At 46.2% G+C, this 288,358-nt stretch overlaps 1 protein-coding gene across 1 annotated transcript; it reads right to left on the bottom strand.

Annotated features, from left to right (window-relative positions):
* Positions 1–4,838: 4,838 nt before the first annotated feature.
* LOC121005891 (NXPE family member 4-like) lies at positions 4,839–238,968 on the bottom strand. The gene is made up of 4 exons (XM_040438700.1): positions 238,929–238,968; positions 124,035–124,209; positions 118,516–118,624; positions 4,839–5,544 (listed from the first exon to the last, which is right to left on the bottom strand). The coding sequence occupies exons 2-4, from the start codon at positions 124,037–124,039 to the stop codon at positions 4,840–4,842; spliced, it is 819 nt and encodes a 272-aa protein (XP_040294634.1). The 5' UTR covers positions 124,040–124,209; positions 238,929–238,968; the 3' UTR covers position 4,839.
* Between the last annotated feature and the right edge of the window lie 49,390 nt (positions 238,969–288,358).

Genomic DNA, 288,358 nt, shown 5'->3' on the forward strand with positions numbered 1-288,358 from the left:
AGTGGTGGTTGACGTGAAGCATGATTCTCTGCTATGACATGAAGACTGATTCTCTGCTGACATGAAGCCAGATTCTATGTTATGGGACCTCTCTCCTCTGCCTCGGTGCCGGGGCCTAAATATCTGACAATGGACTGTTACAGTGGTGGGTGACGTGAAGCCTGATTCTCTGCTATGACATGAAGACTGATTCTCTGCTGACATGAAGCCAGATTCTCTGCTATGGGACCTCTCTCCAATTGATATTGGTTAATTTTTATTTATTTTATTTTAATTTTAATTCATTTCCCTATCCACATTTGTTTGCAGGGGATTTAACTACATTTTGCTGCCTTTTGCAGCCCTCTAGCCCTTTCCTGGGCTGTTTTACAGCCTTTTTAGTGCCAAAAAGTTCGGGTCCCCATTGACTTCAATGGGGTTCGGGATCCGAACCCGAATATTTCCGGGAAGTTCGGCCGAACTTCTCGAACCCGAACATCCAGGTGTTCGCTCAACTCTAGTTAACAGCCAAACAAAACTCAATATTTATGGGTCTGATTCTGTAGTTTACAGTAACACCCCATATATGGTCGTAAACCGCTGTACGGGCACACAGCAGGGCGCAGAAGGAAAGGAATGCCATACTGTTTTTGGAAGGCAGATTTTGCTGGACTGGTTTTTTGACACCATGTCCCATTTGAAGTCCCCCTGATGCACCCCTAGAGTAGAAACTCCAAAAAAGTGATCCCATTTTAGAAACTACGGGATAGGGTGGCAGTTTTGTTGGTACTATTTTAGGGTACATATGATTTTTGGTTGCTCTATATTACACTTTTTGTGAGGCAAGGTAACAATAAATAGCTGTTTTGGCACCGTTTTTATTTTTTGTTATTTACAACATTCATCTGACAGGTTAGATCATGTGGTATTTTTATAGACCAGGTTGTCACGGATGCGGCAATACCTAATATGTATACTTTTTTTTTATTTATGTAAGTTTTACACAATTATTTCTTTTTTGAAACAAAAAAAAAATCATGTTTTAGTGTTTCCATAGTCTGAGAGCCATATTTTTTTTAGTTTTTGGGCGATTATCTTGGGTAGGGTATAATTGGCACTATTTTGGGGTGCGTATGACTTTTTGATCGCTTGCTATCACACTTTTTGTGATGTAAGGTGACAAAAAATGGCTTTTTTTTACGCTGTTTTTATTTTTATATTTTTATGGTAGTCACCTGAGGGGTTAGGTCATGTGATATTTTTATAGAGCAAGTTGTTCCGGACGCAGCGATACCTAATATGTATACTTTTTTTCATTTATGTAAGCTTTACATAATAACAGCTTTTTTAAAACAAAAAAAATTATGTTTTAGTGTCTCAATATATTGAGCCATAGTTTTTTATTTTTTGGGCGATTGTCTCAGGTAGGGGCTCATTTTTTGCGGGATGAGGTGACGGTTAGATTGGTACTATTTTGGTGGGCATTCGCCTTTTTGATCGCTTGCTGTTGTACTTTTAGTGATGTAAAGTGACAATTTTTTTTTATTTAGCACAGTTTTTATTTTTAATTTTTTACGGTGTTCATCTGAGGGGTTAGGTCATGTGATATTTTTATAGAGCCAGTCAATAAGGACTCGGCGATATCTAATATGTCTACTTTTCTCCCCCCCCTATTTTATTACTAAATTTTATTTGGGGAAAATTACGTTTTTGTTTATTTTTTATTGAAACTTAATTTTTGGGGGGGAAACCTTTATTTTTTCAACTTTTTTTCACTTTATTTTTTGTCCCAATTTGGGACTTCAACTTTTGGGGGTCTAATCCCCTTTACAATGTATTCCAATATTTCTGTATTGGAATGCATTGGCTGTATGAGTAATACAGTGTGTATTACTTATACAGCTTCCTGTCTGTGTTATCCAGGGGGCTGGATCTCACAGACTCATCACAGGAAGGCAGCGCCGATGCCTCAGAAAGGCATCGCGCTGCCTTCCATGCCATCGGGTCCCCCCTACAGCCCCACGGGGACCCGGGCGGCGGTGATCGGCAATACACATGACGTACCGGTTTGTCATGTGTCCTTAAGTACCGGGACAACATGCCGTATCGGTACGTTATGTGTCCTTAAGTACCGGGACAACATGCTGTACCGGTACGGCATGTGTCCGGAAGAGGTTAACGATGACTTACCACCCCTTTAACAGTGACTTTCACAGTGACAACCCCTTTAACAGCGACTTTCACAGTAACGGCCCTTTTAACAGTGACTTTCACAGTGAGCACCCTTTTAACAGTGACTTTCACAGTGATAGCCCCTTTAACAGTGAATTTCCCAGTGACTGCCCCTTTGACAGTGACTTTTACAGTGACCGCTCCTTTAACAGTGACTTTCATAGTGACCGCCCCTTTAACAGTGACCGCCCTTTTAACAATGACTTTCACAGTGACCACCCATTAAACAGTGACCGCCCTTTTAACAGTGACCTCCACGGTGCCCGCCCCTTTAACAGTGAACTTCACAGCGCCCGTCTGTTTAATAGTGGCCCCTGCCCCCCATGCATGTAGCAGTGTAGTTGTGCCATCATACGTCATATCACTGAATATTTCAGAACCTGCGAACTGCTAAAACCTATGATCAGTTGTTATGACAACCTGGAGTAGGACCTGCAAGCTTCTATTGGCTGATAAGGGGCATGTGACCGTGTGTATGTCAGTTAGGATTTAAGTGAACGGCTGGCAGGCTTGTATTGGATAATGCAGGTCATTTTTTGGGAATATCGGGAACGGTACGTCCTAGAGAGCTGAGACCCCCTTAAAATTTCTTTCCAGGTAGCATGGGATGTGTATACCAAGTTTCGTTCAAATGGATGGTTGCGTTTTTTGGATTTTGCGGAACATACATACATACATCCTTTTTTATATATATTATACAGTCAGGTCCATAAATATTGGGACATTGACACAATTCTAACATTTTTGGCTCTATACACCACCAGAATGGATTTGAAATGAAACGATTTGAGGGTATTTACATCCAAATAAGGTAAACGGTGTAGGAATTACAACAGTTTGCATATGTGCCCCCCACATGGTAAGGGACCAAAAGTAATGGGACAATTGGCTTCTCATCTGTTCCATGGCCAGATGTGTTATTCCCTCATTATCCCAATTACAATGAGCAGATAAAAGGTCCAGAGTTCATTTCAAGTGTGCTATTTGCATTTGGAATCTGTTGCTGTCAACTCTCAAGATGAGATCCAAAGAGCTGTCACTATCAGTGAAGCAAGCCATCATTAGGCTGAAAAAACAAAACAAACCTATCAGAGAGATAGCAAAAACATTAGGCGTGGCCAAAATAACTGTTTGGAACATTCTTAAAAAGAAGGAACGCATCGGTGAGCTCAGCAACACCGGAAGACCATGGAAAACAACTGTGGTGTATGACCGAAGAATTCTTTCCCTGATAAAGAAAACACCCTTCACAACAGTTGGCCAGATCAAGAACACTCTCCAGGAGGTAGGTGTATGTGTGTCAAAGTCAACAATCAAGAGAAGACACACCAGAGTGAATACAGAGGGTTCACCACAAGATGTAAACCATTGGTGAGCCTCAAAAACAGGAAGGCCAGATTAGAGTTTGCCAAACGACATCTAAAAAAGCCTTCACTGTTCTGGAACAACATCCTATGGATAGATGAGACCAAGATCATCTTGTACCAGAGTGATGGGAAGAGAAGAGTATGGAGAAGGAAAGGAACTGCTCATGATCCTAAGCATACCACCTCATCAGTGAAGCATGGTGGTGGTAGTGTCATGGCGTGGGCATGTATGGCTACCAATGGAACTGGTTCTCTTGTATTTATTGATGATGTGACTGCTGACAAAAGCAGCAGGATGAATTCTGAAGTGTTTCAGAACTGATTGGACGGCGCTTTACAGTGCAGATGGACAATGACCCAAAGCATACTGCTAATAAAGAGAATACTCCAGCACTGTGCGTCAAAGCTTGTTTATTTGGAATGCAGCGTCGTAACAACGTGACGTTTCAGCCAGAAAGGCCTTTATCAAACTCATTCAGCGTGTGGATACACGCTACAACTTCATAGCGCAGCACACATTGGCGCATTTCCTGACACCGGCCTTAGTTTGATAAAGGCCGAAACGTCACGTTGTTACGACGCCGCATTCCAAATAAACAAGCTTTGATGCACAGTGCTGGAGTATTCTCTTTATTACTATATGGGGTGGGAACCCGACTCCAAGAAACATTCTCCAGAGTGCCAGGAGGTTGACAACTCTACCAAAGCATACTGCAAAAGCAAATCAAAGAGTTTTTTTAAAGGAAAGAAGTGGAATGTTATGCAATGGCCATGTCAATCACCTGACCTGAATCCGATTGAGCATGCATTTCACTTGCTGAAGACAAAACTGAAGGGAAAATGCCCCAAGAACAATCAGGAACTGAAGACAGTTGCAGTAGAGGCCTGGCAGAGCATCACTAGGGATGAAACCCAGCGTCTGGTGATGTCTATGCGTTCCAGACTTCAGGCTGTAATTGACTGCAAAGGATTTGCAACCAAGTATTAAAAAGTAAAAGTTTGATTTATGATGATTATTCTGTCCCATTACTTTTGGTCCCTTAACAATAGGGAGGCACATATGCAAACTGTTGTAATTACTACATCGTTCACCTGATTTGGATGTAAATACCCTCAAATTAAAGCTGACAGTCTGCAGTTAAAGCACATCTTGTTCGTTTCATTTAAAATCCATTGTGGTGGTGTATAGAGCCAAAAATGTTAGAATTGTATCGATGTCCCAATATTTATGTATATTATTGACATTATATAAAGAAACCTTTTACCTGTCAAACAATGGCTTCTCCATGTTACTAAGGAAGCTAGTGTCGCTGTTGGAAGACTGGAGAAAACTAAAAGAACCACAGTGGAAATTGTCCTGTTTGTAGCAATAAAATGACTCAGAGTCTTTTATGGATCCATATTCACATACTTCTTTTGCAGAGTCTAGCTTGAACCCACATTTACTTTTAACAGACTGGCTTCTGTTCACAAATATTCCTAAGAAGTTTATAAAGTCATAGTTGTTGTCCCTGGTTCTCCATAAAGCTGAAACCGCCTCACTAGAATGGTAAAGTATCAAAGAAATATAGACTTTTCCTTCCCAAAATAAAGTAAAGTGGATGTGATATGTTCCATTGTTAAAGTCTTCAACCACTCCTGACGCTCCGGCATTCATCTTGGAGTTAAATATTCTAGGTCTTATAAAGTCACATCCATATGTCTTTCTATTACCCAAGTAATCAAACATATCAATTTGGATAATTAAATTGTCTCCAGTGCAGTACTTCTTTCTTGGGTTTATAATAGTGGCTCTGCTCATCTTAGCACTTGATGCAAAATTTGTATGGTTCAGGGTCACCGTATGGATCATTTGAGATACCTTGTTGAGGATAAGAAGCTCATCTTCAAATAGGGTAATAGTTTTAATGGACTTTACATCTGGTTTTGCGGTCGATTCAGATAAGCAATCTTTTGCAGGTGATACCTAAAAATGGAAAATTACAGTATAATACTGTTTTCTTTTTGTCTCCGCCTCATAAGTGGATACATATTATAGCCACTAGTAAAATAATAGGCCCATAGATAGTTGCCAAATAAAACATGCATGCATCAATGATCACTAGTTATAAGCGGTAGGGGTCATATTCGAATTCGCGATATTTCGTGAATATTTTGTTGAATATTCGTTGAATATTCGCAAATTTGAATATTCGTTAGGAGTAGTGTTGATTGCGAATTTTTGTAATGAGAATCAATTAGACCGTGAAAACTCAGATCCGATGGCATATTCTAACCCCCAGGCGTTCCCATGGTGACGGGGAGGAGTATGCCAAAGTAGAACAACTGTACAGATTTAAAATAAAAAGACGAATATTCTAGAAAACAAATGTATTTGTTTTTTAGAATATTCGTAATATTCAAAAACAAGAATATATAGCGAATATTCGAAAAAAATACGAATATAGAGCAATTTAGCTAATATAGTGCTATAATCTTCTTTGTCTAATAGTTGTAATTTTTTTCTCATCTGAAGTTCAGATTGGAAAAAAATTACAACTATTAAAAAATAAACATTATAGCACTATATAAGCTAAATTGCTCTATATTCTTTTTTTCCGAATATTCGCTATATAGCTATCTATTCTTGTTTTTGAATATTACGAATATTCTAAAAAACAAATATATTCGTTTTTTAGAATATCCATCTTTTTTTTTTTTTATCTGTACAGTTGTTCCACTTTGGCATACTCCTCCCCGACAAGAGTCCCCGTCACCATGGGAATGCCTGGGGGTTAGAATATACCATAGGATTTGAGTTTTCACGATCTCATTGATTCTCATTATGAAAATTTGCATTAGGAAAATTTGCATTACGAAAATTTGCATTACAAAAATTTGCAATCAACACTATTTCTGAAGTCAAAGATACTGCAGCCTTCTAATTGGCCCACAAGCTAGAAGCAGGGAGGGATCATGTGTACTGATTAAAAAAAAATCTCTAATATTCGAAATTACGAATATATATTACTATATTCTAAATATTCGCAAATTCTCGAAGTGCTGATATTCGCAATAAAAATTTGCAATTCGAATATTCGTGATCAACACTAGTGATCACGCACCACCGAATAGTGAAGGTATAGGCAAATGTAGGATGTACACAATTGCTAAGAGGGTGAGTTAGAGAAACAGGGATGTAGTTTAAGAGGGAGACAGATGCTGGGTCACTTCCCCTATATCTCCCTATATTCTAACTCAAATTAGAACCCTCACTGTATGTCCCTGGGTGTCCCTTAATTGCAGTGGCGATGATTGCCCAGATTCGTCAGAAAGCAACACACACCAGGGTACATACGAGGTACTTAATCTAACTCGTCCCAACGCATTTTCAAAGGCACTCAGCCAGATCATCAGGGGACATATATAACCACAATTACTAATGAATAGTCAGGCAGTTCTGAAATACAAGTCGCTTCCTGGTTCAATGGAGTGAACAAGCCAAAAAGATAGCGATATTACATTGCATTAAGCAGATACTTAGCCCTCCATGCAATGATGTCCATGGCCCAGCTACGCTCCTCTCCTGCGTGTGACAGTGACAGAGGTGAATACTTGTACTGGCGTTCTTTAAACCAGCGTGGGTTTAGGTGAGTCCGCCCACCAGATCACATGACTCGTCATGAGGGTGGTGACGTGAATAGTCACATGTTCCCCGCGTCACGGGGGAAGACCACGTGTTCGGAACCTCAGTGTGTCTGCGCTGCCCGTACCTCCCCCTTACAGTCAGATGAGACAGAGACAGGCCGGACAGCGCAAGGGGGCGAAACTATGGGGAGGTGGGAGATATAGAGATGGGCTTACTCGAATCTCCCTACATCCGCCTTACTTGATAGCATTAGTAAACAAAAGGTGCGTCACTTCTATGTTGTCAGAGAATGCGGAACCAAGGTATTAAATTGACAGGTTACATAGGCAATAAACCAGTAAAGAAAATGATATACAGTGAAGCTCGTTCCAACAGACAAAGTCAGATGTTCAAGTTTACAGTTATGAACCCTCCCCCCAATAAGGAGGCAAGGTGCACCCACATCCTAGTTATTTATTTATAGAGGACTGTAGGAATTTTGTCCTCATGTGTCCTACAAAGGTGTGATATCTATGTTGTGCAGGAAAATTGGCTACGATGTCCTAGATGTTATTACTATCTCAAATATCCTAGGGGATATTATTACTGCTACTTGGGAGGACTTGAATTAACACAACCTTGTTTCCTCAATGTAGCAACCAAATGAAAGCTGCTCATTGAGGCCCCTTGGCTGTACAGTTTTTAACTCAAATATCCACCATGCCTCCCTTTGCAGTATTTTCCTGAAATCAACATTATGGCTCAATTCTATGTGTTTGGCTAGGGGAGTATCCCTGCCATGTCTCATATCACCGAGATGTTCCCCAACTCGTCTCCGAAGTTCCCGGGTGGTTTTACCCACGTATTCAAGGCCACATTGACAGGTTGCCTTATAAATAACTCCCTTTGAACGACAGTTAAGAAAGCACCTAGAGGTGGAAGTCTTGCCCGTTACATTGTTCATAAATTCACGGCCCCTGGTGATAGGAACATGCAACGCAGCCACTGCAGCGAAAACAACCCATCAACTGTTTAAGCCATGATTCTGTTCTATCATTGATTTAGCTGAAGTGGCTGTGGACTAGGCGGTCTCGTAAACTACGGCCTCTACGGTAGGTGCTTTCTTAACTGCGACTTTTTCTGGATCTGCGCTATGCTCACAAGTTTTCTGAAAGTGGTGTGAAAGTGGGCATGTTTTCTTATGTAAATCAATCTCTATACAGATTTACTATTGCGACAATTTAAAAAAGTCGCAAAAAATGGCACAATTTCACTCCAGTGAGGACCATGCTGTTATGTTATATACAGTATATGTCCTGCGCTTATAACATAGGCATGAAACAGAAGACTCTTTTTACCTTTTTTGTTATCTTTTAACCTTTAAAAATGTTCATCAAACAATGTTAAATGTAAAAATGTTCATCAAACAATGTTAAATGTAAAAATGTTCATCAAAATAAATGAATTTGTTTTCATTATTAGTAGAATTAATAATGTTTTATTAATGTATATTTGGTTAAATATATTGTAAAGTATAACATGTATTTTTATTTATTTTTTTAAAGCAAGTTTTTTAGTTTCATAAAAATAAAATATATTCCCAAATATTATTTTGGGTTTTGCACCGTTTTTAAAAAAAAACTATTTAAAAAAATTGTTTTCTATAAATGTGGAAAGTCAGATGGGTATCGCAGACCACATATAAAGTGAATGGGTCCTTTATCTGCATGCAGCGGTCCCATGAACAGACGACTAGTGATGGACGAACATCGGCCGGGACGATTCGCAAACGCTCGCGAACTGCGCGTTCGTGGCGGGCCCCATTCACTTTAATTCACTTTATAAGTGGATGAACCTGAAAAATTTTCAGGTCATATTTGCAGCCAGCAAACACTTACTAGAAGTACACAAATAGTCCCACAACATGGACAGTGACATACCAGAGGAGAATCATTGGCAAAAATTCCCATAAACAATATGTATTTTAATCAGGGGCCATTTTTATGCATCTTAAAGGGAAACTCAAAAATGTGCCCTGCTGGAGCCTAGAAATTTTTTATTTCCTATTGGTTTGATATATGCAAATGTGCAGCACTCGTTTTTGTATCCTGCAGAGTCCATAAAAAAAATGCATACGTTAACGTAATTTTTTTTTTCTACCATGGAACTGTATGGTGAACGAACGCCACTGTACGGCATCAGTCTGAGGCATCTGTTAATGCATACATTTTTGTTATGCATTAAATGGATGGCAAAAATAGGATGTGAACCCAGCCCTAGTGTCAAAATATGCACCAGTACACAGCGGAGCAGCGTGGCGAAGAGGGGAGGCTGCCATGTACAGACAGAGAGCTACCTCGTCCTGGTGGTCAGGGATGAGGACTGTGCTTCCCAAGGATCATTTTCTACTGGTAAATACAGGGCACAGTATAATACACTAGAATATATATATAATATAAAGATATTAGCCCTACTCCCGAATAATAATACAATTAGGTGGTCATTTATTATATAGAAATACATCTATGTTAGGCGTATTTCTGATACAAATTGTGACGCAAAGGTGCATATTTTTCCCGCTCATGCCAGGTCTAAAAAAGGATGGTGTGGGCAGGGAAAGGGATACAGTTATGGCCATCCATTTATTGGATACCACCGCCATACATTGACCGAATAACACCTCTGTACAGTGACCGGATAACACCGCCATACTGTGACCGGATAAAAGGGTATAAGAGGGCACTGTACAGGTAATGACAAAGGACACTGCACAGGGTGTGGTAAGAGGGCACAATGCAGAGTATAAGGGGGCACAGTATGAGGTGAGGGGCACAGTACGGGGTGGGGGGCACAGTCACATGACCCTGTGACATTAGAAGGTGCTTATGGTGAATGCGGTTCATACGCCACCATAATGAGAGGCAGAGGAGTGAGACAGGGGTGTGATTATGTGGCTAGAGATAAAAAATTTAACTGTCGGCTACTACAGGCCCAAAAAATTAAGCAATAGGCATTCACCTGACAGCAAAGAACTTTAGATTCTGTGGCTGGAGATACATTAGGCGGTCACAGGATAAATATGTAACTGGCAGCCAATACAGGCCCCAAAAATTAGGCAATAGGCATTCATCTGACAGCAAAGATCTTTGGATTCTGTGGCTGGAGGTACATTAGGCGGTCACAGGATAAAAATGTAACTGTCGGCCAGTACAGGCCCTAAAAATTAGGCTATAAGCATTCACCTGACAGCAAAGAACTTTGGATTCTGTGGCTGGAGGTACTTTAGGCGGTCACAGGATAAATATGTAACTGTCGTCCAGTGCAGACCCCAAAAATTAGGCAATAGGCATTCACCTGACAGCACAGAACTTTGGATTCTGTGGCTGGAGGTACATTAGGCAGTCACAGGATAAATATGTAGCTGTCGGCCAGTACAGGCCCCAAAAATTAGGCATTTACCTGACATAAAAGTCAAGGACCATTCTTTGTTCTGGTTGGTGGCGGATATGTGTGGGCTGGCATGAGGAAATTCAATTACACGTGTTCATCACATGTGTTGAATTCCTATGAGATCCATGCCTCATTCATAAAAAAAAAAATTGAGGTAGTCCACAGTGTCGTGAGCTTGGCGAGTACGCTTATCGGTCACGATCCCCCCTGCTGCGCTGAACGTCCTTTCGGACAGGACACTCAACGAGGGGCAAGCCAAGAGTTCCATGGCAAATTGTGCCAGCTCTGGCCACAGGTGAAGCCTGCACACCCAGTAGTCAAGGGGTTCCTTGCTTCTCAGAGCATCCACATCGGTCGTTAACCTGATGTAGTCGGACACCTGTTGGTCTAGGCGTTCCCTGAGGCTGGATCCGGAGGGCAGCTCTCGATGGGTTGGCTGCAAAAATGATCTCATATCTGAAGTGACCAACACATCTTCAAACCGCCCTCTTTTTGCAGCTGTTTTGCTGTGGGTGGAAATTCCTCTGCCAGTGCCAGCAACAGCAGAATGCAGCATCTTTTGCAGCAAGGCCTCGAAATGCTGCATTCTACCAACCCTCTTTGATGCTGGTAACATGTCCGCCATTTTGTGTTGTACCTAAGGTCTAAGTACGTTGCCACCCAGTACAGGTCCTTGACCTTTATGCTTTTTATACGGGGGTCCCTCTACAAACACTCATTTGCACTAAATTGGAAGCAGTGGATCGCCTTGGCTCCTGCTCATCGCCCCAGGAGAATGTTGTCCTCGATCTCCTCCCCCCAGCTACGGACAACACCAGGGATCCCCGAAAAGTTTAAAGCCTGCTCTTCTTGCTCCTCCTCCTTTACCCAGCCACCATACTCCTCCTCTTCAGACTCCTGCTAACTTGTCTCAGATGTGCGAATTCATTCAGCATTGCGACTTCCTCATCTTCCACCTCCTGCTCCTCGATGGCTTGATCAATGACACGACGCAATGCACACTCCAGAAAGAAGGCATAAGGTACGATGTCACTGATGGCGCCCTGGCTGTGACTGACCAGTTTGTTGATCTCATCAAATGGCCACAGATGTCTGGATGCGTTGCGCATGAGCAGCCACTGGCACGGTGAAAAGAAACCAAGCTCCCCAGAACCTGTCCTGCCGCAGAGTTCGTACAGGTAGTCGTTAACTGCACGTTTTTGCTGGAGCAGCCTATCAAGCATAAACAAGGTGGAGTTCCAGCGCGTCGGGCAGTCACAAATCAGACGTCTGACGGGCAAGTGGTGTCGCCGCAGGACGTGTGCCATGCACGGCACGTGTGTCATTTTGCCCTGTTTCAGAGCACTCAGCAGATTGGCACCGTTGTCGCACACCACTTTACCAACTGTCAAATTGAGCGGGGGTTAGCCACTTATCGGCCTGTGACCACAGAGCTGAAAGCAGTGCAGGAACGGTGTGGCTCTTGGCTTCCAGGCACAGCAGCTGCAGCACAGCATGGCAACGTCTCACCTGGCACGTCAAATAGGTTCTGGGGAGCTTGGGGGGTGCAGCAGAAGAGGCGGTAGCAGTGGAAAAAGTGGAGTCAGCAGAGGAGGAGACGGAGGACGGCCTGCATGCAATCCGTGGCGGTAACACCAAATCCACACGAGTCACACGGGTTACATGCCCGTGTTTGCTAGACCACGTTTCTGTGGTCAGATGTATCTTGGCACCGACACTGTGTGCCAGACATATATTAACTTGCCGCTGAATGCGGCCATATAGTTCAAGGATGCCCTTCTGGGAGAAATATTTCCTTCAGGGGACCTTCCATTGCGGTGTGCCAATGGCCACACATTTTCTAAAGGCCTCCGAGTCCACCAATTTATATGGCAGTAGTTGGCGGGCTCGCAGTTTCGACAAGCAAGAGGTCAGCCGTTGGGCAAGAGGATTATTCGGCGTCATCATTTTTTTTTACGCTCGAACATTTGGGCCATGGAAGCCTGCCTTGTGCCAGATGAACGCGACGACGGCACGGTGGAAGGTGGAGTGGAGGACAAATGGGAGGAGAGAGGAAAAGAAGTAGGAAAAGAGGCAGGACATGGAGCGCCGATAGTGTGGCTTTGTGGGTTTTGACGGCGTTGCTCCCACTGGGCTCGGTGTCGTCCATAGGTGAGTGATGGGCTTACCGCGACTTATGCGTTGACAGCACAGGCTGAAGATGGCAACACTATTGTCAGTAGCTGACACGTTAAAAAAAGCCCACACTGAGGAGCCATGTGGCGGCGTCCTGGGAGCGCAAAATGTGACCGTGCATGGTGGATGGCTCGCTCCAGATACATTTGCAGTATACATTTTTGCCTCCTGTGCACTGCGAGTTCTGGCTGCTTCTCCTCCTTCTCCTCCTCCCTCTCTGCTGCTCCGTCTCTCCCTCTGAACTCCCCTCCTCTTCCTCACTTGTGGGCACCCACGTGACGTCCATCGACACGTCATCATCGTCACCACCACTGACATTAGAGATCTCGGAGTAGGCAGCAACAGCAGGGACCACCCTCCTTGGGCTGATCTGAGTACTGTCGTCAGACCACTGGGTGGCAGCCGTTGCTTACTTCCTCATCCAATGCCAAGAATGGCTGCGCATCGGTAAGGTCTGGGAATGGATGGGAAAATAATTCCTCTGACTCAAATGGAGGGGCTATGGTGGTGGTGGTGTCCTTGGGGGTGCACACAGCAGAGAGTGAGGAGGGTTCAGATACAGAGGATGAGGAGAGTGCAGAAGCGGACAGCTGAGTGAGCCACTCAACCAACTCTGGTATGCCTCTTCCTCTGCCTGTCATTTTCAAAATGACCCTATGCCAAACTCGCTAGAGAAGAGCAGTATTTGTGGAAGCTGATATATGGCAGGCCTCAATCAGTTGTTAGTTGAAGCTGGTATATCACCCTCAAGCAGTAATTTTGTGGATGCAGGTATATGGAAAACCTCTATCACTATTTTGTGGAAGCTGATATATGGCAGGCCTCAATCAGTTGTTAGTTGAAGCAGGTATATCAAAACCCGTAATCTGTATTTTGTGGATGCAGGTATATGGAAAACCTTTATCACTATTTTGTGGAAGCTGATATATGGCAGGCCTCAATCAGTTGTTAGTTGAAGCTGGTATATCACCCTCAAGCAGTAATTTTGTGGACGCAGGTATATGGAAAACCTCTATCACTATTTTGTGGAAGCTGATATATGGCAGGCCTCAATAAGTTGTTAGTTGAAGCTGGTATATCACCCTCAAGCAGTAATTTTGTGGATGCAGGTATATGGAAAACCTATATCACTATTTTGTGGAAGATGATATATGACAGGCCTCAATCAGTTGTTAGTTGAAGCTGGTATATCACCCTCAAGCAGTAATATTGCGGACACAGCCCGTAGGTATATGGAAAACCTCTATCACTATTTTGTGGAAGCTGATATATGGCAGGCCTCAATCAGTTGTTAATTGAAGCAGGTATATCAAAACCCGCAATCTGTATTTTGTGGACGCAGGTATATGGAAAACCTTTATCACTATTTTGTGGAAGCTGGTATATGGAAGGCCTCATTCAGTTGTTAGTTGAATCTGGTATATCACCCTCAAGCAGTAATTTTGTGGACGCAGGTATATGGAAAACTATCACTATTTTGTGGAAGCTGATATATGGCAGGCCTCAATCAGTTGTTAGTTGAAGCTGGTATATCACCCTCAAGCAGTAATTTTGTGGACGCAGGTATATGGAAAACCTCTATCACTATTTTGTGGAAGATGATATATGACAGGCCTCAATCAGTTGTTAGTTGAAGCTGGTATATCACCCTCAAGCAGTAATTTTGTGCATGCAGGTATATGGAGAACCTCTATCACTATTCAGGGCCGTCTTTAATATTGATTGGACCCTGGGCAAGAATTTACTTGGGCCCCCTAGATCCCGCCTTCCCACACCCTAGTATGCAATCACGCCGTCCACCAAAACACACACACACACAAAAAAAAAAATCCACACACCTCGTAGAGTAATAAACTTTAATAATGATGAGTGGCCACTAGAGGTATTCCTTGGCAGTAATTTAAATACTGCCTTTTTTTCTGAAAAGGCAGTGTTTACATTAAAAAGCTTGCAGAGACATGCTATAGACACCAGAACTACTACGTTTAGCTGTTGTGGTTCTGGTGACTATAGTGTCCCTTAATATAGAGAAAAAAAAAAAGAATCAGCACAAAAGTATCAAATAAAATGGCTGTATCATTATTCTAAAAGTTAAAAAAGCACAACTTCTGACACAAATATATTGTATTTTGCAGATTATTATTTTTTTCTACAATGTCCAGATATTACTGTACTACTAACCCCTACATCCACCGCCACACACCTCTTACATGCAGTGACGTCTCTTTGATGTAGATGTTCTCTTTTCTCATCTTCTCCTTTCAGACCTTCAGACCAGACCACCATTTTTCAGCCATTTCTCGTCTCTGTAGTTTGACAAACAAAATCTTAGTTTACTACTTTTCCATCATCCTCCCATCTTCTGGACAAATCATCCTAGCACCCCCAATACTGTGCCACTGTGCTCCCCAATACTATACTGCAGAAACAGATAAACCCCCTGATAATGGTAGTACCATGCAGTGCCTTAAAATAACTGCGCCCAGCAAATAGTGCCCCTGACTCTAATATTGTAAACATAGAGCACACACGGTAGTAATAGTGCTCCTACAGTGCCCCCAACATGTGCCCACTGTGCCCCAGAAGTAATAATGCTCCTATAGTGCCCATACTAGTAATCATGTTCCCCATAGACCCCCAGTAGTAATAAAGCCCATCATAATGCCCCCGTAGTAATAATTCTCCTTATAATGTGCCAGTGCAAAAAATACCCCCTTTTAATGCCCCCATAGTTCCCCCATAATGTGCCAGTATAAAATACCCCTATATAGTACCCCCAGTAAATGCCCCATACTGCTCCTCTCCCCCCTTCTTCCTAATGCCCACAATAATATACCAGTATAAAATGCCCCATATATAGTGCCCCAGTAGATGCCTTCAGTGTCCCCCATAATTTGCAAGTATAAAATACCCCTTCTTAGTGCCCCCATAGATGAGCCCATAGTACTCCCCTTTCCCATACCACCCACTATAATGTGCCCCAGTATAAAATACCCCTTTACAGATTTCCCTAGATAAAATACCCCTTCTTTGTGGCCTCAGTAGAAGCCTCCATAGTGTTCCTCCCCCTCCTTCCCCCATATAAAATACCCCTTCTTTGTGGCCTCAGTAGATGCCCCCATAGTGCCCCAATGATGTGCCTGTAAGAAGTGCCCCCATAGATGCCCCATAGTGCCATTCAATAATGTGCCAGTAATAAGTGCCCCCATAGATGCCCCCACAGTGCCCCCCAATAATGTGCCAGTAAGATGTGCCCCCATATATGCCCCCCAATCATGTGCCAGTAACAAGTGCCCCCATAGATGCCCCCCAATCATGTGCCAGTAGTAGTGCCATATAAAAAAATAAAAAAAATAAACACTTATACTTACCTCCATCAGGCTGGCAGTGATGCGATGCAGGCCTCTTCCGGCCTGTGTCCCGCGCTGTACGGCTCAGGTGGCACGATGACGTCATCGCGCACCTGCACCGGCCTCTGATAGTGTCTAGTGCCTTCAGTCTAACAGAGGAACAGGGAAGGGAGACGCCTCTCCCTTACAGGCCAGGGCTCCATAGGAAATACTATGCAGCAGCCCCTGTCATTCACAAAGACAGGGGCTGCTGCATACATGCTCCGGCTCCTCCGATCGCCACACGGGGGAGCTGGAGCAGCACCGGAAGCACACGATTCTGGTGTTTCACACGCTCAGATGCCGTGGTCAGGATTGGCCACGGCATCTGAGGAGTTAAATGTCTATGATCGACATTATTGCTGGTTGCAGACATGAGCCGCAGGTGTCTGCTAGAAGAAGCAGGCGGCCACCCGCGGCTATCATTAACCCCTTAAGGACACATGACGTATCGGCCAGCTGTGATCGGAACAAGGTGCCTGCTCAAATCATTGAGCAGGCACCTCGGCTAAATGCGCGGGGGGGTCCCGTGACCCCCCCATGTCCGCGATCGCAACAAACCGCAGGTCAATTCAGACCTGCGGTTTGTTGCGCTTTCTGCAGTTTCTGATCGCTGCGGTCCCTGACCGCGGTGATCAGAAACTTTAGTGTGCCGAAAATATATTTTTATCACCCCCCCTGCACCTCTGAATGATTTTAGCCCGGTGGGAGGTGCAGGGGGGGTGTTGCGGGCGGTGGGGGCGGTGCGGGAGGCGGGCGGTGCGGCAGGCGGGATCGCGATCCCCCGCCCGCCTCCCATTGAATAATCGTTGGTGTAGAGTGGGTATACCAGGGTGCCAGCACATTGCTGGCACCCTGGTATAAACGGCTGATATCGGTGATGCGATGTCAGCCGTTTAACCCTTTCCATACAGCGGTCCGTACGGACCGTTGTATGGAAAAAGTTAACAGAAAGAGGGAGCTCCCTCCCTCTCCGATCGGGGGGCTGCTGTGCCTTTGCAGCCCCCCGATGGAGAGGGAGAGAGCTCCCAGACAGCCCCCCGCCAGATCCCATCCTTACCCTTCCCCGTCTGCGCAGTTCTGAGCAGACGGGGAAGGTTCCCATGGCAACAGGACGCCTCTCAGGCGTCCTGCTGTCCATGGTGCTGAACAGATCTGTGCTGAAAGCATAGATCTTTTCAGTGTAAGTAAAATACAGTACAGAACAATATATATTGTACTATACTGTATTATACAGACATCAGACCCACTGGATCTTCAAGAACCAAGTGGGTCTGGGTAAAAAAAAAAGTGAAAAAAAGTGAAAAAAAAGTAAAAATCAAAAAACACATTTATCACTGATTAAAAATTAAAAAAATAACATTCCCTACACATGTTTGGTATCGCCGCGTCCGTAACGACCTGATCTATAAAACGGTCATGTTACTTTACCCGAACGGTGAACGCCATAAAAATAAAAAATAAAAAACTATGATGAAATTGAAATTTTGCTCACCATACTTCCCAAAAAAAGGTAATAAAAGTGATCAAAAAAGTCGCATGTACGCCAAAATTGTAACAATCAAATCGTCATCTCATCCCGCAAAAAATGAGACCCTACTTAAGATAATCACCCAAAAACTGAAAAAACTATGACTCTTAGACTATGGAGACACTAAAACATAATTTTTTTTGTTTCAAAAATGAAATCATTGTGTAAAACTTACATAAATAAAAAAAAAGTATACATATTAGGTATTGCCGCGTCCGTATCGACCGACTCTATAAAAATATCACATGACCTAACCCCTCAGGTGACCACCGTAAAAAAAAAAAAAAAAAAACTGTGTAAAAAAAGCAATTTTTTGTCATCTTACGTCACAAAAAGTGTAATAGCAAGCGATCAAAAAGTCATATGCACCCCAAAATAGTGCCAATCAAACCGTCATCTCCTCCCGCAAAAAATGAGACCCTACTTAAGATAATCGCCCAAAAACTGAAAAAACTATGACTCTTAGACTATGGAGACACTAAAACTTGTTTTTGTTTTAAAAATGAAATCATTGGGTAAAACTTACATAAATTAAAAAAATGTAATACATATTAGGTATCGCCGCGTCCGTGACAACCTGCTCTATGAAATTACCACATGATCTAACCTGTCAGATGAATGTTGTAAATAACAAAAAAAAAAAAACGGTGCCAAAAAAGCTAATTCTTGTTACCTTGCCGCACAAAAAGTGTAATATAGAGCAACCAAAAATCATATGTACCCTAAACTAGTACCAACAATACTGCCACCCTATCCCGTAGTTTCTAAAATGGGGTCACTTTTCTGGAGTTTCTACTCTAGGGGTGCATTAGGGGGGCTTCAAATGGGACATGGTGTCAAAAAAACAGTCCAGCAAAACCTGCCTTCCAAAAACCGTATGGCATTCCTTTCCTTCTGCGCCCTGCCGTCTGCCCGTACAGCGGTTTACGACCACATATGGGGTGTTTCTGTAAACTACAGAATCAGGGCCATAAATAATGAGTTTTGTTTGGCTGTTAACCCTTGCTTTGTAACTGGAAAAAAAATATTAAAATGGAAAATCTGCCAAAAATGTGAAATTTTGAAATTGTGTCTCTATTTTCCATTAAATCTTGTGCAACACCTAAAGGGTTAACAAAGTTTGTAAAATCAGTTTTGAATACCTTGAGGGGTGTAGTTTCTTAGATGGGGTCACTTTTATGGAGTTTCTACTCTAGGGGTGCATCAGGGGGGCTTCAAATGGGACATGGTGTCAAAAAAACAGTCGGCGCACCTTTCACTCTACGCCCCGCTGTGTGGCCGTACAGTAGTTTACAGCCACATATGGGGTGTTTCTGTAAACAGCAGAGTCAGGGCAATAAAGATACAGTTTTGTTTGGCTGTTAACCCTTGCTTTGTTAGTGAAAAAAATGGGTTAAAATTGAAAATTAGGCAAAAAAATGAAATTCTCAAATTTTGCTGGACTGGTTTTTTGACACCATGTCCCATTTGAAGCCCCCCTGATGCACCCCTAGAGTAGAAACTCCATAAAAGTGACCCCATCTAAGAAACTACACCCCTCAAGCTATTCAAAACTGATTTTACAAACTTTGTTAACCCTTTAGGTGTTGCACAAGATTTAATGGAAAATAGAGACACAATTTCAAAATTTCACATTTTTGGCAGATTTTCCATTTTAATATTTTTTTTCCAGTTACAAAGCAAGGGTTAACAGCCAAACAAAACTCATTATTTATGGCCCTAATTCTGTAGTTTACAGAAACACCCCATATGTGGTCGTAAACCGCTGTACGGGCACACGGCAGGGCGCAGAAGGAAAGGAATTCCATACGGTTTTTGGAAGGCAGGTTTTGCTGGACAGTTTTTTTTGACACCATGTCCCATTTGAAGCCCCCCTGATGCACCCCTAGAGTAGAAACTCCAAAAAAGTGACCCCATTTTAGAAACTACGGGATAGGGTGGCAGTTTTGTTGGTACTAGTTTAGGGTACATATGATTTTTGGTTGCTCTATATTACACTTTTTGTGCAGCAAGGTAACAAGAAATAGCTTTTTTGGCACGTTTTTTTTTTTTGTTATTTACAACATTCATCTGACAGGTTAGATCATGTGGTCATTTTATAGAGCAGGTTGTCGCGGACGCGGCGATACCTAATATGTATACATTTTTTTTTATTTATGTAAGTTTTATACAATAACTTCATTTTTAAAACCAAAAAAATGTTTTAGTGTCTCCATATTCTAAGAGCCATAGTTTTTTCAGTTTTTGGGCGATTATCTTGAGTAGGGTCTCATTTTTTGCGGGATGAGATGACGGTTTGATTGGCTCTATTTTGGGGTGCATATGATTTTTTGATCGCTTGCTATTACACTTTTTGTGACGTAAGATGGCAAAAAATGGCTTTTTTTACACTGTTTTTATTTTTATTTTTTTACGGTGGTCATCTGAGGGGTTAGGTCATGTGATATTTTTATAGAGCCGGTCGATACGGACGCGGCGATACCTAATATGTATACTTTTTTTTTATTTATGTAAGTTTTACAGAATGAGTTCATTTTTGAAAAAAAAAAAATCATGTTTTAGTGTCTCCATAGTCTAAGAGCCATAGTTTTTTCAGCTTTTGGGCGATTATCTTGAGTAGGGTCTCATTTTTTGCGGGATGAGATGACGGTTTGATTGGTACTATTTTGGCGTACATGCAACTTTTTTGATCACTTTTATTACCTTTTTTGGGAAGTAAGGTGGGCAAAATTTCAATTTTCTCATAGTTTTTATTTTTTTATTTTTATGGCGTTCACCGTGCGGGGAAAGTAACATGACCATTTTATAGATCAGGTCGTTACGGACGCGGCGATACCTAATATGTGTAGTTTATTTTATTTTTTTAATTTTTATTCAGTGATAAATGTTTTTTTTTTTATCTTAACTTTTTTCACTTTTTTTTTACATTTTTGTGACCCAGACCCACTTGGTTCTTGAAGATCCAGTGGGTCTGGTGTCTGTATAATACAGTACAGAACAATATATATTGTTCTGTACTGTATTTTACTTACACTGAACAGATCTGTGCTTTTAGCACAGATCTGTTCAGCACCATGGACAGCAGGACGCCTGAGCAGGCGTCCTGTTGCCATGGGAACCCTCCCCGTCTGCTCAGAACTTCGCAGACGGGGAAGGGTAAGGACGGGGCTGAGGGGGGCTCTCTGGGGGCTCTCTCCCTCTCCATCGGGGGGCTGCAAAGCCACAGCAGCCCCCCGATGGAGAGGGAGGGAGCTCCCTGACCAATGACAGTTAACTTTTTCCATACAGCGGTCCGTACGGACCGCGGTATGGAAAGGGTTAAACGGCTGACATCTTCACAGATGTCAGCCGTTTATACCAGGGTGCCAGCAATGTGCTGGCACCCTGGTATACCCACTAGAAGCCAACGATCGTTCATGGGGAGGCGGGCGGGGGATCGCGATCCCGCCTGCCGCACCGCCCGCCTCCCGCAACGCCCCCACCGCCTGCGACACCCCCCCCGCACCACCCTCCGGCATAAAATCGTGCAGGGGTGCAGGGGGGGGTGAAAAATAATGATTTTAGCCACTCTAAAGTTTCTGATCCCCGCGGTCAGGGACCGCGGCGATCAGAAACTGCAAAAAGCGCAGCAAACCGCAGGTCTGAATTGACCTGCGGTTTGCTGCGATCGCCGATACGGGGGGGTCAAATGACCCCCCCCTGCGTTGTTACGGGATGCCGGCTGAATGATTTCAGCCGGCGTCCCGTTCCGATTAACCCCTGCGGCGCCGGAATTCCGAATTTAAGTCAGGACGTACCTGTACGCCATTGGTCCTTAAGGACTCGGGAAATAGGGCGTACCGGTACGCCCTGCGTCCTTAAGGGGTTAAAGGGCTTCTGTCACCCCACTAAAGTTTTTTTTGGGCTAGTTAAATTACTTATATTGCGATATATGAAAATATAATGGTCTTACTTACTTTGATTCAGCAGTTTCTTCTAAAACTAGGGCGGCTACTTGCTGGTAGCAGCTGCAGAAAACCACCCCCTCGTCGTGTTGATTGACAGGGCCAGCCGGGATCTTCTCTTCTGGCCAGCCCTGTCGGCATTTCAAAAATCGCGCGCCTGTGTTCATTCAGCGCAGGCGCTCTGAGATGAGGAGGCTCGCCTCCTCAGAACTCCCTCAGTGCGCCTGCGCCGATGACATCACCGAAATAGAAGACGTCATCGGCGCAGGCGCACTGAGGGAGTTCTGATGAGGCGAGCCTCCTCATCTCAGAGCGCCTGCGCCGAATGAACACAGGCGCGCGATTTTTGAAATGCCGACAGGGCTGGCCGGAGGAGGAGATCCCGGCTAGCCCTGTCAATCAACACGACGAGGGGGCGGTTTTCTGCAGCTGCTACCAGCAAGTAGCCGCCCTACTTGCTGGTAGAGACCTAATTTACATATTATAAAACTTCGTTTAGAAGAAACTGCTGAATCAAAGTAAGTAAGACCATTATATTTTCATATATCGCAATATACGGTAAGTAATTTAACTAGCCCAAAAAAAAAAAAAACACTTTAGTGGGGTGACAGAAGCCCTTTAAAGACCCGGCCAGTGCCGTACTATTATGGCACTGGTCGGGAAGGGGTTAAAGATGTCACCCGCTCAGGAGTGGAGGAAGCACAGTAGACACTGAATGCCTGCTGTTTCACACAGCAGATACCCGGGCGAACATCTAATTCATTGGAGTCTCTAAGAAAAATTATATTATGATCACATGTTCACGTTTCCTAGGAGAACTTTTAAAATGTGTAAAAAAATATATATTTTTTTAAATATAAAAAAAATAAATAAAAAAATTTCAAATCATCTCCCCTAATCCCATAATATTAATAAACAATAAAAATAAACATGATGGGCATCTCTGCACCCCAAAAAGGCCATCATATTAACCCCTTAAGTACTGGGCCCATTTTTGGTTTTGCATTTTAATTTTTTCCTCCCCACGTTCCAATAGCCATAACTTAATTTTCCATTCATATAGCAATATAAGGGCTTATTTTTTTTACGGGATAAGTTATATTTCTTAAGGGCACTATTTTTTTTTTACCATTGTTTATAGGTCCCATTTTGTCATATGTATGACTTTTTGATCACTGTTATAAAAGAGGTGACAAAAAAATGGCATGTAGATTTAATTTTTTTTCCTTATGGCGTTCACCACACACAGGAATTTGGCAATATCTGATATATATATTTTTTTATTAATATATTCTTATATGTAAGATTGGGAAAGTGGAGGTGATTTAAACTTTTTACTTTTATAGTAATAACTTTTAACCCCCTTAGGGAGCGTAAACCCGGGATCAAAAGATCCCTTGTCCGATACACCCTTTGTGTACAGCTTAGCAGGGAGCTTCAAAAGTATCCACGCCTAACTCCCTAGATGTTGCGAACGGTGATGATAGTGGCATCTGATAGGTCAGGGGTCGGCAACCTTTCGCACTCCAGCTGTTGTGAAACTACAGTTCCCAGCATTGTCCATTAATTTCTATGAGAGTTCTGAGAAGAGCAGAGCAAGTATGCATGCTGAGAGTTGTAGTTTCACAACACCTGGAGTGCTGGAGGTTGCCTATCCGTGTGGTAGGTTAAATGACGGGGTTTGGCGTAATTGCTATTCATAGTTATTGCAGCCGGGTACCTGCTGTATGATACAGCCAACACCAGCCATGTACGGAGCACGCTCACCGCAGCAGCCCCCTCCATACATACCCTCAACCACTGTGACATACTGGTATTTCATGGTGGTTGAAGGGGTTAAAATATTTGTAAAAAAATATATGTTCCATGAATAAAGGAAAAAAATCAAAACGGCCAAGTTGCCATTTTATGGTCACTTCACCTCCCCAAAAAATGTAATAAAAAGTGATCAAAAAGTCATACATACCCCAAAATTGTATGATAAGTATGGATTGCCCCGAAAAAAAAATCAGCCCTTACATAGCTCCATAGATATAAAAGTAAAAAAGTTATGGAGGTCAGAATATGGTGATGGTAAAAAATGAATGGAAAAACGTTTTTTTTCTAAGTATCAAAACACAAGAAAAACTATACAAATGTGGTATCGCTGTAATCGTACTGACCCATACAGTGAAGGGCACAGGTCAGGTTTACTGCACTGGGAATGCCATAAAAACAAAACCCATAAAACTGGCGGATTTGAGTTTTATTCTACCCAATTTGGATTTTTTTTCCAGCTTCCCACTGCATCATATGTAAAATAAGATGGTGTCATTAGAAACTACAACTTGTACTACAAAAAACAAACCCTCATATGCCTATGTAAATAGAAAAAAAAAAAAGTAATGGTTCTGGGAAAAATGAAAAACGTGGAAAATGGAAAATAGCCATGCCCTCTAAGGGTTAAAAACTGAAAAGCTAGGGGTACATATGTGTTCACCCCTTTGCTATCACCATAAACTGGACACTCCACACACTTTATAGAAGAGTGGTCGAAAAAAAAGCCATTGCTTAAAAAAAAGATAAGAAAACAAATTTGGACTTCACCAAACCACATGTGGTTGTGCAGTGCCCCAGTAACATGGGGTGTCTGTAAATTGTTTGTAATGTTGTTTTCCTCCAGTATGGCTTGGTATGATTGGCTTGGACAGGGTTAATCACTTTGTTCCACAACCCCTCAGGAGGGGCAGGAGGTGGCTAATCTTACTTTCTGACTAGAGAGAGAGTGTAGACTAATGTGTGAGGAAGATGGAAGCAAATCTATATGCTCCTTCTCCTTAGGCCTCTGGATGCTTTGGCTACAGCAAAAAAGAGAGAAAGAAACAAGAACTCAGAATCTGCATGGCCAAGCATAGGAGTCATCAAGGTAACCTGTAACTACAGCTAACCAGACTTTGCTGCCTCTGAGGGATTACAGTTAAGACACCCGTCACACTTAGCAACGTCCTGCCCAGACATGATTCTAAAACCTGTATCCCGCAGTGAACACTACAGCCATATTTGCCTGATTACAGTTTCCAGCCAGAGATTCTAAAGAGAGAGAGAGACTTTATCAAGATAGAATATTAAAAGGAAATAGCTGCTTTTGGAAGGCACTGTAGATATTATATGAGTTCTCATCATACTCAAGTGTCCATATCATGCATAGAATACATAGGCTTTATTATATCTGGGATAGCAATTTTGATAATTCATCATCTTCTGCATTAATCACCATTCCAGACATATTAAGACACATTTACACACAGATCATAGGCTTGTGCATGGGGTCTGCCGGGTGTGCCTGGGCACACCCTAATCAAGCCTGCTGGCCAGCGAATACTACTGAAGCGCTTCCATTTTGGAAGCGCTCATTAGTAACGGAGGACCAGGAAGCGGTGAACGCTATATACTTACCGCTTTCTGGTCCTCGGCTGTGGAGGGCTGCGCACAGCGTGAGGCGCTTTGAGACGTCTCGCTGTGCGCGCCAGTTCAGAGCACAGCCGAAAGCAGGAGGAAGAGGATTGCAGGCGGTGAGGAGCGTCGTCGTCCAGGAGCAGAGAAGTAAGTGTTTTTTTATTTTATCAATAATGAGGCTGCTGGGGGCATAATGTAGGCCAATGAGAGGCATAATGGGGGCTAATGAGGAATATGGGGGCTAATGAGAGGCATAATGGGGGCTAATGAGGCATAATGGGGGCTAATGAGAGGCATAATGGGGGCAAATGAGAGGCATAATGGGGGCAAATGAGAGGCATAATGGGAGCTAATGAAGCATAAGGGCTGATAATGGGGGCTAATGAGGCATAAGGGCTGATAAAGGGGGCTAATGAGGCATAAGGGCTGATGATGGGGGCTAATGAGGCATAATGGGGGCTAATGAGAGGCATAATGGGGGCTAATGAGGCATAATGGGGGCTAATGAGAGGCATAATGGGAGCTAATGAAGCATAAGGGCTGATAATGGGGGCTAATGAGGCATAAGGGCTGATGATGGGGGCTAATGAAGCATAAGGGCTGATGATGGGGGCTAATGAGGCATAATGGGGGCTAATGAGAGGCATAATGGGGGCTAATGAGGCATAATGGGGGCTAATGAGAGGCATAATGGGGTCTAATGAGGCATAATGGGAGCTAATGAGAGGCATAATAGGGGCAAATGAGAGGCATAATGAGGCATAAGGGCTAATAATGGGGGCTAATGAGGCATAAGGGCTGATAATGGGGGTAATGAGGCATAAGGGCTGGTGATGGGAGCTAATGAGGCATAAGGGCTGATGATGGGGGCAAATGAGGCATAATGGGGGCTAATGAGAGGCATAATGGGGGCTAATGAGGCATAAGGGCTGATAATGGGGTCTAATGGCATAAAGGCTATACATGTTGGTAAGGCTGATTAGTCGGCCTGCATTTGTGGGAGGGGCGGAGGCTCTTCATATACGAGTCCCAGCCTCACTCACAGGCGTGGGTTCTCAGGTGCACAGCTGTCATTAGCAAACTAGCTTCTCTGGTGGTAGGATTCTTTCTTTTCAGCATTGAGCCAGAATAGAGCTTGTTATTTTTCTCTCTGCTACCGTAGCATGCACGCGCCATACTATGTAAGTACGTTGGGCCGGAGCCGTCTTTCCTGGCCGGTCGGAACCGACTTTGCTAGCGAACGGGAGGCTTCACCTCAGAATCTGCTACCTCAGGTTTGCTCGTTGGGGCTAAATACTTCTATTTATTTTCAAACTTTGTTTGTTGGTAATAGGAGTTAGTTCCTATAAATCTTACAAGTTTCACTTCGCTTTGTTCGTCTCGTATGAAAAGTTACTTCAGCCGGTTTGCTGTAAAGGAAGAGTTACCCGGGCTGCACGTGACGTCATGTTTGGAGATCGGACGTAGCTGCTATTGTTTAGGCTTCTTGCTGTAGCTGTTCCTTGCCACGTGTCTCTCCCCGCTACCACCATCTTTAGACTTCACGTATTTCACTGCTCCATGTACTTAAAAACCCTGCCGCACTTTCATGCTCTGCTGTTATCCTGAGCGGCATTTACACTTTTGGCTTTTATTTCATGTCATGCTGCATCCGCACGTCCTTACTGTCTTGGCCTTTCCTACTCTTGGTTCGTATTCAATCAGATTGGTCTCACATTCAAGCTGCGTTCACCTGCGTTGAAGACTTAAAGGTAGGCAGACAATGTCATAGAGCAGCAGGAAATGCTAGCAGAATGCTTGGGTGTATAGCAAGAGGAATTACCAGTAGAAAGAGGGAGGTGCTCATGCCGCTCTACAGAGCACTAGTGAGACCTCATTTGGAGTATTGTGCTCAGTACTGGAGACCATATCTCCAGAAGGATATTGATACTTTGGAGAGAGTTCAGAGAAGAGCTACTAAACTGGTACATGGATTGCAGGATAAAACTTACCAGGAAAGATTAAAGGACCTTAACATGTATAGCTTGGAAGAAAGACGAGACAGAGGGGATATGATAGAAACTTTTAAATACATAAAGGGAATCAACAAGGTAAAAGAGGAAAGAATATTTAAAAGAAGAAAAACTGCTACAAGAGGACATAGTTTTAAATTAGAGGGGCAAAGGTTTAAAAGTAATATTGTAGTGTACGGGAACTGTAATGCCCGTCACTACAGAAGGGTCACTTGTTGTGCTGTCGTTTCCCCTTATTTATGGGGAGGTTGGTATGAGTCATCTTCATAATGTAATGCTATGTACTTCCCTGTTACTGTGAAATTTGCATGTGCAGGCCTGCTAGGGGTGTCATTCCAGCTCTTAGTCACAAGAGGGAGCTAGGGAGCCCTAGTTTATATAAGGCCCAGTCAGGGAAGGGAAAGGCAGTCTAAGGTTGATAGTCTAGTCTAACCAGAGATTAGACAATGTCAGAGTCAAGTCCAGGCCTGTCATGGTCTTACCTTCTTGCTGTTCTCCTTCGTTTGACATGTGCTGGCGGCCATCTTGGTTTCTGGGTTTCTTGTAGCCTTCCACCCTGTGGCTCCTCCTTCCCACTGGGAGGAGCTGGATGCCTAGCTCATATATATAGGAGGTCTGTGGCTTCAGTTCCTTGCTTGGTCCTCCTGTGTTCACATGCTTCTAAGATTGCTGCTGCTTCTGGTTCCTGATCCTGGCTTCGTCTGACTACCCTTCTGGTTCCTGATCCTGGCTTCGTCTGACTACCCTTCTGGTTCCTGATCCTGGCTTCGTCTGACTACCCTGCTGGTTCCTGATCCTGGCTTCGTCTGACTACCCTGCTGGTTCCTGATCCTGGCTTCGTCTGACTACCCTTCTGGTTCCTGACCCCTGGCCTCTCAAAGACTCTGCTTCGGTTTCACCATCCGTTTGGACTTTTGCTAAAGCTTTATTTTCAATAAAGCCTTCTTATTTTCACTTATCTCTTGTTGTACGTCTGGTTCATGGTTCCGTGACATTAGGACCAAGCCATGAATTCTGACGGTACAGGGCCATCCTCGCTACCCATGCTGGTTGCCAGACTTGATCAGCAGGATCACCTGTTGGGTCGGTTCGCTGTGGCGTTGCTAACCCTGCTTGAACGCACGGCTCATTTCGCTCCCGTTGCCGATGGGTCGGTTGTCGCTCCTACTGCCGCTCCGGTTGTTGCGCCAGAGTCTACCCCGACACCTGTTGTTGCGCCTGCGGTGTTTCGGGGTATGACCGGTTCTGCCCCTCTTCCACAGCGCTTTGGGGGAGAGCCAACTCAGTGCCGAGGTTTCCTTAACCAGGTGGGCATTTATTTCGAGTTGCTGCCACATGCCTTTCCTACTGAGAGATCAAAGGTGGGCTTCTTGATCTCGCTGCTCTCGGACAAGGCCTTGGCCTGGGCCAGCCCTTTATGGGAGAACAACAATCCGGTGGTTGCCGAGTTTTCCGGTTTTGTTGCTTCTCTTCGGAAGGTATTCGATGTGCCGGCTCGTGCTGCCTCTGCTGCGAAGCTCCTTATGTCCATCAGACAGGGTTCACGATCCGTAGCTGAATACGCCATTGAGTTTCGTACCCTGGCAGCAGAGGTGGGCTGGAATAATGAGGCTCTGGTCGCTGCTTTCTCTCATGGTCTCTCGGATGCCTTGAAGGATGAGGTTGCAGCTAAGGACCTACCAGTGGAGCTCGAGTCTCTTATTTCTTTCCTGATTTTGATTGACACCAGACTCAGGGAGAGACCTTCCTTTAAGGAGAGCCTGCGGAGGTCTTCTAACAGATTGGCGCCTACGTTTGCTGTCCCACCCATGCCTCCCTCTCCTCCCACGCCTCCTGGGGATGACTTGTCTGGGGGTGAACCCATGCAGCTGGGGTTTGCTCGCCTGTCCGAGGGGGAGAGGGTACTCCGGAGACGCGAGGGCCGATGCATGTACTGTGGTCTCGGTGGGCATTTTCGGTTGGCATGTCCGAACCGTCCGGGAAAACGCTCGCACCTGAGATCCTGTCGGGGGCAGATCTTGGGTGGAGTCTCCTCGTCCCCGGTTTCCCGTGTTGACAAACCACTGATCACTGTTGTCCTCTCCTGGGTCGGGGGCTCGGTGACGACCCAGGCGTTGGTGGACTCTGGTGCTGGTGGTTTGTTCATTGATAGTGTGTTCGCTGCCGCCAATTCCATTCCTCTGCAGGCTCGAGGTTCCCCACTGGCTCTTGAGGCGATAGACGGCAGACCCCTTCTGCCGCCACACGTGACTCATGAGACCCTTCCAGTGGGGATAGCCATTGGTGCCGTTCACAGAGAGTCGGTCTGCCTCCAGGTTATTTCGTCTCCACACTACTCGGTGGTCTTGGGGTACCCCTGGCTCCAGAAGCATAATCCGACTTTCGATTGGAGATCGGCCGAGATCCTCTCGTGGTCACCGCAGTGTGGGGCTAGTTGCATCCATGGGTCTGTCAAGTTGCTGTGTACTTCCTCGGACTCTCTGTTGCCTCCTGAATACGAGGAGTACCGGGATGTATTCGATAAGGTGCGCGCGGTTGCTCTACCTCCGCACCGCCCATACGATTGTGCCATAGACTTACAACCTGGTGCCGTTCCTCCTCGTGGCAAAGTCTATCCACTGTCGGTAGCGGAGAATGAGGCCATGGAGGAGTACGTGAGGGAGGCGCTTTCACGCGGACACATTCGCAAATCCTCGTCCCCGGCAGGGGCTGGATTTTTCTTTGTGAAAAAGAAGGGCGGTGAGTTGAGGCCTTGCATCGATTACAGGGGTCTCAATCGCATCACGATCAAGAACGCTTACCCGATACCCTTGATTTCCGAGCTGTTCGATCGCCTTAAAGGGGCCACGGTCTTTACCAAACTCGACCTGAGGGCGGCATATAACCTGGTAAGGATCAAGGCGGGCGATGAGTGGAAGACCGCGTTTAACACCAGGACCGGTCATTATGAATCCTTGGTTATGCCCTTTGGGTTGTGCAATGCGCCCGCAGTCTTTCAGGAATTCATCAACGATGTTTTCCGTGACCTGTTGCAGCAGTGTTTGGTGGTCTATTTGGATGACATCTTGGTATATTCTGAATCCATGGAGGCCCACATTCTGGATGTCAGACGAGTGTTGCAACGGTTACGAGAGAACAAGCTGTTCGGTAAGCTTGAGAAATGCGAATTTCACCGATCCCAGGTAACCTTCTTAGGTTACATCATTTCCGCTGAGGGGTTCTCCATGGATCCTGAGAAGGTTTCGGCTGTCTTACAGTGGCCCCAGCCCAGTGGTCTTCGTTCCCTGCAGCGCTTTTTGGGCTTCGCCAATTATTATCGGAAGTTCATCAGGGACTTTTCCATGCTGGCCAAGCCTCTCACGGATCTGACCAGGAAAGGCAGTAATTCCCAGGTCTGGCCGCTCGAGGCCATCCGAGCTTTTGAGGCCCTAAAGTCCGCTTTTGTGTCGGCTCCGATTCTGTCGCATCCCAACCCTGGGTTGCCCTTTGTCCTCGAGGTGGACGCGTCTGAGACGGGAGTAGGCGCCCTTCTGTCTCAGCGTAGAACACCAGAGGGTCCTCTGCTTCCTTGTGGGTTTTACTCCCGGAAACTGTCTTCCGCGGAGTGCAACTATCAGATTGGTGACAGGGAGTTATTGGCCATCGTGCAGGCCCTTAAAGAATGGAGGCACTTGCTCGAGGGTTCGGTGGTTCCGGTTCTCATCCTGACGGACCATAAGAATCTGACCTACCTTTCTGAGGCCAAGAGATTGACACCACGTCAGGCCAGATGGGCTCTGTTCTTGTCACGTTTTAATTACGTGGTCTCCTACCTACCCGGTTCCAAGAACATCAGGGCGGATGCCCTATCACGGCAGTACTCCGAGCTGTCCAGGGAGGAGTCGATTCCGACTTCGGTCATACCTCCGAATCAGATCCTGGCCGCCATTCGCACCAGCCTGACCTCTCCCCTGGGTGAGCAGATTTTGGCGGCTCAATCTGGTGCTCCCTCTGGGAGACCCAACGGCAGATGTTTTGTGCCTGAGGAGTTGCGCACTCGGTTGTTGCGAACCTACCATAACTCCAAGACCGCGGGGCATCCTGGAAAGAATCAGCTGTCCTGGGCTGTTTTACGTCTGTTCTGGTGGCCTTCCCTACGTTCCGACATCGCCGCATATGTAGCGGCATGCTCCGTTTGTGCCCAGAGTAAGTCCCCTCGGCACCTTCCGTTGGGCCTTCTGCAACCCATAGCCACCGGGGAGCGCCCATGGTCACACCTGGGGATGGATTTCATTGTGGACCTCCCTGCATCCCGAGGCCATACGGTCATTCTCATGATTGTGGATCGGTTTTCCAAAATGTGCCACTGTGTTCCTCTCAAGAAGTTACCCTCTGCACAAGAGTTGGCCACGATTTTTGCCAGGGAGGTCTTCCGGTTGCACGGTTTGCCCAAGGAGATTGTGTCGGATCGGGGGAGTCAGTTTGTGTCCAGGTTCTGGCGCGCCTTTTGCTCCCAGTTGGGGATTCATCTCTCCTTCTCCTCGGCCTACCACCCTCAGTCCAATGGGGCCGCAGAACGATCCAATCAGGCCTTGGAGCAATTCCTTCGTTGCTATGTCTCCGATCACCAAGACAATTGGGTTGACCTCCTGCCTTGGGCTGAGTTTGCCAGGAACACGGCGGTGAACTCTTCCTCTGGGACGTCTCCCTTCATGGCCAATTATGGGTTCCAACCTGCCGTGTTACCGGAGGTATTCTCTCCCCAGGATATTCCGGCTGTGGAGGATCACCTTTCCGTCCTACGTGCTTCTTGGGTACAGATCCAGAAGTCCCTTGAGGCCTCTGCGCAGCGCCAGAGATTCCAGGCTGATCGCAGACGAGCGCCTGCTCCTTCCTACCAGGTCGGAGACCGTGTATGGTTGTCCACCCGCAACCTCAACCTTCGAGTGCCCACTCCCAAGCTGGCGCCTCGCTTTGTTGGTCCCTTCCGAGTGCTTCGCAGGGTAAACCCGGTAGCCTATGCCCTTGCGCTTCCTCCTGGCATGCGGATCTCTAACGTGTTTCATGTCTCCCTGTTGAAGCCACTGGTGTGTAATCGTTTCACTTCCTCGGTTCCTCGGCCTCGTCCGGTCCGAGTGGGCAATCGTGAGGAGTATGAGGTGAGCAATATCCTGGACTCACGCCTGGTCCGCGGTCGGGTGCAGTTTTTGGTCCATTGGCGTGGTTATGGTCCAGAGGAGCGTTCCTGGGTTCCCTCCGCAGATGTCCATGCTCCTGCCTTGCTCCGAGCCTTCCACGCACGCTTCCCTCAGAAACCGTTTTTTGCTCCGCGGAGGAGGGGCCCTTTAGGGGGAGGTACTGTCATGGTCTTACCTTCTTGCTGTTCTCCTTCGTTTGACATGTGCTGGCGGCCATCTTGGTTTCTGGGTTTCTTGTAGCCTTCCACCCTGTGGCTCCTCCTTCCCACTGGGAGGAGCTGGATGCCTAGCTCATATATATAGGAGGTCTGTGGCTTCAGTTCCTTGCTTGGTCCTTCTGTGTTCACATGCTTCTAAGATTGCTGCTGCTTCTGGTTCCTGATCCTGGCTTCGTCTGACTACCCTTCTGGTTCCTGATCCTGGCTTCGTCTGACTACCCTTCTGGTTCCTGATCCTGGCTTCGTCTGACTACCCTGCTGGTTCCTGATCCTGGCTTCGTCTGACTACCCTGCTGGTTCCTGATCCTGGCTTCGTCTGACTACCCTTCTGGTTCCTGACCCCTGGCCTCTCAAAGACTCTGCTTCGGTTTCACCATCCGTTTGGACTTTTGCTACAGCTTTATTTTCAATAAAGCCTTCTTATTTTCACTTATCTCTTGTTGTACGTCTGGTTCATGGTTCCGTGACAAGGCCTGAAGCCTGCAGACTAGGAGAGGGTAATGCAGTCCCTGTAACCGGGTTCCAGATCCAAGGAGAAGGTTCCCCTCCTGAATTCATATACGCAGAAGCAGGAGTGCTGAAGTTTCTAGAGCCTGAGGAAACTGAGAGAGAGACAGAGGCAAGTCAAGAAAAGCAAGAGGTACTCAAGACAACAGCGGAGGTACTTGATAGATATAAAACCAAGGATATACGCCAGAGCTAGGGCATTGGACCTTGGAGAAGAGTTTCTTTGTTCCAGGATCAGTCAGGAATAGAGTGCAAGCTGCCTGTACTGCAAGTCCTGTGTTTAACACTCTAAAGTCACCTTGCTATATATATATATATTGCCTGCATCAACTGTATTGAAAATCAACTGTCTTCAAAGGAACTGCGCTTCCGTCAATGTCCCTAAATGATGACTACTAAAGTTTGAATTCTGTTTTAACATCACGTGGTTCCTCAGTTATTCCTGCTATCAGCAAACGGCGTGCCACCGTTTAATTGGGACAGGCGTCACGAACATTTCTCATCATCACCTGCCCTTGCAGAGAGTCAGCCGTCTCAGGTTAGTGTCTATTGCACTACAACACCCAGGAACATTTCTAAACCTAACTTGAGTACGCTGCACCTCTCTTTTGGCGTCACGAACAGGATACGCACGCTTTCTAGTTCAAGAAGCGTGAACTTTGTGCCTTATACAGTTGCCCTGTGACCAAAGTGACAAATTGCCTGTTTTATTAAAGTGGACTTTGTGGACTGAAAAACATACCCAAAGTGTGCCTAAAACCTCAAAAAAGCGCTGTGCAGTGTTGCGCTATCAAGAGGAAAGAAATCGCCACACCGGAGTGTGGTTTTATGGACTTTTTATCATCCTGCTTGCTGTCAGTGAATAGACAGCGGATTTTGCTAAAGATGGCCGCTGAGCTTGCTGAATTTACTGCTGCGTCATCTTCATCCCGAAATTGCGGGAAAAGTTGGCGCCTTTTTGATGAAAAAGCGGGAAAGGGTTCAAGGTCAGGCGCCATAGCCTGTCTGGACATTTGCATGTCTGCCAGCATGGACTCCGCCTTCCGTATACTGGAATACTTGGGGGGCGGCCTCCCAGTGCAATGGGAGGATCTGGCTGATCTTATTGGCGCCACCCTGTCGCTCTCCAGAGAAGGATCGAGCATGTTGGAGAGTGAGGACTGCTCTGCTACTATGTCTGCGCCTGAGCTATTGAAGACGGATGTCGTTGGTGTCGAGCCAGAGGAGGCTCCACCGGCCTACTCTCCGGGACCGGAGAGACCCGCCTGCCCGCCACTGGGGAAAGAACCGGAGCTCCATTATGGCTCTTGGAGAGACTTCTTTCAGCCCTCTTTCAAGTGGTCCTCATTGATGGCAGAAATCCGGGAGGTCGCTATAAAGAGGAACACAAAAACTAAAATTTACTATGGGGAATTAACCAAGACTATTCACGAGCGCCACACCAGTACCCTACCCCGCCTGGAAAGGAGAAAGGGGTTGGAGGTGTCCTTTGACAAAACCCGTGGCTACGGGTTCATACAAGACTACCTAACTGGCAGAGACTTATACGTCAACAGGAGATCTGTTAAGAGAGACTACCTCCCTTCGTATCAGCATAGCCTCCGCGAGACAGAGGAGGTGGAGTTCACCCCTGCCGAGAGCCTGAGAGGCCCATATGCGACTGCTGTGACCCGTCCCAAGCGAGAACCTGAGGACTGGGAGGCAGAAGAAGACTACTCTGGCTGCGAGCGGGAACCTGAACGCTCTCCAGAACAGGCCCACCACGCCTTCCAGGAGCGAGGCTCCTTCATTGGGCCTAATGTCTTCTGGCAGCCAAACGTGTTGGAAAAATGGGTGAGCCCCTATCCTTCCCCCGAGCTGCCTCGTCGGGAGAAGACAATCCAGGACTTGGAAAATCTCAAGGGACTCCGTGTTACCCTGGAGAATATCCGTAAGGGAAAGAGACCCGATGTGCCACCGGAGCCTGACGCGGCCGCGTCCGACGCATCGTTGACTGTACCTGCGCCGGCGACGCCAGCAGAGGACAACGATTCTGACACGGAAAGCATCGGTGACCAGATTGTCCGGCTGGAGGAAAAGTTGCGGGAGCTGCGCAAGATTGCCACCGCCAGGATCCAGACGCCGCCTAAGAAGGACGAGGTAAGGGTGCCTGTCACCACCCGTAAACCACCTTCTACTAATGTTGCTCCGTCCAGGTCCCAAAGAAGACCCCCTATTGCTGTGAATTGCTGCACAGAGCCCACCGGACCGCTTGCGGCGGCGGTGCCAAGTCCACTACAGCCTACAGTAGTTATGCCGGGACCGGTACGGTCCACAAGAGTGTTTACCCCTAGGCCTATGGGGCCAATACCTATTAGGGGTCCCTTCACTTTGCAGCTGCCCCCTAACACTGTAATGTGGGCACATCCTCCTGAAGAGGACTACTACAGGCCGTATTTGCCAGCAGAGCCAGGTGATTATGACATGCCACTGTGAATCAGCCTGCTAGGCCTTTGATTTATTTTGCTAAAGAATGATGTTGAAAGCTTAACCCTTCCAGGACAGGAGTCCTATGTTTCTTGGTCGTTTGTTGCTGCTGCCAGTTTATTCACGGCTCAGTGGTAGGTGTTAACCACTGAAGTATTAAAGTCAACGAAGCCAAGTTTGTTTCCAGGACCTCCTGCCTGCTTTTGCTATCCCACGCCAAGTTGTGCCTGTTCCTTTGTTGCACCTTTTACCCTTAACCCCCTTTTCAGGTTGATCAGGGGTATTACAGCACTTGTTTTATATTGTGCAACTTGATATTAAGGAACTGTGCCCGGAGATAGACTCAAAAGAACCTGAGCCTCTGAGATTCTTACTCTTTTTTTAAAGGAAATGTGCCCAGAGATGGACTCCACCGCATGAGAGCCTCTGTGATTTATAGGAAAGTAACCTGGGTACGGACTCATATTTGTTCTTTGAGCCTCCAAGAACTTTTATACTGTTTTACCGTTTCTTGCTGTTCTATTAAGGACAATTTGCACATATGGACTATCCTGGTATTAATGTCACGCTGTGCCAGGTCAGCGCCCCAGTTCCATTCACTATCCTGAGAGAAGAGAACGACGCCCCTTGTCACCACCCTTCACCTTTGCCAATTGGACCTGATATGAATGTAAATGCAGATGAATTACATATATGTATGCCTGCATGTCTCTTTTTCTATTTCAGGTGAAAATTCCAGTTGGGCGGGCCCTGATGGAGTACGAGGTCGTACTCAGCTTAAAGCAGCGGGGTATGTAGTGTACGGGAACTGTAATGCCCGTCACTACAGAAGGGTCACTTATTTATGGGGAGGTTGGTATGAGTCATCTTCATAATGTAATGCTATGTACTTCCCTGTTACTGTGAAATTTGCATGTGCAGGCCTGCTAGGGGTGTCATTCCAGCTCTTAGTCACAAGAGGGAGCTAGGGAGCCCTAGTTTATATAAGGCCCAGTCAGGGAAGGGAAAGGCAGTCTAAGGTTGATAGTCTAGTCTAACCAGAGATTAGACAATGTCAGAGTCAAGTCCAGGCCTGAAGCCTGCAGACTAGGAGAGGGTAATGCAGTCCCTGTAACCGGGTTCCAGATCCAAGGAGAAGGTTCCCCTCCTGAATTCATATACGCAGAAGCAGGAGTGCTGAAGTTTCTAGAGCCTGAGGAAACTGAGAGAGAGACAGAGGCAAGTCAAGAAAAGCAAGAGGTACTCAAGACAACAGCGGAGGTACTTGATAGAGATAAAACCAAGGATATACGCCAGAGCTAGGGCATTGGACCTTGGAGAAGAGTTTCTATGTTCCAGGATCAGTCAGGAATAGAGTGCAAGCTGCCTGTACTGCAAGTCCTGTGTTTAACACTCTAAAGTCACCTTGCTATATATATATATATTGCCTGCATCAACTGTATTGAAAATCAACTGTCTTCAAAGGAACTGCGCTTCCGTCAATGTCCCTAAATGATGACTACTAAAGTTTGAATTCTGTTTTAACATCACGTGGTTCCTCAGTTATTCCTGCTATCAGCAAACGGCGTGCCACCGTTTAATTGGCACTGGCGTCACGAACATTTCTCATCATCACCTGCCCTTGCAGAGAGTCAGCCGTCTCAGGTTAGTGTCTATTGCACTACAACACCCAGGAACATTTCTAAACCTAACTTGAGTACGCTGCAATATCAGGAAGTATTACTTTACTGAGAGAGTAGTGGATGCATGGAATAGCCTTCCTGCAGAAGTGGCAGCTGCAAATACAGTGGAGGAGTTTAAGCATGCATGGGATAGGCATAAGGCCATCCTTCATATAAGATAGGGCCAGGGGCTATCCATAGTATTTAGTATATTGGGCAGACTAGATGGGCCAAATGGTTCTTATCTGCCGACACATTCTATGTTTCTATGTTTCTATGTTCACCTGTTGGCTGTTACATCTCATTCCGTACCCAGCCGACAGTCGGATCCGTATTACACACCTGTTATTAAATGTTGTAAACTTGGCTTACAGCCATAGCTGCTACTGTTACTCTGTTTTTATGCTCTGGACGCACCACCCTGGTGTTCCCACCTTGCTCACTCACAATCAGAGCTGCGTTCATGTGTCGACTGGTATACCATGTTTGCTCTGCTCACTGTGAGAGCTGTGTTTACACGTCCGCTGTCACAACATGTTTATACTAGGCTTGTTTCAGAGCTGCATTAACATTCACTGTTACATCATGTTTATGCTCCACTCACATTTAGAGCTGCTATTCTTCCTATTCCATTCTCGGCCACACCCAGAGGTGCATTCACACTACGCTGTCAAATCATTTTTTGCACTCCACCCACGACCAGAGTTGCATTCATACGACTATCGGTACATCATGTTTGCTCTACTCGCACTCAGAGCTGCGTTCACACGTCCTTATCTACTACAGGTTCTTTCCAGGCCTATTTCAAGAACTGCATTCACGTCGCTGTTACATCTATGTTATGCTCCGTTCACAACCAAAGCTGTTGTTATACCAAATTTCATGCTCTGCTTATACCCAGAGTTGTGTTCACACTTCTACTGCTACACCAGGTCATATACCCCACTCACCAAAGCCGCTTTCCATGTCTGCTGTCACATCAAGTTAATATACCGTTCACATCCAAAGCTGCGTCCGCATGTCTGCTTTTACATCTTGTCCTATACTCCATTCACTACTAGAGCTGCGTTCACATGTCTGCTTTAGCATCACGTCAATACTCTGCTCACTTTCAGATTGCATTTATACGTCTGCTTTATACCATGCTTTTCATACGCTACCCATACTCAGAGCTGCGCCCGCACCATGTTTTTTAGGTACCACTCACATCCAAAGCTGCATTCACCCATTTGTTGTTACATCATGTGTTGTACTCGGCTCCCACTCAAAGCTGCATTCTCCTGTTCATTGCTACGTCATTGTTTTACTCAATCTCACCGGGGCAGTCTGCACCCACCGCTCTGGTACCTCTCTCCCGACAAACATAACTGCGTTCTTTTCAGGCTTACGTTCCCTTCCTCGGTGGTCTGTTACATTCCATAGGCCTACTTTTCTGTTTAATCCTGGTTCATAATCACTCAGACTGGTCTCCTTTTACTTCTGGTTCGTATTCACTCAGATTGGTCTCCTGCCCCAGTTCACCAAACAGCTCCTCAGCGGAGGTCAGTGTGTGAGGGGGTCACAGTCTGGGGCCCCCAAGATGAAACATATGATACTCCAATTGGATACATCTGTGACTACATTGAATAAGCTATAGTGATATAACATGCAGTTTGTGTGACTGGCCACTAGAGGCCCTCAGTCAGACAGCCCCCTTAGAACTAATGGAGCGAGATGTTGACAATTAATATATAAAAAGAAAAGTAATCTTATAGCTGCACCTGATTGGCTTTCTTATTGAAATAGACTGTAAAAAATAGCTTCTTATTTATTTTGTGCATTTTGTTATTTTGTTGCCATGTCCTAACTTCCTGAGAAAAGCTACAGGGGCTGGAGAAAGGAAGTGGCAGGAGGACAGAGAGTCGGCAGTTGGAGAGCAACGGATTCAGACGTGTCTGCTAAATTGTTTACCTGAGGTGTCCTGTGATCGGCCAGAGATTGAAGGCTTTATCCACAGCAAGCAAGGGACGATTGGTGAATATCTGCTGCTTGATAAAGAGGATCTGTAGTCTTCATTTATAATCAAGAGCTGAGGAGACAAGAGGCCTGCCTGCCCTAGGCCAGCGGTGAATCATCATCAAGAAAACCAAGCTGCCATTCAAGCCTGCACTGGAGATCTCAGCCTGAATCATTTTACACTCGGTTAGTGCGCACTTTTAATGGGACTTAAATCCGGAGCTCAGGTCCCTCCCTGCAATCAGGATGAGGACAAGTTTTGGCACCGCTGCAGCAATCAAAGCTTTACTGCGACAGCAAGTGGATCCACATCCCGGCTCTGGAGTGACAAATAGCCACGTGGAAGTTCAAGGGAGTCTAGCTGAGGTGGGGGAATGGGCATTACCAGCATTTGGGGGGATAGTGTGGGATTTTTCTGTATTTGGCCTCTGTGAGCCACAGTGCCCCTCAGCCGAGATCCCAGGTACACAGACCCCAAATTTAGTGTTGATTCCTAATGGCTTCGGTTCGCTGTGTTTGGTTAGGAGATCCTGCCATATTTAGTGGCATTTAGGCAAAATATGAATATTTAAAGGTATAGTACCTAAATTAGTGGACAATCTTGGGTTGCTAACAACCCAGAGAGGTTGTATCACCACTTCAGTACACCAGAGCATACCTCACTCCGTTTGGTCCGGCTGGATGACGGTGTACATTATATTGTATATAGTTTTCTCTTCTAAAGTCAGTAAAATTATTTTGGTTCACACAGCTCACTGACCGTGCATTCATTCTTGTGTGGTTCACTGTATCCCAACGGACTCCCTCGGGTCCACCTCTTACAAATTGGCGTAGTCGGCAGGATACAGTGACACCCATGCAGGCGAATGCAGCGGAGGGAGCGGCTCAGCCTGCTCTACAGGCTGTAGCAGCGAGTTCAGGGGGTGGCGAGGCAGTGGCGCCCATTGCCACCCACAGGGTAGCACCCCCACAGGCCCTGATGGGACACCTCCCGACGGGTGCTCTGTTGAATCACTTAGCGAAATATGACGAAAAAAACATGTTGCTATCCGACTGGGTAGACCGGATTAGGGGAGCCATAAATTTGTATAACCTGGCCCCTGAGATATGTTCGGAGGTTGCCATTAACGCACTAGAGGGGCGGGCTAGACGGACCATTATGGTTAGGCCCCCGGAGGAGCATGACACGTTTGATAAAATTGTGGCTTATCTCGAAAAGGTACATGGGGGGTTGGCAGAGGTCACGACTCTACGTGCCCAATTCTTTAGCCGGACCCAAAGGGAAGATGAGGACCTACAGGACTATGCGACGGCCCTGCAGGAGTTAGGGAATAACCTTAATCGTCGAGCCCCTAGGGCTCTGGGTGATCCTGGAGGTGGAGACGATCCCTTAAGGGACCATTTTGTGATAGGGATCGGGGACAAGTGGCTAAAGCAGAAAATGTCCGAATACATAATCCAGAACCCGGACAAACCATTTGTGGAAGTCTACACAGAAGCAATCGCACAGGAACTCTGAATGACTACGGGAACCTTTAAGGCTGTGTCGGCTGTACGAATGACTGGCAAAGTGCGGGAAGAATCCTCTGAAGAGGTGGTCCAGGAGAAGCTGTGTGAGGCATTGACTGCGCTGTGTGCCGAGATGGCTCGATAGAGGACCGCCGATTCGACAAGGAGGAGTGCCCCCATAGCCATACAAGCCACCCGGCAGGCAGGAGAGGAAATTCCTATGGGACGACCCCATGAACAGAGGGAACGGATCCGGGTCCGCTGCTGGAAGTGCAAGCAGCTGGGTCATTATGCCCGAAACTGCTCCTCGGACCGGGCAGACGAAGGAGAGGGGCTTCCTTTAAACTCCCCACTGCCGCAGTGACAGGGCAGCTTGCGGTGGAGACTGGGAGACTACGCCCTATCCATGGGAACCAAGATTTGTACTCCGAGAGTCCATGGCTGGAAGCAGACATCGAGGGGCAGAGGGTTCGCTGCCTGGTGGATACTGGGTCAGAATGTACGATTATGCCCTATGACTATTTTGAGGCCCATTTCGGGTGCAAAATCAGACCAGAAGCTGGCAGCCTGATCCGCTTGGTCGCGGCCAACAATGATAGCTTGGTAGTGAAGGGGGTGGTATGGATGAGGATAAAAAAAATTGGCCAAGATATGGGAACCAAAGGAGTGATCCTAGTGACACATTCCCCCAGGCGAGGGTTGACCGTGACATTAGGGATAATTGTCCTGCGGGAGCTAGACCACCAGCTTTTTGCTAAGGAGGGCCCCCGCTATTGGCAGCATGCCACGACTCATCGACCGACACAGAGAGTCCTTCGGCAGATGGTGAGGAGTTGTGGCTTGCAGAACAGCGTGACTCCAGGCCAGTCTGTGGGGATTGTAAGGGTTCCATCGTGCACCACAATGGTGTTTGGCACACATCAGGAGCTTGTAGTTATGATGGCCGTGGGCACCAACCAGAGGCTAGACGGCTTGGAGGTCATGGTAGAACCTGTTCCCAGTGGAGAAGGGAGAGCGAAACCGTTAGTAGCTAGAGCCTTGACAACCGTGAGAGATGGTCGAGTACCCGTCAGATGCATCAACCTGCAGGACCAGGAGGTCACCGTGCCACCCGGGACCCTGCTAGCCGAAGTCAGAGTGCAGGACGGGGAAGTGCTCCGGAAAGAGGAGTTCACTCTCGAGCCAAGTCAGCAAAAAGTATGGACTTACGCTGTGGGGACGACCCCAGAAGAAATCCCCACTGCTGATTGGAATGGCCGGAAGATTATGGAGCTTATGGGTATGGATCAGGGAACCTTGACTCCCGATCAGCGAGGGAAGGTAGAGACCCTTCTGTGGGAGTACCAAGGTGCCTTCTCCCGACATGAGGCGGATTCTGGGTGTGCGACAGCGATAGAACATGAAATCCCCACAGGGGACTCCCCGCCGATCCGAGAGCGATACCGGCAGATCCCTCCCAAGGTCTATCAAGAGGTGAAAACTATGTTGGCAAGTATGCTGGATAACGGGGTTATTCAGGAAAGCCAAAGTCCATGGGCGGCACCATTGGTACTGGTCCGAAAAAAAAAGATGGGACTCTCCGGTTCTGCGTTGATTACCGGAAACTGAACGCAAATACGGTACGGGACGCTTACCCCCTCCCGAGGATCGAAGAGACATTGTCTGCACTGGGGAGAGCACAGTTCTTCTCCACCCTCGACTTGGCCAGCGGATACTGGCAGGTGCCTATGGTGAAGAAAGATAAGGCGAAAACAGCGTTCATCCTCCCGATGGGGTTGTATGAATTCAATCGGATGCCATTCTGACTAACCAACGCTCTGGGTACATTCCAACGGTTAATGGAGCACTGTCTGGGAGACCTTAACTTTGAATCGGTGTTGATATATCTTGACGATGTGGTGGTCTTCGGGAAGTCCTTTGAAGACCATCTGGCCCAGCTGCGGCAGGTCCTCCAACGCTTAAGGGACCATGGGTTGAAGATAAAACTGAAAAAGTTTCAACTCTTTCGTCAAAGCATTGAGTATCTGGGCCATGTAGTGACCCCAGAAGGGGTGCAACCCTCTCCCGGAAAAGTGGAAGTGGTTCAGAAGTGGCCACGACCGAAGACCCTATGAGAACTCCAGGCGTTTTTGGGGCTGGCGGGGTACTACCGTCGATTTATCCCCAAGTTTGCACATATTGTGGGGCCCTTGAATGAATTGATCCGGGGGACAGCTAACGGCCCTAAAAACCGTCCAATTTTGTGGGGGGAGAGGCAGGAGAAAGCACTAGATGAAGTGAAGGATGCTCTGACAAAAGCCCCAATCTTAGCTTATGCTCGGTTCGATACCCCGTTTCTGCTGTACACGGATGGGAGCCTGCATGGCTTGGGGGCCGTGCTAGCGCAGATGCAGGATGGTTGGGAGCGGGTATTGCGTATGGAAGGGGCAGAGAGAAACCCAGACAATTACAGCTCTTTTAAGTTAGAGCTGTTGGCCTTGGTATGGGCAATGACGGAACGCTTCGCCGAATACCTGACTGGGATGGAGTTGTTGGTGCTGACAGATAATAACTCTTTGGCAGACCTGAAGAATGCGAAGTTGGGAGCTTTAGAACAGCGGTGGATAGCTCGACTGGCGAAGTTCAACTACCGGATCAAGTTCAGGTCTGGAAAAGAGAATGCTAACGCTGATGCATTGTCCAGAGTACCTGTGGGCTCCCCAGATGGAGATGTTGACGATGACCTGGAGGACTCTGAGACTCCTGACCTGGATCGCCTACCTTCCTTTGCGGCAGTGGCACACTCAAGTGGGGTGGCGCAAGGGCCACCTGTACTGTTAGGAAGGACCCATGCAGATTGGGTGCCGGCCCAGAATGAGTGTGAAGATATCTGGAGGGTAAAACAGTGGGTCCGGTATAAAACGTGGCCAAAGCCAGAGGAGCGAGAAATTCTGATGGCTGAGGGCCACAAGCTGTTCCGGCAGTGGGACCAACTGACAGTGGCCCACGACCTGTTGTATCGGAAGGTCTACACATGGACAGAGTTGGAGTATCGGTGGCAAATCGTTATCCCGGTTGCCATGGCTCCCGCGGCTGCTCGAGAAGCTCATGAGAGGGGTGCCCACTTTGGTAGTGATAAAACCTATAAGTGGCTACAGAGGCTGGTTTACTGCCCAGATCTCGAAGGGATGGTGGAGAAGGCCTGTCAGATGTGCAGAGCTTAAACAAAAGTGTGGAGCAGAGGGCTCCAATTCAGACCATCCAAACGTCCCAGCCATTAGAACTATTGATGATAGATTATGTGCAGGTGGGGCACTCCAATTCGGGTCATGGTTTTTGTTTGGTTATGACCGATCATTTTACAAAGTTTGCGGTGGCAGTGCCAACCCGAGACCAGACGGCCCAGTCAGCAGCGGAGGCCGTCTGCCATCGTTTTATACAGGTGTATGGGTGTCCAATTTGGATACATTCGGATCAGGGGGCCTGCTTTCAGGGAGCCCTGATGAATGAACTATATCACCTGTACGGTATCGAGAAGTCCCGGACTACACCGTATCACCCGCAAGGGAATGGGGCATGTGAACGCTTCAATCGTACACTCCTTCAGATGGTGAGGACACTGGAAAAGGATCAGAAATCCAGATGGCCGGAGTATCTCCCCGAATTGATTTGGGCCTATAATAACCGGGTGAACAGCATGACCGGTTACTCACCGTGCATGCTTATGTTTGGTCGGGCTGGGAGAGAGCTGGGAGAGTTGAACATGCCCTCGCCTGACAGTGAGCAAGCACGCACTGCAACCGAGTGGACTCGAGAACATCGACGACGGTTGAGCACCGTCCACAAGGTGGTGGGAGAGCGGTTGCAGCGACTACAACACCCTAACTCGGGGCCAGTATGGACTGAAGTCTTCTCCCCGGGAGATCGTGTGCTGGTCAGGGAGAAGAGGCCTTGTGGAAAACTGGACAATCAGTGGGAGGCCACACCATATATAGTTCGGCGCCGGGTGGGTTCATACCCGTCTACGAGGTTGAACCAGAGGGGGGTGGAGGTCCTGTTTGAAATTTACATGGAAACATGCTGCGGTTGTGCCGGTTTCGAGAGCAGGCTCCGCCCAGGAGTGAACTGGTTTCCCAGAAAGGGGCGATGACAGATGAGTGGTGGGTGGTGCCCTGGCCCTATCCAGAGGGATTTCCTCCCCGGTCAACTGTAATTGATCCGGTGTCACCCTCGAGTGTAGTGGTAGCAAGTCAGACACCCCCTTCTCAACTACGTCAGACGACAAGGCCCACAGCAGGGATTCCTCCTCAGCGCTATGCTCAGGAGGAGTTTGTGTGGGGAAACCCTGGGTCTGTGAGAGTGGTGTCGAGGTCGCCACCCTCTAGTGGGGTGGGATGTGAGGGGGTCACAGTCTGGGGCCCCCAAGATGAAACATATGATACTCCAATTGGATACATCTGTGACTACATTGAATAAGCTATAGTGATATAACATGCAGTTTGTGTGACTGGCCACTAGAGGCCCTTAGTCGGACAGCCCCCTTAGAACTAATGGAGCGAGATGTTGACAATTAATATATAAAAAGAAAAGTAATCTTATATCTGCACCCGATTGGCTTTCTTATTGAAATAGCTTCTTATTTATTTTGTGCATTTTGTTATTTTGTTGCCATGTCCTAACTTCCTGAGAAAAGCTACAGGGGCTGGAGAAAGGAAGTGGCAGGAGGACAGAGTCGGCAGTTGGAGAGCAACGGATTCAGACATGTCTGCTAAATTGTTTACCTGAGGTGTCCTGTGATCAGCCAGAGATTGAAGGCTAATTATCTGCTGCCTGCTAAAGAGGATCTGTAGTCTTCATTTATAATCAGGAGCTGAGGAGACAAGAGGCCTGCCTGCCCTGAGGCCAGCGGTGAATCATCATCAAGAAAACCAAGCTGCCATTCAAGCCTGCACTGGAGATCTCAGCCTGAAGAATTTTAGTGCGCACTGCACTCGGTTTGTGCGCACTTTTAATGGGACTTAAATCCTGAGCTCAGGTCCCTCCCTGCAATCAGGGTGAGGACAAGTTTTGGCACCGCTGCAGCAATTAAAGCTTTACTGCGACAGCAAGTGGATCCACATCCTGGCTCTGGAGTTACAAATAGCCACGTGGAAGTTCAAGGGAGTCTAGCTGAGGTGGGGGAGTGGGCATTACCGGCATTTGGGGGGATAGTGTGGGATTTTTCTGTATTTGGCCTCTGTGAGCCACAGTGCCCCTAAGCCGAGATCCCAGGTACACAGACCCCAAATTTAGTGTTGATTCCTAATGGCTTCGGTTCGCTATGTTTGGTAAGGAAATCCTGCCATATTTAGTGGCATTTAGGCAAAATATGAATATTTAAAGGTATAGTACCTAAAAGTACCTACTATTTAAAGGTATAGTACCTAAATTAGGGAATTCCCGGCTGGGGTCCCACTGTGGACAATCTTGGGTTGCTAACAACCCAGAGAGGTTGTATCACCACTTCAGTACACCAGAGCATACCTCACTCCGTGTGGTCCGGCTGGATCACGGTGTACATTATATTGTATATTATGTAGTTTTCTCTTCTAAAGTCAGTAAAATTATTTTGGTTCACACAGCTCACTGTCCGTGCATTCATTCTTGTGTGGTTCACTGTATCCCAACGGACTCCCTCGGGTCCACCTCTTACAAGTGGGCCAATAGGACTAAGTTTCCTGCTATGTTTTCACAAGCTGTTCATTTGTTTGTCACGATAAGAGACTTCTCTTAGCAAACTTGCAATGCCTCAGGCTCTTGTTTTTCTCCCATCTCTGTTTCAATTTCATGTTAACGTTTTATGGTTCGCGGTGGTTAGTGTTTTATGTATGCACGTGCTTCGGATTACTAATGTCTATATTTTCAACGCCTGTTGGCAGTTATGTTCCTTAGGCCACCTTCTAGCCAATCCAATCATTCAAGTCGCTGCATATCCTATCAGGTCCGGCTTACGTTTTAATTACTTATCGTCACCGCAACGTCATCCCTCTGGCCCTATGACTGATCCGGCCTCATGGATCCGGGGGCCCCATAACCGTTTTTCATGTTTTGTTTGTTAGGGGTATGACATGGTTGTAGGCTGGTTAGTGTCCCAGGTTTGCTGTTGAAGGGGTTATGGTTATGCGAGTGCCCAAGGCATTCTGGTGCTGCATAAGTGGTTTATTTTAAAAAAATAAAAAAATCATAAGGGGCTCGCACGAGTGGCTCTTCGCTTATAGGACCTCACGATTGGCACCGACACTTATAGTTCGCACGGCCATCTGATACTTTTTTCCACCATAAGAGTCTCGCACGCATGGCTCCTGCCATAAGAGACTCGCACGCATGGCTCCTCCCCTAAGAGACTCGTACGAGTGGCTGTTTGCTTATAGGACCTCACTGGCATCGTCATTCGTAGTTCGTACGGTCATCTGATACTTGTTTCGCCATAAGAGGCTCGCACGTATGGCTTCCGCCATAAGAGGCTCGCACGCATGGCTCCCGCCATAAGAGGCTCGCACACATGGCTCCCGCCATAAGAGGCTCGCACGCATGGCTCCCGCCATAAGAGGCTCGCACGCATGGCTCCCGCCATAAGAGGCTCGCACGCATGGCTCCCGCCATAAGAGGCTCGCTGGAGTGGCTCTTGGCTTAGAGGATTTCACAATTGTCATCGACATTGGTAGGTCATACGGCCATCTGATACTATTTTCCATGGCACACCTTTCAGAAGATTTTAGTACTTGCGGTTCATTTCAGCCTCATTTCATTAAGAAGCTTTACCCCATGTCTTTGTCTTTCTAGGTTATCGAGTCCCGGTTGATTACTAAACCCGTTGGGTTAAGCCCCAATCTTTTCCCCAATCGTCTTTAATTATTAAGGTTCGCATCCTGGCTGCTGCCCGCCCCCATGGGCCCCTGGTGGTTGCTTCGGCCCCATGGCTTCAGGGGTCCGACCAATGGTTGTCTGTCCACCTGTGCAGCTATGCTTTTGGTTTTGAATGACTCACATCTTTACCTGCTTGCCAGCTTGTTATTTAGGTTTCATTTTAGTTAATGTCCGTTATTATCTCCATTTTCTGTCACGTTTCCCTTCGTCTTTTCAGGTCATGCAGTTGAACTCATGTTGGGGGTCACCTTCCATGTTGGTCAGGTCTCGTTCCTAACGATATTTCGCCTTGGATGTTATTCAGGCCACGTAGTTTATCTTAGGTATCGCCTGCCACATCGGTCAGGCTCATGGTTTAATTTCACCTGCACCTTATTCAATTATAACTTATTATAGTTATAATTCTTGAAAAAAATAAACTTGGCCCCATGGCTTCGGGGGCCCGATGACAGCTTCGGCCCCATGACTTCGGGGGCCCGATGACTGTTTTCAGTCCTGCTGGGCTGATTTGGCCAGTATGTATCGCATACATACCTGCTTCCCTAATTTCCTAATAATCCATGTTGATCGCTCACTTTATGTTTTGACCGCAATCTGGTCCGGTTCGCCCTACAGCATCATTGTCATGTCTTACGCAGATATTTCATCTTGCTTTAATTCTTCATGCTTTCGTTCAGGTCCTGCCAGAGGAAGAACAAGTAGGGCAATTCCCTCTCGCATTTCAGTCTCTGATCGTAGTCGATCATATCTTGTCAACCAGGTCCCCGCGCTAAGTCTTTGCCTTTTTACCACGACCAGGAATTCATTTTCGCCGGTAGCTTGATTGCAATTGCATTCCCTCACTCATGGGAGGGCATAGACAGAATCTTGTATATTATGGCTTCATAGCTTCTTGCCGCACTAACCTCAGACTCCCTACAACCACGTTGAATCGGGTTTTGGACAAGGTCCAGCATTTCCTCTCGGTAGAAGATTCAGATAGTAGGTCGGTCTTCACGTCTCAAGCGTTAAAACAATTCTCAGGGGCACACAGTAGAACAACGCGCTGACCACGGCTAGCAGATAGCTGTTGTCTGGGGAACTATTCAAGGATTCTCTTCCTATCTACATGGTTCTTTTTGGCCCTCATTCCTGCATAGTCTAGGCAGTTAGGTTTCGGTCCCACGATCTCCTGAGGCTATGGCATTGCCAGTACTCGCACTAGAACCAAAACTTTACAAGGTTCAGTTGGTTTTCATGATCCATTTCACAACGTATTCCCGATCCTCCATTCCGCTTTGGGGCAGTATCCGCAATATTGAGCATCATGTCTCTGGCCTTGTCATCCACAAGATGGGTTGTAGGTCTCCTTCTGGCCTTGCCTCATATACCCCGAATTTTCGCTCTAGATCCCTGACGCCTTGCAGTTGGCTTGGGGATTAGTTTGCACATGCCATTCGAGTTCCTTTCCTACCCTACTTGGCTTGGTTTTTGCCCACTTATAGGCCTACCCACAATCATGGCTTAGGGCACACAACAAGCCATTTAGTCAGGTTAGCTAAGACACGCCTAGCTGGGTTAGGTTGTTCCCGTTGTTTCTCTCACTAGGGTTCTTCGGATATCTCTTGGCCTTAGCCATGACCACAAATATATATACCTACATACACGCACGTGCGGTGTGTGTGTTTGTGCTTTAAGGTGCACACCCTTATTCAATAGGCTGCGCACGCCTATGTATTTTTTATTTATAATTCAAAAGTCTGGGGCAACACTTATAATGGAATATATAATTAGAACTGCCATACTAGTAGTGTTAAACTGGGGTAAAGACTAATTTTGCTTCCTTTGTATTTAATCTATACAGGTGAACCTCGAAAGATTTGAATATTGTTCAAAGTTCATTTATTTCAGTAATGCAACTTAAAAGGTGAAACTAACATATGAGATAGACTCATTACATGCAAAGCGAGATATTTCAAGGCTTTATTTGTTATAATTTGGATGATTATGGCTTACAGCTTATGAAACCCCAAAGTCACAATTTTGAGGTCCCCTTTACTCAGGGGGGTATGGATTAATTAGCTGACTAGAGTGTGACACTTTGAGCCTAGAATATTGAACCTTTTCACAAAATTCTAATTTTAAGCTGCATTAATGTAATTCCTTTTAATTTACATTACTGAAATAAATTGACTTTTGCACGATATTCTAATTTTTCGAGTTTCACCTGTCAAGTGTCTTGTTGGTGTCCAATGGCACCCAGGACCCGAAGAAGCGTCTGCCAGCCTCTCTAGTTGCATGTCTGGAAATTTGCTGTAAATTAGTAAATATGTGACTCTGATTTAAAGCCTGGTTAGAGTACTTTCACACTTGCGGCAGAGGATTCCGGCTGGCAGTTCCGTCGCCGGATCCATCAAAACGTATGCAAACTGATGGCATTTGTAAGGCGGATCAAGATCCTGATCCGTCTGACAAATGCATTGAAATGCCGGATGCGTCTCTCCGGTGTCATCCGGAAAAACGGATCCGGCATTCATTTTGTTTCACATTTTTTGCAGTCTGAGCATGCGCAGACCGCAAAAACTGATCCATTTTGCCGGAACACTTAGGGCTGTATCCGGCATTAATGCATTTCAATGGGAAAAAACGCCGGATCCAGCATTCCGGAAAGTGTTCCGGAATTTTGGACGGAGATAAAACCGCAGCATGCTGTGGTATTATCTCTGTCCTGAAAAGGCAAAAAGATTGAACTGAAGACATCCTGATGCATCCTGAACGGATTGCTCTCCATTCAGAATGCATTAGGATAAAACTGATCAGTTATTTTCCGGTATTGAGCTCAATGCCGGAAAAGAATACCGCTAGTGTGAAAGTACCCTAAGATTATACTTTATAATATTGTATTGAGGTGACCTACCTATGTAAACATGGGATGTAAAAGAAAGATACTTTAGTAGAAGTATTAATTAAGACATACTCTTGATGGGGATGTCACTATTGATGAGGACATACTATGCAAGCACTATTAATGGGAAAATACTCCAGTAGTGCAATAAATAGGGACGTACTCTACTAGCACTATTAATAGAACACACTCTACTGGTGCTATTAATGGGGACATAATGCACTAGCGCTATTAATGGAGACATACTCTACTGGCGCTTTTAATGGGGACATACTCTACTAATGCTATTAATGGGGATATACTCTACTAGTGCTATTATTAAGGACACACTCTACCAGCAGTATTAATGGAGACATACTCTACCAGCAGTATTAACCACCTCCGGACCGCCTAACGCAGGATCGCGTTCCGGAGGTGGCAGCGCTGCGCAGAGTCACGCATATACGCGTCATCTCGCGAGACGCGAGATTTCGCTCAAAGCCGGCCCGCGCATGCGCATTGCGGGCCGGCAAATGTTAAAGAACAATTCGTCACCAGCCTGCCAGCAACGATCATTGGCTGGCAGGCTGGCGATTTTCAAAAAATCCAATCACAAGCCATATAACAGATCATATTAGTAAATATGATCTGTTATATGGCTTCTCTGCTCCTCTGCTGGTCCTTTTCGTCGGTTGGATCCAGCAGAGGAGCAGACTGAACTGTGAGTACACCAAACACTTCACTGTTGCCCCAGATCACCCCCCTGCACCCCAATTAACCTTTGATCACCCCTTTGATCGCCCCTGTCAATCACTAGTGAAAGACAAAAAGTGATCAGTGTAAACTGTCACTTTTATTTTTTACTAGTATTGGCTGTTAGGTTTTAGGGATAGTTTAGGCCCCTTGGTTAGGTAGTTAGCGTCAGTTAGCGCCCACCCCACCGCACCGCAGTCACTTTTATTCGCTGATTAGCGTATCGCTAATCAGCATTTGTACTTTTATAGTATCTGTAAGTGATCAAAACTGATCACGGTCAGATCTATAATAATATTAGTGTCACCTTAGCTCGCCCTCCACTCAAAATGCAGTGTTTGCCCGATCAGGCCTGATCGGTCGCCCACACGTGCGTTCACCCATGCCCGCCCCACCGCAGTGACAAAAATATATATTTTTTTGATCACTGCACATTCACTTTACACGCACTGCGGCGATAAAAAAATCAGTTTTGATATTTTTTATCAACCGCAGCGGCCTCCGGTACTTCGCTAGCCTTTCCTTTGTAAGACAGGCTTGCTTTTTTTCTTGGGTAGTCTCAGGGAATACCCCTAAATTTAGAAGTCCAAAATGTCAAACAGGGGGTATTCTTCTGAAGAGGCCTACAGGATTCTGACCCAGTCGGATGAGGAGTGGGAACCCTCATCTGACGAATCTAGCGGGTCAGAATATGAACCTGTGGAAAGCAGTGGCTCTCTGACCCAAAGTTCGGACGAGGAGGTGGAGGTCCCTGGCAGCACCAGGCATACCCGGCCCCATGTCGCTAGACCACAGGTTGCGCAGGATCCGCTTCAAGAGCAGCAGAGTGGGGCTGTCGCTGCCGGATCACGTGGTGAGGCATACACCAGCAGCGCAGCCCTTCCTGGACCTAGTACCAGCACTGCCGTACAACATGGTGAAGTAGCGAGCACCAGAAGGGCAGTTGAAGCTGGTACGGTGGCACGTGCAATAGTTACCCCGTCGCAGCCACCGCACAGACAGGCCCGTAGAGCCCCTAGAATCCCTGAGGTGCTGGCAAACCCTGATTGGCAGTCACCAACTTCAGCCGCACCAGTAGTTCCCCCTTTCACCGCCCAGTCTGGAGTTCGGGTTGAGACGGCTCAAATCGGTTCGGCCCTGGGATTTTTTGAGCTGTTCTTGACTGCGGAGCTCTTGGACTTAGTCGTGGCAGAGACAAACCGGTATGCCACACAATTTATAACCGCAAACCCGGGAAGCTATTATGCCCAGCCTTTCCGGTGGAAACCAGTCCAAGTTTCCGAACTTAAAATTTTTCTGGGCCTTCTCCTCAACATGGGCCTGACAAAAAAGCATGAATTGCGGTCATATTGGTCCACGCACCCGATTCATCACATGCCCATGTTCTCTGCTGCTATGTCCAGGACACGATTTGAGACCATCCTGCGTTTTCTGCATTTTAGCGACAACACCACCTCCCGTCCCAGAGGCCACCCTGCTTTTGACCGGCTCCACAAAATTCGGCCCCTCATAGACCATTTCAACCAGAAATTTGCAGATTTGTATACCCCTGAGCAAAACATCTGCGTAGACGAGTCCCTAATACATTTTACGGGGCGCCTTGGCTTCAAACAATACATCCCAAGCAAGCGTGCCCGGTATGGGGTCAAATTGTATAAGCTCTGTGAAAGGGCCACAGGCTATACCCACAAATTTCGGATCTATGAGGGAAAAGATCAGACCCTGGAGCCGGTCGGTTGCCCTGACTACCTGGGGAGCAGTGGGAAGACAGTCTGGGACTTGGTGTCACCCTTATTCGGCAAGGGGTACCATCTTTATGTGGAAAATTTCTACACAAGTGTGGCCCTCTTTAGGCATTTGTTTCTAGAACGGATTTGCGCCTGTGGCACCGCGCGAACTAGTCGCGTGGGCTTCCCCCAACGGCTTGTAACCACCCGTCTTGCAAGGGGGGAGAGGGCTGCCTTGTGTAACGAAGAACTGCTCGCGGTGAAATGGAGAGACAAGCGTGACGTTTACATGCTCTCCTCCATTCACGCAGACACGACAATCCAAATTGAGCGAGCAACCCGTGTCATTGAAAAGCCCCTCTGTGTCCACGACTATAATGCGCTCATGGGAGGGGTGGACTTCAATGACCAGATGTTGTCTCCGTATTTAGTTTCCCGCAGAACCAGACGCTGGTATAAGAAGGTGTCTGTATATTTAATTCAATTGGCGCTGTACAATAGTTTTGTTCTCTACAGTAAGGCTGGGAGAACACGATCTTTCCTCAAATTCCAGGAAGAGATCATTGAGAACCTCCTTTACCCAGGAGGTTCCGTGGCCCCATCCACCAGTGTAGTTAGCCGTCTACACGAGCGACATTTCCCCAGTGTCGTTGCTGGTACCTCAACCCAACCGTCACCCCGAAAAAGATGTCGTGTCTGTAGCAGGAGTTGAATAAGGCGTGACACCCGCTATTTCTGTCCTGACTGTGCTGACCACCCTGCCCTATGCTATGGAGAGTGTTTCCGGAAGTACCACACACAGGTACACTTAGCATAGGGATTGCATCTCACAGGACAGGCACACAGGGCTATTAGGGCCCTTTTACTCACAGCTGCTGCAAACCTCTCCTTTCACCTGGGATAAAGTGCATAACTTACTTTGCCACATCTTTGGGCGATTTGCGCTTTGCACATTGTCCCATGGGGAAGGAGAGGTTTGTTCTATAAAGGTAAAAAAAACTAAACAAAAAAAAAATTACCGGTAAGTAAAAAAGTTAAAAAAGTTAAAAAAAGTTAATATGTTCTGTTCTAAAGTTAATAAAGTTATTGCTTTGAGGCCTGGTTTTTTCTTTTTTGTTTTGTTTTTTTTACCTTCCAGGTGGACCAACCGATCGACTAGCTGCAGCACTGATGTGCATTCGGACAGAAGCATTGCGCTGCTGTCAGATTACACGCAAGTCGGTGTATGCGGCGCTGCAAGACGAGATTTCTCCTCTGCAGCAAAAAGATACGTTTGCCGAGGCATATGAGCTGAGGAGGTGGCGGTGTTCATATACTTTGGCAAACACTTTGTATATATAAAAAAAAAAATCCCGGCAATGATTTATTCATCCACATCGATTGATGTGAGAAGGAGAAATCGGGTTTGCCAGGGCATACGAGCTAAGTGGGTATGGATGTTGGGCGGAGCTCCTATGTCCTGGCAGACGCCTTTCCCCTCCTTTTTCTTTTTTTGGCAGAGATTTTTTCATCCACATTGATCGATGCGAATGAAGAAATCTGTGCCGTTCATTTTTTTCTTTCAGCCCAGAGGCTGAACGGAAAAAAAAAATCTCATTACCTGTATGCTCAATATAAGGAGAATAGCAGAAACTCCTAATGCTGGGCATACATGTAATGATTGCGGAGACCCTCAAATGCCAGGGCAGTACAAACACCCCACAAATAACACCATTTTGGAAAGAAGACACCCCAAGGTATTCGCTGACGGGCATATTGAGTCCATGAAAGATTGAAATTTTTGTCCCAAGTTAGCGGAAAGGGAGACTTTGTGAGAACAAAATCAAAAAAATCAATTTCCGCTAACTTGTGGCAATTTTTTTTTTTTCTATGAACGCGCCATGCCCCTCATTGAATACCTTGGGGTGTCTTCTTTCCAAAATGGGGTCACATGTGGGGTATTTATACTGCCCTGGCATTTTAGGGGCCCCAAAGCGTGAGAAGAAGTCTGGTATCCAAATGTCTAAAAATGCCCTCCTAAAAGGAATTTGGGCACCTTTGCCCACCTAGGCTGCAAAAAAGTGTCACACATGTGGTATCTCCGTATTCAGGAGAAGTTGGGGAATGTGTTTTGGGGTGTCATTTTACATATACCCATGCTGGGTGAGATAAATATCTTGGTCAAATGCCAACTTTGTATAAAAAAATGGGAAAAGTTGTCTTTTGCCAAGATATTTCTCTCACCCAGCATGGCTATATGTAAAATGACACCACAAAACACATTCCCCAACTTCTCCTGAATACGGCGATACCACATGTGTGACACTTTTTTGCAGCCTAGGTGGGCAAAGGGGCCCACATTCCAAAGAGCACCTTTCGGATTTCACAGGTCATTTACCTACTTACCACACATTAGGGCCCCTGGAAAATGCCAGGGCAGTATAACTACCCCACAAGTGACCCCATTTTGGAAAGAAGACACCCCAAGGTATTCCGTGAGGGGCATGGCAAGTTCCTAGAATTTTTTATTTTTTGTCACAAGTTAGTGGAAAATGATGAATTTTTTTTTTTTTCTTACAAAGTCTCATATTCCACTAACTTGTGACAAAAAATAAAAACTTCCATGAACTCACTGTGCCCATCAGCGAATACCTTGGGGTCTCTTCTTTCCAAAATGGGGTCACTTGTGGGGTAGTTATACTGCCCTGGCATTCTAGGGGCCCAAATGTGTGGTAAGGAGTTTGAAATCAAATTCTGTAAAAAATGACCTGTGAAATCCGAAAGGTGCTCTTTGGAATATGGGCCCCTTTGCCCACCTAGGCTGCAAAAAAGTGTCACACATCTGGTATCTCTGTATTCAGGAGAAGTTGAGGAATGTGTTTTGGGGTGTCTTTTTACATATACCCATGCTGGGTGAGATAAATATCTTGGTCAAATGCCAACTTTGTATAAAAAAATGGGAAAAGTTGTCTTTTGCCAAGATATTTCTCTCACCCAGCATGGGTATATGTAAAATGACACCCCAAAACACATTCCCCAACTTCTCCTGAGTACGGAGATATTAGATGTGTGACACTTTTTTGCAGCCTAGGTGGGCAAAGGGGCCCATATTCCAAAGAGCACCTTTCGGATTTCACAGGTCATTTTTTACAGAATTTGATTTCAAACTCCTTACCACACATTTGGGCCCCTAGAATGCCAGGGCAGTATAACTACCCCACAAGTGACCCCATTTTGGAAAGAAGAGACCCCAAGGTATTCGCTGATGGGCATAGTGAGTTCATGGAAGTTTTTATTTTTTGTCACAAGTTAGTGGAATATGAGACTTTGTATGAAAAAAAATAAATAAATAAAAAATCATCATTTTCTACTAACTTGTGACAAAAAATAAAAAATTCTAGGAACTTGCCATGCCCCTCACAGAATACCTTGGGGTGTCTTCTTTCCAAAATGTGGTCACTTGTGGGGTAGTTATACTGCCCTGGCATTTTAGGGGCCCAAATGTGTGGTAAGGAGTTTGAAATCAAATTCTGTAAAAAATGACCTGTGAAATCCGAAAGGTGCTCTTTGGAATATGGGCCCCTTTGCCCACCTAGGCTGCAAAAAAGTGTCACACATCTGGTATCGCCGTACTCAGGAGAAGTTGGGGAATGTGTTTTGGGGTGTCATTTTACATATACCCATGCTGGGTGAGAGAAATATCTTGGCAAAAGACAACTTTTCCCATTTTTTTTATACAAAGTTGGCATTTGACCAAGATATTTATCTCACCCAGCATGGGTATATGTAAAAAGACACCCCAAAACACATTCCTCAACTTCTCCTGAATACAGAGATACCAGATGTGTGACACTTTTTTGCAGCCTAGGTGGGCAAAGGGGCCCATATTCCAAAGAGCACCTTTCGGATTTCACAGGTCATTTTTTACAGAATTTGATTTCAAACTCCTTACCACACATTTGGGCCCCTAGAATGCCAGGGCAGTATAACTACCCCACAAGTGACCCCATTTTGGAAAGAAGAGACCCCAAGGTATTCGCTGATGGGCATAGTGAGTTCATGGAAGTTTTTATTTTTTGTCACAAGTTAGTGGAATATGAGACTTTGTATGAAAAAATAAAAATAAAAAAAAAATCATCATTTTCTACTAACTTGTGACAAAAAATAAAAAATTCTAGGAACTTGCCATGCCCCTCACAGAATACCTTTGGGGGTCTTCTTTCCAAAATGGGGTCACTTGTGGGGTAGTTATACTGCCCTGGCATTTTAGGGGCCCAAATGTGTGGTAAGGAGTTTGAAATCAAATTCTGTAAAAAATGACCTGTGAAATCCGAAAGGTGCTCTTTGGAATATGGGCCCCTTTGCCCACCTAGGCTGCAAAAAAATGTCACACATCTGGTATCTCCGTACTCAGGAGAAGTTGGGGAATGTGTTTTGGGGTGTCATTTTACATATACCTATGCTGGGTGAGAGAAATATCTTGGCAAAAGACAACTTTTCCCATTTTTTTTATACAAAGTTGGCATTTGACCAACATATTTATCTCACCCAGCATGGGTATATGTAAAAAGACACCCCAAAACACATTCCTCAACTTCTCCTGAATACAGAGATACCAGATGTGTGACACTTTTTTGCAGCCTAGGTGGGCAAAGGGGCCCATATTCCAAAGAGCACCTTTCGGATTTCACAGGTCATTTTTTACAGAATTTGATTTCAAACTCCTTACCACACATTTGGGCCCCTAGAATGCCAGGGCAGTATAACTACCCCACAAGTGACCCCATTTTGGAAAGAAGAGACCCCAAGGTATTCGCTGATGGGCATAGTGAGTTCATGGAAGTTTTTATTTTTTGTCACAAGTTAGTGGAATATGAGACTTTGTATGAAAAAAATAAAATAAAATAAAAATCATCATTTTCTACTAACTTGTGACAAAAAATAAAAAATTCTAGGAACTTGCCATGCCCCTCACAGAATACCTTGGGGTGTCTTCTTTCCAAAATGGGGTCACTTGTGGGGTAGTTATACTGCCCTGGCATTTTAGGGGCCCAAATGTGTGGTAAGGAGTTTGAAATCAAATTCTGTAAAAAATGACCTGTGAAATCCGAAAGGTGCTCTTTGGAATATGGGCCCCTTTGCCCACCTAGGCTGCAAAAAAGTGTCACACATCTGGTATCTCCGTACTCAGGAGAAGTTGGGGAATGTGTTTTGGGGTGTCATTTTACATATACCCATGCTGGGTGAGAGAAATATCTTGGCAAAAGACAACTTTTCCCATTTATTTTATACAAAGTTGGCATTTGACCAAGATATTTATCTCACCCAGCATGGGTATATGTAAAAAGACACCCCAAAACACATTCCTCAACTTCTCCTGAATACAGAGATACCAGATGTGTGACACTTTTTTGCAGCCTAGGTGGGCAAAGGGGCCCATATTCCAAAGAGCACCTTTCGGATTTCACAGGTCATTTTTTACAGAATTTGATTTCAAACTCCTTACCACACATTTGGGCCCCTAGAATGCCAGGGCAGTATAACTACCCCACAAGTGACCCCATTTTGGAAAGAAGAGACCCCAAGGTATTCGCTGATGGGCATAGTGAGTTCATGGAAGTTTTTATTTTTTGTCACAAGTTAGTGGAATATGAGACTTTGTAAGAAAAAAAAAAATAAAATCATCATTTTCCGCTAACTTGTGACAAAAAATAAAAAGTTCTATGAACTCACTATGCCCATCAGCGAATACCTTAGGGTGTCTACTTTCCGAAATGGGGTCATTTGTGGGGTGTTTGTACTGTCTGGCCATTGTAGAACCTCAGGAAACATGACAGGTGCTCAGAAAGTCAGAGCTGCTTCAAAAAGCGGAAATTCACATTTTTGTACCATAGTTTGTAAACGCTATAACTTTTACCCAAACATTTTTTTTTTATCAAAGACATGTAGAACAATAAATTTAGAGCAAAATTTATATATGAATCTCTTTTTTTTTGCAAAATTTTACAACTAAAAGTGAAAAATGTCACTTTTTTGCAAAAAAAATCGTTAAATTTCGTTTAATAACAAAAAAAGTAAAAATGTCAGCAGCAATGAAATACCACCAAATGAAAGCTCTATTAGTGAGAAGAAAAGGAGGTAAAATTCATTTGGGTGGTAAGTTGCATGACCGAGCAATAAACGGTGAAAGTAGTGTAGGTCAGAAGTGTAAAAAGTGGCCTGGTCTTTCAGGGTGTTTAAGCACTGGGGGCTGAGGTGGTTAATGGGGACATTCTCTACTAGTGCCATAACTAAGGACATACTCTGCTAGCACTATTAATGGGCATACACTTTACTTTACTGTATAGTTCGGGTTCGTACCGAATTCTGGGGTGTTTGTGACACGGGCCCAAACCCGAACATTTACGTAAAAATTCGGGTTTGGGTTCGTTGTTAGGCGATATCTATGGCGCATTTTGAAAGCCTGCAAAGCAGCCAAACAACAAGCGTCATACTACTTGCCCCAAGAGGCCATCACAGCCATGCCTACTATTGGCATGGCTGTGATTGGCCAAGTGCAGCATGTGACCCAGCCTCTATTTAAGCTGGAGTCACGTAGCGCCACACATCACTCTGCTCTGATTAGTGTAGGGAGAGGATGCAGCTGTTGTTAGGGCGAGATTAGGCAGGGATTAACTCAGCAAAAACACTTAATGAAGTGATCGATCTACAGCTGTGAATCATTCAACTTCTGCTAGTTAATTGCTCACTGTTTTTAGGCTGCCCAGAGCGTTTTTCTGTCACTTTTTTCTGGGGTGATCGGCGGCCATTCTGTGTCTTGTGGTGTGCCAGCACAAGCTGCCACCAAGTCCATTAATCCATCAATAGAAGTTTTAGTTTTTTTTGCTATATCCTACATCAGGGGCTTGGCTGTGCTTATTGTTACCCCTAGAAACTCAGGATAGAATTTTCTATATTTTATTGAGGGGTGAAATTCACTTGCAAAAATAGCAATCCCATAAATCTGGTGTTCAAGCTGTGGCTAGCCAAGTGTAATTCTGTCTGCTGTCTGGCAAAGGATATATTTTTTTCTGGGGTGAGATTCAATTGCCAAAATAGCAATACCCTAAATCTGGTGTTCCAGCTGTGGCTGGACAAGTTTCATAGTGTCCGTCAAAGGATAGCTTTTGTTCTGGGGTGAAATTAAATTGCCAAAATAGCAATACCCTAAATCAGTGGTTTCTGCTGTGGTTGGACAAGTTTTATAGTGTGCGTAAAAGAATAGCTTTTGTTCTGGGTTTAAATTCAATTGCCAAAATAGCAATACCGTAAATCTGGTGTTCCAGCTGTGGCTGGACAAGTTTCATAGTGTCCATCAAAGGATAGCTTTTGTTCTGGGGTGAAATTAAATTGCCAAAATAGCAATACCCTAAATCAGTGGTTTCTGCTGTGGCTGGACAAGTTTCATAGTGTCCGTAAAATAATAGCTTTTGTTCTGGGTTGAAATTCAATTGCCAAAATAGCAATACCCTAAATCTGGTGTTCCAGCTGTGGCAGGACAAGTTTTATAGTGTCCGTCAAAGCATAGCTTTTGTTCTAGGGTGATATTCAATTGCCAAAATAGCAATACCCTAAATCAGTGGTTTCTGCTGTGGCTGGACAAGTTTCATAGTGTCCGTCAAAGCATAGCTTTTGTTCTGGGGTGAAATTCAATTGCCAAAATAGCAATACCCTAAATCAGTGGTTTCTGCTGTGGCTGGACAAGTTTCATAGTGTCCGTAAAAGAATAGCTTTTGTTCTGGGTTGAAATTCAATTGCCAAAATAGCAATACCCTAAATCTGGTGTTCCAGCTGTGGCACGACAAGTTTTATAGTGTCCGTCAAAACATAGCTTTTTTTCTGGGGTGAAATTCAATTGCCAAAATAGCAATACCCTAAATCAGTGGTTTCTGCTGTGTCTGGACAAGTTTCATAGTGTCCGTAAAAGAATAGCTTTTGTTCTGGGTTGAAATTCAATTGCCAAAATAGCAATACAGTAAATCTGCTGTTCCAGCTGTGGCTGGACAAGTTTCATAGTGTCCGTCAAAGCATACAGTAGCTTTTTTTCTAGGGGTGAAATTCAATTGCCAAAATAGCAATACCCTAAATCAGTGGTTTCTGCTGTGGCTGGACAAGTTTCATAGTGTCCGTCAAAGAATAGCTTTTGTTCTGGGGTGAAATTAAATTGCCAAAATAGCAATACCCTAAATCAGTGGTTTCTGCTGTTGCAGGCCAAGTGTAAATCTGTCCGTAAAAGGGTATATTACACTCAGTGTGCATCTCCAAGTGTATTTCTTTCCGTAAAAGGGTATATTACACAAAGTGTTAAATTACAATTTCTGAAAGCATAATCCTTTAAATTTGCACGCACTATTCTGCATCTCATAGTGTATTTCTGTCCGTAAAAGGGTATATTACACTCAAGGTGTAAATATAAGTGCTGATAGGGTCATCCTCAATAACTTCACAAGCTACCGTGCATCTCCAAGTGTATTTCTTTCCGTTAAAGGATATATTACACTAAGTGTTAAAATACAAGTGCTCAAAGCATAATCCTATATATTTTTTCACACGCTACTGTGCATCTCCAAGTGTAATTCTGTCCGTAAAAGGATACCTTTCATCCAGGGCCTAAATACTAGGCCTACAATTGATATTCCCCTAAATCTGTGGATAGCCAGATAGTGTTAGGTGTCTGTAAAAAAAAGTCCTGAATTTGAATTCAATACATTGGGCCAAATAATTTTTTTCTTATTGTGGTGAACGGTAACAATGAGGAAAACATCTAGTAAGGGACGCGGACATGGTCGTGGTGGTTTAAGTGGACCCACACGTCCTAGTGAACCAACTACCTCAGGTCCCAGTACCCGCCAGAATTTATAGCGATATTTGGTGGGGCCCAATGCCGTTCTAAGGATGGTAAGGCGTGAGCAGGTACAGGCATTATATCAAAGGATGGTGGCTCACTCACTGTTCCACTATTGGAGAAGGTGCACTGCCCCACAGCACTCCCTATTGCTGATAAGGTAAGGAAAATTGGATGAAGTTGGGCGTTACTCAATACCAGGCAATCATATAGACAAGTTGGATAGTATCAGAATTTTTTTATGTATATATCACACTCAAAATATTAACAACATGTTGCATAAATCAATAAAAATCAATACACATTACAAATAACACGTGTGTTAAAAGACTCACTTAAAAATGACTAAAATTCAATAGCACTGAGTCCCTGAGGGCCTTTTAGGCGTAACAATTGTCAGATGTTCCCAACAGTTATAGTCCAAAGGCAAATGCGAGAACCATCCACAAATTGTGTAGTCACTGTACGTCACACAATTGCTGAAAAAGTTAGTAGTATTTCCACAATTTATATAGCATTCAAGTTTGTACTATATGCAAAGTACATTACCGCTCCCGTGATCTGTCCGCTTGTGCACCAGGGTTTTTCAGTGCAGTGCTCTACTGTGAGCTGCAAAGACCTGTGAAACGGGTCTATATATGGAGTTCCCCACGTTCCTGGATGTTCGTTATAGCGGGCTTACCGCTTTGACCTGCCAGGACCTGTTGTGGCGTCCCACGTGGTTAGCTGGGCGGTCAGGTGACTTTCAATTCCAGGCGGGGTTTTTGAATTTCTTTAGCGTCCAAATGTGGATATAGATCTTTTCCTTAGTTGTCCCTCACTGTCATTTACCATACGCGTTTCGGGGTGAAAGAGCCCATTCCTCAGTGGTGTAGACAGTGATGACTGAATGTCCTTTTTTATATCGTCATTAATTGGTACATTGCATGCTGGGACAGTGAGGGATTCAAAAAACATGGATGTGGATTTTGGTTTTCAGAATGCATAGTTTAAATTCTCATGCAGCGATTGTTTCAAAGGCTCAGTGACATATATGGATTATATACACTTGTGGGAAACGCATATGCGATTTCTCTATATTTTCGATATGTTTCTCTTAATACCATTGTAAGGGATTGCCTCTTATTCGGGGGTCATTCTCACAGATACGACTCTAGGACACCAAGTTTCAGGTCCAAACAGTGCATTTATTTTACACTCCAACCAATACAGGTTATCATGAAGTCGCAGCTTCACCTAACACATGTGACATCCACATAAAATAACAAACACTTGCCCGGCTAGGCTCTAACTAACACAGAGTTTCCTGACTCACCTAGGTCACAGTTCCCACCCTGTGAACTCGTGCGGCTTTGTCAGCCAATGTCCCACAGCCTCCTGGCTGTGCAGAGCACAGTACGCCCACTGTCTCTAGTTCACTGTTTCTTGTGGGGGATTGGGGCTCAGTAGTCCCCCCAACTCCAGGCTATCTCCCAGCCTCATGGTCCCTCAGCCTTGCCCAGCTGAGACCACACAGACAGAGCCTCCAGGCCTCTGCTGCACACAGACTCTCCAGAGTGAGCCACACCCAAGATCCAGTAGCAGGATTAAATAGGATCCCTGGACATGAGCATGTCTCAAGTCCCAGACTGGAACCTGGGGAAACAACACCTCAATGTTCACATTGCCACACCTTATATAAGTTACAGAAAAACTCATATGTAATTTCCTCATGTTTTCGATATATTTCTTTCAGTCACATCGAAATTTTTTCTATTAGTGCCTTATAAATTACAGAGTTTTATAAATAAGGCATATGCGATTTCTTCATATTTCACTATATTTCTCTAAATAAACCAATACATATTAGTAACTGAATGTCATATAGTGTATATGAGTCAAACTAAAACCACATATAATTAATCCTAAAACCATGGATGTACTTAATCCTAAAACCATATAAAATTAGATAAATAGTAATTAGATAAAAAACCGCATCATTATGTTGTGAAAAAACAAGAAAACGCACCTGCGGTTTCATTGCGTTTTCAATGCGTTTTTTCTAAAAATGTTAAACATAAAAGTGAGCTTGGAGACTAATGGTGTTGTTCTGGAGTATGATTTGTATATTCGTCCACATGTGATGTAATATATACAATAGAGGTGGGCATGGAGTGTGTGGGGGCGTGGGCCTACCAGGAAGGGGAGATCGGGGTGCTGGAAAACAGCCTGACACAGATGTCCCATTCGTGATACACCAACGCCCCTTTATAAAAACCCAAAGAGTTCCATATCTGCATTCAAACCCTTTGGGATTAGGGAGTCAAATTCAAAAATCCTCTTAGATTCATTTCTTGACATTCGGAGGATGTGGTTCCCCCCTCTCCATGGATATCCAACTCTCTCTAGTGCCATATATGTAAGGGTAGATGGATCACTTTTATGGTAGTCCCTATAGTGCTTAGATAGGGAATGCAATTCATATCCCTTTTTTATATTAGTAACGTGTTCTGATATCCTCTTTTTTAATGTCTGTTTAGTTCGCCCTATATATTGTTTGCGACATGGGCATTCTATCAGGTATATCATGTTAGTTGAATCGCATGTCAGACCCTCTTTGATGTCTAGAGTGAATGAATTTTGGGTTGAAGTTGCTTTTAAAATCTTCTTGGGAAATGTAGTGATTCTACAATTAGAGCAACGTCCACATCTATGAAAACCATTAAAAGATAGCCAATTCTGTTTATTTTGTGTACCTTGACTTTTATTTTTTATTGAGGGGGCTACCTTTAGACCCATTTAGAGGCCCTAGTATAAGTAATCTGGGGTGTATTTGTGAGCATTGGGCCGACTATCTTGTCTCCAAGCAGATGGTGCCAATATTTCCCAATGATCCTCTCCATATTTTTGTACTGTGCATGAAATGGCAGGATCATTCTCAGTATCTCATCATTCTCTTGTTTTTGCTTGAGGACAAAAAGTCTTCCCTTTTCATTATTTTAACTTCCCCCAATGATTTCTCCAAATGATGAACTGGGTACTGTTTGTCAATAAACTGCTGTTTTAAGGCTTCTGCTTCTTTTTGGAACTGTTGATCCTGAGTACAATTCCGCTTTAGTCTCCTGAACTGACTCTTTGGAACATTAATGAGCCACCTAGGCAGATGGAAACTCGTATACAGTATATAACTGTTTTTGCTCACCAGTTTATGATATGTACTGCATACTAATCTGTTCTCATCCACCTTGACATTGAGATCCAGAAATTGTATATTTTTTGTGTCAATGGTGGAAGTGAATCTTAAATTCAGATCATTTGAATTTATTTTCTCCAAAAAGTCAGTAAGGGCTGTCTTTGTGCCCTGCCATATAAACACAATATCATCTATATAGTGCTGCCATAGTACCAGGTCCGCCCTCAACAGAGGTTGAATGACTGTAGATTCTCACTGTGCCATAAACAAATTGGCATAGCTGGGGGCGAATCTGGTACCCATGGCGGTGCCCTTACATTGTACATAGAAGTCCCCATTAAAGGTAAAATAGTTATGTGTCAGTATATATCTGACACCTTCTATTATATAGAGTATTTGTTCCTCCTTCATGGTATTGCTCAGGACAAGCTGCTGCTGGAGCGCCTCTAGCCCCTGTACATAGTCAATTATTGTGTACAGGGAATTCACATCCAGTGTACCCAATATCCAGCCCTCCTTGTATTCCATCTCCTCCAATATTTTAATCACCTCAGTAGTATCTTTAATATATGAGGGTATATTTTTCACAACAGGTTGTAATAATTGGTCGATATATCTCGACAAATTGGAGGAGATGGAACTTATCCCAGATATTATGGGTCTTCCTGGGGGTTTTGTTAGATCCTTATGTATTTTAGGGATACAATACATTACTGGCAATCTCTTTTCCGTATTCATAATGTATTTAGCTTCTTGTTCTAACAAAATTCCTGAAGTGATGCCCTTTCTACAATATTGTGTTAATCGTTTAAAAAAAATCCTCTGTGGAATCTTGTCTCAATTTTGTGTATGTGGTCTCCTCATTCAATTGTCTCAAACATTCCTCTATATAGTCATTCGTGTTGAGGACCACAATTGCTCCTCCCTTGTCTGCTGGCCTTATTGTTACTTCATTAATAGACTGTAATTGTTTTATTGCTTCTATTTCCTTTCTGGACAAATTATATCTTAAATTGTTTTCTTTTAGTCTCCTCAAATCATTTTCCACACATTTCTTAAAAGTTGCTGTTTGGTGGCTTATTTCTTGTTTCAGATAGGTTTTTTTAGGTCATCCTCAGCCCTGTGTGTTGGTATTGGTTGTTGCCAAAATCTCCATTAGTCTCCATTATCGGGTTTTTAATAAAATATTTTTTTAAACAAAGTTTTCTGATAAATTTTTCCACACATATGTACAGTACAGATCAAAAGTTTGGACACACCTTCTCATTCAAAGAGTTTTCTTTATTTTCATGACTATGAAAATTGTAGATTCACACTGAAGGCATCAAAACTATGAATTAACACATGTGGAATTATATACATAACAAACAAGTGTGAAACAACTGAAAATATGTCATATTCTAGGTTCTTCAAAGTAGCCACCTTTTGCTTTCATTACAAGCTTTGCTCACTCTTAGCATTCTCTTGATGAGCTTCAAGAGGAAGTCCCCTGAAATGGTTTTCACTTCACAGGTGTGCCCTGTCAGGTTTAATAAGTGGGATTTCTTGCCTTATAAATGGGGTTGGGACCATCAGTTGCGTTGAGGAGAAGTCAGGTGGATACACAGCTGATAGTCCTACTGAATAGACTGTTAGAATTTGTATTATGGCAAGAAAAAAGCAGCTAAGTAAAGAAAAACGAGTGGCCATCATTACTTTAAGAAATGAAGGTCGGTCAGTCAGTCAGCCGAAAAATTGGGAAACTTTGAAAGTAAGGGCTATTTGACCATGAAGGAGAGTGATGGGGTGCTGCGCCAGATGACCTGGCCTCCACAGTCACCGGACCTAAACACAATCGAGATGGTTTGGGGTGAGCTGGACCGCAGAGTGAAGGCAAAGGGGCCAACAAGTGCTAAGCATCTCTGGGAACTCCTTCAAGACTGTTGGAAGACCATTTCAGGGGACTACCTCTTGAAGCTCATCAAGAGAATTCCAAGAGTGTGCAAAACAGTAATCAAAGCAAAAGGTGGCTACTTTGAAGAACCTAGAATATGACATATTTTCAGTTGTTTCACACTTGTTTGTTATGTATATAATTCCACATGTGTTAATTCATAGTTTTGATGCCTTCATAGTCATGAAAATAAAGAAAACTCTTTGAATGAGAAGGTGTGTCCAAACTTTTGGTCTGTACTGTATGTGGAAAACTTATCCAACTTGGTGGTAGGGGCATATTTTAATCCTTTGTTAAGTAAAGTGACCTGTGCATCCAAGAGTTGAACACTACTCAAATTTACTATGCTCGATGCGTTTTCTGTTTGCTGTACCTGCTTCTTCTTACAGTGTCTTCCTCTTCTAACCTTCCTTCTCTCCTGTGGGATTGTGTCTTTACATGTGTCCTCATCTCATGATTCTGTGATGGATAGTGGTTCCGTGATGGGTAGTGGTTCTGCATGGGATAGTGATGGTTGTGATTGTGTCTCTGTGACGTGTCTCTCATAGGTGTTTGTCGGTGTCTTAAATTGTATTGATGTGGCTGTCTGTGTTCCCTCATATTTTCCCTTACTGGAGTCGATGTCCGGGTTCTTCTCGTTCTGGTTTTGTGGTGGGGGGGGGGGGGTGTATAATCTAAAAAAAGAGGTGATGAAAGTGATTCATACCGATTTGATGTTAAAACATTATAGTGGTTCGGGTCTCCCTTTTTATTTGCATCACATTTCCCTTGTAATTTTGGAAACTCAGTCTCATGTTCATTAGTAGTAAATTCCTCCATAATCGTATTGGGAATATCATTAGTATTTGACTTTTTAAATTTTTTACATTTTTTGTACATGATGTCTTTCTCTAATGTATCTTATAAAGTTTATACAGATTCTTTTTTGCCATTTTTGTACTTGTTCTGTATTTGGGAATTGATCCACTGTTTTCTTGATATCAGTAATTTGATCTGAAGTTTCACCTAAAATTTGTGTGCGCCTATTAATAATAATGTGAATCAAATTAATAGATTGTGTTTTAAGAAAAGTGTCCCATTCTTTTTTAAAAGTGTCATTTACCAAATCTAGTGCAGGAATCTTATTTAATGTCAATCCCAGAACAGATTAGTATGCAGTACATATCATAAACTGGTGAGCAAAAACAGTTATATACTGTATACGAGTTGCCATCTGCCTAGGTGGCTCATTAATGTTCCAAAGAGTCAGTTCAGGAGACTAAAGCGGAATTGTACACAGGATCAACAGTTCCAAATAGAAGCAGAAGCCTTAAAACAGCAGTTTATTGACAAACAGTACCCAGTTCATCATTTGGAGAAATCATTGGGGGAAGTTAAAATAATGAAAAGGGAAGACTTTTTTGTCCCCAAGCAAAAACAAGAGAACGATGAGATACTGAAAATGATCCTGCCATTTCATGCACAGTACAAAAATATGGAGAGGATCATTGGGAAATATTGGCACCATCTGCTTGGGGACAAGATAGTCAGCCCAATGCTCACAAATACACCCCAGATTACTTATACTAGGGCCTCTAATTTGGGTCTAAAGGTAGCCCCCTCAATAAAAAATAAAAGCCAAGGTACACAAAATAAACAGAATTGGCTATCTTTTAATGGTTTTCATAGATGTGGACGTTGCTCTAATTGTAGAATCACTACATTTCCCAAGAAGATTTTAAAAGCAACTTCAACCCAAAATTCATTCACTCTAAACATCAAAGAGGTTCTGACATGCGATTCAACTAACGTGATATACCTGATAGAATGCCCATGTCGCAAACAATATATAGGGCGAACTAAATGGACATTAAAATAGAGGATATCAGAACACGTTACTAATATGAAAAAGGGATATGAATTGCATTCCCTATCTAAGCACTATAGGGACTACCATAAAAGTGATCCATCTACCCTTACATATATGGCACTAGAGAGAGTTGGATATCCATGGAGAGGGGGGAACCACATACTCCGAATGTCAAGAAATGAATCTAAGAGGATTTTTGAATTTGACTCCCTAATCCCAAAGGGTTTGAATGCAGATATGGAACTCTTTGGGTTTTTATAAAGGGGCGTTGGTCTATCACGAATGGGACATCTGTGTCAGGCTGTTTTCCAGCACCCAGATCTCCCCTTCCTGGTAGGCCCGCGTCCCCACACACTCCATTCCCACCTTTATTGTATACATTACATCACATGTGGACGAATATACAAATCATACTCCAGAACAACACCATTAGTCTCCGAGCTCACTTTTATTTTTAACGTTTTTAGAAAAAAACGCATTGAAAACGCAATGAAACCTCAGGTGCGTTTTCTTGTTTTTTCACAACATAATGATGCGTTTTTTTTATCTAATTACTTTTTATCTAATTTTATATGGTTTTAGGATTAAGTACATCCATGGTTTTAGGATAAATTATATGTGGTTTTAGTTTGACTCATATACACTATATGACATTCAGTTACTAATATGTATTGGTTTATTAAGAGAAATATAGTGAAAATATGAAGAAATCGCATATGCGTTACTTATAAACCTCCGTAATTTATAAGGCACTAATAGAAAAAATTTCGATGTGACTGAAAGAAATATATCGAAAACATGAGGAAATTACATATGAGTTTTTCTGTAACTTATATAAGGTATTAAGAGAAACATATCGAAAATATAGAGAAATCGCATATGCATTTCCCACAAGTGTATATAATCCATATATGTCACTGATTCTTTGAAACAATCGCTGCATGAGAATTTAAACTATGCATTCCGAAAACCGAAATCCACATCCATGTTTTTTGAATCCCTCACTGTCCCAGCATGCAATGTACCAATTAATGACGATATAAAAAAGGACATTCAGTCATCACTGTCTACTCCACTGAGGAAGGGGCTCATTCACCCCGAAACGCGTATGGTAAATGACAGTGAGGGACAACTAAGGAAAAGATTTAGATCCACATTTGGACGCTAAAGAAATTCGAAAACCCCGCCTGGAATTGAAAGTCACCTGACCGCCCAGCTAACCACAAGGGACGCCACAACAGGTCCTGGCAGGTCAAAGCAATAAGCCCGCTATAACGAACATCCGGGAACGTGGGGAACTCCATATATAGACCCGTTTCACAGGTCCTTGCAGCTCACAATAGAGCACCGCACTGAAAAACCCTGGTGCACAAGCGGACAGATCACGGGAGCGGTAATGTACTTTGCATATAGTACAAACTTGAATGCTATATAAATTGTGGAAATACTACTAACTTTTTCATCAATTGTGTGACGTACAGTGACTACACAATTTGTGGATGGTTCTCGCATTTGCCTTTGGACTATAACTGTTGGGAACATCTGACAATTGTTACGCCTAAAAGGCCCTCAGGGACTCAGTGCTATTGAATTTTAGTAATTTTTAAGTGAGTCACGTGTTATAACACACGTGTTATTTGTAATGTGTATTGATTTTTATTGATTTAAGCAACATGGTAATATTTTGAGTGTGATATATACAGGGAGTGCAGAATTATTAGGCAAGTGAGTATTTTGACCACATCATCCTCTTTATGCATGTTGTCTTACTCCAAGCTGTATAGGCTCGAAAGCCTACTACCAATTAAGCATATTAGGTGATGTGCATCTCTGTAATGAGAAGGGGTGTGGTCTAATGACATCAACACCCTATATCAGGTGTGCATAATTATTAGGCAACTTCCTTTCCTTTGGCAAAATGGGTCAAAAGAAGGACTTGACAGGCTCAGAAAAGTCAAAAATAGTGAGATATCTTGCAGAGGGATGCAGCACTCTTAAAATTGCAAAGCTTCTGAAGCGTGATCATCGAACAATCAAGCGTTTCATTCAAAATAGTCAACAGGGTCGCAAGAAGCGTGTGGAAAAACCAAGGCACAAAATAACTGCCCATGAACTGAGAAAAGTCAAGCGTGCAGCTGCCAAGATGCCACTTGCCACCAGTTTGGCCATATTTCAGAGCTGCAACATCACTGGAGTGCCCAAAAGCACAAGGTGTGCAATACTCAGAGACATGGCCAAGGTAAGAAAGGCTGAAAGACGACCACCACTGAACAAGACACACAAGCTGAAACGTCTAGACTGGGCCAAGAAATATCTCAAGACTGATTTTTCTAAGGTTTTATGGACTGATGAAATGAGAGTGAGTCTTGATGGGCCAGATGGATGGGCCCGTGGCTGGATTGGTAAAGGGCAGAGAGCTCCAGTCCGACTCAGACGCCAGCAAAGTGGAGGTGGAGTACTGGTTTGGGCTGGTATCATCAAAGATGAGCTTGTGGGGCCTTTTCGGGTTGAGGATGGAGTCAAGCTCAACTCCCAGTCCTACTGCCAGTTTCTGGAAGACACCTTCTTCAAGCAGTGGTACAGGAAGAAGTCTGCATCCTTCAAGAAAAACATGATTTTCATGCAGGACAATGCTCCATCACACGCGTGCAAGTACTCCACAGCGTGGCTGGCAAGAAAGGGTATAAAAGAAGAAAATCTAATGACATGGCCTCCTTGTTCACCTGATCTGAACCCCATTGAGAACCTATGGTCCATCATCAAATGTGAGATTTTCAAGGAGGGAAAACAGTACACCTCTCTGAACAGTGTCTGGGAGGCTGTGGTTGCTGCTGCACGCAATGTTGATGGTGAACAGATCAAAACACTGACAGAATCCATGGATGGCAGGCTTTTGAGTGTCCTTGCAAAGAAAGGTGGCTATATTGGTCACTGATTTGTTTTTGTTTTGTTTTTGAATGTCAGAAATGTATATTTGTGAATGTTGAGATGTTATATTGGTTTCACTGGTAAAAATAAATAATTGAAATGGGTATATATTTGTTTTTTGTTAAGTTGCCTAATAATTATGCACAGTAATAGTCACCTGCACACACAGATATCCCCCTAAAATAGCTAAAACTAAAAACAAACTAAAAACTACTTCCAAAAATATTCAGCTTTGATATTAATGAGTTTTTTGGGTTCATTGAGAACATGGTTGTTGTTCAATAATAAAATTAATCCTCAAAAATACAACTTGCCTAAGAATTCTGCACTCCCTGTATATAAAAAATTTCAGGTACAGGCATTAGTCAATTGGGTGGCCGACAGTGGATCCAGCACGTTCACAACATTATCTCTCACCCAGTCTTCTGCAGAAAGCGCACAGATGGCGCCTGAAAACCAAGCCCATCAGTCTGTCACATCACCCCCATGCATATCAGGGAAACTGTCTGAGCCTCAAGTTATGCAGCAGTCTCTTATGCTGTTTGAAGACTCTGCTGGCAGGGTTTCCTAAGGGCATCCACCTAGCCCTTCCCCAGCGTTGGAAGACATAGAATGCACTGACCTCATCAGAGTCAGCACATCTATGATGATGACGAAACACAGGTGCCAACTGCTGCATCTTTCTGCAGTGTGCAGACTGAACAGGAGGTCAGGGAGGAAGACTGGGTGGAAGACGATGCAGGGAACGATGAGGTCATAGACCCCACATGGAATGAAGGTCGTGCCATTGACTTTCAGAGTTCAGAGGAAGAGGCAGTGGTGAGACCGAGCCAACAGCGTAGCAAAAGATGGAGCAGGGGGCAAAAGCAGAACACCCGCTGCCAAGAGAGTTCGCCTGCTACTGGCCACCGCCACCTGGGACCAAGCACCCCAAAGGCATCTTCAAGGAGTTCCCTGGCGTGGCAGTTCTTCAAACAATGTGCTGACGACAAGACCCGAGTGGTTTGGACGCTGTGCCATCAGAGCCTGAAGCGAGGCATTAACATTCTGAACCTTAGCACAACCTGCATGACCAGGCATCTGCATGCAAAGCATGAACTGCAGTGGAGTAAACACCTTAAGAACAAGGAACTCACTTAGGCTCCCCCTGCTCCCTCTTCTGCTGCTGCCTCTGCCTCTTCCTCTGCCTCGGGAGGAACGATGGCACTTGCCGCCCAGAAAACAGAGGATGTACCACCAACACCACCACCTCCGTCACCAAGCATCTCCACCACGTCACACGGCAGCGTTCAGCTCTCCATCTCACAAACATTGGAGAGAAAGCGTAAATTCCCACCTAGCCACCCTCGAGCCCTGGGCCTGAATGCCAGCATTTCTAAACTACTGGCCTATGAAATGCTGTCATTCAGGCTGGTGGACACAGACAGCTTCAAACAGCTGATGGTGATGGCTGTCCCACAGTATGTTGTTCCCAGCCACCACTGCTTCTCCAAGAGAGCCGTGCCTTCCCTGCACAACCAAGTATCCGATAAAATCAAGTGTGCACTGCGCAACGCCATCTGTGGCAAAGGTCCACCTAACCACAGATACGTGGACCAGTAAGCACGGCCAGGGACGCTATATCTCCCTAACTGCACACTGGGTAAATGTAGTGGCGGCTGGGCCCCAGGCGGAGAGTTCTTTGGCACATGTCCTTCCGCCGCCAAGGATTGCAGGGCAACATTCTTTGCCTCCTGTAGCCTCCTCCTCCTACTCGGCTTCCTCCTCTTCTTCCACCTGCTCATCCAGTCAGCCACACACCTTCACCTCCAACTTCAGCACAGCCCGGGGTAAACGTCAGCAGGCCATTCTGAAACTTATATGTTTGGGGAACAGGCCCCACACCGCGCAGGAGTTGTGGCGGGGTATTGAACAACAGATCGACGAGTGGTTGCTGCCGGTGAGCCTCAAGCCCGGCCTGGTGGTGTGCGATAATGGGCGAAATCTCGTTGCAGCTCTGGGACTAGCCGGTTTGACGCACATCCCTTGCCTGGCGCATGTGCTGAATTTGGTGGTGCAGAAGTTCATTCACAACTACTCCGACATGTCAGAGCTGCTGAATAAAGTGCGGGCCGTCTGTGCGCGCTTCCGGCGTTCACATCCTGCCGCTGCTCGCCTGTCTGCGCTACAGCGTAACTTCGGCCTTCCCGCTCACCGCCTCATATGCGACCTGCCCACCAGGTGGAACTCCACCTTGCACATGCTGGACAGACTATGCGAGCAGCAGCAGGCCATAGTGGAGTTTCAGCTGCAGCACACACGGGTCAGTTGCACTGCGGAACAGCACCACTTCACCACCAATGACTGGGCCTCCATGCGAGACCTGTGTGCCCTGTTGCGCTATTTCGAGTACTCCACCAACATGGCCAGTGGCGATGACGCCGTTATCAGCGTTACAATTCCACTTCTATGTCTCCTTGAGAAAACACTTACGGTGATGATGGAAGAGGAGGTGGCCCAGGAGGAGGATGAAGAGGGGTCATTTTTAGCACTTTCAGGCCAGTCTCTTAGAAGTGGCTCAGAGGGAGGTTTTTTGCAACAGCAGAGGCCAGGTACAAATGTGGCCAGCCAGGGCTTACTACTGGAGGATGAGGAGGACGAGGATGAGGAGGAGGTGGAGGAGGATGAGGATGAAGCATGTTCACAGCGGGGTGGCACCCAACGCAGCTCGGGCCCATCACTGGTGCGTGGCTGGGGGGAAACGGAGGTCGATGACAATACGCCTCCCACAGAGGACAGCTTGTCCTTACCTCTGGGCAGCCTGGCACACATGAGCGACTAGATGCTGCAGTGCCTGCGCAACGACAGCAGAGTTGCCCACATTTTAACGTGTGCGGACTACTGGGTTGCTACCCTGCTGGATCCCCGGTACAAAGACAATGTGCCCACCTTACTTCCTGCACTGGAGCGTGATAAGAAGATGCGCGAGTACAAGTGCACGTTGGTAGACGCGCTACTGAGAGCATTCCCAAATGTCACAGGGGAACAAGTGGAAGCTTAAGGCGAAGGCAGAGGAGGAGCAAGAGGTCGCCAACGCAGCTGTGTCACGGCAGCTCCTCTGAGGGCAGGGTTAGCATGGCAGAGATGTGGAAAAGTTTTGTCACCATGCCACAGCTAACTGCACCACCACCTGATACGGAACGTTTTAGCAGGAGGCAGCATTTCACTAACATGGTGGAACAGTACGTGTGCACACCCCTCCACGTACTGACTGATGGTTCGGCCCCATTCAACTTCTGGGTCTCCAAATTGTCCACGTGGCCAGAGCTAGCCTTTTATGCCTTGGAGGTGCCAGCCAGCGTTTTGTCTGAACGTGTATTCAGCACGGCAGGGGGCGTCATTATAGACAAACGCAGCCGCCTGTCAACAGCCAATGTGGACAAGCTGACGTTCATAAAAATGAACCAGGCATGGATCCCACAGGACCTGTCCATCCCTTGTGCAGATTAGACATTTATAACTACCTCCCCTTAACCATATATTCTTGTACTCCAGGGCACTTCTTCATTCAATCCTCTTTTTTTAATTTTACCATTATATTGCGGGGCAACCCAAAGTTGAATGAACCTCTCCTCCGTCTGGTTGCCAGGGGCCTAAATATCGTAAACTGGCCTGTTCCAATGGTGGGTGACATGAAGCCTGATTCTCTGCTATGGGACCTATCTCCTCTGTCTGGGTGCTGGGGCCTGAATAAGTAAAAGTGGCCTTCTCCATCGGTGTGTGACATGAAGCCTGATTCTCTGCTATGGGACCTCTCTCCTCAGTCTGGGTGCTGGGGCCTGAATAAGTAAAAGTGGCCTTCTCCATTGGTGGGTGACATGAAGCCTGATTCTCTGCTATGGGACCTCTCTCCTCTGTCTGGGTGCTGGGGCCTGAATAAGTAAAAGTGGCCTTCTCCATTGGTGGGTGACATGAAGCCTGATTCTCTGCTATGCGACCTCTCTCCTCTGTCTGGGTGTCAGGGGCCTAAATAAGTAAAAGTGGCCTTCTCCATCGGTGGGTGACATGAAGCCTGATTCTCTGCTATGGGACCTCTCTCCTCTGTCTGGGTGCTGGGGCCTGAATAAGTAAAAGTGGCCTTCTCCATTGGTGGGTGACATGAAGCCTGATTCTCTGCTATGGGACCTCTCTCCTCTGTCTGGGTGCTGGGGCCTAAACAAGTAAAAGTGGCCTTCTCCATTGGTGGGTGACATGAAGCCTGATTCTCTGCTATGGGACCTTTCTCCAATTGATATTGGTTAATTTTTATTTATTTTATTTTATTTTAATTAATTTCCCTATCCACATTTGTTTGCGGGGATTTACCTACATTTTCTCGAACCCGAACATCCAGGTGTTCTCTCAACTCTATTTACTAGTTCTATTAATCTGGATATACTTTACTAATTCTATTAATGGGGACATACTTCAATAATGCTATTAATGGGGACATACTCTCCTAGCACTATTAATAAGGACATACTCTACTAGCACTTTTCATGAAGAAATACTCCACTAGGGCTATTATTAAGTGTACACTCTACTAGCGCTATTAATGGGGACATACTCTACCAGGACTATTAATGAGGACATACTCTACTAGCGCTTTTAATGGGGATGTACTCTACTAGTGCTATAAATGGGGACGTACTCTACTAGTGCTAATAAGGACATACTCTACTATCACTATTTATGAGGACATACTGTACTAGAGCTATTGATGGGGACATACTCAACTAGTACTATGAATGGGGTCATACTCTACTAGTACTATTAATGGGGACATACTCCACTAATGCTATTAATGGAAACATACTCTACTAGACTATTAATGGGGACATACTGTACCAGCACTATTATTAAAGACATATTTTCTTAGCAATATTAATGGGAACCATACTCTACTAGCACTGTTAATGGGGATGTACTCTACTAGCAATATGAATGGGTCATACGGTACTAGTGCTATTTATTGGGTCCTTCTCTACTAGTGCTAATAATGGGGACATACTCTACTAGTGCTAATAATGGGGACATACTCTACTAGTGCTTATAATGGGGACATACTCTACTAGTGCTAGGAATGGCGTCATACTCTACTAGTATTATTAATGGGGACATACTCTACTAGACTATTAATGGGGACATAATCTACTAGCACTATTATTGAAGACATATTTTACCAGCAATATAATTGAGAACATACTCTATTAGCACTGTTAATGGGGGTGTACTCTTCTAGCATTATTAACCAAGATATACCTCAGGGGTCAGTATTGGGCCCTATTCTCTTCAATATATTTATTAATGATCTTGTAGAAGGCATGCACAGGAAAATATATAAATTTTTGCTGATGACACTAAGGCTTCTTTCACACTTGCGTTTACATTTTCCGGTATTGAGATCTGGCAGAAGATCGCAATACTGGAGAAAAACTTCTTCCAATTTGTCCCAATTTCTTGTAAATGGGGACAAAACGGGACTGAACATAACATAATGATCCAAAATGCATTCCGTTCCATTTGGCTGTGTTCCCATACCGGAGAGCAAACCGCAGCAAGCTGCGGTTTTCATTCCGTCATGGGATCGCAAGAAAACGGATCCAGCATGATCCTGAATGCAAGTCAATGGGGATCCGTTTTCTTTGACACAAAAATAATAATAAAAATAGAGAAATAGGACCACTGAGGAAGGAGCAAGTATAGGCTCCGAAACGCGTTAGATGCAATTCAAATATACCAAATATGATAACAATGGAATGAAACAAAATATGTTTGAACAGTTTTAGCGGAACGTGCGGGAAGTTCCAATAGAACTAGCTACAGCGAAAGAGACTGCAGCGTGAGAGACCGCAACTATCCGACCAAACACGTGGGACGTTGTAAAACCACGGGGATCGGCTAACCCGAGTTAACCCAGTGTGCGTGAGTGGAACAACCCAGTATAGTACAGGGAACGCCACGTGGGACGCTGAACCTGAGTAAGCTGATAAGCACATCTACGGCCGACTACACACGGACCGGGGCTCAGGTAAGTCTGACAGACAAACCGTCAGTAAATTATTCTTATCTTATTTAAGATGAAAGAATAGAGGGTGTGCTCCGGATCCAGATGAAGCGCAATAAGTGGGACAGTCAAAACTATCTCCATTTCCATCTGTCTAGATATTAACAGTATATAAAAAAGCGGTGCTCGCTGTTAAAGGGACCACTATAATTCCCTCTCTGCAGGACTATAAAAATATTTTTTTCTTGCAAACAATTTTTCTTGCAGGATTATATGTTTCTAAATTACTTCCATTTCCACATGTTTGGACATTGATGATACATGAGAAAGTGGTTATTGCTGGTAAAAGGACTACTGTAATTTCCCTTCTTGTAGGCTTATACGTTATATGCTGCTAGAAGGACCACTGTAATTTCCCTTTTGCAGGACTATATGGTTTATGATGAAGTAATAGTTTTTATGAAAAATCTATCAGCTATTGGGAAAAGGTATTATAAGACGGCTGCAATACATGAATTTTTGGACATATATCAATATCTACAAGGAATACAGTGGAGACCTTTACGATATTCCTGCAAATTGCACTTTTTATCTTTTACACTTTTTATCCTGTACATCCAGTTTTTTATCCAGTTTTATTTTATTATCTCATTTCATATGTATTTTGTCATTATAATAAATTGATATCCGTAATTCCATAGATTGTGTGCCTGTCCCCTATTTATCATATACAAAGATACACAACCGGATCCGTTCATAATGGATGCAGATGGTTGCATTATCAGTAACGGAAGCGTTTTTGCTGATACCTGCCGAATCAGGCAAAAACGCAAGTATGAAAGTAGCCTAAACTGTGTAAAGTAATTAACACAGAAGAGGACAGTACACTGGTACAGAGGGGTCTGGATAGATTGGAGGCTTTGGCAGAGAAGCGGCAGATGAGGTTTAACACTGACAAATGTAAAGTTATGCACATGGGAAGGAATAATGCAAGTCACCCGTACATACTAAATAGTAAAACACTGGGTAACACTGACATGTAAAAGGACTTAGGAATTTTAGTGAACAGCAAATTAAGCTGTAGAAACCAGTGTCAGGCAGCGGCTGCCAAGGCCAATAAGATAATGGGTTGCATCAAGAGGAGCATAGATACCTGTGATGAGAACATAGTCCTACCACTTTACAAATCACTCCACATATGGAGTACTTTGTACAGTTCTGGGTTCCTGTGAACAAGCAGATATAGCAGAGCTGGAAAGGGTTCTGAGGAGGGCAACTAAAGTAATATCTGGAATGGGTGGACTACAGGTCCCAGAAAAATTATCAAAATTAGGGTTATTCACTTTAGAAAAAAGACGACTGAGGGGAGATCTAATAACTATGTATAAATATATCAGGGGTCAGTACAGAGATCTCTCCCATCATCAATTTATACCCAGGACTGTGACTGTGATGAGGGGACACCCTCTGCGTCTGGAGGAAAGAAGGTTTGTACACAAACATAGAAGAGGATTCTTTACAGTATAAGCAGTGAGACTATGGAACTCTCTGCCTGAGGAGGTGGTGACGGTGAGTTCACTAAAAGAGATCAAGAAGGGCCTGGATGTGTTTCTGGAGTGTAATAATATTACAGGCTATAGCTACTAGAGAGGGGTTATTGATCCAGGGAGTTATTCTGATTGCCTGATTGGAGTCGGGAAGGAGTTTCTTTCCCCTAAAGTGAGGAAACTTTGCTTCTTTCTCACAGTTTTCTTTTTGCCTTCCTTTGGATCAACTTGCAGGATAACTGGATGGGCAGATGTCTATTTTTTTTAGCCTTCTAAACTATGTTACTATAATCTACTACTACTATTAATAGTAGCATAGTCTACCAGCACTATTAATGGAGACATACGCTACCAGCACTATGAACGGGGACATACGGTAGTAGTGCTATTTTTTGGGACATACTCTACTAGCACTAGTAATGGGCACATACTTTACTAGTGCTATTCATGAGGACATGCTATACTAGCACTATTAATGGGGACATACTCTACTAAGGCCTTTATTAAGGACACACTCTACGAGTGCTGTTAAAGGGGACATACTCTACCAGCAGCATTAATGGGCACATGCTTTACTAGTACTATTATTTAGGACATACTCTACCAGCACTATTAATGGTGACATACAGTACAGACCAAAAGTTTGGACACACCTTCTCATTCAAAGAGTTTTCTTTATTTTCATGACTATGAAAAATGTAGATTCACACTGAAGGCATTAAAACTATGAATTTCCACATGTGGAATTATATACATAACAAACAAGTGTGAAACAACTGAAAATATGTCATATTCTAGGTTCTTCAAAGTAGCCACCTTTTGCTTTGATTACTGCTTTGCACACTCTTGGCATTCTCTTGATGAGCTTCAAGAGGTAGTCCCCTGAAATGGTTTTCACTTCACAGGTGTGCCCTGTCAGGTTTAATAAGTGGGATTTCTTGCCTTATAAATGGGGTTGGGACCATCGGTTGCGTTGAGGAGAAGTCAGGTGGATACACAGCTGATAGTCCTACTGAATAGACTGTTAGAATTTGTATTATGGCAAGAAAAAAGCAGCTAAGTAAAGAAAAACGAGTGGCCATCATTACTTTAAGAAATGAAGGTCAGTCAGTCAGCCGAAAAATTGGGAAAACTTTGAAAGTAAGGGCTATTTGACCATGAAGGAGAGTGATGGGGTGCTGCGCCAGATGACCTGACCTCCACAGTCACCGGACCTGAACCCAATCGAGATGGTTTGGGGTGAGCTGGACCGCAGAGTGAAGGCAAAAGGGCCAACAAGTGCTAAGCATCTCTGGGAACTCCTTCAAGACTGTTGGAATACCATTTCAGGTGACTACCTCTTGAAGCTCATCAAGAGAATGCCAAGAGTGTGCGAAGCAGTAATCAAAGCAAAAGGTGGCTACTTTGAAGAACCTAGAATATGACATATTTTCAGTTGTTTCACACTTGTTTGTTATGTATATAATTCCACATGTGTTAATTCATAGTTTTGATGCCTTCATAGTCATGAAAATAAAGAAAACTCTTTGAATGAGAAGGTGTGTCCAAACTTTTGGTCTGTACTGTACTTTACTAACATTACTAATGGTGATATACTCTACTAGAACTATTAATGGGGACATACTATGCTAGCAATATTAATAAGGACATACTCTGCTAGCAGTATTAATAAGGACATATACCACTAGGGCTAATTATGGACACACTCTACTTGCACTATTAATGGAGACATATTTTTATCAGCACTATTAATGGGATGTACTCTACTAGTGCTATTAATGAGAACATACTGTATTAGTGGTATTAATTAGAACATACTTTACTAGTGCTATTAATGAGAACATTGTTACAGGGCTGAGATTCAGTCCTGTTTTGATATTTAAATTGGACACATGGTTGAGTGAGTAATATCACTTTGCCATGTGGTTCCATAGTCTTGACCCCGCCCCTTCCTGGGCTTACATCACAGGTACAAGGCATTTGGGGTAGGCAGGCGTTAATATAGTAGCAATACACCTAGCCACTGGGGCATTCTGGAGCAGACCAGCTTCCTGTGAGGTCTTAGATGGGACCACCTTACATTCTAAGCTAAGTATCTTTTGTCTATATTTTTAGACTATAGGCCAGTTACATGGTGGATGTATACTGATATGACCATAATATTGAAAGTATTTGTATATGTTGTAGTACATCGTAGTGAAGTTAAGGTGTCTTTTATGTTATATCTGCAAGAGTTGTGTGTTATTCCTGGTGATACCAAAGCATTATACTGTAAGCTGTGGTATAAACTGAGAACAAGCCCACAAGCTAGGGGAAAAAGGGGAATATTGACTGGTATCATCTGCTAATTGGTAATATCCCGCCCTTTTCATACCAGTAAGCCCAGCTATTGCTGTTGATAACAATTATTGATATTAATAGGCAATATCTATCCCTTTTCAAACACACTCTACTAGCACTATTAATGAGAACATATTCTACTAGTGGTATCATTATAGGGGTTGTGTCACTTCAGCAAATGGCATTTATTATGTAGAGAAAGTGAATATTTTGTGATTGTCCATATTGCTTCCTTCACTGGCTGGATTCATTTTTCCATCACATTATATACTGCTTATTTCCATGGTCACGACCACCCTGCAATCCAGCAGCAGTGGTCGAGCTTGCATACTATAGGAAAAAGCACCAGTTTATGTGTCTCGGCCATCAAAGAAGCCGGCAATTTTTCCTACAAAGCGCATGCACGGCCACTGCTGTTAGATTGCAGGGTCGTCGTATCTAGTGTTGAGCAAATCAAGCTCCGTTTCCTAGTTTCGAATTTGTTTCCTTATAAACTTTGTTTGAATACTGTACGGAGATTCGTCTACATACAGCATTCAAATGTATGGGCTCCGGCAGACAAATTCATTATTACTGAAGTCTTGATTCAATTTTTAAACTTTAAAACCATTTTAACCACCTCAGCCCCCTTAGCTTAAACACCCTTAATGACCAGGCCACTTTTTACACTTCTGACCTACCCTACTTTCACTGTTTATTGCTCGGTCATGCAACTTACCACCCAAATGAATTTTACCTCCTTTTCTTCTCACTAATAGAGCTTTCATTTGGTGGTATTTCATTGCTGCTGACATTTTTACAATTTTTTTTTGTTATTAATTGAAATTTAACGATTTTTTTTGCAAAAAAATGACATTTTTCACTTTCAGTTGTAAAATTTTGCAAAAAAAACGACATCCATATATAAATTTTTCTCTAAAATTATTGTTCTACATGTCTTTGATAAAAAAAAATGTTTGGGTAAAAAAAAAATGGTTTGGGTAAAAGTTATAGCGTTTACAAACTATGGTACAAAAATGTGAATTTCCGCTTTTTGAAGCAGCTCTGACTTTCTGAGCACCTGTCATGTTTCCTGAGGTTCTACAATGGCCAGACAGTACAAACACCCCACAAATGACCCCATTTCGGAAAGTAGACACCCTAAGGTATTCGCTGATGGGCATAGTGAGTTCATAGAACTTTTTATTTTTTGTCACAAGTTAGCGGAAAATAATGATTTTTTTTTTTTTCTTACAAAGTCTCATATTCCACTAACTTGTGACAAAAAATAAAAACTTCCATGAACTCACTATGCCCATCAGAGAATACCTTGGGATGTCTTCTTTCCAAAATGGGGTCACTTGTGGGGTAGTTATACTGCCCTGGCATTCTAGGGGCCCAAATGTGTGGTAAGTAGTTTGAAATCAAAATCTGTAAAAAATGCCCGGTGAAATCCGAAAGGTGCTCTTTGGAATGTGGGCCCCTTTGCCCACCTAGGCTGCAAAAAAGTGTCACACATGTGGTATCTCTGTACTCAGGAGAAGTTGGGCAATGTGTTTTGGGGTGTTATTTTACATATACCCATGCTGGGTGAGATAAATATCTTGGTCAAATGCCAACTTTGTATAAAAAAAATTGAAAAAGTTGTCTTTTGCCAAGATATTTCTCTCAGCCAGCATGGGTATATGTAAAATGACACCCCAAAACACATTGCCCAACTTCTCCTGAATACAGAGATACCAGATGTGTGACACTTTTTTGCAGCCTAGGTGGGCAAAGGGGCCCACATTCCAAAGAGCACCTTTCGGATTTCACTGGCCATTTTTTACAGATTTTGATTTCAATCTACTTACCACACATTAGGGCCCCTAGAATCCCAGGGCAGTATAACTACCCCACAAGTGACCCAATTTTGGAAAGAAGACACCCCAAGGTATTCGCTGATGGGCATAGTGAGTTCATGGAAGTTTTTATTTTTTGTCACAAGTTAGTGGAATATGAGACTTTGTAAGAAAAAAAGTAAAAAAAAAGAAATCATCATTTTCCGCTAACTTGTGACAAAAATCAGATGTCCGTACATGTTTTGAGGATCCGATCCATGTATCAGTGGATCCGTAAAAATCATACGGACGTCTGAATGGAGCCTTACAAGGGGGTGATCAATGACAGAGGGGTGATCAGGGAGTCTATATGGGGTGATCACCTCCGTCATTGATCACCCCCCTGTAAGGCTCCATTCAGACGTCCGTATGTGTTTTGCGGATCCGATCCATGTATCAGTGGATCCGTAAAAATCATACGGACGTCTGAATGGAGCCTTACAAGGGGGTGATCAATGACAGGGGGGTGATCAATGACAGGGGGGTGATCAGAGAGTCTATATGGGGTGATCACCCCCCTGTCATTGATCACCCCCCTATAAGGCTCCATTCAGATGTCCGTATGTGTTTTGCGGATCCGATCCATGTATCCGTGGATCCGTAAAATACATACGGACATCTGAATGCAGCCTTACAGGGGGGTGATCAATGACAGGGGGGTGATCAATGACAGGGGGGTTATCAGGGAGTCTATATGGGGTGATCACCCCCCTGTCATTGATCACCCCCCTATAAGGCTCCATTCAGATGTCCGTATGTGTTTTGCGGATCCGATCCATGTATCCGTGGATCCGTAAAAAACATACGGACATCTGAATGCAGCATTACAGGGGGGTGATCAATGACAGGGGGGTGATCAATGACAGGGGGGTGATCAGGGAGTCTATATGGGGTGATCACCCCCCTGTCATTGATCACCCCCCTATAAGGCTCCATTCAGTCGTCCGTACGTGTTTTGCGGATCCGATCCATGTATCCGTGGATCCGTAAAAAAACATACGGACATCTGAATGCAGCCTTACAGGGGGGTGATCAATGACAGTGGGGTGATCAGGGAGTCTATATGGGGTGATCACCCCCCTGTAAGGCTCCATTCAGACGTCTGTATGCGTTTTGCGGATCCGATCCATGTATCCGTGGATCCGTAAAAAACATACGGACGTCTGAATGGAGCCTTACAGGGGAGTGATCAATGACAGGGAGGTGATCAGGGAGTCTATATGGGGTGATCACCTCCGTCATTGATCACCCCCCTGTAAGGCTCCATTCAGATGTCCGTACATGTTTTGAGGATCCGATCCATGTATCAGTGGATCCGTAAAAATCATACGGACGTCTGAATGGAGCCTTACAAGGGGTTGATCAATGACAGGGGGGTGATCAGGGAGTCTATATGGGGTGATCACCTCCGTCATTGATCACCCCCCTGTAAGGCTCCATTCAGATGTCCGTACGTGTTTTGCGGATCCGATCCATGTATCAGTGGATCCGTAAAAATCATACGGACGTCTGAATGGAGCCTTACAGGGGGGTGATCAATGACAGGGGGGTGATCAATGACAGGGGGGTGATCAGGGAGTCTATATGGGGTGATCAGGGGTGATCAGTGGTTCATAAGGGGTTAATAAGTGACAGGGGGGGGTGTAGTGTAGTGTAGTGGTGTTTGGTGCTACTTTACTGAGCTGCCTGTGTCCTCTGGTGGTCGATTCAAACAAAAGGGACCACCAGAGGACCAGGTAGCAGGTATATTAGACGCTGTTATCAAAACAGTGTCTAATATACCTGTTAGGGGTTAAAAAAATCACATCTCCAGCCTGCCAGCGAACGCTCGCCGCTGGCAGGCTGGAGATCCACTCGCTTACCTTCCGATCCTGTGAACGCGCACGCCTGTGTGCGCGCGTTCACAGGAAATCTCGCGTCTCGCGAGATGACGCACGGATGCGTCCAGGAGGAATGAATCAACCACCTTCCGGACGCATCTGTGCGTTAGGCGGTCGGGAGGTGGTTAAAACATGGATGCGAAGTTGGCTTCAGTATCGAGGTACCAGCCCATACCAAAGCTAACTTCTGATCCATGTTTTAAAATGGTTTTAAATTTAAAAATCGATGGCCGAAGTTATTCACCAAAGTCTCACGAGACCTATGTGATAACTTTCTTCACCTCGCCAGAGCCCATAAACTTTAATGCTGTACAGAGATGTGTCTCCTTACAGTGAAAGTCGATTGGAGTGAATCGACTTTGGATCTAGTCATAACCATGGAAACAAACAATGTATAATTTGATAAAAAAATGAATCCAGCCAGCGAATGAAGCAATATGGACAATCACAATACATTAGTAAGTGCCTTTTATTAACTACATGATAAATTCCACTTGCTAAAGTGATACAACCCCTTTAAGGACATACTCCAAGCTCCTCCGCTTCAGCTGAAGCCGACTACGCTGCCACCTCCTGGTTTAGCAACGTGACGGTGCATGCGCAGTATGCATCTTCGCTCCCCTGGAAGCGCGATCATAGTACAGTAGTAATATCAGGAATTAGGATTGCACACTGCCACTCATGATATCACAATGTACAGTAGCAACATCATGCATGCATCTCTGGTCTAGAGCTGTCAACCTAGGGGAAGGAGGTGTGTGCTTTGAAGGAAAGGAGAGTCAATATGGAGCACCATATTCTATTAGCACTTTTAATAGGGACATACCTAGTACAGTATGTCCCTATTAAAAGTGCTAATAGAATATGGTGCTCCATACTGATTAATGGGGACATAGTCTACTAGTGCCATTAAGGGGATATACTCTAATGGCACTATCAATGGGGACATACTCTACTAGCACAACTAATGGGGACATACTCACCTAGCGCTATTAATGGAGACATACTAAACTTGTACTATTAATGGGGACATACTCTACTAGTGCTATTGATGGGGGCATACTCTACTAGCACTATTAATCCATACATAATCTTCTACGACTAATATTGAGGACATACAGTACTCTACTTGTGCTTTTAATGAGGAAATGCTGTACTAGAACTATTAATAATGACATACTCTACTACTACTATTATTACTGTGACATACTCTACTAGCACTATTAATGAGCACACATTATACTATCACTATTAATGGGGACATAATCTACTACTATTAATGGGAGTATAGTCTTCTACCATTATTATATGGGATATAATCTACTACTGCTAATATTGAAGAAATACTCTACTAGCACTATTAATGAGGACACATTATACTAGCACTATTAATGGGGACATAATCTACTACTATTAATGGAAGTATAGTCTACTACCATTATTATATGGGATATAATCTACTACTGCTAATATTGAAGAAATACTCTGCTAGCGCTCTTAATGAAAACACACTTTACTAGAGATACTAAATTAGTACTATTAATGGGGACATACTCTGCTTGTACTATTATTGAGGACATATTCTACTAGTGCTATTAATGGGGACGTACTTTATTATTGCTATAAATGGGGACATAATCTATTACTAATATTAATAGAGACATACTCTACTAGCACTATTATTATTATTAGCATATCAAAGGAGACCCGAATTTTATCAGAAATCGATTGCCATAATCAGATTTGCAATATCTCTTGTGGTTCAAAAGTTATCAGTACAGAAATTTGCAACAACAACCGGGAACGTTCTCTGTGATGCACAGCTATTTGATGTGTTCAATGTATTGTCCCTGGTGCTGAGCACAGAACTTTGTAGTTTTTAAAAAATTTTGTTGATAAATTTTGAACCACAAGAGATATTCATGAGTAAGGATCTGGATGTGTTGATCCTAAACGCGTAAATGAGAGTGTACTTTTACTATGGGTGTTTGTATCGCTTGAAAAATAAAGGATACCGTTTTATTGGGAAGCTGGATTTCATCCTTTTCTTTTGAATCTGCACAAGAGATAATGCACATCTGATCAATTTTTGGTCTTCCCATTGAAAATATTTGCCCATGATCCAATATGGCAGTTTTCAAGATGGCAGCCATGTTCAGGGCATAGCATAAAAGATAGACCTCCTCACCTTTTACTTACTGGAGTATTCACATATTTTATTTTCCCTTTCATTTCTTAAATAAAAGGGTGTCCTGAGACTCTTGACTCTCCCTGTAGTAGTAGACTATGTCCTGATTGATAGTGATAGTAGAGTATATCTCCATTAATAGTGCTATTAGAGTATGCCCTCATTAATTGTAGTAGTAGAATATGTGTCGGACATAGCCTAACAGATAAACCCCCTAACCCATTAACCAATGAAAAATTTGATTCGGATTGAATGCGGATTTCCTTGCGCTTCGTGGTAACGAATCACATTTTTCCTAAAATGGCTGCTGCACGTGTAAGGACATGGAGAAAGGAAGTCTGGGAAGGTGGGATCACCCAGACTGACATGCATGCAGCCAATCAACAGCCAGCCAGCCCTTAGTGCAGGGAGAGACGTGTCTGCAGGCGCTAGGGACAGTGATAGAAAAATCATCATTCTACAAAAAAAAAAAAAAGATTTACAAGTGCAGGGAAAGATTATTCAAAGTGTAGGGAAAGGATAGGGAGGAATCATTCCACTGCATTTCTGTTGAACCAGGTTCATTCTGGGGAGGTGACCGCCTGGTTAATAGGAACAATCCGAATACACCTTGCTGCACTGACTGGGAATCCAAATTGTTATTATGCAGCTCTGTAATTCCAGCAAACCGTTCTTATTAGGGTGCAAGTACTGTTTGATACAGCCATTAACAGGGGTTATTACAAGGAAATATTTCTATGTCTAATTTGCCCTTGTGCATTGCACTTATCTGTAGTAACGCACAAGGGCAAAAGTAAAGGGGGTGTTTTAGCGGAAAAAGAAAAAATAGATTTGCCGCTCAGCGGTGTAGTTATTTCTTGTAAAGCCTTTTGTGACATGTATTAGCACAAAAAGAAAAAATACCTTTTCCTGCTCTGCAGTGCAGTTATTTCTTGTAAAGCCTTTTGTGACATGTATTAGCGCAAAAAGAAAAAATACATTTGCCGCTCAGCAGGTGCAGTTATCTGTAGTAAAGGCTTTTGTGGGGTGTTTTAATTTCCTTTTTATTTATTTGATGTAACAGTATGTCAGGCAGAGAAGTGCCAGGCCCTGCACAGGGGTCATAGCAGAGTAAGGGGCCGTGGAAGCAGGTGTCACTTTGAGAGGCCTGAGCTCCCAGTCTCAGCTAGCGGTCGTGTCGTGACCAGTAACCCAGCGGTTCTTGAGTGGTTGACTCGATCTTCATCTAAGTCGCAAATGACATCAGACACCCCCAGCCAAGAGTCAGTGGGTTCGTCAGACACAACCCTTAGTTGGCATGGCCCTGGAGCAGGCCCTGCGCCCTCACCTGTCCTTAACCTGCTCTTGTCCTTTTCTGTTCCCAGAGCCACAGAAGTATTGTATGGTGTGTGCTTAGCTCCACTATACAGCGAGGACAGGGTACTAGAGGACAGTCAGCAGCTACTGCCCAGCCAAGATCTGAAGGAGAGATCCGCCGCTTCCTCCGCTAGACGGGCAAGTAGTGATGAGGAGAGTGGCGTGGGAACTGTTTTTGCGAGCGGTCAGGCTCCTGACCCAGAGACGGTCGAGGAGGACATCTGTGACGTGCAGACAGTACTCAATGATGATGATGTAGCTCAGGGATGGCCAACCTGCGGCTCTCCAGCTGTTGCAAAACTACAACTCCCAGCATGCAAAGACTGCCTACAGCTATCAGCCTACAGTAGGGCATGGTGAAAATTGTAGTTTTACAACAGCTGGAGACATGCAGGCTGGCCATCCTTGATGTAGCTGATTGGACTTGGGAGCCGGGTGATGAAGGGGCTTCTTCATCATTGGGAGAAGAGGGTGGCAGCTTGCCTGTGAGCCAGTGGCAGAGCCAGCAAGTTGCTAGCGTGGGCGGGAGTCAGCAGGGTAGCAGCAGTGGGAGGTAGGGAGCCAAACGTGCCAGGGGTAGACCACACACTTTGCGGGAGCCTACCTGCCCGAGAAGTAGCAGTGCAGGGATTCAAGGAGGCAGCGGCGGTAGCATTCAGTCAGTGTGTAGTGTTGGTGGTAAAATCACGTACTCGGCTGTGTGGCAGTTTTTTCTTAAGCTGCCAGAGGAGGTGAACGTGGCCATATGTAGAATCTGTGGGCAGAAGGTGAAGTGCGTCCAGGGTGCCAATGTTGGCACTACGGCCCTGCGTCAACAAATGCAGCGTCACCATAAAGTGGCCTGGGAGAACCGTGGCTCCGATGTGGTGGTCCAGCCTGCTGCAGCAACCGCTGAATTACCCAGTGGTCCCGATGCTCCTGCTCCTCCTCCTCCTTATCACTGATTCCATCAGCAATCGATCACCAAAGCGATTGCCAAGAGGCAACAGTATGGGTGTACTCATCCAACTTTGCAGAAGCTGAATGTGCTCATGTTCAAGTTGCTGGTGCTGAAATCCCTCCCTTTCCAAGTGGTGGACTCTGCACCTTTCAGAGACTGATGGAGCTGTAATTATGGTCAGGGACAGTACATGTCCTTTACGGCCCACTGGGTGAATGTGGTTCTTGCACAGCCACACCAGCAACTTGGCCAGGTAATGCCGCTTCCGCCTCCACATTTCCACGCCGTTGGTCCAGCGACAATGTCCGCCTCTGCCTCCTCATCCTCCACCGTGTTCTCAGCCTCCATTGCAAGGACAATTCACAGTGCACCTCCAGCATACCACACAAACTTACTGCTGACACCCTCTTCACTCTGTCGGGGGGCTCTACTTGTATCAGCGTTTAATAGAACAGGTTCTGTAGACATTTATGTGGAATCTACTGACAATGGTGTAAAAGGAGTGCGCTTCTTCTTGGCGCTAACATCGACTTGTAAGGCTAAAGTCATGCTTGATTTATTTGGTCAGTTTTGGCCCGTGACTGCCCAAATAAGTGAAGTGTGATTCTAAGTGCGATGCCTGTCATCTGCATGTCATACGGACTCCCAAAGCAGACTCCCTAATGCATGTTACTGCAAGGCACAATGTTCTACTCCACTATAAAGGCTCTCTGCAGCCAGGAAGTAGCCGTTTTTTGAACATAATTCACCACAAATTTATTCGGATCGAACCAAATTTTTCCCAAAATATTCGGCGAACCAGCAAATCGAATTTTTAAAACATTCGCTCATCTCTAGCACTATTAATGGGGACATACTCTACTAGAGCTATTAATGGGGGCATACTATACTGGCACTATTAGTGAGGACATACTCTACTAGCACTATTAATGGGGACATACTCTACTAGTGCTATTGATGGGGGCATACTCTACTAGTGCTATTAATCCATACATAATCTTCTACGACTAATATTGAGGACATACAGTACTCTACTTGTGCTTTTAATGAGGAAATGCTGTACTAGAACTATTAATAATGACATACTCTACTACTACTATTATTACTGGGACATACTCTACTAGCACTATTAATGAGGACACATTATACTATCACTATTAATGGGGACATAATCTACTACTATTAATGGGAGCATAGTCTTCTACCATTATTATATGGGATATAATCTACTACTGCTAATATTGAAGAAATACTCTACTAGCACTATTAATGAGGACACATTATACTAGCACTATTAATGGGGACATAATCTACTACTATTAATGGGAGCATAGTCTTCTACCATTATTATATGGGATATAATCTACTACTGCTAATATTGAAGAAATACTCTACTAGCACTATTAATGAGGACACATTATACTAGCACTATTAATGGGGACATAATCTACTACTATTAATGGAAGTATAGTCTACTGCCATTATTATATAGGATATAATCTACTACTGCTAATATTGAAGAAATACTCTGCTAGCGCTCTTAATGAAAACATACTTTACTAGAGATATTAAATTAGTACTATTAATGGGGACATACTCTGCTTGTACTATTATTGAGGACATATTCTACTAGTGCTATTAATGGGGACGTACTTTATTATTGCTATAAATGGGGACATAATCTATTACTACTATTAATAGAGACATACTCTACTAGCACTATTATTATTATTAGCATATCAAAGGAGACCAGAATTTTATCAGAAATCGATTGCCATAATCAGATTTGCAATATCTCTTGTGGTTCAAAAGTTATCAGTACAGAAATTTGCAACAACCGGGAACGTTCCCTGTGATGCACAGCTATTTGATGTGTTCAATGTATTGTCCCTGGTGCTGAGCACAGAACTTTGTAGTTTTTAAAAAATTTTGTTGATAAATTTTGAACCACAAGAGATATTCATGAGTAAGGATCTGGATGTGTTGATCCTAAACGCGTAAATGAGAGTGTACTTTTACTATGGGTATTTGTATCGCTTGAAAAATAAAGGATACTGTTTTATTGGGAAGCTGGATTTCATCCTTTTCTTTTGAATCTGCACAAGAGATAATGCACATCTGATTATGGCAAATAATTCCTGGTCTTCCCATTGAAAATATTTGCCTATGATCCAATATAGCAGTTTTTAAGATGGCAGCCATGTTCAGGGCATAGCATAAAAGATAGACCTCCTCACCTTTTACTTGCTGGAGTATTCACCTATTTTATTTTCCCTTTCATTTCTTAAATAAAAGGGTGTCCTGAGACTCTTGACTCTCCCTGTAGTAGTAGACTATGTCCTGATTGATAGTAATAGTAGAGTATATCTCCATTAATAGTGCTATTAGAGTATGTCCCCATTAATTGTAGTAGTAGAATATGTGTCGGACATAGCCTAACAGATAAACCCCCTAACCCATTACTTGCTACAGTATTTAGATATAAAATTTTACCTTTAGTTTCTGAAATAAAAGGGTGTTTCGAGACTTTTAACTCACCTTGTACTTATACTATTATTGGGGACATACTCTACTAGTGCTATTAATGGGGACATACACTGCCTGTCCTAAAACATAGTCGCCACCAGAAAAAAAAGAGCACACACTCTAATATTTCGTTGGACTGCCTTTAGCTTTGATTACAGCACGCATTCGCTGTGGCATTGTTTCGATAAGCTTCTGGAATGTCACAAGATTTGTTTCCATCCAGTGTTGCATTAATTTTTCACCAAGATCTTGCATTGATAATGGTAGAGTCTGACTGCTGCGCAAAGCCTTCTCCAGCACATCGCAAAGATTCTCAATGGGGTTAAGGTCTGGACTCTGTGGTGGCTAATCTATGTGTGAAAATGATTGCTCATACTCCATGAACCACTCTTTCACAATTTGAGCCCGATGAATCCTGGCATTGTCATCTTGGAATATGCCCGTGCCATCAGGGAAGAAAAAATCCATTGATGGAATAACCTGATCATTCAGTATTAGTCTTGAGAGCGAATATTCGAAAAGCTAATTTTTATCTTGAATACCGCAACTTCGAGAATTCGCGAATATTTAGAATATAGTGCTATATATTAGTTTTTGCCCACAAGCAACTTATGCAGGGAGGAATCATGACTTCCGATGGAAAATTTTTTCGAATATTCTAAAAAACGAATATATAGCACTATATTCTATAGTGCTATATATTAGTTTTTGAAATAGTGAAGGAAAATGGTGGCTCACCCTGTCAGTAACTCTGGAGTGGGTGCTGCAAAGCCCTATTGACTCACCCGGTCAAAAAGTAGTAATAGAGTTGAGCGGACACCTGGATGTTCGGGTTCGATGGGTTCGGCCGAACTTCAGAAAAAAGTTTGAGTTCGGGACCCGAACTTGACCCGAACTTGACCCCGAACCCCATTGAAGTCAATGGGGACCCGAACTTTTGAGGACTAAAATGAAATGACTGTAAAAATGTCATGGAAAGGGCTAGAGGGCTGCAAATGTCGTCAAAATGTGGTTAAGAGCATGGCAAGTGCTCTGCAAACAAATGTGGATAGGGAAATGACTTAAAATAACATAAAATACGTAAAAAAAAATATTATAATCTTGATCTAGGAGGACCAGGTCCATATGGAGTTGGAGGTTGAGGAGGCGGTGGATGTGGCAGTGTAGGTGGAAGTGGCGGTGGAGGAGGAGGAGGTAGCCTACACTGCTTTTTGGTTTAAATTTTTTTTTAATTTTTTAAAATTAGGGTACACCCCAAAACATTGGGAAATATAACTAAACACACGTTCAGACAATACACCGGCTGCAGGGCAGGCCAGCACCTCCAAGGCGTAAAGGGAAAGCTCAGGCCATGTGCCCAATTTGGAGACCCAGAAGTTGCAGGGACTGACCCCTGTCAGTTAGTTTGTGTAGACGTGTGCATACTTACTGCCCCACCATGTCGCACGTCCCCGTGATGTTCACGATCCAATTTGATATCTGCTCTATCAACTTTCGATGTTCTTTTATGCGCCTACCATGGTGATCACGGGTGGCGGGGAATCAGGGTTCCAGGCCGGAGAGGGAGCGTGAGAAAAAGAGACCAAATTTAAGGGAGATAAATGTATAAAAAAAAAATTGGGATCGAGCAGAAATGTGGGAAAAGCTATTGAGGCGCAAATGTGGGACAAATTACAGAAGCCCAAATGTGGGCCAAAAGAGTCAAGCGGAATTGTGGGAAAAGCTATTGAGGCGCAAATGTTGTCCAAAAGAGTATAGCGAAAATGTGGGATAAAGTATTGAAGCTTAAATGTGGTACAACTTGTTTAAGTTTAAGCATTGAATCAAAGGAGGTGGCGCGCATCAATTAAAGAAGCATTTCAGAAATTTTATTCCCTGTCACCTATGCAGAGCAGGGGTTTACTCACGTCTAAAATTGTATAATGTCAACCCAAGAATGTAACAGAAAAATTACAGAAATTAATTAACCTGTCTACTTGGTAGAGCAGGGGTCTATGACAGAAAACAATTGTTTATTGTCATCCAAAAATGTAAAATAAAAATTATTGAAATTTATTAAGCCATCAACTAGGTAGAGGAGTGGTATATTACACCGAAAAATTGGTGAATTTGACCATAAAATGTAACTGACAAATGTTATTATTTTTTTTTACTGGTCTAATAGGTATAGCAGTGGTACATCACACCAAAAAATTGCAGAATTTCACCAGAAAAGGTAACTGACAATTTTTTATATTTTTTTTTTAACCGGCCTACTAGGTATAGCAGTGGTACTATACACCCAAAAATAGGTTAATTTCACCCGAAAATTTTATTGACAATTTTTATTTATTTTTTATCGGGCCTACTAGGTATAGCAGTGGTACTATACACCCAAAAATTGGTGAATTTCACCCGAAAATGTTAATGACAATTTTATTTTATTTTTTAACCGGCCAACTCACAAATAATTGAAATGATATAAAATAAAACATGTAAAAAAAAAAAACTAAAAAAAAATTGATTTATGAGGTGGCGTTCCATATGGAGTAGGAGTTTGAGGAGGCGGTGGACGTAGCGGAGTAGGTGGAAGCTGCGGTGGAGGAGGACGAGATAGCCAACACAGGTTTTTGGTTTTAATTAAATTTTTTTAAATTAAGGTACACTCCAAAAGAGTGTGAAATATCCAAAATACAAACATGAGCAATTGCGCTGCAGTATAACAATGGCTGGTTAGTGCCGGTATACATGTCTATTCTGGACATGGTACGGACAAGTCCTGAGGGATCCATGCCTGGTTCATTTTAATGAACGTGAGCTTGTCCACATTGGCTGTGGATAGGCGGCTGCGCTTCTCTGTGATGACGCCCCCTGCCGTGCTAAACACACGTTCAGATAATACACTGGCTGCAGGGCAGGCCAGCACCTCCAAGGCGTAAAGGGCAAGCTCAGGCCATGTGCCCAATTTGGAGACCCAGAAGTTGAAGGGGGCAGACCCGTCATTCAGTACGTGTAGGCGTGTGCACACATACTGCTCCACCATGTTGGTGAAATGCTGCCTCCTGCTAAGACGTTCCATATCAGCTGGTGGTGCTGGTTGTTGTGGCGTGCTGACAAAGCTTTTACACATTTCGGCCATGCTAACCCTGCCTTCTGAGGTGTGGCGGTGCCCCAGCTGCGTTGGCGACCTCGTCCTCTGCCTTCGCCTTGTGCTTCCACTGTGCCCACGCTGTCAGGTGGGAATGCCACCAGCAGCGCATCTACCAGCGTGCACTTGTACTCGCGCATCTTACGATCACGCTCCAGTGACGGAATTAAGGACGGTACGTTGTCCTTGTAACGGGGATCCAGCAGCGTGGCCACCTAGTGATCGGCACAAGTTAGAATGTGGGCAACTCGGCGATTGTTGCGGAGACACTGCAGCATGTAATCGCTCATGTGTGCCAGGCTGCCCAGAGGCAACGAAAAGCTGTCCTCTGTGGTAGGTGTATCGTCTTTGTCCTCTGTATCCCCCCATCCACGCACCAGTGATGACCATGAGCTGGTCTGGGTGCCACCCTGCTGTGAACATGGTTCCTCCTCCTGCATCTCCTCCTCCTCATCCTCCAGAACTGTGCCCTGGCTGGACAATTGTGTACCTTGGGTTTGTGGGAGCAGAAACCCACCCTGGAGCCACTTGGGAATGACTGGCTGGAAACCCTACGAAATGATCCCTCTTCCTCTGTCACGGCCATGGTCATGGTCGTGACTCCTGTATCCGCATGCTGTTGCCTGCGGTCTGGTTTGGTTGTTCAACCACAGGTGAGGGCCGCTAGTATGTTGCCTCACTTGTGGTTGCCGCTGGCAACATGTAGTTATGTGGCAGTCGAGCAGCTGGAGCTGGTTGCTAGGCTGCTCGCTGTCATTTGCATGCGGTTGCACCTGGCAACCTGTCTATTAGGTGTGCCTTGTGTTTGTCTGGTGTGCACAGGGTTTTAGTTATATGTGCACTTTCTCCTTTAAGTGGCTGTCTTCCCTTCCCTGGTGTGAGAAGGGTTAATTCCCTTCTGTGTGTGTGAACACTGGGTGTGTCTGTGTGGGTGTGGCTACTTGGGCTATAAAGCCTCAGTGGAGACCTGAAGCTGAGAGGTACTCCAGCCTTGTTTGTAAGCTGGAGGCACCCTCCTGGTTTATACCATCTGCCACTGAGAGCCACCCTTGTGGTCATAAATCTTGTTTGATGTGATGAAGATGTGTCTGTTGTATGTTTCTTATTGCAGCTTATGGTTCCTGTGTGATGTGTGTTGTGTGCTGTGTCCGTTTCTGTGTTAGGACAGCAGCACTTGCGCATGGCAGGTGGGTGTTGTGCTTATGGCATTTACCTGCCACTGCAGACTCCTGTGAGACTCCTGTTCCTCCGTGTCTAGGAGGAACAGGTCGTCTTACCCTGCTCCTAGCGTGAGGGTTACTAGGGATCCGAGGTTCCGGAGCATGAGCCCTCCTACCTTCAAGGTCGGCTCATGCAGCTAGGAGTCAGGGTCAGATTAGGGATGCGTTAGGAGGTGACCTGCTCCCTAATTCTGTGCTCCTGGTCAAGCAGCGACCACCATCTTCTGACATCGCACGGCTGAGGGTTTTCCCCATCCTCAGCCGTGACATCCTCCTCCTGTGCCACATACTCTTCCATCATCGCCAGGAGCGTTTTTCAAGGAGGCATAAAAGTGGGATAGTAAGGCTGAGAACGGCATTATCGCCACTGGCCATGTTGGTGGAGTACTCGAAACAGCGCAACAAGGAGCACAGATCTCGCATGGAGGCCCAGTCATTGCTGGTGAAGTGGTGCTGTTCCGCTGAGCGACTCACCCGTGCGTGCTGGAGCTGAAAATCCACTATCTGGCCAGCATGTGCAAGGTGGAGTTCCACCTTGTGGGCACGTCGCATATGAGGCGGTGAGTGGGAAGGCCGATATTACGCTGCAGCGCTGACAGGCGAGCAGCAGCAGGGTGAGAACGCCGAAAGTGCGCACAGATGGCAGCACTTTATGCAGCAGCTCTGACATGTCGGGGTAATTTTTAAGGAATCTCTGCACCACCAAATTCAGCACATGCGCAAGGCAAGGCTAGTCCCAGAGCTGCTACGAGATTTTGCCCATTATCGCACACCACCAGGCCGGGCTTGAGGCTGACTGGCACAAACCACTCATCGGTCTGTTGTTCAAGGCCCATCCACAGCTCCTGCGCGGTGTGGGGTTTGTCTCCCAAACAGATAAGTTTTAAAACTGCCTGCTGTCGTTTACCCCTGGCTGTGCTGAAGTTGGTGGTGAAGGTGTTACGCTGACCGGATGAGGAGCTGGTAGAGGATGAGGAAGCAGAGTATGAGGAGGAAGCAACAGGAGGCAAACTGAAGCGCCCTGCAATCTTTGGTGGAAGAACATGCGCCAAACTGCTATCCGCCTCAGGCCCAGCCGGCACTGCAATTACCCAGTGTGCTGTTATGGAGATATAATGGCCCTGACCGTGCTTACTGGTCCACGTATCTGTAGTCAGGTGCACCTTGCCACAGATAGCGTTGCACAGTGCACACCTGATTTTGTCCCCTACTTAGTTGTGAAGGGAAGGGATGGCTCGCCTTGAAATGTAGTGGCGGCTGGGCACGACGTACTGTGGGACAGCCACCGCCATAAGGCCTTTAAAACTATCCGTCTCCACCAGACGGAATGACAACATTTCAAAGGCAAGTAATTTAGAAATGCTGGCATTCAGGGCTAGGGATCTCGGGTGGGTAGGGGGGTACTTCCTCTTCCTCTCCAGCGTTTGGGATATGGAGAGCTGAACGCTTCCATGTGACATTGTGTGCTTGGTGACCCAGGTGTTGGTGTTGCTGGCAGATCCTCTGTTTGTGGGGTGCCAGGTGGCACTGTCACTCCAGAGGTGGATGAAGAGGCTGCGACTGCAGCAGAAGAGGAAGCAGGAGGAGCCAGAGACCTTTTTTGTTTTTTGAGGTGTCTGCTCCACTGCAGCTCGTGCTTTGCACTTAAATGCCTGGTCATGCAGGTTGTGCTCAGGTTGAGAACGTTTATGCCTCGCTTCAGGCTCTGATTGCACAGCGTGCAAACCACTCATGTCTTGTCGTCAGCACATTGTCTGAAGAACTGCCACGCCAGGGAACTCCTTGGAGCTGGCTTTGGTATGGTCGGTCCCTTGCTGCGGTGGGCAGTAGGAGGCGTACTGTAGGACGGCAGCTCCGCTTTTGCACCCTGCTCCCTCTTCTGCTGTGCTGATGGCTCTGTGCGACCACCGCCTCTTCCTCCGAACTACATATGTCACTCGCATGACCTTGATTACATGTGGGGCCAAGGACCTCATCGTCCTCCACATCATCTTCCACCCAGTCTTCACCCCTGCCTTCCTTGTCGGTCTGCACACTTTCAAAAGCCCCAGCAGTTGGCACCTGTGTTTCGTCATCATCCGAGATGTGCTGCGATGGTCCTCCCATGTACTCATCTTGAAAGATAAGTGGTTGGGCATCGGTGCACTTAATCTCTTCCACTTCTGGGGCAAGGCTAGGTGGATGTCCCTGGGAAACCCTGCTAACAGAGTCATCAAAAAGCAGAAGAGACTGCTGCATGACTTGGGGCTCAGACTGCTTGGCTGATTTGCAAGGGGGTGAGGTGAAAGACTGATGGACATGGGCTGCAGGTGCCAACTGTGGTCTTTCAGCAGGAGACTGGATGGGAGACAATGTGAAGGAACTGGATCCACTGTCAGCAACCCAATCTACTATTGCCTGTACTTGTTCAGGCCTCACCATTTGTAGAGCAGCATTAGGCCCAACCAAATACCGCTGTAGGTTTTATCGCCTACTCGCACCTGAGGAAGGGGTTTCACTTGTGCGTGTAGCTAGCACAGATCGACCACGTCCCCTCCCTGCAACAGGAGCTCCACCAGCAGCACCACGACCTGGGCCACGTCCCTTTTTTGACGCTCTCCTCATATTTTTTAAATTTAGGATCTTGCCCTAAATGCGTGTTTAATTAATAGTAGAATAGAACGACAGTATGTAAAGGGTGTATCTCACACGACCTGAACCAGACTAGGCCTCAATAAAATACTTTTTTGCCCAAAATGGCTGTATTTCAAATGCTTAATTCAAACCCCTGTATTAGAGGTAGTATATCAGAGGGCCTGAACCTCTGTAAGCCTGAAGTAAATATATCTTTGCACAAAATGGCTGTATTTCAAATGCCTGATTCAAACCCCTGTATGTAGAGGTGGTATCTCAGAGGGCCTGAACCTCTGTAGGCCTGAAGTAAATATATCTTTGCACAAAATGGCTGTATTTCAAATGGCTGTATTTCAAATGCCTGATCCAAACCCCTGTTTGTAGAGGTGGTATCTCACAGGGCCTGAACCTCTGTAGGCCTGAAGTAAATATATCTTTGCACAAAATGGCTGTATTTCAAATGCCTGATTCAAACCCCTGTTTGTAGAGGGTGTATCTCACACGGCCTGAACCAGACTAGGCCTCAATAAAATATTTTTTTTTGCCCAAAATGGCTGTATTTCAAATGCCTAATTCAAACCCCTGTTTGTAGAGGTGGTATCTCACAGGGCCTGGACATCTGTAGGCCTGAAGTAAATATATCTTTGCACAAAAAGGCTGTATTTCAAATGGCTGTATTTCAAATGCTTAATTCAAACCCCTGTTTGTAGAGGTGGTATGTCACAGGGCCTGAACCTCTGTAGGCCTGAAGTAAATATATCTTTGCACAAAATGGCTGTATTTCAAATGCCTGATTCAAACCCCTGTATGTAGGGGGGTATCTCACAGGGTCTGAACCAGTGTAGGCCTGAAGTAAATATATCTTTGCACAAAATGGCTGTATTTCAAATGGCTGTATTTCAAATGCCTAATTCAAACCCCTGTATTAGAAGTAGTATCTCAGGGGGCCTGAACCTCTGTAGGCCTGCAGTAAATATATCTTTGCACAAAATGGCTGTATTTCAAATGCCTAATTAAAACCCCTGTTTGTAGAGGTGATATCTCACAGGGCCTGAACCTCTGTAGGCCTGCATTAAATATATCTTTGCGCAAAATGGCTGTATTTCAAATGCCTAATTCAAACCCCTGTATGTAGAGGTAGTATCTGACAGGCCCTGAACCAGTGTAGGCCTGCAGTAAATATATCTTTGCACAAAATGGCTGTATTTCAAATGCCTAATTCAAGCCCCTGTATGTAGAGGTGGTATCTTACAGGGCCTGAACTAGTGAAGGCCTGAATTCAATATTGGTGCACCAAGTGGGGGTATTTAAAATCTCTGAATGTAACCCTAATGTATTAAGGGTGTATCTCACAATGACATCTGCATCAAAGGCTGCGCCATCTCAATTTCTTGTGCCCAAATTAGTGTTTGTTTAAAAACTGAATTTGACAGCAGTATATAAGCCTGTAATTTCTCACGTGCTGATGCTGCAAGGCCTGAAAATAGTGTTTTTTGTCAAAAGAGTGTGTTTTTCAAACCCCAGAAAATGATGGGCGTATTTCTACCTTAAATTGCACACTGACTAATCCAGATGTTGTAGATTGCCAAAAAAGTATTTTTTTGCTAACAGAATATGAAAGCTGTATATATTAAACTTGAATTTAACACTTGCAGATCTGGAAAATACAGTTTTTTGAAAAAAATTATGTGTTTTTAAAACCCCAGAAAATGATGGGTGTATTTCTACCTTAAATTGCACACTGACTAATCCAGATGTTGTAGTTTGCCCCAAATAAATGGTGATTTGCATGTCCCAAAAGCTCAGATGCAGTGCTGGTGCACTGAGCTTGCATAAAATGGCCGCCGCCACCCACCTAATTAACAGAATTCTAAAAGTTAGTATTTTTTGGTCAATGAGCTCAGGGCAGGGTAAAACGATAGTGCCCTGCACCCACACAACTATTTGTCTGTAGATCGCTGAGTTAGATTCTCTCCTATGCTCTCCCTGAAATCACAAGTCCAGCAGCATCCTCTCCCTACACTTGTAACAGCAGAGTGACGTGCAGCGCTACGTGACTCAAGCTTATATAGAGCCTGGGTCACATGCTGCTCTGGTCAATCACAGCCATGCCATTAGTAGGCATGGCTGTGATGGCCTCTTGGGGCAAGTAGTATGACGCTGTGCAGCCTTTCAAAAAGCGCCAAGAAAGCGGTGAACACCGAACCCGAACCCGAACTTTTACAGAAATGTTCGGGTTCGGGGTCCAAAAATCCTAAAGTTCGGTACGAACCCGAACTTTACAGTTCGAGTTCGCTCAACCCTATACATGTCCTTTACAGCCCACTGGGTGAATGTGGTTCCTGCGAGCCACACTAGCAACTTGGCCAGGTGATGCCGCTTCCGCCTCCACGTTGCCACGCCGTTGGTCCAGCGACAATGTCCGCCTCTGCCTCCTCATCCTCCACCGTGTCCTCAGCCTCCACTGCAGGGACAATTCACAGTGCCCCTCCAGCATATCGCACAAACTTACTGCTGACACCCTCTCCACTCTGTCGGGGGACTCTACTTGTATAAGCGTTTAATAGAACAGGTTCTTTAGACATTTATGTGGAATCTGCTGACAACGGTGTAAAAGGAGTGCGCTTCTTCTTGGCTCTAACATCGACTTGTAAGGCTAAAGTCATGCTTGATTTATTTGGTCAGTTTTGGCCCCGTGACTGCCCAAATAAGTGAAGTGTGCAGTGATTCTAAGTGCTATGCCTGTCATCTGCATGTCATACGGACTCACATTAACCCCTTAAGGACTCAGCCCTATTTCACCTTAAAGGGATTCTGTCATCAGGTTTGGGGCTATAGATATGCGGACATGCACGGCTAGATCGCCGCTAGCATGTCCGCAATATATGTGTCCTATAGGGCTGTGTGGTTTTAATTTCTTTAAAAAAGGATTTTATAGATATGTAAATGAGTGTGGAATGTGTCCAAGAGCCTGCACTCACCTTCCTTGTGCCCAGCCGTGCCCAGCCACGCCCGCCTGTGAAGGAGCCAAGCACCGCCTATGTCTCCTCCTTTCATCAATGATAGATAGCCGTAATCTCGCGATGCGCAGTGCCGGTATAGTGTTCCTTCCCTGTGCTGGCATCAGCTTCATGGAAAGAACTGCGCATGCGCGAGCTCGCGGCTATCTATCGTTGATGAAAGGAGGAGACATAGGCGGTGCTGGGCTCCTTCACAGGCGGACATGGCTGGGCACGGCTGGGCACAAGGAAGGTTAGTGCAGCCCCTTGGACGCATTCAACACTCATTTACATATCTATAAAATCCTTTTTTAAAGAAATTAAAACCACACAGCCCTATAGGACACATATATTGCGGACATGCTAGCGGCGATCTAGTATCTCTATAGCCCCAAACCTGGTGACAGAATCCCTTTAACCACCTCCCGAGCGCCTAACGCAGGAATGCTTCCTGTGGGCGGCCGGGTTATTCCTCCTAGACGCATCGGTGCATCATCTCACGAGACACGAGATTTCCCGTGAGTGCGAGCATACAGGAGCGCGCGTTCACAGGATCGGGAGGTAAACGAGTGGATCTACAGCCTGCCAGCGGCGATCATTCGCTGGCAGGCTGTAGATGCGATTTTTTTAACCCCAAAAAGGTATATTAGACGCTGTTTTGTTAACAGCGTCTAATATACCTGCTACCTGGTCCTCTGGTGGTCCCTTTTGCTTGGATCGACCACCAGAGGACACAGGCAGCTCTGTAAGTAGCACCAAACACCACTACAATACACACCCCCCCCGGGTCACTTATTAACCCCTTATTAACCCCCTGATCACCCCATATTAGACTCCCTGATCACCCCCCTGTCATTAATCACCCCCCTGTAAGGCTCCATTCAGACGTCCGTATGTGTTTTGCGGATCCGTGGATCCACGGATCCGCAAAACACATACGGACGTCTGAATGGAGCCTTACAGGGGGGTGATCAATGACAGGGGGGTGATCACCCCATATAGACTCCCTTATCACCCCCCTGTCATTGATCACCCCCCTGTAAGGCTCCATTCAGACATCCATATGTGTTTTGCGGATCCATGGATCCGCAAAACACATACGGACGTCTAAATGGAGCCTTACAGGGGGGTGATCACCCCATATAGAATCCCTGATCACCCCCCTGTCATTGATCACCCCCCTGTAATGATCCATTCAGACGTCCGTATGTGTTTTGCGGATCCGCGGATCCACTGATCCGCAAAACACATACGGACGTCTGAATGGAGCCTTACAGGGGGGTGATCAATGACAGGGGGGTGATCAGGGAGTCTAATATGGGGTGATCAGGGGTTAATAAGGGGTTAATGAGTAATGAGCCATTCAGACGTCCGTATGTGTTTTGCGGATCCGCGGATCCACGGATCCGCAAAACACATACAGGCGTCTGAATGGAGCCTTACAGGGGGTGATCAATGACAGGGGGGTGATCAGGGAGTCTAATATGGGGTGATCAGGGGTTAATAAGGGGTTAATAAGTGACCGGGGGGGGGGGGGTGTAGTGTAGTGGTGTTTGGTGCTACTTACTGAGCTGCCTGTGTCCTCTGGTGGTCGATCCAAGCAAAAGGGACCACCAGAGGACCAGGTAGCAGGCATATTAGACGCTGTTAACAAAACAGCTTCTAATATACCTTTTTGGGGTTAAAAAAATCGCATCTACAGCCTGCCAGCGAATGATCGCCGCTGGCAGGCTGTAGATCCACTCGTTTACCTCCATATCTTGTGAATGCGCGCTCCTGTGTGCGCGCGCTCACGGGAATTCTCGCGTCTCGTGAGATGATGCACCGATGCGTCTGGGAGAAATAACCCGGCCGCCCGCAGGACACATCCCTGCGTTAGGCGCTCGGGAGGTGGTTAAAGGGATTCTGTCACCAGGTTTGGGGCTATAGAGATACGGACATGCACGTCCTATAGGGCTGTGTGGTTTTAATTTCTTTAAAAAAGGATTTTATAGATATGTAAATGAGTGTTTAATGTGTCCAAGGGGCTGCACTAACCTTCCTTGTGCCCAGCCGTGCCCAGCTATGCCCGCCTGTGAAGGAGCCCAGCACCGCCTATGTCTCCTCCTTTCATCAACGATAGATAGCCGAAATCTCGCGATGTGCGAGCTCGCGCATGCGCAGTTCTTTCCCTAAAGCTGATGCCAGCACAGGGAAGGAACACTATACCGGCACTGCGCATGCGTGAGCTCGCGCATCGCGAGATTACGGCTATCTATCATTGATGAAAGAAGGAGACATAGGCGGTGCTTGGCGGATCCGCAAAACACATACGGACGTCTGAATGGAGCATTACAGGGGGGTGATCAATGACAGGGGGGTGATCACCCCATATAGACTCCCTGATCACCCCCTTGTCATTGATCACCCCCCTGTAAGGCTCCATTCAGACATCCGTATGTGTTTTGCAGATCCGCGGATCCTCAGATCCGCAAAACACGGACACCGCGGATCCGCAGAACACGGACACCGGCAATGTGCTTTCCGCATTTTGCGGATCCGCACATTGCCAGAACTATATAGAAAATGCCTTTTCTTGTCCGCAATTGCTCTACAAAAAACGCAGTGTTCGCCCGATCAGGCCTGATCTTGTGCGCACACTTGCGTTCAGTCCGCCCCACCTCAGTGACAGAAATGTATTTTTTTCTGATCACTGCAAAAACATGACATTGACATTTATATTACAGACTTCTTTTCACGCTTTAGGGCCCCTAAAATGCCAGGGCAGTATAAATACCCCACATGTGACCCCATTTTGGAAAGAAGACACCCCAAGGTATTTCGTGAGGGGCATGACGAGTTCATCTAAAATTTTATTTTTTGTCACAAGTTAGTGGAATATGAGACTTTGTAAGAAAAAAATAAAATATATATATATATATTTTCCGCTAACTTGTGGCAAAAAAAAATAAATATAGGAACTCGCCATGCCCCTCACGGAATACCTTGGGGTGTCTTCTTTCCAAAATGGGGTCACTTGTGGGGTATTTATACTGCCCTGGCATTTTAGGGGCCCTAAAGCGTGAGAAGTAGTTTGGAATCCAAATGCGTAAAAAATGCCCTGTGAAATCGTAAAGATTCTCATTGGAATTTGGGCCCCTTTGCGCACCTAGGCTGCGAAAAGTGTCACACATGTGGTATCGCCGTACTCAGGAGAAGTAGGGAAATGTGTTTTGGGGTGTATTTTTACATATACCCATACTGTGTGTGAGAAATATCTCTGTAAATGACAACTTTTAAAAAAAAATTATACAAAGTTGTCAATTTACAGAGATATTTCTCTCACCTAGCATGGGTATATGTAAAAATACACCCCAAAACACATTGCCCTACTTCTCCTGAGTGCGGCGATACCACATGTGTGACACTTTTTTGCAGCCTAGGTGTGTAAAGGGGCTGAAAGTCCAACGAGTACCTTTACAGGGTTGCTCACAATTTAGCCCCACCCAAAATGCCAGAACAGTAAACACACCCCACAAATGACCCCATTTCGGAAAGTAGACACCCCAAGGTATTCGCTGAGGGGCATATTGAGTTCATGAAAGATTGAACTTTTTGTCACAAGTTAGCGGAAAGGGAGACTTTGTGAGAAAAAACAAAAAAAATAAATTTCCGCTAACGTGTGCCAAAAAAAACAACTTCTATGAACTCTCCATGCCCCTCACGGAATACCTTGGGGTGTCTTCTTTCCAAAATGGGGTCACTTGTGGGGTATTTATACTGCCCTGGCATTTTAGGGGCCCTAAAGCGTGAGAAGAAGTCTGGAATCCAAATGCCTAAAAATGCCCTCCTAAAAGGTACTCATTGGAATTTGGGCCCCTTTGTGCACCTAGGCTGCAAAAAAGTGTCCCACATGTGGTATTGCCGTACTCAGGAGAAGTAGGGCAATGTGTTTTTGGGTGTCTTTTTACATATACCCATGCTGGGTGAGAGAAATATCTCTGTAAAATGACAACTTTGTATAAAAAAATGGGAAATGTTGTCTTTTAGGCCTCATGCACACGACCGTTTTTTTTAAAGGTCCGCAAAAACGGGGTCCGTAGGTCCATCATCTGTGACCGTTTTTTCGTCCGTGGGTCTTTCTTGATTTTTGGAGGATCCACGGACATGAAAAAAAAGTCGTTTTGGTGTCCGCCTGGCCGTGCGGAGCCAAACGGATCCGTCCTGAATTACAATGCAAGTCAATGTGGACGGATCCGTTTGACGTTGACACAATATGGTGCAATTGCAAATGGATCCGTCCCCCATTGACTTTCAATGTAAAGTCAGGAGTTAATATACCATAGGATCAGAGTTTTCTCCAATCCGATGGTATATTTTAACTTGAAGCGTCCCCATCACCATGGGAACGCCTCTATATTAGAATATACCATCGGATTTGAGTTAGATCGTGAAACTCAGATCCGACAGTATATTCTAACACAGAGGCGTTCCCATAGTGATGGGGACGCTTCAAATTAGAATATCCTACGAACTGTGTACATGACTGCCCCCTGCTGCCTGGCAGCACCCGATCTCTTACAGGGGGCTGTGATCCGCACAATTAACCCCTCAGGTGCCGCATCTGAGGGGTTAATTGTGCATATCATAGCCCCCTGTAAGGTGCTGCCAGGCAGGAGGGGGCAGACCCCCCTCCCTCCCCTGTATTACATTCATTGGTGGCCAGTGCGGCCTCCCCTCTCGCCCCCCTAATTAAAATCACGTTCCGAATCCCCCATCATTGCTGGCCAGTGCGGCCTCACCTCCCCCCCCCCCTTGTTAAAATCACGTTCCGAATCCCCCATCATTGGTGGCCAGTGCGGCCTCATCTCTCCCCCCCCCTAGTTAAAATCACGTTCTGAATCCCCCATCATTGGTGGCCAGTGCGGCCTCACATCTCCCCCCCCCTTAGTTAAATTCACGTTCCCCCATCATTGGTGGCAGTGGAGAGTTCCGATCAGAGTCCCAGTTTAATCGCTTGGGGGTCCGATCGGTAACCATGGCAACCAGGACGCTACTGCAGTCCTGGTTGCCATGGTTACTTAGCAATTTTTAGAAGCATTATACTTACCTACAAGCTGCGATGTCTGTGACCGGCCGGGCGCTCCTCCTACTGGTAAGTGAAAGGTCTGTGCGGCGCATTGCCTATAGCACAGACCTGTCACTTACCAGTAGGAGGAGCGCCGGCCGGTCACAGACATCGCAGCTCGCAGGTAAGTTTAATGCTTCTAAAAATTGGGGGGGGAGAGGTGAGGCCGCACTGGCCACCAATGATGGGGGATTCGGAACGTGATTCTAATTAGGGAGGGGGAGATGTAAGGCCGCACTGGCCACCAATGATGGGGGAATCGGAACGTGATTTTAACAAGGGGGGGGAGATGTGAGGCCGCACTGGCCACCAATGATTGGAGATTCGGAACGTGATTTTAACTAGGGGGGGGAGATGTGAGGCCGCACTGGCCACCAATGATGGGGGATTCGGAACGTGATTTTAACAAGGAGGGGGGGAGGGAGGGGTGCCGCACTGGCCACCAATGAATAAAATATTGGGGAGGGAGGGGGTCTGCCCCCTCCTGCCTGGCAGCACCTGATCTCTTACAGGGGGCTATGATATGCACAATTAACCCTTTAGGTGCGGCACCTGAGGGGTTAATTGTGCGGATCACAGCCCCCTGTAAAAGATCGGGTGCTGCCAGGCAGCAGGGGGCAGTCATGTACACAGTTCTCAGTATATTCTAACTTGAAGCGTCCCCATCACTATTGGAACGCCTCTGTGTTAGAATATACTGTCGGATATGAGTTTTCACGAAGTGAAAACTCATATCTGAAAAAGCTTTTATGCAGACGGATCTGCCATCCGTCTGTGTGAAAGTTGCCAACGGCCACGGAAAGTCAATGGGTCCGCACAAAATCATGGAAAACGGAACAACGGCCACGGATGCACACAACGGTCGTGTGCATGACGCCTTACAGAGATATTTCTCTCACCCAGCATGGGTATATGTAAAAAGACACCCCAAAACACATTGCCCTACTTCTCCTGAGTACGGCGATACCACATGTGTGACACTTTTTTGCAGCCTATGTGCGCAAAGGGGCCCAAATTCCAAAGAGTATCTTTACGATTTCACAGGGCATTTTTTACGCATTTGGATTCCAAACTGCTTCTCACGCTTTAGGTCCCCTAAAATGCCAGGGCAGTATAAATACCCCACAAGTGACCCCATTTTGGAAAGAAGACACCCCAAGGTATTCCGTGAGGGGTATGGTGAGTTCATGTAAAATTTTATTTTTTGTCACAAGTTAGTGGAATATGAGACTTTGTAAGAAAGAAAAAAAAAGAAAAATCATTTTCCGCTAACTTGTGACAAAAAATAAAAACTTCCATGAACTCACTATGCCCATCAGCGAATACCTTAGGGTGTTTACTTTCCGAAATGGGGTCATTTGTGGGGTGTTTCTACTGTCTGGGCATTGTAGAACCTCTGGAAACATGACAGGTGCTCAGAAAGTCAGAGCTGCTTCAAAATGCGGAAATTCACATTTTTGTACCATAGTTTGTAAATGCTATAACTTTTGCGCAAACCAATAAATATACACTTATTGCATTTTTTTTTAATCAAAGAGATGTAGAACAATAAATTTTGAGAAAAATTTATATAGAAATGTAGTTTTGTTTGAAAAATTTTACAACAGAAAGTGAAAAATGACTTTTTTTTGCAAAAATTTCGGTCAATTTTGATTAATAACTTAAAAAGTAAAAATGTCAGCAGCAATGAAATACCACCAAATGAAAGCTCTATTAGTGAGAAGAAAAGGAGGTAAAATTTATTTGGGTGGTAAGTTGTAGGACCAATCAATAAACCGTGAAAGTAGTGTAGTGCAGAATTGTAAAAAGTGGTCTGGTCATTAAGGGGGTTTAAGCTAGGGGAGCTGAGGTGGTTAAGGACTTGGCCATTTTTGAAAATCTGACCAGTGTCACTTTAAGTGCTGATAACTTTAAAATGCTTTTACTTACATAGGCCGTTCTGAGATAGTTTTTTCGTCACATATTGTACTTCATGACACTGCTAAAATTGGGTCCAAAAAGTTGTTTTTTTTGCATAAAAAAATACCAGATTTACCACAAATTTTGAAAAATTAGCAAATTTCAAAGTTTCAGTTTCTTTACTTCTGTGATACATAGTAATACCCCCAAAAATTGTGATGACTTTACATTCCCCATATGTCTACTTCATGTTTGTATCATTTTGGGAATGATATTTTATTTTTTGGGGATGTTACATAGCTTTGAAGTTTAGAAGCAAATTTTGAAATTTTTCTGAAATTTTCCAAATCCCACTTTTTTCGGACCAGTTCAGGTTTGAAGTCACTTTCTGAGGCTTACATAATAGAAACCATCCAAAAATGACCCCATTCTAGAAACTACACCCCTCAAGGTATTCAAAACTGTTTTTACAAACTTTGTTAACCCTTTAGGTGTTCCACAAGACTTCATGGCAAATGGACATAAAATTTAAGAATTTCGATTTTTTTGGAAAATTTTACAATATAATCAATTTTTTTCCAGGAAAAAAACAAGGGTTAACTGCCAAACAAAACTCAATATTGGTTGCCCTGATTCTGTAGTTTGCAGAAACACCCCATATGTGGTCGTAAACTACTGTTTGGCCAAACGGGAGGACATAGAAGGAGGGGAACGCCATATGGTTTTTGCAAGGCAGATTTTGCAGGACTGGTTTTGTTTATACCATGTCCCATTTGAAGTCCCCCGTTGCACCCCTAGAATAGAAATTTCAAAAAAGTGACTCCATCTAAGAAAGTACACCCCTCAAGGTATTCAAAACTGGGTTTACAAACTTTGTTGACCCTTTAGGTGTTCCACAAGAGTTAATGGCAGATGGAGAAACTATTTAGAAATGTAAATTTTTTTGAAAATTTTCAATTTTAACCCATTTTTTCCAGTAATAAAGTAAGGGTTAACTGCCAAACAAAACTCAATATGGGTTTCCCTGATTCTGTTGTTTTCAAAAACACCCCATATGTGGTCGTAAACTACTGTTTGGCCAAACTGGAGGACATAGAAGGAGGGGAACGCCATATGGGTTTTGGAAGGCAGATTTTGTAGGACTGGTTTTGTTTATACCATGTCCCATTTCAAGCCCCCCGTTGCACCCCTAGAATAGAAATTCCAAAAAAGTGACTCCATCTAAGAAAGTACACCCCTCAAGGTATTCAAAACTGGGTTTACAAACTTTGTTAACTCTTTAGGTGTTCCACAAGAGTTAATGGCAGATGGAGAATCAATTTAGGAATTTCTATTTTTTGGAAAATTTTCCATTTTAACCCTTACTTTATTACTGGAAAAAATGGGTTAACAGCCAAACAAAACTCAATATGGGTTGCCCTGATTCTGTAGTTTTCAGAAACACCCCATATGTGGTCGTAAACTACTATTTGGCTAAACGGCAGGACATAGAAGAAGGGGAACGCCATATGGTTTTTGGAAGGCAGATTTTGCTGGACTGGTTTATTTACATCATGTACCCTTTCAAGCCCCCTGATGCACCCCTAGAGTAGAAACTCCATAAAAGTGACCCCATCTAGGTGAACTACGGGATAAGGTGGTTGTTGTTTTGGGACTATTTTAGGGTAAATATGATTTTTGGTTGCTCTATATTACACTTTTTTGAGGCAAGGTAACAAAAAAATTGAATTCTAAAATTGTTTCTACATTCGCTATTTAGTTTTGTGGAACACCTAAAGGGTTAACAAAGTTTGTAAAGTAACTTTTGAATACCTTGAGGGGTGTAGTTTCTTAGATGGGGTAACTTTTTTGGAGTTTCTAGTCTAGGCTACATCAGGGGGGGCTTCTAATGGGACATGGTGTAAAAAAAAACAGTCCATCAAAATCTGCCTTCCAGAAACCATATGGAGTTCCCTTCGTTCTATGCCCTGCCGTGTGGCTATATAGCCATTTACGACCACATATGGGGTGTTTCTGCAAACTACAGAATCAGGGCAATAAATATTTGTTTGGCTGTTAACTCTTGCTTTATTACCGGAAAAAAGGATTCAAATGGAAATTTGGCACCGTTTTTATTTTATATTTTTAACGTTGTGCATCCGAGGGGTTTGGTCAAATGTTATTTTTATAGGGCAGATTCTTATGGACGCGGCGATACCTAATATGTCTACATTTTAGAATTTATTTAGATTTTACACTATATTATCATTTTAGGAACCCAAAAAAATATTTTTGTATCTCCATAGCCTGGGAGCTACAGTTTTTTTTTTTTTTGCTGGGCGACCATCTAATGTAGGGGCTAATTTTTTGCGGGATGAGATGGCGGTTTTATTGGCACTAATTGGGGGTGCATATGACATTTTGATCGCTCGCTATTACACTTTTATAGAGAAGATTTTTACGGACGCGGCGATGCCCAATATGTATGGCTCTCAGACTTTGGAGACACTAAGCAGGCATCCTCAAACTGCGGCCCTCCAGATGTTGTAAAACTACAATTCCCACCATGCCCTGCTGATGGCTGTAGGTTGTCTGGGCATGCTGGGAGTTATAGTTTTGCAACATCTGGAGGGCCACAGTTTGAGGATGCCTGCACTAAAACTAAACTTTTTTTGGGGAAAAAAAATTGTTTCCGTGTCTCCAGAGTCTGAGAGCCTTAGTTTTTTATGTTCTCTAGGGGACTGTTGGGGATTATAAAAATGTTGTACTCCATGGAAGTGTGATACTCCCTGAAGCAATCGATAACGCAGAGGCCCGGATGATCAGGGCACGTGTCGCACTGAGTGGTGGTGTCCTTCCATATCCCCCTCCTGCGACACACTCTGCACTTTTTTGGGGTTCGTCCCTTCTTTCCAGTATGAAGGACCACACCTGGAAAATGTTGGCCAGGGACGATCCGGGCGCCTCCAATTCCCAAGGTACTCCGGCCTGCTCTTTCCCGGTCCGAAACGATCAGGTCCTTGAGGACTGCCTCATAGAATTGGAGGAATGTCCCTGTGCTGCCAGCGCTTCGGGATAGTACAAAAGAGTTGTACATGGCAACCTGCACCAAGTAGACTGCAACTTTTTTGTACCATGCCCGGGTTTTGCGCATGGCATTATATGGCTTGAGGACTTGATCAGAGAGATCAACTCGTCCCATATACCGATTGTAGTCGACAATACAATCGGGCTTGAGGACCGTTGCCGCGGTACCTCGCACAGAGACGGGGGTGGTGCTGTTACCGTGGATTGTGGACAGCATAATGACATCACTCTTGTCCTTATACCTGACCAGCAACAGGTTTCCACTGGTAAGGGCACGGGTCTCCCCCCTGGGGATAGGTACCTGGAGGGGGTAGGCAGGAAGGCCGCGTTGATTTTTCCGCACGGTCCCACAAGCGAACGTGGATCTGACGGCAAGGGACCTGAACAAGGGAATGCTAGTATAAAAGTTATCCACGTACAAGTGGTAACCCTTATCTAGCAGTGGGTACATAAGGTCCCACACGAGTTTCCCGCTAACACCCAGAGTGGGGGGACATTCTGGGGGTTCAATAGGGGAATCTCGCCCCTCGTACACACGAAATTTGTAAGTGTACCCAAATTTTGTACATTTTCACGCCATACCTCGCCCGCTTAGTGGGAATGTATTGGCGGAAACTGAGTTTCCCCTTGAACACAATGAGAGACTCATCAACCGCGACCTCCCTTCCAGGTACGTAGGCCTGCACAAATTTGGCCCCGAAGTGATCGATGACCGGCCGTATCTTATATAGACGGTCATGGGCAGGATCACCTCGGGGGGGGGACATGCTGCATTATCTGATTAATGCAGACATTTCCGGATGGCCTTAAGCCGGGGACGTGTCATGGCCATACTGTAGAGTGGGGTCTGGTATAGGACGTTCCCACTCCAGTATTGCCTGACACTTGGTTTTTGCACTAGACCCATGTGCAGCACGAGGCCCCAAAATGTCCTCATCTCGGCTGCACTGACCGGCGTCCAGCCACCGGGTCTAGCCAAAAATGAGCCCGGGTGCTGAGCAACGAACTGTTGGGCGTACAGGTTCGCCTGCTCCGCCATCAGATTCACAAATGGGTTACTGAAATAAAAACTAAAAAAGTCCATTTCAGTAAACCCCACTGTGGGAATCTGGATTCCTGGATTGCCAACAAAATCCGGAATCTCGGGCTCAAAATCCACTGGGGGACACCAGCTAAGTTCACCGGCAGGGGCTCCGGTGGGCTTATTTGGTGGGCCGGGAAACCAGTACGAGCCCCAGGGCGGCTCGTACTATGGTGGGCCACAGGGTCCCTAGGCAAGTGGCAGGGGGGGTCTAGGGTCTGAAAGCTGAAACAAAAAAAAGTTTAGATAAAAGTGATTTTTTAAATTTATTTTTCCTAACTAACTTTTCCCTTCTATCCCTACCTAACGGTGCCTCTCCCTCACTGACCCTAACCTACCTGGAGGGTGATGGGTGCAGGAGGATGATGGGTGCCGATTAGGGGGGATCTCAGGAGCCTGGTGAGGACGGTGCTGCAGGGTGCTGGTGCAGAACAGGAAGAGGAGGGGAGAGAGGAGCGCAGGAAGTTTGAATCTCGCACCTCTCTCCCTGCACCAATCAGCACCCTGGACAGCAGGCATCAGCACCATGGCCAGCACCGCCTCTCCAAATCTTCGTACTGTGGTGTAATCACGCCACCGCTCGCAGTCTTTTTCCGGTTCATCGGGTCACCGGAGACCCGAATGGACCGGAAACGCAGCAAACCGCATGTCTGAATTGACCTGCAGTTTTCTGCGATCACCGATACGGGGGGGTCACATGATCTCCCCTGGCGTTGTGACAGGATGCCGGCTGAATGATTTCAGCCGGCATCCTGTTCGGATTAACCCCGGCGGTGCTGCAATCGCGATTTATGCTTAGGACGTACCGGTACGCCCTGAGTCCTTAAGGATTCGGGAAATAGGGCGTACCGGTACGCCCTAAGTCCTTAAGGGGTTAATATTTCACTACCAAAGCAGACTCCCTATGCGTGTTACTGCAAGGCACAGTGTTCTACTCCACTAAAAAGGCTTTCTGCAGTCAGGAAGTAGCCGTTTTTTTAACGTAATTCACAGCAAATAAATTTGGATCAAACCAAATTTTTCCCCAAAAATTTGGCGAACCAGCGAATCAAATTTTTTCAAAATTCATTCCTCTCTAGCACTATTAATGGGGACATACTCTACTAGCACTATTAATGGGGACATACTTGTCACCGCCAGTTCTGTGAGAAGATCTGGCAGACGTTCTTCTCTACCTCTTCTATGATGTTCTTTGTTTTGGTTTCACTTTCTCATCTCCTTTCCTTCTGCCAGGTGTCACTTATTTCGACTAATCGTCTTACTTTATAATCCCTCCCATACTGCCTCACTTTGCGGTTTATACGACTTACTGGATGAGGTGTTCACTGCTGGAGGCTGCTTCTGCTGTTTGTTCAGATAAGTCATTTACTTTATTGTGTTTCCTTGCTGGCTTGATTCTAGGTGACCCTGACTTCGGCCGTATTAAGTGCAGGGAGCCGGTGGTCGTGTCCCCTCACTATTATAGGGTTTTCAGGTGTCACACAGTATTAGGTACGTGGGCATGCAATTGTCTACCATACAGACCCTTGCATGTGCATAGCAGTCAGGGAGAGCTCTTATGGTTTTATAGGGCTCACCTATAAGCTCCTTAGTTTGATCAAGCCAGTCGCTCGTTTATTTATATGTTCCAGCTATCTGCTAACTTCATCCGTGACGATACTCTATTAGTGCTATTAATGGGAATGTACTCTACTAGTGCTATTAATTGGTACATATTCTACCAGCAGTACTAATGAGTACATACTCATTAGTACTGTTGGTCGCACTGGTCTGACTTCAAGAGTGGTGTCCTGTGCGGCCCTGCAAACTGGCACATGAGGCTAGGTATCGTGGATGATTGTTTTTCTTGTGCTCTGCCAGCAGGCACAGTTTCACAGTGCCCAGGGCCACGGCCTCTGCGTGCACCATCAGCCTCACGGCCACTTCCCCGTCCCTTACTGCTCGCCTTCTTCATATTAAATGTTATATATGCTTGAAAGTATGTCACACGTACAGTAGTGTAGGATTTGGAAGTGTATGCGCAAACAAATTTAAAAAGGTATTTGGGATGTGGAAATGTCACACAGGAGATATCCCACAGATAATGTCAATGCTGTCACCAGCGGCTAATAAAAAATTACAGGGAATGTCACAGGTTTTTTGGATGAGGAAATGTTATACAGGAGAGGTACCACCGGTAATGTCACTGTCCGCAGCGTCTATGGAAAAAGTACACTGTATGTCACAGATAACATTTTTATGCGCACACGTTACACTGGAGATGTGGCATTGGTAATGTCACTGTCAGAAGCAGACACCGTCTATTGAAAAAGTACACTGGATGTCACAGATACATTTTTGAAGCGCACTCGGTACACTGCAGATGTGGCACTGGTAATGTCACTGTCAGAAGCGGACACCGTCTATTGAAAAAGTGCACTGTATTTCACAGATACATTTTTTAAGCGCACACTTTACACTGCAGATGTGGCACTGGTAATGTCACTGTCCGCAGCAGCACCGTCTACGGAAAAAGTACAATGGATGTCACAGATATTTTTTGGTTGCGCACAATTTACACAGGAGATGTGGCGCAGCTAATGTCACTGTCCACAGCGGACACCGTCTACGGAAAAAGTACAATGGATGTCACAGATCTTTTTGGGATGCGCACACTTAATACTGGAGATGTGGCGCAGCTAATGTCACTGTCCGCAGTGGACACCGTCTACGTAAAAAGTGCATTGGATGTCACAGATATTTTTTAGGTACGCACACTATACACTGGAGATGTGGCGCAGCTAATGTCACTGTCCGCAGCGGACACTGTCTACGGAAAAAGTACACTGGATGTCAGATATTTTTTGGATGCGCACACTTTACACAGGTGATGTAGCGCAGATAATGTCGCTGTCTGCAGCGGCCTAACTATTGCACGCTATTTAGCACAGGATGCGCTAAAAATAGATATTGCTGCCACACACAACTAAATTGTGGACTTTTGGGTCTGTAAAGTTTTAGCAATTTAGCGCAGGTTGCGCTAAAAATATATATTGCTGCTGCCACAGACAACAATAGTCCTTTTGGGTCTCTGAAAAGTTTTTCTAATAGAAATATTCCTATATCACTCCCTACACTGTCTGTCCCTTCCTCAGCACAGCTCTCCCTAAGGCCTCTTTCTGTCACGGCCTATGGTGTGCTTAATAACATTTTCCTTCACTTGGTGGCCCATGACTACGTTTGGTGTTGTATGCATGTGGTGGCAGTGTCTCAGCCTTCTGGCTGATCCCCAGGACATGGTTTCCACGCATGCCGTTGCCCGCGGCAACAGGTGAAGTCTGTGCTTATGTGTGTACTTCCCCTTTAAGTAGCCATCTTCCCTTGCCTTGTGTTGGAAGGGTTAACTTCCTTCCTAGTATGTGTGCACTGGGTGTGTCTGTGTGTGGGTGTGGCTACATGGGCTATAAAGCCTCAGTTTAGATCAGTAGTCGGAGGGGTACTTCAGCCATGGCTAGCTGGAGTCATCCTCCTGTGATATACCATCTGCCAGTGGGGGCCACCCTTGTGGCCATAGCCTATGTTACATGGTGTTATGAAGGTGTGTGTTTGGTCTCTTTATTTATTGCAGCTTATGGTTTCCTGGGTTCCCGTGTGATGTGTGGTGTGTGCTGTGTCCCTTGTGTTGTTGTGGACAGCAGCACTTGCACATGGGTTCCAGGCTGTGTGTCTGTGGCAGGTAGGTGTGGTTCTTGTTTCACTTACCTGCCATTGCCATATGTCTGTTTATGTTTCCCCTTTCTTTATAGCTTGGCCAGTGAGACTCCTGTTCGTCCGTATCCTGGAGGAACAGGTAGTCTTACCCTTCTCCTAGTCCAGGGCACCCTGATGGCGAGTAGGAATATTAGGTTCCGGAGTATGAGCCCTCCCACCATCAGGGTCGGCTCATACGGCTAGGAGACAGGGTCAGAATTAGGGATTGATAGGAGGTGACCTGATTCCTGTCCTGGCCTTGCATCGACCATCCATCTTCTGGCATCGCACGGCTGAGGGTTTTCCCCATCCTCAGCCGTGACACTTTCACACCTGCGTGGCGGGAAAAGGTGCGGGCACGATTTTTCCGCGCGAGTGCAAAACATTGTAATGCGTTTTGCACTCGCGTGAGAAAAATCGTGCATGTTTGGTACCCGAACTTCTTCACAGAAGTTCGGGTTTGGGATCGGGGTTGTGTAGATTGTATTATTTCCCCTTATAACATGGTTATAAGGGAAAATAATAGCATTCCTAATATAGAATGCATAGTACAATAGGGCTGGAGGGGTTAATCCCTAAAAATAATAATAATTTTACTCACCTTAATCCACTTGCTCGCACAGCTCGGCTTCTCTTCTGTCTCCTTCTTTGCTGATTGCAGGAAAAGGACCTGTGGTGAGTGGTGACGTCAATCCGGTCATCACATGATCCATCACATGATCTTTTACCATGGTGATGGATCGTGTGATGACCGGAGTGACGTCTCCACAAGTCCTTTTCCTGCAATCAGAAAAGAAGGAGACAGAAGAGAAGCCGGGCTGCGCGAGCAAGTGGATTAAGGTGAGTTCAAAAAAATTTTTATTTTATTTTTTTTAACCCCTCCAGCCTTTTTGTACTATGCATTCTGTATTCAGAATGCTATTATTATCCCTTATAAAATAATAAATAATAAAATGATCGGGTTCCCATCATTGCGGATGCTTGCGATTTTCACGCAGCCCCATTCACTTCAATGGGGCCTGCTTTGCGTGGAAATCGCACAATATAGAGCATGCTGAGATTTTCACGCAACGCAGAAGTGATGCGTGAAAATCAACGCTCATGTGCACAGCCCCATAGAAATGAATGGGTCTGGATTCAGTGCGGGTGCAATGCGTTCACCTCACGCATTGCACCCGCGCGGAATACTCGCCCGTGTGAAAGGGGCCTTATGGTGCTTTTAAGTCCTGATGCTTGTGAATATTTTAAAACCGGTTTAAATATTTATGAATTCATGATTGTAAATTAATGTAATTTGCCAAGTAGAAATGTCAAATCACGTAAATAATCTTGGATGAGTCCATGTTCTTCTTATTAATGTCTGTAGACTGGCATGAGACACTGTACCTGTGTGAAATGGCGATGTGTTAAGACACTTATGAACATGATGGTTAGGAATGTAATAGCCAGAAAGAGCTTATGCTTCCAATTATCAGACATCACCTTTGGATTGGCTCTGTAAGACAAATTTTCAGTCTTTTGTTATTAGATCTTAATAATACATTTTGCTTATGAATTTTACATACAGGATTTTTGCAATTACTTATATACTATGTGTATCAATTGCTTGCAATTTTTAAGTCCTCTGCTTACGGTCATTGAATAGAAACACTAATATTACATCCAGAGAGTGCAGTCCCTATCAAAATCATGTGATAAGGATGAACACAGGTTGTTGCAAGACAGAATGTGTTAAATAGCTCTCCTTCAGTAGGAAGAACACTGGATGTTTACAAGAAGAGGCATTTTACCTGGCCATCCAGAACCTAACTGACGAAACAACAACTCCACATCACTATTCTACAAATCGGTGACCCTGGTTTGGTTGATATCTCAAGTCATATTTCAAGACTGTTTAACCAATCAGACACTGACTTACATGGTAACCAATAGTGATGAGTGAATTTCTTGAAATTCGATTTGGATTTGATTAGTTAAATTGGTCTGGTGATTCGATTTGGGCCCGAATAAATTAAACACAAATCAGAAATGACCCTGTGCTTTTAGCCAGAGTAGCTATAAGGCCTCTTTCACACGGGCGTTGCGGGAAAATGTGCGGGTGCGTTGCGGGAACACCCGCGATTTTTCAGCGCGAGTGCAAAACATTGTAATGCGTTTTGCACTCGCGTGAGAAAAATCGCGCGTGTTTGGTACCCAAACCCGAACTTCTTAACAGAAGTTCGGGCTTGGGATCGGTGTTCTGTAAATAGTATTATTTTCCCTTATAACATGGTTATAAGGGAAAACAATAGCATTCTGAATACAGAATGCATAGTAAAACATCGCTGGAGGGGTTAAAAAAATAATATATATATTTTAACTCACCTTAGTCCACTTGTTCGCGGCCCGGCATCTCCTTCTGGCTTCATCTGATCTCTGTGCAGCAACAGGACCTGTAGTGACGTCATTCCGGTCATCACATGGTACGTCACATGATCTTTTACCATGGTGATTCACCATGGTAAAAGATCATGTGACGTACCATGTGATGACCGGAGTGACTTCATCAAAGGTCCTTGATCCTATAATTAATGCTCACCACAGGTCCTATTCAGTGAAGGGGACAGAAGGAGATGCCGACATCGCGATCAAGTGGATTAAGGTGAGTTAAATGATTTTTTATTTTTTTTAACCCCTCCAGCGCTGTTTTACTTTGCATTCTGTATTCAGAATGCTATTATTTTTCCTTACAACCATGTTATAAGGGAAAATAATAATGATCGGGTCTCCATCCCGATCGTCTCCTAGCAACCATGCCTGAGAATCGCACCGCATCCGCACTTGCTTGCGGATGCTTGCGATTTTCACGCAACGTTGCGTGAAAAACGCAGAATATAGAGCATGCTGCGATTTTCACGCAACGCATAAGTGATGCGTGAAAATCACCGCTCATCTGAACAGCCCCATAGAAATGAATGGGTCGGTATTCAGTGCGGGTGCAATGCGTTCACCTCACGCATCGCATCCGCGCGGAATACTCGCCCGTGTGAAAGGGGCCTAAAGAGCATCTCTTATTTTGAGAGATCCTGCTTGTCCATGTATTGTACAGATAGCTCATTGATTTTAGTGGGAACTGCATAATGCGTCATCTCACCATAGGTGGTGCTGCTCAACACTAAAGAAGAGCAAATCGCTTAAAATTCTATTCAGTTTCAATCCGGCTGAATTTGAGGCTGAATCAATTCTACGCAAATCGAAATAGCTTCAGTTGGCCTGAAAATTTGTGCATGACACTCTAAGGTCTCCTAGATTATTTCTTTTGACATACTTTAAAGAGGACCTTTCACCGATCCTGACATTGTGAACTAAGTATCATGACATATACAGAGGCGCCCAGGGGTCTCACTAAACTTACTATTATCCCTGGGCGCCGCTCCGTTCTTCCGTTATGTCCTCCGGTATGTTCGGGGACTTGGTTATAGTAGGCGGAGTCTGGCCTTGTTCTTCTGGGCGTCTCCTTCTCCTAGGCTGTAGTGCTGGCCAATCGCAGTGCAGAGCTCACAGCCTGGGAGGAAAAAACCTCCCAGGCTGTGAGCTCTGCGCTGCGATTGGCCAGCGCTACAGCCAGGGAGAAGGAGACGCCCGCAGAACAAGGACAGACTCTGCCTAGGTTGGTTATAGTAGGCAGAGTCTGTCCTTGTTCTGCGGGCGTCTCCTTCTCCCTGGCTGTAGCGCTGGCCAATCGCAATTTTGAGAGATCCTGCTTGTCCATGTATTGTACAGATAGCTCATTGATTTTAGTGGGAACTGCATAATGCGTCATCTCACCATAGGTTGTGCTGCCCAACACTAAAGAAGAGCAAATCGCTTAAAATTCGATTCAGTTTCAATCCGGCTGAATTTGAGGCTGAATCAATTCTACGCAAATCGAAATAGCTCCAGTTGGCCTGAAAATTTGTGCATGACACTCTAAGGTCTCCTAGATTTTTTCTTTTGACATACTTTAAAGAGGACCTTTCACCGATCCTGACATTGTGAACTAAGTATCATGACATATACAGCGGCGCCCAGGTGTCTCACTAAACTTACTATTATCCCTGGGCGCCGCTCCGTTCTTCCGTTATGTCCTCCGGTATGTTCGGGGACTTGGTTATAGTAGGCGGAGTCTGCCCTTGTTCTTCTGGGCGTCTCCTTCTCCTAGGCTGTAGCGCTGGCCAATCGCAGCGCAGAGCTCACAGCCTGGGAGGAAAAAACCTCCCAGGCTGTGAGCTCTGCGCTGCGATTGGCCAGCGCTACAGCCAGGGAGAAGGAGACGCCCGCAGAACAAGGACAGACTCTGCCTAGGTTGGTTATAGTAGGCAGAGTCTGTCATTGTTCTGCGGGCGTCTCTTTCTCCCTGGCTGTAGCGCTGGCCAATCGCAGCGCAGAGCTCACAGCCTGGGAGGTTTTTTTCTCCCAGGCTGTGAGCTCTGCGCTGCGATTGGCCAGCGCTACAGCCTAGGAGAAGGAGACGCCCAGCAGAACAAGGGCAGACTCTGCCTACTATAACCAAGTCCCCGAACATACCGGAGGACATAACGGAAGAACGGAGCGGCGCCCAGGGATAATAGTAAGTGCAGTGAGATCCCTGGGCGCCGCTGTATATGTCATGATACTTAGTTCACAATGTCAGGATCGGTGAAAGGTCCTCTTTAATATTATTTCAGTACATTTTGTAAATCTGGATGAAATAACCTAATAACATTTTTTAGATATTTAAAGTGTTCCTAAACCTTAGAATATATTTTATTTAAAACGAATATAACTGCCCTAAAATGAAGTTTTGTATTATTTATATATACCGTATAAATGTCAGGTTTCTGTGATGTAAAAAAAATTAGACAAAGATAAATCATTTCAGAACTTTTTCCACCTTTAATGTGACCTATAAACTGTACAACTCAATTGAAAAACAAACTGAAATCTTTTAGGTAGAGGGAAGAGAAAATATAAAAATAAAATAATATGGTTGCATAAGTGTGCACACCCTTAAACTAATACTTTGTTGAACCACCTTTTGATTTTATTACATCACTCAGTCTTTTTGGGTATGAGTCTATCAGCTTGGCACATTTTGACTTGGCAAGATTTGCCCACTCTTCTTTGCAAAAACACTCCAAATCTGTTGTGCACAGCCCTCTTCAGATAAAGCCACAGATTTTCAATTGGATTCAGGTCTGGGCTCTGGCTGGGCCATTCCAAAACTTTAATCTTTTTCTGGTGAAGCCATTCCTTTGTTGATTTGGAGGTATGCTTTGGGTCGTTGTCATGCTGAAAGATGAAGTTCCTCTTCATGTTCAGCTTTCTAGCAGAAGCCTGAAGGTTTTGTGCCAATATTGACTGGTATTTGTTTTGGTGATGTGCAGTGTTGTTTTTGCGCCAAACATATGTTTTGGAATTATGCCCAAATAGTTTAGCCTTGTTTTCTTCAGACCATAACACCTTTTCCCACATGCTTTTGGGAGACTTCAGATGTGTTTTTACAAAATGTAGCCTGGCTTGGATGTTTTTCTTCGTAAGAAAAGGCTTTCGTCTTGCCACTCTACCCCATAGCCCAGACATATGAAAAATACGGAAGATTGTTGTCATATGTACCACACAGCCAGTACTAGCCAGATATTCCTGCAGCTCATTTAATGTTGCTGTAGGCCTCTTGGTAGCCTCCCAGACCAGTTTTCTTCTCGTCTTTTCATCAATTTTGGAGGGATGTCCAGTTCTTGGTAATGTCACTGTTGTGCCATATTTTCTCCACTTGATGATGACTGTCTTCACTGTGTTCCATGGTATATCTAATGCCTTGGAAATTCTTTTGTACCCTTCTCCTGACTGATACCTTTTAACAATAAGATCCCTCTGATGCTTTGGAAGCTCTCTGTGGACCATGGCTTTTGGTATGGGATGCGACTAAGAAAATTTCAGGAAAGACCAACTAGAGCAGCTGAACTTTATTTGGGGTTAATCAGAGGCACTTTAAATGATGGCAGGTGTATGCTGACTCTTATTTAACATGATTTTGAATGTGATTGCTTAATTCTGAACACAGTTACATCCCCAGTTATAATGCAACCACATTATTTTAGTTTTTTTAGTTTTCTTCCCTCCACCTAAAAGATTTCAGTTTGTTTTTCAATTGAGTGGTACAGTTTATACGTCACATTAAAGGTGGAAAAAGTTCTGAAATGATTTATCTTTGTCTCATTTTTTTACAGCACAGAAACCTGACATTTTAACAGGGGTGTGTAGACTTTTTATATCCACTGTATGTGTATATATATATATATTTATATATATACCGTATATATTATTTTTACTAATTCCTTGTGAAATAGGCACCTGAAGTTTAGGTGCCTATCGAGCTATAGAATCCATACTCCCATACAGCACTGTGTATGGGAGTACGGATTTCCCTTTGGACACAGTGAGCTCTGTAGGGATCAGAGCATCACTGCTGTATGAGAGTACGGATTCTAAAGCATGACAGGCAATAGAACTTCAGGTGCCACTGCCTATTTCACAAGGAAATTAAAAAATAAATAAAGTATATTACAAAAATTTATTTTAGGGCAGTTGGATTAGTTTTTAATGAAGTATATTCTAAAGTTTAGATATACTTGAAATGTTTTTCAGAAATTGACATTTATCACCTATTTATTCATAGGCTATATTCGTCAGTCCCATAGCCTTAGGCCCGACTGCCACTCAACCATGCAGTAAAGTGGAACAGGGATGCAGGGCTCCTGTTCTTGTGTTTGGTGGGGGTCTCAATGGTGGAGCCCTCTATCCTGTGGATAGGAAATAAATGTCGAGTCCAGGAAAACTCCTTTAATTTTATCACTATATAAACAACACAGAAAAAGACAAACATGAAGTGATAAAAAGGCTCTTACGTCATATTGGAAGAATTCTGTCCCACAGCAAAGTTTCAGTTCATCAATGATTGAAAGATGACATTAATGTGCAGTTTTCTACACAGTCCTACTTTTTTTTGGAGTGTTTCTTTATCTTTTTTTTTTATAAAAAAGACATCTTTGTGAACTTTGCTTGTATAATTGCCATGTAGCTCTAGAAAAAGAGGTAAGGGTTAACAAGGTTATGAAAATAGGAAATGATCTTTTTCTTCTCATTTGGGAAAAACAAAATAGACAACCAAAATGCTGTGAAAATGGGCCCATATAACTATTGCCTAGTAACAATCTCTGAACAGGGACAGGTCCATCTCCTTGGCTTGTTCTTTTACTTCAGACAGTCTAGTATTAGAGTCTGAGCAGTCAGCAGCTCTGCAGGAACCTGAAATAAGCGGAAATACAGCCAAGTAATTGGGGAATAAGGAAACTCCCAGCACGCTTGGCTATTTTCAGAAGTCCCAGAGCAGTGAATGTAAAGTTCACCACACATGTTCACCCATATCTCTATTCACCTCCATAGGACTACTGGAAATAGCAGAGCCAATGGTCAGCTATTTTCAGAACTCCCATAGTGGTAAATTGAGGGTGGCTGTGCTTGCGTGGTCTGCTCTCCTTGAATTCAGGCGGCCCAATCTGGAGATAGGTTTGGGTCCCAGAGGTGGGAGATTATTACATGATTCCAAAAACATATATAACATACAGAGGAAAACATATATGAATCCAGAGGGAAAACAAACCAGGCTGGTGTAGTGAGCTACATTTATATTTATATAAGGAGATATACACTCACCTAAAGAATTATTAGGAACACCTGTTCTATTTCTCATTAATGCAATTATCTAGTCAACCAATCACATGGCAGTTGCTTCAATGCATTTAGGGGTGTGGTCCTGGTCAAGACAATCTCCTGAACTCCAAACTGAATGTCAGAATGGGAAAGAAAGGTGATTTAAGCAATTTTGAGCATGGCATGGTTGTTGGTGCCAGACGGGCCGGTCTGAGTATTTCACAATCTGCTCAGTTACTAGGATTTTCACGCACAACCATTTCTAGGGTTTACAAAGAATGGTGTGAAAAGGGAAAAACATCCAGTATGCGGCAGTCCTGTGGGCAAAAATGCCTTGTGGATGCTAGAGGTCAGAGGAGAATGGGCCGACTGATTCAAGCTGATAGAAGAGCAACGTTGACTAAAATAACCACTCGTTACAACCGAGGTATGCAGCAAGGCATTTGTGAAGCCACAACACGCACAACCTTGAGGTGGATGGGCTACAACAGCAGAAGACCCCACCGGGTACCACTCATCTCCACTACAAATAGGAAAAAGAGGCTACAATTTGCACGAGCTCACCAAAATTGGACTGTTGAAGACTGGAAAAATGTTGCCTGGTCTGATGAGTCTCAATTTCTGTTGAGACATTCAAATGGTAGAGTCCGAATTTGGCGTAAACAGAATGAGAACATGTATCCATCATGCCTTGTTACCACTGTGCAGGCTGGTGTGGTGGTGTAATGGTGTGGGGGATGTTTTCTGGGCACACTTTAAGCCCCTTAGTGCCAATTGGGCATCGTTTAAATGCCACGGGCTACCTGAGCATTGTTTCTGACCATGTCCATCCCTTCATGACCACCATGTACCCATCCTCTGATGGCTACTTCCAGCAGGATAATGCACCATGTCACAAAGCTCGAATCATTTAAAATTGGTTTCTTGAACATGACAATGAGTTCACTGTACTAAAATGGCCCCCACAGTCGCCAGATCTCAACCCAATAGAGCATCTTTGGGATGTGGTGGAACTGGAGCTTCATGCCCTGGATGTGCATCCCTCAAATCTCCATCAACTGCAAGATGCTATCCTATCAATATGGGCCAACATTTCTAAAGAATGCTATCAGCACCTTGTTGAATCAATGCCACGTAGAATTAAAGCAGTTCTGAAGGCAAAAAGGGGTCCAACACCGTATTAGTATGGTGTTCCTAATAATTCTTTAAGTGAGTGTATAACGCGAGTTTGACCGCGACGCGTGGTTGATTAAGTGTGGTTGCGTAAGTGTATGACTTAAGATTAAGTGACTTTAGATTCAGGGACTTCAGTGGGGGACTGCAATTAGCCAGTTTCTTTGTACTACATTATATTGTATTTTTCGCTTTTGTGGTGTAATCCCCATTTAGTATGTGCTGCACAATTGACAACGCAGTCCAGTGCACATCTTGCATGATGTATGCAGTCCTGGAACAGCCGTTCAAGGGTGTATATCTTTGTTCAAGATGTGAGCAAATTACCCGTTTGGAATCGCAAATCGAGTCTCTAAATGGGCAAGTTGCAACACTGAGAGGCATTGACAATTTGCAAAAGAGTTTGCTTCTCACCGAGCAAGCACTCTTTGGGGTAGATGAGGGGGAGGGTGACAGAGAGGAGGCTGAGGAAAGTGAGGTAGCTAGCTGGGTAACAGTTAGAAAGTGGGTAGAGGGAAGAGTGCCAGGGAGGCTGGCCCTGATCTGACACACCCCAACAAGTTTGCACGTTTGGCAGATGAGGGGGATATCAGTCCAGGGACGGCACTGCCGCAGCCGGACACTTCCTCTGCCAGTCAGGGGAATGTCAGCTCCGGTAAGCAGGGGACCAGGAGAGCAGGGCAGGCCAGACAGTTGCTGGTAGTGGGAGACTCAATTATTAGGGGAACAGATAAGGAAATCTGTCACAAAGACCGTGATCGCCGAACAGTGTGCTGTCTTCCTGGCGCTAGAGTTCGACACATCGATAGATTACTGGGAGGGGCTGGAGAAGATCCAGCGGTCATGGTCCATATCGGAACCAATGACAAAGTTAGGGGTAGGTGGAGAGTCCTTAAAAATGATTTCAGGGATTTAGGTCAAAAGCTTAGGGCAAGGACCTCAAAGGTAGTATTTTCCGAAATACTACCTGTACCACGGGCCACACAAGAAAGGCAGCGGGAGATTAGGGAACTAGAACAGTTCAGAAGGGAAAGGTGTAGGGTAAAAAATATACATAAACCTCTCAAATGTATGTATACTAATGCCAGAAGCCTGACTAATAAAACTGGTGAACTGGAATTAGTGATGTGTGAGGAGGACTATGACATAGTGGGAATAACTGAGACATGGCTGGATGATAGCTATGACTGGGCGGTTAATGTACAAGGTTACAGTCTGTTTAGAAAGGATCGTCAAAACCGGAGAGGGGGAGGGGTCTGCCTTTATGTAAAGTCCTGTCTAAAGCCCACACTCCGTGAAGATATAAGTGAGGGACATGAACATGTGGAGTCACTGTGGGTAGAGATGCATGGAGCTAAAAACAACAATAAATTACTAATAGGAGTTTACTATAAACCGCCTAATATACCAGAGTCCACAGAAAATCTATTACTAAATGAGGTAGACAAGGCGGCAAATCATAATAAGGTGGTTATTATGGGGGACTTCAACTACCCAGATATAGACTGGGAAACTGAAACTTGTATATCTCATAAAGGAAACAGATTCTTGGCAATAACCAAAGACAATTATCTCTCCCAACTGGTTCAGGACCCGACTAGAGGGACGGCCATATTGGACTTAGTATTAACCAATAGACCTGACAGAACAACAGACGTGCAGGTTGGGGGACACTTGGGAAATAGTGACCATAAAGTAATAACCTTCCAATTATCATTCAAAAGAGCGTTTCTCCAGGAAGGAACAAAAATACCAAACTTCAAAAAAGCAAAATTTAGCCAACTAAGAGAGGCCATAGGCCTAACTAAATGGGATAAATTCCTCACAAATAAAAATACAGCCACAAAATGGGATATCTTTAAAAGCATCCTAAAAGCTCATTGTGAGAGGTACATACCGTATGGGAATAAAAGGTTAAGGAACAAAAAGAAACCAATGTGGATAAACAGAACTGTAAAGAAAGCAATAAATGACAAAAAGAAAGCATATAAAACATTAAAACAGGAGGGTAGCACAGAAGCACTGAAAAACTATAAGGAAAAAAATAGAACATGTAAAAGACAAATAAAAGCGGCCAAACTAGAGACCGAGAGATTAATTGCCAAAGAGAGTAAAACTAACCCTAAAATGTTCTTCAATTATATAAATGTTAAAAAGTAGAAATCTGAAGGTGTCGGCCCTTTAAAGAGTAATGAGGGGGGAGTCGCAGAGAGCGATGAGGAGAAAGCAAAGCTGTTAAATATTTTTTTCTCCAATGTATTCACTGAGGAAAATAAACTGTCAGATGAAATGCTGAATGTTGAAATAAATTCCCCATTAAAAGTGTCCTGTCTGACCCAGGAAGAAGTACAACAGCGACTTAAAAAGATTAAAATAGACAAATCGCCAGGATCGGATGGCATACACCCCCGTATCCTAAGGGAATTAAGTAATGTCATAGCCAGACCCTTATTTCTGATATTTGCGGACTCTATACTGACAGGGAATGTCCCACAGGATTGGCGCATGGCAAATGTGGTGCCAATATTCAAAAAGGGTCCAAAAACAGAGCCTGGAAACTATAGGCCGGTAAGTTTAACATCTGTTGTGGGTAAACTGTTTGAAGGTTTTCTGAGAGATGCTATCTTAGAGCATCTTAACGGAAATAAGCAAATAACGCCATATCAGCATGGCTTCGTGAGGGATCGGTCATGTCAAACTAATTTAATCAGTTTTTATGAGGAGGTAAGTTCTAGACTTGACAGCAGCGAATCAATGGATGTCGTGTATCTGGACTTCTCCAAAGCATTTGACACTGTACCACATAAAAGGTTAGTATATAAAATGAGAATGCTTGGACTGGAAGAAAACGTCTGTAAGTGGGTAAGTAACTGGCTCAATGATAGAAAACAGAGGGTGGTTATTAACGGTACATACTTAGATTGGGTCACTGTCACTAGTGGAGTACCTCAGGGGTCAGTATTGGGCCCTATTCTCTTCAATATATTTATTAATGATCTTGTAGAAGGCTTGCATAGTAAAATATCAATTTTCGCAGATGACACTAAACTGTGTAAATTAATTAACACTGAAGAGGACAGTATACTACTACAGAGGGATCTGGATAGATTGCAGGCTTGGGCAGATAAGTGGCAGATGAGGTTTAACACTGACAAAAGTAAAGTTATGCACATAGAAAGGAATAATGCAAGTCACCCGTACATACTAAATGGTAAAACACTCGGTAACACTGACATGGAAAAGGATCTAGGAATTTTAATAAACAGCAAACTAAGCTGCAAAAACCAGTGTCAGGCAGCTGCTGCCAAGGCCAATAAGATGATGGGTTGCATCAAAAGGGGCATAGATGCCCGTGATGAGAACATATTCCTACTACTTTACAAATCATTAGTCAGACCACACATGGAGTACTGTGTACAGTTCTGGGCTCCAGTGAACAAGGCAGACATAGCAGAGCTGGAGAGGGTCCAGAGGAGGGCAACTAAAGTAATAACTGGAATGGGGCAACTACAGTACCCTGAAAGATTATCAAAATTAGGGTTATTCACGTTAGAAAAAAGACGACTGAGGGGAGATCTAATTACTATGTATTAATATATCAGGGGTCAGTACAGAGATCTATCCCATCATCTATTTATCCTCAGGACTGTGACTGTGACGAGGGGACATCCTCTGCGTTTGGAGGAAAGAAGGTTTGTACACAAACATAGAAAAGGATTCTTAATGGTAAGAGCAGTGAGACTATGGAACTCTCTGCCTGAGGAGGTGGTGATGGTGAGTACAATAAAGGAATTCAAGAGGGGCCTGGATGTATTTCTGGAGTGTAATAATATTACAGGATATAGCTACTAGAGAGGGGTCGTTGATCCAGGGAGATTTTCTGATTGCCTGATTGGAGTCGGGAAGGAATTTTTATTCCCCTAAAGTGAGGAAAATTGGCTTCTACCTCACAGTTTTTTTTTGCCTTCCTCTGGATCAGCTTGCAGGATGACAGGCCGAACTGGATGGACAAATGTCTTTTTTTGGCCTTATGTACTATGTTACTATGTTACTATGTTAGATGATTAAAAAGGGGTATAAGTGCAGGGAAAGAGCGACATCATCTGGAGGAAGGACACAGCAGATACAGAGTTCATATACAGTTGCAAGAAAAAGTATGTGAACCCTTTGGAATGATATGGATTTCTGCACAAATTGGTCATAAAATGTGATCTGATCTTCATCTATGTCACAACAATAGACAATCACAGTCTGCTTAAACTAATAACACACAAATAATTAAATGTTACCCTGTTTTTATTGAACACACCATGTAAACATTCACAGTACAGGTGGAAAAAGTATGTGAACCCTTGGATTTAATAACTGGTTGAACCTCCTTTGGCAGCAATAACTTCAACCAAATGTTTCCTGTAGTTGCAGATCAGACGTGCACAACGGTCAGGAGTAATTCTTGACCATTCCTCTTTACAGAACTGTTTCAGTTCAGCAATATTCTTGGGATGTCTGGTGTAAATCGCTTTTTTTGAGGTCATGCCACAGCATCTCAATCGGGTTGAGGTCAGGACTCTGACTAGGCCACTCCAGAAGGCGTATTTTCCTTTGTTTGAGCCATTCTGTTGTCGATTTACTTCTATGCTTTGGGTCGTTGTCCTGTTGCAACACCCATCTTCTGTTGAGCTTCAGCTGGTGGACAGATGGCCTTAAGTTCTCCTGCAAAATGTCTTGATAAACTTAGGAATTCATTTTTCCTTCGATGATAGCAATCCATCCAGGCCCTGATGCAGCAAAGCAACCCCAAACCATGATGCCCCCACCACCATACTTCACAGTTGGGATGAGGTTTTGATGTTGGTATGCTGTGCCTCTTTTTCTCAACACATAGTGTTGTGTGTTTCTTCCAAACAACTCAACTTTGGTTTCATCTGTCCACAGAATATGTTGCCAGTACTGCTGTGGAACATCCAGGTGCTCTTGTGCAAACTGTAAACGTGCAGCAATGTTTTTTTTGGACAGCAGTGGCTTCCTCTGTGGTATCCTCCCATGAAATCCATTCTTGTTTAGTGTTTTACGTGTCTTAGATTCGCTAACAGGGATGTTAGCATATGCCAGAGACTTTTGTAAGTCTTTAACTGACACTCTAGGATTCTTCTTCACCTTATTGAGCAGTCTGCGCTGTGCTCTTGCAGTCATCTTTACAGGACGGCCACTCCTAGGGAGAGTAGCAGCAGTTCTGAACTTTCTCCACTTATAGACAATTTGTCTTACCGTGGACTGATGAACAACAAGGCTTTTGGAGATACTTTTATAACCCTTTCCAGCTTTATGCAAGTCAACAATTCTTAATCGTAGGTCTTCTGAGAGCTCTTTTGTGCGAGGCATCATTCACATCAGGCAATGCTTCTTGTAAAAAGCAAAGTTGGCTGACACCTCACTCCAATTAGCTCTTGGAGATGTCATTAGTCTAGGGGTTCACATACTTTTTCCACCTGCACTGTGAATGTTTACATGGTGTGCTCAATAAAAACATGGTAACATTTAATTATTTGTGTGTTATTAGTTTAAGCAGACTGTGATTGTCTATTGTTGTGACTTAGATGAAGATTAGATCACATTTTATGACCAATTTGTGCATAAATCCATATCATTCCAAAGGGTTCACATACTTTTTCTTGCAACTGTATATGTCCATATACTCAAATGCATAAATTCACAATAAAGTGCAAGTGCAATCGTGTCACATAACAATCAATTGGACAAAGAACAATTACCCATTCTGTGCTCCCTCCAGGATGGCGCCAGCACCGACTTGTGTTTCGGCAAACCTTCGTCTGGGGGTGAAGGTTCGCCGAAACACGCGTTTGTGAATTTATGCATTTGAGTATATGGACATACAGTATATATGAACTCTGTATCTGCTGTGTCCTTCCTCCAGATGTCGCTCTTTCCCTGCACATATACCCCTTTTTAATCATGTATGTTATATATGTTTTTGGAATCATGTAATAAATTTATATTGATTTATAAGCGGTGTAGGAAGGAATATGTGTCCACCCCCTTAGGGTTGAACAAAGGGGAGAGGTATGTAGGAAAGAACAAGAGGCCATCATTGATGGTCGGTACGTGTCACCGCGGTTCCTGGCCTCGGTGAGGTAAGAGACGTTTTTTCCCCCCTGAAGTGTCAGTATTGCAGATTGCAGTCTGATACTTCAGCTGTTTAGTATGGCTGTAAAGCTGATCCGGGACGGCTCTTACTGGGAGTAGCCAAAGTGCTGGCAGGTTTAAAAGTAGTCAGCACTGTCAGGTGGTGTGGATTACCTCCCTCTGACAGTGGAGCTGTGGAGATCTTTGCGCTGAGGTCTGTAGACCGTGTGTCAGGCAAGCAGGCCACCTTACAGCCTGCAAGTGGAATTTCTGAGGCTGAGCATTCAACCGGGTGTGAACGGACACCCAGGATACCAGGTAAACGTAATTTGTTTTTATTGTGTGTGAACAAGCACCAAGCCTGAAAAGGGACTGTTGTGTTATGTTATGAGTGTGAATAAACACTGAAGATTGATTTAAAACCTGGTCCGTTGCCTTTATACTGCGTCCGCTAACCTGCCTACCAGAGAGAATCCCCACAGCGGTCTGGTAGTTATTTATGGGTTTTATTTGTTGGTTTTTACCATATGCTTATGTGTGTAGTCCTACCTATGAGAGTGACCAGTTAAGGAACATGAAATCCTGCAGTTGGGGCAAAAAATTGGTTTTGATAGGGAACTTAGATTGTGAGCCCCATCTGTAAAGTTCTGAAGAATATGTCAGCTCTATATAAGTGTGCAAAATAAATCAATAAATAGATAGTCTATAGGTCAAAGTGACTCTTATTAGTCTTCTTTACTGTGCACTTCTCTAGCTGACGTGTACAGTCGTGGCCAAAAGTTTTGAGAATGACACAAATATTAGTTTTCACAAAGTTTTTTGCTAAACTGCTTTTAGATCTTTGTTTCAGTTGTTTCTGTGATGTAGTGAAATATAATTACACGCACTTCATACATTTCAAAGGCTTTTATCGACAATTACATGACATTTATGCAGAGAGTCAGTATTTGCAGTGTTGGCCCTTCTTTTTCAGGACCTCTGCAATCCGACTGGGCATGCTCTCAATCAACTTCTGGGCCAATTCCTGACTGATAGCAACCCATTCTTTCATAATCACTTCTTGGAGTTTGTCAGAATTAGTGGGTTTTTGTTTGTCCACCCGCCTCTTAAGGATTGACCACAAGTTCTCAATGGTATTAAGATCTGGGGAGTTTCCAGGCCATGGACCCAAAATGTCAACGTTTTGGTCCCAGAGCCACTTAGTTATCACTTTTGCCTTATGGCACGGTGCTCCATCGTGCTGGAAAATGCATTGTTCTTCACCAAACTGTTGTTGGACTGTTGGAAGAAGTTGCTGTTGGAGGGAGTTTTCGTACCATTCTTTATTCATGGCTGTGTTTTTGGGCAAAATTGTGAGTGAGCCCACTCCCTTGGATGAGAAGCAACCCCACACATGAATGGTCTCAGGATGCTTTACTGTTGGCATGACACAGGACTGATGGTAACGCTCACCTTTTCTTCTCCGGACAAGCCTTTTTCCAGATGCCCCAAACAATCGGAAAGAGGCTTCATCGGAGAATATGACTTTGCCCCAGTCCTCAGCAGTCCATTCACCATACTTTCTGCAGAAGATCAATCTGTCCCTGATATTTTTTTGGGAAAGAAGTGGCTTCTTTGCTGCCCTTCTTGACACCAGGCCATCTTCCAAAAGTCTTCGCCTCACTGTGCATGCAGATGCGCTCACACCTCCCTGCTGCCATTCCTGAGCAAGCTCTGCACTGGTGGCACTCCAATCCCGCAGCTGAATCCTCTTTAGGAGACGATCCTGGCGCTTGCTGGACTTTCTTGGACGCCCTGAAGCCTTCTTAACAAGAATTGAACCTCTTCCCTTGAAGTTCTTGATGATCCTATAAATTTTTGATTGAAGTGCAATCTTAGTAGCTACAATATCCTTGCCTGTGAAGCCATTTTTATGCAACGCAATGATGGCTGCATGCATTTCTTTGCAGGTCACCATGGTTAACATGTCAAGTCTGCCATTTTAACCCAATCAGCCTGACATAATGATCTCCAGCCTTGTGCTCATCAACATTCTCACCTGAGTTAACAAGACGATTACTGAAATGATCTCAGCAGGTCCTTTAATGGCAGCAATGAAATGCAGTGGAAAGGTTTTTTTTTGGGATTAAGTTAATTTTCATAGCAAAGAAGGACTATGCAATTCATCTGATCACTCTTCATAACATTCTGGAGTATATGCAAATTGCTATTATAAAAACTTAAGCAGCAACTTTTCCAATTTCTAATATTTATCTAATTCTCAAAACTGTTGGCCACGACTGTACACATAAGCATCCAGGCTTGGGGTGTAATACTTATTTTAATGCAATGCAGCCACAGGAATGTTCCCCTGAGCGTCAGGTAAAAACTGATCCTTTTTTTTTTCACAGTACACTAACACAAAATCCACCTTGGCATGTGGAGATTCTTTCATAGGTGATCAATCTTTTTAAAGGGGTTAGATCTGAACCCAGACATACCCACATTTTCACTCAAGCAGCCCCCCTAATATGAATGGTCGGCCTTGGGACTACTTTCACATTAGCGTTTTCAATTCCGCTATTGAGATCCGTCATAGGATCTCAATAGCGGATGAAAATGCTTCAGTTTTGTCCCCATTCATTGTCAATGGGGACAAAACGAAGCTGAACAAAACGGAATGCGACAAGATGCATTCCGTTCCGTTTTAATTGCGCTCCCATCGTGGACAGAATACTGCCGCAAGCAGCGTTTTTCTGTCCGCGTTGTGGTGTGGAGCAAGACTCTCCAAAGATTGTTTTCTCTGACAAAATATAAAACTGATCCGTCCCCCATTGACTTTCAGTGGTGTTCATGACGGATCCGTCATGGCTATCAAAGACATAATACAACGGGATCCATTCATGACGGATGCATGCAGTTGTATTATGGTAACGGAAGCGTTTTTGCAGATCTATGACGGATCATCAAAAAAAAACTAATGTGAAAGTAGCCTTAGTGCTACCTTCGCCTGTAAAACGGCTAGGGCAGTGCTAAAGACTGCCCATCAGAGCCAGTGAATTTACCGGCAACACTGTTGGATGGAAGAATCCGTCTAGTAGTGTAAAAACATAAACAAAAAAGCCCTTGCCCTGTGCTATCCAGCGCAGGGCAAGGGAGAGCACCGGAGTATGAAATGCTCCAATGCTCATGTCAGGGGAGCCGGAGTGGTGAAAATGGAAAAATGTCCGGGTTCAGCTCTGAACCTGGACAGCCCCTATAAGTGCTCATTAAGGCACCAGAGGCAAACTCCTGAACATATGTGCTAATAAGAGTCAATAAGTCCTTTTGGACAGGTTATCTTGACTGGATTTTCTCTACAGTTCTCTCTCATATCTGGCCTGCTTCTTTAGTTGTTCTGGCCTCTCCTTGGCTGGTACCTTGGTCCAGGGAATGGCTGAAGTATCATCTGTACATTTTTGCATCTGAACTATTTGCTGCTTAGACTCAGACTGACTAGACTAGACTGATTCTAGACTAGAACTGAACTGACTAAAATGTTCTTTATTCTTGTCTCATTTCAGTAATTCGCATTCATCATGTAGAGAAAGTAAATACAAGGCAGTTACTAATATATTGTGATTCTACATATTGCCTTTATTGCTGGCTGAATTCATTTTTGTTTCACATTATACAGTGCTAGTTTCCATGGTTACGACCACCTGCAGTCCATCAGTGGTGGCTGTACTTGCACATCATAGGAAAAGGTGCCGGCCTCTGGTGGCCAGTACCATGAGAGAGCACATAGGCTGGTGCTTTTTACTATAGTGTACAAGCACGGCCACTGCTGATGGATTGCAGGGTGGTCGTAACCCCTGGAAATAAGCTGTGTATAATGTGATGAAAAATGAATCAAGCCAGCAAAGTAAGCAATATGGACAATCACAATGTGATGGACAAACATCGGCTGGGACGATTCGCAAACGTGCGTTCTCGATCAAATGCTCGCGAACCGCACATTCGCGGCGGGCCCCATTCACTGTAATGGCAGACGAACCTGAAAAACCTTCAGGTCATATTTGCAGCCAGCAAACAGTTACTAGAAGTACACAAATAGTCCCACAACATGGACAGTGATATACTAAATGGGGATCATTGGCAAAAATGCCCACAAAAAATATGTATTTTAATTAGGGGCCATTCTTTATGCATCTTAAAGGGAAACTCTCAAAAATGTGCCCTGCTGGAGCCTAGAAAACTTTTATTTCCTATCAGTTTGATGTATACAACTGTGCAGCAAGTTTTTTTTATCCTGCAGAGTCCATTAACAAAATGCATACGTTAACGTAATTTCTTTTTCTACCACGGAACTGTATTGTGAACGGACGCCACTGTACGGCATCAGTCTGAGGCATCTGTTAACGCATACATTTTTGGTATGCATTAAATGGATGGCAAAAATAGGATGTGAACCCAGCCCTAGTGTCAGAATATGCACCAGTACACAGCGGAGCAGAGTGGCAGAGAGGGGAGGCCGCCATGTACTGACAGAGTGCTACCTGGTCCTGGTGGTCAGGGATGATTGTAGCTGGCCAGCTAAGACCTGTCCTAAGTTGCTAACATAGCTTATATGTTTATATAGCTAGACCTGCCAATAACCTTAATACAGTTCCTATGTTTGTTTGTTAAAGACAAAAGCAGAGTTATTTACAGTGACTTTATGATTGGATGTCAAAACAACTGTTATATATATTGTGTTCACAGTAGAAAAGATAATATGCCTTTTAGATTCATTATATAATGTAAGGTAAGCTCAATGACACAGCAGCAACAACAGAAAGCATAGAGTTAAACTGTTGTTGCTGGGCAGGAGTCTTGACCAATCACAGCCAGACTCACACACAGCAGGAGTTTTGACCAATCACAGCCAGCCTCACACACTGCCTGTGTGGGAAATTCCCCTAGCAGGAGCTGCTAGAATCATTACACCAGAGGACAGAAGCTGAACAGACATTCACTCCACTAAGAGCTGTGTTTTATGGAAGCAGAGAGGCCAAAATAGTTCCACCAATTGCAAACTACAAAGTTCACAATTGCAACCATTCAAATTCCATATTGCAATCCAAATTGCATACAACCATACCAGATCATACTCAACCAATTTGCAAATAGTTACCGCTAACTGCATACTGTAGATTGCGACCAAATTCAGCAAGTAGAACTATTAGTTAGACCTCAGATATACCTCTCAGAGAGATCATAAAGTGCTTAAATGACTTAAAGTGAGAGTACAGGGAAGGCATGTGGGCGGGCGTACGTAGGTGACGCACGCCCCTCCCTCCGATGCCGTACTCCCGGCCCGATGTGAGATCGTACCCTTAGTGAAGCAGCCCCGGCCGCCGCTACCTCCCTCCACTCTCCTTTGCCTGCTGCCAGAGTACAGGATGCCAGGACGTGGTCACCTCGTGGATCTTCCATTTGGCTGCGGTGTCGGCTCTTCCTCCCTTTGAAGATGCAGAAGGAGAGAATAAATGGAGCAGACTGAGGGGCCGATACGCGACGGGTGAGGTGAGCTGTGGGGAAGTTTTTGCCCCCTCCCCCGCTTCGAGGATAAGGTGAGCTGTACCGTTGCCGTTTTTCTCTTCCTCTGCAAACCAGAGTGCAATAAGTCGAGACATCGGCGGTAAAAGGACACAGGCTGAGGGGTGTTGGACGGGGGGCCACTAGAACTGGTCGTATGGATAAATATGAATGATACGCCTGGAACCTTCCCCCCCTTTGGAAGCCAGTGTTGAAGGGTTAAAGGAATAGGAGGAAAGAGATGGAGCAAGGCCACTAACCCTAAAGAGTACAATGAAGCGGGTGAGCTGTAACAGCTGTTGTCAATTGTACTGTAAAGACTTGGGGTGAGGGGGGAGAACCAAAACTGGCTCACCTTGAAAGGGGCTTGACGGCGCGTGGTTCAAGGAATTGTTTATCATCAATGCCTGAGCAGGTTGGCCTTCGCAGTTTGGAGGTGGACTGTTAATTTAAAGGAAGTCCGTTTTGTCTTTCTTCCAGTATCTGCACAAAAATTCCTTAGCTGGTTTTATAAAGTGCATATTGCAATCCGGATGGAGGAACTGTGCCCATAAATTGAGCAATTAATCCAACTAACTAACTAACTAACTAACTAAGAGACCGCTGTTAATTAGGGTTATTAACCGCACCTGTATTAGTACTGACCATATATTAAGGTAGAGGGTAGAGACGGACGGTTAGTTGGGAATTGGACATAAGAAATACATGGAGCCTTTACTAATCATCTAACCCAACTAACCAACTAAGGGACCGTTTCTAACTTTGGCTATTCTGAATTAGTACTGATCACCAGGTTCTTAATCGACTAAAGGATCATAATATATGAAGGCAGAGATGGGTGATTAATGGACAGACGGCCAGATGAAACACTGGAACTAGTTTATTTAAATGCATGTGGTTTAATGTATTGCTGTTGTTGATTTATACGCTGATTTCCCTCTTATGATGATAGCAATTTGATAGAATATAGTAGAGGTGGTTAAGGAGAGGGGGATGGGGGAAAAAGGGAAAGAGGAAACTCTAAGGATGGCTAGACAGGGGGTGGGGAAAAGGGCTAAGGGCCAAGTTGAGCAAAACACTTCAATTTCCCCTATGACAAAAAAAACTGAAAAAACTAGGCAACTACTTTTGACCACTATGCGAGTACAAAGTAGCCCCCCCAAAAAAGAAAAAAGAAGAGCTGACTCGCTCTCAAGAGGGTGAATCTATCCTAGAGGAAAATTCTGTAATGAAGGTGCCTGAGGTGAGTTTCCAGTCTGGAGATGGGGGAGGGCAACAGGTGAAGGTGGGGGAGGAGGGAAAAGAGACAAAAAAAGAGGAGCAGGTTCCTAGTTTGCAGGACATATTCCAAGAAAAAAAAAATGTAGCCTGACAATACAGGACCTCTCTCTCCAGACTGGAAATATCAGGGAGTCGGTGGGATTACTCAGAGTGGACGTTCAAAAATATAAAGAAAGGTTAACAGAAATAGAGAAAAGAACGTCTGACTCTGAGGATCTCTTACAGACAATTAGTGTAGAAAAAGACTCCCTGAAGGAGGAAAATAGGGAATTGAAAAGCAGAATACTGGATTTAGAAAATAGGTCCAAGAGGTTTAATCTGAGATGTCTGGGGATCCCAGAGGGGGCGGAGGGGCAAGACCTCACCGCTTTTGTACAAACTTGGCTGAAGGAACAGCTGGGCCAGGACATCTCGGATTATAAAAACTTTGTGGATCAAGCCTATAGACTCCAGTCAAAGAAACCCCCACCCGGAGCGAGACCAAGACCTATAATCCTCAATCTACTATCGGTTAGGGATAAGGATGAGATAATGCGTAGATATAGGAGGAGAGGGCAAATTGAATTTTCAGGTGCAATGGTAATGTTATTTCCTGATTATGCAAAAGAAACGGCAAAAGAAAGAAGTCGGTTTATAGAGGTGAAAAAAACTTTATGTCTAAATAATGTTAAATATTCAATGATGTTCCCAGCCAAATTGAGGGTTGAATGGGAATTTTTTTTTAGAAGTGCCGTTTTTTTTTTTCCCCCTCTGTGTTTTGTTCCTCTTCCCTCCTCCTCTCTCTCTCCCCTCCCCCCCTGGGGGTCTTCCAAGTACACTCTTGAGATGGGCAGATATATAAATAGCCTTCTATGAGAATTAGATCTTGGAATATTAGGGGTTTGAGTAGGGGTGTAAAGAGAGTGGCAGTTTTTGATGCAATACATAGATTTTTACCTGCGATAGTTTGTTTACAAGAAACGCATCTGACAGGTGAAACGATAAATGGATTGGTTAGATCGTGGATACAGCACTCCTTTCACTCAGTCTATTCATCATATGCCAAAGGGGTGAGTGTATTAATACATCGGGATGTGGATATTAAAATAGGGGAATTAGACATAGATGGGGAGGGGCGATATGTTTTGATCGACTGTCTCTTGGAAGGAAGACCATGGGTAATTGTAAATGTCTATATACCGCCACCTTTCAAGTTGGAGGTTTTATTAAAAATTCACAATTTTTTACTTAAGGTATGGGATAAACCACTTGTAGTTATGGGTGATAAAAAAAGGGAGAGTACAGGTACTCAAGAGAGAAATATATCCACCATTTTATGTTGAATGACAAGATTGAACAGTTGAACCACCATCTTATGCATACTGCCATTTTGTGATATCTTTTCAACACATGTTATGTACATGGACTATCTGCTACGGAGACGGCAGTGTTATATATGAAAAAAAGTTGAAGTTAATAAAGAAGTTATTTCAGGCATTTGGTGTGCTCTTTAAACCTACAATTTCAATAGAACGGTGCTAGAGGAATTACAGAGTAATAGACAGTCTGGTTAGACTAGAAGTCAGAGATATAAAAATGATTCTAATGCCAAAGTGCAAAAGGCACTTCATAGTGCTGCGCCTGTCACAGTGGAACTATTAACCTCAGAGGGCGAAGTGATAGCGCTCCTCAACTTTCACAGTAAAGAGCGCATTAGAGCAGCGGAGCACCAGCATATACCGTCGCGCAGCAACTGTTCCCTGAGTGAGCAAGCAAAGACACCTTAGCGGAGCTACCATAGAGGCCATAGAACGTGTGCATTAGTCAAACTGCAGCCGACTCATAAAATGTCAGAACGGCAAAGTCAAAATAGTCAGAGAAAGAGTGCCAACCCTCCTGCGATCCCTAGAGAGAGAAAGAGACACATGGTGGGAGGCCAAAGTCCAGAGCTAGAGTGCCCACACCGCTATCCACGAAGAGGCCATGTACTGCAGCCAGCTAGCCTTGCAAGTCATCACAGAGCATCGCAAGTCTGCACAGAGCATCACAAGTCTGCACAGAGCATCGCAAGTCAGCGCAGAGCATCGCATCACAGCAAGAAAAGACACGTCTCTTTTAAGACTGAAATTTGTTCCTGCTCTTCAGAATAAGGTCAGAGCTTTCCTTTTATTACTTATCATTGCACATAGGTTTTGGCATAAAGAGACATTTTCGTGTTAAGGAATAAAAGACAAAGGACAGTTTGTAATACACGGACTCTATTGCATTAAAAGTGAAAGTCATTTATTGCCTGCATCTATTGCTATTGCATTTAAAGTGAAAGTCATTTATTTCTGCATTTATCAATATTGCATTTAAAGTGAAAGTTCCTTTAATATTCGTATTGATTGTTATAGCATTTAAAGTAAAATGTCTGAGCCTAGAATTACCATGCCACTGTTAGAGGATACAAAGATAGATAGAGTAGAAATTGAAGAGCAAAGGAACCTGTCTGAGGTAGAAGAGTCTGATGCAGCATTAGTTTTGTCTCAAACAAATATAGCCCAAACAGATGAACTAAGACGTTCATAACGTGCCAGAAAGCCGACCTCAAAGATGCTGGAAAATTTGGAGCAAGAAGCAGCATTAAAAGAGAAAAAGTTTATCTGGATGTACAGTACAGACCAAAAGTTTGGACACACCTTCTCATTCAAAGAGTTTTCTTTATTTTCATGACTATTAAAATTGTAGATTCACACCGAAGGCATCAAAACTATGAATTAACACATGTGGAATTATATACATAACAAACAAGTGTGAAACAACTGAAAATATGTCATATTCTAGGTTCTTCAAAGTAGCCACCTTTTGCTTTGATTACTGCTTTGCACACTCTTGGCATTCTCTTGATGAGCTTCAAGAGGTAGTCCCCTGAAATGGTTTTCACTTCACAGGTGTGCCCTGTCAGGTTTAATAAGTGGGATTTCTTGCCTTATAAATGGGGTTGGGACCATCAGTTGCATTGAGGAGAAGTCAGGTGGATACACAGCTGATTGTCCTACTGAATAGACTGTTAGAATTTGTATTATGTCAAGAAAAAAGCAGCTAAGTAAAGAAAAACGAGTGGCCATCATTACTTTAAGAAATGAAGGTCAGTCAGTCAGCCGAAAAATTGGGAAAACTTTGAAAGTAAGGGCTATTTGACCATGAAGGAGAGTGATGGGGTGCTGCGCCAGATGACCTGGCCTCCACAGTCACCGGACCTGAACCCAATCGAGATGGTTTGGGGTGAGCTGGACCGCAGAGTAAAGGCAAAAGGGCCAACAAAGTGCTAAGCATCTCTGGGAACTCCTTCAAGACTGTTGGAAGACCATTTCAGGGGACTACCTCTTGAAGCTCATCAAGAGAATGCCAAGAGTGTGCAAAGCAGTAATCAAAGCAAAAGGTGGCTACTTTGAAGAACCTAGAATATGACATATTTTCAGTTGTTTCACACTTGTTTGTTATGTATATAATTCCACATGTGTTAATTCATAGTTTTGATGCCTTCATAGTCATGAAAATAAAGAAAACTCTTTGAATGAGAAGGTGTGTCCAAACTTTTGGTCTGTACAGTATGATAGGTGGAAATACATACATAGTGATGGCTTTGCGGTTCGCACGGCTCGCGGCAAACTTTGGCTTGTTCTCAATTTGCCCAACATGCAAATATATGGCGACATTTGCGCCCGCCATATTCTTTTACATTGTGAAGAACTTTGACCCATGACACATCCATCAGGTGGTACAGGACAGCCAATTGAAAAGTTTCAGCACAGGGACATATCCCCTACATTATAAATAGACCCGATCTGGCCGCCATTTTACATTCAGTCTGTTGTCAGTGTAGGGAAAGGTTGCTGTGTGGAGCAGGGAAGACTGTTAGGGACAAAAACGCTATGAAATAGGCCCACAAAAGTCCATTTAAGGACTGGTTTAGGTGTGCTATTTATATGTAGAAAGCATATTATAGTGGATTTGTATTGAGCAGCAGTGGTGAGCGGTTCTGCAGCTACACAGAGTGACAAACGCAATTAGAAAAAATAATTATAACTGTTGTGATATACCAGTCGCCCCCCCAAAAAAACTGATAGAAGCGGGGTGTTATATACCAATTGGTTATATACCAATAATATACTTTCTATATAGTGCATTTGGGTACAGCAGCATTTGTTTGCGGTTTTGATGCGTTCCCTCTGCTACACACAGTGACAAACGGTATTGGAAAAAATAATTATAACTGGTGTGATATATCAGTCTCCCCCCAAAAAAACTGATAGAAGCGGGGTGTATACCAATAATATACTTTCTATATAGTGCATTTGGGTACTGCAGCATTTGTTTGCTGTTTTGCTGCGTTCCCTCTGCTACACACAGTGAGAAACGGTATCGGAAGAAATAATTATAACTGGTGTGCGCATGTGCGTACGCGAAAATTAATGAATGGAGATCGCAAGTTCGAATAATACATCTGGTATATCACTGTCCATTTTGTGGGACTTTTTCTGCACTTCTAGTAATTATTTCTTGGCTACAAATATGAGCGGAAGGTTTTTCAGGTTCGCCTGCCATTAAAATAAATGGGACCCGCCGCGAACTTGCGGTTTACTAATCATACATTAAAGACATTCATAGAAAGCTAAAGCAAGAAAATATAAAAAGAAACTTGAGTGATATGGTAGAGACGGTAAAAGAATCTGAATCAGAGTTTATGGCAGCATATGTCAACCTGCAGTCGTTTACGACACCTTCCCAGGATATTGTAAGGAACATGGACACATGTACTGCGGTCACTAAAGATTTGGTAACACTCATGAAAGAACTATCATCTGCAGAAAACTATAATGAAGTTAAAGCAATAAGTAGAATGAATGAGCTTTTTATGAGAGACTATGCTAGGCATTAGGGGGTACCACAATCTCAAGTGTGACTTCCTTTGCTAGAAGAAGTGCCGCCCACATATCAGAGCCCTCAAATACTTCAGCCAAAAGAAAGGAATTAGCTGAACAACTTGCTGTCAAGAGAGCAGAAATTGAAATGGAACCTGCTATCGAGGCGCAGTGCCAACAGATGGCTGAAAAGCAAGCTGAAAAGGATGCACAACGCCATCAGATGGAACCTTAAATGGAAGCACAGTGCCAACAGATGAAAAGTCTGGAATGGCAAAAAGAAGTTAAGAACATAGAAGCCAGACTCAGAGTACACAAGGAGGATATGAGTCATAGTCATAGGTTCAAATTAGTACTAAGTGAAGAAACAGACTCCTACTTTCCTTCATACGCCCAGGAGAATGAAAGAAAATCTCCAGCACTTAGTGAGGAAATAAGTCATTATCCTTCCATCCCTGCACAGAAAGACAAAGAGAGGCATAGTCCAGTGTTAGGAAAAAGGTGTGTAAACTTACATTCTATCTCTAACTGAAAAAATGAAGAAGGGGACTCACCTAATTCAAAACTAAGTGAGAAAATAGAACTGGATGATTCTATTCCTAGATGTCACTGCAGCAGTCAGGAGAATGTTACAACCATTGACCCACCAAGACAACAGAGAACAGTCCTCGCTAGACTTTCCGTTCCGGAACCTACTGTATTTTTGGGAGACGTACTGAAGTTCATAGAGTGGAAGTTTTGAGATGATCATTGAGCATCATTGCTTCAGTCCAGTTGACAAGTTATTCTACCTTCAGAGATATGTTGGTGGAGAAGTGTACCAGTGTGCATTTCAAATCCTAAAAGGAGGAATAAGAAGATATACGCCTATGCGCTACTGGATGCCCAGAGTGATGTCACCTTCATTGATCAAGAAATCTGCAAGAAATTACAAGTGGCTACCGAACCAGTGAAGCTCAAACTCACCACGATGACGGGAAGAGACACATTAGTGAACAGTCAAAGGGTCAAAGGACTGAGAGTTAGAGGACTTCATTCAAACTTAACATTAGATCTACCTCCAGATTATACAAAAGACGATATACCTCTAGATCGAGATCACATACCTACCTATGAAACAGCCAATAAATTGGAGCACCTATCTGTCATATCTCATGAAATGTCCCCGCTGAAGGAGTTTGGTGTTGGACTGTTGATAGGTTACGATTGTCCTGAAGCCTTGGTACTACGAAAGGTAATCACAGGAGGAAAGGGTGAACCCTACGCTGTTCAAACTGATCTAGGATGGGGTGTTGTTGGAGAAAAACAGCAAATTGCAAACTCAAGACAGGTGACAGGATTGTTTCTTCGAATATCTGTCCAAAAGTTACCAACCGTAAGTCCAGCAAAAGTAATCAAGATCCTTGAATCCAACTTTGCAGATATAAGTTCTAAAGAAAAGAGTGTATCCCAAGAAGACATAAAGTTCGTACAAACTTTAGAAGAAAGTATTCAGCAGAATCAAGAAGGTCATCTTGAAATGCCCTTACTAGGGTTGAGCGAACCCGAACTGTAAAGTTCGAGTTCGTACCGAACTTTAGGATTTTTGGACCCCGAACGCGAACCCAAACTTTTCAGTAAAAGTTCGGGTTCGAGTTCGGTGTTCGGCGATTTAATGGCTCTTTTTGAAAGGCTGCAGAGCAGCCAATCAACAATAGTTTAACTCTTGTGTCCTTAGAAGCCATCACAGCCATGCCTACTAATGGCATGGCTGTGATTGGCCAGTGCAGCATGTGACCCAGCCTCTATATAAGATGGAGTCACGTAGCGCTACACGTCACTCTGTACTTACTAGTGTAGGTGTCACGCCCTGTCCTGTGAGTGTTCTGAGACGATCTGTCAGAGTGGCTGCAAGTGACTCGATCTGTTTTGTTTTGGGTTTGAACAGAATCCCACCTCCTATCAGGTGTGGTTTGTTTGGTCATTAGGGAGGCTATTTATTCCTCCCTCTCCCTATAGCCTTTGCTGGTTATACTTCTTCCTTGTTTGTGTTCTGGAAGTTTTGGTGGATCGTCTGCTCCAACTCATCTAAAGATAAGTCCTTTTCCCTTTTCCCTTCTGTGTCTGTTTTTACCAGGCCCCTAGAGTGACGCTAGCTCCTTCGGTGGTTGAAGGAGCTGGTAGTCTCTTTCCCTTTTCCGTACTGCTGAGGGTTTGGTCCAGTGTGTTTCAGCTTAGGTACGTGGGCATATGCATATCTACCATCAAGATATGCACATGGGCATAGCAGCGTAGGGAAAGTCTTTTAGGGATTGCTAGGATGTGACACTAGCTTTGTTCCCTAGCTTTTGGGGCCTAGTCAGTTTTGTTTGCTTTGCCGTTTCCTGTTTCCTTCCCTTATCTTACCTACCGTGACATTATAACCCGCCCTACCGTAATTTTTTGCAAAATGGAGACTATTGATGCTTTGGTTGATCGCATGCAGGGATTGTCTTTGGAGGTAGCTGACCTCCGCAATTCGGTTGCACAGTGTCAGAGTACTTTGGCGTCTGGTGCCGCCGGAGGAAACCAGGTCTGCCTGGAACCTAAGGTCGCTCTCCCTGATAGTTTTTCCGGGGGAAGTGATAACTTTGTCCGGTTCAGGGAGTCCAGTAAATTGTATTTTCATCTGCATCCGATTTCATCTGGAGACGAAAACCAGAGAGTTGGGATTATTATTTCTCTGCTAAAACTCAGTCCTGGGCTTTTTCTCTGCCGACCAGTTCTCAGTAGAGATGTCGCGAACATAAAATTTTCCGTTCGCGAACGGCGAACGCGAATTTCCGCAGATGTTCGCGAACAGGCGAACCGGGCGAACCACCATAGACTATAATAGACAGGTGAATTTTAAAATCCACAGGGACTCTTTCTGGCCACAATAGTGATGGAAAAGTTGTTTCAAGGGGACTAACACCTGGACTGTGGCATGCCGGAGGGGGGTCTATGGCAAAACTCCCATGGAAAATGACGTAGTTGACGCAGAGTGTAGTAAGTTAAATTCGCAATGCGATTAATATAACCTGTATTAATCGCATTGCGATTACAACTTAGATTTGAGTTCCTAATGGTTGTATTCATAGAATATATAACGAAGATTGAGAATATAGTGCTATATTCGTCAATTCTAGCAATACAACCATTAGGAACTCAGATCTAAGTTGTAATCGCAATGCGATTAATACAGGTTATATTAATCGCATTGCGATTACAACTTAGATCTGAGTTCCTAATGGTTGTATTGATAGAATATAACGAAGATTGAGAATATAGTGCTATATTCGTCAATTCTAGCAATTCTAGCAATACAACATAAAGTAACACAGTACTGTGTGTTAAGTAGTACTATTCCTATCAGTTTAAGCCCTGTTACGTTCACTAGTATTATTATTAGAGTTGAGCGAACACCTGGATGTTCGGGTTCGAGAAGTTCGGCCGAACTTCACGGAAATGTTCGGGTTCGGGATCCGAACCCGAACCGAACTTCGTCCCAAACCCGAACCCCATTGAAGTCAATGGGGACCCGAACTTTTGGGCACTAAAAAGGCTGTAAAACAGCCCAGGAAAGAGCTAGAGGGCTGCAAAAGGCAGCAACATGTAGGTAAATCCCCTGCAAACAAATGTGGATAGGGAAATGAATTAAAATAAAAATAAAAAAAATTAAAATGACCGAATATCAATTGGACAGAGGTCCCATAGCAGAGAATCTGGCTTCACGTCAGCAGAGAATCAGTCTCTTCATGCCAAAGCAAAGAATCTGGCTTCATGTCAGCACAGAATCAGTCTCTTCATGCCATAGCAGAGAATCTGGCTTCATGTCAGCAGAGAATCAGTCTTCATGTCATAGCAGAGAATCAGGCTTCACGTCACCCACCACTGGAACAGGCCACTGTCACACATTTAGGCCCAGGCACCCAGGCAGAGGAGAGAGGTCCCGTAACAGAGAATCTGGCCTGATGTCAGCGCAGAATCAGTCTTCATGTCATAGCAGAGAATCAGGCTTCACATCACCCACCACTGGAACAGGCCACTGTCACACATTTAGGCCCAGGCACCCAGGCAGAGGAGAGAGGTCCCGTAACAGAGAATCTGGCCTTATGTCAGCGCAGAATCAGTCTTCATGTCATAGCAGAGAATCAGGCTTCACGTCACCCACCACTGGAACAGGCCACTGTCACACATTTAGGCCCAGGCACCCAGGCAGAGGAGAGAGGTCCCGTAACAGAGAATCTGGCCTTATGTCAGCACAGAATCTGTCTTCATGTCATAGCAGAGGATCAGGCATCACGTCACCCACCACTGGAACAGGCCACTGTCACACATTTAGGCCCAGGCACCCAGGCAGAGGAGAGAGGTCCCGTAACAGAGAATCTGGCCTTATGTCAGCGCAGAATCAGTCTTCATGTCATAGCAGAGAATAAGGTTTCACGTCACCCACCACTGGAACAGGCCACTGTCACACATTTAGGCCCCGGCACCCAGACAGAGGAGAGCGGTCCCGTAACAGAGAATCTAGCCTTATGTCAGCGCAGAATCTGTCTTCATGTCATAGCAGAGAATCAGGCTTCACGTCACCCACCACTGGAACAGGCCACTGTCACACATTTAGGCCCCGGCACCCAGACAGAGGAGAGAGGTCCCGTAACAGAGAATCTGGCCTTATGTCAGCGCAGAATCAGTCTTCATGTCATAGCAGAGAATCAGGCTTCACGTCACCCACCACTGGAACAGGCCACTGTCACATATTTAGGCCCAGGCACCCAGGCAGAGGAGAGAGATCGCGTAACAGAGAATCTGGCTTCATGTCAGCACAGAATAAGTCTTCATGTCATAGCAGAGAATCAGGCTTTACGTCACCCACCACTGGAACAGGCCACTGTCACATATTTAGACCCAGGCAGAGGAGAGAGGTCGCGTAACAGAGAATCTGGCTTCATGTCAGCACAGAATAAGTCTTCATGTCATAGCAGAGAATCAGGCTTCACGTCACCCACCACTGGAACAGGCCACTGTCACACATTTAGGCACCGGCACCCAGACAGAGGAGAGGTTCATTCAACTTTGGGTTGCCCCGCAATATAATGGTAAAATGAAATTAAAAATAGTATTGAATGAGGAAGTGCCATGGAGTAGAATAATATATTGTTAAGGGGAGGTAGTTAATATCTAATCTGCACAAGGGATGGACAGGTCCTGTGGGATCCATGCCTGGTTCATTTTTATGAACGTCAGCTTGTCCACATTGGCTGTAGACAGGCGGCTGCGTTTGTCTGTAATGACGACCCCTGCCGTGCTGAATACACGTTCAGACAAAACGCTGGCCACGTGGACAATTTGGAGACCCAGAAGTTGAATGGGGCCGAACCATCAGTCAGTACGTGGAGGGGTGTGCACAGGTACTGTTCCACCATGTTAGTGAAATGTTGCCTCCTGCTAACACGTTCCGTATCAGGTGGTGGTGCACTTAGCTGTGGCGTGTTGACAAAACTTTTCCACATCTCTGCCATGCTAACCCTGCCCTCAGAGGAGCTGGGCATGACACAGCTGCGTTGGCGACCTCTTGCTACTCCTCTGCCTTAGCCTTGGGCTTCCACTGGTTCCCCTGTGACATTTGGGAATGCTCTCAGTAGCGCGTCTACCAACGTGCGCTTGTACTCGCGCATCTTCCTATCACGCTCCAGTGTAGGAAGTAAGGTGGGCACATTGTCTTTGTACCGGGGATCCAGCAGGGTGGCAACCCAGTAGTCCGCACACGTTAAAATGTGGGCAACTCTGCTGTCGTTGCGCAGGCACTGCAGCATGTAGTCGCTCATGTGTGCCAGGCTGCCCAGAGGTAAGGACAAGCTGTCCTCTGTGGGAGGCGTATCGTCATCATCCTGTGTTTCCCCCCAGCCACGCACCAGTGATGGGCCCGAGCTGCTTTGGGTGCCACCCCGCTGTGAACATGCTTCATCCTCATCCTCCTCTACCTCCTCCTCATCCTCGTCCTCCTCGTCCTCCAGTAGTAGGCCCTGTCTGGCCACATTTGTACCTGGCCTCTGGTGTTGCAAAAAAACTCCCTCTGAGTCACTTCGAAGAGACTGGCCTGAAAGTGCTAAAAATGACCCCTCTTCCTCCTCCTCCTCCTCCTGGGCCACCTCCTCTTCCATCATCGCCCTAAGTGTTTTCTCAAGGAGACATAGAAGTGGTATTGTAACGCTGATAACGGCGTCATCGCCACTGGCCATGTTGGTGGAGTACTCGAAACAGCGCAACAGGGCACACAGGTCTCGCATGGAGGCCCAGTCATTGGTGGTGAAGTGTGTCTGATCCACAGTGCGACTGACCCGTGCGTGCTGCAGCTGAAACTCCACTATGGCCTGCTGCTGCTCGCACAGTCTGTCCAGCATATGCAAAGTGGAGTTCCACCTGGTGGGTACGTCGCATATGAGGCGGTGAGCGGGAAGGCCAAAGTTACGCTGTAGCGCAGACAGGCGAGCAGCGGCAGGGTGTGAACGCCGGAAGCGCGAACAGACGGCCCGCACTTTATGCAGCAGCTCTGACATGTCGGGGTAGTTGCGAATGAACTTCTGCACCACCAAATTCAGCACATGCGCCAGGCAAGGGATGTGCGTCAAACCGGCTAGTCCCAGCGTCAAACCGGCTAGTCAAATGAGATTTCGCCCATTATCGCACACCACCAGGCCGGGCATTAGGCTCACCGGCAGCAACCACTCGTCGGTCTGTTGTTCTATACCCCGCCACAACTCCTGTGCGGTGTGGGGCCTGTCCCCCAAACATATGAGTTTCAGAATGGCCTGCTGACGTTTACCCCGGGCTGTGCTGAAGTTGGTGGTGAAGGTGTGTGGATGACTGGATGAGCAGGTGGAAGAAGAGGAGGAGGAAGCTGAGTAGGAGGAGGAGGAGACAGGAGTCAAAGAATGTTGCCCTGCGATCCTTGGCGGCGGAAGGACGTGCGCCAAACAGCTCTCCGCCTGGGGCCCAGCCGCCACTACATTTACCCAGTGTGCAGTTAGGGAGATATAGCGTCCCTGGCCGTGCTTACTGGTCCACGTATCTGTGGTTAGGTGGACCATGCCACAGATGGCGTTGCGCAGTGCACACTTGATTTTATCGGACACTTGTTTGTGCAGGGAAGGCACGGCTCTCTTGGAGAAGTAGTGGCGGCTGGGAACAACATACTGTGGGACAGCAAGTGACATGAGCTGTTTGAAGCTGTGTGTGTCCACCAGCCTAAATGACAGCATTTCATAGGCCAGTAGTTTAGAAATGCTGGCATTCAGGGCCAAGGATCGAGGGTGGCTAGGTGGGAATTTACGCTTTCTCTCAAATGTTTGTGAGATGGAGAGCTGAACGCTGCCGTGTGACATGGTTGAGATGCTTGGTGACGCAGGTGGTGGTGTTGGTGGTACATCCCATGTTTGCTGGGCGGCAGGTGCCAACGTTCCTCCAGAGGAAGAGGCCGAGGCGGCGGCAGCAGCAGCAGAAGAGGCCGAGGCGGCGGCAGCAGCAGAAGAGGCCGAGGCGGCAGCAGCAGAAGAGGCAGCAGGGGGAGCCTGAGTGACTTCCTTGTTTTTAATGTGTTTACTCCACTGCAGTTCATGCTTTGCATGCAGGTGCCTGGTCATGCAGGTTGTGCTAAGGTTCAGAACGTTAATGCCTCGCTTCAGGCTCTGATGGCACAGCGTGCAAACCACTCGGGTCTTGTCGTCAGCACATTGTTTGAAGAAGTGCCATGCCAGGGAACTCCTTGAAGCTGCCTTTGGGGTGCTCGGTCCCAGATGGAGGCGGTCAGTAGCAGGCGGAGTCTCTTGGCGGCGGGTGTTCTGATTTCGCCCACTGCTCCCTCTTTTGCTACGCTGTTGGCTCGGTCTCACCACTGCCTCTTCCTCCGAACTCTGAAAGTCAGTGGCACGACCTTCATTCCATGTGGGGTCTAGGACCTCATCGTCCCCTGCATCGTCTTCCACCCAGTCTTGACCACTGACCTCCTGTTCAGTCTGCACACTGCAGAAAGACGCAGCAGTTGGCACCTGTGTTTCGTCATCATCAGAGACGTGCTGAGGTGGTATTCCCATGTCCTCATCATCAGGAAACATAAGTGGTTGTGCGTTAGTGCATTCTATCTCTTCCACCCCTGGTGAAGGGCTAGGTGGATGCCCTTGGGAAACCCTGGCAGCAGAGTCTTCAAACAGCATAAGAGACTGCTACATAACTTGAGGCTCAGACAGTTTCCCTGATATGCATGGGGGTGATGTGACAGACTGATGGGCTTGGTTTTCATGCGCCATCTGTGCGCTTTCTGCAGAAGACTGGGTGGGAGATAATTTGAACGTGCTGGATGCACTGTCGGCCACCCAATTGACTAATGCCTGTACCTGCTCAGGCCTTACCATCCTTAGAACGGCATTGGGCCCCACCAAATATCCCTGTAAATTCTGGCGGCTACTGGGACCTGAGGTAGTTGGTACACTAGGACGTGTGGCTGTGGCAGAATGGCCACGTCCTCTCCCAGCACCAGAGGGTCCACTAACACCACCATGACCATGTCCACGTCCGCGTCCGCGTCCCTTATTAGATGTTTTCCTCATTGTTCCCGTTCACCACAATTTTGAGAATGGCAAATTTGGGAATAGTTTTTCAACCCAGAACAAAAAGTGGGCTTTTACGGTCACTACAAATAACTTGACCAGCTAAAACAGTACAGATTTGGTTGAATAGAGATGTGAGGCCTGTTTTTTTTTGCGCTGTGTGACAGGTATAGGTTTAATCACAGAATCAGACTTCTATCTGCACGCTAGCGTGTGTCTTAGGTTTTTCTGAATGACACTATCAGTACCTTCAATGTAAGATATCCTTTTTGGGATAGATTTCAAGTAGGCCTCAAATACCAGAAACTAGTTATTTTGAGAATGGCAAATTTGGAATAGTTTTTCAATCCAGAAAATAAAAAGTGCTTTTACGGTCACTACAAATAACTTGACCAGCTAAAACAGTACAGATTTGGTTGAATAGAGATGTGAGGCCTGTTTTTTTTTGCGCTGTGTGACAGGTATAGGTTTAATCACAGAATCAGACTTCTATCTGCACGCTAGCGTGTGTCTTAGGTTTTTCTGAATGACACTATCAGTACCTTCAATGTAAGATATCCTTTTTGGGATAGATTTCAAGTAGGCCTCAAATACCAGAAACTAGTTATTTTGAGAATGGCAAATTTGGGAATAGTTTTTCAACCCAGAAAAAAAAGTGTGCTTTTACGGTCACTACAAATAACTTGACCAGCTAAAACAGTACAGATTTGGTTGAATAGAGATGTGAGGCCTGTTTTTTTTTGCGCTGTGTGACAGGTATAGGTTTAATCACAGAATCAGACTTCTATCTGCACGCTAGCGTGTGTCTTAGGTTTTTCTAAATGACACTATCAGTACCTTCAATGTAAGATATCCTTTTTGGGATAGATTTCAAGTAGGCCTCAAATACCAGAAACTAGTTATTTTGAGAATGGCAAATTTGGGAATAGTTTTTCAATCCAGAAAATAAAAAGTGCTTTTACGGTCACTACAAATAACTTGACCAGCTAAAACAGTACAGATTTGGTTGAATAGAGATGTGAGGCCTGTTTTTTTTTGCGCTGTGTGACAGGTATAGGTTTAATCACAGAATCAGACTTCTATCTGCACGCTAGCGTGTGTCTTAGGTTTTTCTGAATGACACTATCAGTACCTTCAATGTAAGATATCCTTTTTGGGATAGATTTCAAGTAGGCCTCAAATACCAGAAACTAGTTATTTTGAGAATGGCAAATTTGGGAATAGTTTTTCAACCCAGAAAAAAAAGTGTGCTTTTACGGTCACTACAAATAACTTGACCAGCTAAAACAGTACAGATTTGGTTGAATAGAGATGTGAGGCCTGTTTTTTTTTGCGCTGTGTGACAGGTATAGGTTTAATCACAGAATCAGACTTCTATCTGCACGCTAGCGTGTGTCTTAGGTTTTTCTGAATGACACTATCAGTAGCTTCAATGTAAGATATCCTTTTGGGATAGATTTCAAGTAGGCCTCAAATACCAGAAACTAGTTATTTTGAGAATGGCAAATTTGGGAATAGTTTTTCAATCCAGAAAATAAAAAGTGCTTTTACGGTCACTACAAATAACTTGACCAGCTAAAACAGTACAGATTTGGTCGAATAGAGATGTGAGGCCTGTTTTTTTTTGCGCTGTGTGACAGGTATAGGTTTAATCACAGAATCAGACTTCTATCTGCACGCTAGCGTGTGTCTTAGGTTTTTCTGAATGACACTATCAGTACCTTCAATGTAAGATATCCTTTTTGGGATAGATTTCAAGTAGGCCTCAAATACCAGAAACTAGTTATTTTGAGAATGGCAAATTTGGGAATAGTTTTTCAACCCAGAACAAAAAGTGTGCTTTTACGGTCACTACAAATAACTTGACCAGCTAAAACAGTACAGATTTGGTTGAATAGAGATGTGAGGCCTGTTTTTTTTTGCGCTGTGTGACAGGTATAGGTTTAATCACAGAATCAGACTTCTATCTGCACGCTAGCGTGTGTCTTAGGTTTTTCTGAATGACACTATCAGTACCTTCAATGTAAGATATCCTTTTTGGGATAGATTTCAAGTAGGCCTCAAATACCAGAAAATAGTTATTTTGAGAATGGCAAATTTGGGAATAGTTTTTCAATCCAGAAAATAAAAAGTGCTTTTACGGTCACTACAAATAACTTGACCAGCTAAAACAGTACAGATTTGGTTGAATAGAGATGTGAGGCCTGTTTTTTTTTTGCGCTGTGTGACAGGTATAGGTTTAATCACAAAATCAGACTTCTATCTGCACGCTAGCGTGTGTCTTAGGTTTATCTGAATGACACTATCAGTACCTTCAATGTAAGATATCCTTTTTGGGATAGATTTCAAGTAGGCCTCAAATACCAAAAACTAGTTATTTTGAGAATGGCAAATTTGGGAATAGTTTTTCAACCCAGAAAAAAAAGTGTTCTTTTACGGTCACTACAAATAACTTGACCAGCTAAAACAGTACAGATTTGGTTGAATAGAGATGTGAGGCCTGGTTTTTTTTGCGCTGTGTGACTGGTATAGGTTTAATCACAGAATCAGACTTCTATCTGCACGCTAGCGTGTGTCTTAGGTTTTTCTGAATGACACTATCAGTACCTTCAATGTAAGATATCCTTTTTTGGGATAGATTTCAAGTAGGCCTCAAATACCAGAAACTAGTTATTTTGAGAATGGCAAATTTGGGAATAGTTTTTCAACCCAGAAAAAAAAGTGTGCTTTTACGGTCACTACAAATAACTTGACCAGCTAAAACAGTACAGATTTGGTTGAATAGAGATGTGAGGCCTGTTTTTTTTTGCGCTGTGTGACAGGTATAGGTTTAATCACAGAATCAGACTTCTATCTGCACGCTAGCGTGTGTCTTAGGTTTTTCTGAATGACACTATCAGTACCTTCAATGTAAGATATCCTTTTTGGGATAGATTTCAAGTAGGCCTCAAATACCAGAAACTAGTTATTTTGAGAATGGCAAATTTGGGAATAGTTTTTCAATCCAGAAAATAAAAAGTGCTTTTACGGTCACTACAAATAACTTGACCAGCTAAAACAGTACAGATTTGGTTGAATAGAGATGTGAGGCCTGTTTTTTTTTGCGCTGTGTGACAGGTATAGGTTTAATCACAGAATCAGACTTCTATCTGCACGCTAGCGTGTGTCTTAGGTTTTTCTGAATGACACTATCAGTACCTTCAATGTAAGATATCCTTTTTGGGATAGATTTCAAGTAGGCCTCATATACCAGAAACTAGTTATTTTGAGAATGGCAAATTTGGGAATAGTTTTTCAACCCAGAACAAAAAGTGTGCTTTTACGGTCACTACAAATAACTTGACCAGCTAAAACAGTACAGATTTGGTTGAATAGAAATGTCAGGTCTATTTTTTAGGCGCTGGGTGACAGGCTCAACTTGCCCCTGATGTAGTATATGGCCAAAAAATAACCACACTGTTGATGGTTAAATGCACTTGGGTGACACAGGCTCAGCCTGCACCAGATGTAGTATATGGCCAAAAAATAATCAGACTGTTGATGGTTAATTGCACTTCGGTGACACAAGCTCAGCCTGCAGCTGATGTAGTATATGGCCAAAAAATAACCAGTCTGTTGATGGTTAAATGCACTTCGGTGACACAGGCTCAGCCTGCAGCTGATGTAGGATATAGCACAAAATAACCACACTATTGATGGTTAAATACACTTGGTGATAGCTTGTGCTGGCGCACCACAAGTCACAAAATGGCCGCCGATCACCCCAGAAAAAAAGTGATCTAAAAACGCTCTGGGCAGCCTCAAAAAAGTGAGCAAGATAATATTAGCACTTCAATGATCCACAGCTGCAGATCGATCACAGAATGAAGTCTTTTGGAGGAGTTAATCTGTCTAATCTCGCCCTAACGTCGCAGCTGCAACCTCTCCCTATGCTTGAATCAGCAGAGTGACGTGCAGCGCTACGTGACCCAAGCTTATATAGAGGCTGGGTCACATGCTGCACTGGCCAATCACAGCCATGCCAATAGTATGCAAGGCTGTGATGGCCTCTTGGGGCAAGTAGTATGACGCTTGTTGATTGGCTGCTTTGCAGCCTTTCAAAAAGCGCCAAGAAAGCGCCGAACACCGAACCCGAACACAGACTTTTACGAAAATGTTCGGGTTCGGGTCCGTGTCACGGACACCCCAAAATTCGGTACGAACCCGAACTATACAGTTCGGGTTCGCTCATCCCTAATTATTATTATTATAAGGTGTGTTAAGTAGTACTATTCCTATCAGTTTAATCCCTGTTTCGTCCCCTATCAGGGGACGTGTATAAGGAATCGATTTTAGGAACCGGGAGATGGAAAAAGATGCTTAATCGGTCCTCCTACTTCAAATTTCGGGCACTGCGCGTGCAATCTAATGTGACACCAGATATGAGTGGTGTGTTAAGTAGTACTATTCTTATCAGTTTAATCCCTGTCACATCCCCTATCAGGGGACGTGTATATGGAATCGATTTTAGGAATCGGGAGATGGAAAAAGATGCTTGGTCGGTCCTCCTACTTCAAATTTGGGGCACTGCGCGTGCGTTGTGTAATGTACTGTGCAATCCCAATATGTGTGGTGTGTTAAGTAGTACTATTCTTATCAGTTTAATCCCTGTTACGTCCCCTATCAGGGGACGTGTATATGGAATCGATTTTAGGAACCGGGAGATGGAAAAAGATGCTTGGTCGGTCCTCTTAATTCCAATTTGGGGCACTGCGCGTGCGCTGAGTAATGTACTGTGCAATCCCAATATGTGTGGTGTGTTAAGTAGTACTATTCTTATCAGTTTAATCCCTGTTACGTCCCCTATCAGGGGATGTGTATATGGAATCGATTTTAGGAACAGGGAGATGGCAAAAGATGCTTGGTCGGTCCTCCTACTTCAAATTTGAGGCACTGCACGTGCAATCTAATGTTCCACCAGATATGAGTGGTGTGTTAAGTAGTACTATTCTTATCAGTTTAATCCCTGTTACGTGTGGACCATTTTTAGCCCAAGGCAGCTCATCTCATCAGGCCTTTTTTAGTCGAATGTATCGCCCACTGTCAGTCCCTTCGGGATCCATCCCTCATTCATCTTAATAAAGGTGAGGTAATCTAGACTTTTTTGACCTAGGCGACTTCTCTTCTCAGTGACAATACCTCCTGCTGCACTGAAGGTCCTTTCTGACAGGAGACTTGAAGCAGGGCAGGCCAGAAGTTCTATCGCAAATTGGGATAGCTCAGGCCATAGGTCAAGCCTGCACACCCAGTAGTCAAGGGGTTCATCGCTCCTCAGAGTGTCGATATCTGCAGTTAAGGCGAGGTAGTCTGCTACCTGTCGGTCGAGTCGTTCTCTGAGGGTGGACCCCGAAGGGCTGTGGCGATGCGTAGGACTTAAAAAGCTCTGCATGTCCTCCATCAACAACACGTCTGTAAAGCATCCAGTCCTTGCCGGCGTGGTCGTGGGAGGAGGAGGATTACTTTCACCTCTTCCCCGGTTAGATTCCCGTTGTGCTGTGACATCACCCTTATACACTGTGTAAAGCATACTTTTTAATTTATTTTGGAACTGCTGCATCCTTTCCGACTTGCGGTAATTCGGTAACATTTCAGGCACTTTCTGCTTATACCGGGGGTCTAGTAGCGTGGACACCCAGTACAGGTCGTTCTCCTTCAGCCTTTTTATACGAGGGTCCCTCAACAGGCACGACAGCATGAAAGACCCCATTTGCACAAGGTTGGATGCCGAGCTACTCCTGTCCCGTTCCTCGTCCTCAGTGATCTCACTGAAGGTATGTTCTTCCCCCCAGCCACGTACAACACCAAGGGTACCAGATAGGTGACAACGAGCACCCTGGGATGCCTGTTGTGGTTGGTCTTCCTCCTCCTCCTCAAAGCCACATTCCTCCTCTGACTCCTGTTCCTCACAATCCTCTTCCAGCGTTGCCGCAGGTCCAGCAAGCGATGCTGATAAGGCTGTTTCTGGTGGTGATGGTGACCACAACTCTTCTTCTTCCTCTTCACGCTCATCTACGGCCTGATCCAGCACTCTTGGCAGGGCACGCTACAGGAAGAAAACAAATGGGATGATGTCGCTGGTGGTGCCTTCGGTGCGACTGACTAGGTTTGTCACCTCCTCAAAAGGACGCATGAGCCTACAGGCATTGCGCATGAGCGTCCAGTAACGTGGCAAAAAAATTCCCAGCTCAGCAGAGGCTGTCCTAGCACCCCGGTCATACAAATACTCGTTGACGGCTTTTTCTTGTTGGAGCATGCGGTCGAACATTAGGAGTGCTGAATTCCAACGTGTCAGGCTGTTGCAAATCAAGCGCCTCACTGGCATGTTGTTTCGCCGCTGAATATCGGAAAAGTGCGCCATGGCGGTGTAGGAACGCCTGAAATGGCCACACACCTTCCTGGGCTGCTTCAGGACGTCCTGTAAGCCTGGGTACTTATGCACAAAGCGTTGTACGATCAGATTACACACATGTGCCATGCACGGCACATGTGTCAACTTGCCCAAATTCAATGCCGCCAACAAATTGCTTCCGTTGTCACACACCACTTTGCCGATCTCCAGTTGGTGCGGAGTCAGCCACTGATCCACCTGTGCGTTCAGGGAGGACAGGATTGCTGGTCCGGTGTGACTCTCTGCTTTCAGGCAAGTCAACCCCAATACAGCGTGACACTGCCGTTTCCGGGATGTGGAACAGCCCCTGGGGAGCTGGGGGAGTGCCGTTGATGTGGAGCAAGACGCAGCAGCAGAAGAGGACTCAGCCGAGGAGGTTATGGAAGAGGATGGAGTAGGAGGAGTAGAGGAGGTGGCAGCAGGCCTGCCTGCAAGTCGAGGCGGTGTCACCAACTCCTCTGCAGAGCCACACATTCCATGCTTGGCAGCCGTCAGCAGGCTTACCCAATGCGCAGTGTAGGTGATATACCTGCCCTGACCGTGCTTTGCAGACCAGGTATCAGTGGTCAGATGGACCCTTGCCCCAACACTGTGTGCCAGACATGCCATTACTTCCTTTTGCACAATCGAGTACAGGTTGGGGATTGCCTTTTGTGCAAAGAAATTTCGGCCGGGTACCTTCCACTGCGGTGTCTCCCAATAGCTACAAATTTTTGGAACGCCTCAGACTCCACCAGCTTGTATGGTAAAAGCTGGCGGGCTAAGAGTTCAGACAAACCATCTGTCAGACGCCGGGCAAGGGGTGACTTTCTGACATTGGCTTCTTACGCTCAAACATGTCCTTGACAGACACCTGACTGTGGGCAGATGAGCAGGAACTGCTCAAGGCGAGAGACGGAGTGGCGGATGGTTGAGAGGGGGCAAGGAGGACAGCAGTGGTTGACGTGGCTGAAGATGCTGGACCAGGAGGAGGATGGCGGCTTTGAGTTTGTGTGCCGCTTGTACTCATGTGTTGATCCCATAGGCGTTTGTGATGTGCGATCATGTGCCTTCGCAAAGCAGTTGTACCTAGGTGGGTGTTGGACTTCCCCCGACTCAGTTTCTTTTGGCACAGGTTGCAAATGCCATCTCTGTTGTCAGAAGCAGACACACAAAAAAAATGCCACACTGCTGATCTCTGCAATGACGGCATTCTGGTGGTGGCAACAGCATGCGTTGATTGGCGTGCCGGGTGCCGATGCATGCTGTCTGACTGTGCCACTAGCTCCTTGCGACGACCTCCCCTGCTTCCAACTCGTCTCCTCCTCCTCTCTGTCTCCCCATCAGAACTTTCCCCCTGTTCTTCTTCTCTTCGAGCGGGCACCCACGTGACATCCACGGACACATCGTCATCATCAACCGCTTCACTTGTATCTGACAACTAAGCAAAGGAAGCAGCAGCGGGTACAACATCATCATTATCACACCGTACGTCCATGTGTGTAATGCAGCCTGACTGAGACATATCCCTGTTATCTACATCCTCTGGCAATAACGGTTGCACATCACTCATTTCTTCCAACTGATGTGTAAATAACTCCTCTGACAGATCAAGTGAAGCAGCTGTGGTGCTAGTGTTGGTGGTGGCGGAAGGCGGGCGAGTGGTAACTTGAGAGGTGCCCGAAGCTGAGCTGGAGGAGGTTGGTGCGTCAAGGTTCCGAGCGGAAGCTGTAGAAGATTGGGTGTCCTGTGTTAGCCAGTCAACTATGTCCTCAGAACTTTTCGAGTTCAGGGTACGTGGCCTCTGAACACTGGGCATTATTCTAGGGCCAAAGGGAATCACAGCACCATAACCACGACGGCCCCTGCGGGGTGGCCTGCCTCTGCCTGTCATTTTTTTTAGATTCGTTAAGTTGTACTATGCGTGCAAGCTACTGTGACACCAGATATGAGTTGCACTGGTGACACTATGCACTTGCAGATGGGGCCTTAAACACACAAACATGTGCAGGCAACTGACTGCTATTTATTCACAGTCAAAATTGTTTTTTTTATTTAAATGGAATCGAATGTGACACCAGATATGAATGGCGCTGAAGTGACACTATGCGCTTGCAGCTGGGCCTTAAACACACAAACACGTGTGTGCAACTGACTGCTATTTATTCACAGTCAAAATTGTTGTTTTTCTTTAAATGAAATCGAATGTGACACCAGATATGAGTTGCGCTGAAGTGACACTATGGACTTGCAGCTGGGCCTTAAACACACAAACACGTGTGTGCAACTGACTGCTATTTATTCAGAGTCAAAATTGTTGTTTTTATTTAAATGGAATAGAATGTGACACCAGATATGAACGGTGCTGAAGTGACACTATGGACTTGCAGCTGGGCCTTAAACACAAAAAAACACGTGTGTGCAACTGACTGCTATTTATTCACAGTCAAAATTGTTGTTTTTCTTTAAATGGAATCGAATGTGACACCAGATATGAGTTGCGCTGGTGACACTGTGCACTTGCAGGGCATGAAACACACTTGCGTGCCGGCAACTGACTGCTATTATATTACAGTCAAAAAAGTTTTTTTTTTTTAAATGCAAGCTACTGTGACACCAGTTATGAGTGGTGGCACTGGGCAAGTGGGCACAGTATACGCTGTGAGCCTGACACAGGCAACTGCAATTAGATTACACAGGAAAAAAAATAAAAAAATAAAAGCAGACTGATGTTCTAGCCCTAAAAAGGGCTTTTTGGGGTGCTGTCCTTACAGCAGAGATCAGATGAGTCCTTCAGGACTGTAGAGGACACTGATTACACTAGCCTAGCTATCGATTTACCTATTAAATCAGCAGCAGCTACACTGTCCCTCCTCTCACTAAGAATGCAGCTTCTGAATGAATCTAAAATGGATGCTGTCCAGGAGGTGGGAGGGTCTGGGAGGGAAGGTCTGCTGCTGATTGGCTGGAATGTATCTGCTGACTGTGAGGTACAGGGTCATTAGGAACCCAGCTCTAAGTTGAAATCGCAATGCGATTAATATAACCTGTATTAATCGCATTGCGATTACAACTAAGGCCTCTTTCACACTTGCGTTGTTGGGATCCGGCATGCACTTCCGTTGCCGGAGGTGCCTGCCGGATCCGGAAAAACGCAAGTGTACTGAAAGCATTTGAAGACGGAACCGTCTTCCAAATGCTTTCAGTGTTACTATGGCACCCAAGACGCTATTAAAGTCCTGGTTGCCATAGTAGGAGCGGGGGAGCGGTATACTTACAGTCCGTGCGGCTCCCCGGGCGCTCCAGAATGACGTCAGAGCGCCCCATGCGCATGGATGACGTGATCCATGCGATCACTTGATCCATGCTCTTGGGGCGCCCTGACGTCACTCTGGAGCGCCCGGGGAGCCGCACGGACGGTAAGTACACTGCTCCCCCGCTCCCCACTACACTTACCATGGCTGTCAGGACTTTAGCGTCCCGGCAGCCATGGTAACCACTCTGAAAAAGCTAAATGTCGGCTCCGGCAATGCGCCGAAACGACGTTTAGCTTAAGGCCGGATCCGGATCAATGCCTTCCAATGGGCATTAATTCCGGATCCGGCCTTGCGGCAAGTGTTCCGGATTTTTGGCCGGAGCAAAAAGCGCAGCATGCTGCGGTATTTTCTCCGGCCAAAAAACGTTCCGTACCGGAACTGAAGACATCCTGATGCATCCTGAACGGATTACTCTCCATTCAGAATGCATTAGGATAATCCTGATCAGGATTCTTCCGGCATAGAGCCCCGACGACGGAACTCTATGCCGGAAGACAATAACGCAGGTGTGAAAGAGCCCTAAGATCTGAGTTCCTAATGGTTGTATTGCTAGAATTGACGAATATAACGCATATAGCACTATATTCTCAATCTTCGTTATATCCTAGCAATACAACCATTAGGAACCCAGTTCTAAGTTGAATTTGCAATGCGATTAATATAACCTGTATTAATCGCATTGCGATTACAACTTAGATCTGAGTTCCTAATGGTTGTATTGGTAGAATTGACGAATATAACGAATATAGCACTATATTCTCAATCTTCGTTATATTCTAGCAATACAACAACCATTAGGAATCCAGCTCTAAGTTGAATTCGCAATGCGATTAATATAACCTGTATTAATCGCATTGCGATTACAACTTAGTCAAATTTGTGACACTGCAGCTTCCGAATGAATCTAAAATGGATGCTGTCCAGGAGGTGGGAGGGTCTGGGAGGGAGGGTATGATGCTGATTGGCTAAAATGTGTCTGCTGACTGTGAGGTACAGGGTCAAAGTTTACACAATGATGACGACTAGGGGTGGACCGAACATCGTATATGTTCGCCCGCCGCGGCGAACGCGAGCAAGCGATGTTCGCCGGGAACTATTCACCGGCAAATAGTTCGGGACATCTCTAGTTCTCAGTCCCTCCGGTCGGTGGATTAATTTTTCGGAGCCCTGGGCCTGATTTATGATGACCCTGACTGGGTCTCCATGGCTGAATCTAAGTTGCGCAGCTTGTGCCAGGGAGAACGCACTGCTGAGTCGTATTGTGCTGAATTTAGAAGATGGGCGACTGACTCGGAGTGGAATGATCCTGCACTTCGTAGTCAGTTCTGTCAGGGGCTATCTGAGAAATTAAAAGATGCCCTTGCATTTCATGAAAAACCTGATTCTTTGGAGGCGGCCATGTCTTTGGCCGTACGGATTGATAGACATCTTAGGGAGAGATGCAGGGTTCCCTTCGGACAGGGGGTGCTGTCTGGTGGGGAATCAGTCTCTCCTGTCCCTCAGGGTACTTTGACACCTAAATTAGGGGCTGGAGAGGAGCCTATGCAATTGGGTCAGGTAACTGCTTGCTCTGGTAATAGGAATTTTAGGAAGCTGAATCGACTGTGTTACTTCTGTGGTAATAAAGGTCATTTCATTAATGTATGCCCCTTTATTTAACCGCTAACTGGTAATGAAAAACAATTAGGGGATTCATTTAAAGGAAAAGAAAAACTCCCTTATGCTCGGTAACGTGAATTGGGAGTCAGAGCAGGCATATTTGTATCCTACCTGCAGTACCCGATTTCTCCTGCCTGCCATGGTGGCGCTAGACTCAGGAAATTTTGAGTTAAAGGTATTTGTTGACTGTGGTGCAGGGGTTAATCTTATTGATTTTCAATTTATCCAGAGTCATGGTTTCAAAACTAGCGCTTTAAGCAAAGAGATACCAGTGTTTGCTATAGATTCCGCCCCTCTCTCGCAAAGAAGTCTAACTCATATAGTTCAGGATATTCATTTTAGGGTGGGTGATTCTCATGTTGAGTTTATTTCTTGTTTTTTTATGAAAGGATTGCCCGCTCCGATGGTTCTGGGTTTACCATAACAATGATAGAAATGGCTGCAGCTCTCACCTCTGACTTTAATCCACGAAGCACAGAAAAAGGGCCAGAACTGGGCCTAATAGAATATCCAATAGAAAGAGAGAATCCAGCTTCTTGTGGAGTAAAAAATAGTTCTTTATTGGCTCATCGTATAAAATCCACCAAAATCACAGAAAAAAGGTGTACAGTAACATGTTTCTGGCTACAGAATCCAGCCCTTCATCAAGACATAACACACATATTAAAACCATTCCTTTTTATGTAGCACAAGATCCAACCCCCTCTAATCAGCAAAGTGTGCGCACCTGGAGCCTGGAATGGGAACCATTCAGCGGTCCAGGGGAGGAGATCCAGCATCACAGGTGATGCATACATACATATAATGAACATATCCTAGTTGTATTGCAGAGTGAGGTCATGTTTTCTATTTAACCCCTTTGGCATGCAGGTATCAAGTGAAAACATCCAAAAGGTCTCCCTGCTAAGGAGTTTTTGTCTGCGGTCCCCTCCTCTTATGGGCAATGAAACCACTTCAATCCCCTGTGCACAAAACGCAGATGCGTCACCTCTGTGAACAGTGGCAAAGTGGAACGTCGCTGCCGAAACATTGCAAGTCTGAAAATTAGGAATATCACTAAGATGTTTTCTGATACGTATTTTCAGCTAATTTACAGTGCATCCAACAAATTCTGCATGTAATAACATACACAACAAACTCCTTTGTAACGGGGTTCCGAAGGTGCACTCGGTCCCCCATTGCCCGCAGAACTGTTGCTTAGCTTTGGGAATGAGGATCTGTGTTTCACCTCATTCCCAGGGCGGCTTTATTAGCTGGGTGGCTCCCGGCTCCTAGTCTGCCTTGAGCGCCGAGCTGATCACTCGGTGCTCGATTGGTTGGTCTGTCGGTCATGTGACGCTGGCCACGTCACATGACCCTCACTCCTCACTATAAATACAGGCAGCCTGCTGGCCACAAGTTGCCTGTTAATTTAGGTTCCATCTGTGATTTGGTCTTTCCTGGCGTACTTACCTCCTGCTGAATTCCTGACGATCCTCTGCCTGCTCCTTGTGTACTTTGCTGCTCTCCTGGTATTTGACCCCGGCCTCCTCCTGACGATCCTCTGCTGACTCCTTTAGTACTTCACGTCTCTCCTGGTATTTATGACCCCGGCTTCTCCTGACAATTCTCCGCTTGCTCCATTTGTACTTTGTAGCTTTCCTGGTATTGACTCGGTCCGTTCACGTCCTGTTGTTTGTCTGTCTGTCATCCCTGCACTTATTCCAAGTTAGGGATTGCCGTCCAGTTGTCCCCTGTCATTAGGACTCGCGAGGCAAGTAGGCAGGGCCAGGGTTAAGGGTGGAGCGCAGTGGTCACTTCCCTCCCCCCTGTGTGTGCGTGTACACGACCGTTACAGATTAACAGGCCCAATAACCACTGTATTATGAATCCTCTGGTGACCCTAACTGACCATGTCTCTAATCTGACGCAGAAGGTGCAGGAGTTAGGGGAAAAACTCAGTTACGTTAGGGCAAGGTTCTTCCACTCCTCAGGCCTCCAGTCCGCATTTTGAGCCCCAGATTAAGCTCCCAGAACCCTTTTCTGGAGACCGGAAGAAGTTTCTCTCTTTTAAGGAGAGTTGCAAACTTTACTTCCGTTTGCGCCCCGTGTCCTCTGGGCCCGAGAGTCAATGCGTGGGCATTATCATTTCCCGATTACAGGGTGATCCCCAGGACTGGGCGTTCTCTTTACCTGCTGGCGCCAGTTGTTTATATTCTGTGGAGGGGTTCTTTCAGGCCCTGGGTAACCTCTATGATGAACCAGACAGGGCTCTAGTAGCCGAGACGGCTCTAAAGGCACTGGTTCAGGGCAATTTACCAGCGGAGGATTATTGCACCCAATTCAGAAGGTGGTGTGTCCCCTCAGGATGGAACGAACCAGCCCTGAAGAGTCAGTTCAGGTCAGGTCTGTCTGATAAATTAAAGGATCTTCTGGTCAGTTATCAACTTCCAGAGACCTTAGAGGAGATGATGACCCTTGTTGTCTGACTTGACCGACGGGTTAGAGAGAGACGACAGGAACAACAGTTCTCTTCCCAGATGGTGGTCCAGCCAGAGGCCTATCCCAGAGACAATGCTGAGGTCTCCACCGAGGAACCCATGCAGGTTGGCATGACCCGAGGGAATCTTCGCCGCAGACGTGGAGAATGCTTTTACTGTGGAGATCCTGACCATTGGATCAACCAGTGTCCTAAGAAGGTCCTCTCTGTCAAGTCTCCTAAGGCAAGGAAACCTAAAGACCAGGTACACCCTGAATTTTCTAAATGTAAGCTTTCCGTACCCATTACGATTTCTCTGGGAGTAGATAAATGGCCGGGTAAGGCCTTTATTGATTCTGGCTCAGCGGCTAGCTTTATTGACTCTGAGTATGTGTCACTACCAGAGCTTTGGGACGTTCTCACAGCTCTGTTTCTCCACCCCTGTGATGATGTCACTACTAGAGCTGGGAGGAGTTTTCTGTTTCCTTCCTCCCAGCTGTTTCTCCTCCGTTTGATTTCCCTGCCTTTATATTCCCCCTCCTCCTATTGTAGGTGTGGATTATATTTCTCATTTGGGTTGTAGCTCTTGCTTGAGTATCTTCCCTTGTATGCTATCCTTTCACTGGACCTGTGTTCTGCTGCAGCAAGTACTCCGGATATTGCCAGCCTGTCTTTGGATCCGTCTTCACTGCGGCTGCAGCCCTTCAGCTAAGTGTGCAGACATTGCTGTGTATCTGTGTGTTTTTCTGACTGGATCCGAGGCGACCACGGTTCCCTCCATATACTGAGCAGGGCACCGGTGGCCGTGCCCCTTCCACTATTGTAGGGGTTACAGTGGCCATCAGTCTTAGGTACGCGGGCATGCCTCCTTCCACCATTTGGATCCGGGAATGGGCTTAGCAGCATAGGGAGAGCTTTTGAGGGTCGGACAGGGGTCACCCTTTATCCTCCCTAGTTTGGGTCCGGTCAGTAGCTCTATTTTCTGTGCATGCTCTTGTTGCTCACACACAGCCGTGACATTATAATCCACCAAAACCGTCCTTTTTGACATGGATCCGCTTTCTGGCCTGGTTGACCGCATGCAGGGTCTTTCTTTGGAGGTAGCGGATCTCCGTCAATCTATGACTCAGCTTCAAGCATTGGGCTCTGCTCCGGCCCATGGAGTCTGTTGCGAGCCAAAGGTCTCACTTCCGGAAACGTTCTCCAGGGGCAGTGAGAGTTTTGTTCGCTTCAGAGAGGCATGCAAACTCCATTTTTGCTTGTGTCCACATTCCTCTAGTAATCAGGAGCAGAGGGTGAGGATTGTCATCTCCCTGCTCAGGGGTAATGCTCAGACTTGGGCTTTTTCGCTGCCATCAGGGGATCCCTCCCTTCGATCCGTGGAAGGATTTTTTGTGGCCCTGGGGCAGATATATGATGACCCGGATCGTGTTGCTCTGGCCGAATCTAACTTACGTTTTTTATGCCAGAGCAAACTGTCTGCAGAGCTTTATTGTTCTGAATTTCGGAGATGGGCAGCTGATTCAGGTTGGAATGATGCTGCACTCCGGAGTCAGTTCTGTCATGGTCTCTCAGAGAGATTGAAAGATGCGTTTGCTTTCCATGAGAGACCAACGTCCTTAGAGTCTGCCATGTCACTGGCGGTACGCCTTGACAGGCGTCTAAGAGAAAGAAACGAGACTTCTCTGTCCAGCCATTGTCAGTCTAGGGGCAGTGGTGCGGACTCATTCAGTGTGCAGGGGCCTCATCCTGTCTCGCTCCCCTCTGAGGAGGAGCCCATGCAGCTAGGTCGACTTGCCCCTGATAAAAGAGGATTTGGTCCTCAGAGTATGGTGTGTTTTTGTTGTGGGGGCATAGGTCATTTGGCAAATGTTTGTCCGTCTAGGAGATTCTTGAACTGTACTAAGAGCGATAATAAGAGAAAAACCTCAAAAGGTAAATCATCAAACTCTGCTACTTTGGGCAAAGTTGATGTAGGAATTGATGCTTTTCCTCTGATCTGCAGTTCCCGTTTTCTCCTGTCTGCCAGGGTGGCGTTAGAGAGCAAGGTCATTTCTTGTGAGATTTTTGTTGATAGTGGAGCGGCCGTCAATCTTATTGACACTCAATTTGTAGCCATGCATGGTTTTCAGGTTTGCACATTAGAAAAGGATATACCTGTTTTTGCTATTGACTCTGCTCCACTCTCACAGAGATCTCTGAAGGGCATTGTTCACAATATCCGGTTAGCTGTAGGTGACACTCATGTGGAGGATATATCTTGTTTTGTCCTTAACGGATTGCCTTCTCCTCTAGTTTTGGGGTTACCCTGGCTCACTAGACATAACCCCACTATTGATTGGCAAGGAAGGCAAATAAATGAGTGGAGTGACTTTTGTAGAGAGAATTGTCTTACAGCGACTTTTGCAGAGGTGTCTACTAAAACTGTGCCATCATTTCTCTCTGATTTCTCGGACGTGTTTTCCGAGAGCGGTGTTCAGGAGCTACCTCCTCACCGGGAGTTTGACTGTCCCATTAACCTCATTCCCGGCGCCAAGCTGCCAAAAGCCCGCCTCTACAATCTCTCACAACCGGAAAGAATCGCAATGCAAACCTATATCTCCGAGAGTCTCGATAAGGGGCATATTCGTCCCTCAAAATCACCTGTTGCCGCTGGGTTTTTTTTTGTTAAAAAAAAATATGGCTCTCTGAGACCTTGCCTAGATTTTAGGGAGCTGAACCGTATCACGATTCGCAATCCCTATCCCCTTCCTCTGATCCCGGACCTCTTCAACCAAATTGTTGGGGCCAAGGTTTTTTCCAAAATGGATTTGAGAGGCGCGTACAACCTGGTCAGGGTCAGAGAGGGGGATGAATGGATAACGGCCTTTAATACCCTTAACGGGCATTTCGAGAATCTCGTTATGCCTTTCGGCCTGATCAATGCTCCGGCCGTCTTTCAGCATTTTGTTAACAGTATTTTCTACCATTTAATGGGGAAATTTGTATTGGTGTATCTTGATGATATTTTGATTTTTTTCCCCTGATGTTCAGACCCATCAGGATCATCTTTTTCAGGTTCTGCAGATTCTGCGGGAAAATAAATTGTACGCCAAGCTGGAGAAATGTCTTTTTATGGTATCGGAGATTCAATTTCTGGGTTTTCTCCTCTCTGCTTCTGGTTTTCGCATGGATCCGGAGAAGGTCCGTGCTGTACTTGAGTGGGAGCTTCCTGAGAATCAGAAGGCATTGATGCGCTTTTTGGGTTTTGCGAACTATTACAGAAAGTTCATTTTGAATTATTCCTCTGTGGTCAAACCCCTCACTGACATGACAAAAAAGGGGGCGGATTTTTCCTCTTGGTCGGAGGAGGCGCTTGCAGCTTTTTCTAAGATTAAAGAGAGTTTTGCATCTGCTCCCGTCTTGGTGCATCCCGATGTTTCCTTACCTTTTATTGTTGAGGTGGATGCTTCCGAGGTGGGTGTGGGTGCGGTTTTGTCCCAGGGCCCTTCTCCTGCCAAATGGCGACCCTGTGCCTTTTTCTCTAAAAAACTCTCCCTGGCAGAGAAAAACTATGATGTGGGAGATAGGGAGTTGTTGGCTTTCGAGGAATGGCGTAATTGGTTGGAGGGGGCCAGGCACCCTATCACCGTTTTTACCGACCATAAGAATCTGGCATACTTGGAGTCGGCCAGGCGTATGAATCCGAGACAGGCCAGATGGTCTCTGTTCTTCTCCAGATTCAATTTTGTCGTCACATTCCGCCCTGGGATCTAAAATGTGAAGGCTGATGCTCTCTCTCGCTGTTTTCCGGGAGGAGGAAACTCCGAGGACCCGGGTCCCATTTTGGCGGAGGGGGTAGTTGTTTCTGCTCTATATTCGGATTTGGAGGCCGAGGTCCAGGCTGCCCAGACTGAGGCACCTGCCCGTTGTCCTTCTGGGAAGTTGTTTGTGCCTCCTGAGCTACGTCACAAACTCTTCAAGGAGCATCATGATACTGTTCTTGCTGGTCACCCCGGGAGTAGAGCCACGGTAGATCTCATTGCTCGGAGATTTTGGTGGCCGGCTCTTTGTAAGTCGGTGGAGGGTTTTGTGGCTGCTTGTGAGACGTGCGCTCGCGCTAAGGTCCCTCGTTCACGGCCTTCAGGTTCCCTTCTCCCGTTACCCATACCTTCCCGTCCTTGGACACACCTGTCCATGGACTTTATCACGGATCTTCCTCGTTCCTTAGGGAAGTCGGTGATCCTGGTGGTGGTGGACCGTTTTAGCAAGATGGCTCATTTCGTACCTTTCCCTGGTTTACCCAATGCTAAAACGTTGGCGCAAGCTTTTGTCGACCATATTGTTAAATTGCATGGCATTCCCTCTGATATTGTTTCCGATAGAGGCACACAGTTTGTGTCCAGGTTCTGGAAGGCTTTCTGTTCTCGCCTGGGGGTTCGGCTGTCCTTCTCTTCTGCTTTTCTCCCGCAGTCAAATGGTCAGACTGAGCGCCTCAATCAGAATCTGGAGACATATTTGCGCTGTTTCGTGGCAGAGAACCAGGAGGATTGGTGTTCATTTCTCCCTCTTGCTGAGTTTGCTCTGAACAACCGCCGTCAGGAATCTTCTGATAAGTCGCCATTCTTTGGTGCATATGGGTTCCATCCGCAGTTTGGGACATTCTCGGGAGGGGCTCTTTCTGGTTTGCCTGAGGAGGAGAGATTTTCCTCGTCTTTGTCTACCATTTGGCAAAAGATTCAGAGTAATCTTAGAAAGATGAGTGAGAAGTATAAGCGTGTGGCTGATAAGAGACGTGTGCCTGGTCCGGACCTGAGTGTGGGTGATCTGGTGTGGTTGTCTACAAGAAATATTAAACTGAAGGTTCCCTCCTGGAAATTGGGTCCCAAGTTTATTGGGCCTTATAAAATCTTGTCAGTCATCAATCCTGTTGCCTTCCGTCTTGATCTTCCACGGGTTTGGAAGATACATAATGTATTTCACAGATCTCTCTTAAAACCATATGTCCAGCCCACGGTACCCTCCTCTTTGCCTCCTCCTCCGATTTTGGTTGATGGCAATCTGGAGTTTGAGGTTTCCAGAATTGTGGACTCTCGCATTGTCCGCAGTTCTCTCCAGTACCTCGTTCATTGGAAGGGTTATGGTCCTGAGGAGAGGATGTGGGTTCCGGTGTCGGACATTAAAGCCACTCGCCTCATCAGGGCATTTCATAGGGCTCATCCTGAGAAGGTGGGTCCTGGGTGTCCGGAGTCCACCCATAGAGGGGGGGGGTACTGTCACTACCAGAGCTTTGGGATGTTCTCACAGCTCTGTTTCTCCACCCCTGTGATGATGTCACTACTAGAGCTGGGAGGAGTTTTCTGTTTCCTTCCTCCCAGCTGTTTCTCCTCCGTTTGATTTCCCTGCCTTTATATTCCCCCTCCTCCTATTGTAGGGTGTGGATTATATTTCTCATTTGGGTTGTAGCTCTTGCTTGAGTATCTTCCCTTGTATGCTATCCTTTCACTGGACCTGTGTTCTGCTGCAGCAAGTACTCCGGATATTGCCAGCCTGTCTTTGGATCCGTCTTCACTGCGGCTGCAGCCCTTCAGCTAAGTGTGCAGACATTGCTGTGTATCTGTGTGTTTTTCTGACTGGATCCGAGGCGACCACGGTTCCCTCCATATACTGAGCAGGGCACCGGTGGCCGTGCCCCTTCCACTATTGTAGGGGTTACAGTGGCCATCAGTCTTAGGTACGCGGGCATGCCTCCCTTCCACCATTTGGATCCGGGCATGGGCTTAGCAGCATAGGGAGAGCTTTTGAGGGTCGGACAGGGGTCACCCTTTATCCTCCCTAGTTTGGGTCCGGTCAGTAGCTCTATTTTCTGTGCATGCTCTTGTTGCTCACACACAGCCGTGACAGTATGCTGTAAGATTGGGTATTCCTATGTTTGCCTTACCAACTCCTATCCATGTCATGGCTATTGATGCTACTCCTCTTATTGGTGGTACTGTGAGCTTGTGTACCTCTGAGATTTCTCTAACCGTGGGTGTGTGCCACTCAGAGAGATGTTTGCTTCTAGTCCTGGAGAACCTACCTGCTGAGGTGGTACTAGGGTTGCCTTGGCTCCGACTACATAACCCCACTATAGATTGGTCCAATGGGGAGTTGGTGAGATGGGGGCCTAAGTGTGACTCGTGCTTGTCCGTGGTACAGGCTGGGGTCTCAGTAAAGTCTGATACTTTACCCTCTGTTGTTAGAGAATATTCTGATGTATTCTCATCACCAACCCCGGAGGTTCTACCCCCCCATAGACCTTATGATTGTACCATAGAGCTAGTAGAGGGGGCCAAGTTTCCTAAAGGACGAATTTATAATCTTTCTAAGCCCGAACGCAAGGCCATGGAAGATTATATTAAGGAGAGCCTTGGTAAAGGGCATATTAGACCTTCTGTCTCTCCTATGGGGGCGGGGTTTTTCTTTGTTAAGAAAAAAGATGGTGGTCTTGAGCCATGTATCGATTACCGGAGATTAAATAAAATCACTGTCCAGAATAGATACTCCGTCCCATTGATTCCGGATTTATTTAACCAGGTTCTGGGGGCAACCTGGTTTTCCAAAATTGACCTGAAAGGGGCATACAATATAATCCGAATCAAGGAGGGAGACGAATGGAAGACAGCGTTCAATACTCCGGTAGGACACTTTGAATATCAGGCAATGCCCCAGCTGTGTTCCAAAACTTCATGAATGACATTCTTAGGGAGTTCTTAGGTAAATTTGTTATTGTCTATCTTGACGACATTTTGATATTCTCTCCTGACTTCGAATCCCATGTGTCTCATGTTAAACAAGTATTAGAGGTGTTGAGGGAGAATCAGCTATCCGCTAAACAAGAGAAATGTGTCTTTGGTGTACAGGAGATTCTGTTTCTAGGGCATGTTCTGACTCCTCACGCCTTCAAGATGGATCCTGGTAAGGTACTAGCAAGTAAGGAATGGGTAAGACCTTCATCCTTAAAGGCCTTACAACGGTTCTTAGGTTTCGCCAATTACTATCGTGAATTTATTATAAATTTTTCCGTAATTGCTAAACCGTTGACCGACCTTACTAAGAAAGGGGCGGATTTGGAGAATTGGTCTACTGAGGCCATTTCTTCATTTGAAAAATTAAAAAAAGGCATTCAGTAGCGCTCCCATTCTGATCCAGCCTGATCAGGAGAAACCTTTTATTGTGGAGGTGGATGCGTCCGAGGACGGCGCAGGAGCAGTCCTTTCACAAGGTACTGCTAGCCTCACTAATCTGAGACCATGTGCCTTCTCCAGGAAATTCTCTCCCACGGAGAGAAACTACGACATAGGGAATAGGGAGCTGCTGGCCATTAAATGGGCATTTGAGGAGTGGAGGCATTTTCTGGAGGGGGCAAGGCATTGTGTAACTGTTGTCACTGACCATAAAAACCTTATGTTTCTCGAGTCTGCTAAGAGGTTGAATCCCCGTCAAGCCAGATGGGCTCTGTTTTTTACTCGTTTTGATTTTTCCATCACGTTCAGGCCGGGAAGTAAAAATGTGAAGGCGGACGCATTATCTCGGAGCTTCCAGGCTTTTCAACCTACTGAGGTACCACCTGAATCCATCCTACCAGCAAAAATCTTCTTAGCAGCTCTTACCCAGGATATCTCGGCTCGCATTAGGTCGGAACAACATCTGGCACCGGTATCCACCCCAACAGATAAGTTGTTTGTTCCCGTACAATTTCGTCTCCAGCTGTTGGGTGAGTGTCACGATTCTGCCTTTTGTGGACATCCGGGTGTTGAGGGCACTAAGGATCTGGTTTCTAGATCTTATTGGTGGCCCACTCTAACTAGGGATGTCAAGTCCTACGTGTCAGCCTGTGAGGTTTGTGCCAGGTCCAAGACACCTAGGACTCGCCCTACTGGTAACCTATGACCTCTACCCATTCCCAGTAGACCCTGGTCCCATATCTCGATGGACTTTATAACTGACCTACCGCCGGAGGAGGGTAATACTGTAGTTTGGGTAGTGGTCGATAGGTTTAGCAAGATGGTCCATTTCATTCCCCTGTCTAAACTCCCGAATGCCAAAACCCTGGCGTCTATTTTTGTGAAAGAAATTGTTAGATTGCATGGTATCCCGGAAAATATTGTTTCTGACAGGGGTGTGCAGTTTGTGTCCAAATTCTGGAGGGCCTTCTGTCAAAAATGTAAAATTTCATTGTCTTTTTCCTCTGCCTACCACCCTGAGAGTAATGGGCAGACTGAACGCCTTAATCAGTCTGTCGAACAATTCTTGAGGTCGTATGTTGCTGATGACCAGCAATTATGGGTGAAATTTCTTCCATTGGCTGAATTTGCTTTGAATAACCGTGTCAATTCTTCTGCTGGGGTTTCACCTTTCTTTTGTAACCATGGTTTCCATCCCCGTTTTCATTCTGGGTCATCCGTCTCCTCCTCTAACCCTGAGGCGGATAGGCTCTCCTCTGAACTGTGCACAGTTTGGGCCCGGGTTCAATCGAACTTATAAAAGGCTCAAAGTTCTCAGAAACTCAAGGCCGATAGGAGACGTTCAAGGGGGTGAATTTTCAGGTTGGGGATAAGGTATGGTTGTCCTCCAAGAATCTCTCTCTTAAGGTAGATTCTAAAAAGTTTGCTCCTCGTTTTATTGGACTATATAAGATCACGGAGGTGATTAACCCGGTATCTTTTAGGTTGGAGCTGCCCGAGTCCTTCCACATTCATAATGTGTTCCATAAGTCTCTACTTAAAAAATATTTTGAACCGGTAGTACCATCAAAAGCCTCGCCTCCGCCGGTTCTTTTTAATGATGCTGTCGAGTATGTGGTGTCTAAAATAGTGGATGTCAGGAAGGTGCGTAATTCCTTGCAGTACCTGATTCACTGGAAGGGGTATGGACCTGAAGAAAGATCTTGGGTACCTGCCAGGGAGGTTCATGCTCCTAGACTTGTTCGAAAATTTCATTTAGAACACCCTGAAAAGCCATCGCCTGAAGTCTTGGGTCCGGTGGCCCCTCGTAAAAGGGGGGGTACTGTAACGGGGTTCCGAAGGTGCACTCGGTCCCCCATTGCCCGCAGAACTGTTGCTTAGCTTTGGGAATGAGGATCTGTGTTTCACCTCATTCCCAGGGCGGCTTTACTAGCTGGGTGGCTCCCGGCTCCTAGTCTGCCTTGAGCGCCGAGCTGATCACTCGGTGCTCGATTGGTTGGTCTGTCGGTCATGTGACGCTGGCCACGTCACATGACCCTCACTCCCCACTATAAATACAGGCAGCCTGCTGGCCACAGGTTGCCTGTTAATTTAGGTTCCACCTGTGATTTGGTCTTTCCTGGCGTACTTACCTCCTGCTGAATTCCTGACGATCCTCTGCCTGCTCCTTGTGTACTTTGCTGCTCTCCTGGTATTTGACCCCGGCCTCCTCCTGACGATCCTCTGCTGACTCCTTTGGTACTTCACGTCTCTCCTGGTATTTATGACCCCGGCTTCTCCTGACAATTCTCTTCTTGCTCCATTTGTACTTTGTAGCTTTCCTGCTATTGACTCGGTCCGTTCACGTCCTGTTGTTTGTCTGTCTGTCATCCCTGCACTTATTCCAAGTTAGGGATTGCCATCCAGTTGTCCCCTGTCATTAGGACTTGCGAGGCAAGTAGGCAGGGCCAGGGGTAAGGGTGGAGCGCAGTGGTCACTTCCCTCCCCCCTGTGTGTGCGTGTACGCGACCGTTACATCCGTAATACAATTGATATATTGTTTTAGAGTGTATCTGTTGTTATTCACTGTAGATGTAACCTCCTTAGTGACATACATGTATCGGCAGCATATGCATTTCTTACTTCCACGTTTATAATTGCCATATAAAACACAGAGAGCGAATGCACCAAACAGAAATGCTACTGACTATACTGGGAAGTCATAAATGCAGGTATTAAAAGCTGAGACTTTCGCCAATATATTCCAGTCAGGAAAATATCGGAGCCCATCATGCACCACGTCACGGTCACTCAGCATGGCAGAGGGTCCTACCACTGCTCTAACTATGGTGTGAACAAGGTCTGAGGGTGATGTAATCAAGCTCACAGCCAAGCTTCCACACAACCGCCCAGCAAGAATACTGGTGCAATGTGAACAAAGCCATACTGTGAGCCACACCCATATCAGACCATGTGATGGAGGTTAACAGGTGCAAAAGAGTGTTAGAATGCCAGGTAAAGGCACACACACTACATATCAAACAAGACAGAAACACAGAAAATATAGTGGCAATTCTGGAGGAGCTGCCCAGCCCCTAACACTGTGGCGTGTCTTTCATTGGGGGAGCAGCCCGACCGCATGTGGACCGCAGTAATCGACTATCCCCAGCAAAATATGCATACAATGGAGGATGTCGGCGCGGTCCACATGCACCACAAGAGCAAACTACACAGAATGTAGCAAATCATATAAAACACATGATTATTTGCTACATTCTGTGTAGTTTGCTCTTGTGGTGCATGTGGACCGCGCCGACATCCTCCATTGTATGCATATTTTGCTGGGGATAGTCGATTACTGCGGTCCACATGCGGTCGGGCTGCTCCCCCAATGAAAGACACGCCAGTGTTAGGGGCTGGGCAGCTCCTCCAGAATTGCCACTATATTTTCTGTGTTTCTGTCTTGTTTGTAGTGATGAGCGGGAGGTACCATATTCGATTTCGCGAATATTCGAATGAATATTCGCATTATTTTCGTCGAAATCGAATATTCGTAATTATTTTATTTTTCGCGAATAATATGAGAATAAATTTTTCGTACGATTTTTTTTTTTCCTGTATAAGGCAGCGTTCCTATGACTATGGCTAGGCTAATATGTGTATTTTATGAAATTTCTTAATACTGCTCTAACTTCGTCTTTTAGAATATTCGTAATATTCTAAAAGACGGAGTTAGAGCAATATTACGAATATTCTAAAAGACGAAGTTAGAGCAATATTAAGAAATTTCGTATAATACACATAGATTGTAATTTAGCTAATATAGTGCTATAATCCTTTTTTTTTTTCTTATCTAATTTTTTTGGCCTCTTCTGAACTTCAGTTTTTGGAAAATATGTACACTATTAAAAAAATTACTTTAGCAGTATATTAGCTAAATTACAATCTATATGTGTATTTTACGAAATTTCTTAATACTGCTCTAACTTCGTCTTTTAGAATATTCGTAATATTGCTCTAACTCCGTCTTTTAGAATATTACGAATATGCCGTATTTTTCGACTATAGTGCTATATTCTTGATTTTCGTATATAGCACTATTTTCGAAAAATTTCGAGTCATTTCATCAGTCAAGTATTACTATGCTTATTGCTAATGCTTAAAGCTTGTGTGCGGATCGCATGTTGTAAAGACGTTTTTTTTTCGCAAAGGCAAAGGCTAGGTTATGTTCCATGACAAGCAACCATGCCGAGAATTCACTTGACATTTAAAAAGTGTTCAGTTACTCATATAATTTTGACTCTTTCTTATATTGTATGCGAAAATTCGCTACCATTAAATTCCTAAAAAAATTCTGTTCGTGTAATGGTTAGCTGGCTCTTCCCAATACTCATATAATTTTGACTCTTTCTTATATTGTATGCGAAAATTCGCTACCATTAAATTCGTAAAAAAATTCTGTTCGTGTAATGGTTAGCTGGCTCATCCAAACTACTGTTAGCTGCTTTTGCTTACAGCTTGTGTGTGATTTATAATATGTGAGTTGTTCTAAATGCATTGGGCCTAATAAATTATATTTCTATTATTTTATTAGCTTAAAAGGAAACGAAATTTCGTTTTAACGAATATAGAGGCAAATATTCTTATTCTTCGCGAATTCTCGAAGTTGCGATATTCGCAATTCGAATATTCGCGCTCAACACTACTTGTTTGATATGTAGTGTGTGTGCCTTTACCTGGCATTCTAACACTCTTTTGCACCTGTTAACCTCCATCACATGGTCTGATATGGGTGTGGCTCACAGTATGGCTTTGTTCACATTGCACCAGTATTCTTGCTGGGCGGTTGTGTGGAAGCTTGGCTGTGAGCTTGATTACATCACCCTCAGACCTTGTTCACACCATAGTTAGAGCAGTGGTAGGACCCTCTGCCATGCTGAGTGACCGTGACGTGGTGCATGATGGGCTCCGATATTTTCCTGACTGGAATATATTGGCGAAAGTCTCAGCTTTTAATACCTGCATTTATGACTTCCCAGTATAGTCAGTAGCATTTCTGTTTGGTGCATTCGCTCTCTGTGTTTTATATGATTATTTCCTACATTCTGTGTAGTTTGCTCTTGTGGTGCATGTGGACCGCACCGACATCCTCCATTGTATGCATATTTTGCTGGGGATAGTCGATTACTGCGGTCCACATGCGGTCGGGCTGCTCCCCCAATGAAAGACACGCCACAGTGTTAGGGGCTGGGCAGCTCCTCCAGAATTGCCACTATATTTTCTGTGTTTCTGATTTATAATTGCCAGTAGTTTTTGGCCAGGAACATGCCCGAGGAATGGTATCATTAAACAGGCTGGGGCTGAGTTTTTTTTTTCCCACCGTAGGTGCTTTCTTGGATATACATCTGATACCCGCAGACACCACATCTCTCCACTCCTCATCGTAATTGAGGACAGGGAGATGTTTACGGATAATTCTGCATATGTGTGGATATTCTCTACTGTAGTTAGTAATAAAAACTGTAGGTTTTTTGTCCTCCTCAGCAAGGTCTTCACTTTTTTTACTTTTTTTTCTTGTTTGACATCTATAGGATTTTTTCAAGGTCTGAGGAAAGATCAGAGATTCCCTATGTTTCAATCTGGCAAACTCAACGCCTTTATTAATGTTCTGGAATATATAGCCTCTGCTCAGGAGTCTCTGTGTAATAATCTCTGTTTCTTTTAGAAACAACCTCTCTGTAGAGCAAATTCTGGGTTTACCATGGTTGATGAAACATAACCCTACTATTGACTGGCAAACTAGACAAATTTGTAATTGGAGTGAATTTTGTATGAACAACTGTCTTAATGCCTCTATTTCTGGGGTATCCACTACGGTGTTGCCTCCGTTTCTTTCCAATTTTTTGGACGTATTCTCAGAGCGTGGAGCTCAGGAGTTGCCCCCTCACCGAGAGTATGATTGTTTGGTCAACCTTATCCCCGGAGCTAAATTGCCTAAGTCTCGGTTATATAATCTTTCTCAACCCGAAAGAGTAGCTATGCGGGAGTATATTACCGAGAGTTTGGCTAAGGGTAATATTAGACCATCTAAGTCTCCTATGGCCGCTGGCTTCTTTTTTGTAAAGATGATAGATGGATCCCTTAGACCGTGCCTAGATTTCCGGGAACTGAATCTCATTACTGTCCGGGACCCTTATCCCCTTACCTTGATTCCGGATCTATTTGATCAGATTGTTGATGCCAAGATGTTTACTAAGTTGGATTTAAGAGGAGCTTATAATCTGATCAGAATCAGGAAAGGGGATAAATGGAAGACGGCCTTCAATACCCCTGAGGGACACTTTGAGAATTTAGTCATGCCCTTTGGTTTAACTAATTCCCCTGCAGTCTTTCAGCGCTTTATCAATGACATTTTTCTTAATTTGGTGGGGAGGTTTGTGGTTATTTACCTCGATGACATACTTATTTATTCTCCCGATATTAAGACCCATCAGGATCATTTGAGACAAGTGTTATTGATCCTTCGGGAGAATAGATTGTATGCTAAGTTGGAAAAATGCATGTTTGCTGTTCAAGAGCTGCCGTTCTTGGGGTACTTGCTTTCTGCCTCCAGTTTTCGTATGGATCCCGAAAAGGTCCGTGCGGTACTGGAATGGGATCGGCCAGAGAATCAGAAAGCCCCGATGCGGTTTTTAGGATTTACGAATTACTACAGAAAATTCATCCTGAATTATTCCACCATTGTCAACCTCTGACAGATATGACTAGGAAGGGCGCTGACTTCTCTGTCTGGTCAGAGGAGGCATTGCAGGCCTTTTCTGCTATTAAGAAATGTTTTGCTTCTGCTCCCATTCTGATGCAGCCTGATGTGTCTCAACCCTTCATTGTGGAGGTTGATGCATCAGAAGTAGGTGTCGGAGCAGTCTTATCGCAGGGTCCCTCTCCCACTAAATGGCGTCCGTGTGCTTTTTTCTCCAAGAAACTCTCGGCCGCCGAAAGAAATTATGATGTGGGGAATAGAGAGTTGTTGGCCATCAAACTGGCCTTTGAAGAATGGCGTCATTAGCTGGAAGGGGCTACATATCCGATTACGGTATTTATCGACCATAAGAATCTGGCTTACCTGCAATCTGCTAACCGTTTAAATCCTAGGCAGGCTAGATGGTCATTATTTTTTGCCAGGTTCAATTTTGTGGTCACCTATCGCCCTGGGGTTAAAAACGTCAAGGCGGATGCGTTGTCACGTAGCTTTCCTGGGGGGGGGGGGGATTCGGAGGATCCCTCTCCAATTTTGGCTGATGGGGTGGTGGTTTCCGCCCTTTACCCCAACGGAGGTGTTGGGGGACCAAGAGGAGGCACCTGATTCTTGTCCTCCAGGCAAGTTGTTTGTTCCCTCTGAACTGCGATACAAAGTGTTCAAGGAACATCATGATACTGTCCTTACGGGACATCCTGTAAGTAAATCCATGGTAGATCTTATTTCTCTGAGATTCTGGTGGCCTGGGTTGCTAAAGATGTTGAAGGTTATGTAGCAGCTTGTGAGACCTGTGCTCGCGCAAAGGTGGCTCACACGCGGCCATCGGGATCTCTTCTTCCTTTGTCCATCCCGTCTCGTCCTTGGACGCATTTGTCCATGGACTTTATTACTGATTTGCCGAGTTCTTCTGGGAAAACTGTGATTTTGGTGGTAGTGGACCGCTTTAGCAAGATGGCTCACTTTGTACCATTATCAGGTTTGCCCAATGCGAAAACCCTTGCTCAGGTTTTTATTGATAACATTGTGAAACTACATGGGGTTCCCTCTGATGTGGTGTCTGATAGGGGGACGCAATTTGTTTCCAGGTTTTGGAGGGCGTTTTGTTCTCACCTGGGTATTCAGTTATCTTTCTCTTCAGCCTTTCATCCTCAGTCGAATGGTCAAACAGAGGGCACTAACCAAAGCCTGGAGACGTATTTGAGGTGTTTTGTTGCTGAGAATCAGGATGAGTGGTCATAGTTCTTGTCTTTAGCGGAGTTTGCCTTGAATAACCGCAGGCAGGAGTCAACTAATAAGTCGCCATTTTTTGGCGCATATGGTTTTCACCCTCAGTTTGGTACTTTTTCTGGAACCATATCTTCTGGGTTCTCTTCCTCTTTGTCATCTATCTGGCGGAATATTCAAGTCAATTTGAAAAAGATGGGTGAAAGATATAAAAGGATGGCTGACAGGAGACGTATGACTGGACGAGACCTGTGTGTGGGTGATTTGGTGTGGTTGTCCACTAAGAATATTATGCTGAAGGTACCCTCTTGGAAATTGGGTCCAAGATTTATTAGTCCATACAAAATAGCGGCCATTGTCAATCCAGTGGCGTTTCGTCTGGAACTTCCGCAGGCCTGGAAGATCCATGATGTATTTCACAGGTCCTTGTTGAAAAAGTATGTAGAACCTGCGGAACCATCTCCTTTGCCTCCTCCTCCTGTTTTAGTTGATGGTAATCTGGAATTTCAGATCTCTAGGATTCTCGACTCTCGTGTTCTTCGGGGTTCCCTTCAGTACCTGGTGCATTGGAGGGGATATGGTCCCGAGGAAAGAATGTGGGTTCCGGCTACCGATGTTAACGCTAGCCGCCTTGTGAACGCCTTTCACAGGGCACACCCGGATAGAGTTGGGCCTGGGTGTCCGGAGGTCACCCATAGAAGGGGGGGTACTGTCACGCCCTGCCTTGTGGGTGGTTTGAGGAGATCTGTCAGAATTGCTGCACGTGACTCGACCTGATTGTTTGTTTGTTTGTTTGTTTGTTTGTTGTGGGTTTGAGCACAGTTCCACCTTCTCCCAGGTGGTGTTCTTTTGGTGATTAGTGAAGCTATTTGTACCTCCCTTTTTCCCTATAGCCTTTGCAGGTTATAGTTCTACCTTGTGTGAGCTTTGGATGCTTGGTGGATCGTCTGCTCCTTCTCGTATCAGATAAGTCTTTTCCCTTCTCTTTTCCCTTTTGGTTTCTGTTTTGTCTAAGCCTCTTGTGGGGATGCTAGCGCCTCCGGTGGTAGAAGGTGCTGGGTGTCTCTTACCCTTTTTCCCTATTGCGAGGGTCTGTTTAGTGTGTTATAGTCTTAGGCACGGGGACATATGTATATCTACCATTGAGGTATGCAAATGGACTTAGCAGCCTAGGAAAAGTGTGTCAGGGATTGCTCGGAGGTGACCTTGTTTTCCCTAGCTTGTGGGTCCTAGTCCGTTGTTTAGTTTGCCTTTCAGTTCGCTGTTCCCTTCCCTACCTATCGTGACAACATAACTTTTACTGCCCACTGGGTGAACCTTCTGACGGCCATCAAGCATGTAACCCGTGGCACCCGTGTGGATTTGGTGTTACCGCCACGGATTGCATGCAGGCCGGCCTCTTCTTCTCCTACTCCATACTCCGTCTCCTACTCGGCTGACTCCTCCTTTTCCACTGCTACCGCCTCTTCCACTGCACCCCCCAAGCTCCCCAGAACCTATTTGACGTGCCCGGTGAGACGTTGCCATGTTGTGCTGCGGCTGTGCCTGGAAGTCAAGAGCCACACCGGTCCAGCACTCCTTTTAGATCTGTGGTCACAGGCCAATCAGTGGCTAACCCCGCACAATTTGACAGTTGGTGAAGTGGTGTGTGACAACAGTGCCAATCTGTTGAGCACGCTGAAACAGGGCAAAATGACACACGGCCATGGCTCGCCTTGATGACGTTCAGCGGCGACACCACGTCTGATTTGTGACTGACCGATGCACTGGAACTCTACCTTGTATATGCTTGATAGGCTGCTCCAGCAGAAACGCGCCGTTAACGACTACCTGTACGAACTCTGCTGTAGGACAGGTTCTGGGGAGCTTGGTTTCTTTTCACCACGCCAGTGGCTGTTCATGCGCGACGCTGCCATTTCATGAGATCACCAAACTGGTCAGTCGCAGCCAGGGCGCCATCAGTGACCATGTACCTTACGCCTTCTTTCTGGAGCATGCATTGCGTTGTGTAATTGATCAAGCCGTCGAGGAGCAGGAGCTGGAAGATGAGGAAGTTGCAATACTGAATGAATTCCCAGGTGGGGCTACTCCATCTGAGACAAGTCAGCAGGAGGAGGAGGAGAAGGAGGAGAAGCAAGAACTTTTCTGGGATCCCTGGTGTTGTCCGTGGATGGGGGAGGATAGAGAAGGCGACATTCTCCTGGGCGATGAGCAGGAGCCAGGGAACGCTACCGCTTCCAATTTAGTGCAAATGGGGTGCCTTCATGCTCCAATGTTTGAAGAGGGACCCCCGTATAAAAAGTATAAAGGTCAAGGACCTGTACTGGGTGGCAACGTACTTAGACCCCCAGTAGAAACACAAAATGGTGGACATGTTACCAGCATCACAGAGGGCTGTCAGAATGCAGCCTTTCCAGCCCTTGCTGTGAGAGATGATTCATTTTGTTGTTGTGGGCACTGGCAGAGGAATTTCCACCCAAATCGAAACAGGTGCGGGTAATAATCCTACTGCGCCTGCAAAAAGAGGGCGGTTTGAAGATGTGTTGGTCACTTCAGATATGAGATCATTCTTACAAGCAACGCCCTGAGAAGCGAGGAACCTCTTGACTACTGGGTGTGCAGGCTTGACCTGTGGCCAGAGCTAGCACAATTTGCCATGGAACTCTTGGCTTGCCCCTCGTCGAGTGTCCTGTCCGAAAGGACATTCAGTGCAGCAGGGGGGATCGTGACCGATAAAAGAACTCGCCTAGCTCACGACAGTGTGGACTACCACACATTTTTTAAAATAATTGAGGCATGGATCTCGGAGGAATTCAACACCTGTGATGACCACGTGTAATTGAATTTCCTCATGCCAGCCCACACATATCCGCCACCATCCAGAACAAAGAATGGTCCTTGCCTTATGCATATACAGCGGAATAAAAGGCCTTTTATGTCAGGTGAATGCCTAATTTTTGGGGCCTGTACTGGCCGACAGTTACATATTTATCCTGTGACCACCTAATGTACCTCTAGCCACAGAATCCAAAGTTCTTTGCTGTTAGGAGAATGCATATTGGCTAATTTTTGGGGCCTGTACATTTTTTTTTTTTTTTTTTATCTCTAGCCACATAATCACACCCTTGTCTCACTTCTCTGCCTCTCATTATGGTGGTGTATGAACCGCATTCACAATAAGGACCTTCTAATGTCACAGGGTCATGTGACTGTGCCCCCCACCCTGTACTGTGCTTCTCACCCCATACTGTGCCCCCTTATACCCTGCATTGTGCCCTCTTACCACACCTTGTGCAGTGCCTCTAGTCATTCCCTGTACTGTGCCCTCTTATACCCTTTTATCCGTACACTGTACAGAGGTGTTATCCGGTCAATGTATGGCGGTGGTATCCAATAACTGGATGGCCATAACTGTATCTCTTTCCCTACCCATGCCATCCTTTTTTAGACCTGGCATGAGCGGGAAAAATATGCAGATTGTGGTGCTAAGGACCTTTGCTCCACAATCTGTGTCAGAAATACGCCTAACATAGATGTATTTCTATTTAATAAATGACCACCTATTTATATTATTATTCGGGGGTAGGGCTAATATATTTATATTATATAGATTCTAGTGTATTATACTGTACCCTGTATTTCCCAGTAGAAAATGATCCTTGGGAACACAGTCCTCATCCCTGAACACCAGGACCAGGTAGCGCTCTGTCAGTACATGGCGGCCTCCCCTCTCCACCACGCTGCTCCGCTGTGTACTGGTGCTTATTCTGACACTAGGGCTGGGTTCACATCCTTTTTTTGCCATCCATTTATTGCATACCAAAAATGTATGCGTTAACAGATGCTTCAGACTGATGACGTACAGTGGCGTCAGTTCACCATACAGTTCCATGGTAGAAAAAAATGTTACGTTAACGTATGAATTTTTTTTCATGGACTCTGCAGGATACAAAAACGTGGAGTGCTGCACATTTGTATACATCAAACCGATAGGAAATAAAAAATTTCTAGGCTCCAGCAGGGCACATTTTTGAGAGTTTCCCTTTAAGATGCATAAAAATGGCCCCTGATTAAAATACATATTTTTGGCGGGAATTTTTGCCAATGATCCCCCTCTGGTATGTCACTGTCCATGTTGTGGGACTATTTGTGCACTCATAGTTTGTATTTGGTGGCTGAAAAATTGACCTGAAGGTTTTTCAGCTTTGCCTGCTATTAAAGTAAATTGGCTTCATGCGAACGCGCGGTTCGCGAACATTTGATCGCGAACACGCGTTCGCGAATCGGCTCGGCTGATGTTTGGCCATCACAACTGTTGGAAACTGGTCGCAGCAACACAAGACTCCTTGAGATGACTTCCTTTTGAGATGATTCTTTCATTTACACAGAGACAAGAGCAGCAAGACGGCATTGAAATAAACATAAAAATCAGTACAGCATATGAGGTAGATGAAAGCGTGAAGAAGCAGTGGAAAAAAAAGCAGTGCTTCCTTTATGTCCTCAAACACGGTTTTTTATCCCCCAGATAAAAAAGGAATAATTAGTATTATAATTAGGGGTGAGCAAATTGAGCTTCAGATACAAGATCAAAAGTCAATTTGTTTCTAAACTTCATTTCAAGGCTGTCTGTAGACCTGTCTCCGTACAGCATTTAAATGTATGTGCTGCGGCAAAATTCGTTAAGTCTGAAGTCATGCAAGACTTTGGTGAATAACTTGTGGCTTTGATTCGAGAACTTTAAAAACGTTTTAAAACGGGAATCCGAAGTCCGCTTCTGCATCAAAGGTATCAGCCAATACCGAAGCCGACTTCCGATTCCTGTTCCTGGAGTACGTAAAATGAAATGTCTTGAAAAGGAGAGCTGATGAAAGACGTCTGGAGCTTGATTATAGCCAGATAATGCTATTATATTATATTAAGGCCTTATGCACACGACGGATGACATCTGTGTGCATTCCGTATTTTGCGTAACGGAACAGCTGGCCACTAATAGAACAGTACTATCCTTGTCCATTGTGCGGACAATAATAAGACATGTTCTATTTTTTTGCAGAACGGAAATACGGACATACAGAAACGGAATGCACATGGGGTAACTTCAGTTTTTTTTGTAGACCCATTGAAATGAATGCTTCCGTATACGGTCCGCAAAAAACAAACAAACAGACACGGAAAGAAAATACGTTTGTGTGAATGAGTCAAAGAGAGAAGCAGATGAGTAGTTGAGCGGATTCTTTCCATTTATAGGATAGTGGATGAATTCCAGTCATATGTTAGATATTTAGGTTTAGATGCCACCACCTGTAGTAGCCAATGGAACCCCCTCTCTCCTGTGACCCTCATGTAGTTTTAAGATAAAGGAATTGTGCAGACCATAACCACCCACAAAGGTACAGTGACATAATTTGGATATCTGTAATGGATTTTGCTGCAGATCTGCAGTATATTCCACCTACTAACATTACAAAGGACAAAATCTGCAGTGTTAACTGACCTAATCCACACCACTAGTCAATTTACACTGAAGACTTATTTTTTCTGCGGTGATTGATATATTTTGCTTGCTCTGTAAAACACTGTGGACCTCTGCAAACAAATAAGGGCCACAACACTGCAGCATTTCAGTCTCATGTGCCCACAGACCCAAAGGGTTCTCTGGGACTTAAATATTGACAAACAAAATTGTAGCCATCTCACCCTTCCTTGTGCTCCCATGTAAATGCGAAAAACTAAAGTAGAAAACAGTTTAGTATCTCAGAATCCATAAATCAGACGTAATTTAAGAAATTCCATTCATAACAAGTGGTGGTAAAAATATCCAAACAGTGCCTATGCATTTCGGACAGGTTCCATGTCCATACTCTTGGCCATGTCACCCGATTCCCTCCTCATTCCCCATACATGTTTGGTTTGACCAAATGTGTATATCAATTCAATAGGGTGAGAGGTGAAAGCTATAGTATTTAGCGTGATTCTTCTCTCTGCACACTGGAGGAGGAGCTGATGGGAATAACTCTTGTTTGCACTGACAATTAGTGGGCACTCCATTGAAGACTTCATTCTAGGTGGGATGTAAGTACTGATTTGCCCTATCTCTTGTACACCCTGGGGTGTCGTCTATGTGCTACGACATGGTGACTGGAGTCCTACCCAATGAAGTGATGATTATTTACTTTTTACTATTCTGTATGTGATTTGTCTGTTTTACCTTATATTTAATCACACTTAGTAAATATATTTATTCACTTAGCCTGTGTAAGCTTATTCATCAAATCTTTTGAATTCACATTTTAAAACAGTACTTTCACACAACTTATGTTTATCTGATGAACTAGATGGTAAAAATATAAATCAGTTTATTTAACAAAAATGTTGTCTTCTAAAAATAACCAAAATTTCTGGCCAATTGGGGGTCCCCTTCTTGCTAAGTTGCTGTTTACTGCTGGTTGTTATGTGAAGTTAGTCTCTAGCAGCAGAGACACGAGATGGATTTAAAGAGGACCTTTCACTAGAATAGAAAATCAAAAACTAACTAACTATACAGACATGTAGAGCGGCGCCCAGGGATCTCCCTGCACTTACTGTTATACCTGGGCGCCGCTCCGTTCTCCCGGTATAGCCTCCGGTATCTTCACATGTTAGGCTCCACACAGGGGAACCTGCCGGCATCTCCTTCTCCCATGCTGTAGCGCTGGCCAATCGCAGAGCTCAGCTCATAGCCTAAGAGAAAAAAAAAACTCTCAGGCTATGAGCTGAGCGCTGCGATTGGCCAGCGCTACAGCATGGGAGAAGGAGATGCCGGCAGGTTCCCCTGGGTGGAGCCTAACATGTGAAGATACCGGAGGCTATACCGGGGGAACGGAGCGGCGCCCAGGGATAGTAGTAAGTGCAGGGGGATCCCTGGGCGCCGCTCTACATGTCTGTATACTTAGTTTAGATTTTTTTATTCTAGTGAAAGGTCCTCTTTAAGGAACTGGGGTTGAGTCGTTTGTGTTCCTGCATTACACAGAGCTCATAGACCATGTTGTGCCTGCCTTCTTCTGCACACACAGCCTATGAGGAATAAATAGACTATAGCTGTTTTTTCTTTGGACATACTTTAATATAGTAAAGCACACAGGCATGACAGAAGGGGCCTTATTCTTTGGGAATTAATCTGATAGGAAGACAGTACAGGAAGTCTCAGCATGTGTAGTGCTGGCAGACTTCAGAGCTGTGGATTTGCTGCCAGAACTCCGGTGAACTGCATGTGAGGATACTGCATTAGCAGGTTCGCATTAACCTCTTTTTCATTTTTTCCATCGTCGCCTTTCAAAAGCTATACATTTTTATTTTTCCATTTATGTAGTCATATGGGGGCTTGTTTTTTGTTGGATAAATTTTCGTTTTTAATGTTGTCATTTTGGGGTACACATAATTTACTGATTAACTTTTATTAACTCTTTCTGGGAGGGGGATAGGAAAAAACAGCAATACTGCCACTGGAAGAAAGTGTTTTTTTATTTTTTTATTGGAATTTTAAAAATTTTGAAATCATTTTTCCTTATGTTTAACCATTTAATGGGCCCTCAAGGGACTATAATAGGCAATCTTTAGATTGCTTCTAAAATACAATACACATTTCTATAGTGCATTCATTGTATTTTAATGTCCACGCTATACTGACATTGACTAACAGGCTGCTCCAGGGAGATGCAGCCTGCTGGTAAACACTTCAACTGTTAACATGTGGTGAGCACCATTGCCTGTGGCATGTAAAGGGTAAAGATCGTCGCTCATGCTGGTCCAGGCTATTAGAGCAGGAGTGTTAGAGCAGGAGACCCTTGCGGTGCTTAGACTGGGCCGCTTTAAAAAGGCAGCGGCCCAGCCTAAGGCTCCTTAGTGACCCCCATAAAAAGTTTATTGGTGGTCACTAAGACTACTTTCACACCTGTGTTCGGTGCGGATCCGTCTTGTATCGGCACAGACGGATCTGTACCGATAATGCAAACGCTTGTATCCGTTCAGAACGGATCCGTTTGCATTATTCTTAAAAAAAAAAGTCTGAGTCAAAACGGATCCGTCCTGACTTACATTGAAAGTCAATGGGGAACGGATCCGTTTTCAATTGCACCATATTCTGTCAGTGAAAACAGATTTGTCCCCATTGACTTACATTGTAAGTCAGGACGGATCCGTTTGGCTCCACATCGTCAGGCAGACACCAAACCGTATATTGGTACTGTGAAAATGGAAAGAATTGAAAATATTTATGTCATTTATCTACTGGCTGGGCATACTGCAGGACAAAGGATTCAAGCAGCTATTTTTCTATTGCTGGTCCTGTGGCACCGTCTGCCAGTACAGATGTTGTACAGTCCTAACACATTAAAGTTACTTTTTTATGTTCTTCCCCCTAAGGTATTAATCTTGGGAAAATTCTGGCTTTACTTTTTTTTATAATATGTATTTGTATATTTTATGCAGAACCCCCTCTCCTGTATATTAATCTAGAAAAAACAAATACCTATAATTTTTTTTTAATGAACGATAAAGTGGGGGAAAAATGTGTACGTAGTGCTAACGTTGAGCTATACTATTGCTAATACTAGTAACTATAAAACTTTTTTATTTTCTTTATTTCACTTTTTGATTTTTTTATTAATTTTTACAATTATTTTTTATATATATACTTTTTATGCTTTTTTAATTAAATAAAGTGAATGATTAATTGGTTAATTCAGAGACTGCAGGCTCACAATAAAATTTACAGTCAGCAGGGGATGCTCTCACATGAAGAAAAGTGCTCCCCTGCCGACTTTTTCACTTTACACTGCATTGGATCGGTGGATAAGTTTAATAAATGTCTAGTAACATACTGTTAATCTATAATAATGTTTAAATAAGGCTAGTCTTTGTCTGTCTGATTCTCTACATATTTGCTGGGTTGTAGCCGGATCTCTGCGGGTCCCCATTATAGTTAGTGGGGCTGGACGGCATTCACGTTGCTTAAGGCAATGCCAGGTCCAGAGACCCTGTGGCAGGCGCAGCACTATGAAGTGACTTTTGCACTGTAGCATTAGAAGAATTTTGATATCTCTGTCTTTTTAGTCTAACCAGACTCTGTAATTCCTCTAGCGCCGTTCTATGGAAACAGTAGGTTTAAAGAGCACACCAAATACTTGAAATAACTTCTTTATTAACTTCAATTTGTCTTCGAATATAACACTGCCGCCTCTGCAGCAAATAGTCCATGTACAAAACACGTGTTGAATAAAGTATCATAACATGGCAGTATGCATAGGATGGTGGTTCAACTGTTCAATCTTGTCATTCAACATAAAATGGTGGATATATTTCTCTCTTGGGTATTTGCACTCTCACTTTAAGTTACTTAAGCACTTTATAATGTCTCTGAGAGGTATATCTGAGGTTAACCAATAATTCACTTGCTCTACTTGGTTTGCAGTTTGCTCTATATACAATTGCTTATTATCTGGTATGAGCAGTTCGCATTTGTATGCAATTTGTTTGGATTGTATGATTGTATGGCTCAGTAGTTCATTTGTATGCAATTTGCAATTTGTATGGTGGAACTGTAAGTAAACATACATATAACCAGTTCAGTAAACAGTTCTAATCACTATATTAACAGTAGGAACGTTATATAACTGTTTTAAATACCTATTTTGGCCTCTCTGCTTCCATAAAACACAGCTCTTGGTGGAGTGAATGTCTTTTCAGCTTCTCTCCTCTGGTGTAATAATTCTAGCAGCTCCTACTAGGGGAATGTCCCACACAGGGTGTGTGAGGCTGGCTGTAATTGGTCAAGACTCCTGCCCAGCAACAACAGTTTTAACTGTATGCTTTCTGTTGTTTCTGCTGTGTTATTGAGCTTACCGCACATCCATATAATAAATCTTAACCACCTCAGCCCCCCTAGCTTAAACACCCTTAATGACCAGGCCACTTTTTACACTTTTGCACTACACTACTTTCACCGTTTATTGCTCGGTCATGCAACTTACCACCCAAATGAATTTTACCTCCTTTTCTTCTCACTAATAGAGCTTTCATTTGGTGGTATTTCATTGCTTCTGACATTTTTACTTTTTTTGTTATTAATCGAAATGTAACGATTTTTTTGCAAAAAAATGTCATTTTTCACTTTCAGTTGTAAAATTTAGCAAAAAAAACGACATCCATATATAAATTTTTCTCTAAATTTATTGTTCTACATGTCTTTGATAAAAAAAAAATGTTTGGGTAAAAAAAAATGGTTTGGGTAAAAGTTATAGCGTTTACAAACTATGGTACAAAAATGTGAATTTCCGCTTTTTGAAGCAGCTCTGACTTTCTGAGCACCTGTCATGTTTCCTGAGGTTATACAATGCCCAGACAGTACAAACACCCCACAAATGACCCCATTTCGGAAAGTAGACACCCTAAGGTATTCGCTGATGGGCATAGTGAGTTCATAGAACTTTTTATTTTTTGTCACAAGTTAGCGGAAAATGATGATTTTTTTATTTTTTTCTTACAAAGTCTCATATTCCACTAACTTGTGACAAAAAATAAAAACTTCCATGAACTCACTATGCCCATCACGAAATACCTTGGGAGGTCTTCTTTCCAAAATGGGGTCACTTGTGGGGTAGTTATACTGCCCTGGCATTCTAGGGGCCCTAATGTGTGTTAAGTAGTTTGAAATCAAAATCTGTAAAAAATGGCCGATGAAATCCTAAAGGTGCTCTTTGGAATGTGGGCCCCTTTGCCCACCTAGGCTGCAAAAAAGTGTCACACATGTGGTATTTCCGTACTCAGGAGAAGTTGGGCAATGTGTTTTGGGGTGTCATTTTACATATACCCATGTTGGGTGAGAGAAATATCCTGGCAAAAGACAACTTTTCCCATTTTTTTTTTTATACAAAGTTGGCATTTCACCAAGATATTTCTCTCACCTAGCATGGGTATATGTAAAATGACACCCCAAAACACATTCCCCAACTTCTCCTGAGTACGGCGATACCACATGTGTGACACGTTTTTCTCACAAAGTCTCCCTTTCCGCTATCTTGAGACAGAAATTTCAATCTTTCATGGACTCAATATGCCCCTCAGTGAATACCTTGGGGTGTCTTCTTTCCAAAATGGGGTCATTTGTGGGGTGTTTGTACTGCCCTGGAATTTGAGGGTCTCCGCAATCATTACATGTATGGCCAGCATTAGGAGTTTCTGCTATTCTCCTTATATTGAGCATACGGGTAATGAGATTTTTTTTTTTCCGTTCAGCCTCTGGGCTGAAAGAAAAAATGAACGGCACAGATTTCTTCATTCGCATCGATCAATGTGGATGAAAAAATCTCTGCCAAAAAAAAAAGAGGGGAAAGGAGTCTGCCAGGAAATAGAAGCTCCGCCCAACATCCATACCCACTTAGCTCGTATGCCCTGTCAAACCCGATTTCTCCATTCACATCAATCGATGTGGATGAATAAATCATTGCCGGGATTTTTTTTTTTTTTTTATATATACAAAGTGTTTGCCAAAGTATATGAACACCGCCGCCTCCTCAGCTCATATGCCTCGGCAAACGTATCTTTTACTGCAGAGGAGAAATCTCGTCTTGCAGCGCCGCATACACCGACTTGTGTGTAATCTGACAGCAGCGCAATGCTTCTGTCAGAATGCACATCAGTGCTGCAGCTAGTCGATCGGTTGGTCCACCTGGAAGGTAAAAAAAACAAAAGAAAAAAGAAAAAACCAGGCCGCAACGCAATACATTTTATTAACTTTATAATAACTTTTGAACGGAACATATAAACTTTATTTAACTTTTTGAACTGAACGTTAACTTTTTTGCTTACTGGTGTTTTTTTTTTTTTTTACCTTTTTATAGGACAAACCTCTCCTTCCCCATGGGACAATGTGCAAAGCGCAAATCGCCCAAAGATGTGGCGAAGTACATTATGCACTTTATCCCAGGTGAAAGGAGAGGTTTGCAGCAGCTGTGAGTGAAAGGGCCCTAATAGCCCTGTGTGCCTGTACTGTGAGATGCAATCCCTATGCTAAGTGTACCTGTGTGTGGTACTTCCGGAAACACTCTCCAAAGCATAGGGCAGGGTGGTCAGGACAGTCAGGACAGATGCGACATCTTTTTCGGGGTGACGGTTCGGTTGAGGTACCGGCAACGACATTGGGGAAATGTTGCTCGTGTAGACGGCTAACTACACTGGTGGATGGGGCCATGGAACCTCCTGGATACAGGAGGTCCTCGATGATCTCTTCCTGAAATTTGAGGAAGGATCATGTTCTCCCAGCCTTACTGTAGAGAACAAAACTATTATATGCAGCCAATTGAATTAAATATACAGACACCTTCTTATACCAGCGTCTAGTGCGTCGGAAAACTAAATACGGAGACAACATCTGGTCATTGAAGTCCACCCCTCCTATGAGCAAATTATAGTCGTGGACACAGAGGGGCTTTTCAATGACACGGGTTGCTCGCTCAATTTGTAGTATCGTGTCTGCGTGAATGGAGGAGAGCATGTAAACGTCACGCTTGTCTCCATTTCACCGCGAGCAGTTCTTCGTTACACAAGGCAGCCCTCTCCCCCCTTGCAAGACAGGTGGTAACGAGCCGTTGGGGGAAGCCCACGCGACTAGTTCGCGCGGTGCCACAGCAGCCAATCTGTTCTAGGAACAAATGCCTGAAGAGGGCCACACTTGTGTAGAAATCTTCCCACTGCTCCCCAGGTAGTCAGGGCAACCGACCGGCTCCAGGGTCTGATATTTTCCCTCATAGATCCGAAATTTGTGGGTATAGCCTGTGGCCCTTTCACAGAGCTTATACAATTTGACCCCATACCGGGCGCGCTTGCTTGGGATGTATTATTTGAAGCCAAGGCGCCCGGTAAAATGTATTAGGGACTCGTCTACGCAGATGTTTTGCTCAGGGGTATAGAAATCTGCAAATTTCTGGTTGAAATGGTCTATGAGGGGCCGAATTTTGTGGAGCCGGTCAAAAGCTGGGTGGCCTCTGGGATGGGAGGTGGTGTCGCTAAAGTGCAGGAAACGTAGGATGGCCTCAAATCGTGCCCTGGACATAGCAGCAGAGAACATGGGCATGTGATGAATCGGGTTCGTGGACCAGTATGACCGCAATTCATGCTTTTTGGTTGGACCCATGTTGAGGAGAAGGCCCAGAAATTTTTTTAATTCGGAAACTTGGACTGGTTTCCACCGGAAAGGCTGGGCATAAAAGCTTCCCGGGTTGGCGGATATAAATTGAGTGGCATACCGATTTGTTTCTGCCACGACTAAGTCCAAGAGCTCGCAGTCAAGAACAGCTCAAAAAATCCCAGGGCCGAACCGATCTGAGCTGTCTCAACCCGAACTCCAGACTGGGCGGTGAAAGGGGGAACTACAGGTGTGGCTGAAGTTGGGGACTGCCAATCAGGATTTGCCAGCACCTCAGGGACTCTAGGGGCTCTACGGGCCTGTCTGTGCGGTGGCTGCGACGGGGTAACTATTGCACGTGCCACCGTACCAGCTTCAACTGCCCTTCTGGTGCTCGCCACTTCACCATGTTGTACGACAGTGCTGGTACTAGGTCCAGGGAGGGCTGCGCTGCTGGTGTATGCCTCACCACGTGATCCGACAGCGCCAGCCCCACTCTGCTGCTCTTGAAGCGGATCCTGCGCAACCTGTGGTCTAGCGACACGGGGCCGGGTACGCCTGGTGCTATCAGGGACCTCAACCTCCTCATCCGAACTTTGGGTCAGACTGCCACTGCTTTCTACAGGTTCATATTCTGACCCGCTAGATTCGTCAGATGAGGGTTCCCATTCCTCATCCGACTGGGTCAGAATCCTGTAGGCCTCTTCAGAAGAATACCCCTGTTTGACATTTGGACTACTAAATTTAGGGGTATTCCCTGAGACTACCCAAGAAAAAAAGCAAACCTGTCTTACAAAGGGGAGGCTAGCGAAGTACCGGAGGCCGCTGCGATTGATGAAAAATATCAAAACAGATTTTTTTTATCGCCGCAGCGCTTGGAAAGTGATTGTGCAGTGATCAAAAAAAAATAATAATTTTGTCACTGCGGCGGGGCGGGCGTGGGTGAACGCACGTGTGGGGGACTGATCAGGCCTGATCGGGCAAACACTGCGTTTTGGGTGGAGGGCGAACTAAAGTGACACTAATACTATTATAGATCTGACTGTGATCAGTTTTGATCACTTACAGATACTATAAAAGTACAAATGCTGATTAGCGATACGCTAATCAGCGAATCAGTGACTGCGGTGCGGTGGGCTGGGCGCTAACTGACGCTAAACTGCCTAACCAAGGGACCTAAACTATCCTAAAACCTATCAGTCAATACCAGTGAAAAAAAAAAGTGACAGTTTACACTGATCACTTTTTTCCTTTCACTAGGTGATTGACAGGGGCGAGCAAGGGGTGATCAAGGGGTTAATTCGGGTGATGGGGGGTGATGGGGGGTGATCTGGGGCTAAGTGTACTGTTTGTGTGCACTCACTGTGATGTCTGCTCCTCTGCTGGAACCAACCGACGAAAAGGACCAGCAGAGGAGCAGAGAAGCCATTTAACACATCATATTCACAAATATAATGTTTTAACTGGCTTCTGATTCGATTTTTTTAAAAAATCATCAGCTTGCCAGCCACGATCATTGGCTGGCAAGCTGATGACATGACCCCCCTCGGCTTTGAGCGAAATCTCGCGTCTCGCGAGATGACGCATATATGCGTGACTGTGCGCAGGGCTGCCGCCTCCGGAACGCGATCCTGCGGTTAAAGGCATATTATCTTTTCTGCTTTTGTGAACACAATATATAACAGTTATATGACATCCAAACATGAAGTCACTGTAAATAACTCTGCTTTTGTCTTTAACATACAAACATAGGAACTGTATTAAGGTTATTGGCAGGTCTAGCTGTATAAACATATAAGCTACTAGCAGAGGGACCCGGCTTCGCCCAGGTATATTTCATCTATTTCATTTTGTTTCCATGTGTCGTAAAAAGATATCAACAGTTTCCCCCATAACAGTGATCTCCACAGTCCCCGCCCCTTTAACAATGACCTCCACAGTGGCCGCCCCTTTAACAGTGACCTCCACAGTACCAGCCCCTTTTACAGTGACTTCCACAGTGCCCGTCCGTTTAATAGTGGCCCCTGCCCCCCATGCAAGTAGCAGGGTAGTTGTGCCGTCATACTTCATATGACTCAATATTTAAGGACCTGCGAACTGCTAAAACCTGTGATCAGTTGTTATGGCAACCTGGAGTAGGACCTGCAAGCTTCTATTGGCTAATAAGGAACATGTGACCATGTAAATGGCAGTTCGGATTTGGTGAAGATTTGTCCAGTCGTTTGGTTACGCAAAAAGAACGTCTAGACAGACAGACAGAAACAGATTTTTATATATATAAGATGCCCCTTTAACAGGGACCTTCACAGTGCCCTCCCCTTTAACAATGACTTCCATAATGCCTGCTCCTTTAACAGTGACCTCCACAGTGGTGGCCCCTTTAACAGTGACCTCCACAGTGGTCACCCCTTTAACATTGACCTCCTCAGTGGCCGCCCCTTTAACATTGACCTCCACAGTTTCTGCCCCTTTCACAGTAAACTCCAAAGTGCCCGCCCCTTTAACAGTGACCTGCACAGTGCCTGCCCCTTTAACAGTGACCTCCACAGTGCCCGCCCTTTAACAGTGCCTACCCCTTTAAGAGTGACCTCCACGAGTCCACCCTTTTAACAGTGACCTCAACAGTACCCGCCCCTTTAACATTGACCTCCACAATTGCCGCCCCTTTCACAGTGACTTTCACAGTGCCTGCCCCTTTAACAGTGACCTCCACAGTGCCCGCCCTTTAACAGTGCCTACCCCTTTAAGAGTGACCTCCACGAGTCCACCCTTTTAACAGTGACCTCAACAGTACCCGCCCCTTTAACATTGACCTCCACAATTGCCGCCCCTTTCACAGTGACTTTCACAGTGCCTGCCCCTTTAACAGTGACCTCTGCACTGCCTGCCCCTTTAACAGTGACCTTCACAGTGCCTGCCCCTTTAAAAATGATCTCCACAGTGTCAGCCCCTTTAACAGTGACCTCCACAATGCCCGCCCCTTTAACAGTGACTTCCACAGTGCCCGTCTTTTAACAGAGACCTCCACAGTGACCGCCTCTTTAAAAGTGACCTCCACAGTGCCCGCCCCTTTAACAGTGACCTCCACAATGCCCACCCCTTTAACAGTGACCACCCCTTTAACAGTGACCTCCACAGTGCCAGTACCTTTAATATTGACCTCCACATTACCCAATCCTTTAATAGTGACTGCCCCTTTAACAGTGACCTCCACAGTGTCTGCCCCTTTAGCAATGAACTCCACAGTGCCCATCCCTTTAACATTGACCTCCACAGTGGCCGCCCCTTTCACATTGACCTCCACAGTGCCTGACCCTTTAACATTGACCACCTCTTTAACATTGACCTTTATATTTGCCGCCCCTTTAACAGTGACCTTCATAGTGCCCGCCCCTTTAACAGTGACCACCCATTTAACAGTGACTTCCACAGTTCCCACCCCTATAACAGAGACCTCAACATTGCCCGCCCCTTTAACAGGGACCTCCACAGTGCCCGCCCCTTTAATAGTGACTTCCACAGTGTCCGTCCCTTTAACAGTGACCTCCACAATGCCCGCCCCTTTAACATTGACCTCCACATTGCCCATCCCTTTAATAGTGGCCGCCCTTTAACAGTGATTTTCACAGTGCCCGCCCCTTTAACCACCTCAGCTCCCCTAGCTTAAACACCCTTAATGACCAGACCACTTTTTACAATTCTGCACTACACTACTTTCACGGTTTATTGCTCGGTCATGCAACTTACCACCCAAATGAATTTTACCTCCTTTTCTTCTCACTAATAGAGCTTTCATTTGGTGGTATTTCATTGCTGCTTACATTTTTACTTTTTTTGTTATTAATCGAAATTTACCTAAATTTTTGCAAAAAAATTAAATTTTTCACTTTCAGTTGTAACATTTTTCAAAAAAAAAATACATTTCTATATAAATTTTTCTTTAAATCTATTGTTCTACATGTCTTTGATAAAAAAAAGTTTTGGTAAAAAAAAATTGTTTGGGTAAAAGTTATAGCATTTACAAACTACACTGCCCTTACTAAACTATATTGCCCTGGCATTTTAGGGGCCCTAATGCGTGAGAAGTAGTTTGAAATCAAAATGTGTAAAAAATGCCCTGTGAAATCCTAAAGGTGGTCTTTGGAATGTGGGCCCCTTTGCCCACCTAGGCTGCAAAAAAGTGTCACACATGTGGTATCGCCGTACTCAGGAGAAGTCGGGCAATGTGTTTTGGGGTGTCTTTTTACACATGCCCATGCTGGGTGAGATAAATATCTCTGTCAAATGACAACTTTGTATAAAAAAATGGGAAAAGTTGTCTTTTAGAGACAACTTTTTTTTTTTTTTGGCACAAGTTAGCGTAAATTAGATTTTTTTTTTTGTTTGTCTCCCTTTCCGCTAACTTGTGACAAAAAGTTCAATCTTTTATGGACTCAATGTCCCTCAGCGAATACCTTGGGGTGTCTTCTTTCCAAAATGGGGTCACTTGTTGAATATTTATACTTACGCATTTGGATTCCGTGAGGGGTATGGTGAGTTCATGTGAGATTTTATTTTTTGTCACAAGTTAGTGGAATATGAAACAAAAAAAATCAATTTCCGCTAACTTGTGACAAAAAAAAATCTATGAACTCGCCATGCCCCTCAAAAGTGATCATTTTATAGCGCCGCAGCGATTTTACAGTGTTTTTGCAGTGATCAGAAAAAAAATAATTCTGTCACTGCGGTGGGGCGGACTGAACGCAAGTGTGCGCACAAGATCAGGCCTGATCGGGCGAACACTGCGTTTTTTGTAGAGCCTATAGAACATGTCCTATTCTTGTCCGCAATTGCGGACAAGAAAAGGCATTTTCTATATAGTTCTGGCAATGTGCGGATCCGCAAAATGCGGACAGCACATTGCCGGTGTCCGTGTTTTGCGGATCCGCGGTGTCCGTGTTTTGCGGATCCGTGGATCCGCAAAACACATACGGACGTCTGAATGGAGCCTTACAGGGGGGTGATCAATGACAGGGGGGTGATCAGGGAGTCTATATGGGGTGATCACCCCCCTGTAAGGCTCCATTCAGACGTCCGTATGTGTTTTGCGGATCCGTGAGTCCGCGGATCCGCAAAACACATACGGACGTCTGAATGAAGCCTTACAGGGGCATGATCTATGACAGGGGGGTGATCAGGGAGTCTATATGGGGTGATCACCCACCTGTAAGGCTCCATTTAGACGTCCGTATGTGTTTTGCGGATCCATGGATCCGCGGATCCGCAAAACACATACGGACGTCTGAATGGAGCCTTACAGGGGGGTGATCAGGGAGTCTATATGAGGTAATCACCCCCCTGTAAGGCTCCATTCAGACGTCCGTTTGTGTTTTGCAGATCCACGGATCCGCAAAACACATACGGACGTCTGAATTGAGCCTTACAGGGGGGTGATCAATGACAGGGGGGTGATCAGGGAGTCTAATATGGGGTGATCACCTCCCTGTCATTGATCACCCCTTGTCAGGCTCCATTCAGACGTCCGTATGTGTTTTGTGGATCCGCGGATCCTCAAAACACATACGGACGTCTGAATGGAGCCTTACAGGGGGGTGATCAATGACAGGGGGGTGATCAGGGAGTCTATATGGGGTGATCAGGGGTTAATAAGTGACAGGGGGGGTGTAGTGTAGTGGTGTTTGTTGCTACTTTACAGAGCTGCCTGTGTCCTCTAGTGGTCGACCAAAGCAAAAGGGACCACCAGAGGACCAGGTAGCAGGTATATTAGACGCTGTTATCAAAACAGCGTCTAATATACCTTTAAGGGGTTAAAAAACTCGGATCTACAGCCTGCCAGCGAATGATCGCCGCTGGCAGGCTGCAGATCCACTCGATTACCTGCAGTTCCTGTGAACGCGCCCCTGTGTGCGCGCGTTCACAGGAAATCTCGCGTCTCGCGAGATGACGCGCCGGTGCGTCCACTCGGAATAACAGGGCCGCCGAAAAAAGACGCAATCCTGCGTACAGCGGTCCTGTAGTGATTAACAGTGACTTCCACATTACCTGCCCCTTTAACAGTGACCTCCACAGTGTCCGCCCCTTTAATATTGACCACCCCTTTAACAGTGACCCTTATAGTGGCCACCCCTTTAACAGTAACCTCTGCAGTACCCGCTTCTTTAACAGTGAACTCTATAGCGCCCGTCCGTTTAATTGTGGCCCTTGCCCCCTATGCATGTAGCAGTGTAGTTGTGCCGTCATATGTTATATGACTCAATATTTAAGGACCTGCGAACTGCTAAAACCTGTGATCAGGGGGCGAAGCCTAGCAGCAGAGCCGCATGCAAGCACCTGTGTGAGCTCTGCAGAGGATCGCCAGTGTGCAGGCAAATTTAGCGTCTTTTCAAAGCCCCAACATGGGTAAAATCACCAAGGACAAGTCCAAAGACACCCCAGGGACCGGCAGGTTGGCGACTGGGCAAGGAGACCTGGACCGTTTTGTCAAAAAAGCGAGTCTTCAAAATGTGAGGCGAGCCGACAAGATGGCGCCAAGCGCAGAGACTCTGCAACAGGAAGCCTCCGAATCGGATGATGGGGAAGGCAGTAAAGCGGCTGCTCCCACCGTGAGTGAAGATTTACCAGTCTCTAGAGCTTTTATGAGACAACTATTAGCGGAGGCACTGGATCCACTGGTCCTGGAGCTCAAAGAGTTTAAACAAGATCTGAAACAACAGAGTGACCGAGTGGAGGTGCTGGAAACCGCGCAAGTGTCGATAGTGGACTTCAACACCGCTATATCCCATAACATGGATTATGCCCAAGCCCACTTGAACTCTCTCTACAGTCAACTTGAAGATCAAGACAATCGGGAGGCGAAATAACTTAAGACTCCGAGGTTTCCCGGAGTCCATACAAGCTGACGCTATTATGCCAACGCTGATTGACTTCTTCAAAAACCTCCTGCATGAAGAGCTACATATGGACTTCACGTTAGAGAGAGCCCACAGAGCCCTGCGACCAACTCCAGGCCCAACAGATCCCCCAAGGGACATTGTATGTAAACTGAACAGCTTCCAAACTAAAGAAAGCTTACTAAAAGCGGCCAGATCAACGCCACATGTCACCTTTGCTGGTTCTAATATCCTGATATACCAAGATCTATCCCCGCTGACCCTGAGAAAGAGGAAAGCACTCAAGCCATTACTGGATATATGAAGGGATCGTAAGATTACTTACCGATGGCTATACCCTTTTGGTCTGCTGATCAATTTCCCGGATAGGAAGGCGATAGTTAGATCACCAGCGGATCTTAAGAGAGTCTACGAAAAGCTTGACATTGCAGATCTGCAGATTGAGGACTGGAGTCCGGTCCAAGAATTAATGCAGCTTCCAGCATTGCCTTTGATCACCCCGTGGACGCCGGTGAGCACAGGGCGACCTCAGCGACAGAGGAGAAGATTGGAGAAACTTCACTCCCGTAGTCCCACGCTGGATAAGGACTGAGTGTAAAATACGTAGGCCTCAGGTTTGATACTATCTGTGCCTTTTGGTATGCCAGTTTTTTTAAAATGTTGGAGAACATCCATTTAACCCAATGATACACCTGTGTTGTAATAGCTGTCTGCTCACCCTTTTAGATCCTCTAGATGGCAGCCTACGCCCACGACTCTCACACTTATGTTTGAGATTCACCAGTTGCTCCTGAGAGGAGACTTGTTCATGTTCACTTTGGTTTTAGTTCCTTTTATTATGATTTCAGCCGCACATAAGATGCTAATATATGATAATGTAATAGCAGCAATAGACAGGATGTGTGCGATATATCAGCTGCCCACAATGTTATGTTTTATAGAGTGCGACAGAGATGATTTCAGGATGTGCATATTGTGTATGTTTACTAGCTTTATCAGCGGACCCCTGTGCGTCCCAGAATGTAAATAGCTGTAACTACTGTATGCTCTTTTAATGCGCGAGGGCTGAACGCACCCACTAAGAGAGGACAGATTTGCGCTATGATGAAAAAGCAAAAAGTGGATGTCTTGCTGCTACAAGAGACCCACTTCAGAGCAAACCACGTGCCTAGACTTGGTCATCTGACTTATAATCAATGGTTCCAATCCACAGTTCCTCACCAAATTCAGCCTCAAAGGGTGTTAGTATCACAATTCATAGGCATGTCCCTCTTGAAATGAGTTCATCCCTCGTAGACACAGAAGGCAGATATATCTTTATTAAGAGAGTAATAGGACTACAAATGTATACATTTGGGAGCATATATGTGCCGAATGTTGCTCAAGCACCTTGGCTAGGAGAAACTCTGGCACTACTTCACAGGTTCGCGGAAGGTCCAATAGTTCTAGGCGGGGATCTAAATGTGGCTTTATACCCCAACATAGATACTTCCCTTGGGAGGTCATAGTTATCACACGCTGCATTGTGGTCTATACGGGGAAAAATAGCTAACGCTGGATTAGTAGATAGTTGAAGATCCCTACATCCGGGATATAAGGACTATACATATTACTCCCCGGCGCACAAATTATATCAAAGATTAGACTATGTCTTAATGTCCACCACACTCCTGCCTTATTGTGTTAAAACTTCTATCGGATCCATACTGTTGTCGGATCATGCTCTGGTTTTCATGAGTTTCCAAATGCAAAATATCCCAAAAAAGGAAATGATCTGGAGACTCAATGAAACTCTCCTACATAATCCGCACCATCAGAAACATATGGAGGGGAAAATCGAGGAATATTTTGAACTTAATGATTCATCCGAGATCTCCCCTAGTACCATATGGGAAGCACATAAGGCAGTGGTGAGAGGACACTTCATCTCTTTGGGTTCGCACCTCAGGAGATGCAGGGAAGCAGAAATACTTGATATACAAAACCAAATACAGACTATGGAATCTATGCATAAAAAGCTTCAAACACCACATGTGTTATATAAACTAAACCTTCTTAGGTCACAGATGAAAAACATACTAAATGCTAATTCAGCAAAATTATTCCTGTCTGCTAAGTTTAAGTACTATGTCCATGGCGATAAAGCCTCTAAGTTTATGCTGTCCCAATTAAAAAAGTGTAAAGTCCATTCTTATATCCAAAAAATACAGTCCTCATCATCACAAACTCTATCATACTGAACAAATTTCAACCAGCTTTACAGAATACTACACCCAACTATATAACTTAAACCCATTGTTGTCCTCCAAAGAGTGCCAATTGAGAATTACTGATGCAAAGCTATGGCTTTCATCACTTGATCTCCCTAAGCTGACAGTAGGGCAATCGCAGGCGATTTCTTGCCCTTTCACAATTAAATAACTGAGGAAGGCCCTTAAGGACTCTCCCCTTCATAAAAGCCCAGGTCCAGATGGATTACCGATGAAATACTATGAATCCTTTCAAAACATCCTTTTACCTAAATTCCTACAAGTTTGCAACTCAATATGGGAAGGGAAACCCCTGCACCCACATATGCTTGCTGCCCAAATAACCATTATCCCTAAGGATGGAAAAGACCCTTCCCTCTGCGCTAGTTACAGACCGATATCTCTGCTCAATACTGACCTGAAATTGCTGGCAAAGATGTTGGCCTCTCGTCTTCAGTCCCTCTTACCTCAATTGATCCACATGGAGCAAGTGGGCTTTGTAGGAGGATGTGAAGGAAGAATGAACATAAGCCACCTAATAAACATAATACACCATGCTCACTCTACTTCCACTCCATTAGTCCTTCTCGTCACTGATGCCGAGAAGGCTTTTGATAGAATGGACTGGACATTTATGGGTGAAGCTCTGAAAAATTTTGGTATCCCAGAAAGCTTTATTGAAGTGGTAATGGCCATGTATAGCAACCCTAGCACAAGAGTCCTAGTAAATAATACACTTTCCCCATCTTTTAAAATTAGCAATGGTACCAGGCAGGGCTGCCCCCTTTCCCCACTTCTCTTTATCCTTTCCATTGAGCCGCTGTTACAAGCGGTACGGCAGGATCAAATGATTCAGGGTATAACCATTAAAGGAACTACCCATTCGCAAGCTGCATTTGCAGACGACCTCCTTCTCATTATTACGAATCCCATCGAGGCCTTTCTGACAGTTCACGGGTTATTGGAACGCTTTGGGGCTCTCTCCAACTTCAAAGTAAATCTATCTAAGTCACAAGTTTTGAATGTTTCATTGGATTCACAAACACAAACCTGATTAGAGTTGAGCACTCCCTTCACCTGGTCATCTCGCAGTATCCCCTTCCTAGGTATAAATATCACCTCCCATCCTTCAACATTGTACACAGAAAATTACAAAAATATACCACGTATAGTTAATGATCTCATGACATCCTGGGACTTGCCGTTTACCTCCTGGTTCAGCCGCAGAACCCTAATTAAAACAATTGTTCTCCCAAAAGTATTGTACTATTTACAGGCACTGCCAATTCCTATACCTAGATCTTTCTTTCTCCAACTGAGAGGGATCCTGACTAGAGTTGAGCGAACACCTGGATGTTCGGGTTTGAGAAGTTCGGCCGAACTTCCCGGAAATGTTCGGGTTCGGGATCCGAACCCGACCCGAACTTCGTCCCGAACCCGAACCCCATTGAAGTCAATGGGGACCCGAACTTTTCGGCACTAAAAAGGCTGTAAAACAGCCCAGGAAAGGGCTAGAGGGCTGCAAAAGGCAGCAAAATGTAGTTAAATCCTGTCACGGCTGTATGTGAGCAACAATAGTATACACAGTAAAAGAGCTACTGACCGGACCCAAACTAGGGAGGATAAAGGGTGACCCCTGTCAGACCCTCAAAGCTCTCCCTATTCTGCTAAAGCACATGCCCGGATCCAAATGGCGGAACGAGGCATGCCCACGTGCCTAAGACTGATGACCACTGTAACCCCTACAATAGTGGAAGGGGCACGGCCACCGGTGCCCTACTCAGTATATGGAGGGAACCGTGGCCACCTCAGATCCAGTCAGAAAATAATCAGGTACACAACAATGTCTGTACACTTAGCTGAAGGTGTTGCAGCCGCAGAGAAGACGGATCCAAGGACAGCTGGCAATATCCGGAGTGCTTGCTGCAGCAGAACACAGGTCCAGTGAACTGATAGCTACAAGTGAAGATACTAAAGCAAGAGCTACAACTGAAATGAGAACTATAATCCACACCCTACAATAGGAGGAGGGGTGATATAAAGAGAGGGAAATCAAACTCATGAGGAACAGCTGGGAGGAAGGAAACCAAAAGTAAACAGAGCAGTGAGAACTCCTCCCAGCTCTAGTAGTGACATCATCACAGGGGTGGAGAAACAGAGCTGTGAGAACGTCCCAAAGCTCTGGTAGTGACAGTACCCCCCCCTCTACGGGTGGACTCCGGACACCCAGGACCCACCTTCTCAGGATGAGCCCTATGAAATGCCCTGATGAGGCGAGTGGCTTTAATGTCCGACACCGGAACCCACATCCTCTCCTCAGGACCATAACCCTTCCAATGAACGAGGTACTGAAGAGAACCGCGGACAATGCGAGAGTCCACAATTCTGGAAACCTCAAACTCCAGATTGCCATCAACCAAAATCGGAGGAGGAGGCAAAGAGGAGGGTACCGTGGGCTGGACATATGGTTTTAAGAGAGATCTGTGAAATACATTATGTATCTTCCAAACCCGTGGAAGATCAAGACGGAAGGCAACAGGATTGATGACTGACAAGATTTTATAAGGCCCAATAAACTTGGGACCCAATTTCCAGGAGGGAACCTTCAGTTTAATATTTCTTGTAGACAACCACACCAGATCACCCACACTCAGGTCCGGACCAGGCACACGTCTCTTATCAGCCACACGCTTATACTTCTCACTCATCTTTCTAAGATTACTCTGAATCTTTTGCCAAATATTAGACAAAGACGAGGAAAATCTCTCCTCCTCAGGTAAACCAGAAAGAGCCCCTTTCCGAGAATGTCCCAAACTGCGGATGGAACCCATATGCACCAAAGAATGGTGACTTATCAGAAGATTCCTGACGACGGTTGTTCAGAGCAAAATCAGCAAGAGGGAGAAATGAACACCAATCCTCCTGGTTCTCTGCCACAAAACAGCGCAAATATGTCTCCAGATTCTGATTGAGGCGCTCAGTCTGACCATTCGACTGCGGGTGAAAAGCAGAAGAGAAGGACAGCCGAACCCCCAGGCGAGAACAGAAAGCCTTCCAGAACCTGGACACAAACTGCGTGCCTCTATCGGAAACAATATCAGAGGGAATGCCGTGCAATTTAACAATATGGTCGACAAAAGCTTGCGCCAATGTTTTAGCATTGGGAAAACCAGGGAAAGGTACGAAATGAGCCATCTTGCTAAAATGGTCCACCACCACCAGGATCACCGACTTCCCCGAGGAACGAGGAAGATCCGTGATAAAGTCCATGGACAGGTGTGTCCAAGGACGGGAAGGTATGGGTAACGGGAGAAGGGAACCTGAAGGCCGTGAACGAGGGACCTTAGCGCGAGCGCACGTCTCACAAGCAGCCACAAAACCCTCCACCGACTTACGAAGAGCCGGCCACCAAAATCTCCGAGCAATGAGATCTACCGTGGCTCTACTCCCGGGGTGACCAGCAAGAACAGTATCATGATGCTCCTTAAAGAGTTTGTGACGTAGCTCAGGAGGCACAAACAACTTCCCAGAAGGACAACAGGCAGGTGCCTCAGTCTGGGCAGCCTGGACCTCGGCCTCCAAATCGGAATATAGAGCAGAAACAACTACCCCCTCCGCCAAAATGGGACCCGGGTCCTCGGAGTTTCCTCCTCCCGGAAAACAGCGAAAGAGAGCATCAGCCTTCACATTTTTTATCCCAGGTCGGAATGTAACAACAAAATTGAATCTGGAGAAGAACAGAGACCATCTGGCCTGTCTCGGATTCATACGCCTGGCCGACTCCAAGTATGCCAGATTCTTATGGTCTGTAAAAACGGTGATAGGGTGCCTGGCCCCCTCCAACCAATGGCGCCATTCCTCGAAAGCCAACTTGATGGCCAACAACTCCCTATCTCCTACATCGTAGTTTCTCACTGCCGGGGAGAGTTTTTTAGAGAAAAAGGCACAGGGTCGCCATTTGGCAGGAGAAGGGCCCTGGGACAAAACCGCACCCACACCCACCTCGGAAGCATCCACCTCAATAATAAAAGGTAAGGAAACATCGGGATGCACCAAGACGGGAGCAGACGCAAAACTCTCTTTAATCTTAGAAAAGGCTGCAAGCGCCTCCTCCGACCAAGAGGAAAAATCCGCCCCCTTTTTTGTCATGTCAGTAAGGGGTTTGACAACAGAGGAATAATTCAAAATGAACTTTCTGTAATAGTTCGCAAAACCCAGAAAGCGCATCAATGCATTCTGATTCTCAGGAAGCTCCCACTCAAGTACAGCACGGACCTTCTCCGGATCCATGCGAAAACCAGAAGCAGAGAGGAGAAAACCCAGAAATTGAATCTCCGATACCATAAAAAGACATTTCTCCAGCTTGGCGTACAATTTATTTTCCCGCAGAATCTGCAGAACCTGAAAAAGATGATCCTGATGGGTCTGAACATCAGGGGAAAAAATCAAAATATCATCAAGATACACCAATACAAATTTCCCCATTAAATGGTGGAAAATACTATTAACAAAATGTTGAAAGACGGCCGGAGCATTCATCATGCCGAAAGGCATAACGAGATTCTCGAAATGCCCGTTAGGGGTATTAAAGGCCGTTTTCCATTCATCCCCCTCTCTGACCCTGACCAGGTTGTACGCGCCTCTCAAATCCAATTTGGAAAACACCTTGGCCCCAACAATTTGGTTGAAGAGGTCCGGAATCAGAGGAAGGGGATAGGGATCGCGAATCGTGATACGGTTCAGCTCCCTAAAATCTAGGCAAGGTCTCAGAGAGCCATCTTTTTTTTTTAACAAAAAAAAAAAACCGCGGCCACAGGTGACTTTGAGGGACGAATATGCCCCTTCTCGAGACTCTCGGAGATATAAGTTCGCATTGCGATTCTTTCCGGTTGTGAGAGATTGTAGAGGCGTGCTTTTGGCAGCTTGGCGCCGGGAATGAGGTTAATGGGACAGTTAAACTCCCGGTGAGGAGGTAGCTCCTGAACACCGCTCTCGGAAAACACGTCCGAGAAATCAGAGAGAAATGATGGCACAGTTTTAGTAGACACCTCTGCAAAAGTCGCTGTGAGACAATTCTCTCTACAAAAGTCACTCCACTCATTTATTTGCCTTCCTTGCCAATCAATAGTGGGGTTATGTCTAGTGAGCCAGGGTAACCCCAAAACTAGAGGAGAAGGCAATCCGTTAAGGACAAAACAAGATATATCCTCCACATGAGTGTCACCTACAGCTAGCCGGATATTGTGAACAATGCCTTTCAGAGATCTCTGTGAGAGTGGAGCAGAGTCAATAGCAAAAACAGGTATATCCTTTTCTAATGTGCAAACCTGAAAACCATGCATGGCTACAAATTGAGTGTCAATAAGATTGACGGCCGCTCCACTATCGACAAAAATCTCACAAGAAATGACCTTGCTCTCTAGCGCCACCCTGGCAGACAGGAGAAAACGGGAACTGCAGGTCAGAGGAAAAGCATCAATTCCTACATCAACTTTGCCCAAAGTAGCAGATGAAGCAGAATTTGATGATTTACCTTTTTGAGGTTTTTCTCTTATTATCGCTCTTAGTACAGTTCAAGAATCTCCTAGAGGGAAAAACATTTGCCAAATGACCTATGCCCCCACAACAAAAACACACCATACTCTGAGGACTAAATCCTCTTTTATCAGGGGCAAGTCGACCTAGCTGCATGGGCTCCTCCTCAGAGGGGAGCGAGACAGGATGAGGCCCCTGCACACTGAATGATCCCGCACCACTGCCCCTAGACTGACAATGGCAGGACAGAGAGGTCTCGTTTCTTTCTCTTAGACGCCTGTCAAGGCGTACCGCCAATGACATGGCAGACTCTAAGGACGTTGGTCTCTCATGGAAAGCAAACGCATCTTTCAATCTCTCTGAGAGACCATGACAGAACTGACTCCGGAGTGCAGCATCATTCCAACCCGAATCAGCTGCCCATCTCCGAAATTCAGAACAATAAAGCTCCGCAGACAGTTTGTTCTGGCATAAAACACGTAAGTTAGATTCGGCCAGAGCAACACGATCCGGGTCATCATAAATCTGCCCCAGGGCCACAAAAAATCTTTCCACGGATCGAAGGGAGGAATCCACTGATGGCAGCGAAAAAGCCCAAGTCTGAGCATTACCCCTGAGCAGGGAGATGACAATCCTCACCCTCTGCTCCTCCTTACCAGAGGAGTGGGGACACAAGCAAAAATGGAGTTTGCATGCCTCTCTGAAGCGAACAAAATTCTCACTGCCCCCGGAGAACGTTTCCGGAAGTGAGACCTTTGGCTCGCAACAGACTCCATGAGCCGGAGCAGAGCCCAATGCTTGAAGCTGAGTCATAGATTGATGGAGATCCGCTACTTCCAAAGAAAGACCCTGCATGCGGTCAACCAGGCCAGAAAGCGGATCCATGTCAAAAAAGGACAGTTTTGGTGGATTATAATGTCACGGCTGTATGTGAGCAACAATAGTATACACAGTAAAAGAGCTACTGACCGAACCCAAACTAGGGAGGATAAAGGGTGACCCCTGTCAGACCCTCAAAGGTCTCCCTATTCTGCTAAAGCACATGCCCGGATCCAAATGGCGGAACGAGGCATGCCCACGTGCCTAAGACTGATGACCACTGTAACCCCTACAATAGTGGAAGGGGCACGGCCACCGGTGCCCTACTCAGTATATGGAGGGAACCGTGGCCACCTCAGATCCAGTCAGAAAATAATCAGGTACACAACAATGTCTGTACACTTAGCTGAAGGTGTTGCAGCCGCAGAGAAGACGGATCCAAGGACAGCTGGCAATATCCGGAGTGCTTGCTGCAGCAGAACACAGGTCCAGTGAACTGATAGCTACAAGTGAAGATACTAAAGCAAGAGCTACAACTGAAATGAGAACTATAATCCACGCCCTACAATAGGAGGAGGGGTGATATAAAGAGAGGGAAATCAAACGCATGAGGAACAGCTGGGAGGAAGGAAACCAAAAGTAAACAGAGCAGTGAGAACTCCTCGCAGCTCTAGTAGTGACATCATCACAGGGGTGGAGAAACAGAGCTGTGAGAACGTCCCAAAGCTCTGGTAGTGACAAATCCCCTGCAAACAAATGTGGATAGGGAAATGAATTAAAATAAAAATAAAATAAATAAAAATTAACCAATATCAATTGGAGAGAGGTCCCATAGCAGAGAATCAGGCTTCATGTCAGCAGAGAATCAGTCTTCATGTCGTAGCAGAGAATCAGGCTTCACGTCACCCAAAACTGGAACAGTCCATTGTCAGATATTTAGGCCCCGGCACAGAGGCAGAGGAGAGAGGTCCCATAACATAGAATCAGGCTTCATGTCAGCAGAGAATCAGTCTTCATGTCATAGCAGAGAATCAGGCTTCATGTCACCCACCACTGGAACAGGCCACTGTCAGATATTTAGGTCCAGGCAGAGGAGAGAGGTCCCATAACAGAGATTCAGTCTTCATGTCATAGCAGAGAATCAGGCTTCATGTCACCCACCACTGGAACAGGCCACTGTCAGATATTTTTAGGCCCCGGCACCCAGACAGAGGAGAGAGGTCCCATAACAGAGATTCAGGCTTCATGTCAGCAGAGAATCAGTCTTCATGTCATAGCAGAGAATCAGGCTTCATGTCATAGCAGAGAATCAGGCTTCACGTCACCCACCACTGGAACAGTTCATTGTCAGATATTTAGGCCCAGGCACCCAGGCAGAGGAGAGAGTTCCCATAGCAGAGATTCAGGCTTCATGTCAGCAGAGAATCAGTCTTCATGTCATAGCAGAGAATCATGCTTCGCGTCACCCAACATTGGAACAGTCCATTGTCATATAATTTAGGCCCCGGCACCCAGATAGAAGAGAGAGGTCCCATAACATAGAATCTGGCTTCATGTCAGCGACTCAGCAGAGAATCAGTCTTCATGTCATAGCAGAGAATCAGGCTTCATGTCACTCCCCACTGGAACAGGCCACTGTCAGATATTTTTAGGCCCCGGCACCCAGACAGAGGAGAGAGGTCCCATAACAGAGATTCAGGCTTCATGTCAGCAGAGAATCAGTCTTCATGTCATAGCATAGAATCAGGCTTCATGTCACCCACCACTGGAACAGTCCATTGTCACATATTTAGGCCCAGGCACCCAGGCAGAGGAGAGAAATCCCATAACAGAGATTCATGCTTCATGTCAGCAGAGAATCAGTCTTCATGTCATAGCAGAGAATCAGGCTTCATGTCACCCACCACTGGAACAGGCCACTGTCAGATATTTTTAGGCCCCGGCACCCAGACAGAGGAGAGAGGTCCCATAACAGAGATTCAGGCTTCATGTCAGCAGAGAATCAGTCTTCATGTCATAGCAGAGAATCAGGCTTCACGTCACCCACCACTGGAACAGTCCATTGTCACATATTTAGACCCAGGCATAGGAGAGAGGTCCCATAGCAGAGAATCAGGCTTCATGTCAGCAGAAAATCAGGCTTCATGTCATAGCAGAGAATCAGGCTTCATGTCACCCACCACTGGAACAGGCCACTGTCAGATATTTTTAGGCCCCGGCACCCAGACAGAGGAGAGGTTCATTCAACTTTGGGTTGCCCCACAATATAATGGTAAAATGAAAATAAAAATAGGATTGAATGAGGAAGTGCCCTGGAGTACAATAATATATGGTTAAGGGGAGGTAGTTAATGTCTAATCTGCACAAGGGATGGACAGGTCCTGTGGGATCCATGCCTGGTTCATGTTTATGAACGTCAGCTTGTCCACATTGGCTGTAGACAGGCGGCTGCGTTTGTCTGTAATGACGCCCCCTGCCGTGCTGAATACACGTTCAGACAAAACGCTGGCCGCCGGGCAGGCCAGCACCTCCAAGGCATAAAAGGCTAGCTCTGGCCACGTGGACAATTTGGAGACCCAGAAGTTGAATGGGGCCGAACCATCAGTCAGTACGTGGAAAGGTGTGCACAGGTACTGTTCCACCATGTTATTGAAATGTTGCCTCCTGCTAACACGTTCTGTATCAGGTGGTGGTGCAGTTAGCTGTGGCGTGGTGACAAAACTTTTCCACATCTCTGCCATGCTAACCCTGCCCTCAGAAGAGCTGGCCGTGACACAGCTGCGTTGGCGACCTCTTGCTCCTCCTCTGCCTTCGCCTTGGGCTTCCACTTGTTCCCCTGTGACATTTGGGAATGCTCTCAGTAGCGCGTCTACCAACGTGCGCTTGTACTCGCGCATCTTCCTATCACGCTCCAGTGCAGGAAGTAAGGTGGGCACATTGTCTTTGTACCGTGGATCCAGCAGGGTGGCAACCCAGTAGTCCGCACACGTTAAAATGTGGGCAACTCTGCTGTCGTTGCGCAGGCACTGCAGCATGTAGTCGCTCATGTGTGCCAGGCTGCCCAGAGGTAAGGACAAGCTGTCCTCTGTGGGAGGCGTATCGTCATCGTCCTGCGTTTCCCCCCAGCCACGCACCAGTGATGGGCCCGAGCTGCGTTGGGTGCCACCCCGCTGTGAACATGCTTCATCCTCATCCTCCTCCACCTCCTCCTCATCCTCGTCCTCCTCGTCCTCCAGTAGTGGGCCCTGTCTGGCCACATTTGTACCTGGCTAGGGATGAGCGAACCCGAACTGTATAGTTCGGGTTCGTACCGAATTTTGGGGTGTCCGTGACACGGACCCGAACCCGAACATTTTCGTAAAAGTTCGGGTTCGGTGTTCGGCGCTTTCTTGGCGCTTTTTGAAAGGCTGCAAAGCAGCCAATCAACAAGCGTCATACTACTTGCCCCAAGAGGCCATCACAGCCTTGCCTACTATTGGCATGGCTGTGATTGGCCAGTGCAGCAGGTGACCCAGCCTCTATATAAGCTTGGGTCACGTAGCGCTGCACGTCACTCTGCTGATTCAAGCATAGGGAGAGGTTGCAGCTGCGACGTTAGGGCGAGATTAGGCAGATTAACTCCTCCAAAAGACTTCATTCTGTGATCGATCTGCAGCTGTGGATCATTGAAGTGCTAATATCGAATTGCTCACTTTTTTGAGGCTGCCCAGAGCGTTTTTAGATCACTTTTTTCTGGGGTGATCGGCGGCCATTTTGTGGCTTGTGGTGCGCCAGCACAAGCTATCACCAAGTGTATTTAACCATCAATAGTGTGGTTATTTTGTGCTATATCCTACATCAGCTGCAGGCTGAGCCTGTGTCACCGAAGTGCATTTAACCATCAACAGTCTGGTTATTTTTTGGCCATATACTACATCTGGTGCAGGCTGAGCCTGTGTCACCCAAGTGCATTTAACCATCAATAGTGTGGTTATTTTTTGGCCATATACTACATCAGGGGCAAGTTGAGCCTGTCACCCAGCGCCTAAAAAATAGACCTGACATTTCTATTCAACCAAATTTGTACTGTTTTAGCTGGTCAAGTTATTTGTAGTGACCGTAAAAGCACAGTTTTTGTTCTGGGTTGAAAAACTATTCCCGAATTTGCCATTCTCAAAATAACTAATTTCTGCTATATGAGGCCTACTTGAAATCTATCCCAAAAAGGATATCTTACATTGAAGGTGCTGATGGTGTCATTCAGAAAAACCTAAGACACACGCTACCGTGCAGATAGAAGTCTAATTCTGTGATTAAACCTATACCTGTCACACAGCGCAAAAAAAAAAACAGGCCTCACATTTCTATTCAACCAAATCTGTACTGTTTTAGCTTGTCAAGTTATTTGTAGTGACCGTAAAAGCACATTTTTTGTTCTGGGTTGAAAAACTATTCCCAAATTTGCCATTCTCAAAATTGTGGTGAACGGGAACAATGAGGAAAACATCTAATAAGGGACGCGGACGCGGACGTGGACATGGTCGTGGTGGTGTTAGTGGACCCTCTGGTGCTGGGAGAGGACGTGGCCGTTCTGCCACAGCCACACGTCCTAGTGTACCAACTACCTCAGGTCCCAGTAGCCGCCAGAATTTACAGCCATATTTGGTGGGGCCCAATGCCGTTATAAGGATGGTAAGGCCTGAGCAGGTACAGGCATTAGTCAATTGGGTGGCCGACAGTGCATCCAGCACGTTCACATTATCTCCCACCCAGTCTTCTGCAGAAAGCGCACAGATGGCGCATGAAAACCAGCCCATCAGTTTGTCACATCACCCCCATGCATATCAGGGAAAATGTCTGAGCCTCAAGTTATGCAGCAGTCTCTTATGCTGTTTGAAGACTCTGCTGCCAGGGTTTCCCAAAGGCATCCACCTAGCTCTTCCCCAGGGGTGGAAGAGATAGAATGCACTAACGCACAACCACTTATGTTTCCTGATGATGAGGACATGGGAATACCACCTCAGCAAGTCTCTGATGATGACGAAACACAGGTGCCAACTGCTGCGTCTTTCTGCAGTGTGCAGACTGAACAGGAGGTCAGGGATCAAGAAAGGGTGGAAGACGATGCAGGGGACGATGAGGTCCTAGACCCCACATGGAATGAAGGTCGTGCCACTGACTTTCAGAGTTCGGAGGAAGAGGCAGTGGTGAGACCGAGCCAACAGCGTAGCAAAAGAGGGAGCAGTGGGCAATATCAGAACACCCGCCGCCAAGAGACTCCGCCTGCTACTGACCGCCGCCATCTGGGACCGAGCACCCCAAAGGCAGCTTCAAGGAGTTCCCTGGCATGGCACTTCTTCAAACAATGTGCTGACGACAAGACCCGAGTGGTTTGCACGCTGTGCCATCAGTGCCTGAAGCGAGGCATTAACGTTCTGAACCTTAGCACAACCTGCATGACCAGGCACCTGCATGCAAAGCATGAACTGCAGTGGAGTAAACACCTTAAAAACAAGGAAGTCACTCAGGCTCCCCCTGCTACCTCTTCTGCTGCTGCCGCCTCGGCCTCTGCTGCTGCTGCTGCTGCTGCCGCCGCCTCTGCCTCTTCCTCCGCCTCTGGAGGAACGTTGGCACCTGCCGCCCAGCAAACATGGGATGTACCACCAACACCACCACCTGCGTCACCAAGCATCTCAACCATGTCACACGGCAGCGTTCAGCTCTCCATCTCACAAACATTTGAGAGAAAGCATAAATTCCCACCTAGCCACCCTCGATCCCTGGCCCTGAATGCCAGCATTTCTAAACTACTGGCCTATGAAATGCTGTCATTTAGGCTGGTGGACACACACAGCTTCAAACAGCTCATGTCGCTTGCTGTCCCACAGTATGTTGTTCCCAGCCGCCACTACTTCTCCAAGAGAGCCGTGCCTTCCCTGCACAAACAAGTGTCCGATAAAATCAAGTGTGCACTGCGCAACGCCATCTGTGGCAAGGTCCACCTAACCACAGATACGTGGACCAGTAAGCACGGCCAGGGACGCTATATCTCCCTAACTGCACACTGGGTAAATGTAGTGGCGGCTGGGCCCCAGGCGGAGAGCTGTTTGGCGCACGTCCTTCCGCCGCCAAGGATCGCAGGGCAACATTCTTTGCCTCCTGTCTCCTCCTACTCAGCTTCCTCCTCCTCTTCTTCCACCTGCTCATCCAGTCAGCCACACACCTTCACTACCAACTTCTGAAACTCATATGTTTGGGGGACAGGCCCCACACCGCACAGGAGTTGTGGGGGGTATAGAACAACAGACCGACGAGTGGTTGCTGCCGGTGAGCCTCAAGCCCGGCCTGGTGGTGTGCGATAATGGGCGAAATCTCTTTGCAGCTCTGGGACTAGCCGGTTTGACGCACATCCCTTGCCTGGCGCATATGCTGAATTTGGTGGTGCAGAAGTTCATTCGCAACTACCCCGACATGTCAGAGCTGCTGCATAAAGTGCGGGCCGTCTGTTCGCGCTTCCGGCGTTCACACCCTGCCGCTGCTCGCCTGTCTGCGCTACAGCGTAACTTCGGCCTTCCCGCTCACCGCCTCATATGCGACGTACCCACCAGGTGGAACTCCACCTTGCATATGCTGGACAGACTGTGCGAGCAGCAGCAGGCCATAGTGGAGTTTCAGCTGCAGCACGCACGGGTCAGTCGCACTGCGGATCAGACCCACTTCACCACCAATGACTTGGCCTCCATGCGAGACCTGTGTGCCCTGTTGCGTTGTTTCGAGTACTCCACCAACATGGCCAGTGGTCGTTATCAGCGTTACAATACCACTTCTATGCCTCCTTGAGAAAACACTTAGGGCGATGATGGAAGAGGAGGTGGCCCAGGAGGAAGAGGAGGAAGAGGGGTCATTTTTAGCACTTTCAGGCCAGTCTCTTCGAAGTGACTCAGAGGGAGGTTTTTTGCAACACCAGAGGCCAGGTACAAATGTGGCCAGACAGGGCCCACTACTGGAGGACGAGGAGGACGAGGATGAGGAGGAGGTGGAGGAGGATGAGGATGAAGCATGTTCACAGCGGGGTGGCACCCAAAGCAGCTCGGGCCCATCACTGGTGCGTGGCTGGGGGGAAACACAGGACGATGACGATACGCCTCCCACAGAGGACAGCTTGTCCTTACCTCTGGGCAGCCTGGCACACATGAGCGACTACATGCTGCAGTGCCTGCGCAACGACAGCAGAGTTGCCCACATTTTAACGTGTGCGGAATACTGGGTTGCCACCCTGCTGGATCCCCGGTACAAAGACAATGTGCCAACCTTACTTCCTACACTGGAGCGTGATAGGAAGATGCGCGAGTACAAGCGCATGTTGGTAGACGCGCTACTGAGAGCATTCCAAAATGTCACAGGGGAACCAGTGGAAGCCCAAGGCGAAGGCAGAGGAGGAGCAAGAGGTCACCAACGCAGCTGTGTTACGGCCAGCTCCTCTGAGGGCAGGGTTAGCATGGCAGAGATGTGGAAAAGTTTTGTCAACACGCCACAGCTAACTGCACCACCACCTGATACGTAACGTGTTAGCAGGAGGCAACATTTCACTAACATGGTGGAACAGTACGTGTGCACACCCCTCCACGTACTGACTGATGGTTCGGCCCCATTCAACTTATGGGTCTCCAAATTGTCCACGTGGCCAGAGCTAGCCTTTTATGCCTTGGAGGTGCTGGCCTGCCCGGCGGCCAGTGTTTTGTCTGAACGTGTATTCAGCATGGCAGGGGAGGGTCATTACAGACAAACGCAGCCGCCTGTCTACAGCCAATGTGGATAAGCTGACATTCATAAAAATGAACCAGGCATGGATCCCACAGGACCTGTCCATCCCTTGTGCAGATTAGATATTAACTACCTCCCCTTAACAATATATTATTCTACTCCAGGGCACTTGCTCATTCAATACTATTTTTATTTTCATTTTACCATTATATTGCGGGGCAACCCAAAGTTCAATGAACCTCTCCTCTGTCTGGGTGCCGGGGAGTAAATGTGTGACAGTGGCCTGTTCCAGTGGTGGGTGACGTGAAGCCTGATTCTCTGCTATGACATGAAGACTTATTCTGTGCTGACATGAAGCCACATTCTCTGTTATGGGACCTCTCTCCTCTGTCTGGGTGCCGGGGCCTAAATATGTGACAGTGGCCTGTTCCAGTGGTGGGTGACGTGAAGCCTGATACTCTGCTATGACATGAAGACAGATTCTGCACTGACATAAGGCCAGATTCTCTGTTACGGGACCTCTCTCCTCTGTCTGGGTGCCGGGGCCTAAATATGTGACAGTGGCCTGTTCCAGTGGTGGGTGACGTGAAGCCTGATTCTCTGCTATGACATGAAGACAGATTATGCGCTGACATAAGGCCAGATTCTCTGTTACGGGACCTCTCTCCTCTGTCTGGGTGCCGGGGCCTAAATATGTGACAGTGGCCTGTTCCAGTGGTGGGTGACGTGAAGCCTGATTCTCTGCTATGACATGAAGACAGATTCTGCGCTGACATAAGGCCAGATTCTCTGTTACGGGACCTCTCTCCTCTGCCTGGGTGCCTGGGCCTAAATGTGTGACAGTGGCCTGTTCCAGTGGTGGGTGACGTGAAGCCTGATTCTCTGCTATGACATGAAGACAGATTCTGTGCTGACATAAGGCCAGATTCTCTGTTACGGGACCTCTCTCCTCTGTCTGGGTGCCGGGGCCTAAATATGTGACATTGGCCTGTTCCAGTGGTGGGTGACGTGAAGCCTGATTCTCTGCTATGACATGAAGACTGATTCTGTGCTGACATAAGGCCAGATTCTCTGTTACGGGACCTCTCTCCTCTGTCTGGGTGCCGGGGCCTAAATATGTGACAGTGGCCTGTTCCAGTGGTGGGTGACGTGAAGCCTGATTCTCTGCTATGGCATGAAGACAGATTCTGCGCTGACATAAGGCCAGATTCTCTGTTACGGGAACTCTCTCCTCTGTCTGGGTGCCGGGCCTAAATATGTGACAGTGGCCTGTTCCAGTGGTGGGTGACGTGAAGCCTGATTCTCTGCTATGACATGAAGACTGATTCTGCGCTGACATGAAGCCAGATTCTCTGCTATGGCATGAAGAGACTGATTCTCTGCTGACATGAAGCCAGATTCTTTGCTATGGCATGAAGAGACTGATTCTCTGCTGACGTGAAGCCAGATTCTCTGCTATGGGACCTCTGTCCAATTGATATTGGGTCATTTTTATTTTTTTTATTTTTATTTTAATTCATTTCCCTATCCACATTTGTTTGCAGGGGATTTACCTACATGTTGCTGCCTTTTGCAGCCCTCTAGCTCTTTCCTGGGCTGTTTTACAGCCTATTTAGTGCCCAAAAGTTCGGGTCCCCATTGACTTCAATGGGGTTCGGGTTCGGGACGAAGTTCGGGTCGGGTTCGGATCCCGAACCCGAACATTTCCGGGAAGTTCGGCCGAACTTCTCGAACCCAAACATCCAGGTGTTCGCTCAACTCTATACCTGGCCTCTGCTGTTGCAAAAAACCTCCCTCTGAGTCACTTCGAAGAGACTGGCCTGAAAGTGCTAAAAATGACCCCTCTTCCTCCTCCTCCTCCTGGGCCACCTCCTCTTCCATCATCGCCCTAAGTGTTTTCTCAAGGAGACATAGAAGTGGTATTGTAACGCTGATAACGGCGTCATCGCCACTGGCCATTTTGGTGGAGTACTCGAAACAGCGCAACAGGGCACACAGGTCTCGCATGGAGGCCCAGTCATTGGTGGTGAAGTGGTGCTGTTCCGCAGTGCGACTGACCCGTGCGTGCTGCAGCTGAAACTCCACTATGGCCTGCTGCTGCTCGCACAGTCTGTCCAGCATGTGCAAGGTGGAGTTCCACCTGGTGGGCACGTTGCATATGAGGCGGTGAGCGGGAAGGCCGAAGTAACGCTGTAGCGCAGACAGGCGAGCAGCGGCAGGATGTGAACGCCGGAAGCGCGAACAGACGGCCCGCACTTTATGCAGCAGCTCTGACATGTCGGGGTAGTTGCGAATGAACTTCTGCACCACCAAATTCAGCACATGCGCCAGGCAAGGGATGTGCGTCAAATCGGCTAGTCCCAGAGCTGCAACGAGATTTCGCCCATTATCGCACACCACCAGGCCGGGCTTGAGGCTCACCGGCAGCAACCACTCGTCGGTCTGTTGTTCTATACCCCGCCACAACTCCTTTGCGGTATGGGGCCTGTCCCCCAAACATATGAGTTTCAGAATGGCCTGCTGACGTTTACCCCGGGCTGTGCTGAAGTTGGTGGTGAAGGTGTGTGGCTGACTGGATGAGCAGGTGGAAGAAGAGGAGGAGGAAGCTGAGTAGGAGGAGGAGGAGACAGGAGGCAAAGAATGTTGCCCTGCGATCCTTGGCGGCGGAAGGACGTGCGCCAAACAGCTCTCCGCCTGGGGCCCAGCCGCCACTACATTTACCCAGTGTGCAGTTAGGGAGATATAGCGTCCCTGGCCGTGCTTACTGGTCCACGTATCTGTGGTTAGGTGGACCTTGCCACAGATGGCGTTGCGCAGTGTACACTTGATTTTATCGGATACTTGGTTGTGCAGGGAAGGCACGGCTCTCTTGGAGAAGTAGTGCCGGCTGGGAACAACATACTGTGAAACAGCAAGCGACATGAGCTGTTTGAAGCTGTCTGTGTCCACCAGCCTAAATGACAGCATTTCATAGGCCAGTAGTTTAGAAATGCTGGCATTCAGGGCCAGGGATCGAGGGTGGCTAGGTGGGAATTTACGCTTTCTCTCAAATGTTTGTGAGATGGAGAGCTGAACGCTGCCGTGTGACATGGTTGAGATGCTTGGTGATGCAGGTGGTGGTGTTGGTGGTACATCCCATGTTTGCTGGGCGGCAGGTGCCAACGTTCTTTCAGAGGCGGAGGAAGAGGCCGAGGCGACAGCAGCAGAAGAGGTAGCAGGGGGAGCCTGAGTGACTTCCTTGTTTTTAAGGTGTTTACTCCACTGCAGTTCATGCTTTGCATGCAGGTGCCTGGTCATGCAGGTTGTGCTAAGGTTCAGAACGTTAATGCCTCGCTTCAGGCTCTGATGGCACAGCATGCAAACCACTCGGGTCTTGTCGTCAACACATTGTTTGAAGAAGTGCCATGCCAGGGAACTCCTTGAAGCTGCCTTTGGGGTGCTCGGTCCCAGATGGCGGCGGTCAGTAGCAGGCGGAGTCTCTTGGCGGCGGGTGTTCTGCTTTTGCCCACTGCTCCCTCTTTGTCTTTTGCTACGCTGTTGGCTCGGTCTCACCACTGCCTCTTCCTCCGAACTGTGAAAGTCAGTGGCACGACCTTCATTCCATGTGGGGTCTAGGACCTCATTGTCCCCTGCATCGTCTTCATCCCTGACCTCCTGTTCAGTCTGCACACTGCAGAAAGACGCAGCAGTTGGAACCTGTGTTTCGTCATCATCAGAGAAGTGCTGAGGTGGTATTCCCATGTCCTCATCATCAGGAAACATAAGTGGTTGTGCGATAGTGCATTCTATGTCTTCCACCGTTGGGGAAGGTCTAGGTGGATGCCCTTGGGAAACCCTGCCAGCAGAGTCTTCAAACAGCATAAGAGACTGCTGCATAACTTGAGGCTCAGACAGTTTCCCTGATATGCATGGGGGTGATGTCACAGACTGATGGGCTTGGTTTTCATGCGCCATCTGTGCGCTTTCTGCAGAAGACTGGATGGGAGATAATGTGAACGTGCTGGATCCACTGTCGGCCACCCAATTGACTAATGCCTGTACCTGCTCAGGCCTTACCATCCTTATAACGGCATTGGGCCCCACCAAATATGGCTGTAAATTCTGGCGGCTACTGGGACCTGAGGTAGTTGGTACACTAGGACGTGTGGCTGTGGCAGAACGGCCACGTCCTCTCCCAGCACCAGAGGGTCCACTAACACCACCACGACCATGTCCGCGTCCCTTATTAGATGTTTTCCTCATTGTTACCGTTCACTACAATAAGAAAAATATTATTTGGGCCAATGTATTGAATTCAAATTCAGGCCTTTTTTTACAGACACCTAACACTATCTGGCTATCTATTTAAGTACCATATTACACTAATACAGGCACACCAGTAATGACAGATTTAGCTGAATATAAATTTGAGGCCTATTATTTAGGCGCTGGGTGACAGGTATACGTTTACGGACAGAATTAGACTTGGATCTGCACAGTAGCGTGTGTGTGAAGTTATTGAGAATTACCCTATCAGCACCTTGAATCTAATATACCCTTTTAGGGATAGATTTAAAGTAGGCCTGATACAGCAGAAACCACTAATTTAGAGAATTGCAAAATTGGGAATTGTATTTCAACCCAGAACAAAAACTGTGCTTTGACAGACACTAAATAACTTGACCAGCTAAAGCATTAATGACAGATTTGGATGAATATAAATTTGAGGCCTATTTTTTAGGCGCTGGGTGACAGGTATACGTTTACACACAGAATTAGACTTGGAATTGCACAGTAGCGTGTGTGTGAAGCTATTGAGAATAACTTGGTGACAGGCTCAGCTTGACCCTGATGTAGGATATACCCAAAAAATAACCACACTATTGATGGTTAAATGCACTTGATGACAGCTTGACCCTGATGTAGGATATAGCCAAACAATAACCACACTATTGATGGTTAAATGCACTTGGTGACAGGCTCAGCTTGCCCCTGATGTAGTATATGGCCAAAAAACAACCGCACTATTGATGGCTAAATGCACTTGGTGACAGGCTCAGCTTGACCCTGATGTTGGATATAGCCAAAAAATAACCACACAATTGATGGTTAAATGCACTTCGTGACAGGCTCAGCTTGCCCCTGATGTGGTATATGGCCAAAAAATAACCACACTATTGATGGTTAAATGCACTTGATGACAGCTTGAGCCTGATGTAGGATATAGCCAAAAAATAACCACACTATTGATGGTTAAATGCACTTAGTGACAGGCTCAGCTTGCCCCTGATGTAGTATATGGCCAAAAAACAACCGCACTATTGATGGCTAAATGCACTTGGTGACAGGCTCAGCTTGACCCTGATGTTGGATATAGCCAAAAAATAACCACACTATTGATGGTTAAATGCACTTGGTGACAGGCTCAGCTTGCCCCTGATGTAGTATATGGCCAAAAAATAACCACGCTATTGATGGTTAAATGCACTTGGTGACAGGCTCAGCTTGCCCCTGATGTAGTATATGGCCAAAAAAACACCACACTATTGATGGTTAAATGCACTTGATGACAGCTTGACCCTGATGTAGGATATAGCCAAAAAATAATAACACTATTGATGGTTAAATGCACTTGGTGACAGGCTCAGCTTGCCGCTGATGTAGTATATGGCCAAAAAACAACCACACTATTGATGGTTAAATGCACTTGATGACAGCTTGACTCTGATGTAGGATATAGCCAAAAAATAACCACACTATTGATGGTTAAATGCACTTGATGACAGGCTCAGCTTGCCCCTGATGTAGTATATGGCCAAAAAACAACCACACTATTGATGGTTAAATGCACTTGGTGACTAGCTCAGCTTGCCCCTGATGTAGTATATGGCCAAAAAATAACCACACTATTGATGGTTAAATGCACTTGATGACAGCTTGACCCTGATTTTAGGATATAGCCAAAAAATAACCACACTATTGATGGTTAAATGCACTTTGTGACAGGCTCAGCTTGCCCCTGATGTAGTATATGGCCAAAAAATAACCACACTATTGATGGTTAAATGCACTTGTGACAGGCTCAGCTTGCCCCTGATGTGGTATATGGCCAAAAAATAACCACACTATTGATGGTTAAATGCACTTGATGACAGCTTGACCCTGATGTAGGATATAGCCAAAAAATAACCACACTATTTATGGTTAAATGCACTTGATGACAGGCTCAGCTTGCCCCTGATGTGGTATATGGCCAAAAAATAACCACACTATTGATGGTTAAATGCACTTGATGACAGCTTGACCCTGATGTAGGATATAGCCAAAAAATAACCACACTATTTATGGTTAAATGCACTTGATGACAGGCTCAGCTTGACCCTGATGTTGGATATAGCCAAAAAATAACCACACTATTGATGGTTAAATGCACTTGGTGACAGGCTCAGCTTGCCCCTGATGTAGTATATGGCCAAAAAATAGCCACACTATTGATGGTTAAATGCACTTGGTGACAGGCTCAGCTTGCCCCTGATGTAGTATATGGCCAAAAAATAACCACACTATTGATGGTTAAATGCACTTGGTGACAGGCTCAGCTTGCCCCTGATGTAGTATATGGCCAAAAAATAACCACACTATTGATGGTTAAATGCACTTGATGACAGCTTGACCCTGATGTAGGATATAGCCAAAAAATAACCACACTATTGATGGTTAAATGCACTTGTGACAGGCACAGCTTGCCCCTGATGTAGTATATGGCCAAAAAACAACCACACTATTGATGGTTAAATGCACTTGGTGACTGGCTCAGCTTGCCCCTGATGTAGTATATGGCCAAAAAATAACCACACTATTGATGGTTAAATGCACTTGATGACAGCTTGACCCTGATGTAGGATATAGCCAAAAAATAACCACACTATTGATGGTTAAATGCACCTTGTGACAGGCTCAGCTTGCCCCTGATGTAGTATATGGCCAAAAAATAACCACACTATTGATGGTTAAATGCACTTGGTGACAGGCTCAGCTTGCCCCTGATGTAGTATATGGCCAAAAAATAACCACACTATTGATGGTTAAATGCACTTGATGACAGCTTGACCCTGATGTAGGATATAGCCAAAAAATAACCACACTATTGATGGTTAAATGCACTTGTGACAGGCTCAGCTTGCCCCTGATGTAGTATATGGCCAAAAAACAACCACACTATTGATGGTTAAATGCACTTGGTGACTGGCTCAGCTTGCCCCTGATGTAGTATATGGCCAAAAAATAACCACACTATTGATGGTTAAATGCACTTGATGACAGCTTGACCCTGATGTAGGATATAGCCAAAAAATAACCACACTATTGATGGTTAAATGCACTTGGTGACAGGCTCAGCTTGCCCCTGATGTAGTATATGGCCAAAAAATAACCACACTATTGATGGTTAAATGCACTTGGTGACAGGCTCAGCTTGCCCCTGATGTAGTATATGGCCAAAAAATAACCACACTATTGATGGTTAAATGCACTTGATGACAGCTTGACCCTGATGTAGGATATAGCCAAAAAATAACCACACTATTGATGGTTAAATGCACTTAGTGACAGGCTCAGCTTGCCCCTGATGTAGTATATGGCCAAAAAACAACCACACTATTGATGGTTAAATGCACTTGGTGACTGGCTCAGCTTGCCCCTGATGTAGTATATGGCCAAAAAATAACCACACTATTGATGGTTAAATGCACTTGATGACAGCTTGACCCTGATGTAGGATATAGCCAAAAAATAACCACACTATTGATGGTTAAATGCACTTGGTGACAGGCTCAGCTTGCCCCTGATGTAGTATATGGCCAAAAAATAACCACACTATTGATGGTTAAATGCACTTGGTGACAGGCTCAGCTTGACCCTGATGTGGTATATGGCCAAAAAATAACCACACTATTGATGGTTAAATGCACTTGATGACAGCTTGACCCTGATGTAGGATATAGCCAAAAAATAACCACACTATTGATGGTTAAATGCACTTGATGACAGGCTCAGCTTGCCCCTGATGTAGTATATGGCCAAAAAATAACCACACTATTGATGGTTAAATGCACTTCGTGACAGGCTCAGCTTGACCCTGATGTTGGATATAGCCAAAAAATAACCACACTATTGATGGTTAAATGCACTTGGTGACAGGCTCAGCTTGCCCCTGATGTAGTATATGGCCAAAAAATAACCACACTATTGATGGTTAAATGCACTTGGTGACAGGCTCAGCTTGCCCCTGATGTAGTATATGGCCAAAAAATAACCACACTATTGATGGTTAAATGCACTTGGTGACAGGCTCAGCTTGCCCCTGATGTAGTATATGGCCAAAAAATAACCACACTATTGATGGTTAAATGCACTTGATGACAGCTTGACCCTGATGTAGGATATAGCCAAAAAATAACCACACTATTGATGGTTAAATGCACTTGGTGACAGGCTCAGCTTGCCGCTGATGTAGTATATGGCCAAAAAACAACCACACTATTGATGGTTAAATGCACTTGATGACAGCTTGACCCTGATGTAGGATATAGCCAAAAAATAACCACACCATTGATGGTTAAATGCACTTGATGACAGGCTCAGCTTTCCCCTGATGTAGTATATGGCCAAAAAACAACCACACTATTGATGGTTAAATGCACTTGGTGACAGGCTCAGCTTGCCCCTGATGTAGTATATGGCCAAAAAATAACCACACTATTGATGGTTAAATGCACTTGGTGACAGGCTCAGCTTGCCCCTGATGTAGTATATGGCCAAAAAATAACCACACTATTGATGGTTAAATGCACTTGGTGACAGGCTCAGCTTGCCCCTGATGTAGTATATGGCCAAAAAATAACCACACTATTGATGGTTAAATGCACTTGATGACAGCTTGACCCTGATGTAGGATATAGCCAAAAAATAAGCACACCATTGATGGTTAAATGCACTTGATGACAGGCTCAGCTTTCCCCTGATGTAGTATATGGCCAAAAAACAACCACACTATTGATGGTTAAATGCACTTTGTGACAGGCTCAGCTTGCCCCTGATGTAGTATATGGCCAAAAAATAACCACACTATTGATGGTTAAATGCACTTGGTGACAGGCTCAGCTTGACCCTGATGTAGGATATAGCCAAAAAATAACCACACTATTGATGGTTAAATGCACTTGGTGACTAGCTCAGCTTGCCCCTGATGTAGTATATGGCCAAAAAATAACCACACTATTGATGGTTAAATGCACTTGATGACAGCTTGACCCTGATGTAGGATATAGCCAAAAAATAAGCACACCATTGATGGTTAAATGCACTTGATGACAGGCTCAGCTTTCCCCTGATGTAGTATATGGCCAAAAAACAACCACACTATTGATGGTTAAATGCACTTCGTGACAGGCTCAGCTTGCCCCTGATGTAGTATATGGCCAAAAAATAACCACACTATTGATGGTTAAATGCACTTGGTGACAGGCTCAGCTTGACCCTGATGTAGGATATAGCCAAAAAATAACCACACTATTGATGGTTAAATGCACTTGGTGACTAGCTCAGCTTGCCCCTGATGTAGTATATGGCCAAAAAATAACCACACTATTGATGGTTAAATGCACTTGTGACAGGCTCAGCTTGCCCCTGATGTGGTATATGGCCAAAAAATAACCACACTATTGATGGTTAAATGCACTTGATGACAGCTTGACCCTGATGTAGGATATAGCCAAAAAATAACCACACTATTGATGGTTAAATGCACTTGATGACAGGCTCAGCTTGCCCCTGATGTAGTATATGGCCAAAAAATAACCACACTATTGATGGTTAAATGCACTTGGTGACAGGCTCAGCTTGCCCCTGATGTAGTATATGGCCAAAAAATAACCACACTATTGATGGTTAAATGCACTTGTGACAGGCTCAGCTTGCCCCTGATGTGGTATATGGCCAAAAAATAACCACACTATTGATGGTTAAATGCACTTGATGACAGCTTGACCCTGATGTAGGATATAGCCAAAAAATAACCATACTATTGATGGTTAAATGCACTTGATGACAGGCTCAGCTTGCCCCTGATGTAGTATATGGCCAAAAAATAACCACACTATTGATGGTTAAATGCACTTGGTGACAGGCTCAGCTTGACCCTGATGTTGGATATAGCCAAAAAATAACCACACTATTGATGGTTAAATGCACTTGGTGACAGGCTCAGCTTGCCCCTGATGTAGTATATGGCCAAAAAATAACCACACTATTGATGGTTTATTGCACTTGGTGACAGGCTCAGCTTGCCCCTGATGTAGTATATGGCCAAAAAATAACCACACTATTGATGGTTAAATGCACTTGGTGACAGGCTCAGCTTGCCCCTGATGTAGTATATGGCCAAAAAATAACCACACTATTGATGGTTAAATGCACTTGATGACAGCTTGACCCTGATGTAGGATATAGCCAAAAAATAACCACACTATTGATGGTTAAATGCACCTTGTGACAGGCTCAGCTTGCCCCTGATGTAGTATATGGCCAAAAAACAACCACACTATTGATGGTTAAATGCACTTGGTGACTGGCTCAGCTTGCCCCTGATGTAGTATATGGCCAAAAAATAACCACACTATTGATGGTTAAATGCACTTGATGACAGCTTGACCCTGATGTAGGATATAGCCAAAAAATAACCACACTATTGATGGTTAAATGCACTTGATGACAGGCTCAGCTTGCCCCTGATGTAGTATATGGCCAAAAAATAACCACACTATTGATGGTTAAATGCACTTCGTGACAGGCTCAGCTTGACCCTGATGTTGGATATAGCCAAAAAATAACCACACTATTGATGGTTAAATGCACTTGGTGACAGGCTCAGCTTGCCCCTGATGTAGTATATGGCCAAAAAATAACCACACTATTGATGGTTAAATGCACTTGGTGACAGGCTCAGCTTGCCCCTGATGTAGTATATGGCCAAAAAATAACCACACTATTGATGGTTAAATGCACTTGGTGACAGGCTCAGCTTGCCCCTGATGTAGTATATGGCCAAAAAATAACCACACTATTGATGGTTAAATGCACTTGATGACAGCTTGACCCTGATGTAGGATATAGCCAAAAAATAACCACACTATTGATGGTTAAATGCACTTGGTGACAGGCTCAGCTTGCCGCTGATGTAGTATATGGCCAAAAAACAACCACACTATTGATGGTTAAATGCACTTGATGACAGCTTGACCCTGATGTAGGATATAGCCAAAAAATAACCACACTATTGATGGTTAAATGCACTTGATGACAGGCTCAGCTTGCCCCTGATGTAGTATATGGCCAAAAAATAACCACACTATTGATGGTTAAATGCACTTGGTGACAGGCTCAGCTTGCCCCTGATGTAGTATATGGCCAAAAAACAACCACACTATTGATGGTTAAATGCACTTGATGACAGCTTGACCCTGATGTAGGATATAGCCAAAAAATAACCACACCATTGATGGTTAAATGCACTTGATGACAGGCTCAGCTTTCCTCTGATGTAGTATATGGCCAAAAAACAACCACACTATTGATGGTTAAATGCACTTGATGACAGCTTGACCCTGATGTAGGATATAGCCAAAAAATAACCACACTATTGATGGTTAAATGCACTTGATGACAGGCTCAGCTTGCCCCTGATGTAGTATATGGCCAAAAAATAACCACACTATTGATGGTTAAATGCACTTGGTGACAGGCTCAGCTTGCCGCTGATGTAGTATATGGCCAAAACAACCACACTATTGATGGTTAAATGCACTTGATGACAGCTTGACCCTGATGTAGGATATAGCCAAAAAATAACCACACCATTGATGGTTAAATGCACTTGATGACAGGCTCAGCTTTCCTCTGATGTAGTATATGGCCAAAAAACAACCACACTATTGATGGTTAAATGCACTTGGTGACAGGCTCAGCTTGCCCCTGATGTAGTATATGGCCAAAAAATAACCACACTATTGATGGTTAAATGCACTTGGTGACAGGCTCAGCTTGACCCTGATGTAGGATATAGCCAAAAAATAACCACACTATTGATGGTTAAATGTACTTGGTGGCAGCTCTTGCTGGCGCACCACAAGACACAAAATGGCCGCCGATCAACCCAGAAAAAAGTGAATGAAAAACGCTCTGGGCAGCCTAAAAACAGTGAGCAATTAAATAGCAGCAGTTCAATGATCCACAGCTGTAGATCGATCACTGAATGAAGTCTTTTGGAGGAGTTAATCACTGCCTAATCTCGCCCTAACGTCGCAGCTGCAACCTCTCCCTATACTAAGCACAGCAGAGTGACGTGCAGCGCTACGTGACCCAAGCTTATATAGAGGCTGGGTCACATGCTGCACTGGCCAATCACAGCCATGCCAATAGTAGGCATGGCTGTGACGGCCTCTTGGGGCAAGTAGTATGACGCTTGTTGATTGGCTGCTTTGCAGCCTTTCAAAAAGCGCCAAGAAAGCGCCGAAACCCGAACCCGGACTTTTACAAAAATGTTCGGGTTCGGGTCCGTGTCACGGACACGGACACCCCAAAATACAGTTCGGATTCGCTCATCCCTAATCCTGACCCGTTTCTTGTGGAGTGGTGCCAGACCTAGACTGCCTTACAGCCAGGTGACTAGATCTCAGAAAGAGGGCGGTCTGGGCATTCCAGATTTTCTTATATATTACAGGTCCATACAGGGTCTTAGAGTCTTAGAATGGATCCGCAGTCCGCCGGGAAGGCCAGAAGGTATAGACCGGAGATTTTGAAACATATAACCAATCCCCTCACGCGTAACACCCTCAAGGTGTGGTATGCGGGTGTAACGGAGAAATTGTTATCAGGTCCGGTTTCACCAATATTGCAGGTCAGAGATGTTATGTGGGATTCAACCCCTGAGTTTAGATCCACGCTGGGTGAAGGACCAAGGGCGAACTTGACCCCAATTCTAGATTTAGTATCAAGACCTCATGGTGATGAGGAGACAGCTCTTGACTACCCCCAAATAAGGAACCTAACCCAATTTCAATGTGCTCATATCCTACAATCCATCTCCGGAGTACAGATGCTCAATTGCAGCTCCCCCACAAACTTCGAACAAATGATTATGGGAATAAGGGAACAGAGTAAAAAAATCCCCAAGATATACTCTTCACTCCTTGAAGTATTCAAAACGCACAAACCTCCTTTTATTAGGAGTTGGGAGAAAGACTTAAATGTCACGTTCTCCTCAGAGGAAACCAGAACACTATTATCACAAACTTACAAAATCTCTAGGTTGCGTGCGCCTCCAAGAGAACTATTACAAGCTAATCACTAGGTGGTACTACACCCGACGAGGTTGCGTAGGATGTTCCCCTCTACCTCCTCAATGTGTTGGAGATGCTTGGGAACAGAGGGTTCCTTCCTACATATATGGTGGGCATGTCACTTAGTGAAACCCTTTTGGATAGAAGTTTGTAACATCTTAACCAAATTGCAGGGTAGTGAATTTGCACTTCTACCGCAGTGTTGTCTGCTGGGTCTACAGCCCCCACAATGTCATTCCCACCAAACTCACCGCCTTCAACAACAACTATTGGCAGTGGCCAGAGTCCTAATCGCCTCTAACTGGAAGTCAAATGTAGTACCAGATATCCTACAATGGCTCTCTCGGTGCGACCAAGTGTATCGCTTAGAGCAGATTGCGCACTGGGAGATAAACAGCTCCCCTTTGTTCGAAAAGGTCTGGGGGGTCTGGAAAGAATTTTGCTAATTTACCTAACTGAGCATTGTCACGCTGGATCTCATAGTTGCCCCATCATACAAGCCTAGTACAGTCTTAACATGCAATTATAGCCATATTGTATTATTATCGCTCATTGATTACAATGAATGTGATTTGATGCCATCTCTTTTGCACCTTTCTGTTAAGTTATGAAATTAACATTATTACATGTTTTTGTACATGTCAGTTACTATGTAGCTCAGTGCTTGTGCACTTCTTGATGTACTTCGTTTGTATACGATACTGACAATTCTACGATCTCTTAATAAAATATTTTAAAAACTAAAACCTGTGATCAGTTGTTATGGCAACCTGGAGTAGGACCGGCGAGCTTCTAATGGCTAATAAGGGACATGTGACTATGTAAATGGCAGTTCAGCTTTAAGTGAAAGGCTTGCAGGCTTCTATTGGCTAATGCAGAGACATTAGCAACCTAGGACAGGTCTTAGCTGGCTAGCCACAGACCCAGCAGGCTTTTCCTGTCACATCTCCCGCATGCTAGTGTGAAACTAGCCTAACAGAATAATACTGAATTTAAAGGGAATCTGTTATTTTATGTTGTCCTAACTAAGGGCAACATAAACTAATAACAGGTCCCCTTAGCAAAAATGCCGGGTCACTTTCTTTAATTGACCCAGCCGTTTTTCCAAAATCCTGTATTGAACAGTTCCAGTTCATAATGATGAGTCCTGAATATTCATGAGCTTCTGGCTTTCCCCGCCCACCTGCTGCTGATTCAGTAGGAAAATACTGTCAATCAGGGACAGGAGGGTGGGTAGAACCATGAGCTCATGAATTTGGGGACTCATTGGCATACGCTGGAGCTGTTAGGATTTAAAGTGAGGGCAGCGTAAAAATAGTGAAAGATTCCCTTTAGGGTCCATTCACACGTCCGCAACTGTTTTGCGTTCCGCAAATCGTGGATCCGCAAAACATAGACACCGGCCATGCGCTTTTTGCATTTTGCGGACCGCACATGGCTGGCACTATAGTAGAAATGCCTTTCCTTGTCCGTGGCTGCGAACAAGGAAGGGACATGTTCTATTTTTTTGCGGGGCCGTGAAACAGAAGTGCGGATGCGGACAGCACACTGTGTGCTGTCCACATCTTTTGCGGCCCCATTGAAAAGGAATGGGTCCGCACCCATTCCGCAAAATTGCTGAACTGATGCAGACCCCTTTTGCGGTCGTATGAATGGACCCTTAACAAAATAATATTTAGGATTACTTTACATTGCGCAAAGACATGTTCTAATGCATGGTTTTGCCATTTTTAGAAAGCATATGGTCAATTGCTTGACAGGAGCATGTAATGGCATTTGTCAATGTATCCCAGACCATACGTCACACACTGCATCAAATTGGTCTCCATGTCTCCATGTCTGTCATCCCAGAAGGAAGCCTCTTCTAAAGATTATGCATAATAAATAGTGTTGAGCGCGAATATTCAAATCGCGAATTTTAATCGCGAATATCACCACTTCGAGAATTTGCGAATATTTAGAATATAGTGCTATATATTCGTATTCGCAATTCATAGTGTTGATCACGAATATTCTAATTGTGAATTTATCACAAATTTATTGCGAATTTATCGCGAATATCGGCACTTAGCAACATCCCTAGCAACCAATAGGAAAGTTGCCTACCCCTTAGTGTTGATCGCGAATATTCTAATGGCAAATTTTATCGCGAATATATTACATTGCCGATTTTTGCAATCAAGAAAATTATGACTGGGGATCACAAATTCTCGAATTTGCAAATTTATTGTGAATATTTGGCCAAAAATTCGCAAATTCGAATATTGCCTATGCCGCTCATCACTAATAATAAAGCCGGCAAACAGTTTGCTGAAGACAAGCAGACTAAGGACAAGGAATACTGGAACTATGTATTGTGGTCTGATGAGACCAAGATAAACAAATTTGGTTCAGATGGTGTCAAGCGTAAGTGGCGTCAATCAGGTGAGGAGTACAAAGAGAAGTGTGTCTTGCCTACAGTCAAGCATGATGGTGGGAGTGTCATGGTTTGGGGCTGCATGAGTGCTGCCGGCTGTGGAGAGCTACAGTTCAATGAGGGAACCTTGAATGCCAACATGTACTGGGACATACTGAAGCAGAGCATGATCCCCTCCGTTTAAAAACTGGGCAGCAGGGTAGTATTCCAACATGATAACGACCCCAAACACACCTCCAAGACGACCACGGAAGGTGGAGGAGCGCAAGGTCTCTAACTTCCACCAGCTCCGTGATGTTGTCATGGAGGAGTAGAAGAGGACTCCAGTGGCAAGTTGTAAAGCTCTAGTGAACTCCATACCCAAGAGAGTTAAGGCAGTGCTGGAAAATAATGGTGGCCACACAAAATATTGACACTTTGGGCACAATTAGGCCATTTTCACTTAGGGGTGTACTCACTTTTGTTGCCAGCGGTTTAGACATTAATGGCTGTGTGTTGAGTTATTTTGAGGGCACACCAAATTTACACGGTTATACAAGCTGTACACTGACTACTGTACATTGTATCAACGTGTCATATCTTCAGTGTTGTCCCATGAAAAGATATAAAATATTTACAAAAAATGTGAGGGGTGTACTCACTTTTGTGAGATACTGTACATTTGGAGTAAATTATATACATTCATTAAGTGACTTAGGTTATTTTGCTGTGTGAGCAGTGTATGAGAAATGGTAGCTAGATGCCGTGCTATGAGTGTATGGAAGCAATTTGGAGGAGTGGCTATTTCAGACCGTCATATGAAGAATATGGGGCACATTTATTAAAACCAGTGTTTTAGACACTGGTCTTAATAGAGCCCAGCACTGGCAGTGGATCCACCACAGTTATTTAGAGGCACCGGCCTGTACTTTTCATTTCTTTGTCATTGGACAAACTTACAAAATCAGTGAGGGGTCAAATAATTATTTCCCCCACTGTAAATTTGCCGGATCCACCACCGTTTCTAACTGTATGACAACTTTTTAGCTGTTTAACATTTAAACCACCTAAAACAGGCATGCAAAATGGTAAATGAGACGGGCCTGCCGGACTGTCCCCTTCCCTGCCCACACCATGCCCAAGTTTTTAGACTTGGCGTGAGCGGGGAAAAGTCGCAGATTGCGGTGCAATTATTGATGCAGGGCCCAGTGATATTCCCCCAATATCCCACCTTCTGTCAATTTGGACCGCCTACAACATAGGGCCACTTTTTTTTTTTTTTTTTGCAGGCCTACTTTAAGTTCCCAGTCCCTGCAGCTCCCCGGTCCTCCTGTACTAATGAACGCTTCTGTAATGGAAGCTCTCATTAGTAATTGCCCCATATGACCCACTGACATTTCCACCCCACTTTGTGGGGGAGGGGGAATTATTAAATATTAAGTGATACAGTATTCATTTAAATTGTATTTATATGGGGTTCTACAGTTATTTAAAACTGATGATCTATCCTCTGGACAGATCATCAGCATCTGATCGGCGGGGATCCGGCACCCAGGACCCCCGCGATCAGCTGTTTGAGAAGGCAGCAGCGCTGGCAGTAGTGCCGCGGCCTTTTTGCTGTTAACCGCAGGCCCAGTGACGTCACGACTAGTATCACTGGCCTGGGCGGGGCTAAGCTCTGTTCACTTGAATGGAGCTTAGCCCCGCCCAGGCCAGTGATACTAGTCGTGATGTCACTGGGCCTGTGGTAAACAGCGAAAAGGCCGTGGCGCTACTGCCAGCGCCGCTGCCTTCTCAAATAGCTGATCGGCGGGGGTCCCAGGTGTCTGACCCCCGCTGATCAGATGCTGATGATCTTTCCAGAGGATAGATCATCAGTTTTAAATAACTGCAGACAGTGGAGGATTATAATAGGGACGTTCGGGTCGGTAGCCCCGGCCCCGGCATCGCTGGGGGCCCAACGCCGACCCAAACACCCACATTCTGTGGAGGGGCACAGGAACACATAGTTCCCTGCCCCACCTCCTATCACCACCATAGGCTTCAAAGCCTAAGGCCTATGTGGTGGTAAATTGGCGCGGCAAACTACCACATGGGGAACAGTGTGGGGGAAATTACTATATGGGGCAGTTTGGGGGAAATTACTATATGGGGCAGTGTGGGGGAAATTACTATATGGGGGCAGTGTGGGGGAAATTACTATATGGGGGCAGTGTGGGGGAAATTACTATATGGGGGCAGTGTGGGGGAAATTACTATATGGGGGCAGTGTGGGGGAAATTACTATATGGGGGCAGTGTGGGGGAAATTACTATATGGGGGCAGTGTGGGGGAAATTACTATATGGGGGCAGTGTGGGGGAAATTACTATATGGGGGCAGTGAGGGGGAAATTACTATATGGGGGCAGTGTGGGGGAAATTACTATATGGGGGCAGTGTGGGGGAAATTACTATATGGGGGCAGTGTGGGGGAAATTACTATATGGGAGCAGTGAGGGGGAAATTATTATATGGGTGCAGTGTGGGGGAAATTACTATATGGGTGCAGTGTGGGGGAAATTACTATATGGGTGCAGTGAGGGGGAAATTACTATATGGGTGCAGTGTGGGGGAAATTACTATATGGGGGCAGTGTGGGGGAAATTACTATATGGGGCAGTGTGGGGGTGTTGCTATTAGGGGACATTATTTTTGGGGACACTATACAGGCATTATTACCTGGAGCACAATATAGGGTGTTATTATCACTGGGGGCACTCTAGGGGACAGTATAATTGCTGTAGACACTATAGGGACCTTTGGGATAATTTATCAAACTGGTGTAAAGTAGAACTGGCTTAGTCACCCATAGCAACAGATTGCACCTTTCATTTTTGACAGCTCATTTGGAAAATGAAAGGTGGAAACTGATTGGTTGCTATGGGCACCTAAGCCAGTTCTACTTCATACCAGTTTGATAAATGACCTCAATTATGAGAAATCTAATGTGTCTGTAACAAACTCTGAGATGCGGCTGAAAGAATTAGTCATTGCGGTCTGGGTCAAAAGAAGAAGAGGAAAGAAAAGATCTACATGACAGGAGATGTCCCCGGATGTAACAGGTATGTGGTGCTGTATTCCCCTATATGTAGAGCGAGCTCAGTACTGTGACCTGCGTCTCATCTTCTCCTCCAAGTCTTTTTTTTAAAATCATAATTATATGTATTTTAAATTTGGCAACTAACATTTTAATTTGTCACCTGCAGTCCTATGTAACAGTGATAACTTTCTGTGTGCAGATAATGTAGTAGATGTTCCATGCAGTCCTACTGTATGTAACACCCCACCTAACACAATAGTTCACTGTGTTATGTGGGGTGTTACATAGGACTGCAGGTAACATCTATGACATCTGTACACAGAGTTATGAGATGCTGGGGGTCAGACTCCTGGCACCCCCGCCAATCAGCTTTTTGAGGAGACGGCGATGTCCCAGTGAGCGCCGCAGCCTCTTTGCTCCTTACCAAGCACAGCGCTGTCCATTTGATAGCATTGCACTTGGTATCACAGCTCAGCCCCAATCACTCAGATAAGACTGAGCTGCACCGAGGCCATGTGAACAATGTCATATGGCCCAGGAAGAGACTGTGGCATTTACGAAGCACCGCAGCCTCTTCATACAGAAAACAAACTAAAACTAAAATGGAGGGGAAGGGGGGGGGGGGCTGAATTGGGTAGACAGCCCCGGGCCTATCATCCGCCCCTGACTGCAGAACCCCTTTAATGTAAAGGATTCCTTACATTACACACTAACATCCTCTATATTAATACACAAGGGGAATGGAAGTTCTGTATGGGTATTTCAAGACCTATATTTGAATCTTTCCATATATAACGAAGGGAAAAGCACATACTGTACATGTGTAAAACACACCTATATCTATGCTATATATGGCTCACAGGGACAGACAAGGTGGGGTCTCTCTCTCTCACTTTCTGTTGGGGGTTAATGCTAGAAAGAGATCACAAGACATACATAGAAGCCTGACAAGGAGTCTCTGCCCTCCAGCATGATATTTTCACGACATTTATATTCACACATGGTCAAAAGACTAAGATATTTTTCTATATCATTCCTGTAATCAATCAGCTTTTACGAAGAGTGAAAATAAATCTCATTATTATTTTCATACAAATCTTGTTGAATCCTCCTGTGTTCCTTGTGCCAAATAATGCACACACTACATTTGGAGATAACAGGTAAATTTTTTTTACAAGCAGCCATCCTGGGGCCGCAGGACAGAAACTGAATTTCAGGACTGGCCAGCTGGATCCAGGACAGTTGAGAGGCATGGCAATATCTGTGGATAGCTTTGGTTTTGGAAGAAATCAGCCATATTTTTCAAATCCTCTAATCCTGTACAACCCCTAAACCCACGAATTTGGGGGCAAGCAATATCCTAGTCCTCCTCTCCCAGCTGGTTATGGGAGTGGTTGTGTTAACCAGAACCAACAGAATATCCTATTTCTAAGGCCTCTTTCACACTACAGTATGTCCATTTCAGTGTTTTGCGTTCCGTTTTTCACGGATCCGTTGTCCCGTTTTTGGGTTCCGTTGTGTCTCCGTTTCTGTTCCGTTTTTCCGTTCCGTTTTTCCGTATGCCATATACAGTATACAGTAATTACATAGAGAAAATTGGGCGGGGCATAACATTTTCAATAGATGGTTCAGCAAAAAACGGAACGGAAACGGAAGACATACGGATGCATTTCTGTATGTGTTCAGTTTTTTTTGCGGACCCATTGACTTGCATTGAGCCACGGACCGTGATTTGCGGACAAACATAGGACATGTTCTATCTTTTCACGGCACGGAAAAACGGAAATACGGAAACGGAATGCATACGGAACACATTCCGTTTTTTTGCGGACCCATTGAAATGAATGGTTCCGTATACGGACCGTATACGGACCGCAAAAAACGGACCGCAAAACGGAAAAAAAAAACGGTAGTGTGAAAGAGGCCTAATGCTTGTAGATGGATAAGATGTATGGAAACAATAGCCCAACCATCACCCACTTTGAACTTCACAGACATTCCCACAAATGTGTTCCCCAAGAAGGTTAGTTTAGTTGTGTTGTCCCTTTTAAGGACAGATTCGCATATGCTGATTCCAGTGGACCGGAGCACACATAAAGAATCCAAGAAATACCATATCACACAGCAGGAGAACAATAAAAGGTAGCAACAGGCAATGTATTTGTTCCAATTACATAGTATTCTTCTGTAAATTAAGTATCGAGATTTACCTGTTGTGTACGTCTGTAGAACTCATGTGCAGGAATGTTTGCAGATGCTCTCAAAGGGATAGCACTGGTTATGAGTGACATACACCTCTCTATACTATAGGAGAAGGAAGTGCTTAGCAAACAGTAAACTCTTATGGGAGGAGAGTCATACATTAATATTTAACACAATGTTAGGTATCACTCTCTCAAGCAGTGCAGAGGTGACAGATTCCTTTGCAGACAACAGACATTGATCCTTTATTTTATAACAGAACAGCAATTTACAGGCAAACCCAGTCATAATTCACTAGGTACGGTGAAGTTCCAGCACGACAAAACATAAATCAAACAAAATGAACTCCTGCCCCTAAGGCCTCATGCACACGGCCGTTTTCCGTTTTTTTTTTCGCGGACCCATTGACTTTCAATGGGTCAGTGGAAAAATCGGAAAATGCACCGTTTTGCAGCCGCATCCGTGATCCGTGTTTCCTGTCCGTCAAAAAAATATGACCTGTCCTAGCAATGAGCCGCACAGACCTTTCACTTACCAGTAGGAGGAGCGCCCGGCCGGTCACAGGCTCGCAGGTAAGTATAATGCTTCTAAAAATTGCTAAGTAACCATGGCAACCAGGACTGCAGTAGCGTCCTGGTTGCCATGGTTACCGATCGGAGCCCCAGCGATTAAACTGGGACTCCGATCGGTACAGTCTCCGCTGCCACCAATGATAGGGGGGGAGATTTTAATTAGGAGGGGGAGGGAGGGGGGGGGGCCCACTGGCCACCAATGAATCTTCAGTACTACAGGGGAGGGAGGGGGGGCCGGCCGCACTGGCCACCAATGTGTTAACTACAGGGGAGGGAGGGGGTGCCGGCCGCACTGGCCACCAATGTGTTAAATACAAGGGAGAGAGGGAGTCTGAAAGTAGCCTGAACGGATCCGTCCAGACTTTACATTGAAAGTCAATGGGGGACGGATCCGTTTGAAGATTGAGCCATATGGTGTCATCTTCAAGCAGATCCGTCCCCATTGACTTCCATTGTAAGTCTGGACGGATCCGCTTGCCTCCGCAAGCCAGGCGGACACCCGAACGCTGCAAGCAGCGTTCAGGTGTCCGCTCGCTGAGCGGAGCGGAGGCTGAACGCTGGCAGACTGATGCATTCTCAGCGGATCCGCGTCCACTGAGAATGCATTAGGGCTGTACGGATGCGTTCGGGGCCGCTTGTGAGCCCCTTCAAACGGAGCTCACGAGCGGACACCCGAACGCAGGTGTGAAAGTAGCCTTAGATATACTGGTGTCCCCCTAGCCGACTTAACAATGGGACCCACCAAATCCATCACAATTCTTTCAAAAGGTACCTCAGTGATGGGCAGAGGTACCAAAGGACTACGAAAATGTGGGGCTGGGGCACTTATCTGGCAGGTGGGGCACGACTCGCAGTATAATCTTACCTCCTCATACACTACATGTCAGTAAAACCTTTGTAGTACCCCTCTGTGTTTTGAAAAAAATTAACCAATATCAATTGGAGAGAGGTCCCATAGCAGAGAATCAGGCTTCATGTCACCCACCACTGGAACAGGCCACTGTCAGATATTTAGGCCCCGGCACCCAGACAGAGGAAAGAGGTCCCATAGCAGAGAATCAGGCTTCATGTCATAGCAGAGAATCAGGCTTCATGTCACCCACCACTGGAACAGGCCATTGTCAGATATTTAGGCCCCGGCACCCAGACAGAGGAGAGAGGTCCCATTGCAGAGAATCAGGCTGCGTGTCACCCACCACTGGAACAGGCCACTGACAGATATTTAGGCCCTGGCACCCAGACAGAGGAGAGAGGTCCCATTGCAGAGAATCAGGCATGGGCGTGTCTGTTTCCTGCAGCTGAGGTAGAAGGTGTGTGTGCAGCAGCTCCAGGAGACTTCCACCTCGTTAAGGCCCCAGGGAGATTTTTCATCACCTTAATCCCCTGGGAGTGACCAGGCTTGTGGGGAGATTTTCCACCTTTCTCCCCAGCCCAGGCCCTGCCTCTCCCTAGGGAGCTGGTAGGGGCCTGGGCTATGCGCTCAGGCAAGGCCCAGGATCCTGCTTCCCGGGGTAGGCCGGCGGGAGGTAGGGGAGGCGAGTTACCGGCCTCTGCTCCATCTTCCGCTCCGGGGGTCAGAAGATCAAGCAGGGGTCATGTGGAAGTGTCCCCTGTGGCCAGCAGGGGCGAAGCCGTGAAGATCGCCGGCAAGTCCGGGAGAATGGAATCTCCAAAAGGTACGCAGGGTTCTCCTGGAGGTGGGTCTGGAACGGTGGAGGTCGACTGGGGCTGCATGAGGCCCAGGGAGCCTGTCGCCATATATAGCTCCCCTTATAGCAGCCTATCTCCAGGAGTACGAGGAGGCTGGAAAAGCCTTAAAGAGGCTCAGAGGCGGGCTAAGTGTGAAAGACGAAAAGCGGACAGAGCCTCTAAGGCGAAGAGGCCAGAAATATCGGCTAAGATTAGAGTCCTAAAAGATGAAGTATGCATATTGGAGGACCGGAGGGCCGCTATCCTCAAGAATAGTGGTCCTTTTGACGAAAAACATAAAAATGAGAAAAGGTTTAAAGGAGAACTGGAGGAGGAAAAAGCAATGGACTCCTCAGATGATGAGGAGGAAAGGTCTGTGGTGAGCCTGGGGGGTCATTCTGCAGGGCCTGCGGACTCAGGGATCCGGCCTGAGCAGGTCTGTCTCCCCCCCACGAGCTCAGAGGAGGAGGAGGAGGATAGTGAGAGCAGTGGGGTAGGGGGGCAATTAATGGAGCAAATTCGTCACCTAGAATCCCCCCGGGCTCATGTTGACGGACTTGTTTTTGGAGAGGAATTATTGGAGGACGAACCTGCGAGGAGAAAAAAGAGACAGAAACAAAAACAAAAAGAGGCAAAGAAAAACAAAGAAGTGAACTATGTGTATGTGTCTTATCCACTGCCCTCTGGGCCAGCTGCAAAGTCGGCTCAGGGGGCTAACCCCACTATCCCCCCTAGCCTGGTTTCTACAGTGGAACCAGTGCGTGGGAGTGGGGAGAATATAGAGCATGTAGTTAAAAGTAATTTAATCTGTGTGAAAAAGATGGCGTCGGACGCCGACCCTGTTTGCAGTAGCAGGGGCGGCAAGGTGGGAGCGGCTTAAAAGCCGGACAAGCTGGTGCCGAAAGCGAGAGGAGAGGGGGGCGTGGCTGCATTGGGTGTGGCCCCGCCCACCGCCGCTGCCTCCACCGGAATGCTGGATAAGTGTTTGGTGGGGGTGCGGCGGTGTGACGATTTTGTCGCCACTCCTCCTGCCTTGGATGGTGGTGTGGTCTTTGCTTCCTCTGCCCCCGTTGGACCCCGTGCGCCTTTGTCTCCCGCCGCCCCCTCCGCCTGTGTTAGTGCATCGGCGGTGGAGGGGGGCGGGGCCAGGGTGGGGGGGACATCTGCGGTCGCGCCTCTGGATGTACCTGGAGGCGTGTCTTTGGGCGGGGGGGGCGGGGTTCATGCATCCGTCACCATGTGCGGGGTGGCGGGTGCCGGGGGTCCTGCGGCTTCCTTCTCTGCCCCTGCCTCTTCTGCTGCTCATGCGCTCTTTGCTCCTTCCACTGCTGCTGTCATTTTGCCGGCGGCGGGGGGGAGCGGGGCCTGGGCGGTGGGGGAGGGGCTGGCATGGCTGGGAGCAGTAGTACAGGGCACCTGCTCCAGCCAAGTGAGGATATTAAGGCAAAAAAGGTTGCAAAGACTGTACACAGGGTGTACAGGGCGGCAGACGCCGCCGCGTCTTCTCTGTCCTCCTCAGAAGGGGGGAGGATGGGGAGGATAGTGGCGGAGGTCGCGGTCCACCATGAAAACACCTATGAAGCCGAGGATGTGGTGGTAGAGACCACGGAGGCGGATGTGCATGAAAAGAAAAATGTTAATATCATTGCCCCAGCTGGCGCAGCTGTGTATTTGAGGGCAGGTGAAAGTTCAGGGATTGTTCCGGGTCCTGTTGGGGGGGTGGATGCAGGGGTTAGTCCCGCTGCTGGAAAAGTGGCAGGCCCCCCCTGTGTGGCCCCCTTGGGGGGATCCGGAGCGACATTTGCGACTGGGGGGGGGGGAAGAGAGGGGAAGAAGGTGGAATGTTCATTCTGGTTCAACAGACATGGCGTTCGGACCTTCCGAGAACAGAACGGGGGCGAGACCACCTGGTCTTCACCCACAACCGGCCCTGGAGCCTGACGGAATGTGGTCTGTCTCAAGTGGAGTAGCGATGAAGCTTGCCCTACTAGAAAGAGGGTAGTGGAGCTCCTGCTTGGGATGGGTTTCAAGGCAACCGACATCTTTGCCTTGATCCATCCTTTTGGCTCCAAGGAGTTTGACATCAGCTTTGTCCAGCCGGAAGGGCTTGAGCTCTTCTGGTCCGGATATGAGCTGGTGAAAAACATGCCGGACTGGCGTGGTTTCGTTGCAAAAGCGATAACCCGCCAGAGTGAGGTCAAGAGAGTGACCGTGCTGACCCGTAACGAGTCGCTCTCTTGTATTGACATCATGACCTGGCTGGGAAGGTACGGAGAGGTCCAGGGAATACCAGCTAAAAACCTGGACGAGTTTGGCATTTGGTCGGGTGCCTGGACGTTTAATATCAAGCTTAAGCGTCTGGGTAGTACAGTTTCCCACATTCCATCATTTGCCTTTATCGGCCGAGACAGGATCTTGGTTTTCTACAGGGGGCAGCCTAAGCTCTGTCACAAGTGCGGCAGCCCCACACACTTTAGCGCCAGCTGCCAAGTGCAGAAGTGCGCGTTGTGTGGGGGGACAGGTCATCTTGCTGCATCTTGTGAGGAGATTAGATGCAACCTGTGTGTGGAGCTCGGGCACCCCTTCAGTCGCTGTCCTCTCTCTGAGGCCAATGCGGCCCGAGCTCATGCAGGAGCGGGCCGGGAGGTCCCTTCGGCTGAGGCGGATACTGGCAAAGGCAGTGGAGTTAAGGGGTCAGTGAGGAACCAGAACAACCCGTCCCGGCAGAGGCGGAGAGAGAGGCGTCAGGCGGAGAGGGAGGGGGAGGAACCCCGTCCTGGGGTGATGCCCGCTCCTTCTCAAGCGACTACACCTCCTGAATCCGAGACCCTAGGGGGCAGCGAGCTGGAGGAGGAGATTGAGAGACTGGATCGGGCCGAAGAGACTCTGTCCTCGCACTACGAAAGTTCTGCAGAGGGTAGTGGGGCAGAGTCCCAAAGTAGACTGAAACGGCGTAGTAAAAAAAGATCTAGCCCTACCAAAGTTGCCAGGGAAGGTGTAACCGTCTCCCCTCTGGAGCTCTCCAACCGGTACCTCATCTTGGATGAGACCTCTGCCTCCTCTGCTGAGGAGGAGGTTGAAGGTGAGGGGCCGGGGGTGAAGGAGGGAGGGCCTTCAGGGGGCCCCGCGCCCCCCTCTGGTGGGGATGCAAGGTCCTCAGGAGGGGTGGCAAAACCGGGCCCTGAGACTGAGAAAGCCAGGAGTGGTGCGCAAAGGGAGGTGGTGGTGGCAGAGATGGATAACACTATCTCCCTCAAGAGAGGTCGTGCTGCTCTAGAAGGCAGCCCCGGGAGGGGGGAGAAGGACGGGAAGAAGGCCGTCTAATTTAACTACTCTTTATGGCGGTACCCGCTCTGCTGACTCTGGCGACCATTAATGTCGCCAGCATTAAGTCGGATGCGGCTCGTTTCACAGCCTTCGATTTTCTCAGCCGTGTTGAAGCTGACATTTTGTTTTTGCAAGAGACCAGGCTGCCAGATTTGGCAGCGATTTATAAAGCTAAGAGGGATTGGAGACCAGGGCCCTCCTACTGGTCTATTGCGGCTGAGCCGTATAGCGGAGTGGCGGTCCTTTTTACCGCACCGGTAGAATGCCGACGAGTAATTGAATTAGAAATGGGGAGGTGTTTGATCTTGGATGTCCTCATGAAGGGACAGGAACTGCGCCTGATTAATATCTACGGGCCCCAGTCCAGGTGGGACAGGAAATGTCTCTTTATGAGGATTAAGCCTTTCCTTTTTACAAGCCGGCAGGTGGTTTTTGGTGGGGACTTTAATACTGTCACAAGGCCCCAAGACAGGGGAGGCACCAGAAACCGGCTGACTTATGATAGTATTTTTCTGAATAGAGTAGCTAGTGAGGCTCGTCTGGAGGATGTCCACATTAGGCATACCCCAGGCCACGGGGGTTTCACTTTCTATAGAGGTAGTCAGATCAGGTCTAGAATAGATAGGTTTTATTTGAAGGAGGAGGCTACCTTTTCGCTCTTAAGGGTTGTGGAGGTGGAATTCTCCGATCACTGTTTGATTATATTTTCTCTGAATATTTCAGAATCCCCCCAAATGGGAAGAGGTTATTGGAAGCTGAATTCGGGTGTCTTGGAGGAAGCAGAGGTAAGACAATCCTTTCAGGACTTCCTTCAGAGTCAGGTACCTTTACTGGATCTCTGTGATACTAAGTCAGAGTGGTGGGAGATATTCAAAGATCGGGCTGCAAAGTTCTTCCGCCGGCTCTCGAGCCTCAGGTCCCTGGACAGCTACCGCCTGTATCAGGGTCTGAGGAGGAAACTCGAGCATCTGGTCTCGACTGGTGGTAGCCGCGAGGATATCTCCAGGGTGAAATCTTTGCTCAAAAGGTGCCAGTATGATAGGCACACATCTTCAGTTTTTGAGAGGGACTTCGGGAGGTACCGCTCGCCCGACCCCTACAGAAATTGTAAGATGTCAGTGAAGAGTAAGTTAATAACAGGACTGGTCGATAGTACGGGGTCTCTGAACAGGTCCAGATCAGGGATCCTGGAAGTCGTTAGATCCTTTTACTCGTGCCTCTTGGGGAGGAGGGATCTGGATCGGGACAGGATGTCGGCTTTCCTGGCTGGGGTCACCCCTGAGTCAGGAGCTCACCTCTCTTTTGACGGTTTGGTAGAAGAGATCAGGAAGGAGGAAGTTATCCTGGCGGTGGAAGGGTTAGCTCTGAAGAAGTCGCCAGGCCCGGATGGCTTAACATCCGAGTTTTATAAGGCCTTTAAGGACTCTTTATGTCCCCTCTTGACTGAGGTATTCAATGAGTGTTTATCCTCGGGCAATCTGCCTCTGTCAATGAGGAGGTCAGCTCTGATCCTTCTATCAAAGGGTAAGGATCCGAGCCGTATTGAGAACTGGGTCCCATAGCACTTCTTAATACGGACAGAAAGATTCTGGCCAAGATACATTTTTAATAGGCTGGTGAAATTTGCACCCCAGCTCCTTTCGGTGGCTCAGCATTGCTCGGTTCCAGGCCGCAGCACTTTTAGTGCTGTACTCGGTGTCCGAGAGGCAGTGGAACAGAGTAGAGCATGCTGTCCTTAGATCAAGCAAAGGCGTTTGTTCGGGTGAACCATGAGTACCTCTGGTCGGTCCTTCTGAAGTATGGCCTGCCGGGGGGGTTTGTCGATTAGTTAAAGATCTTGTATGCAGGGGCAGAGAGTTTCCCGCTTGTGAACGGTTGGTCTGGCTGCTCTTTTGAGGTTGGGTCTGGCGTCCGCCAGGGTTGTCCTTTGAGCCCGCTTTTATACGTGTTCGCGATTGATCCCTTTCTTAAGCGGATCGATCGTGGACCGTTGGCGGGAGTCGGGATGGATCGGGCGGCGCTAGAAGCCACTCTGAGGGTAGTAGCGTACGCTGACGATGTCACCATTTTCGTATCCTCAAGAGGGGAGGCGGAGTACGTGATGTCTGAAGTGGATCGCTATTCGGAGGCATCCGGGTCCATGATCAATCAGGATAAGTGTGAGAGTCTCTGGCTGGGAGGGGGTGATCCAGTTTTTGATCTCCCGGACACCCTCCCAGGGCCCCAGTCGTCAGCCAAAGTCCTAGGCATCCATTTTGGCCATGGGGACTATCCCACTCAAAATTGGGATGACAGGCTTAAGATCGCCGCTCAGAAGGTCGACCAGTGGAAGGGTTGGTCTTTGACCCTAAGGGAAAGGGTAAACCTGATCAAGGCCTATTTACTCCCTTTGCTTATCTATTTGGGTAGCGTGTGTATCTTGCCAGAGCCTCTCTGGACTTGGGTTTATAGTCTGTTCTTCCAGCTCTTATGGGGGAATAGACTGAACCTGATCAAGAGAGAAGTGACTTACCGCACGAGGAGACTAGGGGGGTTATCTATGGTCAACCCCGTGGTGTTTCTTGTAAACACCTTTGTTAAAGCGAATCTGGCAAACCTCTGGATGGAGAGGGCTTCTCCGTGGGTAGTCTCCTGCCGGGGGTGGTTTCGGCCTTTCTTCCAGGAATGGGAGACAGGAGGGCAAGTGAAGGACTTATGTACGCCTCACGGATATCTTCCGATTCTGAAGGTGATCCGCCGGTGGGGTTTGGAAGTGAGGGAGATCAGGACTCTGTCAAGGAGGTCCCTTGACGAGAGGGTCTTGTTGTCCCACTTCCAGAAGCCCCTGGCCCTCAGGGATTGCCCAAGCCGGGATCTAGACAAGGGGTTACAGTTGCTAAATTCTGCAAGGATCACCTTGAAGTTTTGGGACTTGGCTTGGCGCTGCTTTCACGGGAGGCTGTATGTGAGGGACAACTTGAAGTACAGGAACTCTGATGAAAGGGGTTGTCCCCGGGAGGAGTGTGGCTCCATACTGGAAAGTATGGATCACTTCCTGCTTCAGTGTCCCTTTAATACAGAGGTATACCAACGGGTGGGAGCTTCCATTGGCTGGCCTAGGCTAGCCAGCCTCTCCTACGCGGAGTGGGCCTATGGAGTGCTCAGAGACATTGGTAGAAGGGACCTGTGCACATGTTTTTTAGTTAGTATAGTGGTTAGGTTCTACACGTGGAATGCACGGTGCTTAGTTTCAACGCAGCAGAAAGTCCTCCCAGTGGACGAGGTATGTAGGAACATACTGGGTGACCTGGTGAAGGTGCGTTCTTTGGAGTATGAGAGACTGGGTACCAGTAGGGCCTCTGTCCTCTGGAGAGGCTTTGCTTTTAGCGTACCCTAGCCTAGTCATACGTTTCCTGGTGGTGGGCTGACGCTTTCACCGTAGATTTTTGTTTTGTGGGATGTTGAGCTTTGAAGAAAGGCTTACAGAGACCGAGCTTGGGCCTTCGGGTAGTTCTGTATATTAGAATATTTTGCAGTGTGTGTTAAATAGTTATGTTGTTTATGTTATTTATTAGGATAGGATGAGTTGGGGCTAGTTAGGTTGGGTGGGTGAGGGAAGGGGTCTTTTATTTGTGCTTTTATGTGTTTTATGTGTGTTTTGAAGTAGGGAGGCCTGCATCTAGCCCTGGACTATGCGGACATGGGAGGACATGGGGCGAGGGGCTAGATGTGGGTGGTGGAGGTAGGGCTGGCCTCGGACTATGCGGACACGAAAGAGACGTGAGGCGGAGGTCAGCCTTGGGTGATGGGTGAAGGGTGATGGAGTAGGTAGTGGGTGTTAGGCCTAGATTAGGGAGGTAAAAATGTTTATTTTGCTTTATGTGTTATATGTGTTATATTAGTAAAAAGGTTATATATATAAAAATAAAAAATATATATATAAAAAAATTAAAATTGGTGATGGGAAAAAAAATAAAAAAATAAAATAAAATAGTTTGTTTATTATTATTATTATTATTATTATTATTATTATTGTTATTGTTTTTAGTCTTATTTGCATTTTCGTTTTATTGACGAGTAGTCAAGTTTTTCTTTTTGGGTTTTACAGCTGAACCGGCTAAGTAAGTTTCATTTCTTTTTTAGCATTTGTATATAGTTTGTATATACTTTTTATAGGGTATTGGTATGAATGTGAGTATGAGTGAGGCTGGGCTAGCTGAGACGCTGTTCTGTTTGTTTTCTCGTCTGTAAAGTTTTGTATTTTTCTAATAAAAAAGAGTTCCCATTGCAGAGAATCAGGCTTTATGTCACCCACCACTGGAACAGGCCACTGTCAGATATTTAGGCCCCGGCACCCAGACAGAGGAGAGAGGTCCCATAGCAGAGATTCAGGCATGGGCGTGTCTGTTTCCTGCAGCTGAGGTGGAAAGTTGTGTGTGCAGCAGCTCCTGGAAACTTCCACCTCGTTAAGGCCCCAGGGAGATTTTTCATCACCTTAATCCTGGGAGGGACCAGGCTTGTGGGGAGGTTTTCCACCTTTCTCCCCAGCCCAGGCCCTGCCGCTCCCTAGGAAGCTGGTAAGGGCCTGGACCATGCGCTCAGGCAAGGCCCAGGATCCTGCTTCCCGGGGTAGGCCGGCGGGGAGTAGGGGAGGTGAACTATCGGCCTCTGCTCCATCTTCCGCTCCGGGGGTCAAAAGATCAAGCAGGGGTCATGTGGAAGTGCCCCCTGTGGCCCCCAGGGGCGAAGCCGTGAACATCGCCGGCAAGTCCAGGAGGGTGGACGATAACCCTCCTAAAGGTATGCGGGGTGCTCCTGGAGGTGGGTCGGGTTTGGTGGAGGCCGACTGGGGTACTATGAGGCCCAGGGAGTCGGTGGTCCAGTATAGCTCCCGTATTGCAGCCCACCTCCGGGAGTACGAAGAGGCTGGTAAGGCCTTAAACAAACTCCAGCATGATATAAAGGAGGAAAGGCAAAAAGCGGCCAGGGCCTCTAGAGCGAAGAGGCCTGAAATAGTGTCAAGAGTAAGGGCCCTGAAGGTCGAGATAAGTGAAATGGAGGATAAAAGGGCTGACATCTTGAGACATAGTGGCCCATTTGAGGAAAAGTTGAAAAACGAAAAGAGGTTCGCAGAGATGAACCAAATAAAAGTTTCCTCAGATGAGGAGGATACCATAGTGAGCCTGGGGGGACAGTCTGCGGGGCCCGCGGATTCTGGGATCCGGCCCGAGCAGGTCCGTCTCCCCCCCACTAGCTCAGATGAGGAAGAAAGCGGTGAGAGCAGTGGGGTAGGGGGACAGTTGATGGAACAGATTAGTTACCTTGAGTCCCCCCGGGCTCATGTTGACGGACTTGTTTTCGGGGATGAATTGTTAGAAGATGAGCCTGCGAAAAAGAAAAAGAGAAAGAAACAAAAAGAGGCAAAGAAGAAACAAAAGGAGGCAGAGAAAAACAAAGAAGTGAACTGGGTGTATGTGTCCTATCCACTGCCCTCTGGGCCGGCTGCAAAGCCGGCTCAGGGGGATAGCCCCATTTTCCCCCCTAGCCTGGTTTCTACAGAGGAACCAGAGCGTGGGAGTGGGGAGAATAAAGAGAATGTAGCGAAATGTAATTTGGTCTGTGAAAAAAAGATGGCGCCGAACGCCGACCCTGTTTGCAGTAGCAGGGGCGGCAAGATGGGAGTCGCTGAAAAGCCGCACAAGCTGGTGCCGATAGCAAAAGGAGGGGGGCGCGTGGCTGCATTCGGTGTGGCCCCGCCCACCGCCGCTGCCTTCACCGGGATGTTGGATAAATGTCTGGTGGGGGTGCGCCGCCCCTCCTGCCTTAGATGGTTGTGTGGTCCTTGCTTCCTCTGCCCCCGTTGGGCCCCGTGCGCCTGTGTCTCCCGCCGCCCCCTCCGCCTGTGTTAGTGCATCGGCGGTGGGGGGGGGGGCGGGGCCAGGGTGGGGGGGACATCTGCGGTCGCGCCTCTGGACGTACCTGGAGGCGTGTCTGAGGGCGGGGGGGGGCGGGGTTTATGCGTCCGTCACCATGTGCGGGGTGGCGGGTGCCGGGGGTCCTGCGGCTTCCTTCTCTGCCCCTGCCTCTTCTGCTGCTCATGCGCTCTTTGCTCCTTCCCCTGCTGCTGTCATTTTGCCAGCGGCGGGGGGGAGCGGGGCCTGGCCGGCGAGGGAGTCTGCAGGCATGCCCCTGGGAGAGCCTGGGGGCGTGTCCATGGGCGGGGATGGGAGGGGCGGGGCTCCTGCAGCCGTGGCTGCTACTTTGCAGGGCTGGCATGGCTGGGAGCAGTAGTGCCACAGGGCACCTGCTCTAGCCAAGTGAGCAAATTAAGGCAAATAAAGCAAAAAAAGTTGCAAAGACTGTACACAGGGTGTACAGGGCGGTGGACGCCCTCACGTCTTCTCTGTCCTCCTCAGAAGAGGGGGGGATGGGGAGGATAGTGGCAGAGGTCGCGGTCCACCATGAAAACACCTATGAAGCCGAGGATATGGTGGTAGAGACCACGGAGGCGGATGTGCATAAAAATAAAAATGTTAATATCATTGCCCCAGCTGTGTATTTGAGGGCAGGTGAAAGTTCAGGGATTATTCCGGGTCCTGTTGGGGGGGTGGATGCAGGGGTTAGTCCTGCTGCTGGAAAAGTGGCGGGCCCCCCCTGTGTGGCCCCCTCAGGGGGATCCGGAGCGACATTTGTGACTGGTAGGGGGGGGGAGCCGGTTCTGCTGCCCCTCCTGCGTCCGTGGCGCCTGGCAGAAGTTATGCCAGTGTCGCTGCGGCTGTAGGGGGGAGGGGCTGACTTCCTTGGCTTCCTCGCTCTCAGGGTCTGGTAATGGTGACTTGCAGCGGCGACTGCTGGAGGCCCTAAAAAAGGGGGAGAGCTCCTTTTCTGTAGAGGGGAAGAAGGTGGAATGTTTATTCTGGTTCAACAGACATGGCGTTCGGACCTTCCGAGAACAGAACGGGGGCGAGACCACCTGCTCTTCACCCACAACCGGCCCTGGAGCCAGACGGAATGTGGTCTGTCTCAAGTGGAGTAGCGATGAAGCTTGCCCTACTAGAAAGAGGGTAGTGGAGCTCCTGCTTGGGATGGGTTTCAAGGCAACCGACATCTTTTCCTTGATCCATCCTTTTGGCTCCAAGGAGTTTGACATCAGCTTTGTCCGGCCGGAGGGGCTTGAGCTCTTCTGGTCCGGATATTAGCTGGTGAAGAACATGCCGGACTGGCGTGGTTTCGTTGCAAAAGCGATAACCCGCCAGAGTGAGGTCAAGAGAGTGACCGTGCTGACCCGTAACGAGTAGCTCTCTTGTATTGACATCATGACCTGACTGGGAAGGTACGGAGAGGTCCAGGGAATACCAGCTAAAAACCTGGACGAGTTTGGCATTTGGTCGGGTGCCTGGACGTTTAATATCAAGCTTAAGCGTCTGGGTAGTACAGTTTCCCACATTCCATCATCTGCCTTTATCGGCCGAGACAGGATCTTGGTTTTCTACAGGGGGCAGCCTAAGCTCTGTCACAAGTGCGGCAGCCCCACACACTTCAGCGCCAGCTGCCAAGTGCAGAAGTGCGCGTTGTGTGGGGGGACAGGTCATCTTGCTGCATCTTGTGAGGAGATTAGATGCAACCTGTGTGGGGAGCTCATGCAGGAGCGGGCCGGGAGGTCCCTTCGGCTGAGGCGGATACTGGCAAAGGCAGTGGAGTTAAGGGGTCAGTGAGGAACCGGAACAACCCGTCCCGGCAGAGGCGGAGAGGGAGGGGGAGGAACCCCGTCCTGGGGTAATGCCCCCCGTCCTGGGGTGATGCCCGCTCCTTCTCAAACGACTGCCCCTCCTGAATCCGAGACCCTAGGGGGCAGCGAGCTGGAGGAGGAGATTGAGAGACTGGATCGGGCCGAAGAGACTCTGTCCTCGCACTACGAAAGTTCTGCAGAGGGTAGTGGGGCAGAGTCCCAAAGTAGACGGAAACGGCGTAGTAAAAAAAGATCTAGCCCGACCAAAGTTGCCAGGGAAGGTGTAACCGTCTCCCCTCTAGAGCTCTCCAACCGGTACCTCATCTTGGATGAGACCTCTGCCTCCTCTGCTGAGGAGGAGGTTGAAGGTGAGGGGCCGGGGGCGAAGGAGGGAGGGCCTTCAGTGGGCCCCGCGCCCCCCTCTGGTGGGGATGCAAGGTCTTCAGGAGGGGTGGCAAAACCGGGCCCTGAGACTGAGAAAGCCAGGAGTGGTGCGCAAAGAGAGGTGGTGGTGGCAGAGATGGATACCACTATCTCCCTCAAGAGAGGTCGTGCTGCTCTAGAAGGCAGCCCCGGGAGGGGGGAGAAGGACGGGAAGAAGGCCGTCTAATTTAACTACTCTTTATGGCGGTACCCGCTCTGCTGACTCTGGCGACCATTAATGTCGCCAGCATTAAGTCGGATGCGGCTCGTTTCACAGCCTTCAATTTTCTCAGCCGTGTTGAAGCTGACATTTTGTTTTTGCAAGAGACCAGGCTGCCAGATTTGGCAGCGATTTATAAAGCTAAGAGGGATTGGAGACCAGGGCCCTCCTACTGGTCTATTGCGGCTGAGCCGTATAGCGGAGTGGCGGTCCTTTTTACCGCACCGGTAGAATGCCGACGAGTAATTGAATTAGAAATGGGGAGGTGTTTGATCTTGGATGTCCTCATGAAGGGACAGGAACTGCGCCTGATTAATATCTATGGGCCCCAGTCCAGGTGGGACAGGAAATGTCTCTTTATGAGGATTAAGCCTTTCCTTTTTACAAGCCGGCAGGTGGTTTTTGGTGGGGACTTTAATACTGTCACAAGGCCCCAAGACAGGGGAGGCACCAGAAACCGGCTGACTTATGATAGTATTTTTCTGAATAGAGTAGCTAGTGAGGCTCGTCTGGAGGATGTCCACATTAGGAATACCCCAGGCCTCGGGGGTTTCACTTTCTTTAGAGGTAGTCAGATCAGGTCTAGAATAGATAGGTTTTATTTGAAGGAGGAGGCTACCTTTTCGCCCATAAGGGTTGTGTAGGTGGAATTCTCCGATCACTGTTTGATTATGTTTTCTCTGAATATTTCAGAATCCCCCCAAATGGGAAGAGGTTATTGGAAGCTGAATTCGGGTGTCTTGGAGGAAGCAGAGGTAAGACAATCCTTTCAGGACTTCCTTCAGAGTCAGGTACCTTTACTGGATCTCTGTGATACTAAGTCAGAGTGGTGGGAGATATTCAAAGATCGGGCTGCAAAGTTCTTCCGCCGGCTCTCGAGCCTCAGGTCCCTGGACAGCTACCGCCTGTATCAGGGTCTGAGGAGGAAACTCGAGCATCTGGTCTCGACTGGTGGTAGCCGCGAGGATATCTCCAGGGTGAAATCTTTGCTCAAAAGGTGCCAGTATGATAGGCACACATCTTCAGTTTTTGAGAGGGACTTCGGGAGGTACCGCTCGCCCGACCCCTACAGAAATTGTAAGATGTCAGTGAAGAGTAAGTTAATAACAGGACTGGTCGATAGTACGGGGTCTCTGAACAGGTCCAGATCAGGGATCCTGGAAGTCGTTAGATCCTTTTACTCGTGCCTCTTGGGGAGGAGGGATCTGGATCGGGACAGGATGTCGGCTTTCCTGGCTAGGGGCACCCCTGAGTCAGGAGCTCACCTCTCTTTTGACGGTTTTGTAGAAGAGATCAGGAAGGAGGAAGTTATCCTGGCGGTGGAAGGGTTAGCTCTGAAGAAGTCGCCAGGCCCGGATGGCTTAACATCCGAGTTTTATAAGGCCTTTAAGGACTCTTTATGTCCCCTCTTGACTGAGGTATTCAATGAGTGTTTATCCTCGGGCACTCTGCCTCGGTCAATGAGGAGGTCAGCTCTGATCCTTCTATCAAAGGGTAAGGATCCGAGCCGTATTGAGAACTGGCGTCCCATAGCACTTCTTAATACGGACAGAAAGATTCTGGCCAAGATACTTTTAATAGGCTGGTGAAATTTGCACCCCAGCTCCTTTCGGTGGCTCAGCATTGCTCGGTTCCAGGCCGCAGCACTTTTAGTGCTGTACTCGGTGTCCGAGAGGCAGTGGAACAGAGTAGAGCAGGCTACTGGAGGGGGTACATGCTGTCCTTAGATCAAGCAAAGGCGTTTGATCGGGTGAACCATGAGTACCTCTGGTCGGTCCTTCTGAAGTATGGCCTGCCGGGGGGGTTTGTCGATTAGTTAAAGATCTTGTATGCAGGGGCAGAGAGTTTCCCGCTTGTGAACGGTTGGTCTGGCTGCTCTTTTGAGGTTGGGTCTGGCGTTCGCCAGGGTTGTCCTTTGAGCCCGCTTTTATACGTGTTCATGATTGATCCCTTTCTTAAGCGGATCGATCGTGGACCGTTGGCGGGAGTCGGGATGGATCGGGCGGCGCCAAAAGCCACTCTGAGAGTAGTAGCGTACACTGACGATGTCACCATTTTCGTATCCTCAAGAGGGGAGGCGGAGTACGTGATGTCTGAAGTGGATCGCTACTCGGAGGCATCCGGGTCCTTGATCAATCGGGATAAGTGTGAGAGTCTCTGGCTGGGAGGGGGTGATCCAGTTTTTGATCTCCCGGACACCCTCCCAGGGCCCCAGTCATCAGCCAAAGTCCTAGGCATCCATTTTGGCCATGGGGACTATCCCACTCAAAATTGGGATGACAGGCTTAAGATCGCCGCTCAGAAGGTCGACCAGTGGAAGGGTTGGTCTTTGACCCTCAGGGAAAGGGTAAACCTGATCAAGGCCTACTTACTCCCTTTGCTTATCTATTTGGGTAGCGTGTGTATCTTGCCAGAGCCTCTCTGGACTTGGGTTTATAGTCTGTTCTTCCAGCTCTTATGGGGGAATAGACTGAACCTGATCAAGAGAGAAGTGACTTACCGCACGAGGAGACTAGGGGGGTTATCTATGGTCAACCCCGTGGTGTTTCTTGTAAACACCTTTGTTAAAGCGAATCTGGCAAACCTCTGGATGGAGAGGGCTTCTCCGTGGGTAGTCTCCAGCCGGGGGTGGTTTCGGCCTTTCTTCCAGGAATGGGAGACAGGAGGGCAAGTGAAGGACTTACGTACGCCTCACGGATATCTTCCGACTTACGACACCCCGATTCTGAAGGTGATCCTCCGGTGGGGTTTGGAGGTGAGGGAGATTAGGACTCTGTCAAGGAGGTCCCTTGACGAGAGGGTCTTGTTGTCCCACTTCCAGAAGCCCCTGGCCCTCAGGGATTGCCCAAGCCGGGATCTAGACAAGGGGTTACAGTTGCTAAATTCTGCAAGGATCCCCTTGAAGTTTTGGGACTTGGCTTGGCGCTGCTTTCAGGGGAGGCTGTATGTGAGGGACAACTTGAAGTACAGGAACTCTGATGAAAGGGGTTGTCCCCGGGAGGAGTGAGGCTCCATACTGGAAAGTATGGATCACTTCCTGCTTTAGTGTCCCTTTAATACAGAGGTATACCAACGGGTGGGAGCTTCCATTGGCTGGCCTAGGCTAGCCAGCCTCTCCTACGTGGAGTGGGCCTATGGAGTGCTCAGAGACATTGGTAGAAGGGACCTGTGCACATGTTTTTTAGTTAGTATAGTGGTTAGGTTCTACACGTGGAATGCACGGTGCTTAGTTTCAACGCAGCAGAAAGTCCTCCCAGTAGACGAGGTATGTAGGAACATTCTGGGTGACCTGGTGAAGGTGCGTTCTTTGGAGTATGAGAGACTGGGTACCAGTAGGGCCTCTCTCCTCTGGAGAGGCTTTGCTTTTAGCGTACCCTAGCCTAGTCATACGTTTCCTGGTGGTGGGCTGACGCTTTCACCGTAGATGTTGAGCTTTGAAGAAAGGCTTACAGAGACCGAGCTTGGGCCTTCGGGTAGTTCTGTATATTAGAATATTTTGCAGTGTGTGTTAAATAGTTATGTTGTTTATTATGTTGTTTATTAGGATAGGATGAGTTGGGGCTAGTTAGGTTGGGTGGGTGAGGGAAGGGGTCTTTTATTTGTGCTTTTATGTGTTTTATGTGTATTTTGAAGTAGGGAGGCCTGCATCTAGCCCTGGACTATGCGGACATGGGAGGACATGGGGCGAAGGGCTAGATGTGGGTGGTGGAGGTAGGGCTGGCCTCGGACTATGCGGACACGAAAGAGACGTGAGGCGGAGGTCAGCCTTGGGTGATGGGTGAAGGGTGATGGAGTAGGTAGTGGGGGTTAGGGCTAGATTAGGGAGGTAAAAAGGTTTTTGCTTTATGTGTTATATTAGTAAAAAGGTAATATATATAATAATAAAAAATAAAAAAAATTGGTGATGGGAAAAATAAATAAATAATAATACATTTTTTTTGTTTGTTTTGTATTATTATTATTATTATTATTGTTATTGTTTTATTAGTTTTATTTGCGTTTTCGTTTTATTGACGAGTAGTCAAGTTTTTATTTTTGGGTTTTACAGCTGAACCGGCTAAGTAAGTTTAATTTCCTTTTTAGCATTTGTATATAGTTTATATATAGTTTTTATAGGGTATTGGTATGAATGTGAGTATGAGTGAGGCTGGGCCAGCTGAGAAGCTGTTCTGTTTGTTTTCTCGTCTGTAAAGTTTTGTATTTTTCTAATAAAAAAGAGTTCCCATAGCAGAGAATCAGGCTTCATGTCATAGCAGAGAATCAGGTTTCACGTCACCCACCACTGGAAGAGGCCATTGTCAGATATTTAGGCCCGGGCACCCAGACAGAGGAGAGAGGTCCCATTGCAGAGAATCAGGCTTCACGTCACCCACCACTGGAAGAGGCCATTGTCAGATATTTAGGCCCGGGCACCCAGACAGAGAAGAGAGGTCCCATAGCAGAGATTCAGGCTTGGGTGTGTCTGGTGTCTGCAGCTGAGGTGAAAGGGTGTGTCTGCTGCAGCTCCTGAACCTCCACAGCACAGGCCTCTCCGGGGAGTTTCCTACCATCTGCTCCCCAAGAGGAGTTCCAGGCTTGCGGGGGAGTGTGACACCTTTACCCCCAGCCCAGGCCCTGCCTCTCCCTAGGGAGCTGGTGTGGTCCTGTGGCCATGAGCTCCCGGCTTGGGTCGGAGGGGAGCATGGACGTACGGCGACCGACTCTGAGCGATGGCGGCGAGGGGGTGAAAACCTCTGGACGCGGTGGTTGCCAAGTCCTCCCTGAGGACCCGAAGACATCAAAAGGAAAAAGGCTACCAGCAGGAAGCCGAGAGGTGTCGTCCCAGGTAGGTTGGGGGTCTCGGTGGGAGGGAGAGAGTACCCTCACCTACAGCTCTCGTATAGCTGCCCACCTGCGAGAATACGATGAGCTGGGACGGCACCTCAAAGCCGTAAGGAAGGATCTGAAGGAGACGAGGGCCAGGTCCACTATCTCCTCTAATTCAAAGAGGCCCCCCCTCAGAGAAAAAATTTGGGTCCTGAAAGAGGACCTGGAGGCCTCCCTGAAGCGGCAGGACCAGTTGCTGGAGGGCAGTGAGCCCTTCAGAGAAAAGCTATTAAACGGGGATCGATTTAGGGAGATGGAGGCTGCGAGGAGAGGGGAGCCGTGCGGGGGTGTGGAGAGCGAGGTGGAGGAGTTGGAAAACTCCAAATCTCTGGCATCCCAGGCAGGTCCCCAAACCTCGCAGTCTGAACCGGCCCTCCCGGTAACCCCAGTAACGGAGGCATACAGTGGTATTCCGCCAGAGCAAGAACAATTGCGCTTACCAGCATTGCCATCTTCGGATGAGGCATCAGCTATGGAGGGCAGCGATGAGGATGGTGGTCTGCTAAGAGAGATCCGGATGTTGGAGTCGCCCGCTGTGGACTTTCGGGGTTTTGCATTCGGAGAAGACCTGCTGGACGAGAGCTGCGGCAAGAAGAAAAAGAACAAGAAGAACAAGAAAAAGAGTGAAGAAAACATCCAGACACGTTATGTCTATACACGCTTGGTGGGGGCTGAAAAGTCCTCACCGGGCGTGTATCCCGCTAAACTCCCTGGCTCGGCATCTGAGGTGGTGCCTGAGCGGAGGAGCGGGGAGATTGTGCAGCCCAAAATGGCGCCGGACGCCGTCCCTGCATGCGGGGGCAGGGAGAAGGTGCTGGCAGATAGAGGGAACCGACTGTCACCCATTGAAAGTGGGGGGGGGGGGGGCGGGCAAAAACATTGGGAGGCCCCGCCCACCACTCTGCCAGCCGCTCCGCCCACCGCTCTGGCTGCCACCCTGCCTGCCGTTCAGGTATGTGGGGTGGTACTGGGGCGGTGTGATGATGAGGTCACCGTCCCTCCTACCTGGGGCGGTGATAGTTCTGGGTCCCCGCCTGCAGCTGCCAACGTGCGGCGGGGATCAAGGGAGGCGGCGGTGAATGAAGCAGGAGGCGTGGCCGGGGGTGTTTCTGGAGGTGCGTCCGGGCATCCTCCTATCGGCGCGCATGTGGGCGTGGCTGGGGGGGTGCCCGGCCGTGCTTCTGGACGCACTCCCGTAGCTGAAGAAAGTGAAAGTGCAGGTGCAGGCAGTAAACGCCTGCGTATTGAAGAGTCGGGGGCCGGAGCTGCCGGGGAGGATATGACTACGGCGCTCCGGTCCACTAAGAAAGGTTGTGTTGCACCAGAACAGGTGGCCATGTACATTGCCACTGGACACGCCCCCTCTGTCTCCGCCTCCTCCTCCAGCGCTGAATTAAGTGCTGGGGAGGGGAGGAGTGTGATGATCACTGCCCAGGTCTCAAGGGCAGCAGGGGGGGGGGGCTTGACCAGTGGCAATGAGGGTGGCAAGGAGCATAGTAGAGAAAAAAATTATAAGGCAAATAATAATAAAAAAAATAAAGGTAAAATGACACCTGCTGCACCAGCTGTCCCAGCAGAGAGAAAGGGTGCATGTGAGCGGGGTAGTGGTAGGGGTGTTGGTGGAGGTGTTGCATCTGGTCCCAAAGGTGGGATGGATGCTGGGAGTCAGCGGACCGTCGCTGAGAAAGCGGTGGCTGCGGCTCCTGGTGTCCGCCCTCCGGAGGGGTCCGGTGTGGTGTCTGGTGCTAGTGTAGTGGGGGGGGGGGGCGGTTCGGTTGCCCCTCCTGCGGCCGTAACACCTGGCAGAAGTTATGCCAGTGTGGCTGCGGCCGTGGGGGGGGGGGGGGCTATCCTCGTTGGCTTCCTCATTCCCAGGAGTCGCGGTTGGTGACTTGCAACGGCGGCTCCTGGAGGCCCTGAAAAAGGGGGAGAGTTCAATGACAGTAGAGGGTGAGAAGGTGGACCTATCCTTATGGATAGACAGGCATGGCCTGCGAGCTTTCCGAGAGGAAAGGGGGGGGCGAGACCACCTGGTCCCTGCCCACAACCGGCCCTGGGACCAGACGGAATGTAGTCTGTCTCAAGTGGAGAAGCAATGATGCCTGCCCTACGAGAAAGAGGGTGGTGGAGCTCCTGCTTGAGATGGGTTTCAGGGTGGCTGACATCTTTGCCCTGATACATCCCTATGGTTCCAGGGAGTTTGACATCAGCTTTGCCCGGCCGGAGGGCCTAGAGCTTTTCTGGTCCGGGTATGAGCTGGTGAAGAACTTACCGGATTGGAAGGGTTTTTTTGCTCAGGCGATAACCCGGCAGAACAACGTCAAGAAAGTGACCGTTTTGACCCGTAATGAATCGCTTTCTTGCGTTGATATTCTGACGTGGCTAAGTAGGTATGGGGACGTCCAGGGTGTACCATCGAAAAACCTGGACGAATTTGGCATTTGGTCGGGATCCTGGACTTTCAATGTGAAGTTGAAATGTCTAGGAAGCACGGTTTCCCACATTCCATCCTCTGCCTTCATCGGCCGGGATAGGATTCTCGTTTTCTACAGGGGGCAGCCTAAGCTCTGTGAAGTGCGGCAGCCCTTCACACTTCAGCGCCAGCTGCCAAGTGCAGAAGTGCGCGTTGTGTGGAGGGACAGGTCACCTTGCCGCATCTTGTGTGGAAATTAGGTGCAACTTGTGTGGTGTGCTCGGACACCCATTTAGTCGCTGTCCCCTCTCTGAGGTCAATGCGGCCCGAGCTCACACAGGAGTGGGCCGGGAGGTCTCTTCGGCTGAGGCGGGTGCTGGCGGAGACAGTCGAGTTAAGGGGTCAGTGAAGACCAAGAGCGGTCCGTCCCGGCAGAGGCGGAGGGAGAGGCGCCAGGCGGAGAGGGAACAGAAGGAACCCCACCAAAATGGGGTGATGTCTGCCCCTCCCCAAGTGGCGGGCTCCCGTAGTTCGGAGACCCTAGGGGACAGGGAGCTAAGTGCGGAGATCAGGAGTCTAGACCAGGCCGATGAGACCCAGTCTTCAAACTACGAAAGTGCAGAGGGTAGTGAGACTGGGTCTAATATCAATAGACGGAAACGGTTCTCAAAAAAAAAGAGCCCGACCAAAGTAGCCAGGGAAGGCGTAACTGGCTCCCCTCTTGAGCTCTCCAACCGGTATCTCACTTTGGATGAGACCTCTGCCTCCTCTTCATCCGGGGAGGAGGTAAGAAGTGGGGTACCGGGGGCGAAGGTGGGAGGGCTTCCAGGAGGCCCCGTGCCCCTCTCTGGTGTGGATGTAAGGTCCCCAGAAGAGGAGGCAAATCTGATTCCTGGAACTGAGAAAGACAGGGGCGGTACGCAAGAGGGAGCGGTGGTGACAGATGGAATGGACACCACCGTCTCTCTCAAAAGAGGACGCGCCGCCTTAGAGGATAGCCCCGGGAGGGGTAAGAGGGTCGGGAAGGAAGGAGGACATTCAGCTTAAACACCAAGTATGGCGGTACCCACTCAGCTGACACTGGCGACCATTAATGTCGCCAGCGTTAAATCTGATGCGGCTCGCTACACAGCCTTTGATTTTTTTCAGCCGAGTTGAAGCTGATGTTTTATTTTTGCAGGAGACCAGACTGTCAAACTTGGCAGAAGTCCACAAGGCGAAGAGGGAGTGGAGATCTGGGCCCTCCTTCTGGTCTCTTGCGGCTGAGTCGTATAGCGGAGTGGCGGTTCTTTTCACCGTACCGGTAGAATGCCGACGGGTGGTTGAGCTGGAAATGGGGAGGTGTTTGATCTTGGATATCCTCATGGGCCCCAGTCCAGGTGGGACAGGAAATGTCTCTTTATGAGGATCAAGCCTTTCCTTTTTACAAGCCGGCAAGTGGTCTTTGGTGGGGACTTTAACACCATCATAAGGTCCCAAGATAGGGGGGGCACCAGAAACCCGCTGGCTTATGATAGTATAGCTTTAAATAGCATAGCTAGTGATGCTTGTCTGGTGGATGTCCACATTAGGCACACCCCAGACCACGGGGGTTTCACTTTCTATAGAGGAGATAGGATTAGGTCTAGAATAGACAGGTTTTTTTTGAAGGAGGAGGCTACTTTCTCGCCCTTGAGGGTTGTGGAGGTAGAATTCTCCGACCACTGTCTGATTATGTTCTCTCTGAATATTTCAGAATCCCCCCAAATGGGAAGAGGTTACTGGAAGCTGAATGCGGGAGTCCTGGAGGAAGCAGAGGTAAGACAATCCTTTGAGGACTTTCTTCAGAGTCAGGTACCTTTGCTGGATCTCTGTGACACTAAGTCAGAGTGGTGGGAGATATTCAAAGACCGGGCCGCAAAATTCTTCCGCCAGCTCTCGAGCCTCAGGTCCCTGGACAGGTACCGCCTGTGTCAGGGTCTGAGGAGGAAACTCGAAGATCTGGTCTCGACTGGTGGTAGCCGCGAGGATATCTCCAGGGTGAAATCTTTGCTCAAGAGGTGCTAGTATGATAGGCACACATCTTTAGTTTTTGAGAGGGACTTCGGGAGGTATCGCTCGCCCGACCCCTACAGAAACTGTAAGATGTTAGTGACAGGACTGGTTGACAGTACGGGTTCTCTGAACAGGTCCAGATCAGGGATCCTGGAAGTCGTCAGATCCTTTTACTCGTGCCTCTTGGGAAAGAGGGATCTGGATCGGGACAAGATGTCGGCTTTCCTGGCTGAAATCACCCCTGAGTCAGAAGCTCACCTCTTTTGGTAGAAGAGATCAGGAAGGAGGAAGTTATCCTGGCGGTGGAAGGGTTAGCTCTGAAGAAGTCGCCAGGCCCGGATGGCTTAACATCCGAGTTTTATAAGGCCTTTAAGGACTCTTTATGTCCCCTCTTGACTGAGGTATTCAATGAGTGTTTATCCTCGGGCACTCTGCCTCGGTCAATGAGGAGGTCAGCTCTGATCCTTCTATCAAAGGGTAAGGATCCGAGCCGTATTGAGAACTGGCGTCCCATAGCACTTCTCAATACGGACAGAAAGATTCTGGCCAAGATACTGTTTAACAGGCTGGTGAAATTTGCGCCTCAACTCCTTTCGGTGGCTCAGCATTGCTCGGTTCCAGGCCCTGCACTTTTAGTGCTGTGCTCGGTGTCCGAGAGGCAGTGGAACAGAGTAGAGCAGGCCACTGGAGGGGGTTGGGTCTGGCGTTCGCCAGGGTTGTCCTTTGAGCCCGCTTTTATACGTGTTCACGATTGATCCCTTTCTTAAGAGGGTCAATCGTGGACCGTTGGCGGGAGTCGGATGGATCCAGCGGCTCCGGAAGCCACTCTGAGGTCAGTAGCGTATGCCGACGATGTCACCAATTTCGTGTCCTCGAAAGGGGAGGCGGAATATGTGATGTCTGAGGTGGATCGCTACTCGGAAGCATCCGGGTCCATGATCAACCGGGATAAGTGTGAGAGTCTCTGGCTGGGAGGGGGTGATCCAGCTTTTGATCTCCCGGACACCCTCCCAGGGCCCCAGTCGTCAGCCAAAGTCCTAGGCATCCATTTCGGTCATGGGGATTATCCAACTCAAAATTGGGACGACAGGCTTAAGATCGCCGCTCAGAAGGTCGACCAGTGGAAGGGCTGGTCTTTGACTCTCAGGGAAAGGGTGCACCTGATCAAGGCTTTCCTGCTCCCTCTGCTTATCTATTTGGGCAGTGTGTGTATCTTGCCAGAGCCTCTCTGGACTCGGGTTTACAATCTGTTCTTCCAGCTCTTATGGGGGAATAGACTGAACCTGATCAAGAGGGAGGTGACTTACCGCACGAGGAGATTAGGGGGGTTATCTATGGTCAACCCCGTGGTGTTTCTTGTAAACACATTTGTTAAAGTAAATCTGGCGAACCTCTGGATGGAGAGGGCTTCTCCGTGGGTAGTCTCCTGCCGGGGGTGGTTTCGGCCTTTCTTCCAGGAATGGGAGACAGGAGGGCAAGTGAAGGACTTGCGTACGCCTCACGGATATCTTCCGGCTTACGTCACCCCGATTCTGAAGGTAATCCGCCGGTGGTGTTTGGAGGTAGGGGAAATCAGGACTCTGTCAAGGAGGTCCCTTGACGAGAGGGTCTTGTTGTCCCACTTCCAGAAGCCCCTGGCCCTCAAGGATTGCCCAAGCCGGGATCTAGACAAGGGGTTACAGTTGCTAAATTCTGCAGGTATCCCCTTGAAGTTTTGGGACTTGGCTTGGCGCTGCTTTCACGGGAGGCTGTATGTAAGGGACAATCTGAAGTACAGGAACTCTGATGAAAGGGGTTGTCCCCGGGAGGAGTGCTGCTCCATACTGGAAAGTATGGAGCACTTCCTGCTCCAGTGTCCCTTTAATACAGAGGTGTACAAACGGGTGGGAGCTTCCATTGGCTGGCCTAGGCTAGCCAGCCTCTCCTATGCGGAGTGGGCCTATGGAGTGCTCAGAGACCTGGGCAGAAGGGATCTGTGCACATGTTTTTTAGTTAGCATAGTGGTTAGGTACTACACGTGGAACGCACAGTGTTTAGTTTTAACAAGGCAGAAAGTCCTCCCAGTGGATGAGGTGTGTAGGAACATTCTGGGAGACCTGGTGAAGGTACGTTCTCTCGAGTACGAAAGACTGGGTACCAGCAGGGCCTCTCTCCTCTGGAGAGGTTTTGCTTTTAGTGTACCATAGCCTAGTAGTACTCTTCCTGGTGGTGGGCTGATACTCTCACTCTAGATTTTTGTTTTGGATAAAGTGTATGGTTTTTGAAAGGCTTGCAAAGGCTGAACTTGGTCCTTCGGGAGTGGTTATGTGTGGTTATAGTAATGTTTATTGTATGGTATATTGTATATATTGTGTATATTATGTTGAAGGATAGGGTAAGCTGGGGTTAGTTAGTTAGTTAGGTTGGGAGAGTTAGGGTGAGGGGGGGGGACACTTACAAAGTGTGGGGAGGCCTACATCCAGTCCTGGACTACGCGGACATGGGGGGACATGGGGCGAGGGCTGGATGTGGGTGGTGGAGGTAGGGCTGGCCTCGGACTATGCGGACATGCAGAGGACAGGAGGCGGAGGTCAGTCCTTGGGGTTTTAGTTTTAGTTTTGGATACGGAATGGCTAGGGACAGGTTAGGTTAGGGTAAGTTTGTAGTTTGTAGTGTTGTTTATATATATATATATATGTAGTTAAGGCTGCATGCAGCCTGTATTTGTGGGCGGGGCCAGGTCACTCCTCTTAAACCCCACTCCTGGGTCCTCTCCGCTACGCACGCCGCATTCGTACATCCCCGGCAGTTCTCGTCACTTCCGGTACGCTCGCTGGTCAGAGTCGTGGTTTCTCCGCTTCGTGTTCTTGTCCTCCTGACGTCTCAGGATTAGGTATTAGGACGGGTTCTTACACCTATTGCTAATTAATGTAAAAAAAATTAAAATTAAAATTTCTACAGGCACTACGGAGGGTCCCTGCCAGTCAGTCAAGTGGAAATTCTTGGGCCTGAGGGTCTTTCAGGTAGGTATGGTGCTGCACGTCGCTTGTTATGCAGTTCACTCGCTAGTACTGTGGTTTTCCTCACCTGAGGCGTTCAGGTGTCGTTTTCTGTCCATCCTGCCTGAAGCGTTCAGGTATCTTCCCTGTCCATCTGTGCCTGAAGCGTTCAGGTATCTTCCCTGTCCATCTGTGCCTGAAGCGTTCAGGTATCTTCCCTGTCCATCTGTGCCTGAAGCGTTCAGGTATCTTCCCTGTCCATCTGTGCCTGAAGCGTTCAGGTATCTTCCCTGTCCATCTGTGCCTGAAGCGTTCAGGTATCTTCCCTGTCCATCTGTGCCTGAAGCGTTCAGGTATCTTCCCTGTCCATCTGTGCCTGAAGCGTTCAGGTATCTTCTCTGTCCATCTGTGCCTGAAGCGTTCAGGTATCTTCCCTGTCCATCTGTGCCTGAAGCGTTCAGGTATCTTCCCTGTCCATCTGTGCCTGAAGCGTTCAGGTATCTTCCCTGTCCATCTGTGCCTGAAGCGTTCAGGTATCTTCCCGGTCCATCTGTGCCTGAAGCGTTCAGGTATCTTCCCTGTCCATCTGTGCCTGAAGCGTTCGGGTATCTTCCCTGTCCATCTGTGCCTGAAGCGTTCAGGTATCTTCCCTGTCCATCTGTGCCTGAAGCGTTCGGGTGTCTTCCCTGTCCATCTGTGCCTGAAGCGTTCGGGTGTCTTCCCTGTCCATCTTGCCTGAGTCATTCAGGTCTCGTCTCTGTTTTCGCAGCCTGTAGCATTCTGGTACACGACTCACCTCCCCAACCGGTAGCATTCAGGTCTAACCTTTCCGCTCGGCCTGGAAGCATCCAGGTCTCTCTCTCTCGCTGCAGTGACCATCTCTCCTCCTCCTGGTACCTTGGACACCCTTCTGCGTTTTACGTTTCTCCTTAGCGGTGTGCTCGCTGGCTCTCGGGAGCCTCTTCTGGGTTCCTGCCTCACCCATCCATCGTCACTCTGTTTTTCGTGTCTAACTTGCATGTCGGTGCGTTCGTCCATTTTCGCCACATCTGGGTGTTATTTTCGGTCCCGCATAACTCTCTCACGCCGGCTCCTGACTTTTCCAGTCCCCAGGGCGAGTCGGGTCTCATCCGTCAAGTCGCAGGCGGTAAGGCAAGGGTGTCGAGTCTACAGACAGGTCCTACGTAAGGTCTTCCGAACCATGTCTCAGGTGTCAGAAGTGGACGACACTTTTGTCCCTTCCGGGTACCTCGGTCTCTGGTCAAGGCGGCCCAGAGTCCCTCAGGAGATGGACCGTGCCAAAGCTTGTCGCTGAATTGCACAGAAGGGGCATCAGGCATCCAGCATCGGCACGAAAAGCCGAACTATACAGGCTATTGATGTCGGAAACTGGTCCATTAGAAGGGGAAGATTCGTTCCCATCCATTCGACAATCTCTGGTGCAGTTACAGAGTTTGCCATGAGATATGCGTCCATTGACGAGGCCATTGCTCTCATCCTCAGGGCTGGGGAGGGCGCCTGGTTGTCTAAAACCGACATCGCAGACGCATTCAAACTACTTCCAATCGCTCCACATTTTACTCGTGCCTCTTGGGAAAGAGGGATCTGGATCGGGACAAGATGTCGGCTTTCCTGGCTGAAATCACCCCTGAGTCAGAAGCTCACCTCTTTTGGTAGAAGAGATCAGGAAGGAGGAAGTTATCCTGGCGGTGGAAGGGTTAGCTCTGAAGAAGTCGCCAGGCCCGGATGGCTTAACATCCGAGTTTTATAAGGCCTTTAAGGACTCTTTATGTCCCCTCTTGACTGAGGTATTCAATGAGTGTTTATCCTCGGGCACTCTGCCTCGGTCAATGAGGAGGTCAGCTCTGATCCTTCTATCAAAGGGTAAGGATCCGAGCCGTATTGAGAACTGGCGTCCCATAGCACTTCTCAATACGGACAGAAAGATTCTGGCCAAGATACTGTTTAACAGGCTGGTGAAATTTGCGCCTCAACTCCTTTCGGTGGCTCAGCATTGCTCGGTTCCAGGCCCTGCACTTTTAGTGCTGTGCTCGGTGTCCGAGAGGCAGTGGAACAGAGTAGAGCAGGCCACTGGAGGGGGTTGGGTCTGGCGTTCGCCAGGGTTGTCCTTTGAGCCCGCTTTTATACGTGTTCACGATTGATCCCTTTCTTAAGAGGGTCAATCGTGGACCGTTGGCGGGAGTCGGATGGATCCAGCGGCTCCGGAAGCCACTCTGAGGTCAGTAGCGTATGCCGACGATGTCACCAATTTCGTGTCCTCGAAAGGGGAGGCGGAATATGTGATGTCTGAGGTGGATCGCTACTCGGAAGCATCCGGGTCCATGATCAACCGGGATAAGTGTGAGAGTCTCTGGCTGGGAGGGGGTGATCCAGCTTTTGATCTCCCGGACACCCTCCCAGGGCCCCAGTCGTCAGCCAAAGTCCTAGGCATCCATTTCGGTCATGGGGATTATCCAACTCAAAATTGGGACGACAGGCTTAAGATCGCCGCTCAGAAGGTCGACCAGTGGAAGGGCTGGTCTTTGACTCTCAGGGAAAGGGTGCACCTGATCAAGGCTTTCCTGCTCCCTCTGCTTATCTATTTGGGCAGTGTGTGTATCTTGCCAGAGCCTCTCTGGACTCGGGTTTACAATCTGTTCTTCCAGCTCTTATGGGGGAATAGACTGAACCTGATCAAGAGGGAGGTGACTTACCGCACGAGGAGATTAGGGGGGTTATCTATGGTCAACCCCGTGGTGTTTCTTGTAAACACATTTGTTAAAGTAAATCTGGCGAACCTCTGGATGGAGAGGGCTTCTCCGTGGGTAGTCTCCTGCCGGGGGTGGTTTCGGCCTTTCTTCCAGGAATGGGAGACAGGAGGGCAAGTGAAGGACTTGCGTACGCCTCACGGATATCTTCCGGCTTACGTCACCCCGATTCTGAAGGTAATCCGCCGGTGGTGTTTGGAGGTAGGGGAAATCAGGACTCTGTCAAGGAGGTCCCTTGACGAGAGGGTCTTGTTGTCCCACTTCCAGAAGCCCCTGGCCCTCAAGGATTGCCCAAGCCGGGATCTAGACAAGGGGTTACAGTTGCTAAATTCTGCAGGTATCCCCTTGAAGTTTTGGGACTTGGCTTGGCGCTGCTTTCACGGGAGGCTGTATGTAAGGGACAATCTGAAGTACAGGAACTCTGATGAAAGGGGTTGTCCCCGGGAGGAGTGCTGCTCCATACTGGAAAGTATGGAGCACTTCCTGCTCCAGTGTCCCTTTAATACAGAGGTGTACAAACGGGTGGGAGCTTCCATTGGCTGGCCTAGGCTAGCCAGCCTCTCCTATGCGGAGTGGGCCTATGGAGTGCTCAGAGACCTGGGCAGAAGGGATCTGTGCACATGTTTTTTAGTTAGCATAGTGGTTAGGTACTACACGTGGAACGCACAGTGTTTAGTTTTAACAAGGCAGAAAGTCCTCCCAGTGGATGAGGTGTGTAGGAACATTCTGGGAGACCTGGTGAAGGTACGTTCTCTCGAGTACGAAAGACTGGGTACCAGCAGGGCCTCTCTCCTCTGGAGAGGTTTTGCTTTTAGTGTACCATAGCCTAGTAGTACTCTTCCTGGTGGTGGGCTGATACTCTCACTCTAGATTTTTGTTTTGGATAAAGTGTATGGTTTTTGAAAGGCTTGCAAAGGCTGAACTTGGTCCTTCGGGAGTGGTTATGTGTGGTTATAGTAATGTTTATTGTATGGTATATTGTATATATTGTGTATATTATGTTGAAGGATAGGGTAAGCTGGGGTTAGTTAGTTAGTTAGGTTGGGAGAGTTAGGGTGAGGGGGGGGGACACTTACAAAGTGTGGGGAGGCCTACATCCAGTCCTGGACTACGCGGACATGGGGGGACATGGGGCGAGGGCTGGATGTGGGTGGTGGAGGTAGGGCTGGCCTCGGACTATGCGGACATGCAGAGGACAGGAGGCGGAGGTCAGTCCTTGGGGTTTTAGTTTTAGTTTTGGATACGGAATGGCTAGGGACAGGTTAGGTTAGGGTAAGTTTGTAGTTTGTAGTGTTGTTTATATATATATATATATGTAGTTAAGGCTGCATGCAGCCTGTATTTGTGGGCGGGGCCAGGTCACTCCTCTTAAACCCCACTCCTGGGTCCTCTCCGCTACGCACGCCGCATTCGTACATCCCCGGCAGTTCTCGTCACTTCCGGTACGCTCGCTGGTCAGAGTCGTGGTTTCTCCGCTTCGTGTTCTTGTCCTCCTGACGTCTCAGGATTAGGTATTAGGACGGGTTCTTACACCTATTGCTAATTAATGTAAAAAAAATTAAAATTAAAATTTCTACAGGCACTACGGAGGGTCCCTGCCAGTCAGTCAAGTGGAAATTCTTGGGCCTGAGGGTCTTTCAGGTAGGTATGGTGCTGCACGTCGCTTGTTATGCAGTTCACTCGCTAGTACTGTGGTTTTCCTCACCTGAGGCGTTCAGGTGTCGTTTTCTGTCCATCCTGCCTGAAGCGTTCAGGTATCTTCCCTGTCCATCTGTGCCTGAAGCGTTCAGGTATCTTCCCTGTCCATCTGTGCCTGAAGCGTTCAGGTATCTTCCCTGTCCATCTGTGCCTGAAGCGTTCAGGTATCTTCCCTGTCCATCTGTGCCTGAAGCGTTCAGGTATCTTCCCTGTCCATCTGTGCCTGAAGCGTTCAGGTATCTTCCCTGTCCATCTGTGCCTGAAGCGTTCAGGTATCTTCCCTGTCCATCTGTGCCTGAAGCGTTCAGGTATCTTCTCTGTCCATCTGTGCCTGAAGCGTTCAGGTATCTTCCCTGTCCATCTGTGCCTGAAGCGTTCAGGTATCTTCCCTGTCCATCTGTGCCTGAAGCGTTCAGGTATCTTCCCTGTCCATCTGTGCCTGAAGCGTTCAGGTATCTTCCCGGTCCATCTGTGCCTGAAGCGTTCAGGTATCTTCCCTGTCCATCTGTGCCTGAAGCGTTCGGGTATCTTCCCTGTCCATCTGTGCCTGAAGCGTTCAGGTATCTTCCCTGTCCATCTGTGCCTGAAGCGTTCGGGTGTCTTCCCTGTCCATCTGTGCCTGAAGCGTTCGGGTGTCTTCCCTGTCCATCTTGCCTGAGTCATTCAGGTCTCGTCTCTGTTTTCGCAGCCTGTAGCATTCTGGTACACGACTCACCTCCCCAACCGGTAGCATTCAGGTCTAACCTTTCCGCTCGGCCTGGAAGCATCCAGGTCTCTCTCTCTCGCTGCAGTGACCATCTCTCCTCCTCCTGGTACCTTGGACACCCTTCTGCGTTTTACGTTTCTCCTTAGCGGTGTGCTCGCTGGCTCTCGGGAGCCTCTTCTGGGTTCCTGCCTCACCCATCCATCGTCACTCTGTTTTTCGTGTCTAACTTGCATGTCGGTGCGTTCGTCCATTTTCGCCACATCTGGGTGTTATTTTCGGTCCCGCATAACTCTCTCACGCCGGCTCCTGACTTTTCCAGTCCCCAGGGCGAGTCGGGTCTCATCCGTCAAGTCGCAGGCGGTAAGGCAAGGGTGTCGAGTCTACAGACAGGTCCTACGTAAGGTCTTCCGAACCATGTCTCAGGTGTCAGAAGTGGACGACACTTTTGTCCCTTCCGGGTACCTCGGTCTCTGGTCAAGGCGGCCCAGAGTCCCTCAGGAGATGGACCGTGCCAAAGCTTGTCGCTGAATTGCACAGAAGGGGCATCAGGCATCCAGCATCGGCACGAAAAGCCGAACTATACAGGCTATTGATGTCGGAAACTGGTCCATTAGAAGGGGAAGATTCGTTCCCATCCATTCGACAATCTCTGGTGCAGTTACAGAGTTTGCCATGAGATATGCGTCCATTGACGAGGCCATTGCTCTCATCCTCAGGGCTGGGGAGGGCGCCTGGTTGTCTAAAACCGACATCGCAGACGCATTCAAACTACTTCCAATCGCTCCACATTTATGGCAATTCTATGGCATTCAATGGGAGAACAGGTTTTATTTTGCTAATCGGTTGACCTTCGGCTCTAAAAGCAGCCCATGGTTGTTCGACCAGTTGGCTCAGGCTTTACACTGGATTCTGACCCAACACGGCAGTACTCCAGCGGTCATCCACTACTTGGACGACTTTCTCCTCATTTGAACAGCCACAGTGTCGACCATCAGGGCTTCACTCCCTCCTGGAGCTTTTTTCCTCCTTACACATTCCCATTTCGCAGGGCAAGACCTCTGGTCCTCACACATCCATCACCTTCCTGGGCATTATCCTGGATTCAGACAGGATGGAAGCCAGGTTACCAGGGGACAAGTTGGCACAAATCCGTGAAGCCGTTTCCGGGGCTCTAGCATCTTCCCAGTTGACCAAGGTAGAATTACAGTCCATTCTGGGTAGATTAAATTTTGCCTTAAGGGTGATGCCCCAGGGTAGGGCCTTCATTTCACGTCTGCTCTCACTCCTCCCAGCAGCCCCCGAACCCGACAGCATTGTCCACTTAGACAGGGCAGCCATGGCAGACTTGCGTATGTGGAACGACTTCCTTTCAGCATGGAACGGGGTTAGCCTGTTCGTCCCTTCCTGGACTCAATCTTCAGCTAGGGTGTTTTCTGATGCCGCAGCTTCCCGGGGGTTCGCAGCAATATTCGGGTCCCACTGGTTGGCGGGTCCTTGGCCGCCTCAGATCAGTACTGATCCTCAGGCACTTAGTTCTTCTCCATTTCTGGAATTTTTATCCCGTCGTGGCAGCTGCCACAGTCTGGGGTCACCTTTGGGCCAATTCCAGTGTTATGTTTATTTCAGACAGTCAAGACTTAGTGGATATCATCACCAAGGGTAGGGCTAAGTCGGAAAAAATCATGTCCCTCCTGCGTAAACTGGTCTGGCTATCTATGATTAACAACTTCCATTTTTCATGCCCCCATATTTCAGGTGTTAGCAACACTGCGGCCGATGCTTTAGCTCGGTTCAATTTTCTCACGTTTTTTCAGGAATGTCCAGAAGCCGACCAGACCGGGGCACGGATTCCCAGTTTCAGCAGCCTAATGTTGGATTAAGGTCCCTGCTGACTACGGCCAAGGACTTCATGCGCCGTTCCCTTTCTATCAACACGGCCCGCAATTACCACACCGGTTGGAAGCTTTTTTCAAAATTCACCACGGATCATCCCCAACGGGATACAGCTTTCACTCCCTACATCATGGCCTTCATGGCCTATTGTCATGTCATCCTTAAATTGGCACCCAGCACCATCCGTTTATACCTTGCCGGGGTGCAGCATTTCTTGTTGTTGCAAGATCCAGAGTATCGCTCTGTGTTTATATCTCAGGCCGTCAAAGCCACGCTCAGGGGCATGGAAAAGAGCAGTAGGGATACGACCCCTTCCCGACGGCCGGTCTCCGGTGAACTTTTTAGGCAGCTGTCTGCAATCCTAGATGGAAATCCTTTTGGCCCTTCCATTAGTCTGGTTATCAAGGGGGCAATGTATTTGAGCTTTTACGGCTTCCTACGCCCTGGAGAGTTCTCTGTCACTTCCCCAAGGGTGACCTTCCTGAAGAGGGAACAACTATCCTGGAACCTGGATCACTTTGTCTTAAGCCTTCCTTCCACGAAGACGTCTCAGTCCGGTCCTCCTATACAGATTCGCTTCTTTGAGTCAAAGAACGAATGGTGTCCGGTTCTCGTGCTACGACACTTCCTAAACACCATATTGCCTCCGGACCCTGAATCACCGTTACTTCCGTTCCAAGGGAAGCCTCTATCCACACGGCAATTCGTATCCCACATCAGATCCCTGGTCACAGGGTTGGGGGTGGACCCCAAAACGATAGCCGGACATTCATTCCGCATCGGTGCGGCATCTGCAGCCTCCAGACACAGGACACCTCCGCATGTCATACGTCACATGGGTAGGTGGAGATCTGCCTGTTTTTCCCGGTATATTCCGGATCCGCAATCAGAGTCCCGGGAAGTCTTCCGTGCATTGGTTTTGTAATGTATATTAAATGTCATTGCTTTTCCCTACTCAGTGTTTTTTGCCCTCTTTTAGGCCTACCCGCGTAACGTGGCTCCAGGCACACATCAGCCACTGTTAGGGTCCCCTCCCTCTATCCTACGGACCGTGGCCTCGAACACAAGTAGTTAAGGCTGCATGCAGCCTGTATTTGTGGGCGGGGCCAGGTCACTCCTCTTAAACCCCACTCCTGGGTCCTCTCCGCTACGCACGCCGCATTCGTACATCCCACCCTTGTTCCCCCCCCTTTCTTTTTTCTTTCCTGTCCCCTTTTTCACTCTACCTAGGGTTGGCCCTCTTTTAGGCCTACCCGCGTAACGTGGCTCCAGGCACACATCAGCCACTGTTAGGGTCCCCTCCCTCTATCCTACGGACCGTGGCCTCGAACACAAATATATATATATATATATATAAAAAATAAAAAAATAATAATAATAATAATAAAAAAATATAATAAAAAAAAAAAATTATTTTTTTTGCTTAGGGGCAAGTTGCCTGGAGTTGAGTTACGGCGAAGTAGCCATATTTTCGTTTGAGTTTGATTTTATTCTGTGTTTTATTTCAATTTCTTTGGGTTAGGTTATTTCGGCCGAACCGGCTGGGTAAGTTTTATTTATTTTAGGTTATTTATTGTAGGTTATTTATTGTAGATTGTAGTTTTGTTGTTTTATGTGTAGGCATGAATGTGTGTGTGAATGTGGCTGGGGCAGCTGGAATGCTGTCTATGTTTAAGTTTTGTATGTCTGTACTTGTAATTATTTATGTAACGTTTTGTAATTTTATAATAAAAAAGAGTTCCCATAGCAGAGAATCAGGCTTCACGTCACCCACCACTGGAACAGGCCATTGTCAGATATTTAGGCCCCGGCACCCAGACAGAGGAGAGGTTCATTCAACCCCGCAATATAATGGCAAAATTAAAAAAAGAGGATTGAATGAAGTGCCCTGGAGTACAAGAATATATTGTTAAGGGGAGGTAGTTATAAATGTCTAATCTGCACAAGGGATGGACAGGTCCTGTGGGATCCATGCCTGGTTCATTTTTATGAACGTCAGCTTGTCCACATTGGCTGTGGATAGGCGGCTGTGTTTGTCTGTAATGACGCCCCCTGCCGTGCTGAATACACGTTCAGACAAAGGCATAAAAGGCTAGCTCTGGCCACGTGAACAATTTGGAGACCCAGAAGTTGAATGGGGCCGAACCATCAGTCAGTACGTGGAGGGGTGTGCACACGTACTGTTCCACCATGTTAGTGAAATGCTGCCTCCTGCTAACACGTTCCGTATCAGGTGGTGGTGGCGCAGTTAGCTGTGGCGTGGTGACAAAACTTTTCCACATCTCTGCCATGCTAACCCTGCCCTCAGAGGAGCTGGCCGTGACACAGCTGCGTTGGCGACCTCTTGCTCCTCCTCTTCCTTCGCCTTGGGCTTCCACTTGTTCCCCTGTGACATTTGGGAATGCTCTCAGTAGCGCGTCTACCAACGTGCGCTTGTACTCGCGCATCTTCCTATCACGCTCCAGTGCAGGAAGTAAGGTGGGCACATTGTCTTTGTACCGGGGATCCAGCAGGGTGGCAACCCAGTAGTCCGCACACGTTAAAATGTGGGCAACTCTGCTGTCGTTGCGCAGGCACTGGAGCATGTAGTCGCTCATGTGTGCCAGGCTGCCCAGAGGTAAGGACAAGCTGTCCTCTGTGGGAGGCGTATCGTCATCGTCCTCCGTTTCCCCCCAGCCACGCACCAGTGATGGGCCCGAGCTGCGTTGGGTGCCACCCCGCTGTGAACATGCTTCATCCTCATCCTCCTCCACCTCCTCCTCGTCCTCCAGTAGTGGGCCCTGTCTGGCCACATTTGTACCTGGCCTCTGCTGTTGCAAAAAACCTCCCACTGAGTCACTTCTAAGAGACTGGCCTGAAAGTGCTAAAAATGACCCCTCTTTCTCCTCCTCCTCCTCCTGGGCCACCTCCTCTTCCATCATTGCCCTAAGTGTTTTCTCAAGGAGACATAGAAGTGGTATTGTAACGCTGATAACGGCGTCATCGCCACTGGCCATGTTGGTGGAGTACTAGAAACAGCGCAACAGGGCACACAGGCCTCGCATGGAGGCCCAGTCATTGGTGGTGAAGTGGTGCTGTTCTGCAGTGCGACTGACCCGTGCATACTGCAGCTGAAACTCCACTATGGCCTGCTGCTGCTCGCACAGTCTGTCCAGTTCCACCTGGTGGGCACGTCGCATATGAGGCGGTGAGCGGGAAGGCCAAAGTAACGCTGTAGGCGAGCAGCGGCAGGATGTGAACGCCGGAAGCGCGCACAGACGGCTCGCACTTTATGCAGCAGCTCTGACATGTCGGGGTAGTTGTGAATGAACTTCTGCACCACCAAATTCAGCACATGCGCTAGGCAAGGGATGTGCGTCAAACCGGCTAGTCCCAGAGCTGCGACGAGATTTCGCCCATTATCGCACACCACCAGGCCGGGCTTGAGGCTCACCGGCAGCAACCACTCATCGGTCTGTTGTTCTATACCCCGCCACAACTCCTGCGTGGTGTAGGGCCTGTCCCCCAAACATATGAGTTTCAGAATGGCCTGCTGACGTTTACCCCGGGCTGTGCTAAAGTTGGTGGTGAAGGTGTGCGGCTGACTGGATGAGCAGGTGCAAGAAGAGGAGGAGGAAGAGGAGTAGCAGGAGGAGGCTACAGGAGGCAAAGAATGTTGCCCTGTGATCCTTGGCGGCGGAAGGACGTGCGCCAAAGAGCTCTCTGCCTGGGGCCCAGCCGCCACTACATTTACCCAGTGTGCAGTTAGGGAGATATAGCGTCCCTGGCCGTGCTTACCGGTCCACGTATCTATGGTTAGGTGGACCTTGCCACAGATGGCGTTGCGCAATGCCCACTTGATTTTATCGGATAATTGGTTGTGCAGGGAAGGCACGGCTCTCTTGGAGAAGTAGTGGCGGCTGGGAACAACATACTGTGGGACAGCAAGCGACATGAGCTGTTTGAAGCTGTCTGTGTCCACCAGCCTGAATGACAGCATTTCATAGGCCAGTAGTTTAGAAATGCTGGCATTCAGGGCCAGGGATCGAGGGTGGCTAGGTGGGAATTTACGCTTTCTCTCAAATGTTTGTGAGATGGAGAGCTGAACGCTGCCGTGTGACATGGTGGAGATGCTTGGTGACGGAGGTGATGGTGTTGGTGCTACATCCTCTGTTTGCTGGGCAGCAGGTGCCAACGTTCCTCCAGAGGCGGAGGAAGAGGCCGAGGCAGCAGCAGAAGAGGTAGCAGGGGGAGCCTGAGTGAGTTCCTTGTTTTTAAGGTGTTTACTCCACTGCAGTTCATGCTTTGCATGCAGGTGCCTGGTCATGCAGGTTGTGCTAAGGTTCAGAACGTTAATGCCTCGCTTCAGGCTCTAATGGCACACCACTCGGGTCTTGTCGTCAGCACATTGTTTGAAGAACTGCCACGCCAGGGAACTCCTTGAAGCTGCCTTTGGGGTGCTCGGTCCCAGATGGCGGTGGCCAGTAGCAGGCGGACTCTCTTGGCAGCGGGTGTTCTGCTTTTGCCCACTGCTCCCTCTTTTGCTACGCTGTTGGCTCGGTCTCACCACTGCCTCTTCCTCCGAACTCTGAAAGTTAGTGGCACGACCTTCATTCCATGTGGGGTCTAGGACCTCATCGTCCCCTGCATCGTCTTCCACCCAGTCTTCCTCCCTGACCTCCTGTTCAGTCTGCACACTGCAGAAAGACGCAGCAGTTGGCACCTGTGTTTCATCATCAGAAACATGCTGAGGTGGTATTGCCATGTCCTCATCATCAGGAAACATAAGTGGTTGTGCGTCAGTGCATTCTATGTCTTCCACCGCTGGGGAAGGGCTAGGTGGATGCCCTTGGGAAACCCTGCCAGCAGAGTCTTCAAACAGCATAAGAGACTGCTGCATAAGTTGAGGCTCAGACAGTTTCCCTGATATGCATGGGGGTGATGTGACAGACTGATGGGCTTGGTTTTCAGGCGCCATCTGTGCACTTTCTGCAGAAGACTGGGTGGGAGATAATGTGAACGTGCTGGATCCAATGTCGGCCACCCAATTGACTAATGCCTGTACCTGCTCAGGCCTTACCGTCCTTAGAACGGCATTGGGCCCCACCAAATATCGCTGTAAATTCTCTCGTCTACTGGGACCTGAGGTAGTTGGTACACTAGGACGTGTGGCTGTGGCAGAACGGCCACGTCCTCTCCCAGCACCAGAGGGTCCACTAACACCACCACGACCATGTCCGCGTCCCTTACTAGATGTTTTCCTCATTGTTACCGTTCACCACAATAAGAAAAAAATTATTTGGCTCAATGAATTGAATTCAAATTCAGGCCTTTTTTTTACAGGCACCTAACACTATTTGGCTATCTACTTAGGTACCGTATTATACTAATACAGGCACAGCAGTAACCACAGATTTAGCTGAATATAAATTGTAGGCCTAGTATTTAGGCGGTGGATGACAGGTATATGTTTACGGACAGAATTTGACTTGGAGATGCACGGTAGCGTTTGAAGTTATTGAGAATGACCCTATCCGCACCTTCACTCTAATATACCCTTTTATGGATAGATTTAAACTTGGCCTGATACAGCAGAAACCACTGATTTAGGGAATTGCTAAGTTGGGAATTGTATTTCAACCCAGAACAAAAACTGTGATTTGGCGGACACTAAATAACTTTACCAGCCACAGCAGTAACCACATATTTAGCTGAATATAAATTGTAGGCCTAGTATTTAGGCCCTGGATGACAGGTATACGTTTACGGACAGAATTTGACTTGGAGATGCACGGTAGCGTTTGAAGTTATTGAGAATGACCCTATCCGCACCTTCACTCTAATATACCCTTTTATGGATAGATTTAAACTTGGCCTGATACAGCAGAAACCACTGATTTAGGGAATTGCTAAGTTGGGAATTGTATTTCAACCCAGAAAAAAATATATCCTTTGCCAGACAGCAGACAGTATTACAATTGGCTAACCACAGCAGAAACACCAGATTTAGGGTACTGCTATTTTGGCAATTGTATTTTACCCCTCAATAAAATAGCAAGCACAGCCAAGCCCCTGATGTAGGATATAGCAAAAAAACAACAACACACTATTTATGGTTAAATGTACTTGGTGGCAGCTTGTGCTGGCGCACCACAAGACACAAAATGGCCGCCGATCACCTCAGAAAAAAGTGACAGAAAAACGCTCTGGGCAGCCTTAAAACAGTGAGCAATTAAATAGCAGAGGTTGAATGATACACAGCTGTACATCGATCACTTCAGTAAGTAAATCACTGCCTAATCTGGCCCTAACAGCAGCAGCTGCATCCTATCCCTACACTGATCAGAGCAGAGTGACGTGCGGCGCTACGTGACTCCAGCTTAAATAGAGGCTGGGTCACATGCTGCACTGGCCAATCACAGCCATGCCAATAGTAGGCATGGCTGTGATGTCTTCTTGGGGAAAGTAGTATGACGCTTGTTCATTGGCTGCTTAGCAGCCTTTCAAAAAGCGCCAAGAAAGCGCCGAACACCGAACCCGGACTTTTACGAAAATGTTTGGGTTCGGGTCCGTGTCACGAACACCCCAAAATTCGGTACGAACCCGAACTATACAGTTCGGGTTCGCTCATCCCTAGTGGTGAGTGCTCAGCCTTCCTAACTATTTGCATTCAATTCTTTTTATGACTGGGTGAGTCATTAGGCTTAGTAGCACTCAACCCACAGCTATAGACAGAGTGAGCCATCATATCTTTGTATTTATTCTTTGTTTTTCTACTTTTTTTTACCTCCTAACAATTTCCATAGGGAGAAGTTATCCACCTTTTTCATTGCTGTAGAGAGGAGCCTTTCGGGATAACCTCTAGCAAGGAGACGTTTCTTTAGTTCCAAGGCTTGTATTTTGTACCCCTCTACAGTACTGTTAATCCTTTTTAACCTGATAAATTGTCCATAAGGAACTGATTCCTTAACATTCTGGGATGAAAGCTGCTATAGTGCAGCAAGGAGTTGGTCGCTGTGGGTTTACGAGCTGTGGGTTTATGATAATCCCTTGTGACCAACTCATCGCCATTCACCACCACAGCCACATTCAAAAATTCTAGGGTAGTAACTCCATAATTCAAGGTGAATCTCATGTTCATGTCATTAACCTCATTAAGATGTGCTACGAACTCCAGACATTGGGTTTCAGTACCTGACCAAACAAAAAAGATGTCATCCACATATCTTAAAAATAACCTAACGTAGGTAGGGATTGCTAGTGGAAAATATGTATCTTTTTTTCAAACCTGGATAGGTAGATGTTAGCAAACGTACAAGATATCGGAGTCCCCATGGCAGTACCATGCCTTTGTCTGTACCATTGGTCCCCAAACTTGAATACATTATTGGTTAAAACAAAATCTAACGCTTCTCTAATGAATTCGCAATAAAGACCACTCTTGCTCTTTTTGCCTAGAACCTCCATAACAGCTGCAATGCCTACTCTATGTGGTATGCGAGTATACAGGCTTTCAACGTCCAGAGACACCAGACTAAAACCGCCCTGGAAATGGAAATCTCCCAGAGCCAGGAGGAAGTCATTTGTGTCACGTAAATAGGCGGGAACACTCCTCAAAAGTGGTCTCAATAGACAATCCACATATTTAGATAATGGTTCAGTCACCGAACCAATCCCCACCACAGTAGGGCGGCCAGGGGGTTGGCTCAGTGACTTGTGAATTTATGGCAAAAAAAATACCAAAATACCAAAATGGCTTTGTGGGATACAAAGGTACAAGTTTTTCTATCATGTGGACAGGCAAAAGTCCAATGTCACATATTTATGCAAAAGAGTTCTAAGGTTTTGCTGGATATCAGCCACGGGGTCTGTATGCAGCATCTCGTACTTTTGACCATCTCCTAAGGCCTCATGCACACGACAGTATTTTTTCACGGTCTGCAAAACGGGGTTCCGTTGGTCCGTGATCCGTGACCGTTTTTTCGTCCGTGGGTCTTCCTTGATTTTTGGAGGATCCACGGACATAAAAAAAAAAGTCGTTTTGCTGTCCGCCTGGCCGTGCGGAGCCAAACGGATCCGTCCTGACTTACAATGAAAGTCAATGTGGACGGATCTGTTTGACGTTGACACAATATGGTGCAATTGCAAACGGATCCGTCCCCCATTGACTTTCAATGTAAAGTCAGGAGTTAATATACCATAGGATCAGCGTTTTCTCCAATCCGATGGTATATTTTAACTTGAAGCGTCCCCATCACCATGGGAACGCCTCTATGTTAGAATATACCATCGGATTTGAGTTAGATCGTGAAACTCATATCCGACAGTATATTTTAACACAGAGGCGTTCCCATAGTGATGGGGATGCTTCAAGTTAGAATATCCTACGAACTGTGTACATGACTGCCCCCTGCTGCCTGGCAGCACCCGATCATTTACAGGGGGCTGTGATCTGCACAATTAACCTTTCAGGTGCCGCACCTAAAGGGTTAATTGTGGGTATCATAGCCCCCTGTAAGAGATCAGGTGCTGCCAGGCAGGAGGGGACAGACCCCCTCCCTCCCCAATATTATATTCATTGGTGGCCAGTGCGGCCTCCCCTCCCCCCCCCAGTTAAAATCACGTTCCGAATCCCCCATCATTGGTGGCCAGTGCGGCCTCACATCTCCCCCCCTTGTTAAAATCACGTTCCGAATCCCCCATCATTGGTGGCCAGTGCGGCCTCTACTCTCTCCCCCCCCAGTTAAAATCACGTTCCGAATCCCCCATCATTGGTGGCCAGTGCGGCCTCACATCTCCCCCCCCTTGTTAAAATCACGTTTCGAATCCCCCATCATTGGTGGCCAGTGCGGCCTCACATCTCCCCCCCCTAGTTAAAATCACGTTCCCCCATCATTGGTGGCAGTGGAGAGTTCCGATCGGAGTCCCAGTTTAATCGCTGTGGCTCCGATCGGTAACCATGGCAACCAGGACGCTACTGCAGTCCTGGTTGCCATGGTTACTTAGCAATTTTTAGAAGCATTATACTTACCTGCGAGCTGCGATGTCTGTGACCGGCCGGGCGCTCCTCCTACTGGTAAGTGAAAGGTCTGTGCGGCGCATTGCCTATAGCACAGACCTGTCACTTACCAGTAGGAGGAGCGCCCGGCCGGTCACAGACATCGCAGCTCGCAGGTAAGTATAATGCTTCTAAAAATTGCTAAGTAATCATGGCAACCAGGACTGCAGTAGCGTCCTGGTTGCCAATGCCATGGTTACCGATCGGAGCCCCAGCGATTAAACTGGGACTCCGATCGGAACTCTCCACTGCCACCAATGATGGGGGAACGTGATTTTAACTAGGGGGGGAGAGGTGAGGCCGCACTGGCCACCAATGATGGGGGATTCGGAACATAATTTTAACAAGGGGGGGGGGAGATGTGAGGCCGCACTGGCCACCAATGATGGGGGATTCGGAACGTGATTTTAACTGGGGGGGGGGAGATGTGAGGCCGCACTGGCCACCAATGATGGGGGATTCGGAACGTGATTTTAACAAGGGGGGGGAGGTGAGGCCGCACTGGCCACCAATGATGGGGGATTCGGAACGTGATTTTAACAAGGGGGGGGGGGAGATGTGAGGCCGCACTGGCCACTAATGATGGGGGATTCGAAACGTGATTTTAACTGGGGGGGAGGAGGGGAGGCCGCACTGGACACCAATGAATATAATATTGGGGAGGGAGGGGGTCTGCCCCCTCCTGCCTGGCAGCACCTGATCTCTTACAGGGGGCTATGATACGCACAATTAACCCTTTAGGTGCGGCACCTGAGGGGTTAATTGTGCGGATCACAGCCCCCTGTAAGAGATTGGGTGCTGCCAGGCAGCAGGGGGCAGTCATGTACACAGTTCTCAGTATATTCTAACTTGAAGCGTCCCCATCACTATGGGAACGCTCTGTGTTAGAATATACTGTCGGATATGAGTTTTCACGAAGTGCGATCCGTCTGTGTGAAAGTTGCCAACGGCCACGGTTTTTTCACAGACCCATTGACTTGAATGGGTCCGTGAACCGTTGTCTGTCAAAAAAATTTTTGACGGACAGGAAACACGGATCACGGCTGCGGATGAACAACGGTGCATTTTCAGAGTTTTCAACGGACCCATTGAAAGTCGATGGGTCCACAGAAAATCACGGAAAACGGAACAACGGCCACTGATGCACACAACGGTCGTGTGCACGAGGCCTAACTGTCTCAGGGATTCCATAATATAGTACACCTTAGTCATAAGTACCACGTTTCCCCATTGTCTGCTGTTTCACCACCACATCCTTTTTTGAACGAATCTATTCCAAACCAGTTTTTTCTTCATTGCTCAAGTAATACAGTAAAATCGGTTTGTCAGAGGTGTAACGCCTGCCTTGTGCCATTTATAATACTGCTGTCTTTTTATATGGCTTTTAGGTCAACCTGAATGCAACTGCTACCTCTACACCTTGTATAGTTACTTCCTTTGGCATTGTTTGTAGATTTCTCTTTCTAGAAGAGTTATCCCACAAAAAGTATTACTATGCAATCAACAGGGCATTTCAATAAAAATATTGTAAAGTTTTTTTTATGTACATTACATTTTCCTCTCTGATAGTGCCACTTGCTGTTTTCTTCTAGATGATTTTCTGGTCAACCTTGTCCTGCATTCAGTGATGGATCGGCATGCTCAGTAGCTTCCTTGTTTTCTTCCTCCTTTTGATGCTTAATGATCTTATAGTAAATCAACCTAGACGCCTTTCATTCCTTCGTCCCAACTTCCAAATCTATAGATACTGTATATCTCTCTGTAGGCAGTGGAGGAGTAAATTGAGGGGCGGCATTGCATACTAAAGTGCTAATAATTAGTGGAATTGATGGTGCTGCGCTGTGTGTGTGGAGGGGGGGGGGGGGGTATTTTCTATCACACAGTAGTTGTCATTTGTCCCAAATTTGCAGGGACTGTCTCTGAATATCCTGGCAAAATACAGACTGTCCCGGGCCAAAAATGGGCAGGGTTAATGTAAGCCCTATCTAAAAGTGGGTGTTCCCAGGAGGGTTGGGCGTTCTTGAGGCTAGGCTTAGATTCCTTGAATTCATCAACTAAAATGTTGGTAAGTATGTCTTGTATACAGGGGAGGAAGACAGGAAAACAGAGTTTTGGAAACTGTGGGGGCTGGGCAAGGCCTGATTGCAATGCACTCCTTGGAAATGCAGCTACATGATGGTCACATGGGATGAGCTGCTCCCAACCCACAGAATGAGACAAGAGCTGCAACGGCATTAGTAAAAAAGCTAAAAAGGGTCAAAATTACACTGGAGAATAGCATTTTCGCAATGATACAGTTAATATAATGGTGTACAGTTCATTGGATAACCCCTTTAATGTGACTCGACCTTTTCTTGGAATGTTGGACCAACTAATTTGTGTTCCTCTAAGCTACCTAGAGTTATTAGGTCCTCTAAATATCTACATAAGCTGCCAAGTTCTCATCTAAAGCCCGAGACTGATAAACACCAGCAGATATGTAAAATGTTGAAAAGCAGAAGCATAACATAAAGCGCCTATATCCCAACATAAATCTGTAAGATGCTCCCACCTACCCTGTTCCATTTATAATACTGTTGTATTCTTATGTAGCAGATAGTCCTTCAGAGAGTCCTTTCATGCACCAGTACCAGGGGTATAGCTAAGATGGGGCCCACAGGGCATGTGGGACAGGAGCTTGTTACCTTGGGGAGAGTCAAAAGCCTATCTGCTTTTTACTTCAGTAGGGACCTGAGATTTTGAGCTTCATTGGAGACAGAAAGAAATGATAATGTCTGTAAAACGCTGAGGAATAAGTCAGAGCTATATAAGTGAGCAAAATAAATATTTTGATACAGGTCCACAGCAGCAAACTAGATGTTACCTATGAGGGATGGAGAGGTACCAGTCACCAGAGATAACACTGACTATGCCCTTGGTGAGAAGTTGGTATAACTCCTGTCGCAAAAAAAAGGAACAGGAAACGCTTCTAAACATTAGGTTGATAGCCGATTCAATGTGAATGGCCATCTTAATAAACTTTACAGGTTACATTTTTCTAGTTCTCACCTCTAAACTTGGGATATTCACATAATCATCTTAATTGTCTAATATGACTTCTATTATACCTGTGTATAACTGGGCAGCTCTGCTATACTATACACACTTCCCCAGCATGTCCCAGCTCATAAACTGATTACTGTAAAGCCTCATTTACACGTCAGTGTTTGGTCAGTGATTTCCAACAGTGATTGTGAGCCAAAACCAGGATTAAAGCCTCCACAAACATAAGGTATAAAGGAAACATCTGCACCTGCTCTGTGTTTAGAACCACTCCTGGTTTTGGCTCAAAATCACTGATGGAAATCACTGACCAAAACACTGACTGTGTGAACGAGGCTTAAAGGGGCTATCCAATCCTTTAAATAGCCCCCCATATGCTGGGCCCCCCACACTGAATATACTTACCTGGGTTCCTGCTCCCTGTGCCGCAACTGGTCCCCGCACAGCCGCTCCTGCTTCACCCCGTGCGCGGATGAAAACATCCAGCATTGGCTGCTCCCCCCCTTCCCGACACTCCCCTAAAGCAGCAGTGGCATTACGGGGACCAGCAGCGGCACTGGGAGCGGGGTAAGTATATTCAGTGGGGGAAAGGGGATTTTTATAGGATTGGATAACCCCTTTAACCACTAAAGGACCACAGGTTTATACCCCCCAAGTGACCAGGCGCTTTTTTACAAATCGGCACTTCACAAATTTAACGGTTTATTGCTCGGTCATGCAACTTGGCACCCAAATGAATTTTACCTCCTTTTCTTCTCACAAATACAGCTTTCTTTTGGTGGTATTTGATTGCTGCTGACATTTTTCTGATATTAATCAAAATAGACCGCAATTTTCTTTAAAAAAAAGTGTATTTTTAACTTTTTCTGGTAAAATTGTTCAAATATAATTACATTTCTATACAAGTTTGTGTCAGAATTTATTGTGCTACATGTCTTTGATAAAAAAAAAAATCCAATAAGTGTATATTTATTGGTTTGCGCAAAAGTTATAGCGTTTACAAACTATGGTGCAAAAATGTGAATTTTCGCATTTTGAAGCAGCTCTGACTTTCTGAGCACCTGTCATGTTTCTTGAGGTGCTAGAATGCCAGGATAGTATAAATACCCCCCAAATGACCCCATTTTAGAAAAAAGACACCCCAAAGTATTCGCGGAGGGGCATGGTGAGTTCATGTATGATTTTTTTTTTTTTCACAAGTTAGCGGAAAATGACACTTTCTGAGGAATAAATAATAATAAATAATAATAATAAAGTTTCCACTTCTGCTAACTTCTGGCAAAAAATAAATAAATCTCCCACGGACTCACTATGCCCCTCAGTGAATACCTTGGGGTGTCTACTTTCTGAAATGGGGTCATTTGTGGGGTGTGTTTACTGTTCTGGCATTTTGGGCGGGGCTAAATTGTGAGCAACCCTGTAAAGCCTAAAGGTACTCGTTGGACTTTCGGCCCTTTTACGCGCCTAGGCTGCAAATAAGTGTCACACATATGGTATCACTGTACTCAGAAGAAGTAGGGCAATGTGTATTTTTACATATACCCATGCTGGGTGAGAGAAATATCTCTGTAAATTGACAACTTTGTATAAAATTTTTTAAAAAGTTGTCATTTACAGAGATATTCCTCACACACAGTATGAGTATATGTAAAAATACACCCCAAAACACATTGCCCTACTTCTTCTGAGTACGGCGATACCACATGTTCGACACTTTTTTGCAGCCTAGGTGCGCAAAGGGGCCCAAATTCCAATGAGTACCTTTAGGATTTCACAGGGCATTTTTACGCATTTGGATTCCAAACTACTTCTCATGCTTTAGGGCCCCTAAAATGCCAGGGCAGTATAAATACCCCACAAGTGGCGAGTTCATAGAAGATTTTTTTTTTTTGCCACAAGTTAGCGGAAATTGATATTTTTTTTGTTTTTTCTCACATAGTCTCCCTTTCCGCTAACTTGTGACAAAAAGTTCAATCTTTCATGGACTCAGTATGCCCCTCAGTGAATACCTTGGGGTGTCTTCTTTCCAAAATGGGGTCATTTGTGGGGTGTTTGTACTGCCCTGGCATTTGAGGGTCTCCGCAATCATTACATGTATGGCCAGCATTAGGAGTTTCTGCTATTCTCCTTAGGCCTCATGCACACGACAGTTGTGGCGGCTCGGATGCGGACCCATTCATTTCAATGGGGCCGCAAAAGATGCGGACAGCACTCCGTGTGCTGTCGGCATCCGTGGCTCCGTTCCGCGGCCTCACTAAAAAAATATAACATGTCCTATTCTTGTCCGCAAAGCGCGTTTATATTGCCGGCGCCCTTCCGTTCCGCAAATTGCGGAAGTCAACACTGGTGCCTTCCATTTTTTGTGGATCCGCAGTTTGCGGACCGCAAAAAACGGCACGGTCGTGTGCATGAGGCCTTATATTGAGCATACGGTCGTGTGCATGAGGCCTTATATTCAGCCTCTGGGCTGAAAGAAAAAATGAACGGCACAGATTTCTTTATTCGCATCGATCAATGTGGATGAAAAAATCTCTGCCAAAAAATGTGCAAAAAAAAAAAAAGCTGCGATCGCTAATCAAGATCCAAAAAGCTCAAAAGGGATCTTTATAGGCTGGGCGCTAACTACCTAACAAGTAGCTAACTAACTGGCGGTGATAAGGGACCCTTAGGCCCCATTTACACGTCCGCAATTCTGTTCCGCATTTTGCAGAACGGAATTGCCGACCCATTAATTTCTTTCGGGACAGACTTTGTCCCGCTCGGATCCGGGTCCGCACTTCCGTTCCTCAAAAATATAGAACATGTCCTATTCTTGTCCGCAATTGCGGACAAGAAAAGGCATTTTCTATATAGTTCTGGCAATGTGCGGATACGCAAAATGCGGAAAGCACATTGCCGGTGTCCGTGGATCCGCAAAACACATACGGACGTCTGAATGGAGCCTTACAGGGGGGTGATCAATGACAGGGGGGGGATCAGGGAGTCTATATGGGGTGATCAGGGGTTAATAAGGGGCTAATAAGTGACAGGGGGTGTGTGTGTAGTGTAGTGTAGTGTGGTGCTTGGTGCTACTTACAGAGCTGCCTGTGTCCTCTGGTGGTCGATCCAAGAAAAAGGGACCACTAGAGGACCAGGTAGCAGGTATATCAGACGCTGTTAACAAAACAGCGTCTAATATACCTTTCTGATGTTAAAAAAATCACATCTACAGCCTGCCAGCGAATGATCGCCGCTGGCAGGCTGTAGATCAACTTGTTTACTTCACGATCCTGTGAATGCGCGTTCACAGGAAATCTCGGGTCTCACGAGATGACGCCTTTTGGCGTCATCGAGACCTGGGAGCACCACCGTCCTAACGCCTATTGACGTTAGTGTGACGGGAGGTGGTTAATATAATAAAATTCAACAGAGTTAGGGGCATCATTCACACAGTCAGTGTTCGGTCAGTGATTTCCATCAGTCATTTTGAGCCAAAACCAGGTGCGGCTCTAAACACAGAACAGGTGCAGATCTTTCTCTTATACCTTATGTCTGTGGAGGCTCCAGTCCTGGTTTTGGCTCACAATCACTGATGGAAATCACTGACCAAAACACTGACCTGTGAATGAGGCTTTATTCCTCTGCCAGCAGGCGTAAAATATCCTGCACGCAGTCACAATGGGCAGGGGAAATAAATAGCTGACAGGCATAGGAGGGAGACGTTAACATTTTGCCATTCCATCTGCTGTATATTGTGTTAGAGAGAAGACAATACAGGTGACCTCTGACATTTTAATTCCACGTTCTAGCTTTTTTAAAAACCTGTATTTTAAGTAATATGCAATAAACTTAAAGAGGACTGAACAACTCTTCTGATGTGTTTGTTTTAGCCAATCCTTGTAGTCACTTGAATGTAAACAATCTTTTCTTAGAACTCTATGTTGTATGTTTCCTCTGTTGTTTTTAATGGAAATGTATAAATAAATTAGCAAATGGGTGTCACTATTCCTCTTAAAGGAATTCTATCACCAGATTTTACCCTATTAAGCTAGCTGACATTAGCGATGTGCTAATGTCAGCTAAAC

This window comes from Bufo bufo, chromosome 6 (assembly GCF_905171765.1).
Source record: "Bufo bufo chromosome 6, aBufBuf1.1, whole genome shotgun sequence".
Taxonomy (NCBI): domain Eukaryota; kingdom Metazoa; phylum Chordata; class Amphibia; order Anura; family Bufonidae; genus Bufo; species Bufo bufo.

Coding starts and splice junctions, on each gene's coding strand:
- LOC121005891 (XM_040438700.1), bottom strand. Junction 5,545..118,515: donor CACATCGCCATTTCACACAG/GTACAGTGTCTC, acceptor TTCCATTTTTAG/GTATCACCTGCAAAAGATTG.